Source organism: Ylistrum balloti, unplaced genomic scaffold (genome assembly GCF_031769215.1).
Source record: "Ylistrum balloti isolate Yb309-2 unplaced genomic scaffold, AGI_CSIRO_Ybal_v1 Utg370120, whole genome shotgun sequence".
Classification (NCBI taxonomy): Eukaryota; Metazoa; Mollusca; class Bivalvia; order Pectinida; family Pectinidae; genus Ylistrum; species Ylistrum balloti.
Window position 1 is genome coordinate 1,767,843 of NW_026782137.1, and position 288,358 is coordinate 2,056,200.

Consider the following 288,358-nt stretch of genomic DNA (forward strand, 5'->3'; position numbering starts at 1 on the left):
TTAAAAGCCAGACAAAAATACCAGATATACATCCGGCCAGCTTAATCAGTTTTGTTTTAGTTGTTAGTCACTATCGCTGACATTTGCAGTATAAAAACGATTGTCACTGTCTCCTAACGCAGCGTTTTGAAATTGTCTATTTAACGCGCATTTGTTTTTTCGCTTGTGTAATAGGCATGGATACGTCAGTTGATGTTAAAGGACCAACTCACATGATGATCAATTTCAGGCAATGTCAGTTTAGTCATCTAATTTAATGTTGAAACGCAAGCAGTGTCCGCTAAGAGAAAGCTGACTAGACTTTAGATGCTAAGATTCAGGTCTTCTCGAATGATCGCGTTTAGCTTAAAGAGGAAATTGTGAGGCAAAAATCATTCAAGTCAATTATCAGACGGAGACAGAGATTTTGAAGAGAATTTGCTGCTATCCCTCGCAGGGACTTCGACCGATTTGTTGGAAATAAGAATCTATAAACCGTCTATGCTTTACAGTGATAGGGGTTTCTGATGGCTATTTATCATTTTGAATTGCTTCTGTTCAGCATTTATTTATATGTATTATATAACGTTCGAGAGATGAAAGGATTATTCCAGTTGTTTAAAAAGCACTATCATCTACAAGGCAAATAAAAGGTGAATAGATTACCATGATTTTTGTATTTCTAATCTGTACCAATGTTTTCATGTCTGTTTTTCTGTTTTGGTAATAGAAAACTTAATGTCTATATACTTATCCCTTTAGTTGTATACTGACTCACATGTACCACACGGGAAATGCTTTTACTTATCTGAAAGGAACATTCTAATCACTGTCTAACCAACAGGGACAACCTACCATAAAACTGTATTAGCGGGATGATTTTCAAAAATCTGTTGCGAACGTTCAGTTTCTAAATAGTAACAACCTTCCTTCCAAAATATTTACATTTTCATGTTTGCGCCAGTCTTATTTAGCAATTACTGCATGTGAAATATTGGTTCGTGTGTACTTATCACAGTAACCAGCTGACCATAACATTCGTGATAAACACGTTTTCTGCTTTTGGCAATATATCGATGGAAACGTCTTGAGTACTATCCGGAATTTCTGACATTCTGATTCCGACTTTTACATAACAATACTGTATGGATCCGGGTGAGAATGTTTTGGCAGGCTACGCATTTTGGTAGTTGTTGGAAATTATACAAAAGACACACAAGTGATTAAAAAAAAAGACGTGAAAACAGTATGAAGATGTGACAGTGGTCCATGATGAACGTTTTAGAGTAGGATTTTATTGCAAGAAAGTCGATAGTAATAGTTATAGTCATGCAAGCACGACCGTTAAATATGTTTATGTGTTTATCTCATCTTCTGGTTGTAATCCGTTATCATAAACACTATTATCACTGCTCTTCCTCGTATGTTGTTATCATAACCACAAGCGAGTATCTAAGCATGCATACGATAACTGCAAAATAATGTGTTTTGTTGCTAAAGTTGGATACTAACCAAAGTTGAGCAGTTTAAGAGTTGGTTGTTGTTGAAGGACATATTATCGATTTGTAGATCAATGTTCAAATTTTCAAAAGTCGAATAATAAGAAAATATACATACGAATTAGTCTTCTGCATGTTATAGTATTAAATATATGGGATCTTCATTTATCTTTTAAAACACATACTGAGAAAATTTAAAACCACTCGCGTGACCATTGAAGCATGTGAGCACGTGCATGCATCTCGAAATATTCCGATACGGTAGTTTGGAAGGACAGAATCAATAAAGTTATTTTCCCTCAAGGCATCCTGTTATATTTAGCCTGTTAATTTTTGATGAAAAAAGAGAATGCACGACTTTGTCTTGATATGCTGACATTTAGTCAATGTCAGTTATATAAGCTGGCCGTGGAATACCGCCTGTCCATTACTACAGAATGAAAATTTACTTTGTCTCAGACGAAATTAAAAGAATGAAGTTAGGAACATTATCTACGACAATGTGGTATTTCATCCGACTTGTTGCATCATGTTTTTTGTATATTGGCTCAGTGATAAAGTTAGGAAATTTTGTATTCCCATCAAAGCGTTTTGGTTTACTTCCAGTTTTAGAATATCCATAACGTCACTAGAACACTGACGTTCGTCGACGAGACAACGCCTGAAGATATTTTTCTTTCATTGGACACACTGTTGGAACAACCCGACGATTGATGGAACAGCAAAAAAGCCGATTCCCTTTTTGCGGGAAAGGTTGTCAAAGTTGACGTTTAAAAAAGTGAATACATCAATTTTATTGGTGAGGCCAAACAGAAAATACATAATAGAAATGTATATACAAGAAAGTAAACAACCGTGGCCATCAGTAGTGATTATCGTTTACAACAATGTTTCATAAATTTTCTTTGTATTATACATTTAGCCTTGAATAATGCTCGGTAGTTCATCACTGAACTATGATATCACTAAACAAAACCTATGTCATAATCTTAGAACTGAGAGGTTACAGAAATTCTTTTACTCACAAAATTGAATCTCTTGTAGGTCGTTGATGTCACATATCATTTTCACTTTCAATTATAAATTAGGTGGTTTTATTTCAATGTTGATATATAGGACCATAAAAGAGATACCCAGAGCATTAAGCTTAAAAACATAGTTATTTAGAGTAACCTGTGTTTTAATTAATTCCAATAATATCACGGTTCAGAATATACATGTACTTGACGCCCTAGCATTATCAAATGTATGAAAATTAGGAAATTTATGTCATCATATGGCTAATGCACCTTCACGACTGGATTTTGACATCCCTCAAGATCGCATTAGATTTTCCTCAGCATTCACTTCTTAGTCTTCAACATTTAGCCCTTTAGCATCACATACAAACCCTAGAAGGGCGGGACAATTATACAATGCGGTTTGATTAATAATTTAGCTTACTGTATCTAACTCTAAATTTGCATTAAGTTATGTTCTTCATTTGTTCATATTTTGTACAATTAATGTATACATTCTATGTAACCTGCAAAGACGAGGTGACCTCGAAATGCTTACAATTAGCATCGCACAACTCAAATACGTGAGTTACTCGAAGTATCTTCGGTTTCGACTTAACAAAATTAAACAATATTAATATAAAATATCATTAATAGCACATGTTGTAAAGAGCGTATTCAGGAGAACGATGGCTGAGAGAAAATGCCAGCAAAATCAATCCTGTAATACACGGTGAACATACTGTCCAAAATACAAGATCGATATCATTTAATGAGATATTTATTTATTGTAACGATATATCACTACGGCACATACAATGTACATGCCTTTGTGATTTATATAGTACCTCGGTGCTTCACCAACACTTACTGTCAACATGAGTGATATACAATATGAGGGCTGACCTACGGCAGACATGTAAAACACACGCCTCATCGTTTGTTGCTAAGCATCGTCGAATCGCCAGAAATCCCCTGAGAACCTATCTTGAGTGATAATGTAAGAAAGATTGTCTGTCAAACTGTCGATGTTCAAAAGTTTTAAGTTATAAGCCGCGTCAGGAGGTCTCTTGAGCACATCTCTCAATCTTTTATAGTGTTTATATCCAAGACTACTTGGAACAGTGCTTAAGAGGTGATGTATTTTCTTTACGGTATCTCAACTGATCAAATCAACCGGAAACCCTCGGCTTATCAATATCAAATATCAATATCAAAGGTTTCATAATCTGGAACCATTCCTAAAACCTCTCGAGATTGCGTTTCAGTTATGAAAACTTGTAAAATCACACCGTTTGCTGTCTGGTGATGTGTTTCCTTTCTGAGTTGAAACTTTCATAAACAGGTTGTTGCCCCCAGATAAATTTGTCAAAGACAAAACATGAAAGTGTGAAATTTGCGGCCTTATCTTCCTGTCAAAACTTCGAGGATTTATATTTGAAGACTTGTTACAAACACAAGCATCAAGGCTAAAGTTTACCATGTGTGGAGCAAACAAAACTCGATATAATGGAAAAGATCGTTATCACATACAAACTGTTTTTACACAACGGAAGTGTTGATGGTACATTTACTGTCTGTTAAACAACAACAGAGAAACCTATGATCAGACCTGTATGTTTGTCTTAGGCTTTGACATTCCTGAAGTGATTGTGAAGATGTAGACTAGATTTTATGGCATCAGTTGTACATAAATCTGGACCAGACGTCCGTGTTGTAATTATATAAATTGTACTGGTACCTGTATGATTGAATCTTAACGACAGGTCTTACAACATTCTCTGTAATAACCATTAAATAACAGCCAAACATATAAACTGATCGCGCTATCAAATACGTGATATAAAATCCTTAATGTCGGAACATTGACGTAGTATACCCCCCAATGTATAATATAAGTTCTTGTATAAGTATATAAAGATCATCCATATTTACTCATTTCTAGTCACTGATATCGTCAGAGGTAATTAGCGATACAATTACCAGCATCTACGATAGGAGAATATGTACCTTAATCTTTATCATAAATACCTGTTTTGATGATCTGGCTATTGTGTCAGTGATGGAAACTACTATCATATATTCTCGCTATTGTTGCTGTCGCTATTGCCAGGAATGACCTTATTCAGTGACAAATAGCAAATGAGATCAAGTTGAAGCCAAGGATGAAGGATTAAAGAGATGAAATTGTTTAATTAATGATTAATATAAATGAGCCCATTGCGATTGGCAAAGTATCGTTTTACACGATATATGTGAATATTGAACAAATGTTTCCAGATATAGATTTGGGAAACGGCAATGTAGAAATGACACTGACATGAAATCAACACACCTCATATCTCGTAGGACATTTCACTTTAATCCGTCAATGAATTCCTGAATCTGGAAGATAAACCATGTTTCTGGATAAAAATGTTCCTCAAATGCTTTTGCATGTCACCAAAAGATAAAACATGCCACATGTCTTTTTTTCAAGAGGCTTGCAAATGTGATCTCAAATTTTCTGTTGAAGGTTAAACTAAATGCTTTGAGTTAACGTCCTCTCCTGGCAAGGCTTCACATTTATCTTTCTTATTGTTCTCTTGTGATCGCTTTTGTACCTGGGCAGATTATTTTATGTTCGGTTGTTGACACGTCAACCATATTCCCAACAATAAGAAACACGTATACGTATAGTAAAAGTACTGATCTAAAGTTCCATCGACCCATAAGCGTAACACAATAACCTCCCCGTAACACCTTTGTTTTTTATGTACAGCGATATCTCTTTGATTTTATGTTCCACCATTCACAGATAAATATAGGTATATCCTTTTGTTTTAGTGTCCCCTCAGTTTACATTATTGTTTATATTTTATTGGTTTTTTGTTTTGTTTCTAAAGTTACTCCTACACGTTTTCTTTAATTTTGCTATCTATTTCCTTCTGAAAGATTTCCATTTCTCCTCAGATTTTGTCCTTGTCCTTTACTTTGGTTTCAAACCAGGTTCAATTTTGTCAATAATATAAATGTCATTTCTGTGGAAATTGTTATCGTTTTATTGTCCTGTATCTTGCCTTTCTTGTTTTTATTTATGTCTATTTTGCTATTTAACTCCAAACGATAAGGTATATGATACAATATGATCTAACTAGCATTATGCGATCAGGAATCAATCCTAGAAGCAACAATATCAGCAATCCAACATCATCAAACTTTCACTAAAATATTATCTTAATCTTGTGTACTATTACCGAAGGTTTCTCTTATTGTAGTCACACCAGTCATGTCATTGTTCGATTTTGTAAGCCATAGCCATTTCCGGTCAGTGAAATAGATAATTTAATCGAGGAAATTTCAAGTGTCGATGAATTATTCTACTGTGAACAGATACCGTAACGATTGAAACGCTTTTAAACTCCATAAAAAATCCAAGGGCTACAAAACTGGCGCAGACATGTAGGCAGTGCTTCAGAGGTGAATTTAGTCCAGAATCCGATAAAATCTTCGTGACATGCTTCCAGACCATTCGAATTATCTTAGGATGACTTTATAGAATAATCGAAACAATGTTTAATATGTAACATTGTAGTAAAAAGATAAAACAAGGCAGCCTAATTGCTTTAACAGGCGGTTACCATAACCGGAAGTAACTATGACTAATAATGTTTTTGGTGGTAGACACTAATAACAAAATACACTCCGGATTTGGCTCACTCGAAAGGCAGGTGTTGTCTGTGCAGGATTGGTTCAGCATATCAACAATATATTTTCACAAAAAAATGACTATCAAACTAAAAGTTAACAAAATCAGGGAGTAACTTCATCTTCCATTTCTTTTTTCAGAGACGAAATGTAAAAATGACAGGAAGTTCACAGGGCGATAAACCCTTCAAACAAACGTCTAACTTCATTTCCCATTTCAACGTATTCAGACGAAATCGCTTTTTATTAACTTATTAGTAATGTATATGCATATCCTGAAATAATCGCTAACTTTCTGTTTAAATTGCTATTCACTTGTTTATCTACCTTGTAATCATCAGTAAAACCCTTCGTCCCCTTATCTGTACACAGGGTTTCAACAGATGCAATTTAATGAAAATAAAAGGGATTTTTGATGATCGTCATCATCCTCTCATCAGTTTTATTTCCTTGTCATATAGTTAAAGATATGTTCGTTGCTCGTTTAAGTAAGTCTTATGGTGTCGTTGTCGCCAATCTGATTCTTCTTTGTCAACAAGACACTATCTACTTCAATTAATCAAGATTTACATGAGAGATCGCGAGTGCTGTGGTGAAACAGAAGACTTTCATCACATGATTTGTTGCAATCTATGATATATCGTTATAAATATTGGCTAATTTATTGTATTATTTTTTCACGTTGCCTTTCTAGAGTTTCTTGTGTATGTTTTCCTCATTGTGTCTACGTCTTGCTGATTTTCTTTGAGGCGTATCCCAAGCGATGTAACTGTGGTTGCAACTGTTCCACGGACGGAAGAAAATTACACACCCATTTGGTCTTATCTATCATTTGTTTGATGGCGTTGTGTGGCTACATCAGGGTGCTGATATGATCTTTTCTTTAACAGAGACCTCCAGGCAGACATTATTCCTTTTTCTTACCATATATTCTTTGTAAATTGGCAAATCATTTAGCAGTTAGTAAAAAATGGAAGAGTTGTGTTTATATCTGAAGAACTGCGTTGAACGATTGCATTCTTAATTATGAGCAATTGTATTTTTTCATTATAGTACATGTATCAATATATAGAGAATACAATGTCTTTATAAGCTGTATTTTGCGAGGATGAAGAAAGACAAAAGCGGCGAGCCTGTATTGAGCCACTATTGTCTTTTTGTCCCGAACACTGCCAATACTGCCGAATACAGGTGTATTCTGACAATGACAGCGCCAGTTGCAGGTTAATTATATAGTTCTTGAACTTGGAAAGTAAAATGAACTCAGAAATAGATACTTTTGATACTGTTTATACAATAAGTATTCTTTTTAACAGTGATATCTCTGAATCAGTATTCAAATGATGAGCCAGATTATGTTAAAGGGTTTATAAATTTATTATAGGTTGGTCTGAATTAAGTGTATGCGTTTAGTGTACACGTAAACAATATAAAATATCAAGGTAATAAAAACGAGAAAAAAAAGAAAAAAAAACAGAATTCAATAAATGATTATTTTATTTCTTTTTGTCTGTTTGCCAATGTTTTCTGTTCACATTACATAGCGTTTAGAAGATATCCCAGTTTGCCACTATGGCAGTGTGTTCGCCAGGGTGTTATCCTTTTATCCATTGACAGTTATTCACTGAGGTAATACTAAAGAGGTTATTGTTATGCATAATTTAAAGCAGGCCGTCTAATCAAAGAAACAATGATCAAAGAATTTTAACAACGTTTTAATCACTCTTGGTTATCCATAAATTACAAGGTGACAACAATTTCAACAAATTGATAAAAATTAACATCGAAGAATTAACTTTCTTTGTTGCATGTCAACACGAGACTGACGCTCTTCCTGGACGTAAACACGTGCTTCAAAAGATCAAGTTCCTCCAGTTCTCGGTAAAATCTATCATTTTCTATGCAGGTTTTAAAATCAGTCGATCTTTGTCACCGACATAGGCAGTCCAGTTCAACTGTTACTGCCATTTTCAGTGTGCTTATGTGTTTACCGTCATTAAACAACTATCAACGAAAACGTTTTTTTTTTTTCAAATTCCCCCTTCTTTAGGAACTTGATATTTTTTTGCTCTAGAAACTGGCATACCATATACAATCTTTAGCCATATATGCATTCTATTGCAGCAATTCGAGAACAGTTTCCATCTTTGTCATTCACATGGGTAATGCATATCTTTCCTGTTTCATGTGATTTTCATACACTTGCAAACAAGCTTCCTGAATAAATATTGAAAAAATAGCCGAGTATGAGCAAAACAAATATTGTTCATAATATACCGGTATCACGTGACGCAGTATTAATGTTAACTGACGTGATAATTAAGTAAGAACATTTCTATTATTAGCTATAGGTCTCCTGAGTATAAGTTAGCATCATCAGACATGCTTCCCACGTGCTGTTCCTCTGTATGAATATTTGTTGCCGTTAGAAATAGCTGTCATCATAGTCTTTTCTGATGACTGATAGGAACAAACGGACACCTGAAATAGAAATAGACATTTCTGTAAGTAAAAAAAACTTCAAATGAGTATTTTGCATGTACCAAATTCAAATTTTAGTAAATCGAGCAATTCCCGATACCAGTTTGTAACTACAAAGATCTTGAGAATGATAAGTATTAATAAATCTCTGTATTTAAAGTCATCATCATTTGAGATCAATTTAAGTATAGTTGTAAAGAACTTTTGCTTTAATTATCTCACACCTACCTGTCGGCTGTTTCGAAGCTGTTGGCACTGACAGCGAATCAGCCGCCATACAAAGTCATGGAAACCTCTATGCATGAAGAAATACAACAACGGATTCTGTGCACTGTGAGAAAATGCAAGAAGCAAGGCGTAAGGATAGAGGCTCATGGGAATGGAACGGTCAAGTGAAAAAAGAATACACAAATTGATAATAAAATAAGGCAGCCAGCACACAGCAAACAGAATCGAAATAACAATCATCATCCGGGCAAGTTTACGTCGACCTCCCATGATTCTCGCCTCATTATTTACCATTGAGTTTGCGCGTTGTAATGTGTTATCCTGTTTCCATAGGCTACAACCAATCACAGTGTATAATCCAACCACAAGGAAACCTGGAATTATGTACACAATGAAGAAGAGAAACAATTCATATCCATATTTGGCTCGCTGCGATGGCCAATCTTCTACGCAATACGATACTTCTATAAATGGGAGATTGTGTTTTTCCAATTTTTTGTACATGGCAAGAGGACACATAGTAATGATGGCAACAACCCACGTGAGTAGTATTACTTGTTTCACGCGACGAGGATCACAGAGTGTGCGCATGCGCATGGGGTGTCTGATTGCCAGGTATCGTTCCACACTCATGCAAACAATGGTTAGGACACTGGCTTCCACATACATACCTGAAAATAAAAAAATAAAAAGATATTAAGATATATAAGATTTCAGAGCGATGTATCCAAAAATAAATCATTCGCCGGCATATTTTCTTAAATCAAAATGAAAGAAGCATAACGATAAATTAAAGTTTCTTCATTCTTCTTGTACTATTGCACTGTTTAATCGTCCAAATGTATCTGGACAGCATTTTCTTACCTGTTCATTTTTTCCATCTGCAGACATGAATGTTTTTGTATCTGTTAGATTGAGATTGAAGTGTCAGATGACATTTCTGCACTTACATATAATGAACTTTTTGTTTGTCTTGCTTTTTCTAGTCCACTTACACTTGCTGCTGATATCGAATTAAATATTTATATAGGCCTACAAATGGTGTATATCTTTAATGTCTTTGTAACACATTCTACACTTATAGGGAGATCTCAGTTGGTGACACGCTGTATTTCATTTGTTACCACAGCAAGTCTGATATTACCTACAGTTTCTCGAAACAAGCTAATTTACGACAGAATTGGTGATCTATAGACATACTGATATAAAAGTTTACGGCCGTTGTGTACTCATTTTCGTTATGGTTTCTATAGTATTTCTTATCAATACCTCGGGTTTTAGCATGGACTTTTAACCGAAGAGGTACTTATGTGGATTCTTTCGTCTGACCGAGCGACACTGATGTCATTTAAATTGATACTTTCCGTTGGCGTTTTCCGCTAGAAGTCCACATCTAGAGAGCATCCAGTAAACATAGACTAATAATATGTCACACTTCAAAATGACTCTTGGGTGATCCTATTTACTGTGAACACAGTCTGCATTTAATCTTACCAAGATGGTGGAAAGACACAAATCCCAATAAAAAAGCAGATGAAAGAACATGAAAATTTGAAAATTAAAAATGGTTGATTTTATTCATGCAGTTTTGTAAGGCTACCGAACTAAACTGTTTCTGCTGCATTTCTGTTGATGACAAAGTAAAGGAATAAAATTTACTTTACTTGACGTGTATTTTGGTGCCAATCTATACAAAGACATTCGCAGTGAACACATCATGGTTAAGCAAAAGAAGCCGGGATTTCAAGGAAAGGCTCCAACTGCATTGTATTTAACTGCTTTTCCTATTAGCTGTATGAGGATTTTGTGACAGTGCCTCTCACCTTGCATGGTTGTACTGAATGTTAATAGTGAGAGCTAGGACTATGTTGGTTAAAGGACGAATACTATAAAGAAATATGTCATTTAGGTATAAAAGATGTATGAATGTCATGTTTGACTGGAAATAGAAAATGATTGAATATAACAAATAATCCTACCGTAAATAGTTCGACTTTTGTGCTTTTATCTACTGCATTATCTATAAATTAATTTTAATTAGAAACATAGCCCTTCATATTTCAGGTTTTTTTTCTTGATCTCGGCAAAAAAAGGCTGTTTGGGTGAAAATAACTAAAAACTAAGCAATAGTGATATCCCTCCTTTTTAATAAAAAAATAAACTCGAATATTCATCAATCAGTTGCAGCATAAAGTATAAGCTGTATTTTGAAGCCAATTAAACAAGTTGTGTCACCAGAACTTCGTACGTCCTTCTGCCACTTGTTGGTCAGCGATTGTTGAAAGCATTTCATAGTGAATTATAAAGTGAAAACAATTAATAACAGGAATTCAATTTCCAACTTCATAATCGGATTTCAACACTTTCGGGCTCAGCATCACTAAATACTAGAATAAAGAAATTCATTGGTATCTTAGTTATTTATCTGCGTGTTTTTGTTCAAATCTTGAAGTTAACTATAGACCTACATATCTCATGTAGTTGGCCATAAATTCACACATATCTTGTAGTAAGTTACAAATTTACATATCCTTCTCAGTTATATAACTGCATATCTTTTGTTGTCAGTTATAAATATGCATATCATTCTTGGTTATAAAACTGCATATCGTTTGTAGTCAGTTATAAAAGTATATTCTTCTTAGTTATAAAACTGTATATTGTTGTTGTCAATTATATTGCAATCAATGCTAACTATAGATATGAATCGTATTATCAGTTTCAAACTTTTACATGTATATGTATATTTCGTGGTCAATTGTGAATTGTCCTTTGACTTTCATTGAGACTTGCTAGAGTTCGGAGTTCCTTAATTGGTACGATGTCATGAATTATCACACAGACGAAAACCCTAATTGATTTAAAAACGCTTATGTCAGATTGTGTAATTTAAGGCATTTTTTTCATACTAATAAACAGTGTGTCTATAATTAGAAGACATTCCAGCATTATCTGAGCTGGATTTTCTCTTTTAATTACATTATCAATCATACTTCGCAGTCGATTGACTTGTAAATCCGGACTTGATGAACTCTTTGGAGGTGATTGCGCCTTGTATGAGTTTCGCAATAACAAACGTTTTATTGATCAAGAGGATTAATAAAGAAAAGCTTAGGTGGTGATTTTTTTTTGGTGCTGTTTTACAAAATGATTTTCGGTCCATGAATTAATCGAACAAATTGGTATTTGATATAGTATCTGTTAGCTCCAATCACTCTGGGGAAATCTTGAGGGCAAGGTGGTTATGAAGAGTGAAAGGTTGATAGTGCTTATGTCAGAACATAGAACATAGCTATAAGTATATTGCATTGTTAAGAACAAATATACTGGACAGGTGATCAATTTATCGTTCGTCAACAAAAACTCTAAACTAGTCTTACGCGCTGAGGAAATGTGAAGGAACAGATATCGCTCCATCTGTCTTTGGAAATGCGAGAGGTTAGACATAGATCCATTGGTACTTGATAATGCGAAGGCGCAGGTACATCTCCATTGTTCTTTGGAAACGCAAAAGGGCTGATATAGCTCCTTTTATCTTTGGAAATGGGAAGGAACAGAAATGGCTCCATCTGTCTTTAAAAATTCGAAATGGCAGATAATGCTCCCTCTGTTTAGGAAATGTGAGGGAACAGGAAATGGCTCCAGCGGCCATAGGAAATGAGAAAGGGACAGAACATGGCCCCAACAGTCTTTGAAAATGCAAAGGTGCATGAACAGCTCAAGCAGCCAGAGGAAAGCTGAATGGACAGAAATGGCTCCAACAGTCTTAAGAAATGTGAAGAAGGGAAATGGCTCGAACAGCTGTAGGAAATGTGAATAGGCGAAAATGGCTCTATCTATACATGGTCCCAAAAGCCTTAGGGGAAAATGAACAGATAGAATTGGCTCCAACAGTCTAAGGGAAAGGTGACGATACACTATGGCTCCTAAAGTCTAAGGTAACGTGAAGAAACAATCTTAAGAAAATGAAAAGGAACAGAAATGACCATGACAGTCTTAGGAAATGTAATAGGACAGAAATCACTCCAGCAGTCTGAGGAAATGTAATGGAACAGAAATAACTCAAGCAGTCTTAGGAAATGTAATGGGACAGAAATCACTCCAGCAGTCTTAGGAAATGTGATGGGACAGAAATAACTTCAGCAGTCTGAGGAAATGTGATCTGACAGCAATAGCTCCAGCAGTCTTAGGGAATGTGATGGGATAGAAATACCTCCAGCAGTCTTAGGAAATATGATGGAACAGAAATCATTCCAGCAGTCTTAGGAAATGTGATTGGACAGAAATCACTCCAGCAGTCTTAGGAAATGTGATGGGTCAGAAATCACTCCAGCAGTCTTAGGAAATGTGATTGGACAGAAATCACTCCAGCAGTCTTAGGAAATGTGATGGGTCAGAAATCATTCCAGCAGTCTTAGGAAATGTGATGGAACAGAAATAACTCCAGCAGTCTTAGGGAATGTCATGGGACAGAAATAACTCCAGCAGTCTTAGGAAATGTGAAGGAACAAAATTGGCTCCAACGGGTTAAGGTAATGTAAGAAATCAAAACTGGGAGAAAAGGAATTCAGTAATGAAGAAAAGAGGGAGAGCTGAGAGAGAAATATGTGATATTGATAGTCAATAGAAGAATTGGAGAACAATTACAGCGGTGTATTGGTTTGGTTTTCAACAGTAGTCAAAATTGCAAATAAGGCAACAATGAGTTGATCACTCTTTGCTATAGCTTTTAACTTCTTATTTCAAATAAGCAGGAATGTGTCCCGACAAAAAGGATAGGTTGAATAAAAAACCTGCCGGTCGGAATTCTTGTTGTGACCTCATCTGATTATTTTCATTTAAACAGTGCCCACATAAAAATTCCTTATTCCGTAGGTGATCCATCATCGGCCTGGTGATGATAACCATATCGATAAATAAAAAATCGTTCTTTGATGTAATTCAGATAGGTCAGGTTGAAAGAATCCGGAATAAGAAATATCCGATTTAATGTAGTAGAGATTTATGAGAATCCGGAATAAGAAATATCCGGTTTAACGTAGTCCATATATATGACTTTCTTCTAACATCACACTGTATAACACCTACTTCCCATCAATCATGCGATATTGTTTGATCCGGGCCAATGAGATATGTCACGGAGAACTAATTAGTGAAGCCTACTATATACTAATCTGCGGTTGTTGTAGATCACTCTACTCTCTCAATGAGTCTGTGAAATAAAAAACACGTGTTTCGCGCGTGTACTTTTAAAGTGAGAGTGTGTTTTGCTTATATTAATACCAGGAGGTGAACATTCCAGACAGCAAAAGTTCGTAGATACAAAATAAATCAGAGAAATATACAAAATTTGGAAATCAGTACATGTTTCCGTTCTAATGTTGTAGTTGTATGGCATTCTATAACGATAGCAACATATATGCAAAGAGGTGCCGGTATGAATAGTTAATGTATCCTGGAACTCAGTAATAGTTGCTAAATGAATATATAGTGGAAATAGAAATATTTTGAAATCTCCATTACATGTAATTTTACATCTGTGAATTGTTAATTGACTTTTTCAACTGAAGACTTAAATCTTCAAGGGCATAGTTTTTACCTAAATTATTCATTTGGTTTTATTACTAGGTAGAAATTCAAACCAAATATGGTATTTTAGTAAAGATCTATTTTTTCGAATAATATTATTTGAGTATCATATTGGAATTCGGGAGAGGTTCTACATTTGGGATTACTTGCAACATAAATATTATGATCGGTATTGTCAACTTTAAAGTTATGATTTTTTTTCAATCATTTATAGATATTTGGTGCATTATATTTGGAAAGTTAATTTCTGTTAATTTGGTATCTATTTATTTAGTTATTTGTTTTCATTTGAATTTAGGATAAATATCGTTTCATGATATACAAATTAAGTGATTGTATAATATTTTATATTTAACCTTGTCGTACTGTCGGTGTTATACATTTTAAGGCAGGGTTAAGTCAATTGGTTGATATATATACAGTAGAAACAAAACCTTGACTGATATAGCAAGTCTCCAGCTTTGTACACAAAGGTCATTTTATCCTGCTAAAACTTGTAGTTAGTTTTTTTCCTTAATTTACTTATTTGTTTGCACTCTTGGCTTAATGTTGTAAACGGTGGAAGGACAATTCAAACCTGACCGTCTAGGTTAATTCCCTTTGGGAATTATACAGGAATTCATTCCACAAAGATGGTTAACTTTTGACGACTGGTCTTTAGAGGAGACAGCCGTAACATCAGTTGACAAAGAAGGGGAGGGGGATGGAGGATGCCCATTCAGCCATTCTATAATAAATCTATCTTTAGTGACATTTTAAGGTCAGATCTTTTTTGTTGGGTCTTAGAAAATGTGGGATCAAAATTGGGGAGATTGGGAGAGGTTGGGGGGGGAGGGGGGGAGGGTTAGTAAATTTGCTGTTAAACTTCTAACACACTTAATGTATGAGTGAGAATTGTATTTGTATTTTCTACTAAATAAGTATCATAAGTATCAGGTGTAAAGATTGAAGCTTAAAACAATGATCACAAACAGATAAAGTACAGACGAAAGTTACTTTTACATAATTTCAAGAGTATCTCACTTTCACATCAAAACCTAAAACACCTCAAACTGCCATTTAATTTGACAGCAACGAGTACTGCCACAAGGGCAACATAATTAAAATATACATTGTATACTTACAATATGGAAAACATGGTCTATAGTTGGCAAATTATTGACCAAACAGGACCATGAAGTGCCTAGTCACTACTCCTCAAACGAGGTCAAACAGTACACTTTCATGTTTAATCAGCTTTTTTCAAAGAAATCTATTTTTAACAATATTCCAGAAATTATCACAGGAAGGCAAAGATTAGAATATATATTCGGCATTGACCGTTCCTAGGTATACTCTTTGCTCTCCCCAAGTAAGTCATCTTTTTCTGGAGTAGTAGAGTATATTGTCTCATGCTAACCTGCCTGGGATCGGGATCATTTCTAGAAGAAAATTACTGAAATTGAAAATGTTCTATATGACCTCGTTTATGGTGCCGTGACCAGGATTTCCTTAATAACTGTAAGCTTAAAGGTTTATGATGTATTCAAGTATGATTTTGACATGTGAATCATGTGATTTCAACCTCATCGCCTTCTCTGTTGCTAGATATACTGTTGATACCAAAGTATACCAAGATCTGGATGGCTTCAGAAAAGTCATTACTTGCCTTTTATAAAAACGGTAATAATGACGTGTGCTTTATGTCTCTAGGTCTGTTGAATCCTCTTCACTTGATATATACTTCAACGTGTGGCAGAGTTCGCTATAGAATCATGCTAACATAGTGAAACTTGAGCAGGAAATGTCAAGATATATATATATAGTCAGGCAAGATAAAAGTACAGAATCCAGAAGAAGTTCAAATAATAACAAGATGGAATACGGTAACGAAAAACAATCAAATCACCTTAAAATTGATCACTGTTTAACAGGATCAAAGCAGATGGATCTATGTGGCGCCTATTTCAATTAAACTGGTACGTAAATTACCTTAGACATTGATACCCAATGGCGATTTTAAAACGGCACAATTTTTACACTTCTATCACTGAACGTATTGTACCCTACCAGACATGATTACTTCAGAGCCACCGATAATCTGTTAGACGCATTTTCGCACAATCATTGAAATATCTATTCCTGGAATCATTTATCAGCCAATCAATGTCCTACTCTAAATTCTTAGATCTAGGTTATTGCTTATTCTCTAATCCTTTATATGGAATTGTTAAACGTTTCCACTTTATTTAAGTCTTTACGTAATGCCGATGTCTAAATAAAAAATAAATAAACCTTTTAAAGCAAATGATACCCTTTTATGCAAGGTAGTGTGTTTAAATGATTGAAAAGTATAAACGCATCCCTGATTTGATTTATCAAAACAACGATAGCCAATCGTTTCTTATTGACAAGGTCAAACGAGGTTGAATTTTGTTCAATCGATAATTAAGGACCCTTATATTCTGTTTTGACGCTGTCTGGGACACTAAGTACATGTAAATTTATTCCTGATTGAAGAAGGCAAATGTGAAATATTTATTTATGTGATACCATTTCTGAATTATTTTGAGAACTACAAGCTGAAGCTCCTCGTTTTAATCATCGATTTCACTAGTATGACAGCCCTGTTTGCAAGAACAAAAAGGAAAACATAAATTCGAAAGGAAATACTGGTAAGAAATAATATTTTAATACATACAAATGCAGGCTTCCGTGTGCAAGCTTTGTCTAGACATCGATTTTCCTTCAACTTCAAATCGCCTTTACAAATCAAGAACTTTGAAGAAGTCTAAATCCTTTGTGGAAATCAAACTAGGATATGACGTAATACTCCAGACAAGGTAATGCTGGTGTCAGTAAGCCAGCTAAAAATGGTATCCCGTGGCGAAGGAAAACATAACAATCAAATGGTTTGTTTTCCATTTTTTCACAGAAAAACTCAAAGTCGACGCCTAACAGACAGGGAGAGATCGGTGCCGACATGTTCAAAATCCAAAACATCATCAGGTTCGACTGTGTTCTTTGTAAGCTGTTTTTATCTTCATCTTTTTTTAAGATCCAGTGGGTTTTAGCAATGTTGGATGAGCATAGCAACTTAGGTAATATGATACATCCTAGATTAGGAGCATTAATCAAACTCATTATTTAATCAATATTTCCAATCAAGACATATTGATCAATAAGACAAATATGAAAACCTAATTGTACAATCACCCCGTTAATCTCAAGTCACTGGCTACGGGCCACTGAGCACGATTTCCCGACTCACGGTCCATAGATATGTATCATAATGACAAGGGTTGTTACCTCCGAGAAGGAAAACTTAACACATATTTTTTCTAATTACGTATATATATATATATATATATATATATACTAGCAACAGAAGATCTTAATAACACATACATGGGAGAAATGTTTTATATTTCCCATGTGTGATTGATAACAAGTATTGACCAAAACTATGATCTGACAAATTTGGAAATATATGTCGAAATGGGTTGGTAGGACTTTCCCTCTCTGGTTGAAACACGGTCTCGTCTCTAATGGGTACTGCAATATCTAAGGCAAATATACGTTTGTGTCGGTATGCAGTACCCGTGACCGTGTTCACACAGAGTGTTCTTTGATGTTGCCATGTCTCGTACGTTGCAGATATTCCATATTAACATCAAGGTGCACAGTTTTTCACAACACTCACCATCTTTTTTTTTTTACATCACCGATGACTGGTGTTCCCCGTAACCGGTCTCGGCCCGGGGACCAAAACCCAGTCCAATATTAAATAAAGTCCCTGTGCCACGGGCTATACTTAAATGGTTATTATAAATTGACTACAAGTAAGGACTATTGACAAACGAGACGAAAGAAATCACGCTTCTCTCGTTATGAAACACTAGTGCACCATCGATAGAACAGGAAACACAAGACTGGACATGAATCTGTTAATCGATTATTTATATCTTTATCAGTGTTGTTCACGTAGTTATCAAACAAAGCAAATCGTGCCTAAATAACTCTAGTGGTTTTACTTCTTTGTGGCTACTCACAAATGAGCATGTACCTGCAAATACACTGCATCCTCTATCGTTTGACATCTAAAATAATTAAGGAAAGCGAAATTGACATTGTCTGATGATATTTCTAGTCTCAATGGTAATAAAATGTCGTGAGGTTATTACTTCGCCTTAAATTATATGGTTATTCACAGGGTGATAAACTCAATAAACAAGCAAACATTGAGTACATTTCCAATTCAGATAAAGATGAAAATAGGATAGCGGCTACTCTATTCAAATATGTATCGACATCATAATATTTATCAACTTTAACTGGTGACTGCACAAACTGACTTGAGTTGAAACAACATTTCCGGCATTCACTCAAAAAAGTATTTGTAAGATTAAACAAAACAGAAAAACAAGATAAAACTTGTATCAGTTCTTATCTATAATGGACGTTCTGGAAGTCTGTAATGGAAGGTGCTCTAGGTACGAGTTGTGTCAAAGAATTAGACACTTATCATGCCAGAAAGCCAGATATTATTATCGTAATAAATATTATCTGGATTATCTGGAGAGCTTCTACAGAATTAGAATTACGGTTTGTTTTGTTTTGTTTTGTTTTGTTTTTGTAAGTATTTTCCTGTTTTATTAAACATCTAATTTTCATTTTCGATACAAAAGCGTTATTCTTTTCTCTTTCCTATCTGATATATCCATGTCTATACAAACATTAGCTGTCTTATTTCACCGTTAATTACACTGACACTTTGTTATTATATAAACAGATGTACTTCATCATTAAATCGGAAAATTAACTTACAAATACCTGTATGGCAAAATCAATACATGCTTAAAACGACTGGTATGGGAATGACAGATCTTAAAATTAGAAGTAAAATAAAACGAAGGAATAAACAAATAGATTTGACATACTGCACTTATTATAGAAGAAAATAAACAACTCGCTGAATATGAGAAAATATAGTTATTGTCGGAAAGCATTGTCTGTTTATTCCAAGACGACCGCGATTGTCCACTGTCTGCTGTAAGTCTATATCTGTTCCGTGTTAAGTGGACGACTGACCATCGGATGTCGGGGGATGGTTATGTCTGCTGGTATTGATGACCTTCTGTAGCTTATAATCCATTGGTGTTATATTACGAAGAACTATATCTCGATGACGCAACCACTTCCGACCTGTGTGCGTCTAATTCAATAACAATCATATGTTTTATTTAGATAACTATGTTATTGTCTGAAAAAGTGGCTGCCCTCAATCTGACGTCTCCCTCTCATTAAATCTGACACTCCCTGTTACGACCACGCTAAGCCTTTCTACAATTGCTATTATTTCTTTCAGAGACGTTGGTCAGAACTTTGTTCACTATACTCCCACTGACATTGTCGCAGCTCTCGGGAGCTATTGTATCAAACATCAGAGCAATGGCGTTTCTACGCGTTTATATTCCACTTAGCTGTTAACTGTCTGAGGTAACCGACATAGCGAACGTACGAAATAGGTACAGAATCTTACAGAGTGAATGACATAATTACTAACCAAACACCTTTCCCACGAGAATGGTCAACTGATGCAAACTCCCACAGACACGTGACCTTTGCATGTCACGAGAGAGGTTACCATAGTAATCATCGAACATCACCCAGACTAACTCATCAGCTTCGTTACAATTCAGCTCATTTACTTCACCAGGAAACATTCAGAAACATTCTGATCGCAGTATTCTTCTTACATTGTGCTCTCAAGAAATGCAGAAGCAATTCATATGAAGTTCATGCTAATTTTGGTAAACCTAGACGAAACATTCATTCGGAGGTACAAAAGGTGACTATGTACCGGAAAGTACAGTTGCCTTCACTTCATTTAGGCTGAGAATATTTGACCCAGACACAGCTGTACATTACAAACGTTCGGAGCGTAAGTCGATCCTCTCCAACAATATATAACCAGATTGGTAACGGACGTTAGGAAAGGATCACATCCGTCGAAGTTTCTGGGGAAATGACGAATGCAAACCTCACACAATACAAAATTTGTATCAGCATCTCTTCTAGGGTTAAAGCTTAACTGATTCTCTTAGTATTTTTTCCTGGTATGTTTGCCTTACAGCCAACTACAGCTGAAACATTTACATAGTCTTTTAAAACAACAGAAAAAAAAATTACGAAAAATGCTATCTTGTAAAAATATTCTAGTTTTAGATAAAAGATGTAGTTAAGACTAACCATGCTTATAATTCCAGTGAAATGGTTCACTTTTTCTTTGTCCTAACCGTGCCTTTTTGTACAATGTGCTGTCGTTATGTCGTAAGGACTTTAGTACCTAACGTGTACCTAAAATATAGGACAACGGATTAGTTTATTTTGTAAATATGTTATTGTTTCGTTTATGCAAAACGTAGAATTATTCGGAACAAACACACGTGGAATCGCACACAAACGTTTGAAGTTTCTCTCTGTACAACCGGAGTGGGGGCAATAGTTTACCCATTGAAGATTACAATTTGGCATCTTTGTTTGAAGAGAACTATGTAAGAAACAATCACACCTACCTTGCATAAATCCAATAGCTTTGCATAGAAATTCACCATAAATCCACGGACTGTATACATGTTGTGCTGTCGTCAGTGGGATACAGAACAACGTCACTGGAAATAGAAAATTAAAAAGTGTGAATAAACAAAGACAATTTCAAATTTGTTTGTTAGTTTGTATTGTGTGTTGGCTAGATTTATCACAATATGAGAAGCCAGGGTCATTTTAAAACTGAACCTCTTTGTAAAAACTGGTTCTGAATGCCATGTGGAAGGTCCGTTGCATGTTTTCAAGAGCAACTGAAATACAATTTCTTGTCTGTTTTATAGTTCGGCTTGTAATATCAGCTACAGGAGAACCACATTCGGACCTTCACCATTCCCTACTCCCAACATCCCCTCATTTCATGAGCACTAAAGCTTTATTGTACAATGTTTACAAGTACTGAAATTGATGGTCTTTCTATATGTCTCAAACGGTCGAAATCTACAAACATAGCAAATATGATCACTGTCTGTAACGCTGTCAGGTTGATTTGATCACGATTTTTTTAACCCAATTAAGGAGTCGGACAGGTTATTCACTGCTCCGATTATTACGAATTTAAAGTATCGAATCATAAACAATATGTTTGGTTTGTTGGTCGACACTGAAAGTTGATAACTAGATTTGTTCTTAATATTGAAACAAAAACAAACAAAATCGTAAAATGGCATTTATGTCATAATGGTTTATTAATTGATGTTTTACGTTCTGTTAATAGCCAGTGCCATTTAAAGACGTGTTATGTTCGGTGGTGGAGCCGGAGTTCCTGGAGAAAAGCCATCAACCTACGGCCAGTACCGGGCGACTGCCTCGTACCCGCGGTCTTGTGGTGGAGAAACCACTCGACCCCACGACCCCCTGATGACGTCATGAGCAGAGCAATAACAACATTAAAGAAAAACACAAACACACACAGAAATTCGAAACGGTTGTAAAATTTTGTTCTTTTTTGGTTTAACCACGAGGAATACTTTTCAACAACGACTAAAACGAGGAATATATGCGTATACATATGCAGTCAAAAAGTATCTAATTTTCATAGAACTTTCAGCTTCAAGAGTTGCATGTAATGTGGTTAACTTCTTTCGTAGAAAATGAACCTCTAAGCCTATATCGCTATGAGTAATAAATAGAAAATCTTACGAATTACATGAATAAGAATATCGAATATCATCATACTATTTTTATGAAAAGCAAATTGTTTCTTTCCGCCCGTTTTGTTGCCTGCAAGTTTTTCCGCTCCGAAAATTAGATTAACCTTTACAATTGCCATTTTATCAGCCGTCACGTGACTGATGGGCAGAGTTTATCGGAAGTTATTGATGGTGGTATCATTAAAGTTTCAACGTTGAAATGATGTAATCTCGAGGTTCAAGTTGTAATGTGTGTTTAAGTATTTACAGATAATAAAAGACCAATATGATTTTACGAGCCTTGGAAATTGAAATTTTTACTTGCCGCATAAATGATGCAAGACTTACGATTCTATTTCGGTATTATCTATGCAGATGCATCGCGACAATCCTCACGCGAGAAGATCTACGAGCTACATAATAAGGGAAACCTTTGGCAATACAACGCCTCGAAACTTTTGTACCAAGTGAAAGGTCAAATTGTTTTGAGATCTCTCTCAGTGGAGTGCTTGCATTTGAAAATAGTACAAACAAGTTCCTTGCTAATTTTACAGTCGCAAAAATGTACTAGATTTCCTGTCTGTGTACAACTCTTCGCCCGCTTAGCTGCTCTAGTTAAGCTAGTTAAGCGGATGGATGCTGCAGCAACGGCAGACAACCCTGTCTACGGCACATATAAGTATGCGGCAAATCCTTAGTCCATTCTAGATACCTCACTCTTAAACCCATAAGAAATTTGTTCGCAAAAAGTCATTTGAAAAATAATTCTGTGTATCATTCAATATACATTATGTGAAAATTTTCATAGAAAAAGGCTATACTTGTAAGCTGGTACATGTAGATAGTGATATGACAATGTGATATTCACGAGGGGATTTTAAAATATCTTCTATTTTCACACTTCCGTTTAGCCACGTCATTGGCGTATTCGTTATCGTATTTCACTTCCTGTTGTAATACGGGAACGTTACCGCACGTGAGCTGAAAGTCATTATTTCTTATGAGAATCCAATAACCGTGATGTTCTAAAAATAAGACCAATCATCCAAGTATATTACCTCGTGTCCTGCCTGTCATTTCTATGTTAAAGATAATGCATCGCGGGCATTCGGAACACCTCGGAATACTATATCATCAATTAATTATCAACGCTGACATATTAGCCAAGAGAGATATTAAACGTTACAGGGCCACAACTCTAAAACACATCTTCGGTAATTAACTGTGATTAATTGCTTCCACTTAACCAAACCACGAACTCGTGATAATGATGCATCATGGGATAAAATTCTCTGACAGAAATATTTAGAAGACCAGAGAAACAATTATATGGATTTAGTAGGCGTCATAAATATCGCAAAGGTTGCATTTAATGTTTCTAGATGAGGCAATTATTCAAATGATTTGAACTTCGATTAAAAAATTATCAATAGAAATGACTGACATTAAATAAAACTCCGAAAAGACAGTGAAACTGTGTTCGGTATAGCTTCACATACAAAGTGGAGCAGAGTTGAAATCTAGGATGATTTTGGAGATTCAAATGTTTGTCATATGTTAAATAAGATCTCTGATCTTACAAAGCCCCTTACAATCCCAAGTCCATTAATTATTGACGTCTCAAGAACTCTTGAATTCGATGTAGCTATCTACTGTTTACTAAACAGATACTTCTCTGCGTCAGTTAAAAGATTTGGATTCTTAACAATATGTAATGCCATATGCGAAACACATTTACAACGTCTGTCAAAGAATAACGGCTAGTTACAAATAGATGGTTTTCCACTAATTATTATATCTTTTATCATATGGAAAAACGGAATCTGTCATGTCGGAGAGTCAAAAATGATAGTTTTTGTGTCATGGAACAGAAAAAGCCATTACAGAATATGAAGTGCATTTATTATACGTTTACACAGACCAACACAAGTACAGATCGTTAAGTACGGTAACCATTAGAAAATTACCACACAATTTTAACGTTGTTCACCCTGTCGTTATGGCAATATAGAACATTAAAATCGTGTTCCCTAACAGTAGAGTACAGTTATTCTACATCTAATAATTACATAGCCAAACACACTAACACTAACGGGGACTTTTAATCGTAGTTCTAATTTGTAAAATGAAGAGATCTTGCGATAATAAATGTATTTTCTCCCAAGAGCAGAGGGTTATGATTTATCTCGGTTTTGCACTTTTAAGTTTATTTATTAGCTTTGGGAGTACACCACAGGACAACCTACAAGAAGATATTTCTCTAACTACTTTACTTTGATCGAATAAACTATCTCCCTTCTTTTTCATTGTGTTGATGACCTCAATTGATCGAATTACATATTTGCTTTCATGAAATTGATTATATTATTTCCCCTCATGCGATAAATTAGCTCCCTTGATTTAAGTGGTTATCTCCTTTAAGTGGTCATATTACTTTCCCGATTAAACTTACTACATCACCAGCTGAGATAGATTATGTCCGTTAATCTCAATTGATTCAACTGAATAGATCCGAAAATCTATCTATTACCTACACTGATTAAATTTGTTAGATCTACAGTCTGGCTTGTATACCTTCATGATTGAATCGATTATCTCCCCTCATTCAGGAGATTATCTACCCTGATAAGATAATTACCACCCCACTCCACTCTGTCTTTGTTTAAAGTACACTTGACTGGGAAAACCATAGAAATAAAACACAATTAATTGATTGAGCTCATTCTCAATTGATTTTGAATTAAAGTTCCCATTTTTTTTTATTATAGATTTAATTTTCTCCGTGAGAAAATTTCGCCTGAATGATGTACGTTCAAATTTTAAAAATAATTTTCAGGAAAGTCTGTTTCAAAGGATAAAAGCACTTCCCCGTGAAACCAGTAATCATTCTCAGCATGACAGCTTCTATGTCGGTTTACCCGATTTATCACATGGGTATATTGTCAAACCAATTCAATTATAATTTTAACCTCTAGAAATGTTATTCAATCATTCGAAACAAATTATGTAAAAAAAAAAGCCGTGTAGAATTCCCTGTTTTTTAAACGTAACTTTCCTATTGCTACTATAGACAATGCAACCAAGGCAACCGGCTCCTTGTGCTGTGCTGACAGTTGATGTGACCTTATTACTTATTTATAAAAGAACAGTATTAGGATACACGTTATAGGACAATCGTAAGGCTTAATGTTTCATCCAATTTTGAAAAACAAATCCAATTGTAGGCGCCATGAATAGTCACGTGGTAATCAATATCTTTAAGGTCTGATTTACTATTAAAAGAACCCGGCTGGGAAACACTGAAACAAACACGCCAATATCGTAAATTATCCCTTTTTTGTACAATAAAGACAGAAAGTGCATCATCTTTTCTCACTGATCCACTACATCGTGCCATAAGATATTGGCTATTTTCTGGATACAATCTAAGAAATGCAAATTGCTTAAGACGACCTATCTATTGTCTCCTGTCTGAGTAAGTCTGTTTTCTCTTTCTCGTTCACTATCGAAATTTGGAATAGATAAGATCATAAGGGAGAACTGAGTAAGTTGGCAGAGTTTGTACCCAATCCTTTCACAAGAAATTTTCAACAATAAAATATCTATTAAATCGGTCCTCTGACGGGTGTTATCGGGAAGACATGTGTTAGTATGGTTGGACGGTTGCTGCTTTTAAACGGTAAACTGGTACGGAGGTGAACGGCCTAGAAAGGGTAGACAACTGTGCCAGAACCAATACTTTGAATTAGAATTCAATGGGGGGGGGGGGGGGGGGGGGGGGGGGGGGGGGGGGGGGTAGCACACTCTCCCATTTCCGTCGCCAAGTGAAACAAGAGGCACGACGGGAAACCGTTTACTAAATACATGTAATCGACATAGAGTTTAAAGATTTCGAATATAAATTCGCTTTCTTGTCAGTCGACAGAATTAGATACACATTCCTCCAAATCCACCTGTGGAAGTTTAATAACTGTCTGTAAAGACTCGTTTGTTTTTGATCACAATATATCACAACTCATACTGTACAATGATCAGATGTATGAGGTGTACAAGTGCTATGGTGTGTGAGGTGTACAAGTGCTATGGTGTGTGAGGTGTACAAGTGCTATGGTGTGTGAGGTGTACAAGTGCTATGGTGTGTGAGGTGTACAAGTGCTATGGTGTGTGAGGTGTACAAGTGCTATGGTGTGTGAGGTGTACAAGTGCTATGGTGTGTGAGGTGTACAAGTGCTATGGTGTGTGAGGTGTACAAGTGCTATGGTGTATGAGGTGTACAAGTGCTATGGTGTGTGAGGTGTACAAGTGCTATGGTGTGTGAGGTGTACAAGTGCTATGGTGTGTGAGGTGTACAAGTGCTATGGTGTGTGAGGTGTACAAGTGCTATGGTGTGTGAGGTGTACAAGTGCTATGGTGTGTGAGGTGTACAAGTGCTATGGTGTGTGAGGTGTACAAGTGCTATGGTGTATGGTGTACAAGTGCTATGGTGTATGAGGTGTACAAGTGCTATGGTGTGTGAGGTGTACAAGTGCTATGGTGTGTGAGGTGTACAAGTGCTATGGTGTGTGAGGTGTACAAGTGCTATGGTGTGTGAGGTGTACAAGTGCTATGGTGTGTGAGGTGTACAAGTGCTATGGTGTATGAGGTGTACAAGTGCTATGGTGTATGAGGTGTACAAGTGCTATGGTGTATGAGGTGTACAAGTGCTATGGTGTATGAGGTGTACAAGTGCTATGGTGTGTGAGGTGTACAAGTGTTATGGTGTGTGAGGTGTACAAGTGCTATGGTGTGTGAGGTGTACAAGTGCTATGGTGTGTAAGGTGTACAAGTGCTATGGTGTATGAGGTGTACAAGTGCTATGGTGTATGAGGTGTACAAGTGCTATGGTGTGTGAGGTGTACAAGTGCTATGGTGTGTGAGGTGTACAAGTGCTATGGTGTGTGAGGTGTACAAGTGCTATGGTGTGTGAGGTGTACAAGTGCTATGGTGTGTGAGGTGTTCAAGGTTGTTTATCTGTATGTTTAAAATGCTATGAAAAATAAAACAAATATAAAAAAAATAATAATACAACTGATAATAACTGAACCTCTAAATAAAGGTCATCTGTCCGTACAGGCAACTTTTCTCTGCTTCCTTGAGTGGCCTTTATAGACAGGTTAAACTATTTATATTGACAGATAACTTCATTATTCATTCCTAAATGTTTAAAATGTTAGAAAATACCGCGGGTAAGTTTCAACTTGAACACCAAGTGAGATTAATGCGTTTTTATCGCGTTGTGGTGTTAATATTTCAAATGTAGGAACGTAGAGGATCCGGTTCCTTATTACGCCATTATCTTCCCCCACCCCGCCTCCACAACGTGAATTAAGAGATCAAATGACTTAATCATGGCTGGGCATAAGAGAGAAATCAACGTCCCTAGAGGATTGGAATTAGTTTGTCGAGTATCTACAACATCGGAGTCTTATTGATTCACAAAGCTTAATATCGTTTACGGGAACGACAGAAAAATAATGAGCACAGGGATCTACACATTAATTGGTTTTTGATATGTACATTTCAACACTTGAACATGGACAGACGACATTCAAATTGTTTCCGCTTGATAGCTTTATTGATTTGTTGAAATATGGTATTCTGAAATCAAATTTACATCACAAAATATAATAACAAAGTGTTAATACTCACATTCGGGCATGCGCACATACATGTGGTATTTAATATGTGACATATTGGGTAAAGTACAGTAGGTCTTATTCGAGTGCTTTCGAACCGCCTCCCTTTTTATAACAATTAGAAAGCATCCCCATTCCCACCCAGCCTCTTTCTTGCTGGGGAGTATATGAGGTGGGCGAGACCCCACATTAAGCTGTGTACCGCTGTTTCCCTGCTCCAGCAATAAATAAGATAAAATTCGAAAAAACCATCTTGACACAGATTACGGAACCTGAAAATATTAATTGGATATAAACGAATAATTTGTGAGTAAGGTGCATTTCATTATCAAGCTATGATATCTAACTAGTTCAATTTTATCTCAAGACAAAGAACTAAACTGGAATACATTTACCATCTTGGCATAATCAGGATTTCCTCATACGATTGTACTTCTTTGATAGCTAAAATGAGGTTGACTATTTAATCTTTAGATAAAGGTTTGGTTCGTTTCATCTAAAATCTTAAAATACTAACTTTATACCATTTTCGTGATATAAATACGTGTCAAAAACGTTAAAAAATAACCTAATTTATTCCAACGTTATTACCATGGTATAGCTATATTGCGTCATTCATTGACGAAAAGCAGTGATGAGAGGCGAGAATCTATCGTGCATTCGTTATTTATGAGAAGCGTAAAAGTTGTTTATAATCAAACTAATATTTACTAATTTCCAAATATCACGTGTTATTGTAGAATAACGTTTATAAAATACCGTTTTTTCTTCTTTTTATCTTTATTGACCATTTTATTTCCTTCAAAAGTATCGCAATTTCGAGGAAAATTGAATAATTCCTTAGACGCTTTGTTGTCACGGAAACATTTGCCCAAATTCTAGAGATATGTGTTTACTTTAAAGATGCTAAACAAATTGTTACTGCTTCAACGTTCCTCTACAGAGACAGACGGTATCTATTTTAGTATGCGTTTTCTGTAAAATCGTTAATTCTCAGGGTTTTTATTTTTCTTTCGTGAGTACTTCTTTTCCTCGAAATCGTGTAACAACACATTCATAGATTATAAAAGAAACTGATTAGGTATTAATACTGATGTATTTCTTTATAACTATTTATCCATAAATTCGAATACCCACGACGTTTTGTTTATCTATTTATTTTTCTGATAAAGTTTGAGTAACATAAACGAAGTTTCTTATTCTGCATTTATATATCACATGAAATTTGCGTTTTGATATACGTGTACTGAGGATAATTTTGATGCGTTTTTATATACGTGTATTGAGGATAATTTTGATGCTGTTTGATATACGTGTATTGAAGATAATTTTGATGCTGTTTGATATACGTGTATTGAGGATAATTTTGATGCTGTTTGATATACGTGTATTGAAGATAATTTTGATGCTGTTTGATATACGTGTATTGAAGATAATTTTGATGCTGTTTGATATACGTGTATTGAGGATAATTTTGATGCTGTTTGATATACGTGTATTGAAGATAATTTTGATGCTGTTTGATATACGTGTATTGAAGATAATTTTGATGCTGTTTGATATACGTGTATTGAAGATAATTTTGATGCTGTTTGATATACGTGTATTGAGGATAATTTTGATGCTGTTTGATATACGTGTATTGAGGATAATTTTGATGCTGTTTGATATACGTGTATTGAGGATAATTTTGATGCTGTTTGATATACGTGTATTGAAGATAATTTTGATGCTGTTTGATATACGTGTATTGAGGATAATTTTGATGCTGTTTGATATACGTGTATTGAAGATAATTTTGATGCTGTTTGATATACGTGTACTGAGGATAATTTTGATGCTGTTTGATATACGTGTATTGAAGATAATTTTGATGCTGTTTGATATACGTGTATTGAAGATAATTTTGATGCTGTTTGATATACGTGTACTGAGGATAATTTTGATGCTGTTTGATATACGTGTATTGAAGATATTTTTGATGCTGTTTGATATACGTGTACTGAGGATAATTTTGATGCTGTTTTACCTGTTTGATATACGTGTATTGAGGATAATTTTGATGCTGTTTGATATACGTGTACTGAGGATAATTTTGATGCTGTTTGATATACGTGTATTGAGGATAATTTTGATGCTGTTTGATATACGTGTACTGAGGATAATTTTGATGCTGTTTGATATACGTGTATTGAGGATAATTTTGATGCTGTTTGATATACGTGTACTGAGGATAATTTTGATGCTGTTTGATATACGTGTATTGAGGATAATTTTGATGCTGTTTGATATACGTGTACTGAGGATAATTTTGATGCTGTTTGATATACGTGTATTGAAGATAATTTTGATGCTGTTTGATATACGTGTACTGAGGATAATTTTGATGCTGTTTGATATACGTGTATTGAGGATAATTTTGATGCTGTTTGATATACGTGTATTGAGGATAATTTTGATGCTGTTTGATATACGTGTATTGAGGATAATTTTGATGCTGTTTGATATACGTGTACTGAAGATAATTTTGATGCTGTTTGATATACGTGTATTGAGGATAATTTTGATGCTGTTTGATATACGTGTATTGAAGATAATTTTGATGCTGTTTGATATACGTGTATTGAGGATAATTTTGATGCTGTTTGATATGTTTGATAATTTTACTGTTTGATATACGTGAAGATAATTTTGATGCTGTTTGATATACGTGTATTGAGGATAATTTTGATGCTGTTTGATACACGTGTATTGAGGATAATTTTGATGCTGTTTGATATACGTGTATTGAGGATAATTTTGATGCTGTTTGATATACATGTATTGAGGATAATTTTGATGCTGTTCGATATACGTGTATTGAAGATAATTTTGATGCTGTTTGATATATTGAGGATAATTTTGATGCTGTTTGATATACGTGTATTGAGGATAATTTTGATGCTGTTTGATATACGTGTATTGAAGATAATTTTGATGCTGTTTGATATACGTGTATTGAGGATAATTTTGATGCTGTTTGATATACGTGTATAATTTTGATGCTGTTTGATAATTTTGATGCTGCTGTTTGATATACGTGATATTTTGATGCTGTTTGATATGTTTGATATACGTGTTGAGGATAATTTTGATGCTGTTTGATATACGTGTATGCTGTTTGAGGATAATTTTGATGCTGTTTGATATACGTGTATTGATGCTGTTTGATATACGTGTATAATTTTGATGCTGTTTGATATACGTGTATTGAGGATAATTTTGATGCTGTTTGATATACGTGTACTGAGGATAATTTTGATGCTGATAATTTTTGATATACGTGTATTGAGGATAATTTTGACTGTTTGATATACGTGTATTGAGGATAATTTTGATGCTGTTTGATATACGTTGAGGATAATTTTGATGCTGTTTGATATACGTGTACTGACGATAATTTTGATGCTGTTTGATATACGTGTATTGAGGATAATTTTGATGCTGTTTGATATACGTGTATTGAGGATAATTTTGATGCTGTTTGATATACGTGTATTGAGGATAATTTTGATGCTGTTTGATATACGTGTACTGAGGATAATTTTATGCCCATGATATACGTGTATTGAGGATGAGGATAATTTTGATTTTGATAATGATGCTGTTTGTTGAGGATAATTTTGATGCTGTTTGATATACGTGTATTGAGGATAATTTTGATGCTGTTTGATATACGTGTATTGAGGATAATTTTGATGCTGTTTGATATACGTGTATTGAGGATAATTTTGATGCTGTTTGATATACGTGTATTGAGGATAATTTTGATGCTGTTTGATATACGTGTATTGAGGATAATTTTGATGCTGTTTGATATACGTGTATTGAGGATAATTTTGATGCTGTTTGATATACGTGTACTGAGGATAATTTTGATGCTGTTTGATATACGTGTATTGAGGATAATTTTGATGCTGTTTGTTATACGTGTATTGAAGATAATTTTGATGCTGTTTGATATACGTGTATTGAGGATAATTTTGATGCTGTTTGATATACGTGTATTGAGGATAATTTTGATGCTGTTTGATATACGTGTATTGAGGATAATTTTGATGCTGTTTGATATACGTGTATTGAGGATAATTTTGATGCTGTTTGATATACGTGTGATAATTTTGATGCTGTTTGATATACGTGTATTGAGGATAATTTTGATGCTGTTTGATATACGTGTATTGAGGATAATTTTGATAATTTTGATGCTGTTTGATATACGTGTATTGAGGATAATTTTGATGCTGTTTGATATACGTGTATTGAGGATAATTTTGATGCTGTTTGATATACGTGTATTGAGGATAATTTTGATGCTGTTTGATATACGTGTATTGAGGATAATTTTGATGCTGTTTGATATACGTGTATTGAGGATAATTTTGATGCTGTTTGATATACGTGTATTGAAGTATTGAAGATAATTTTGATGCTGTTTGATATACGTGTATTGAGATAATTTTGATGCTGTTTGATATACGTGTTTGTAAGATAATTTTGATGCTGTTTGATAATTTTATGCTGTTTGATATACGTGTATTGAGGATAATTTTGATGCTGTTTGATATACGTGTACTGAGGATAATTTTGATGCTGTTTGATATACGTGTATTGAGGATAATTTTGATGCTGTTTGATATACGTGTACTGAGGATAATTTTGATGCTGTTTGATATACGTGTATTGAGGATAATTTTGATGCTGTTTGATATACGTGTATACGTGAGGATAATTTTGATGCTGTTTGATATACGTGTATTGAGGATAATTTTGATGCTGTTTGATATACGTGTACTGAGGATAATTTTGATGCTGTTTGATATACGTGTATTGAGGATAATTTTGATGCTGTTTGATATACGTGTATTGAGGATAATTTTGATGCTGTTTGATATACGTGTATTGAGGATAATTTTGATGCTGTTTGATATACGTGTATTGAGGATAATTTTGATGCTGTTTGATATACGTGTATTGAGGATAATTTTGATGCTGTTTGATATACGTGTATTGAGGATAATTTTGATGCTGTTTGATATACGTGTATTGATGATAATTTTGATGCTGTTTGATATACGTGTATTGATAGATAATTTTGATGCTGTTTGATATACGTGTATTGAGGATAATTTTGATGCTGTTTGATATACGTGTATTGAGGATAATTTTGATGCTGTTTGATATACGTGTACTGAGGATAATTTTGATGCTGTTTGATATACGTGTACTGAGGATAATTTTGATGCTGTTTGATATACGTGTACTGAGGATAATTTTGATGCTGTTTGATATACGTGTATTGAGGATAATTTTGATGAACATATCTGAATTCCGAATACCGTTTATAACATTTTTAGGGCGCATGTCTCAATAAGGGCGCCCACGCCTTCAATTATCTGCGACCTGCTCCCTTCTAAAGTCATACACGGTATCAAGAACAGGTTCTGTTGAAGATTTACTTCTGACACTATACAAAAGGATAATTAATGTAGGAATGGCTGAGCCCGCGATTCTAAATCTTTATCTTTCTAACAATTCAAACATCCCGCTTTCAATAATTGACATAAAATAGTATTTTAGTTGACATTCATAAATTAAATGCAAACTACAATAATTTTTTTTACATAATGTTATAAGTTCCCTGTTTTGTTTTCTTTTGCAGATTTGTATACTTATTAACATATTTCAAGATTTCTGTCAATAAAAAATACATAATACCTATACTTTGTCATAATTTTACAAGATTTATTTCTTACACGAAGTTGAAGCCTGAAGATGCTGTAGGTTATATCAACATGTTTTGAAATATGATACTCAGTATATTCATTATTTCTCTTGCTTTTTTCAATCTATCAGTAAAAAAATATTATTATGTATATATATGTGTGTGTATATATGTGATATGACACATCAGCACAACCTTGACAAGCACTTGCAGACCACAACTTAATCATTTATATACACAGAGTTTGGCTGCTATTTTCTTTTTTAAGAAAAGGAACCCTTTCATTTACTTTTTCCTGTTTAAAGACCATTGCTTTCAATTTCTATATTGATACCAACATCAATATGAAAACAATATGTTGTTTGTTTACGAAATATTTATGAGAATCGTAAAATCGAATGCTTGTAACCAAATCCAGTGTCATCAAGTTGGAATTGGATCGGAGACATGAGCGTGGGAGAGGAAGATTTATCGTTCACAACGACGTACTAAATTATGTTATCTCCTATTTCAGAAGATTGCTGAAACCTTGAAAATGAGACCTCAGAACCTCTCAATATTATCAATTTCCATTCTCAAATTTTCTTTTAAAACCTCGTAAATTTGCGAATTCTGCTATTTCTCGCCAACAAAATAATCTAATTGTAGTCTTTTATAACCCATGAATGCAATACTTCTTGATAAAAAGGCACTCTTTGGAGGTCTTCGACATGTATATAGGGTGCAATTTCCGACAAGAAAATTGAACGCAAACACTATTTACGTATATACCTGTAAATACCAAGGTTGATGCACGTCTCAAATTGATCACATCTTATCCAGAAATATTTTCGCATTTCAGTTTCATTAGTGAGGATGATTAGTCAAGCCCCCACCCACCCCCAATAATACCGATGTATGTTTAATGGGTTTTACCAAGTAAGACTAGCGAATTTGTTTTGTAATCTTTGTCAGCAACTGAAAAGTTTTCGACACCTAAGGGTTCTAAAGGCACACTTCATGTTTGTTTGCAAAATTTGAAGAAAAAAATCCGCGTGTTGTTTGTTTGATTTTTTTGTCATTTGCAGGGAGATCAATGCAAATTTTATCTTTTTCGAGTAAAGTTTATCGGTCGGATAAATCAATCAATCCAGAAAGTCAAATGCTCTGCCTAGCCAGTTCGGAGAGGACAAATTACAGAACAAAGGGTCTAACAACCAGCATTCCTTGACATTTTAAAGATTTTCTATCGATGACAGATACAATTTGAACACCATGTTCCATCCTCGATACTCCAGGGGTTACACTCACGATCACTCTCTGTACCTCTGGAACCATCCTCGATACTCCAGGGGTTACACTCATTATCGCTATCTGCATCCATGGAACATTTCATGGGAAAATTTGAAGTTCCGTGTATTATCATTGTCCCCATTTTTTCTAAAACCATAAGAATGGTCTAAAAAACAAATCGTTCTCACTGTATACGACATTTATTAACTATTATTAACTTTCCTGAAGTCGGTATACCATGTAAAATTTATATCAACACGACAATGACGCTATAAACACTTACCAGAAAGGTATGTAACATAAGGCATAATAGATCTCACCAAGCCTGTTACTATCAACTGTATGACGTCAGTATTGTGGGCATAGAGATCATTTTACGAATTGTCGAACAACACATTCTCATGCAAAACTCTGTCATTTAGTACAGCCATGAATGCCATAACAAGACAGATCAAAGCTGAAGTGTATTTAGAGACTATCATAAAGTACACTGTATGTATGTTATGTAAATGTATTTTGACAAAACTTTTCAAACCGAAGCAAGATCACTTGTTTGTACAGCAATGACTAAAAACATAAGCCTGTGCTCGATATCATCTCATACATGTCTTACATACAGGCTGTGATATCATCCTCCCTCGATATCACCTCATACATGTGTTACATACAGGCTGTGATATCATCCTCCCTCGATATCACCTCATACATGTGTTACATACAGGCTGTGATATCATCCTCCCTCGATATCACCTCATACATGTCTTACATACAGGCTGTGATATCATCCTCCCTCGATATCACCTCATACATGTCTTACATACAGGCTGTGATATCATCCTCCCTCGATATCACCTCATACATGTCTTACATACAGGCTGTGATATCATCAGCCCTCGATATCACCTCATACATGTGTTACATACAGGATGTGATATCATCCTCCCTCGATATCACCTGATACATGTGTTACATACAGGATGTGTAATTATCCTCTCTCGATATCACGTCTTACATGTTATGCTGACTATTCTATCGCATCCCTCGATACTACCACATCTTACATGTTCTTCTCCCTTTGTAACGCTGTCCACATTCAACACATACATGGGCTACATGTATTGAAATAGATTTTATAATTATCTTACAGATAAATCTAATTATTCTGTAAAAGAGTTACGGCGTGTAACCGCCTGATTCAAGCCATATATGTTATTAACAATTAAATGGGAAAATGAATTTTCTATATCGACGAATTCGGTTAGATAATTTCAATGAGTTATATTAGAATGCTAATTATCAGAAAAAATATCTTGGATATGCATCATGATTTATTTTTCACTAAACATCACAGTTGTAACGTGTTCACTAAAACATAGGAGCGTCACCGCCTTTAAATGCAATTTTGACACACAGTACACACATGCACCAACTTTTAGACAGCTGAACCTTGTTCAGCGTCATCAGATGTAACTTAAATCCTATCCTCACACACTGGTACAAAAGTGCGCTGACGCCGAAAAATCATAAATTCAATTGCATCAAAAGTTCTTATGTTTTTCTGCATCTGTATTCAGTGTCGACAGCACAGACAGTAAGACGATGATCTAAGGGGTTGCACTGACAGCATGATATCATTGTATTTTTTTTTCAATTCCCATTTTGATGAACTAATTATAGTAGTGAATTTAATTTCATCATTCTTGCCCATGTGTATTGCAGCGATTACTGGTCCAAACCCAATACGTTATCTAAGCCTACTTGAGAGCATTGGAGACATGGTAAATAGTATTCTCAATGTTCAACGCGTCTTCAAGGTTATAAAAGGCAACCTTTTAAGTAGTATTCCGTACAGAGAATCGATCTTTTTTTAATTATAATTATAATTTTCTTATACATTTTCCAGATTAAATTTTACTATCGACAGAGACAAATAAGGTAAACACACCACTTTCCGGACGTAAGTGTTCTATATTTAGACATGGTGAATCCGAATGCACTTTTTAAGGTCTATCAAAGTGGAGAACTGAAATAAGTGCTCCGGTACGATAAAAACGTCACCCCTCTTTAGACTAATTATCAGAGATAATTAAAGATATAGTGCCAGGAGGTTGACATCGTAATTAAGGGTCAGACATTTAATACCATTAATTACTTAAAACGAGGAACATTAATGAATTCTAAACCGATCTAGACGGAGAGACGATGTCGATTGCCTATCCGCCAGGAATCTTAACGAAAACACAAACAGGAGATAGTAACATGGTGGATTTTCGAAGTCGATTGAAATTTCAATATGTTGTGAAGTAGATTTCCCAAGGCTCAATATCTTTTCACAAAAGCCACGACTTCAGAGCAAATAAATAATTCAGTTAGCATAACTGGAAATTGCATGATCTCGAAAACTGTTCGTAGCTTATCAAATGTGGTTGAACTAGAAGAGAATTCAGTTTTTAAAAAGAAAAAAAAGAAAAGAAAAAAAACAAAAACAAATATTATGAAGGCATTATTATTAATGTTGATAAATGGAATAAATTCGCCATGTTAATAAAATTTCATATTTAATAGCGATATTGGCTACGTGGAAAGGACCACTGTGTTAAACAAAACTGCAGCTCAATAAGATGGAAAATAAAAAAAAAAAAGTGAGTCAATAATTTGACAGACACATACTGCTCCATCAATACGAACGGCTATAATGTCATTAACTAAGAACATAAACAACGTGGTTACAGATGCAAACAAAAACATTCCAGACCGACAAAATTTACTGCAGTACGTCATCAAAGATGCAAACATTCCAGACAAACTGTACCGCAGTACGTCATCACAAACGCGAGCTACGTCATTAAAGAAAAAAAACACGTCTTTGCAGAGAGACATAAATTATCACGTCATCACAAACACAATCTACGTCATTACAGATATAAGCTACAGATCATGCAAGTCTTCAATAAATCAACATAAACCTCTCGCTGTCTCCATCACAACCTAGTTTCCTTATCAGAAACGCCCACTATATTCGAGCGACCTCAATCATTTACACATCACTAGATCAGAGTTTGGAGTGGCACAATCATGTCAAAATAGATATCCGTTGCTATGACATTATTACCGAGTTTGATCCAAATCCAATTATTATGTGTGTCATGATCTGTCCTAGATAAACCGGAAGTGACGTTCATGGCAGTAGGAAATGATACGTAATTTTAACAATAGGTTTGTATGGATTTTGCTCAACGCGCTTCATTTAATCGGAATAGGATGGTAACGTCCATTGCTACGACTTCGAATAATGAAGTCTTATGATAACTGTCCCTTTCTCATTATCTCACAATACGTATAGGGAAGGGTAAAACTCACAAATGTTGTGTTCATAACAAACTTTGTCTTTACTTAGATCCAAGCTGGGTATGGCAGCATACTCAAATTGGATTGACATGGTCGTATCAGTAAAGCAATAAAACGAAAGAAAGTTCTTTCATGAATAATTAAATTGAGATGCAAAGGCAAAAATATATATATCAACATATCATCATAATCATGATCCAAACTCAAATTCAATAAAACTAGAACAAACAATGAACGAAGCAAAAATTGACACTGAGACTCCTGAAAAGGTACCAGGAGAATAAGACCATGTGTTCCGAAAGATTAAGCGTCTTCTGCTCATCCACCACACATGTCATGTAAAAATATTGGTCAATCAAAAATACGTTCTCAAATGAAAACAAGGCATACGACATCCATTTGACCATTAGACAAACTCATGAGTATCAAACACGTCCACTTTTAGAGTTCTTTTTCCTTCTCAGCGTTTCTTATATAAACTTGTGTTTTTTTTATCGGTTTAAAGTCTTTTTTGTACTTTAAGTTCTTAGAATATACTTCGTTCTTCTCAATCACATTCAAATGATCAAGATCATCAAGGTGTTTCTATTTTCAAGCTTAAAAATGACTTAAAATGGCATAATCTCACGTCTGGGCAATCTTGAGATTTTACATTCATTAAGTAAAATATAGTCGATTAGTTAAGTAAAGTTTTATTCATTCGACAATTAATTCGACAAGAACAACATGTTTTGAACACTGTATAGCATGACAGCCGAGTAAGGTCCGACAACAAGTTTAGAAATATTGTTTCCTGTTCTTGTGGCAAGTTCTGAATCTAAAATCGTTGGAACAGGAATTTACTCAGAGAAAAAACCTTCATGGAATAGGGAAGAGTGCATCATTAGAAATAGTTTTACTCTGAAAAGTCAGGGTGAAATATTAGGGAAATGTTGCTGCCCTAATAAAATGCTGTAAAGCCAAACTTTTATGTGTTCTGATATCTATGCTTGAAGTAATATGACCATTTCACAAAATCCATATCTATGTACATTAATAAAACTATGTAGACGGTTAGCAATTGAAAACTAATATTTCACGAAACGTTATTGAGATTGATGTTAAATATACCAAAATTACGACATGAAATGTCTTTCGTAAATGATGCTAAATGCTTCCCGCGGGCGCCTTTTATCGTGGTATACATCGGAAGACAGTAATTTCCAATCTAGAGAGAACCTATAAGTGCAAACTTTATCAAATACAAAAATCGACAGTGGACGCAGTTAGATTTTATCAGACACAATACACGTAATTTGTCATTCTGAATAGCTATATTCTAGAACTTAACACAGACAAAAATTGTTTCATTACTTTTCTCCCGTGAAATATGTCGCGCTGTTTACGCCCATTACGGCCAATAATGACATTTTATATTGATATATTTTTTCGATTTGTACATATATTCATGATTTCTTCTGTAAGATAACCATTTTATCAACAGGAATTGTCTTATAAGTGTCTGGGAACATTTTGTCTAAGTGAATATGAACAATTAGTGATAATTAAATAAATTATGCTTCAGTCAATGTGCATGTCTCTGCGTCATTTCATAGAAATGCACACTGAAGTTCGTATATCAATGTAATATCATTAATTTCCGTGGGGGGTTATTTTCGTTGAATTCGTTGGTGCTCTAAATCCACCGATTTATCTGTCCATGAAATAATTAATAGGCAATAGTTGATTATTGTGATAAAATTTACCCATGAAATCAAGTGTCAGCGAAAATATACATTTTTGGAAAACCGCTGAATATGAACTCCATGAAAATATGAAATTGTAGTAAACAAAAGCAAACACTCAGCTTAAGTTTTGATCAGTGAAACATTATCATTTATCTCATATTTTGTTACAATTTCTTTCAAACGATGGAATACGAAAAAATAATGCGAGATTAATCACCAATAGATTGCAATTCAATATGAATAAGCGGAAAGACGGATATTGATGAATTAAACACAATAAAAAAAAAGTGACCCACAAGAAAAAAGAAGGAATACTCAAAAAATGTTTTATAGTTGACGTAATTTATGGAATCTGTCACCTCTGTGTAATGTGGATTGAGTAATTTACACCAGACTGTAACATTTATACCACAACGTTTTGCTGAGTAATTATCCCGGAGCTGAGTTAACACTATCCCTGTCACACAGGCGTGGTTTTAATTTTCTCCCACACGCTTATATATCACTGGCGAAAAATATTGAAAATTGTTGTCATGAACTGTAACGCATCGCACTATTTCAAAGGCCCGTGAAATGTGTCTTAATCAGTGAAGTTCTATTTCATTGTGGCATGGCTACGTTATTTAAACGATTAACTGATACGAGATCGGGTAACAGTTGATTTGAAACCAGTCCAGGTGAAAGATATATAGAACGGCGCCATTAAGGACACCAATCCATTACGTCCATCCAATTGTATACCCCTTGTGGTCACAGTGTGTTATTTATATTTCCATTCTCAAATATCTATAAAAACAAAACAAAACAAAAACCAGAAATAGACCGTTTAAATTTCCAGCTGACGTCAGCAAGTTTAAATCCGAGAACAGCTGTACTCCCGCGTGTCATACTAAATAGCGATTGCATGTAATAGTATAGTCACACAATTAACTTAATTATAAAAATAAAAGTGTAAAAAAATAATAGATACATAATTTTATTAGTAGTATTATTTTTTCGTTCGTTTAAAATAAAAGCAGTTTATTGTGAATCGATATTTCATTAAAAAGTGATACTGCTGTCGGTCAGATTTCACGAAACGATGTGTCTAGCATTTTCTTCGGGAATTAATTCTGTTTTCGTGTCGTGAAGTGTATTCATAGACAGTATAAATGAAAGTCAATACTGTTAGTAAGTGACGACATTTTGTTTGTAAGGTATTCTACATTTGTAATTTAGACTGTCATATCTATACTGTGTAGCAGGTAACGTTACCTTGTTAATCTTGTTGTCTATGTTATGGCGATTATAATGATAAATCAAATGTTTGACAATAAATCTGCTCTGGATTTAATAGCTTTGTAAAGTTTCTTATTTTTCGTAAAGGTTTTACTTAATATATAATACTAATTAATAATAATAATAATTAAAAATAATAATAATAAAAAATAAATAATAATTAATAATAAAATAACACTTCGTAAATGTCAGTACACTGTATGTTGATACCGAAGTGAAAGTAACCGACAGCCAGTTCTGTTTACCAAGGAGGCACCTAGATGAGTCCAACACCGACCAACCCATGGTAAATTAATGTATACGGTCTCATATTAATGACAGAAGGGTGATGTCTCACCTTGACCCCGAATGTGAATACGCTTGACCAGATGGGCGGTCATAGCTAGATACACTCCTATCTGGTTTACATAGAGACAGATTTATCGTTCCCTCGGGAAAATTTCTGTAACCTATTAGAAAAATATCAAATAAATCTTTAAATTCTTTTAATTTTACGAATAAAGAATTACTTGATACTGAAAATAATTACTTTTAGGAACCAACCAGATTTAAAAATAAAAAGATAGAATACATTTATGTCTAACCATGAAGAATGATCGGAATCTAACGTTCCGCTCATAGTGTATAGTTTGTATGTTAAAGGTCCGTGAGTTTCATATAGTATCAGGAACGTGCCGCGGTAAGAGCTTTAACCTTCTCTATGCTCTACACCATTCTGGAGAGCGGGGTATTAAGAGGATGCATTATCTTCCCAGCTGTGTGAGATTGTTACAGTGGAGCGTATACAGAACCCATTGGTCCAGGTGCTACCTCGCGCTTGGTGTATATTAACCTAGGTAAAGTTTTCATAGCATTTACATAAACATTTTTATCAATTTTATTAAACTTCTATCACTCTTCAAAATTATTTCTATATTTTACAGATAATAAAAGTGATATTGTCTTCTATAATTGTCTGCTTTATCAGAACGGAAATTTGTTACAAGTGATTACAGTGTTTCATACACCATTAACACCGTATACAAATATTTTATCTACCCATTTTAACAGGTCGTTCACATTTAATGGTTCCTTGCGAGGTAACAAAAATTAAACACAACATTTCATATTCTTTGGCGAAGCGAACGGAAAATGTAATTGTTTAAAAAAGCCTTGCACTGTTAACAAAGTAACATTTTAAGTATTTCCAAACTTTCTGTCGCAAAAATATATATGTAATTAAATGTGTTACATGAACAATTCATTTTAATGAATTCTTTTTCTAAGTTAAACCAACATTTTAAATTTTCTGATTACTGAAACCGTGTATTGACATCAGATAAAGTTTTGTCAAATCAATATATACATGTACATTCACAATGATCATCAAATATGCTTTGATCCATTCGCAAAAATAAATTTTAATTCAAGTAAAGTGAAATTACAGAACAAACTTCACCTTTCTCGCAAAACACTATTTTACTGGAAGTTTAGACAGTCTTAAACAACATTTGGGTCATTGATGTAGGTTCCAAGGACGGAATATAACCACTGTTTCGTGATGATGAGAGGATAAATAGGGGATTATGGGAAACGTTTGAAATTAGGTCAAGCCACCTCGTAGATCCCAGAGCGATAGGGAATCTGATATTAACTAATGGACCCCGATTGACAGTGTTGGGCTGACTTAGGTGTAATCCAGATTTAATCAGGCAAAACAACAACTCGGCTGAAATTTATTTTAAAATGAGGAAACTCATTGTCGTAACCCTGTCAGCTACAGAAGTAGTTATTAGGGATCTAGAAACAATTTATGTTTTCATTCGAGTGGGATTTTAGTGTTCCATTCGCTTTGGGTTCCTATCCAGTGCACTTAATTTTTTGTTGTTTTTTTTTTTTTTTTTTGTTTTTTGTTTTGTTTTTGTTTTTTGTTTTTCCAATTAAGAGCACACTTAAAATCTTTATAAATTAACAAATCTTTGGTCATTTTGTTTTGTTATAATAACTAATAAACTCTAGATCTCATCATACACATTCAGAATCACGTGCAAAAACTGTTGTGTGCCTACATCTTATCTTATTTTTCTAGAGTGCGGAGATTCACCCTGTGGACCTGTTAATATATTACATTTAGATCAACATGGATTAATTTCTCACGAAACATTATCAAGTTTTCTGGACCTCCAAAGATGGCAGTCTCTAGGGCGAATTTAATGTTACCTCGCTGCGGTCGGTGCAGAGGAGATGACTCGATATATACATATACATATACCACATCCGAACAGTGTTGGGACGCTATTAGAATTCAAGCGGAGCGGCCTGACCTTTAACTCCAAGCAAGATCAAAAGATGAAATGTAGATGATACGAAGCGACCATCATCGAACTGATTTTTCCAGATGGTGTGGTTTTATAACGCACTTAAAATATGTATATACACATGGGACATTATCATTAGAATATACGAGGTATTTTGATTTCTGTTGTCATGGCTGATAACAGTTTATAGCTGTTTACAACTATTCTTATTTCTCTGACCTACAAAGAACATTTTGAGATTTACGACATATCTGTTTGTATAACCATAAAGTACAGTCCGTGTCCGGATGCTGTCTATTTGTGTTATAGTTTCATTCACCGGATTTTTTTTATTTCATACGTCATCGGGGTTTCCAGGATATGACAGAAAATAGCGCATTTCTGCCGAAGATCAATTTAAACTATTTTTCATCAAATCGATTTAGCAAGAAATACCGCCAAAAGATTCAGCGCAGCTCTTCAGTGACATATGAGGACAAAACTTCAGATGACAATTCATGTCAAATAGAAACAGTACATGTAATGGATCGTTTCTGCATTCTCATATCAAAACAACTTAACCCTGCGTTTAGTACATAGATGACAAATTACAATTTTGCTCTGAAATAACAAATTCATGTGGAATTTAAAGAGTTGTTGCGGGAGTACACAATGAAAATATCATTACAAGATTACTGAAAGCTGTATGTATAGACAGCTTGTTCTGTATAATGCGATTACATATGTCAGTAAGCATTGACCTATATTTCCTACAGCCTCTTTATTCTTTGGGCATTTATTGCTGACTACCAAAGTGAGCATACCTTTTCTCTAGTTAGCAATGTCGAATTTGCTTCTGCTTTCTGGGCTGTAGACTATGCTTTCAAGCCTGATTATGATAACTGTATTGGACAAGACAATAACGTTCTACACCGTGGTTACGTGAGTTGGTTTTTGTACACGTCTTACGGCAGAAAATGGAGCCATTTAAACTTAAACGTGATCAGAAAGCCTAAGTTGTGACTTTTGTCCAATAAGCCCGAAATATATCGGCTTGTTTGTTTATGTAAACATCTTCGCCTAGGTCATATGATAACATTGTCCATATACGGTATGGTCACTGACGAGCAACTCTATAGTGTCAACTCACTGAAACGTCGTAATCTCGTATGACACTCCATCCGGTCACATTGTACTGACAATTGGATAATCAGTCTTCCTTAATCCCTTTCAAACGACCATTTTTATGGTTTCGGTATGTCACAGAGTGGAGAAAGAAAACTGGACAAAAGAAACGAAAAGTGAACAACGCCTTATAATACAAAACTAGAATGAGATACAGCAGAGACAAACATGAAATTAAATCGCTGCTGTTTCGAAGACTAGAAGGCAACATGAGAAAAAGTGGTGGAAGGAAATGTCAAAATCTAGATGGAGAATTGCGCTAGCCCCATATATATGATAATTTCAGAATAACGCCGAGTACATGTGTATATTCTGAAGAGTACCAGTATTTGCATGTATTAAAGCGTTGACATGCAGGTTACGGTAAACCTCGCAGTCAGACTAAAAGTCCATTAGCAGTGTCTGCCATCAGATATACAAGCGATAGCACCTAATACAAGTACCTCTTAAATCTGGGCGGACGCTCTACACCAAGGCAGTTAGACAGTGTCAGGAGAGACACAATAAAGAAAATGGTTCTTTTGAAAAGTGAAAAAGACAAAAGTCCCATGTTTAGCCGTTTCACACGATGCAACTAGAAGTAGAAATTGATAGTTTGAAACAGTCAACGACAAAACAGCGGTATGGAAAGAACGAAATTGAAAACATGAATCCATAGCTCACCAAAGCATCGGTACTTTTACTGCGCATGTGCACGCAAGAAGAAATGTTGAGGTATTTAATCAGGTGGCGTATGGCAAGTAGTTAGCTTTGGTTAAATAAGGAAAATCTGTGAAACCCTCAAATTGTGTTGTTTGTAATAATTAATACAAGGAATTGTATATCGCTACAATATTGTGGTGTACCCAATAATGGTTTATGTGAGCAAGCTGGTACTGCATTCCATTTAAGTAAAAATAAATCACGAGAACGTATGTTACTGAACATCTCGGTTACAAACATGTCAAAGGACAATAAGGAAACAAAGAACAAAGATAACTAGAATTCAGACGAGATGAACACGCACAAAGGATCGAGAGAAGATAAATATGCACAAAGCAGAAATAAATAAATAAATAAATAAAGATAAACAGAGTTGCAATTGGTGTTGGCATTAATTTAAGCCCCTTTTTGACCATTGAGAAATATGTTACCTCTTAATTTAATCGCTACGTTTCGAATTCTTATGATTCTTCGCGAGACTTTGAACTGGTTTATGTCTATTTACGCGGTTACAAGAAAAGATGTAATTTGTAAATAACTCACACAAACGATTAAGAAAAAGATGTTCCTGTGGTACTTAAGACATACTGTAGTTTTCTAGAAGCATTCACCAGAAACAACCACGAGGTTATATAGAAGTCTGTTAAAACTCAACGAATCTATCAAACAATAGAACATCTATGCTGCGTTTGTTTTTATCGTGGCCATCAACACTTTGCTATTGGCTAAGTAACACTATCTTCCAAACGCTTCCGTTTTCAATTAAAGATTTTTGTAATAGATATATCGTGCATGTTGTCGTCATTCACACGTGCACGCCACGCGCGACGCCAGTTTGATCTGTCTGCGTGATAGATTGCATACCTAACAGCAACGCATACTTTGCTTTGGCCGTATGAGTTCTGTTGATACTTGGGGTCGAATCGTTGCCAGATTTCTATTTTGTTTGGTTCTGAGGAGTACAGAAACGGAAGTGAAGTATTAATTCAAAAGCATCTTCAAAACTTTTTATACTCCAAAATCTTAAGAATTTAGAAAAAAAAAATCATTCTTTAGTTTGATGTCTCTGATTCATCCAACTATTTATTTTTTCAAAGGTTAGTTCACGTGAGAAGTGACTTACTGTAAGACATGTGTAAGGCTGACCACATTACATGGTTGGGGCTGGTTTAAATCTATTACTTTCAGCAATGCTCAGATTTATGCAAAATACTGAAATAACTTTGAGAAATATCAACATATCTTCGGTAGCACTGAATCGAGTGGTTCTCAAAATTAAATACAATATTTTAAAAATCACACCTGAGAAGAAATGCGAAATGTCACACGACGCTTTCGGTAATTGGCGTATTTTGATTTGTTAATGAGTGGTTTGTATTCGGCTCTGGTCGGGTCACCCACTTTCGACGATTTCTATATCCAGAGCGTTTCGCGCATTATATCTTCACACCGGAGTGATACGTCACGTGGTTACGCATTTAAAGAGTGAACGGTATCCAATAATGAGTTATACATTTGCAGGACAAATAAATAAGCGTTAGAGAATTAACTTAACTTAAGTTTGAATATGATGGAACAATTGGCACTTGGCGTTACGCGTTTGTAAGGTTATTAACATAGGCTGTTAAATAATTGTGAAACCATTCACGAAGGAGATTTTTGTCTATCGTATATGAATTAGCAAAGGCGGAGAACAATCCTTGTCCAAGGACCAATATTCCACTACTGAAACAAACGTTACCCCATCTATAATAAAATGGAAATGTGTATTGGGAAAACAAATCTGCTTTGAAGAACATGAGTGCTTGGTTCGGTTAAGTTTATAACGTTCCGGTATTTGCCCTGAATCATTTTCGTAAAAGATTTATATGCAAAAGAAGATGATAAAGTGTCAAAAAATAACATGTTGGATTGAAACTCTCGACAAACATTAATCATTCTCGGGATTCCTTGTCAATTCGAGAGAATTCCTTACTGCTTTGCCATATAATGGTTCATTAATTCTCTTCAGCCTACCATTCTACCTTTGCGCTCCACAGACGTAGCGTTTTGCCACTGTTTTGAACATAAAAACAACCTGTTCTGGTGTCTATAAATCTGTTTACGCTGACATGTTATGAAAATTGCCATTTTCCCAATAATATCAGTCGGTCATTCAAACTTAATTCCGTTCAGCAGCATCACCCTTCCACTCTTCCTCTACCAAGCTTCCTCAATCATGAATCTATATTTGATCGAAAAACACACTCGCAGTCATGTCCTCGCGTTCCTCGAGCTTAAATCTTGTTCTCCCTCCCTCGTTTTTAAACCCGTACATTTGCTGTGTCATTCTCGCTCCATTGCCGTGATATTTTCGCCCGTTGTTGCCCTAATATTGCTCCCTAGCTATTTTATTGTCAATATTTCTTCCTATCAGAACACGATACAATTATCGAGTATCGCTTATGTATATTCTGCATGAAGTTCGTAATGTCATGTCTGATCTGTTGATGCCTTCACAGATAGTATGGCCTTCCAGCAAAGCTGTTTTCCTCCAAGAATCACAGGCCGCATTTTACCAAATCAGCCTTTGGAGACTATTGTCTCGCAAAGTCTCGCGCGGAGTAGCAACCTTGACTCCATGCATGCATTCCAAATATATTTTCTTTTATTAAAGATATCTTTTAACATCTATAGATTACTTTTTTGAGAACAATGTCGATTATTCAGAACATGCTTCTCTGTAACTGTTTTTTATATACTCCGCTTGTGGTATTCACAACGTCGTATCAGCTTATCACCAAGGCAATAACTGTACATAATGTATTTTATTTCACATTTATTCGTGCAACTTAAAGGAAGATTGGTATACTTGTGAATATCAAGTTTGGAATAAATTCAATTAAATAAATATTCCATCGGTCTATCGCCCCAAATTTCAACACGACATAAAGATTTAAATTTTATATACGTATTCTGAATTTGTTCAATCAAATCAGCCATATCTGCTGAAATGGAAATTTTCAAAATTCCTTGTCGATTTCACCCGTATATCGTGGTCGTTTCTTTGCTTAATCCATTGATAAACAGCTTAGCTACTCAGCCAGGCAGACAACAAATTGAATTCCATGATAAGATTGCTAAAAAAATACGATAACAATGGATATTTTCGACCTTGAACTTCACACCAGAGATGTATTACATGACTATCGACACAGTATCAGCAGCCCGCCCTGTACCAGATGCCGCTGTGATATCCTTGATTTCAAGTCTGACACCATTAAATATTGAGATCTTGGCTTCAATTTCATGATCTCTGTTGAACAAGCTGAATGGACTAATAGAAGATTTTTTCATATTGAAATTAAGGAGTGTTTTGTTTTGACATGAACGAGTATTTTCTTCACTCTGACAGCTATTAATAAAATCGTTAGGATAGTTCATTATACGCCTATTCAGCAATGTTTCCCCTTTTTCAACAATGTGAGTACAATCTAGCCTGCCTTAAACGGTCACCTGTATATAACACATACCTGTTTATAAAGGTCACTTTTCTGTAGATCCTATACATTATTGCACAGCTATTGGATTAACCCACCGCTGTCCCTTTACAACAAGACGAATAGCAATGATTTTGAAATCCCTAACGATAGACTTAACATTACAATTTCGTCCTTTTTACCTTCAGCCCTTCATTTATGGAATGAACTAGCTTTTACCTCTAGATTTACACCTTTCATGAAAGTTTTCCAAAAAAGTCCATAAATCCAGATTTTCACAAGTTGCAACTTCCAATTCACTCCAAAACCGTTTTCTTAGATACGACTAATATTGTAGAAAATTCTAAATGATTAAGCGGTAACCCTTGTGAGAATGCCTTTCACTTTTTATCTCATTGCCATCGTTTTGATCTTCAGACGTGTTTACTTTCTCACTATCAATAATCAATATTGATAAATACGGTTTAACAACAATATTTATTTACTGCGAAAATCTGCCCCTAGACACAAACAGCAAGATTTATAGAAATATGAATCATTATACAACAAATTTTTATGATGATTGAATGTATCTCTGTATCTTATCTATTTTTTTTACCTCTACTTCTTTTTGCGAAACTGTACTTATTTTGGGAAGGGGCATTAATAATGTTGATATAACTCGTGCCCAAACCTGTTATTTTCCTTGTGTTATTCAAATATGTTTAATTGAAAAATCTAGATGGCCAAAGCAATTATGATACTATAATTGAAACTGGTCCCGCTGTATTGTGACGTCACAATGTTGTTGGCAGTCGTTTAATGTTTCGGGTGTTACTGGACATGCTCAATCGTTTATGATGCCGAGATTTCTGTTTTATATAGCCAGATAATAGCCAAGAAATCTAACTTACCCAAAATGTTTATTAATAAAAAAAACGTTTTTTCTTTTTCTTCTGAATATTGTTAGCATCGATAAAATTGCAAGATATTCTTTTCGCAAATCTTTCAATGAAACCTGGGTTTCATGAGATTTGCCAGTAGGTCGCGTGCAGTTATATGTAAGTCGACAATAATAAGAATCAGAAAACCTTTTGTTGCTTAAAAAAATTGGTAGAATTTCTCTACATTTTTGAGACGCACGGGGTCTTAAACGATCAGATGGAATCCCTTTAAGTCAGGTTCTTACGATTCCTCAAATTAGGTCGTTTACAAGGACGAACTAAGTATATAGCTAGAGAATAAGTGAAAAAATACCTGAAGCGTTATTTTAACCGTTATAGCTGTGTTTCATATTCACTTCGTTTTTGATGGAACCGCAACTGTTTGCCACACTGAATACGTGTACTTACTAAACGTGTTAATGACGTTACCAGGCAGCCAGGTGAGATATCATGACTTGACTAATTGGTATTATGACATCTAATTACTGCTATCACAAAAAAATCGCCCTGCCGACCTCGCAACTAAAGTACAAAGTAGTCATTGGCTCATTGCCATGTTATCAAAATCTGTCTCGCACGGTTTACGTCAGAATGATAAATTTACTTAGAACTGATTCGTATATCATGCTAGCTAAGTAGTTAGACCATCCATCTTCTCCTCTCCCTCCTCCCCCACCTTTCTGTAAATCTATAACGACTCCACTCTCCTTTCACGTGTTAAAATCAGGATAAGCTGTTATATTGCAAGCAAACCCCTGTAGCTTTATATTTATCTACGTAAAAGCTCTTTTTTATATCCAAGTAGGCCAGATTCACCAATTAATACGATGCCAAATTATATATAACTAACATTTCTCGGGAGGTTGAGGTACGGTGCACAGCTATAGTACATGCGAACTCTCGTTATTTAGAGTTACGTCCCTTAATATTTCAGGTATGTACAATTCGTTAATGAAATTGAAATGATATCAGGGATTCGACGTATTATAATAGAACAGAAATAAGTATCGTATAATATATGTGAACATGCTGTCCCTCAGATAACACACTAACTTTTGCACTTGCCACTTAGATTTCACACAAACTATATTAAATAGACCAAACTTTTGAATGTATTTATATGGCGCCGAATGGCAGAGACCTTTGTACGAAATTGTCACAAATAGAGCCTGAATAATACACATTAAACACTAGACAGTCCTTTCGCTATTTATTTTTCGTTTTAATTCATGTAAAGTTTACCCATGTTTTTATCTTGTCGAAAGTATTGGTTAAAACTAGGCCATCATCTCCATTGTTCTCAGGAATCAGAAGAATATGCATAGGTTTTCATTATTGAATTACTATGTTTTCCTCTAAACTACCAGTAGGAGTCCGTCACTCTGTCTCGAGGAATCCCAGAGGGACTTCCGCTAACATGGTAACGCAAAATGTTCTTGGACTATCGTTGGACTCGTGGTCACTTTTTTTTACCAAGTATTGTCAGTTTGTCCAATAGTAATCTTTATCTGTTTAAGACTTTTTAACTTTTTCCTTTTAATTTTTTTTTCCGTCTTTTTTTTTTTTTTTTTTTTGTTTTTTCATAGCTGTGTCTCTTTCTGAATATTTATTTTCAGGAAATATTATATAAATATATAAATATTAAGAGATTATATGACGCGTTGTAATGGAAACCAAGCATCTCGATGCATTGTCTATCTGTAACATAGACATGAAACCTCGTGTTACAACGATTGTACACACTACTGATAGGCCAAACTGCTGATGATGTCGTACCGATTTGAAATATTCCAAGACATCATTATTTTGCTCTTTATTCCGTAGTTATTACGTAATTTTATTGTTTGTATTTAATCACTGTTCGCGCAGTGTCCTTGGAATCAGGAGCTCTTTTGTTGTTGTTGCTAATGTACAATCGTGCACTTTTACCTAACATTATACCGAGCTTTCCTTTGATGTTTAATCTGTGCATGTATAAAGAAATGTCACACTACAGGAAATATCGTGACCAATCTTTCAAGTAAATACGAAGACAAGACACAATAATCTTGATCAAGGCATTTCTTTTTCTTTAACTTTTCTAATATAATTTTTTTCAAAAATACAGTAATGAATAGAACAATATGTTATTTCAATACGTCAATAACTATAGCGTTAAATCCTCCGTTACAAATTAGCGCTTTTGGTATTAGTTTATGGTATCAGGTCACGTGATCCGTACTGGTCGCACTAATTCACACCGAGTGCGGACCTGTTACCTCTGGACCGGAAGAACAACAGTTTATTCTTGACCTTGTTACCGTGTCATGGAAACGTCTTTGAACGACAGCTGTCTGCAATCTGTGGCAGCTCTCTGCCTATCCCATGAAATCAATTTAGGAGATTCGCAATACGTTCTTGTTATGTCGGCAAGACGGAGGTGATACTAATGAACACAAAGTCTACAAAATCTGCGACAAACAAACCAAAGTTATGCTTTCGGTATACCAAGTCCTAGGAGAGGTTGATTGTACAGCCTAAACCCCACCTCTCATTCTCTCCCTCTCCCCAAGATATACATACTATCATTCAAGTCTTGAATACATTGAATGATGACAAATTATATATATAAACAACAAACACAACTAAACAACTTTGTCGGGTTCAAAACGTAAGCTGGTTTTCCTGTCTTTGACATAATTAATTATGACGTAATGATGATCGATATAAAACTAGGCGCCTAAAGTGCTCTCCAGAATCGCTCTTTGAAAAGAACTTCTTTAAGACATTTAATCTGAAGCAAAAGTACATAAACCAGATGTGCAAAACAAAACCTTTGATCTTTTCATTTGAGTTGTCAGTTTTCTATTGTTGTGTGCGATGCGGGTCAGTAAATGACCTTCCTGAAATTAAAGAAAAGTAATGTGTAACAAATACGTTTAGTAGGGAATGTCCCCATGGTAAAGCACCCCTGTTGTAGTATTGTCCACACTTTTAGTATTCTGAGTTTCTTGAAGAGGCATCGCCTGATACCTAGCACGAAAGCGTCTCGTGCTTAAATTACACAAATCATGCTGATTCAAGGCAGTTAACTGAAAGAGACATAAGATAAGTGAATTTAGGTCACAGCACCGTATCGGGATTTAGTTTATGTATTTAGTTAAACATAATTCGATCTATACATCAAATTTTGCCATTCAGTCCCATTGACCACTGCATGCGACAAGACTTACAACGAACCGGCGGGCTACGCAGTGCAAAGCATACGTACGCAGATGTTGTCATTCGGTCAGTGACATTGCATTATCGTATATCACTAAGTTATGAATTATGAATAACAACATTAACCAAAGAAATGTAATTGTGACGGTTCAAATTCTACCAGGAAGATGTGGAACGAAGAGCAGCAACAAACGCTTTATTAATGAGTCTATATGAAATGATCAAGAACGTCGTCAAGCTACCCAACATGTCGTAAAGCTACCGATCATGTCAAGCTACCGATCATGTCGTCAAGCTACCCATCATGTCGTCAAGCTATCCATCATGTCGTCAAACTACCGATCATGTTGTCAAGCTACCCATCATGTCGTCAAACTACCGATCATGTCGTCAAGCTACCCAACATGTCGTCAAGCTACCCATCATGTCGTCAAGCTATCCATCATGTCGTCAAGATACCCATCATGTCGTCAAGCTACCCAACATGTCGTCAAGCTACCGATCATGTCGTCAAGATACCCAACATGTCGTCAGACTACCGATCATGTCGTCAAGCTACCGATCATGTCGTCAAGCTATCCATCATGTCGTCAAGATACCCATCATGTCGTCAAGCTACCCAACATGTCGTCAAGCTACCGATCATGTCGTCAAGCTACCCATCATGTCGTCAAGCTACCGATCATGTCGTCAAACTACCGATCATGTCGTCAAGCTACCCAACATGTCGTAAAGCTATCCATCATGTCGTCAAGGTACCAATCATGTCGTCAAGCTACACATCACATCGTCAAGATACCCATCATGTCGTCAAGCTACACATCATGTCGTCAAGCTCTCGATCATGTCGTCAAGCTACCCAACATGTCGTCAAGCTCTCGATCATGTCGTCAAGCTACCCAACATGTCGTCAGACTACCGATCATGTCGTCAAGCTACCCGTCATGTCGTCAAGCTACCGATCATGTCGTCAAGCTACCCATCATGTCGTCAAGATACCGATCATGTCGTCAAGCTACCCATCATGTCGTCAAGCTATACATCATGTCGTCAAGCTACCCATCATGTCGTCAAGCTATACATCATGTCGTCAAGCTACCCATCATGTCGTCAAGCTATACATCATGTCGTCAAGCTACCCATCATGTCGTCAAGCTATACATCATGTCGTCAAGCTACCCATCATGTCGTCAAGCTACCGATCATGTCGTCAAGCTACCCATCATGTCGTCAAGCTATACATCATGTCGTCAAGCTACCCATCATGTCGTCAAGCTATACATCATGTCGTCAAGCTACCGATCATGTCGTCAAGCTACCGATCATGTCGTCAAGCTACCCATCATGTCGTCAAGCTATACATCATGTCGTCAAGCTACCCATCATGTCGTCAAGCTATACATCATGTCGTCAAGCTACCGATCATGTCGTCAAGCTACCCATCATACCCATCATGTCGTCAAGCTACCCATCATGTCGTCAAGCTATACATCATGTCGTCAAGCTACCAATCATGTCGTCAAGCTACCGATCATGTCGTCAAGATACCCATCATGTCGTCAAGCTACCCATTATGTCGTCAAGCTACCCATCATGTCGTCAAGCTACCGATCATGTCGTCAAGCTACCCATCATGTCGTCAAGATACCGATCATGTCGTCAAGCTACCCATCATGTCGTCAAGCTACCCATCATGTCGTCAAGCTACCCATTATGTCGTCAATCTACCCATTATGTCGTCAAGATACCGATCATGTCGTCAAGCTACCCATCATGTCGTCAAGCTATACATCATGTCGTCAAGCTACCATCGTGTCACATTAGCAAATCCGGTTGAGTATTCGGAGAACTGATGTAAAGTAAATTCCAATGAAAGTCTGTCTAATTTTTTCCTTGGAAATAATGGACTCGAAAAGGAGATGCCGGGTTGTTCCGTACAGTGTTGTTATTGTCTATTCTAGTCTCATCAAACGAGAATTTCGTGCGATAACAATAATTCACATTAACCATTTAATTGTATGTGGCTTGGAATCCAACTTTTGTTTCTGTTTCCATTCATTTCCTGTATCTCATGCGGTATCACGTATTAGCATATGAGGTGTTCAGTTAGTTTTGTTTTCATTAAGCATTGTAATCTGTCGTTTCTTAGTTTTTCCTCTGAACACAGCCAGGATGTAATTTTCTTGACTGGATTCGTATCGTAAAATCTTTCGTGGAAGACACTTAAGGAAAGAATCCGGAATGTATAGCAAACATGCCCAGTCTGTTTGCTGGGTGTATTACTCTGTGAACAGCTATGGTCATTTCGAGAGGGGTGAAAGTTACAGTGACTACCTCATTGAACAACAAGCGGGAGGCCCTCCGCATGCTTTCTGGGCAAATTTTGGTAAAGAGTTTTGCTCAAGACAGAAAAGTAAAACGAAACCACCCAAGCAGGACTCGACCCACACATTTCGGATATGGTCTAAGCTCTATGCTCCTTGTTACTGATCACAAAACAGCACGTCACGGTCCATCATCTTATTAATCTGATAAACACAGACGGCTTAGGGCAGGGATCAAACAATAAAAATCATATGTACCTGTATTTGTCTACAGCGATTCAGATATCCTAAAGTATACACCGAGCACTGGGAATAGAATTAAAGTAGAAAGAACTTAGCGAGTGATTATAGTTTGTGTCAACGCCCACGTCTGGTTAATTTTTTTCACACGTTGCAAGAACGTTTTGAAATGTCAATATAGTTACCTATCTGTTTCAAGCAGTTGCTGAAAGCTGTACATCCGTCACATATGTTAAAGGGCTGCATGAACTTTTGTTCTTTGATTGTCAAAGTTTTACAGCTGCTGTTCTCCACGCACGCTCTTTATGTTAACCTTTCAGAACATCGAGTTTCTCGACGTCTTTGTGTTTTTTTCTGCGAAGAAGACTTTCATTTCGTATGTCAACCTACCAACCACATATTCATTATCAAGGGAATGCAATTGACTCGACCTTATCGTCACTGACGCAGTCGATTTTATCGCGGAATGCTATGAGAGAGAATTAAAGGCTTCGGTGCAAGTAATTCAGTGGTTTCTACAGAAAGTAACACATACTTTGTGCCGTGCAAAGTCGTGAAGGCTGATTTTGTCATATCTCTTGTTGTTGTGATTTTTTTTCTGACATTCCCTTGATTGTGTATGATTTCATTAGATTTTTTTTTTTTTTTTTTTTGCAATGAGAAAAACTTGACAATACTGCTGTTTAAGTGTAAGATAAATAAATCTTCTGGTATCTTCACAAAGGTCTCAATGATCTAAATACTCTATACAGCTATTGTACGTAACGAACACACGTGTATTTTTTTTGTTTTTTGTTTGTTTTTCTTTTTTTTTTTTTTTGTGAATTATCAGATTTGAAATTCGTTATTTTCATTAGGTTTGAAGTTCATTATCTATCTTATATGTTATCTAAATATAGAAACATATTGTAGACATTTGTAGTCAATGATTAGTGCTTGTGAAAGTCTTCTAATTATAAGCAGATGTTGAAACTATTTCCATGAACCAAAATAATTAATTATGTATCTATATACTGATCCAATTGTAATTTGTCTAACGAGGATGATCATCCAAAATCTTGCCAGGAAGAGGTAAACACGTGTAATTGAATACATATGAAACAAGCATTGAATGATAATTAGCTACAGATAGACTATATCTTCCTCTGCCTCTCCTTAAATGTATTCTGTATTCACACAAACTAAAAAAGTAACTGGTATTTTTAAAGGGCGAAATTTCAATAACCAAGGAAACTGAATAGATTTGTTTGGTTTCCTGTTTCGCCATTTCGTTTTGGTGAATAATTGGATTCCGAAAGAATTTATCTCGGGGACATATAATTTTCAAATGCCTGAACTGAATGCAGATGTCAGGCATAATATGATTTTTTTTCTATCCTTTTTTTTTTTTTCCTTTTTTGAAATTCCATTTTAAAAGGTATTAGTTGCAGATATTGAATCATCGATGACTTTGCGATCGATTTCTCCAGGGAGGGGAATGTCTGCATCAACATCCTAAAAACGTTTGTGTATAGTACATGCATATGTTGTGTGAATGGTAAGATGTCAGTGACGGAGATTTGTTGCGATACGTCAAACGTTTTAAGTAGAGTTTCATGTCAAGGTGTCGTATTTGTATACCGATAAGCCTTTGCGTTTCTTCCATAATGTTGATAAATTTTTCACATGGGAGAATTTGTTTAAAAATGATAACATAGCATGCACAAAATACAGAGTTATCTACCCGAGTTTACGGCCTGTTGAACATATAAAACTATCACAGAATACTATCAAGGAATGAAATAACTGGAAAGTGTCCACAAAATAGACGAACATTGAAACAAATGTTCTGTCTGCTGCCAAAATTACACACATAGATAAACTTCGTTTGTTTTCGTTTCGTTATTACTATTCAAATGCAACATTGTTCAATGCGAAAAGTGTACGGTCGTAATCAGTGAGACGCCGTTTGAAGCATCTATCTGAAAAAAACACTTGTGATCAGGATTGCCAATTTAACAGTACACTGAATGTATTTCCAAAAAATCTGTAATTTGCATATCGCATATGTTCTTTTGATGTAGATTCGAACACTTCTAAACTCCCAGATAAATGTATATGTAAATTTTGTGCATTATAATTGTAGGTTTTCCGACGGTAATCGTCTCTAGTCTCGTTTTACCACGAGAAGTTAAGTCTCGTCTCGACAGAAACAGTCGTCTATCTAAATCTTTTGATATTATCATGCAAATTGTCGAGTCTTTGTTCTCTAAAATTCGTGACATCTACAGTCACGTGACCATCAAAGCGATGTATATACAGTATGTATACTATTTCATTGCTACTATAGTGATTATGATTCCAAGTAATGTGACAGAAAAGTATAGACATGTAAAAGAGAGGTCGGAGTTTGATCAATGAGAGAGAGAGATGGAAACAACAACAATTCTATTTTGTTTTGTTGGCCGTTGATTCGCAATACAACTTTTAACAATTCAAACATCGCGTCATCCGATTGGCCAATGAAAATAGATAATAGTTTGGTCTTAAAATGTATGTACCGATAACAGAAGTGATTACCTTTGGCTATCGATCTCTACATCAATACATCAATTTATTATCTCGTTCATCTCCTAATATTCTTGAAATCGAGCCTCGTTATTAACCGGAAGTTAAATAGCTTCATCTACCCTTTTCACTCATCAGTTATCGGATTTCCAATGGTGATGCGATTTTTTTCCTCTCTTTGTTTTCTGAAAACAATTTTATTGTTTTTCGCGAACATAGCCTCACCAAATGAATATCCAATATAACACACATATCCAATTAGAGATTACTGTGGTGTGTGTGAAGGCCTGTGACTGAAGGCAAGGTCGCCGTAAAATTTATACTATCTTGGCTTGTTATGGACCGTTCACAAATCATTTAGATCGTGTGGTTCCGCTGTAGAGGGCGGTAATTGGTTTGGTGATAACTTCCCGGTGGGATTTTTAATCGCAGCGTGATTACATGTGAAAAACATGTTCTTCATGTAATGAAAATGTTGTCTGTGGTTCGATTAATGAAGTGGCGTGCCCTAAAGTATGGCATAGTCCCAATAATTAAGTCTGAGAGCTCTTGTTTAAATCGTTCATTTATCCTTGCTATGACACACAGCAGGATCAGTCTTCTAGAATGCTTCCACCATGAAACTAGACTGCTAGGACGCAATAACTGGTCTTGTACCAATGACGTCTGTCAGTCTGTTTGGTCTGTCAGTCTGTATGTCCGTCTGTCTACCTGTATGTCTGTCTTTTTCTTCTGACATTAACTTTAGTATGTAAATGACAAACAGAACGGACAGTAGGGACACGTAACAATGTGCAGATTCAGTCTAGACCTTATTCAACCCAGCCCGAATTCCAGGTCCCAAGGGGTTACTAATCAAACGTTAAACATTCGAAGTGTTTCCATTTTCCCATAGATAAACTGTTATGATATTTACCACGCTAGTCCTTTCTACGGTGTAGTAGTCAAATGTTTGTAACAATGTAAAATATTATATTTTAGATAAGGAATTTTAAAAAAATAGTATATATCATTACATTTAAGGTTACATAAAATATGGGAAAATGTTTCAAACATTTGAACAAATAATGAAAATTAAATATGTTCATAACACAGTGCGATAATGCGATCAGATTTTAATTGGTCAAATTAAGCGAGTTCACAATATTGTAAAATTCTTATTATCTTATCATTGATTGTGTTTCGTCAGCTTTCCATATATAACGGAAACGTCTTTTTTCGGCATAAATTAACGCCGTCGACACTTTTCAGCTTCACACTTAAATAATAATTTGGAAAAAAAATACAAAATACAAGCTGAATCACCATAGACTTTTTTATCTCATGAATTAAAGGAAATGGCTTCAGCTACTATAATGGACTTCCAGAATTCACCTTATTGTGATGTTAAAGCGCTTGGATTAAACAGATTTTATCAATGGTGACTAAAGAAAGAAAGTGAGAAAACTGTCTTTCCGGAACCTCCAGCAACAGACATCGTTTGCTTAAAACTATTTTTCGTGGAGAATTTGCAACATAATCACGATGCGTTACATTAATCAAGCCATCGAACAGAAAGATGGTTATTGCTTCCTTTATTTTTTTAATAAATCGATTCACACAGGAAACACTTGTAGAATGATTCTAAACATTTACCTAATATGGTATCCATCATGATAATTCTAAAACCCACTTCAGAGAAAATATGTTTTTTTCTGCCGTCATCGCTTTTCATTATGAATCCTTTCTAAACATAAACAAACATACCGTAGGCCTAATATTGTGTTTGCACTATTCGTGTAACTTTGAATATACTTAAAACATAAGTTCTTTAATATTCTTTTGATAAAAGTAACTGCGTTTGAAACATCGTAAATGAATGAATGAATATTTTGTGAATTCTCTGGAGACGGAAAACTGGTTTTTACTAGTGATGGAAACAATATTTCTCCAGAAACCAAACACAACAATAGAAGCATTACAGAGGGACAACGTTCGGAAAATACAAACAAGTACCTTCTCTGTGAAAACATTGATGCTGATGTTTGTAGCTGCACAGGGGTACAAAAATGGTTGTCCCCCGCCCGCTCTACCTACATATTCTCCAAGGTCATATTGGTATGTAATAAATGGACAGAAGCCAAATTCATTTACACCAGAAAGCCTCCCCCTCGTCCACAACGAAAAATGTGAGTGTGTGTTACCGTCTGCGCTGATCTGCAGATCAATCATAGATGGTAAAACCCTGCCATCCTACATAGTTACGGCCTATTCCCGGGGGTTAGGGATGCCTTTTTAATGTTCAATGTTATTACTGTTCTATCATCATAGACTGTCTGAGACGGTGCGAATCTTAGATCAACGTTCGCCGCTATCGGTTTTAATTCTTACCAAACCACGATAAATCCGTAAAGAAACGGAACGCAACATGACGGAATCCGTCGTCAGCTAGGAAACATATTGAGGAAAAAGTGTCTGGGGGACTACATCCGAAACTTGTTTGTTTTTTGAATACCTGCTTTGCGGCGCATTCAAAGTCTCTTAACGTATTTCAGAAAGAATTTTATCTTCATGTGATTCTGTTCCATAATGTTATTTTGTCTGCTGAAAAAGCCGAAATCATTTTGGTAAAAAACATGTTCATTTTTTAAAGAAAATATGCTTTCAAATGACGGCTGTGTTGTGAGTTTATGTCTATGTACATGTTTGAAATCTATCTCTATATATATCTTGAAGATCAGTTCAACAACTTTAGCGAACATTCTCCTGCTCTATCATGTGTTGCCAAAACTGTTGAGAAGCGATGTTGCTGATGTCGTCGTCACTATCAACAATTCAGTGTTCTACATCATTTCCCAGTCCCCCCATCCCCCATCCCCCACCCACCCCACCCCCCCCCCCCTCTCTCTCTCTCTCTCTCTCTCTCTCTCTCTCTCTCTCTCTCTCTCTCTCTCTCTCTCTCTCTCTCTCTCTCTCTCTCTCTCTCTCTCTCTCTCTCTCTCTAGTTTTAAGTCCATTCTAGGTTTCAGAATATGAACAGTCGATTAACTTTAAAGAACGGAAGATACGATATCCAGACATCAGCATGTATTTTCTAGTTTTCTAGATTAAAAGAGAGTGACACTAAGAAGCAACACTAATAGTTTATATATACATCTATTTACCTATGTCTGTCATATTCAGGATAAAGAAATTGTATAAGTATACCACTTATTTGAATTGAAATAAAGCTCTTTACGCCGTGTAGATAGGAACGGCCATAACAGCCGTATGAAATTTCCGTAATATGAAATTTACGTAAATAATGTATCTATTCTTCAAGTTTTGATGTGTTATTGTTTACAGGTGGTGTCTGTATGTTGATTTTGGAAAGGAAGTATCTGTATTCATGAAACACTGACGTTATATAGGATCTTTTGACCTCTTTGGAAGGACGCTTAGAACCTTTCTGAGAATCTCTAACACTTCGAATATCTTATTTTTAATTTATCATTTAAAAGACACCCGAGACAAAGTTGGGCGATTTGTGGTTATGTTTGTATAGATTTTATTTCGTGTGTAAGTGAAATGTAACATTGACTTTCGAGCTGGAGCTTCACACGTTCTTGTTCCGATGCCCGTTAATCTTACACTAACAGTCAATAGTACATGATACCGTTAACCTTCCTCCCACACAAACACACCACACATAGCATCAGGTGTACAGCTTGCGTTAGAGATATGCTGATTTCGAGCATTTGCTGTCGTAATGTGTTCATTCTGTCGTAAACATGGCACCGCTCCGGAAATAACAGCGTTCCGAAACCTAACATTGCATTAGCGAATGTCTGTCTTCATCAATTCAGTGATCCGGTCTGGCAGAGGCTCACCTGCCATATCGGCATAAGAAAAGCTTGTAAAAATGATAGTTTTTTGAAATTGTATAGTAGTTGTTTGTCATATAGATGCGTTATTGACCTTTCGCAAAAGCGAGTGTTTAAAGTGGTTCGAGAGAGCAACAATGTAATTACCTATGCCAATTTAGGATTCTATCTCAGTACAAATGATGCATTTAAGTGTCAAGAAATCAGTTCTGATAAAATTAATGGCTATTAAACGAGTCTGGCAGTACAACGGGTGGCAATACATCAAGGTTTGTCTGCTTTGATAGAAGAGACAAAATAGTTGTGGTTACATAATTCAACAGCTCGCTTACAAGTACCTTACAAATTAATAGAGTGCTATATTATACAGATAACTGCTTTACCAAGGTCGACATTACAGACAAAAACGGTATTTTTCTTGAGTTGGTGTTAGTTTGAAATAATTTGGTATTAGCTTGTCCTCTTAGAATGGGATGGATGCGTCCAGAGAAGAAACCAGAATATGGTATTTATTGGAAATGGTTCTTACTTATTTCGCCTATTTCAAACATATCGCCTTTAAAATCCCTTATTCTCAATGACAAATAGATCGAAAATATTTTGACACTCATATATGTACATATATCAAACCAGAAGATTTTTATATTGGTGTTCATCTCATTTTGTGATCCGTGAAACAACTTTCAGTTCGATGTTGTAGAATGACATTATCATGTTGAAGCTACATGCCGATAATGGCAACGTTCTCTCCTTTGTTTTTAAGGAGTAGTCTTTTTTCCCATCCAGTTAATGTCACATCTCTTACACTTCATTTTTCTGTTCTTCGTTACATCAAAATATGTTTAGAAAACGAAGGGAAATGACAGATAATATTTCAATCACAAAGAGTATTTTTTTAAGAGTTCAGAATAGCTTGGAATTTTATTGAACAATGTTATTTTTTTTCCTATTTGTTACTTTTAACCTGGTTATGGTACCAAGGACGAAGCAATGAAGAGTTTGATTGTAAAACCCCTTCGATCCTTCAAATAAATGGACTTTTCCTGGAAACATAGGATGACAGACGCTATACATTATTGCACATGTTTACTTTGTTTAAGTTAAAAGAAGAACAATCATGATGATAAAAATATCAATTAAACATGTTCATTAATTAAGAAACACCGAATATCGTTACAAGCTGGGTTTTTCGATCTCATCAACGTTAAGTGCTCGTTCCGGGATATAGGTTGTTTACGTTTATTCAGTGGAGTGGAAGATAGGTTGTAGACTCGCTGACACATCGGAATCCTATCTCACTAGACAGACAGGTTCATTAACTGTGAATTAACATTGTGCATCTAGTTATTTTATTCAGATTTGGACGCTTAACTTTGTAACACACTTGACTGTGTATTGTATTTATACAATTATAAGTTATAAGTAAATGTGATAACACAAATTTATACTTTACGACTTTGATTGGATAGTCAAAGGCTGAAGCGAATAGGATATACCTTTCCGCAAAATTAGATTTATATTCATTATCCATTTTCAAAATATCAAATTTTTCGCGATTTCTTTCATCCTAAAAAAGAAAACGAACAATAATAAAAACCCTTAAAAACGATATTTGCGGTAATACTAAATGTTTTTCTCTTCGCTGGAACTGCTAAACAATTTATGAGCAAACATTATTGTAACTACAGTAAGCTTACTCGTCTATTTCTTCATATTATATTCCAACTATTACACGTATAAATACATATTTAAAATACAAAATAAAGTTAGCTTTGTTTAGTAAAATTACAAAACCAGTGAACAAAATAAACAAAAACAAACAGAAAATAAATACCTCAGATACTACCAGTTTTGATAGCATCAATGCAAAGCGGTTCGTATCATACTTGATTTTCCCTGTACAAAACGAGGCTTCAAATGTTTTCTTAAAGAAATCACACAAGTAAAGAATTTGATTTGCTTTATTTAATCAAACACATTGATTTATTTCTAAACTTTACAGGTTAAACGAAATGAGAACAGAGAAAAAACAGCACCGAATAATATTTCTTTCAAATGGAAATAGGTACAGCAGCGAATTGGTGCATGTCATTGAAGATTGATTTTCGTGAGGGACATGAAACACAAAGTAAATTTATTGGTCCGCGTCCTTGGGTATATTGCTTTGTTGGGGATAACTTCGTTCGTCTAATCAAACATGTCGTGCCTATATCGAGGTCAAATTTCCATAAATAGCATGTAGGTAATGCCCTTCCTTTCGAAAAGAAAATTAAACTAAGTATTTCCCCTTGGCGTCTTTTACAATCTTCAGTTTATCACGCACACAAGTCCTATTGTCTAATATTATACACCGTTAACCAATATCACAACTCTAGACATAAAGATATTGCATAGCACACAAACAATTAAAATTTAATGAAAGTGTATATTTAATGAACATAAAATTTTAAAACTTTACACATTGTTTGAGAAACCGAAGTATTTCAATAATTAAATGTAGATCAAATGCGGATTTATACCAGTCGAAATAATTACTACACATTTTATTGTGCTTTTGACCTTGAGCGGGGTTATTATACAACACTAGTACACAGACTGACGTCTTTCTACAACATATGTCGGTTGTGCAAGCATTAGGGTTCGTTATGGCCATAATGAAGCGCTTGCATGACCATTGTGACACGTTGGAACATCTGACCGTTGATAAAAGATTTTGAATGTTATGCGAAGTTTAAACTTTTTTTATTATCAAATTAAGGCATATGGAACATCTTGATTATTTACATTTTCCGTAAATCATTATAATTAGGAAATATGACATGTATAGTATCAGTTTCGATGCGCACGGTGTTCGTCAATTGGTTTCAATTTCTACTTCTGTCAGATTACAAAGATGACAAACTATGTGACTATGTCAGCTATCATTCTGATTATTTTCTCCGTCGAAAATAATTCCGCGTTCTATTCATTTCCGTAGCAATACAAAGTGACAAAATAAATAGCAATACATAGGAACGGTGGCGTTGATGAAATGTGCTGAATAAGAAGGAACCAAGAGTAAGCAACTTTGAAAATTGCATGTCCCCAGGAAAATGGGTTTACTTAAATGCAATGAAATATTTTAACATATTGTACAAGTATTTTCTCATCAATTTCCTTATTCGTCTTCTTACAGCTATTTTGACACTTTTGAATGAATTTGCACCATGTGAACGTTGTCTTGCTGGCCTTGACGACGTTTCTAAGACAAATCACTTGTATGTATAATGGAATTTTCCATAAATCATGGATCTGCTATTGCCTACAGATAAGAACTGGCAATTTTTCACTGGGCAAGCTTTTCTTGGTTTTCTTTGAAAAATTGATCGATTTTTATTTAAATAATTAAAATTTATGGTTTGGATGTAAATTTACATAAATTGAACACATATTTCGTTATTTCAATGAATTTTAATTTTCGCGATCATAACGTCAATGTACCGCGAAATAGCGAGCATATCCCCATGAAAAAAACTGGATGTACAGTGTCTTTTTTGTGAAAAATGCCACCAGATTATTTTCCAGTTTTAATGACTATGGACATTTATACGATAACCAATCTTTTTTAACAGTGTTACATTATACTCGAAGGGATTCTGATCAGGTGGTAAATAGATATAAGTTGTATTTTGGCAAGGGTGGAGAAAGATAAAAGTGGCGAGCCTTTGTCACTCAAAACATAAGCAAATTTTACCATCAATGTTCCTGATATGTTGGCTTAAACATTGTTTTATTTCCGTCGTCTTCGGGAGCAAAGAAATATGTCAAATGAAACTAGGTCAGATTACGGAAGTCTTGAAGTATTCCGAGGGATAAAACAATACTTCCCAACATTTTCTGTTATTGCTATTTTTTTAATCAAATAAAGATGAGAGAGAAAATTATAACGATGATAAATTTCAACTTGTAGTAAAGTTCTGGGTGAATATGATTGATTCCCTGACACATTCAGATTGTGAACAGTACAGCCCCATAGAACATAGAGGTCATTGACAGGAGTGACGTTTACGATTGAGGATTTCTCTGGTCAAGGATTTGGACATGTATTTGAAATGTGGTGGGTAAATAATATATTTGAATAGTTTCTCTGCTGATTTTCTGTGATAGCACTTAGTTGACGATGAATTGAACTTTTTGTGTCTACTAAGTTGCATCATATCAGCTAGCGGTATTTTTGTATTCATTAGTTTTTGAAATAGAAGTTTTCGTGCAGTGTGATTAGTATTTGTGTGGATCATATTGTCCCTTTAACGCCATTGTTTCCTTAGTAGTTCCTAGTTTTCTTTTCCTCTTTTTTTCTATTTAATCATCTATGTTTCAGACCGTCCGTTCGTCAATGGAATTGCCCTGGTGGCTATATAAAGCGAGTCGTCCTATTTGAAGAAACGTTTTGGACGTTTTTTTTAAAAATAAACTTAATAAACATGCACAGGATCGTGCTCGCATCCATTAGTAAACATTTTTGGCGTCGTTTCCCTCGCGTCATATATATTGAGGCCTGTGCGTGTGTATGTTTGTTTTTCAGTTAACTCTAAGTTTTCTTTCCAGTCGGATGCCCGCTTTAGAGTAACGTCTGCCCATCTTACATTAAAGTGTTCTCTGACCCCTTTGAGACCAGAGTGTACAGCATTATTTAACCTCTGAACCCCCGCCAACCCGAGACCAGAGTGTGCATTATTTAACCTCTGACCCCCTCCAACCCGGGACCAGAGTGTGAATTATTTAACCATACAGGTTTCTAGTGAAGATTCCCTTAAAATGTTGGGTTTTTTCTTTTGCATACAAAATATTGATGTATTCCTCTGTGATAGGTTCCCTTTCCTTATTTTTAAAGTTGTGTTTGTTTTTCAAACCTTTGTCGTGAGTTGTTGGAGTTATGGGTGGTAGAAGGGGTTCTAATATAACGGTACACTTACTGTTCATCGTTTTCAGATCTACGTCAGTCATTTTTTAGTGTACGTGTGTTTCATTCATGTTCTTGTCAAACACACCCAGAGCAGCTATTAAGTTTGGTTCAAATTCGTTTGGAAATCAAGTTCAACCGATCTGATGGGTTAATATTTACATCATCATTTATATTTACACTTAGCCTATCGGAAGACACCACTTTGTTGTTCACAGTTTCAGGATTAATTTTTCTGCAATTGATTCTACAATATCAAAAAGTATTTCAAACGTTTGTTGGTTCAATTCCGTTTGAAAATAATCATTTTCTTCCATCAGCTGATCAGACATGTTCACTTAGGTTGTTGTTGTTGTTTTTGTTATTGTTGTTGTTGTTGTTGTTGGTGGTGGTGGTGGTGGTGGTGGTGGTGGTGGTGGTGGTGTTGTATGAAATCAGAGTGCGTGTCACTCAGAAAATATTTTCGTCGAATTCGTGCTCGTGCTAAAATACAGCTGTTTTCCGGCGCTGACGAATACAGAAAAACTACATTTGTCAGGTGTATTCCTACAATGGCTGCGAAAATTGCAGTATAAAGTGTAATAACAGAGTACGCAATGATTAATGAGAGGACAAACTACTGCAAACGTCCATTCTCGCTGACGTCATTACTCAAGATGGTGATAATGTATTAACTTTTGTCGAAGACTCTGGTTTTCGAGTCCCGAAGGATTTCTTTTTGTAGTCGGTTTTCATTCTTCATATATCATTATTATCATGAAATATCATACCTACAGAGAGTGTTCCTCCTGTGGTTGCGGTTTCTATATATCCAATTCATTAAATGAAACACAAATGCGACAGAAAAGTCGACGCAAAATTCATCTATTTTGCTGATGACATTAATAAGGGGAAAGTGCAAGCCAACCATAACAAACTTCACGACGCGGATAAATAATTTGATGAACACGAATCAATTAATGTGACATTGATAAAAGCCATATCGTTAATGGCACCTCCATAGAACCGAACTGAAAAATTCACCAGAATTACTGTTCGTCTCTTGTAACACAGCCACCACCGTAACTCATGAATTAAAAAAAGTGTTGCCATTGAATAGAATATTAGAAAAATAAATATTGTGTCGCAATGGTTAATATTGATGTTAGCATCAGCAAAAACTACACCTACACTGTATAGGACAAGAAATACAAGTCTATCAGTCGTGGGCAAAAAAGAATGATGAAAAGTTTTCATGATCGGAAGGAAAAAGTGCAAGACGAAAAACACTTGTGTGCCGTACGGCATGAGGTCTCAGTTTCATCGACAATACCCGCAGTATAAACTGGGTTAACTCTTGCGATGTCACGTTGTAAAATCTAATGTCTACTATTGCGAGTTTTTGTTATGTCAAAACACAGTCCTTCAGCCACTGAAAGCAATGGAAAAGACCCGGAATTCCATGGTAAACGAAAGGACAGAAATGTTTACAAATCGGCAATATAGGCATAATTAAGATAAAAATATCCAGTTGTTAATGCGAATATCCTACGCTGAGGAATAAATCTACAAAAAATGAAAGAGAAATTCATTAACAGATGTTCTCTCCTTGATACAACTATCTCTTATCGTGATATCCCACTCAAATTGAAAACGGAAAATGTCGTCCTACCTTTAATTCGAGGGGGAAGTATTTGAAATTGGCATCGTATCAATAGACAGAAGGGTATAAATTTACAAAAACAAACAAAAACAAACAAAAAATAAATAAAAGTTAAGAAAATAAAGAAATAGCACAAGTACATAAAGGCCACCATTTTAGCTAAAATGATGGAAAGTTAAAACATTTTTGTAATGGTGTTACTGTAATTAATAATAGCCATGCCATTGATGAATTACTTAGCGCCCCAAATGACATTTCTCTGCAGTAATTCTGATACATGCAGTGATTGACGAGCAAAAGCGTAGCTAATGGTCGGCTATATCAACATGTATGTTTTGCTAAGTTGTGAGTTAGCCTTGACCGGTCATTGCTCCAAAAAACTAAATCACTGAATCCATCCTTATTCCACTGAAAAATGTATTAAACAGACCGTAACTCATTAATATCGCGTCACCACTAAACAAATGTAGTCTAAGCTGCCTCTTTCCTCACTGTCACTGAAAGTAATATTAATCATGTCCTGTTATTAACTTACCCAGCTAGGTCTATACTAATCAATTCTCTTTCACAGACAACCCCCATGTATCATATATTGTTATCTATAAAATGTAAGACAGAATTATTGTGAATAAATATAAAAGGCAAGATGTGTCCAAGCAACACTGGTGTTGTCACGGCACATGTAAATTGAAACTGTAACACACTTTCTGATAGAGATATGACGTCACAGATTCAACACGTACACCTTTTAAATCACTAATTTTTGAACTTCTAATCACGTGTTTGTAAAGTTGCTGTATATATATAATTAACAGACACACAACACAATTTAGATGTACAGTAACATTACAAACTGGCATCATAGTACATAACTAACCTCATTAACATCTAATGTCTTACTGATTATTCATTAAAAATAAGCATTTATCGACTAAACATAATTTCGATAACTTGTCCAAATCCGATGAGAGAATATACACACAAGAAGGACCATCCCCACCTGGCATTATCTTTTTTAATATTACAGGTTTGACATTACAGTTCCAATCAGACTATCTTTATCTATTCGAATCAGTGGAAACTAAAAGGAATTAAAAGCGTTGAAAAGAAAAGAAGTTCTTGACTAGTTGCTAATTTTTTAATCGCCAAATTATATGGTTTCGGTTGTTCAAAGTTGTTCAAATATGAATAAAACAATATTGAGAACATAAGTTCATACTGACATGTTTCAAGTGTTAGTTTTGTTTTGAATGCTATTGTTTTTTCATTGGAAAGTATTTAATTGTTTCACATACTAGTAGATATCTTTTTAACAATTAGGGCCAACGCACCAGTTTCCTCTTCAAACAGTCATGTTATGACATAGAATCGGTTATAATAGTATAAATACAGCAGCTAAACCCTTTTGAACTTTTCTCTCAGAATAGTACAGTACAGATACAGTGTTGTTAGCAGTCGTCGCCATCTGTAAGCTCCTGACATTTCCTATTATGCTTAGTGTAGTGGATTTGATTACATGTCGCAACGTTCTTTACCAGCGCTCTGATTTGTTCACAATCTTTATTGCACTTTAAGTAGCCTACATTAGGAAGCTTTGGGTGAGTGACCCCAGAAGAAATTTATATTTCGTATACCTATATGAAGTGAAAAATTGCACATTGAGCCAGAAATGTTATATTGTTATGGAGTTGATGGAGTTTTCTTTATATTTTGAAGGATTTGTGCTCTCTCGGCAATTCATGACAAAAAAAGTTTATATTCACAGATGACGAGGTAGTTTCAGAATGTCATCTCATTGAAATTAAAGCCAAGGCATGGTAACGTACCATGTCGAGGAGAATCATATGAGGTGGTCTCAGACGGGATTATTTCGTGTAAAAACTACGAAATGAGACGGGGAAATAGAAGGGATGTTTAAATTGGTATTAGAAAAAGCCTATGTCTGAGGATGAGGAAGATGGTATTTACTAATCATTAGACATTCAAAGGTCATCTAAAATGTAATTGTAATGTACATAGTATCATATACAATCCCACTAGGTTAGAGAGACGTTGACGGAAGGAAATGCTCGACGGGGCCTTCAATATATAGGCTGAATAATTCTTCTTCTGGTTATGAAACCTTCAATAAACCAATATTGTCATGAAAATATTTCATTTCAACATCTTATTACTTTTGTTATTTATCTATCTATTTACTTCACAAGTCACACAAATGAAGAGAGCCTTTTAATAGAGTAGAATAGTATAGTAGAACCAAAAAACGAACCAAGCTGCATCATGCAACATCGGACTTAAATCTGGATCGATTTTACCTAAATTTACAAATGAAAGTGCATTACATGTCTTATTACGAGAAGTGGTAATATTTTATACATTCACCAGTTCTTTCACAGTTGCTACACAATCAATATTCTAACAAACGCAAATGTTTCATGATGGGATGTAATCATTCCATGACTGCGGAGCTGGCATCTTCACTCCTCGATCCAATTAACATGCAGCCTTGCTTGATCGCCTCAACCCGATGTGGTGTGGCGCTGTGCAGTAAGCAGACATGTATCCCTCCTAATTGAAACAGCTCCTACAGATGAAATGCTTACATGTTATTTATCGACTCTTCCTTGTCTGTCTACATACTCTCCATGATAAACATGTCTGAAGATAAAGGGATTTCCTTCTTCGTCCATTTCAATTTGTGTAGCAGTGAAAGAAAACCAACATACACATATTCACCTCCATTAAATCTAATGTACAGCGAAAGCATTATCAGGTCGAATGAAATGATACAAAATTGTATTGTCTTAATTTGCTTGAATGAACTCGATTACCGGTGTAACTTGGACAGTAATCGATCGTCAAAACGCAGCAGTTGTTAACTGATTGTGTTCATTTAGTAATGATCTATTTGAAAATTAAAAAACCCTTATCAATGCTAACGGGAAATGCTTTAATATTTGCTTGCTATGTTCATAAAGTGTATTGCCGAAGGACAATCGTAAATGTTAATGGACATTTTAATTAATCAGTATACTTCTTTATTTTCTTACAATTCATTTCATTTCAGAATATTTTATTATCATGATCTTAAATTGGACATTATACATAGCCTCCCCATACTTGTTTACATATGATCAATTACCAGATATCTTACAATCCAAGACAACAAAACGATATCAAACGCAATTAAATATTAAAATTCACGGTAAAATCTACCGGGCGTTTCCTGCTTGTTCACTTATACCATTATTACTTTTCAGTCTTTGTTTATATATCCATGAGTAACAAGTTTCATGTTTAGTTCCCCTTGAAGGAGCTGGAGGTTCCTCATTGAACAGTATGCAAGAGGCTAATCGCATGCTATCCACCAAGATTAAGGTAAATAATCTTACCAAAAACCATGATAACACAGGACGGTCCATGATATCAGCCCCCCGAGGAAACACAAACCGCTACAGGTAAAGATCGAACAGCAAACCGTCTGGTTACAAGGTCCGATGCTTTATCAACGAACATATCTCACAACGCAGATCAGTAAAATCCATCTTTGTAATAGTTATAGCAATCATGTAAGTATCCAGATATGACTTTCATATCTCAAATACACTATTGGGAAACATAATGTGAATGACCTGATTAGTGGCATTATAATGAAATGTCAATGTTCTACAGGTTATATAAACGGAGTGCTATGAGCTATGTTGTTTATTATGTATTCATTTCAAAAAATGAAAATAATTATTATCAAGTGTAACCCATGTATTGAAATTACAATAAAAGTCCATGGGAACCGACTGCAGATCACTCTAAAAAGGAAAAGAATATGAAGGCTTGGGAATTGATATCATCAGAAGCAAATCGATATGACAAAAAATAAATAAATAAAACAAAAACAAAATAAAAAAAAATAAAATAAGATGAATTTTCATTAATGTTAGATCAACTGATGGTATTCAAGCTTTTTATAAATGTATTTTTCACCTTGTACCGATTGCAAGTGTTGTAAACAATTCAAAATTACTTCATATCGTAGCTATCAAATTATCTTGATTCCCGCAGAGAAAAAAAGGACAAAAAGACCATCTTATTTGATGCATCTCTTATCGATCGACATGTCTTTTATGAGCTCAGGAAGGGCGACAGATTTAGTCAACAACGATATGACGTAAAACTATGACAGATTTAATCTTTCCCTGAGAACACTATTATATTCTCCAGCTCTACTTTTAACAAATCGCTGCTGAACATGATGTCGTGACGAGGATGAATTCTACATAATTACACCATTCAGAATAAATGGCAATTTAACAGGTAAACGCGAAACAAAATAAAACGTGCGCAATTTACCACTAAATAAACAAGATTTTTTATGAGGAATTAAAACTTATTTATGTTGTATGTTGTAAAACATTGATGATGTATAAAACGTGTTCAATTTTAGAATGCCATGATGAAAACACGTTTGTGTCAATCTATCTTATTTCAGTGGATAATTCACTGCGGATTCTACATTTTCTGTATCTTGTTTGCGAAGATTTATTTCCGAAAATAAATAACATGAAAACATGTGCATATAATCAAAATTCCTCACATGCAAGTATTCTTTTCTCGTAAAAGGAGATCATACATCTTAGAGCAAACGATAATTATGCAGTGAGCCCTATGACAGATGATAGCATCTAGTTATAGCAGGTCGTTACATTTCGTTTTTCATTTATATTTATTCCAGCTCCATGTCAATTCATCTATTGTCTTTATACATATATATTTAGATTGTTAGATTCAGACACGGGTTTTGGGGTTTAAAACCGGTCAACATGAACAATATCAACATCATTTGAAAACTCTTGACAGCAATGATTAATAGGTAAACAAACACAAGCTGATACGTCCTATGGCGCCCAAACGACTAGTTATCTCCATCTATTCCGGTAGTCCAGGACCCCCATGTCAGTTTAATTACCCAAATGTGATTGACCAGTAGTGTTTGACCGGACAATCATACTTAGTGGTCTTGTGTTGTCTTCAGTGCTTTTTATTGAATTCCAATGGAACGAAATTCTGTTTACTCCGCACTTTTGACATGTATTGGCCAGCATGTGGAAGAAATTATAGATTATGATGTTCATAGGGTCAATTTAAGTACACTATATAATGGACATGTTTATTGGGGTCGGGAATCCTGTAGATCAATATCATCTCCATTAACTTAAACAAATAGCCAAATGCAGGCTTAGTGTTATTAGTAAAGGTTACCATTTTAGGGTCCATGATCCCAATGGGAAATATTATCTTTCCTTGTGCGACGTGTTTTTATGCTTGATAGCATACCTAGTATTCTGTCGTGGTTCACCTTGTGCGCAATGAGAATGTGACGTTGTTTAATTGAATTTACAAAGTTTACACTGCTGGTGTCGTAGATGAAGCAGAAGACGTTTACTCTTGGGTTTATCCTCCTTGCGCCTTTTCATGGATGTGCAATGTTCTCTGTCCTAGTTTCATTGACTTTGAATTTTGAAATTAGATTCCATTGACATTTCTACTTTATGTTTTCTTTTTTGTTTTTGTTTTTTTTTTCATTCCATATGAATACAAATTTGGTAACCTATAGTATACAGTCAATATGAATACAAATTTGGTAACCTATAGTATACAGTCAATATGAATACAAATTTGGTAACCTATAGTATGCAGTCAATATGAATACAAATTTGGTAACCTATAGTATGCAGTCAATATGAATACAAATTTGGTAACCTATAGTATACAGTCAATATGAATACAAATTTGGTAACCTATAAATAATCATGCCATTGTTTTGGTGGGTACTCTGAATATAGTATTTAATATACCAATGAATCAATGAACTTCAACATCTTTTACTCACAATTCAGGCAGAAGTTTAATAATTTCGAGTATTTGTCATCAAGCGCTCACTATTTTGTTTTAAATAACCGTGAAAATCAATTATTGTACAGTCGAATGCTTTATGCTCAGTAGAAATTGAAACAATTACTGTTATGTTTACCTGTTTAACTCTCTATTGATAGATTACCTCTAAAACAATGCCAAACAAAATCCAGCTGAACACATGCCAAATAAAATTGAATATTTATGTGTTCAAGTTGTCAATAATGTAATCATTTCTCTTCAAAAAGACAAGTTCGTAGTACAATTTTTTTTTTAAATCCTGGTGAAAACTTTGACAATGCAGTTTTTGCCATCTTATTCTATTCATCAATTCTCTAATTTTAAGTGTCCTGGTCTCGAATACCGATATTTTGTTTCTTTCTCATAACATTTGACATTATGAAAAATGTTGGTAAAGGTTATCGTGTCTTTTTTTGTCAAAATCGTAGTCGATTTCTTATTTTGTTTTGTTCAAAGTGTAACGTGTTGAAAACATCTCAAGCTATATTAAGATGGATGTCTGAAGGAATACAAAAATCGTAAACAATAGAATGAGAAATAAATAGAACTGAAATGCTGCAACGAGTGCAGCAATTCAAGTTCGGTACCATCAATCTCCGACACAACGGAATAATCCTAATCGAATTTTAAACTTCATTTTCCCTGCACCTGCAAAGTCATGAACAGTAGAGAGAAGTATTAAAATGGACTAGGCATATATCCGGTGACTTGGTTGCTTATGTTGTTACAAAATGCACCTAGAGTTCTGAAGCCAATTATATGAATTCTGATACAGTATATTGTGTTCCTATAGTGCTCCGCAAAGACTAAATTTTAATCATCTTCCACCTTACCTAAATGCGAGACAGTGAAAAGATGATGGCGAGGGGCAAAAAATGTGAGCGAGGAAACGAAGAACGGCAAACACGAAGGTGAGTGAGCGAGGCAGCAGAAACACAATGTCAGTGAACGAGATTATTTTCTTCGTCCTCGATATCGTTTGTTTCGCGTTTAGGTCGAGTGAAAGGAACAGTAGATGAAAGTTTGCTTTCAGGGCACGTTGTACAAGAGAAATGTGTTACTTGTATTTACATACGTTTGGAAAGACCTGGTTGACTTAACTTAATAGCAAAATACCCACAAACAGCGTATGAACTACAGCTTTACTTAATACACAACTGAAGAAGACATTGTGACCGAAATTTATTTTTATGTCCTTAATTCTATATCATATGAGCGTGATGAACCCAAGAGTGCACTATTTATGTATTAAATTAGATCAGTTGATATGTAACTGGAAATGGAATCAAGCATTTACGACCAACAAAAAATGTTTTCGTCTCATGATAAACTTGACCAGTTCACATACATTTACCAAGAACCATTTTTGTCTATTTGATTAAGTGCCTACCGCATTTAAGAAAATGTATTGAATAACTACATGTATATATGAAATAAAGAGAAAGGGTCTGCTTATAAAGTACAATAAGAGAATAGCTTTAAAACAGATTCCATAGTCATTCAACTAAATCATCAACATCTGGCAGAAACTTATGGTGAGTGACAGGATAATAAATATCGATCCATTCGAAAAAATCCACCTGGAAGACAACGTCATATATACCATCCCTCCCTCAGCTTAAATTGTTTGTATCAGTCTTCAAAAAGAGAAATAATTCTCTTTTTCTCTTTCAAAGATCCTGAATCTATGTTTACCTAATGCTTAAAAAATTAGCCTTTCAATTGTTTGTTGTGACGTCACAAAAACATGCGAATTGTCTCATCTTGGATACACGGTTTGGTTGTATAAGTTCATAAAGGTTATCATTCACATATACACAATCTCCATGTGATATCTTCGCGTTGTCTGTGTTATGGTGTCGGTGATCAGAATTTATTGAATAATTCCTGACTGTAACACCAGGACACAAAGCAGTAACATTTAGCTTACGTTAATTGGAAAGGAATCTTAGGGTCAATCTAACGTCCCGCACATAATGGCTGACCTGACCTGGATCAGCGCGCGCGAAAGGGTAAACAAATCACGTCATAAATCACGTGTGATCAGTTAAAGTGGAAGCCAATCTTGTGTATGTAATAGATATTCCAATATCCCAGTATCTGTTTCCCGACAGAGAAACAAAGGCGACTAATAACCATAAAAATCGCTTGCTACTGATGCAAGTAATTTGACACCATTTACAATCACTGAAGAGCACTGGACAATGGACATTCCCATTATTTCTTACCGTAAATGACCATGTTTAGACATATTGTATCTAAGTTATTCATTAATGTATATTGACGTGCGGGATTTTTTCTTCTGATGCCCATTTGATATCGCGTTTTTTACTGACACAGATTTGTGTACCAAGTAAAGATTTTTCTTGGCCAAACACAAATTGCACTATTGCCGGAGGAAACACTTTTCTAAATGGGTCAATAAAAATGGCTTCCTTAAACTGAATCAACGTCGACAAGTTAATGGCTACTGCATAAAGTGCTGAGTCTGGAAAGGGTTTCATCATATTCTATAATCGGCACTGTGATTAGCACACAGAAGAAGGTAAAGTATGGCGTGATTTACCGTTACAAAAGGACGCCGGAGATGGGCCATAATTATCTCTCCTTAACAAACATATGTAACTGATGCTTTTGCTATCGAGAATGTATAACAATTTTATCCTAAATTATAATGCTGAAAAACATTTTATTAAAAAAAGTTATATACATGTATCATGCGACAAGACTATAAGCTTGTTCTTTTTAGACAATCAGTCAATATGAATTCCACAGTTGTGATATTTGGTACGTCGCTAATTAAATCAGACGACAACTCCGATAATCCTACACCACCACCTCCCACCCCTCCCCCAACACACCCCTCCCCTCCTTTTGAACGTAAATGATCAAAGAAGTCGTATGTGTCGTGCAGGCTTTCGTTTAAAACAATATCCGGGCACTTTGTGGTCAAATACAAAGTCCTGTTAGCTATTGCCTGATGTTGTCAGATGCATCATTGTTCTCGATTAGCCCGTTGTCAGGATCATGTGACTGAGTGAAAAGTCAAGCTATATCTTGTCAAGCTGTGCTATTTCGCTTTAAAATATCTGCTCAGTCATCACAGGCAGAACACTGGTCTTTATACGACTGTTCCGAAGATATAAAAAACTCTAATCAATCATGCCTTACACTTGCTCCCGTTCCATCATCCCTAGTCATTATAACAGAACGGCTAACAAACGTTGTTGTTTGTGTCGTTTGTCAAGAATTTTAGCTATTTCTGTCCTTAATTTTTTTTAAATGTCTCCATGGCAACGTAAAAATAACGTCACGGCACTGATTATCACATGTAACAACCTATTTCCCAGGCATTAGTGTTCATGAAATGAAATAAAAACAAACAAAAACGAGCAACAGGTTCAAAAAAAATGCCGCATGTTTTTAAGCATCATCATTGCTACTAAGCCAGCAATAAATGCATTTATTTACTGCCACAGTGTCAGGATTTAAAATTTTCGATTCGTAAGAGGACGGAATTAATTACTTAAGACTTTAAAACAGCATGCCTTCATTACATAATATTTGTATAAAAGCACATTAACTAATCCCAGCAAAAGTAGTTCAAGACACTTAGAAGTCAACGGAAGACTGGAAAAACATAAAACAGCCGCATTCAAGGCCATATATTACCCCTCTACTTAATTGTAACACATCAAAATCAAATTTGTAATGCATTGTGCAATGACAAATTCTATCTGTGTTGTATTTTCCGGAATATCCGTACTGGGTGAAAATCATACGTTAGCGTGAGTGCCTGGGGCAGATTGTGTAAAGCCTAATGACGATGCACTTCGCCGATATGTGCTATATTGTATTGTACAGATATTTCATGGCCTCTCCTACAACCAATGGTTTAGTTTAATACCATTGGCCAAACGTGTGAGAGGTTGACAAAGTGTTGCATTGCATCAAAGTAATAGTCAGTATGATTTTGTCCTGGGTCGATAAATCTACGTATCGACCTCAGTAAAAGGCTATAATCATACGACATTGCATTGCCATGACAATGTATCTTGCGATGTAGCGTTTCCTTTGGGAAATATATGAAAATACTTTATGTAGACAATATTTATAGAGCAATAATAGTGCAGTGTGTAATAAAAGATTAATTATCAAAACACATCTTTGATAACGGCTTACTGTTTGTTTAAACTATGACGTCAATTGTTTTCAATTAAAATGTGATGCCATTCAGAATAAGACTATTTCCAGACGATATCAGAAAATGTCATCATTAAAATGTTAAACACATACTTTATAGGTCTATTTTATTTTAAGACCACATACGTTTGTGAGATGTTACGTTATGTTATGTTGTATATGTGTATAAGTTTATGGGTCCCTGTTCTTATGCAAGGTTTAGCGGTATAAACACATGATTACATATTGGACCATCGCAGAAAGAATGGTGACTCCGAACGCTTACTACTAAACGAATTGTGTCACTTATGTACATGAAAATTGTATAATGGGGTCTTCTAGCCAGGTTTATTTCACCAAAAAGGCTCCAGCAATGTTGTATGCTAAACACAATGTACACGAGCTTTAAAATATTTTTGGCCAACAATTTACGTAGATACATCTCAAACATTCTTATTTCTTTTAGCGAAAAGAATAGTTTCTGTACTTGAAAAAAGTTATAAGCAGTGATTTAGAATAATATCCCGACGGGAGTCATTTTCAATTGTAAATTTTACTAATGACAGGACCGTCCAGTTACAGATTTTCACGAAACCCGACAATGAAGAGCAATGCCTTGTCAAAGTTGTGGCGACTAGCTCCGATTTGCGTGCCGTATGTTATAGCAGTTTACGTGATGAAAAGGAATTGAAATGGGAAGATATGGAGAGAAAATGCATTGGGAAATATAATTCTTGTAGTATAAGTGATGTAGGTGATCGTGGGGGCGAGCACATCGCCTTTGTCGACCGAAGGACGCCGCCACACATCGCTGAACAGAGATGTATTCAACAAAAGAGTAAAAGAAAAATGTCAAGTCAGCATTCATTATATTGAATATCATTCCACACCGATTTCGGAAGAAGTATAGCACACTGTTCAGTACGTGGGCTGAGAGTTACGCCATTACACGTTTTACACAATTACTATATAAGAGTAGGTACTTTTTACTATGAATGTACATACAGTGAAATACTACTTCATTCGTGTCCAATTTCAGTACTCTATAAGTGTTTTACTCCCTGATATATCAAAAACACTGGTTTCCAATGCATGCAAAATGAGCAGATGCTAGAAAAGGAAGGTTGGCACGAAATGCGACATTAACTAATTTGCATACAAATGAGACCTTTTTGATTGAATCAGCTTCCCTGTCCAGTTAAAAACTCACGGAAAAAAACGCAAATTTGTCTGTCTCATTTGGTTAATGGTGTTTGCATAGCAACCTGTTCGTCACCAGTTGATCACGCAAGATTGATGATGAATGACAAACGCACACACCATAGACTCATGATGACAGAATGTCTCCTGAAAAACCTTATGCAACAGTGCAACATTATATCAATAAGTCTTTCTTTCAGAACGAAAAATAACTTTATAAGATCACCAGTAACGATACAATACTGTAACCGCAAAGATTAAAACTCCAACGAATTGTTTCCTTAAAAACGTTCAACTTTTAAAGATTTCAATCTGCGCATGCTCGAACATTGAATCCCAAAGAAATACCAGGGAGAGTTGAGGATCGAGATAATATGGAATGATGTTGATGATGTTGAAAGTGGGTTTCCCAACAGGAATTGAGTGTACAAGACTTTATAGAGAACGTGATGGGTAATAGAGGTTTCTTGTTTTAAATTAGGTTTTATGGTATATATTCGAAAACAATACAAAACAAGCTAATTAACAAAACAGAAAGAAAGAACTAAAAAGAAACAAGCAAATATGTATTGCGCCTCGGAAACCTCATGATCGATAAATATTTTCTATCCAAAAATGTAAGTGAAAAGTGATAATTTGCACCTCATCTAGAAAAAACGTTTTTGACTTTTTCTTACGAAGAAGTTATCAGACAAAAGACATCCACCAGATTATGTCATTGCTTATCAACTCAAAAAAATGCAAATATTAACGAAGACATTTTTTTTTGTAAAATAAGAAACGGCTTGAAAGTTGTCAACATCAAATCGTGTCATAATCTTTTTAGTTTGTATTGGACCTCACTAGCTGTAAAAACTGTTGTACCGAATGATCGAAATTTCACACCTTGTCGCCCCAAGCTTCAACAAAAAACCACAATATGCATAATCAGTCTTAAATTGATCGTAAGTAAGTCTCCGTGCATTGTAATTTAATTGCAGTTGCTGAGGCTTGAAAATGACATCTTAAACGGTTTAGCGATGTGCCTTAGGCAGGCTTTAGTTAAGAACGACAACGCCGACACCTACTGGAGGATTTTTCCTCTAATTAAGTATATATTACATTGCTCTTAAGCACGGAAGGCCTTTTGTCAACGATCTTAAAATTCGTAAACCAATTGAAGGGCTCTATCAATTCTTATCAAGGCTTTTATGTTAAATTCCAGAGATAGGAATTACATTTGTCATTAAACTTTAACCGGAGTACAGACATGTACAATAATTGCAGTATACTATATATTTTACTGTTAGCATGTCCTATCATTAGGTGAAAAATTCATTCTGCAAATTTACACTATTGTATTGTATTCCATTTTTACGTGCACTTAACCAAATAAATGTAACTGCTCAAAATACCGTTTCTAAAGTAAAACCCAAATGATGCCCTGACAAAACACTTCAAATATACAGAAAATAGCCTGAGTGCTCTCGTGCAGTAAGGTGATACAAATTTTCTGAAAATAGAACCACCAAGAAAATGATTAATTGACAAAAATGCATGTGTTTTGAAATAAAAATTTACTTTTTCACTTTGGCTGATGCCGTTATAGCTATGATATCGACTTAATCTTCTCTCAATGACGTTGTTGGTGAGAGAGATTGCGAGGGTCGAAAAACATCGCGCTGTGTGGTAAATTACCCTCTGTACCATATCAGTAAATATGATAAACGTTGACATGGAGTGTATTATTAGATATAATATTCAGGACAGATAATGCTTCATTATTCCATCAATGCAATTAAGATATCGCATATTTGTATTTCATGTTTGCAATTATTTTCAAGGACTTCATTAAGAAACATCATTTGCTTTTCTTTTTGAACATTAAATCAAATGATAATTTTAATGTCTTAATAAGAATGAAAAATGTGTTGATGTTAAATAGGTTAAAAGCTCTTAAGTCAAAAACAACTAAAAGATAGGAAACAAAAAAACGACTTGTTTACTGACATCATTCATTTGACCTTGAGCATGACGAGATCTAGATGTGTTCTTTAAAAAGAAATTTTGTTGTATTTGTCTATAAGCTTTCACTTTATTTCAAATTGACGTGAGCACTGCAAATCATAAAGAGAACCATTATTCTACAGACTACCAGATAAACAGGCGTTTAGAGAATAACTTACAGTTCCATATTGGAAACAAGTTGACCAGGAAATTCGAACTGAGCAAGGTATCGAGCAAAGAAATCTAAACTGGAACAAAGTGTCGAACTAATGGATCGAGTTACATGCAGAAATGATTTGACCAGGAGGTCGGATTGATGGAACGAGATCTGAATAATTTGACCAGAATGTTGGACTACTTGGACGATATCGGAATAATTTGACAAAGATGTCGGATTAATGTCGACATAATTTGCCAAGGTTGTCGGACTATTGGAATGACAGAGGAACAAACTGACCTGAATATCGAATTGATGGGTCGAAATCGGAACGATTTGACCGGGATCTCGGACTAATGGGTCGAATTCGTGAAATGAGTCTTCGGAAATTATGAAGGATCATTATCAGTTATGAACGAAGTGTAATAATCGGGTTTTGACACCTATTCCTCTAGGACGACTGAAACAAAGTTAGCTATCATAAATATACACAATCTTAGCAATTATACAACTGGTGATATGCTTTGTTTACTCTTGGCTTCCATCTTTCATGTTGAAGAAGTAACTAGAGGTAGTAAGACTATAATTACATTTAGTTATTACCCGTGTCCTTGATCTACATAACGTTAGAATGCCTTGTTTATCTAAACCCCCATCAAAACCATGATAGAAGCATTAAACAAGCTCCAAGACCCTCAAAGCATCGACTAGGAGTGACCCTACTATGATTATCTTTTGATGGGGTGTATACGAGTTTCTAATAACCTGTACAAATTGTTATTATCTAGCAGGAAATGTTGTCATATTTTGACATCCGATCTTAGGAAGGAATATTTCAAGTGCTTAACCATGCTTACATAATTGTGAAGAAGCAGGGCAGTAAAGATTTCGTCTAACAACTGTTGTTTTGAAATAAAATGTTACAAAATGGTTGAAAGCATGCCATTACAACCGATTGCGTTTACCACAAGCGTTACTGGCAATGCTTCTTTAAGTGTAGTATATGTAAATCTTTAAAAAAACATTTGAAGTTACATTCCCTATTGATATGGCGATAGCAATACGCAAAATAGATTTCCCGTCACGAAAAATGAATTCAAAATTGTATTTGAAATTTTCAGTTTTCAAGGTTACAATCACATGCGAATGCGCTTGGAAAGTATTTAATATAACCTTTATCACCAACGGTACTGAGAAAGCATTTACTGAATAGAGCTATAGTTTCGGGCATTTTGATTTCTGCATGAACGAGAGAAGTTACAAAAGAAATACAAAGTACAATGTGATGTTACATAGACGTTAACTAAGAAATGAGGGATTAGTTAACCATATACTAAGTAGAGGGATTAGTTAACCATGTACTAAGTAGAGGGAAATGAGTTAATTTTGACCTTGACCCATATTAACTGACAATCGTAAAGCTTCCGAAATTTGGTAGTTTCAATAGCCCACTGATGTAATAATATCAACATGGTATAGTCATGTTCTTTAATACAATGCAATGGATGACCGCAATGAGCATTATCGTAATATAGCCCATTTAGCCTTGACCTTGCAGGAGAGCTGTTAGTTGGTCTTGAATTTACAGGAGATGTGTAAGTTAGCCTTGACCTTGCAGGAGAGCTGTTAGTTAGTCTTGAATTTACAGGAGATGTGTTAGTTAGCCTTGACCTTGCAGGAGAGCTGTTAGTTAGTCTTGAATTTACAGGAGATGTGTTAGTTAGCCTTGACCTTGCAGGAGAGCTGTTAGTTAGTCTTGAATTTACAGGAGATGTGTTAGTTAGCCTTGACCTTGCAGGAGAGCTGTTAGTTAGTCTTGAATTTACAGGAGATGTGTTAGTTAGCCTTGACCTTGCAGGAGAGCTGTTAGTTAGTCTTGAATTTACAGGAGATGTGTTAGTTAGCCTTGACCTTGCAGGAGAGCTGTTAGTTAGTCTTGAATTTACAGGAGATGTGTTAGTTAGCCTTGACCTTGCAGGAGAGCTGTTAGTTAGTCTTGAATTTACAGGAGATGTGTTAGTTAGCCTTGACCTTGCAGGAGAGCTGTTAGTTAGTCTTGAATTTACAGGAGATGTGTTAGTTAGCCTTGACCTTGCAGGATAGGCATTAGGTAGCCTTAAATTTACAGGAGATGTGTTAGTTAGCCTTGACCTTATAGGACAGGTGTTAATTAACCTGGCCGTATAAGTGAGGTATTATTCATCTTTGATTTTCGAGGAGTAAAGCTTGAATTTAGATAAGAGGTGTCAGTTTAAATGACCTTACAGGACAGATGAAAGGCAACTTGACCTTTAAGGACATGTTTACTAACCTTGACATGGGAGGACAGGTGTTAGTTAACTTACAAGTTAGGTGTCAGCTAATATTGACCTTAGAGAAAAGATGTTAGTTAACAGTCAACTTTAACTTAGAAAAGAGTTAGCTAACCTTTACCTTAGAGAAGAAATGTACATTGTAAGTTAACCTTGACCTTAGAGGAGAAGAGTTAGTTTACCTAAAGCTTAGAGAAGATATATCATTTAACCTAGACGAGTCCTAGAATGACGAAACAGTTGTGTGATGTATTTTAAATAATTGTTTGGCTCGAAATTTGTATTTGAAGGTGTTTTTACTTTGTCTTTTGTAAAATCTTGACCTAGTGGTGAGATATTACCTTGTCCTTAACGGAAATGTGTCACTTAAGCTTGATCTTAACGAAGAGACGTAAGATAACCTTGACCTTAGGGAAGAGGTATTAGTTAACAGTGACTTAGAGGCGCGATGTAAGTAAATTTTAACCTTAGAACACAAGTGTTAGTTAACATTGACTCTAGAAGAGACAATTTCATTACCCTTGGAAAAGAGAGGTAAGTTAAACATAACATTAGAGGAGGGGAGCATGTTGACCTTGACCTCGGCTAGTTATGAGAACAAGGAATACGACAACGGAACCGAAAGCCAAACTAACACGCATCAAACACGTCAAGCTTCGTATCGCACAAAGAAATAGAATGATTTCTCAATAACATCATTATCACGGCCGTAAAACTTCCTCATAATTCTTATCAACCTGCATCTTTGGAAACCCTGTGTTACGAGTTTATCCGTCCGTAGACAAATTCTTGCAAAATCGTGATAATGGGAACAGGCCTTAGAATATCAAATCAACTTGATATGAACCCGGTAAATACCGTCGTTTGGGGATGCTGGAATGGTGTTATCCAGAAATAGAACATTCACAATAGAGAAATAGAAATCATCACGCTTATCATACAGTTTGGTGGAAAGCTGACAATGTTGGGTTTTTTTTAAGCAAAAGATTAAGATGAACGGCTGATGAATAAGAGTCCGTTGTGTCTTTGATTTCCAATTCTGGTAGGTATATACGATGGACGGTGTCAATAAATTTCTTGTTATTTAAAGACAAGACGTCAACATTATACCTGAAAGTGAAATTAAACACTTTGCATGGTCTTTGTAACAGGACGTTTAAGTTTAATTTCAGTATGTTTACCATGCGAGCGTTTTTAGCGACGGCTTCCCACTCAAAGTACAAATTAAATCTAAGCAAGTAGCCTGAAGTCGATATCTAGGGTAATTACAGTCCACACAAACACACTACCGGCATGTTGTTTGCGATCTTGAAGACAACGATACATGTCTATTAGGCACAGAGATCGATAGCAATAACAGTGGATCGGACACAATATCGTATATCCACAAGGCAAAAGTAGACGATAATTAGTAGTTCTGTGGTTCTAAGACCTGGCTTATCAAATAAGGAGAGCCACGTTAAGAAGATGCTTCGGATATTAATTTCGTTTTGGAGTAAGTACCATTTTACGAGCAAGTATATCCGATGAAATACGACTACGCAATCAGATTATATACCTCATAAGTATATTACTTACCAAAAGAAAAATGGGCGTGACGGAGAATGATTTTTAACACAAGCTGTAAGTGTTGGAGTCATGTGATCACAAACCTGTTAATTGATACCTCGCGTGCGTGTCTAATGAGTCGAGGGGCAGACTCATTGAGCTGTAGCAAAAAATCAATCAATTAAAAATATTCCACAAACTATCACAGCGAAACCGCAGAACATATGGCAAAAACAATATATCGTGTGAAAAATTCTTTGTCTTTCAACTAATCTTGACAAACAGATGCTAGTAAAACACGAGTACACATGCATTATGACTGACCGTCAACATACATGCGATATGTATGCACGTGATAAGTTGGCTTTACGTAAAATGACGCAAATCTAGCGGAAATACATTACACTTTTCTTGTGTAAGTTACTATTAAGATGAAAACACAAATGCATTGCGAGTTGTTAAACAACGGTCGAGTATACATATAGCCCGGATGTGCTCTCACAAGATAAGACGTGATCTACTTCGCTCGGAACACACAAAATGCATGTTTATATATCTGAACCGAGGCGAATTACGACATGTGTATTACGGTTTCCGGCACACGCTGTGTGTACCCATTGATTTTCGTAACGGAATTCCAACGGGGTCGTACCTTCATATATGAAACACGACATGTCGCATATCCCTTTCCCGAGTTATTTTGGGATGCCTAAGGAATGAAGCGTCCTCTACAATTATTTACCTTGTACAATCGTCATCTTTAGCCACAGTGTTATAAATATTTGACTCATAGTGTTAAAGTTACAGCTAGCAATTCAGATCATTACGGAGATATATAGTCCGAGACACCGTTGTAGGTGGAATCCATACGCGTTGCTTTTTTAATGTATCCGCGTTCAAAACATTTTTTACGTGAACAATCTTATAAAGGTAATCAGATGACAATTCTGTATCATTATACTTAAACACCAGATGGTATGAGATCGGACGTGAATAGGCTTGAGGTCACCTGCAAGGCCATATTAGTTTTCCACGAGTAATATAATTTTCCATAATTACGTTCTTTGAGCGTTTCCACCTGGCATTACTAATATGAGGTCTTATAACATAGTTCTTACTATGGCTGTCGTGCATTTTGTTTATGGCCCACAGGGTCATTTTGAGCCAATGTTAAACACTAGGTGACTACCCGTCACGTGAAATCTGAGGGATTTAGTTCTATTACTGCTCTAAGGTTTAACCATCTCAGCACAGATTCACGAAAAACAAATTAAAGATCGAACCGCACATCTCGGATCTTCAGCGGAGGTTGCTTTCATAGTTCTATAAATGTATTTTCCTCTGACGATGTTGATAAAGGAATTTACATCGGGGGAGGGGTTCATGCGAATTCACGAAACCTATACATACAGGATAATTTGTGATTATTTGCGAATAAGGCGTTCGTCATTTCTACTGCACTTGATAGTCGACAGAAAATCATCGGTAAAATTATTCTGCAAACAAAAAAATAAAATTTTGGAAAACGATTAAATTCAAGTGATGATAAATATGATATGTCATTCTCTGCAACGATTTCACGACATTTGTCTATACTTAAACTCTGGATATATATTGGTTTTAGTAAAGAAGAGCGCCGAGGTGTATTATCAAAACGTAACAACCTTAACCAAAATGACAGTATTACCATTGCGCGCGTGATGTTGGTTCAGAGGAATCGATATACCAAGACAACGATATAACAAATAAAAAGCATGCAATTTACTAAATGTTATTTTTTCAAAGAGATAGACTGTTAGGGCACACGTATACCACTTCTAACAGAATTGTACCGATGGAGTCCTTCCAACGTACGATGGCTAAATCCATTTCTAATGCAAATATCGCCATGACGATGCCATTTACGCTCATGCGTTTTAACGCTTCGGCAGAAGTGTTCCAAATTAGAGTTCCTTTAGCGTTTTACAAGAAAATCGAAACCTCGGTGCTTAAATTACTAGTATCAGTGCACTCATTTTGGTGTCTCCGTCACAAACGCGTTCTCAACGTTATATTATCATTTTTCCTTTTCATGGTTCGGTTTCTTTGAATTGTCTCCGTTATTTGTATGTTTACGTATTTGCACTACACTAAAATAAAATATATTTTTATTAAAAACGTGTATCAAACGAAAATATTTCACTTGTATCGTTCCTATTAGGAATATGTGGCAAAATTGCATATGGGTCATGGTAAGATGATAGTATTTCTAGCTAATTGCCACCCATCAAAGACTGGTTGAATTCAGTTGAATTGCACGTATTTAAGTTAAATCTGTCTTAATTATACCTTCATACCATCTTACCTACTAAATCAATGTTGTAATTATGCTTCCGTGTCACGGAACATCTATGGAATTTGTTTCGAAATTCGTTATACATTTCAACCAATCAAAATACCGCTTAGTTGAAAGTTCTATTTGTAGATATAAGTAGGATAACGAACAATAGCGTTCAATTTAGTCACGTGTTGTCATAAAAATTGGGGTACGATATACCAGTAAATGTAGGCCAATGTACACTATCCACGCTAACGCAATGGATGCTGTTACCAAAAATAACAGTCAAGCTTAACGATTTATGAAGACACATTGATTTACAATTCTTTAACATGTAATTCGAAATTTTAAAAAAGAAATTAGAGAATATGCGAATATCAACTTAAAAGTAAAGCAATATGGTTAAAAGAACTAAAGTTATAAAGTTTTATCTTTCAAAAGCATATTTTATTTAAGTTGACAATACTTGTTGCTGAGGCGATTACTGATGTGTTAATAATATCCTAAGGGACTCGATTATATCTCTTTCGGAGTAATTAAAAATACAGAAGAGTTCCACAACAGTGAATCGCTACATGGAGTCTCCTTAATTGTAAGCAAACTGGTATATCTTCGTGTCTAAATGTCCTGTGCAGACTTTAAGTCTGTCTCTAACTGAGGATTACATATGTATGATACCTACATTATACATAGTATAACTTATAAGTATCTGGTATTACAGAATTACAGAAGGATAAAACAGTTGTGATGTAAACTCAATTTACTGGTTTTGTATATCACTCCTTTGCACTTATCGACCTTTTAGGTCACCAGCGTAAAACAGACTCAAAAAAGAATTTGGAATAGGTTAGAGGATAGAGAAATGGTTTGTACATTCGGAGCAACCAGACCCCAAACAATATAAATATATATATATAAAAAAAACTCAGCTATATTAATAAGAAAGAATGGGACTGCTAAGTTCGGATGACTTACCATATATGGCGCTTAGCTTAAACAAATATTCAACAATGTCCATTAATTCCCTGCTTGTGCCTACTACTTAGTAGCGGTTATACTCCTCCACCCACTCCCCGCATTTATTTGCTATAATGTCGTAAAATTTGAACTGCCATGACATGAAGCAGGTTTCTCTAACTTAATATTGAAATGTATCCGGGCCATTTCTGAAGTACAGTGATAGAGATATACTTGTACAATAAAATATAAGTAAATTGTGCATATATCTGTTATCTTTTGATTTAATATTAGATAAAGGTTTACCGTTCTTTCATCTCAAGAATTTAGATGTATGATAAAACACCCCTCTATTATTTATTTATATTTGTTCCAGAACTTTTTGTTTTCTCCTCGTTAATTATTGGACATGAATTTATAAATGGTACATTTTTTTTTACTTTTTCCGAGTGTCTGCATTTGATGTAGAAAACATTAGACGCTGTTAGATCAGTCTCTTTTTTACAGAGAAATACAATGATGCTAATGTCAAAAGTTGCTGGAGCATTCCTCTTTAAACCAAAGCTGTATCAGCTAAATATGTACTGTGTACCTGCAAAAGTATACAGAGCAAATTTTCGTTAATTGTGAGAGACAGGAAATGTCAAACGTTGGTTGAGCAATCCATCTTATTACCGAAATGTAGTAAGGTAGGTTAAATAGGTTAATGGGGCGTTCCTTCTTAATTACATATATAGAACGTTACTCGAGACAATTTTCGCAACAATAAAAGTCTGCTGTACTTCTTAATAACTAGACACAGACAATGTATACGCTTACAGAACCTCGATTTCTGACAGGAAAATCACGGATAAATTCCTTATCGACGACCAGTAATAGATTTAAGTGTGCCTACATGGTCACCTTCATCAGACAAATCACCAGTGTGGAGCGCACAAGCTTTGACTTACATGTACTGAGTGTAAAAGATAGTAAGGAATCAACATACCTTTTCAACTGAATTTTAATCCTACATACATTAAAGTAGAAAATAATGTGTCGAGATGGTAAAAAGATCATAGAAAATAGTGCACAAGATGGTATGAACAATGAATTGTAGTCGTTTCGGCTGCGCTTTGTTTAAATTTTGGTGACAGATGTGTAACATAAATCAATATACAGAATATACAATTAATGAGCTGTTCGGCTGAGTGAAAAATCAAATCCGATGGTTAATAATAATTCGCAATATATACGGACCATTCCTCTTTAATACTCACATACCTATTTACATACGTTACCCCAGCGATCTTGAAACCTTCCCAGCTGATTTGTATTATAACTTTCTAGCTGAATACAATTTAATACTTTTGCGATCGATGACGTCTTAAATTCAACGGTTTCCTTCTCCTTTGAAAATTCAATAGACATTATAGATTTGTGATGTCTGGACGACAAACCAGGAACACCACGTCATTGAAAGTCACATGTTATGACTACTACAGAGACGAAGCGGGCTTTTTATTATCGTTTTAGTGTAGTCAACTTTTAGCCGACATGTTTCATGAGTATTTGCATACATAATTTATGTATAATGTTGTCAGAAAATAGACCAGTTTTTAGGAAAATGCATAATCAAGTAAACCAGTTGATTCTACCCTGACTGGATGTAAGAGTACAAAGGACCTCAATCACATATTGCACAAGGGTGGTGGAATCCAAAAGTACAGCCTAACATTTTCTCCTATCTACGAATTTAACTTTTTAATGGATGGCATTCATCACGCTATGAACGATACTCAATCTTCGTCATTTTGAATCTTCACCTCCTGCCTCACAAAACGAAACATTCCACTGAGAAGCAAGTACATAGATAACGTTACACTTTCTATCTATACCATCACAGCGACATGAATAACAAATGATATATATTTCTATGTGATTTTAAGTACATTTGACTTTCATTCCTAGCCGTACTGATATAAAAATATGTTAAATACATTTAATTGCATTTTTTGAAGATATGATATATTATTCTAATTAGATAGTATTATATGAAAAGTCTGAAAACAAAAGCAATGAATAGATAAAACTTGCTTACGGGACCTGTTTTACAGTCAAGGCAACTTTACATATCTTTGTAGCCAATGATCTGAGTCCAAATCACATCAACCGTGAAGTTGTTTTCCCGAACAAATACACAGGTGTTTGACTTAAAATAATATTATGAGACATACATGTATAATATAAAGCGATCAAACCGTATATTACATTTGTAATTAACTTTCATCGATAGACAGAATTTTTAACAAACAAAGACATTAAATATTTAAAGATCCGTGTCTGCTGTTAACAGCTGATGTGGTATCGTGACACCTTGAGTTTAAAACTGTATAATGTTTTGGTTTATCATAGTATTATTACCTCACATTGAGAACTAGTTTATTATTGGTTTCATTTTCTTTATAATATTATTATTATTTATTTGAATTTCAGTTCTGATATGTATATATGACACTACTGCAATCAACATAAATCCAAATTACGTTGAGTTAGAAAATGGACAGACAGACAGACAGACAGACAGACAGACAGACAGACAGTGTATCACCTGCTTCGCTTGCGTGGAAAAGGAGCAGATGTATGACCTACATATAAACAAAGTATCTTAAACATACAAAGTACGTGATATACATATCTCTCTCTCTCTCTCTCTCTCTCTCTCTCTCTCTCTCTCTCTCTCTCTCTCTCTCTCTCTCTCTCTCTCTAAAATTGCTTAATTGTTTGCTATCATATCATACTGCCATCTTGTAAATATAATGTGTGTATATCAATATGTTTGGAAACGACTTTATATAAGTCGTGAAACTTGTGCCAAATCCTATTGCTACTGATGTGCCATAGGATATGTTTAAATCAAGACAGACAGACAGACAGATGACTAGTAACTAAACTTCCAAAAGACTTTGGTATGTCTCGGCACAGGGGATCGAACCCAAGGCATTCCATTCGCAGAGGCATAAGCTCAACAGGTCAAAAGTAAGACAGTGATCCCAAAGTTAGTCTCCTCATGCAATTGGGTTTGCAAGTACGATTTCACGTCTTACATGAATGGACACATGGCTACTCATGCAATTGGGTTTGCAAGTACGATTTCACGTCTTACATGAATGGACACATGGCAAAGGGAACAAATTCTAATTTGCATCAAAAGGTTGAAAGACAAGATAATAATAGCCTTTGCTTAATAATTAATTACTTGAAATGGTTCATACCAGAGTATAGGAAAAGGTCATAAATGACCCAAACAGGATTTAAAAAAAAAAATACAACACCATAACAGATACAAATGCCCATATGACGTAATCAGGAGTCAGCGATTCTCACTAAGTAGATTTACACATATATATACGAAAAAAAGTCACGTGATTACCACGTATGTATCATCCCCCAGACATCGTTTTATCTCCATCAGCTCGGACAGAAATGATCAGAAATATCGAACCTTAACCCTCTTTTATATCGATTTCACATACGATATGTTGGAAGCACGCGTACCACACATATACCTGTCAACATAAAATGCGGACTCTATATATATATATCATTACAATCAGTCTCGTGAGCACGAGCTTCGTCTGGTATTTGAACTCATGACGACCGCGGCCACCTTACAGTAGTAAATCAATTCCTAATATAGTAATCTGTGTTTACATATTTATACTGTCTTTCCGTATCCTTCGGAAATATATATATATTATTTTTATTTTGCTTTGGATCCCGTAGGACCATCGGTGGAGCGGGTTGAGAGTTTTCGGGATGTAAATACGTCGCACGCTAGCGTATGGACATTCCCGTTCAAAGCACTACTGACCGATCTCTAGAATAGCCAAGTACACTCGTTCAATCTATGTTAAGCTTGAAGATCGTATTGGAATAAAACCGAATAAGCCAAGACCATCAAATGTGGAGATCAATATCGACTCTGAAAAAAAACACAAGGTTTTTTGTTAGACTCAATTTCCGCCAATAGCTTTTAACGACTCTAGCAAGACAAATCCATACGAATTCTATAGCAGCATGGGTACACCTTATATGCCTGTTACAGACATCAGCCATCTCGTGATAAGTATCAACGAATCCGAGAACATAACATGATAATCTCTTTGCCGGCCATTGGATAAGAACAAATGCAGCAGTGATATAGGATAGATATTGACCATCGTTGACGACGGTTTGGTTTTTTTTATTAAGAACTAGATGCTTATATATCCTTGGTAGATCTACTAACATGTCTCTTTACATATGTAAGTGCAATCGTTACAATACTTATGACGTAAAAATTAAATGTTGTCATCAAACCAACTGCTACCGTATTCTTTCGTTAAGAAGCAAAGTTGTTTTTTACAAAGACCTAGCTGATCGAATTTTGAGATAAAACTCTAGGCCTTCACACAGTAATATAAGTATCTATAATATCCATAAGAAATCTGAAGTCACCTTGTAAACCATTGAAATTTCCCAATAAAGCATGGTCATTTCTATTGCTCTTTTGTATTATCAATCCATCATGCATTCACTTGAGTAAATATTCCTCCCTTCCTTCCTTCCTTCCTTCCTTCCTTCCTTCCTCCCTCCCTCCTTTCTTCCCTCCTCCCTTCCTTTCTTCCTTCCCTCCTTTCTTCCCTCCTCCCTTCCTTCCCTTCCTTCCTTCCTTCCCTTCTTTCTTCCCTCCTTCCTTCCTTCATTCATTCGTTCATTCATTCATAAGGTCAAGAATACCTTATTGTTCTATGTGTTTAGTAGATGCGGAAAGGAATACACATTAAAATATAGACAATAACGGACAATTCTTAACTGAACAATTACAAGAGGGCCATGGCAATTAACGGTCATCTGACAATCCATGAAAGGATGGACAGTCCAAAGGATTTGCAGATGATGGCCAGACATATCTGATGAATTTCCAAGAAGAGATTTCAGACCAAATTGGTTTAAATCCATTAAAGCATTAACGAAGAGTAGTGTTTTGAAGCAAAATCATTGACTAACTTTCCCATTTGGGACCCTACTCCCATGTCCCTAGGGGTCAAATCAACTTTCTGAATTCAAGAAATGATAACCTGCCTGCAACAATGCTTCATATCAAATTTTGTTAAAATCTGCCTTGGCAGTAAGAAGGAGAAGTGTTTTGAAGAAAAAATATTGACTAACTTCCTCATTTGGGGCCCCGCCCCAAAGTCCCGAAGGGTCAAATCAAATTTTTGAATTTAAGAATTATTTACCAACCGGTACTGATGCTACAGACAAAATTTGAATAAAATCAATTTAAGCATTAAGGAAGAGTAGGATTTTGAAGCAAAGCATTGTCTAACTATCCTTTTCGGGCCCTTCCCGAGGCCCATAGGGGTCAGATCAAATTTTTGAATTTACGAAATGATCCCCAACCCCGAATGATATTTCAGATAAAATTTGATTGAAATCCACCATGGCGTAATGAGAGTAGTGTTTTGAAGGAAAAACTGACGACAAAAGACAATGCACGATAACACATCTCATACCAAATCAATCACCAGAAAAGGAACCGACAGAAATAAATTGAAAGAAAGAAACATGGGAAACGCCAAGACTGTCGGGTAGGTCGCTAAGAATTGTGGTATATCGTCTGTGAACATCGTCAGGTCATCGTCGAAACATCGGCAACAAATTCAGCAGTGACAGGGGACAGTGGAAAGTTTTGAGTACGCTGAACTTTCCTGCCATTGCGGACTCCGGTGACCCGATAGGGTACCGTATTGGTGCGAGTGAGATACCGTGCATATAGTGCTGCCGACTTACAATTTGTCTTTGTAAACCTTCCTCTTTCGTAAATTCTTTCAATGCCAAACTCCGCTGTCATTATCAATTTTTGCTAATCTTTCTCGTCAACTGTCCTCAAATCATACAAACCTCCCTCGTAAACCGTCCTCAGTCATACAAATCTCCATCGTAGACCGTCCTCAATCATACAAACCTCCATCGTAAACCGTCCTAAATCATACAAACCGTACACATAAACTGTCCTCAGTCGTCCAAATTTCTTGGTCAACTGTCCTCAATTACACAAACCGTGCTCCTCAACCGCCCCAAGTCGTACAAACTCTCTTCGTCATCTGTCCTCAATCATACTACCCGTGCTCCTCAACTGTCCTAAGTCATACCACCCGTACCCCTCAACTGTCCTCAGTCGTCCAAATTTCTTCGTCCACTGTCCTCAATCATACAAACCTCCCTCGTAAACCGTCCTCAATTATACAACCCGTACTCCTCAACTGTCCTCAGTCGTACAAAAATTCTTCGTCAACTGTCCTAAGTCATACACACCGTCGTCTTTAATTTCCCTGAGTCCTATAAAACTTCCATATAAATGTTGAGCCATTTGCTAAGTCATGCCTTATTGTAAATGAAAGCAATCGGCATAACCGTATTTTTCTGTTTATATCGAATTATCACGTCTCATTATGCAACATGGCAACACACAACACTAATCCAGATATTGTTATCCATACCAATTGTCGGCCTCATGATCTGTCAGTAACTATGAAATGTAAGTATTTGTTAAAGGATGAGAAGAAATAATGGCCAGATACGTGATATACGCAGAAAATTGGTATTGATTTTTGATTAAGATACATTGCGAATGAAGTAATGCAAATAACTGATAATATCTGGCTAGACGTTACACCCATGACGATAAATAACCATAACTTGTATATAATGTAAGGTAATGTGTTATTATCAGCTCGGTTCTGACCAGACACCTAATACCGTACACTAAACCGAACGACTCGTCAAAGTTCTAAGATAAACCAAAGGTATACACGTCGCGTCATAAGATCCCTTCTTTGCTGATGCGCAGCGTTGGGAGTTTCCTGTTAGATAATAGTTTCCTGTAAATAATATATCTTTTTCTTGTTCAGAGCTTAGAGACAAACATTGAATTTATGTCGAAGTTAACTTTTGTGATATCATAAAACTTATTTTATTGATTTGAAATAAGAAATAATCCGCATCTTTGTAATATTAGTAAATCCAGAATTTATAAGCTTTCAGACTAATGTCTCATTTTTGTTTATTCAAGCATAATCTATTGCTTCAACGAAACAAAAGGATATGAAAAAAAGTTACAAGTTAAAACAATTTATAGAAGTGCTCTCCTCTACTAATATGTAACAATTCTACTGATAGATTGTTTGTTTTCCTGAGCAGATTGTCCCGTCGAAAGCCATTGTCATTTTGAGGCGGGGTCTCCTTGAAGTAGCTGGCTAATACTTAAATGAACAACATGCAAGAGACTCGTCGCATGCCTTTCAGATCAATTACGACAGAGTGTCATGCACAGAAAAAACTCACCGCTACGGTTCGGGATCGTCGCGGCCGCTTTTACAGTACTATGCAGATACTGTTTCGATAAAGATAACGGTCGAGAAAGTTTTATGAGATGAAAGTATCCAAGAAAAAAAGCGTTAATGGTTTCATATTTGCCATATTGTAAATACTAAAAGAAAACAAAATTCATTTCAGTTGGCCTTTTGGCGTAGAAGTACACGTATTTGTCTTAGCGCAGAATGCGAATAGGTGCACTGGATCTATTCCTTTGTTTGATTAAAGCATTACGTACGTTAATGTACTCTGTAAAGTGATAAGACGAGTTTATCGACTACTTTGTTCTAAATAAGTACACGTAGATGAAGAGAATTCCATTAATTGCAAAACATGAAACCGGAAGCTGAAGTGGACCATGGGTTGAAATAGATTTGTTGAAGGGAGGCGTGTATAGTGAGTTAGTGCCTTTATCACCACCTTATACTATTAGTGCAAGACGAGATTATCGACTTAAGAAAATACATTTTAGGAAAGTTCGCTGATAAAAAAGGACGTTTATTCTTCTGTGGAAATCGTGTAACTTGTAGATCTGTACAGATGCCCGTTCATTTCCTAAATAGGATTTTTATATTCCAGAATTTTCCTAAATCCAACATCCGATAAACCTAATCCATGTCTGGCTCCAGATGATCCGGTAGTTCGGTCTGATGTGTTATACTTGAACTGCACGTGACTTTAGTTTAGGTGCACATTAAGTTATTTAAATTTCGTGCATTGCATGTCTACAACAATCTTAAATTTGCACACGCGGCTTTTGTGCGTGAGTAGGCTCTGTATCATCTATATCGACTGTAAATGCCATTTGAAGGCAGTATAATATCATAATATCAATCTGCATGCAGTACTTCCATTTCACATTACACACTTGTAGCACACATGGAGTGAACATACTGTAAAATCATATCTTTTCGTGGGACTTAATTTTCGTGATTTTTCAAAACATACGAGTTCGTGGATTACCCATGAAATTAACGGAAATAAATCGCCCACGAAAATTAAGGATTTTACAGCAAGATGTATTACACATAAAACTTTATTTTCAAAAATGCGTAAAGTGTAAACGTGCATGATACAGGAAATATATACCAAATATTAGATAAGTATATAATGCACTTACCAAGCAAGTCAGCGATAGCTAGGTTGACGAGGAAGAAATTTGCTATGTTCCTTCTGAATCTCTTGTTAATGCACACCATGACCAAAACAAGCGTGTTCCCTATCAGAGCCAGAAAGAACACGGGGATATAGATACATAGTAGAGCGATCTTCTCGGGTTTGTGGTATTCGAACAGAGTATCCTCGAACTCACTGATGAAATAGGATCCGTTCAGGTCCATAAACGGCAGGGAGAAATTAGAGTTGTAGTAATCGTTCGACCAATTCATGATGGATTGAAAATTTCAAAGAAAATAAATCCCACAAAAATTACATGCAAATAGCACAAATATGTATTCAACAATAAAGTGTTGAAAAAGTTCACACGCGAAAAAATAAAGATATGCAAGGAAAAGGGAAAAATCTCCAAAAATCTGAGCACGCGGATATTAAAGTTGTTTTTGTAATGGGGTAACTTTCAAACTCAGTCACCGGCTTGACTTACATTACTATAATATCAAACCATATTTTTAAACTTCATGTAGAAACGATTTCCAGAAATATCTCCACCAGATTCACCATAATCATGCGTTACCGAATACTAGAGTGTAAATATTTCCTGGTGGATAATCGCAAAAATTGGAATTTGTTAACTTTAAAAGTAACCACTCAATTAATAAGAGTCTTAACAAAAAAAGTTAAAATACTTGACGCAGTGTACTGGAATTCAGATAATTACACCACAAATTATTTGTAAACAACGGTCATATTTATCATGAAACAGCGGTTTCATTAACCTGTCTACCTAATGTCAACGCCGATGCCAAATCACTGCTGAGACTGTCTTCAATATTACCAACAAGCACTATCAAGTGTCACTTATCCTTGACAAGCGATGTCCAAACTGTGCACTCCATACAGACGATCACTTCACGGCAAAAGACTTTCAATACATGTCTTAACCCTAACTGACATTTGGTCTGCTATGAGAATCAAAGCCAAGACTCTTCACATTAGCCTTTTTCTGTCTTTATAAGGAAACTGTTACGTCAGCACAAGTCATTCCTTGAGCAGTTCGGCGTTTGTTTCCTCCGTCATCTCAAGGGTAAATTTGCTGGTCGGATCGATATCCAATTAGTTTATATTACCTTTAATTAATCACAGTTTTGGTATGGTAGAGTTCATCCAGTCACATGTAACTATATCCAGGTAAAAAAGAAAATAATAAATTGCCACAAGGTGGAATCGTTCTGCGTTTACTTAACATTTAATTTCCTTCAGAGGTAGCAAGTAAACATTTGTCATCAAAGTAAAATCCCCTTCTGTTGTTGAACGTTATTCCCAGAGGGGCAAAGCATTGGTTAGGAGACATAATAAGGCTAAGGTGACATAAGATGTGAATAACTGTCCAAACTATGGCGAGTAGAGGGCGTTTAAGTATAATCCCTCCGTCACATTTCTCCCGCCAACATAATCCGTCGTCTGCTCTCCATCAATAGTGTCGTCTGTTTTAACCTTTTCAGCTCGCGCGCCAGTTGACGACTATTCCTATCGCCCATTCACTAAACCTTTACTGCCAAGGTGTAATACATCAATACTGCACTCTCACATAGCTCCCAGTTAAAGTATTTTCCTCTCGCGCTCCGCACCACAGCAGCAGTGGAACAGGACAGGGAGGAACCTTGGATTTCTCTGAAAACGTTCATATTTCAACCCCTGCTGTACGATATCGTAAAGGAAATCCTAACTAATAACTTTTAAGACAAACTCAAATGGTAAAAACACATTGAAGGCCATGCGACTTGTTTTCGCATAAATAATAAAGCTCTGACATACGTGCTCTGTTTCATATATCTACGAATGAAAGCCATCTCCATTGAGAAGTATTAACCTTCCACTGTACAAAATTATTCAACCAAGATAATCTACAGACTGGATCGACCAGTGATATGAAGCGGTGAAAATTATGATATCACATATTTATGGAAAATCAATCGAATTGTCATAAATCAGTATGTATATATTTCCTATTTATATCCTTTCATAACGGAAGGAATTATGTGTTCATAGGGCAATTGTAAGAAGAAAAAAAATCCGGAAAATGATGTGGGGGGGGGGGGGACGGAGGGTAATGTTTATTGTTCCAATGGAACATCGTTTTTACTGACGATACAAAAACAAGGTAAAAAAAACGCCGACATGTCAACACAATCCCAATGTCAGTAAAATGAGGGTTAAACATTAGTAAATAAATTATGGAATTTACACTGACCCAATTAAATAGGGCAAGGAGAATAAGACTAGGTGTTCTGGAAGCATGAGGGTCTTCTGTTTGATCGCCATGTTGGTAATTTCATGACAAGACAGTAGAATGTCTGAAAACGTTAATTTCAATGAGCTGAATTCTGTGAGCTGAATTTTAAGTCAAAGTCTTATGAACTATTTGTGAACTGTGTTCAGCCTTAGTCTGGTACATATAACTTCGGAGTTAGGGGGTGGAGGAGGAAAAATAAATAATCTACCTACGTATTTAAAAAATATAGTCTTCAGTTTGTGTTTGTTTTCATGTTTAATGATAAAATAAAACTGATAACAACTGTTTTATTATTTATATCTTTATCCTTATTGTTATAAAAACCTTATCAAAAGCCTAAAATGAAACTCTCTTCGACAATTAACATCGTGACAAGAAACATATTTAAGAGCTCCTAGAAGAGTACAAATTGTTCATTCAGGAATCATCGAGTCAAGTCACGTGAAAAAATGAACCGACTCATGGGCTTCCTTAACTAATTACCATTGTATATCAATGAAATATCGGGTGCTGGGGTGGTCGAGTGGTCGGGTGGAGCGGTAGTAAAAGACTGACCATTCACATTAATATCCGTGGTCGATTCCCCGAACGGACGTAAAAATGTGCATTAGGTTTTCTCGGGTATCCTCCGCCTCATTCTGTTTACAATGGTAACACATATGCAATTTATCAAACAAACCAATACAAGGTTTGGAAAAAGAAAGTAGACACAGTTTCATAATTAAAACTTAATGAAGATACAACTTCAATTTCTGTTCATATGAATGTATTTGCTTTTTATTGTTAGAATGTCGTCTGCTTGTCTGGGAAGTTATCTCCCCTGATATTGTACAACATATAGGACAATGACTGCTAATTATACACTAAAAAGTAAACATAAACTTAATTAGGATTTTAATTAAGGAAAAAGGTAAATTATGAATAAAATAAAACAATGAAATACCATTCTTAATGTAAATGATTCACTGTGATGGGCTTCAATAAATATTTAGCATCGAATTTTCTTTGATGTGCCGTTTGTTTGATGTGGGTCTATTTTGAAATATATAACAGCCTAAACAGTTTAGCTGATGAACTGTACTTTCAACGACTAAAATCATATCAAGACGATATCCACTGTTGATCATTCTTCTCAAAACCTATTGTAAAGTTGTGTCACCTTAAATTGCCATGACCCGGATAATGGAAGCTTCAGATGAGAATGATTGTAGCCTTACCTCATTTGACTGTAGAGCAACCAGCGGATAAGAAAAAAGGCGGGGGTGGACGATAGTCTTGAATTAGCATTTTTCGCTATTTATGCGGTTTAGTATTTTACTTTACTTTTTTTAAATACATGTATATCGTAGTTCCACCAATTGATCATTCTGCTTATATGATGTACTTCTCATAACTGTGGTACAATATTTAGATATTTCTTTAAATCTAAAAATATCCAAATCAACATCTTTTCGAAGTACAGCCCAGTGGAAAATGACATGTTCCGAAAAGTTTACATAATAATGTATTTAAAGCTAGACATGGTAGCTAAATCCGTCCTAAAACATCGGATGATTTCCTCTCAAAACCTCCTATAACATGTACAAAGCGGCTTATTTATTCACAAATAATGGACAGTATAACACTTGAAGAAAATAATTGGAAATGAAAAACAAAAGACAAAAACAAATATACGGAGGAAGACTGATGTTTATTGTTTATTTTTTCTACATTTTTTTTATTTCCAGACGTCTGTCTTAATGACAATACCGTATCGTTTTGTCATCAGAAGAAAGCCCTTCTGTTTACGTCTGTAAAGCCTAGCTCTGAAGGGTCATTTCTGTTTACAAATGATTACATGCTTTCTGCATGATGGAATGAGGAGGATTTTACCAGATACAACAACCCATCGTATATTTTACAATTTAAGCGGAAAATTGGCCCAGTTTTTCAGCCACTCGTGATCAGGAAACAAGACCCTGTTTTAACTAGATAATACTTTTTTATCGCAGAGTAGATTCTCTATGCTGTTCAGATGTTTTCTGCTGTATCTCGAGACGAATGATATGTACACAAATTAGGCTTACCTTAGTCAAAGGAGGACTGTATGCGGTTGCATGCACAAGAAAACGAAAGGACAAAACTCCACTGAAAATAATGCACCATTCTGTTAGTAAAATGACATTAATTAGCAAGAACTGGAGTATCAAAATGGATCAGGAAGAATGTGTTATCAAATCAGTTATATTCTTTTTTTCATAACGGGGGTCATTATTCATTTCAACGCATCCGCTAGGATTCGAACTCGAGACCTTTGGTTTACTAGTCTAACCTTAACCAATCCAGCAAAAGTTCTACCAGGACTATATTTATACACGTCCAAAAACCACAAAGAAAAATTAACATCAAATGCTTAAAGAAGTCGTTTGAGATGTTATCCAATGCCATCGGGATAATCAACAGTCAATGCTTCATGGTCTATCTATTTTAAGCTACATTCGATAACTAAATACTAAATATGTTAAACATTTAAAGAATCCTGTCCATCCCGTATGAACTTTTAGAGAATCAGTAAGAATTAAACGGAGCATCAAAAGGCATACACATGTTGTATCAGCTGATATATACGTGTTCTTCTACACTGAAGAAACTGATAAATTGTTTACAATATCTTTACCCCGCCATGTCTAAAGATAAAAAGGATTAATAAAAAATATTTTAGGTGGTCGAGTGTCTCAGTAGTAAAGCAATTGCCTTTTACCTAAAGGTGTAGGGTTCGATTCCCAGAGCGGACAAGAATAGGCATGAGGATTACGTACCAGACCTGGTTTCCTCCAAAACAGTAAGACCCCTTACGCGCTTCAATTCAGTACAACACGAATGATTTATTCATGTTGGCAGCTTGTTTCATAATTGTTGTAAAACAAATCAAATGCGGGGAGAAATAAATTTGAATTTAGAGAAAAGTTTATACGTTATCACTGTTGAGGTTTCTCTGAGCTATGCACTTTTGCGGTATACCATCTTATACATACATATAAAGTCTTTTGATGTTTTCATGATGTACATGTAATTACGAGACATAATGTTTAACGGTTTTTGAAGTGTGTGGTGTTGTCCTGGAAGTTCTTTTTATCATGACTGATTCGTTCTGATGTTTGGTATTAAACTTCCTCGGAATAGTTAGGCGGAAGTCCGGCCGGAAATGTAGAACAGCGAGACGGGTCCACATCACAAGGGGATGATATCAGCGTCACAGCGGTCTGTTTTATGAAGAAAGGTGAACGGCGGTCAGACATGGCTGTGAACTATACTGAAGCGTATTTGGAAAAAAAAAAATCAAAGAGGAAATATACGGAGAACGAAATAATAAAATTGATCGTGTTTGTTATGAACAACATTTCTGGTGGTCAGATCGTCCAAAAGACTATTGACAAACCTATAGGAACTAACTGTGCCCCTCTGTTCGCTGACTTGCTTTTGTTTTTATACGAGGCGGGATTTATCGAAGATCTTATCAAAACAGGTCACAAAGACATTACAAATGTGTTTTATTTCTTTTTCCGATATGTTGATGACGTCTTGTCTTTAAATAAGAAAGTTATCGAGTAAGTCTACAAGTACCAGAGTTGGAAATCAGAGACAGGACAGACTCTTCTACATCAGCCGCTTATCTCGATCTTTTCCTCCAACGAAACCAACGTGGACAGCTTTCCACAAGCTGTATGATAAACGTGATGATTTCAATATGTTGGCGAATTTTCCATTTCTGGAAGGTAACATCCCTACATCCTCAACCTATTGTGTTATCGTATCGTAGCTGATTCAATAACCAAAAGGCTGCTCCCAATAATCTTGATCTTTTTTTAGCAAGAAGTCGTCAACTGTCGGACAAACTCATAACACAGAGTTTCAAAAGATGAAGGTTGAGGAAAATTATAGGGAAGTTTTATGGTCGTCATTAAGACCTCACTGAGAAATGTTCTGTTTCATCTGTTGGTTTCACTTACGTGACAATACTTAATTGGATGACCAAGGTTTACATGGCGGGTGTCGTCGATGAAGCAGAAGACGCTTACTCTTCCGGAACACTTGGTCTTATTCTCCATGAACGTTTTCATGATGCTCTGTGTAATATTACTTTTTTATCATTAGTCCTAGCTTTATTGAATCTGAGTTTGGGTTATGATTATGTTGGTATTTCTTGATGGTGTTTTGTGTGATATCAAAGGGGGCATTCCGTTAGGTAGATAAACTTGGTTTGAATTGAATATGGCGTCAATAGTAACATATTGTAAACATATATATATGATTAAATTGTTCAATGGAATATTGTTTACATCAATATTATTAGACTCACGTTAAAGAATGCATGTGCATACCGTGCATTTACCATATTTTTATGACTACGGCTTTTTGTCGTCACACACTCAAGAGAAATAGAAAGAAAAGTCTGCTTGATCCCAATCCATGATTGTGATTGGGAACGCGCAGAACTGTGGCCGGGCTCGTCGAAGTCATCAGTTTAGGGAGTATTAAGGGAAATCTAAATTTTTGATACCATATTATCATCTTACTATTCCGAAAAGGCGACTAACATGTTATTCAAAATCAAATTTTATCTAGTGTATGATTCGAGTGTGTCAAGTTCTATCTATTTGCAGTCCTTATTTCCGGCAATGTTTATGTGATCATCGGCTTCATACTAGTAAATTGCTAGCACAAAAGAAACCAAATACAAAATTAAAAGAAAACAAACTAGTCATAAAACTTTCCCGTGACATTTCCCGCCATTCTCTTATATTTGTTATTAAAGTAGTTATATTATTTTTGCTATTTTTCCAGTGAGTGAAGAATGTAGTCCCAATTGTTGCTAGATTCCAACATATTTCGATATTGCGACTAAAATTTTTTCTCTGAACTTGTCTCAAATTTAAAGACACGACCAAAAGGTACTCGAATGTTTGGTGAGAGGTACATACCACTCTTGCACGTGTTCTGTCTCAGATTGCCTTAACTACCATTATCTAAGAAAGTAGCTTATCACATGTGAAATTAATGTCAGACGTTTTCGGTTTCTCTAAAAAACAATATAAAAAACACAAACCAGATGTTCTTTTATATACATCCAATTTCCTTAGTCGGCAAACATCAAAGGCATGAAATGCTCGTTGATTATTGTAGATGCTCGTTGTTAACAACAGACGTTTTAATCCCACTGCAAACACATCAATCCTGCTTAATCTAATTTTCATTTCAAAACGTTTATTTAAAAGAAAACTTTAAAGAATTTTATCTTTCATGATCCAGGTATTGTATCATAACACGCAATTCTTCATAACAGTCTCAAGGTCGGGCTTGTCAAGCTAATGTCTTGACGTCACATCCGGTGGAACCGGAAACGAAATAAACACACGAATACGACTGTAATGGTAAATAAATGCACGGAAGCTAACCGAATGTACATTTGTCACGAGAACAACACGTATGTCAATATCTCATGTCAGTGAGATTGACGTCACATCTAGAGAACAAAATTGAAATTTGAAGCTAATTCCAAAATTTATACATAGCAGTAAATATGGCTTTTCAAATCAGGTCCTTCTGTTATTATTTCAATACTTGAAAAGCATTTCACTTGTAATTAAAGTGTTTACATTGCACGGTACAACACTCAATAACGACACGTAATTAACCATCAGTAAGAAAGGGCACACTATATCGAGAAATGCAGTCATTTTTTTAAGCCTAAACAGTAACGGACTATTTCATGTAAAATATTTCAAAAGAAAGACAGTTTATTAAATAGCCGTTTATGGTATCTATCAATTATACAGTCTCCGTTTTAAAGGAGTTCATACTGCCAAATATAGACAATTGTATCCGTAACTTGTAATCAATGATTTACCATATCTAGGAGATGAAAATATAAAGCCATAATGTAAAATGTACCTCCAGTAGTTTACAGTAGTTTGATGTTAAGCGAGACATTATTGCAAACCATTTACAATTTTAAAAACACAACACGCATGATGGGATATGTAAACTAAAAAAAAAAACAAAAAAAAACACCCCGCACAAAGTTTCCCCCGCAGAACACCTTAGCTGTAAGGAAATAATGAAATATTTGATCAGGTGTTACATCAAGAATGATCTCTCTTCTCGACAACCTACCCGTAAATCGGCCAAGCGTAACGATGTCATTGTCTGACTTTGTGAGCTTCTTTAGTCCAAATCATGCGACATGATCAAGCCAAGCCGGATTTTTTTCAAACAAATATTTTCAACTGATACCCGAAGTTCAGCAACAGTAAGTTTCAACGTTTGCATTTTGACCGAGATGCCACACTTAAAGCAAATTCAGAGGGATGGAGATATTGCGGTGTAGCTGGATGGTCATATGCAAACTGCTGTCGAACGGCAGTTTGGCGTCGCCCCGTGTTCAATTAACCGTCTCTATACACGTTTCCATGCTACTGGTTTAGTTTTCGATCGTCCCAGGAGCAGCCGTCCTCGTGTAACGACGCACGATAAGAGAGGGCGATTCGAATGTCGCATTTGCGCAACAGATTCAAGACTGCTGTATACCTGCATACCTTAGGTACTCTTGGCAGACACATTAGTGCTCAAACTGCCAGGAACCGCTTGCGTTCCGAAAGAATCATTGCGCGCCGACCTTATGTCGGGCCACGTTTGACATCACCGAGGCGGGAAGTGTGTCTTGACTGGATGCGTAGACGTGGCCCGAATAGGTTTGGGATGCGTCGATGGAGGCGTGTGATGTTCACCGATGAGTCTAGATTCTGTCTGTATCGCTCAGACGGAAGGAAAGTATATATCGCATACGCGGTGAGCGTTTCGCCGATTCATGCATGGTTGAATGCGATTCTGTTATAGTTGGGGAAGGCATCTCCCATGGACTAAAATCCCCTTACTGGTCCTGGATCCATACTATAGATACCAGAACATCCAACCACATGTCCTTCCACTTCTCAAACATCATAGCCTAATTTTCAAGCAAGACCGAATGCTCGACACCTCCCTCTGTTCCCAAAAAAAGATGTACATATATGTAATTCCAAGATTGAGTACGGGAATTTTCGTCAAAAATAAAAAATCGTATTCCTTTCGGTGACTATTTACTAGTTTGTTAATTGATCGCTACGCTGAATCATTGCTGAGATGGAGGGATGGAGATCTAAATCGAGATTTTTTCTTATAGTCGTTTGGGATGTGTATTACTTTAAACTTCACATGAAATTAAAAACAAGTACCGTCCATTTACATGTCACATGCAAAATGTTTAAATTGCAAAACGTGTTAAGTATATCTGTTGATTGTGACGTCACTAATGTGACCTTGTTTTCGAGAATATGATATAACATAGATTTTAACCCAAATTTACTTGTTTGACTGTCGGTGATTAAACAGAAAGTACATTCCGTCTTGTGCCTTTTCAAGTTGGGTTTCGTTTTATACTATTTAACGTCTTATCAACAGCTTACAGGACGACCACACAATATATGCAAGATGAATGCATGTGTTGTGTGCATGTTTTTCGGAAGCTGTGATTTATTCGTGCGAGCTTCCTTGTGATGATACGGAATCGGAGCCGATATTCCAATATTCCAATTAAACCACACTATACAGTATATATGACATTATCACATTATACATTATACTGACTAACCAACTCTACCGCAGTACTGAGTGCCTAGCAGAGAACTAAATAACATTATTAAAGCCTTCCTCCTAGGGGCGAACACTCAGCTAATGGGCGTGAGACAATGTCAAGGGAGACATCAGGAATAAAAGAGAAACCCGGGCGGTGTCAAGGAAGACATCAGGATAAAAGAGAAACCCGGGCGGTGTCAAGGGAGACATCAGGAATAAAAGAGAAACGTTAGTCAGTGTCAAGGGAGATGTCAGGAAGAAGGGGAAAACGTGAGATAGTGTCAAGGGAGACATGAGGAAGAAAAGAGAAACATGAGGCAGTTTCAAGGGAGACATCAAGAAGAAAAGAGACACGTGAGTCAGTGTCAAGGGAGACATCAGAAAGTAAAGAGAAACGTGAGTCAGTGTCAAGGGAGACATCAGGAAGTAAAGAGAAACGCGAGTCAGTGTCAAAGGAGACATCAGGAATAAAAGAGAAACTTGAGTCAGTGTCAAGGGAGACATCAGGAATAAAAGAGATACTTGAGTCAGTGTCAAGGGAGACATCAGAAAGTAAAGAGAAACGTGAGTCAGTGTCAAGGGAGATGTCAGGAAGAGAAGAGAAACGCGAGGTAGTGTCAAGGGAGACATCAGGAATAAAAGAGATACTTGAGTTAGTGTCAAGGGAGATGTCAGTAAGAAAAGAGAAACGTGAGTCAGTGTCAAGAGAGATGTCAGGAAGAGAAGAGAAACGTGAGTCAGTTTCAAGGGAGATGTCAGGAAGAGAAGAGAAACGCGAGGTAGTGTCAAGGGAGACATCAGGAAGAGAAGAGAAACGTGAGTCAGTTTCGAGGGAGATGTCAGGAAGAAGGGAAAAACGTGAGGTAGTGTCAAGGGAGACAACAAGAAGAAAAGGACAACGTGAGTCATTGTCAAGGATAAAATAGAAACTTGAGTCAGTGTCAAGGGAGACATCAGGAAGAAAAGAGAAACTTGAGTCAGTGTCATAGGAGACATCAGGAATAAAAGAGATACTTGAGTCAGTGTCAAGGGAGACATCAGGAATAAAAGAGAAACGTGAGATCCTAAATTTAGTCGCCTCTTACGGTCTTGCTATGGAGGCAGCAGGTACAGTTCTCGCGCTCCATCTGTAGGACTGACTTGTTCAGAAAATATATCCTTAGTTATTTGTAGGACATTCGGAGCACTTTATTTTTAACAACCGTTAGCCGGTAATTTTTGTAGGGATGATATTTTCGTTATTTAGCGGTACTTTTACGTGATTGGAAAATATAATCAGCGAAGGTGTGTAATAGACGTCATTTTACAACCAGTTCGCGAAATTTTTATTTTCAAAATGCAATTCGGTCGTTTTGAAAGAAAATCGCGAAATTTAAACCAACACTCTTAGCTGAAATTTCTCTGAATTAAAAGATTCCAAATTTATATCATGCACTAAATTAAAGACATTAGAGAATCACTGTGTGTTTGACATTTGCAGAACATTCAAACTGATATTTCCTTTAACTTGTCGAATCGGCAAATACAATAAATTTGTCTCCATTTTCGTTTCAAGTGCGAATGTGTGCTCTGTAAATTCAGAACATAGGTGACTTTGTTGACAAAAATCGGAAATACCGCATGCCAAATAGAATCAGATGGAACGATAGCAATAATCTGTATAGACCATGCTGACGTCATACCTCCGTCGATTTCTTGCTTTTTTGTGGGATATTGTGCATGGTAACCAATCAAACAGCAGTTAGTTATGTAACCACTCAAAAGTGGTAAGTTATGTAACGAAAAAAAATCCAGTGAATAGCACAGTTATCTATTTCATTCCTATCACAATTGATGTTGATTTAAATTCAAATGTTTTTTTAACTCATGTTCGAGATAACTTCCTACCAACAAATATGTGCACGCATTGATCAGGGATGGAAAGCGATATAAAAATCAAGAAAATAACAAAATGTCAACATGATCATTATTCAAAATCAAATTCTATAAAAGAAGGGCTAAATATGAAAGATTAACAAGGGCACTCCTGAAAAAGTAAAAGGAGAATAAATTCAGGTGTCTGGAAGAGTAAGTGTCTTCTGCTTCATCGACACCAACCGCCATGCAAATCTTAGTCAATCCCAATAAGTTAAGTCACGTACTCAAGTGAGAACAAGGGAACAAACAGACAAACTAACGAGCATCAAACACGTCCAGCTTAATATCACACAAAGAAATAGAATATTTCTCAATGAGAACACTATGGCGACCATAACATTTCCCCCTGATTTTCATAAACAAGCACCTTTTGAAACCCTTTGTTACGAGTTTGTCCGACAGTTGACGACTTCTCGCACGATAATCGTGATAATGGGAACAAATAATTGAATACCGAATCAACTGTGACACATATTCACATATGTAGAAAGCTGTACATGTTGTTTTCGTTGTAAGAAAAGACCGAGAAAAGCAGCTGGTTTAGAAGACTCCGTCGTGTCTTCGATTTCCAATTCTGGTAAATAAATTTTAGACAAATAAATAAATTTCTTATTATTTAAAGACAAGACGTCATCAAGATATCTGAAAGTGAAATCTAACGACTGTAAGGACATTGTGACTTGTCTTTATATGCACTTCAATAAATTCAGCCTCGTATGAAAATAAAAACAAATAAGCCACAAGAGGGGCGCAGTTATAGTTACCATAAGTATGCCAATATTCTGAAGATCTTTCCACCAAACTCGACGAAGGTGCTCATGTGGTGAGAAACTCATTTTGACAATTTCGTCCTCCGTATATTTCTTCTTTGATTTGGACGTATTGTTTTTATTAAATACACTTCAGTATCGTTCACAACCATATATTTATACAGCCGTTCACCTTCCTTGGAAAGGAAAGCTCTGATAACATGAGAACGAAGGCGTTTCTACAGTTAAGAATGGGGATGTACAGGGTGGTAAAATCAAATGTCCTTAGCGAAGAAATGGTTTTCAGAAGAGGGTGTTGCAGATTGGTGAAAAACTCTTTCGAATTCTTCAATTCTACTTCTTGTGTAAACGGTATCACAATAAGACTGTAACCTAGATTTGACAGCACTAAGAATGGTGCTAAGTAGTTTTGACAAAGGATTGGTTAAACAGCTTGAAAGGACAGCAATAAAACACAATTTATATGGATTCTTGTGAAGTTAAGGAATACAATATAAACGGGTAGGATAGTGTCCTTGTCATTAGTAGGCAATCGAAATTATTGTAATACCAACTGATGATTAGCTTGTGTAGGTGGTGTTCCTTCGTTATCAAGCAAACTCACCTCTTTTATACAGGAAATGTAATGATGTTTGCAGACAAGGTCATATAAATCTTGAAGTGTGGAGTTAACATCTGGAAGAAAATACCCATGTGTAAACATACTCATAATCAATAAAACAAGAGCAATATATGCACCAAAGAAGTAAAAGAACAAGGTTTTCGGAAGTGTTTTCTGCTGCATGGACGAAACCAAACCATTGAAATTTTCTTAAATTTTCTACATGTATACATCGTTTTTATTTATTTATTCTTTTATTAATTTATACATCTTATCAATAGTGAATTTTAGTTGCAATTATTATTGGTATGGTGGCATCCTTTGTTGCATTTATTGGTGTAATATTCAAAGAAATTTATTGATTTCAAGTTTATATAAGATATCCAATTGCGTGACAAAATGGCTACGTCAATATCATTTTATTTCATAGTAAATAACGGGTGTTGATTAATAATTAAAAGAATGATTGAAAGAAAGCCGGACAAAATACCGTGAACTGTCGCTTTAATATTCTATTTGATGTGTGGTAAACATAACAATGATTTGTCTAATTATATCCTGACAATAGTGAACAATCCCTGATCGATAACGGCGTCTGTTTAATGACACAACGGATGCCTGCTCGAGACGATCTAAACCTGTTTGCGCTGACATATAACTGAAATGCATGAACTTTGCTTACATGTGTGAGTACATTTAGTTCTTAATGTCATTGCATTAACTTTTAATTCAATTTTTCAGTACTCCCTCCAAAGATATCTAATCAATATTCCTTATGGTTTAAATCATTATACACCCACATAATTCTGAATATTTAGTTCATTTAAAGACTAAACGTCAATAATACACCAATGGGGTAGACTATTATGTCTGTTTATCCTGTGTAGACGTTTTAATCTTGTGGTATTTTGAGTTTTTACCTTAAATCTAAATGACAAGCATGGCGACATGCAGTTTATAGCAAAGCAATTATCAACTTTAACAGTACACGTGCACTGAATGATGACATAAATACATTAATAACAAACTCTAATCTCGCGATATCTCGCCTAGTTACCGTGCTCTTGACGTGATCCATTTCCGATACAGAAACACCAGGGACTTTATAGCAGCTCTACCGCTCTGTTAAACATTCTTTAAAGCGTAATGGATTGTTATTTGATACATATAATATTGCTGAGTTGATAGCGTTTGATACGGAAGGCAAAGAAAGCCACATGGTCACATTTGAGTAATACAAATTTGTTTAGTTCTAATGTTCAGTGACGAAATTACTTTTTGACCCTAGCATACTCAACGCTGAGCACAAATATGCATCATCACGTGTTCACAAGTAAATAGCCTGTTCGCATGTAATTTTCCAGTAAAAGCAATATATCTTCCCATTTTTCCATCAACGTTAAAGTGTTATGGACGCCTGTGAATGAATAATATAATGTAACCGTAAGAAAATATCACCGACAAAATGTACAGAAATAAGGCGTTTTGTAATTCAATGTTAGAATCAATTTGAATCGTTGTTGAAGCTCGGGAGACAGTTGTATTACCAGCACATGTTTATTCTGGATTAGTGTCCGTACAATCTTCATAAAACATCATGTCTAGAGCAATATAGATTCTGAATCGTGTCTTCTGTTATTCTGTCTCCTCTTCTCAGCAATCGCTTTTCACATTTGCTTTTCTCACTGGTTGTACAAAAAATAAACAACCTGATTTTACAAAAGACAAACAATGGAATAACACTTTTGAATATAATTCTTTATAAACTACAGAAGAGCCAAAGTAATGAATTAAACAACAGTTATTACGTACTTTTCTGACACGTCCGTGATGATAAGGGCCTAAATATTTAACCCGAAGAAAATCAAGTGATCGAAAGAAATGTAAAAATCCAGATGGAGAAGTGTACCGAGTCAAATATCTCAGTGAATTTCTTGATTATCATATCTAATTGTTTTAGAACGAAGTACATTTGTATGTTACTCTCTCTGACAATAAACACTTCGTGGAAGTGTACTTTCTACTTATCTGTAACACAAGACATTATTATCACTATTGTTTAGCAAGACTTCCATGCTAGTCCCTATAAGACTTCTATAATTAAATCAGTCACTATGTGTACTGTGATGAAGTTTAAAAAAACGGTGGTAACTACCATACAAATATTCCCGATAAATGACTAGAACCGACACATTCTGACAGGTGAAATGGCAATTTGAATTTTATCTTCCGTAGCCGGAAATTGATAAAAAAAATTACAAAGAAGCAAATTTACACCTGTGCTGCAATTCCGTTTCGTCACTTCCGAAAAAACAAATATCGATGGGGCTACTTAAAACGAAAAACTGGCTGATTGGCTAATTTAGTTACGTCAAAACCTGAGTTGTCGAATTTAAGTCAAATCAGATTTTCACCTCAGACTTTCATTTTTGTTAACGAAACCATCTTTTTCATTAGCCAATTTTCTTCGTACACCACGAATAATCCCTAGTGTTTCCAATCATAAGATAGCTTATGAGTGTATAAAAGAATTTAACGTTTGAAATCTGTTTGTGGTGTGATCATTATAAATTGTAAAGAAAAGAATTAAGGAAAAAGAAATTAAATCTTGTCAGAGTACAGAATTTTAGCCAATAAATCTTTATCTAATTTCAAAATTGATGAAATTCAGAAAAAAGGATAAATAAGGGGGGAAATGAGACCCTAAAGGGGCGATAAGGAGATGTTCAATGAGGGAAATACTTCAGCTTCTTTGACAACATCTGCCATGTAAATCTTTGTAAGTCTTAGAAAATAATACCGAGCTCTCAACAATAATGAACAATGCCTACAACTAGGAAGCCACTAGACATACCGACAAGTAGCGCTGAACTCATCTAGCTCATATAATACAAAGATAGAAATCATGTATCCCTTGAGATCATGGTGGCGACTGTCATACTCTTCAATAGTACTCACCATCCTGTATCTATCGAAACCCGTAGTTTACCGACTCATTTAATATCAACGCTGTCCTAATTGTATCCTATGTCACGACTCCACTAGGTTGGTTAGTAATACTGAATGGATGAAAACCCTTAATTTCTGATAATGATTACAACTGTATTCTGACAAGAGCACTAGCTGCTGATTAGCTATGTGTTTTGCAGGGCTATCAAAACCATACGAAAGTAAAAAAAATAATCATGGAACCGATTCGAGTGACGACTACTTAAATAAACCGAAAGCTCGATAACATTAAGCCTAATGGTTAGCACAGACAGGATTCGCGGCCAATTACAAAAGGCGTCCAACGATGACGTGATGAATTATGTAAAATATTTGTCATCTTTGACATAATTATTTTTCTAAGCATTTCAATAAGATATTGTAAAGAGTTGTACTAGAAGACACATAAGTGAATTGCAGCTTTCTTTTTCCCAGTTCGATATAATATAACTACACAATGAAGCAAACTGCATCATACAGCTGTTTCATCATTCTAGGACACTTCAGTGATGCTAAGGTCATCAAATGATGAAACGAGGAGTCGCCTTGGCCTCGATGTCAGAATATAGCTCTAGAGGTGCGCACTAAGTCCACATTTCAGTATTTCATATTTAAGTGTTCTATTTCGAAAGTACACGTGCATGCTGAACTGTGCTATTATAGGAACCTAAGGAATTAGAATCCACTAAAAGAGTTTACCACCTGTAATCTCAAAGGAGTGTACAAAAGACGCACAATTGGATATTATCTTCAAAACAAAGTTAGAATTCGGTACAGCATGCAGTTTGCTCTTTTTAGGACTCGTCATTGAATCGTGGCTTAGGACTTCATGTTGAAACCTAGAAGACAACTTGGGGAAATAAAATTTGACTGAAGCAAATGTTGAAATAGAGATGGGGTCTACTTAACCCATATAATTCAATTAATCTTTCAACTAATTTAGACGAAGAAAATTTATATCGTTAACAAGGAAAATATGACAATTCTATTACAAGTGAAAATTCGAAATTGCTACCGGTCTGTTTAGACATCCTGAAAAAAGTATTCTGCGATCGCTAAAACAACAAGAAAATACCAAAATGTGAAGATGATAATTTAATCTCAAATTCAATAAAATTCGCGCAGAATATGAACAAAACATCTACACAGAGACTTATTTTAAAGTACTAGGAATAAAAACCAGGTGTTCTGGAAGTGAAAGCATCTTCTGCTTCATCGACGACAGCCGTCATGTAAATCTTGCTCAATCAAATTAAATAAAGTCACGTTCTCAAAAGAGAGCAAGGTATGCAACAACGGAACTTGAAGGCAAACTAACGAGCATAGAACATGTTCAGTTTTATATCGCACATTGCGCTACCTGTTCTTACCGCTTTCTAATGTGCTGTTCTGTAGGCCTTGTATTTATCGACTGCTACGTGAAATGAAGGAAGCTTTACCGATACAAAATCAAACAACTACGTAGCATATTGACTGAAACTTGAAACTTTACTTATTACTCTCGTAGGGAGCGGTTCTTTATATCCAAACTGTACGAGGAGGTATTTTAGGAAAAGAATAACGTCGCGAAAAATAAGATTCCTATATTTTCGTGGAGATCAAATTTCGTGGTTTTCAAAATATATACGCTTTTGTTGGAACATGATTTTGAGGATAAATCTTCACTATTCACTAGTACTATGGCAGATGTAAACTTTTGTCTGTTTATCATTTAGTAGTCATAAAATATCGTGGATAAAGAATACCAAAGAATTTAAAAAACCGATCTCCAGGCTAAAATTTATGATTTTATAGTCTATTAAAATAAGAACAAAAAGTTAAAGTTCACATTCCTTGAAAAACGATTCTCTTCCCATTAAAATTCTGGTAAATTCCCGAAGGTTTGAAAGGTCAACTCTCTTTAAGTTGGCTGTCGTTATCAACATGTACCAAATAGTTGCCGGAAAAATGAAATGACATGCATATATATATGGTTAACAAATGAATTTGACACTGGCATTAGTTAGAAGAAAATATCTTATCTATCCATCGATATTATAAATGGACGTCGCTCTATTGTAAACTATGTAAAACATTACCTGAAAGCTGTTCCATATACGGGTCACTGAAAATTTCGCCTATTTTATATTTCGGAAAGAATTCAGACTCGCCTGAGGTCATAGCAAAAATGAAATCGTGGATAGAAAGTTGTTTTCTAATACTTACCGCAACCTAAAACTTAACAGATAATTGATTTCACTATTGATTTGTTTGAACTTAAGTATGGGACCCAATTTGGGTGAGATGAGAGACTTCAGGTATTACCCCGGCAATGTATTACTTCTCTTGAAGAAGAAACACCAAATGGGGTCCAGGTGGTTTTAAAAGTAAACGAGCAGCAATCCCGAAGATATGTAAGTGGATGTGATCTTTATATGTGATGCTAAGTGTTTACACAGCTGCAATAAATTGAAATCGAATAATGAAGGTCGTTTTCAGTGATGAGAGACTGAAGAATAAATAAACTTTTCACAACAGTAATTGTGTTAATGGTTGTTAAAAAGATACGGAATGTGAGTATCGTGTAAAAGTGGGTCCAAATTATCCAGTGTTTATATCGGTCTCGAGTCGATGAACGTCGGGACTTCAAAATGTGATGAAAATAAGCAACCTGCGCTTTGGTTGAAATTCAAATTATAGAAAGAAATTGTCCGTTTTACATTTTTACATGGTGTAAAATGTAATAATTCCATATCGTATTTAACACTTTCAAATATCACAAGAAAATACGTATTTTAAGCCAATTTTGGCATTTGTACCAAGGTCTTTAACACTTTCAAATATCACAAGAAAATACGTATTTTAAGCCAATTTTCGCATTTGTACCAAGGTCTTTAACACTTTCAAATATCACAAGAAAATACGTATTTTAAGCCAATTTTCGCATTTGTACCAAGGTCTTTAACACTTTAAAATATCACAAGAAAATACGTATTTTAAGCCAATTTTCGCATTTGTACCAAGGTCTTTAACACTTTCAAATATCACAAGAAAATACGTATTTTAAGCCAATTTTCGCATTTGTACCAAGGTCTTTTGCGTTCTATTTCGAGTCCAAATGGAAGATTTTAGTTATTTCAGTTTTTTTCATATTTTTGTGTAAATTCGTTTATAGGTACTTAAATTCTACCAGATATACCCTCCGATAATAACCACCGAATTTTTTATCTCATACCGGTATTAAAACCTGAACATGCACATGTATGACGTTTGATTTAACACTTAAATGTGAAAACTGGGCGTCAAACACAATACGTAAACCTGATATATTGATATTTCATATTTCATCTTTTCATTTTATTTGAAAAAGAATAAAAATGTGTTGCATTATCTTTGACACGTGACACTTTAATCCAATATTTAAATCATAGACATGACACTAATAAAATATACTATACTTATAGTCTCGGTGGTTCAATAGAGATCCATCTATATCTACATACTCTCAGAAGAGGTAGTGTTTCTATAACCTAGACGCGGATTGATTCGGTGTCATATTGACGCTTCTGTCTTACATAACACGAGACTATCGTGCGAAGCAAACATATGAATGATGTTATACTGTTTTTATTGACTATAAGGAATCTCTATACTCAGATGGCTGTCCACAGATGCATTATCCGTCCTATGTATAGGATACCGATGTAACAAACTTACCAGTGTGACCAAAGACAGCTTTATTTGTAAATTTCAGCGCAGTATATATCCTTTCCTGAGACAATCAAGCGATAAGGATTTTTGAGCATGAAAATCAACATTGGTCATGAAAACTGTATATGCAAGTTGATCTGTACAAATACACTGATAAAACGAAAAATAAAAACTGTTGTTGTGATTAATTGATAAAATTTTGGATTTTGAAATAAGTAACAGAGCCAATATTTTATCATATTTAAGCGATGATTCTGGTGAAAATACACTACATACCAGATATAAATAAAACAACCTTTTCTCCTCTAAGTATAATATGCAATAAGTTTTAAGGTATTACAATGAGATTAGGGGTACTTTGTAAATCGTATTAGGATTAGAAATCACTTCTGTACATAAATAGTTAATATCGATTGATTATAATCTTTGTATTTTAAGTCCATTGAAATTATTTTTTGTGATTGCAGGTGGTAGACACAGCCAGTGGACTTTAAATTTCCATGTCTACTGCAACCTGCAGGCCGCATTTGAATATAAACATGGGTAAATGGCCTTATGTCGGAATATCATATTTATTGACTTTCATGTGATTCATTCTGAATTTGTATTGAAAGGTTATATATATACATTATTTGCGGAGGGGTGATCTGTAGTGATGGGAATTTTGTGAGGACAATAGAATGCCAACATTACGACCTCAAATTGACATGTGCTGCCATCACGAACTGAAGCAGAAGGCACTGACCTTTGTGGAACAACTGGTCTTATTTTCTTAGAACTGTTTAAAGAAATGTCTTTATTTTGATTACTTTTGTTTTGTTTATTTACTTTGTTGTTTTCATAGTGTTTACATGTGGTCATGTTATGAAGAATTTCCGAGTTGGAATTTGCTGAAATGTAAGTACTTTGTTACCATGACAGTGTCGTTGATTGTAAGATAGGTGTTTAGAATTAAATTTCTGCTAGAAAGTTGTAGTGTTAGGTTGGAATTAGCAGTATTTTTGCATTTTTAGCATTTTTTCAGTCGGTAACCATGACAATCAAATGTCAGAAATCAGAGTAAATTTTTTTACACAAATTTCATCTCTCTACTGTTAATGTAATTGTTATGTAGTTTATAAATATATATACATGTAATAATGTATTTTTCATAACCAATCTGCTATACCTGTATATCTCAAACATGACAAATAATTTCAGGAAAAGTGCAAATTAACTGTATACTGCTACCTAGGACTCGTCAGTGATGCTGCATCACACAGCTGTCTCGTCCTTCTAGGACTCGTCAGTGATGCTGCATCACACAGCTGTCTCGTCCTTCTAGGACTCGTCAGTGATGCTGCATCATACAGCTGTCTCGTCCTTCTAGGACTCGTCAGTGATGTATAAGGCCTTATATCTCTCCGGACTTACTCTGTCCCTAATTTATTAAGGTTCTAATAATTTGTGTTTCTCGTCTCCATATTTCACCAATGTATTATCGATCTATTGGTAATTTCTTGTTGTCCAAACAAACAAAAAGAGGGATGCTTTAGTTCCGAAGTATTATTATTTTAACAGATAACCGGTTTAATTTTACACTGAAGAGCAATCCTGAAACGGTTCAGTGTTGTGAATTCCCTTCGAGTCGTTAGGTAAACAATAGGAAAATTTTGTTCTCTGTTTGTGATATATTTTTGCGGGAATGGTATGTTTTATAAAATTTCTTAATAATGGGGATAATATGTTACGTAAAAAGATTATTGTAAGTATTTTGTAAATATTACATCGTTATTTATCAACCATACGAATATACATTAAGTAGGTATATGTCCTACAGTCAATCCTCATTTAACAATAATTTACTCATATCATATCGACGTTACATTGTTCTAGCCGACATGCATGGTACATGCTAGTTACGTAACATTACATTGGAGTGGCTTCCCTTTGAACACGATTTATAAATATGCAAATAAGTCTGCACCACACTTTTGGGCAGCGTGTTTACTTGTAGTATAAATAAAAGTTCATTCCTACGTTACGTTGATAGGTACACAGGTCCGGAGAGTATACTCTTTCTTAAGTTCCGTGTGATGAAACAATGAAAACTACTACAAATTCTACAAACCCTCCTTGCTAATTACGTCGAAACCAATACTACAATTGAGTTCTCACTATTCGACCTGTCGCTTATTTTGTACAGGGAAAACATTGAAACAAGCACAAAAAAGGACTGAATATGATAGAAAAAAGAAAGTAAAATGCAAAAAATAAAAACCCTAAAAATGAAGTCGCCCATTCAATTCTGTCCTCCTATATGCATCATATAAGTTACATGTAGCGGAAGTGTACAGTGAAATAGTGAAGGTAGGAAAAAGTGTACATATAACCATAGTAACCGATAAGGAAAAAGAGTACATTTCGACCACCTCAGCAGAAATTGATTCTCCAGCCAATTACTTTTTGACCTAATACAAGAGGTCTTGTATCCCAATCCCGTGATTCCCGCTATTTTGTAAGTAAAGATCAGGAAGATAAAAATAGTCGGAAACAGTATTTAAGTGTTTTTAAAAGTTAGTATTGGTACTCGACAAAATGTATTATTATTGACTCATTGGTTATTTTATATTATCGCATTTGACACAAGTTTTCATGTATCTGCTATTAATTCCTGATGACAATGATTCATCACCATTCCAACGATAAATCTATTTTATTTTTTTTAAAGGTATATTTAGACATCTTCCAACGAACTGCAAGATTTAACAAATGTCAGATTGACAATATATTTCTTAAATAGATGTCATCATACAAGTTTCTATGAAGAAAGGATATCAATTAATTATGCCTCTTCGTATCATTGAAAAGTCCTGTCGAAACAGCTGTATGGTGCAATTTAATTAATCATTCTAATTTGTGCAATCTGCTCTGAGTTTATCTTATTTGCGTGAACGCACACTGATAACAGGTATAAATATAGGTATGGTGAACCCTTAGGTAGATAGGTCCGGAGAGTCGCCCGAACAGCTTGCCAGCCCTTTATACAAACTGTTTTACATGACATCTCCTAATCTGTGCAATAGGTAAGCTCTTATCTAAATACTCAACGGAACTTTTTTTTCTTTGTTTTTTTTCTTTCAGAATATTTTATTGTCATGGTGGTATTGACAGTAGGAATGTCATCATACAACGGAACTCTCTACTGGGCGACTAAATATTTGACTAATCTCTTTTTTCACCCTATCAAATTTCCGTTTTTATTTTTGTTTTCTTGTTCACTCAAAAGTTGACGAAAAGATTATCGATTTTCAATTCTCCAGTAAACATAATAGCTCGAAAAAGCTTATGACCCTTGTCCAACACTAAAACTTTTAAAGAGTGTTACGTTTCAATGTTATAAATAAACAGTGCTCATAATTTCTGAAGACCCTGGTATTTACAATTTACAACACTAAATGGCTTTCTTCCAGTGATGTTTTATCATTAATTATACACTCACTGATTTTGAAGATGACTTGTTTTCAAGAAAAGGTAATCCTTCATGATAGCTAGCATAACCCTTCATGTTTTTGTCTTTAATTTCTTTTTCATTTATTTATCTAATTATTTACATAATCTTTTCAAAGGATTATTCTGCACAAATAAGCCGAATGAAGCAATCTAATTACGATCCAAGCAGATTGGTTTAGTGAACAGCATACAGACCTGTGTATCTAACCAATAATTAGCATAGATTTATGATCCAGTCAGTGATTGAGTTCCGTATCTCAAAAAATTTTATATTGATCTTGGATGTTTCCTCCGATTTACCTTAAACATATACTCTGATACTGACAATAGTTTTATCAGTGAATAGAAAAGTACAAAACAGTCATAAATAAAATGCAGGTTGAACATTTTAACCTTCTTTTTGTATTTATTAGCAGATATTTTTACTGTAACACAAACCTACGGGAAACCCGACCGTTTTGTTCTAACCGTTTTGTCACTGATGTCATAAGAAGTGACTAGTTTTCTCGCCGCCTCTAAAGAATGTTTGTTCAATGTCTTCTCCGGGACAAAATTATCTGCTACCTTGATGCTAGCTCATTTGAGACCATTTCAGAAGAGTAAAGATTCAATTGATTGTCATCAAATATATATTTTACTTTCTTAGGGAAGTTTATAAAAAAGAGAAAATGAAAGAAGATATGTAATGGTATGTGTGATAAAGAATGTGCAAAAGACACACAAATTAATAACACCTATCAATACAAATTTAGAATTAAATACACTTCATCCTAATAAAGAATGAAAATGTAACATATAGCTGTTTTGTCCTGAGAAGCTTCTTCAGAGATGCAAAGGGCCTGAAGCCTATAAAAGTACTTCTGAAAATCAATTTTGGCTAAAGATAATAGCAATATCTACATTGAAAAGTGCACTTGCTTCATATTCTATCAATGGAATTCAATCAACTTTGTTATTTTCAAAAGTCTGATAATTTCAGAAGTACATTAAGTACAAAATTTATATTCCGGGTCCAATGAATAATAAAGTGGCGGTTGCGGTAAACTTCATGGACAAAACTTCCACTAGCAATTTCACAGATTATACAAGACGTAGTACACAGAAGTTAATAGTACCTTTCAACTCAAATTCAGAATTACGTAAAAGAGAGTTAATTCATCAATTAAATAATTAATAAATCCAAACATTAAAACACGATAAATGGTTGATCAGCAACAACATTTGGAATGATATAAAACAAGCTGAAATGCATATTAGTTTTGTTTCCATCATAGAAGATTGTACAAAAGGCACACATTTAAAATAGGAAACGACATCCTCCGTCTGTAAAGGGTGACTCGGCATAGAATTATTTCTTTAACTAATTAAATCTTTATTATGCTTTAGTAAGACATCCCGGAAAAGTCATGGTCCTATTATAAAGTAAAAGATATATCGTCCGTGTTTCAATAGAGATACTAGATCAATATCGGTTGTATACAGAAGATGCAGACCAGTTCCTTATTAAATAGCTCCTAAAGTCGCCTCCTAGGTTTCTTTAAACGTGTTATGTGCGGGTATCAGGAAGTGAATCGAAGAGCCAAAATATCAGATTATATCACCTTTACCTCACTAACAAGCAAATAATTGGGATACGTTGAACCTGAAAGACTGGTTTCGTTATAGCAGCATGGTCTAAGCCATGGACGATATTCTTACTTCATCAGCAATATATTTTTTAAATTTCCTAATCTTAGATATCAAAGAAAAAGATGTACAAAATTTCTTTTTAATTGAATAAATGTAAATATATAAACAGATACTGGTTTTGAAGAATTCTTTTATTCTACAAAGTTGGAATCAATGAAATTGTAAACACAAATACCTTATGTAATCGGACAAACATCATACCAAATATCATTTCATATCATAGAATTTTACAAATGTATATATATAATTTCTCAAAGTTTAACAAAACTGTTGCTTAGTGATTCAGGAATACATTTATTTTTAATTGAATTCCAGTGACAAATAAATTTTACACATAAGCTCTCTCGATATTTTACCAATTGAGTTTAGCCAATGAATCAATCAACTAGATAGCAAGTGTTTTGGTGTAAGGTATGGTGAACTATTGGATTGACAAGTTAGGGGACATTCTTAAACCTGCGGCTTATATATATATATATGCTGCAGGTTAGATAAAACAAGCATATGCCTTGATAGTTATATTGGGCCACTCGACAGTTCACTGGTCCATTTGTACCAAACAATGTCAAGTATTAGTATTTTACAGAAAGTTCAATTGCAATTTTGACATACAGCGCATAGATGTTCCAACTTTAAGGCAGTTGAATCAGATGTATAGCAATAAAGCTTTAGTCCTTCCATCCAACTTTGATACAAGATTACGCTAATTCCGAAACTTTTGAAAAATCAAACTGGATGGAAATGTTACAACCTCGTGCATCCCATTTTCAAATTTAGAATCAAGATGATCACAAGTTTCTGAAACGTTAGTCGTACTGCTATTGGTTGAATCTCGTTCACTCTCAGCGACATCATGATTCTGTCATTTATTTTCTCTCTTTATCAAAACACATTAAAAAGCTTTTTCTACTATCGGCTTCTTTTTATCTACATATACGTGTAGGTCGCAGCTACTACTGACCAAAACACTGCCTATTATGTACAGTGACAATGGCTGCAGTCATAGAGTTACATAAAGCAGATAGTAATTCATTGGGTCATTGTGGATTTTCCTACGCTTCAAAATTTAGACCCACAGCATCACTGAGGAGTCTTAAAAGGCCGAAACAGCTGTTTAATTAATTGTTTGGTTCTACGGTATCGAACTCTTCAATTTGAAAAGGTGCTATTCACCAAAGTGATGAACTGAAATAAATGCTCCTTAAGGTAAGCACGTCTCTTTATTATTTTATATTATTTTATATTGTATATCAAATAGCCAATCTTTCAATAGTCCGCCTGACATTAAATAACTATCAGACACCCAGTTTATCATCCTTGATAAATATATGTCTTGTCGGTATTTTTTGTTTGTTTATGTGTCAGTTATCCAGATTTCAATATCCTGTCTGCTTTAATTACCCCAAACCCCGTCAATCAATTAATGTTAGAAACAAACCTCTGGTATTGAAACATCTCTCTAAAGTCCCTGCACACATTTCCTTCTTATATTGTATCCATGTACAAGTCAGTACCCTCCTACTGTTGCTTAAGAACACAGAAAAGATAGATTGATAAAAGTACCACGTTTCGAAAACCTATAGTTTTGTGTATTTATTTATTAATTCATTTCCTATAATTTTATTTTCTGTTTTTCATTTAATGTTGATTTTTAACTATATACCTATTTATTTATTGTTTCAAAATGTTTTCTTGCACAACTGTATACTTTGGAAATTGAATTTGGTTTAAACTATTGATTAAATCTCTGTATCATTTGGAAATAAAATTTAAACTAGGCATTAACTCGATTTATTTTGTCATAACGTGAATAATTACTAACACAGATCAAAACCGACACAGGTAACTTTTCAATTATCAAATTTGTTAGTTTGTTGACAGGTTAAGAAATTACCGACTGGTGAGACAAAATACCCTACACATCACTACACTGGTATGTCTGTCTTTGGTTTTCACATTTGGATAAATTTGTATTAATTTCGTTGTTAAATCGGACATGATTTCAGGACATTGAAACCAATGATAGTATATGTTTACTTTTTCATTTTTTGTGTTTACCTTCTTTTACAAACTATTTACGTTGATATATACCTACGAGAGAACAGACCCGTTCTAACCTACTGCCTTTTATCGTATGACATTCAAAGCCACAAGTCTATACAGGTATTTAATTCAGCGTATTCCCAATTATGTGCAGTGAAGGAAAAGCATATCGACCTACCATTGTAACACACTGATATCTCTCTGTCCCTACGGTTATGTAAGACGATATGGCCTTAACTGTGGTTTTATTTGACAAGACAAAACATTATGAAACTCTAACATTTTAACCATGACATTTTTCACATTACTCTTTGACTGTAAGGAATTAAATCCTTTATATCAATTATGCTCCAAATAGTTATTATCTCCCCTGTCTTTATGCAAATTAGTTTAGACCTGTATATTAAACGACAAACTTGTAATGGGTATATATAGAGGTATGGTGTACCATAAAGGTGACAGGTCCGGAGAGTCGCCCAAAAACTCAATAGCAAATCGGTGATTACCATATAAAATCAAACGGGCGTTGGTGAGCGCCTACTGACTGTTTAAATACTCACCTACCCCAATATTGGGCGACTCGACATTTGACTAGTCTCTCTTTTACCAATTAAATTACCTTAGTGTTTTTTATTTACGTACCTTATTAGTGATAGAAAGGAATGACAACGAATGCCTGATTTGGTTTCCTCTTTTAGATATTTATTCAATTATTGTATTGTTACCTTTGACAATAGAGCCAATAAATTCCTAAAGCCCTTTAGATATTGTTGATTAACGCTATTATGATCTTTAACGAATATTCGTAAACTTCAAACATTATGTGATATGGATATTGGGACTAAACACAAGAATGCTGTGATCTGTTAATTGGGGATTGGTTGATTATATACATCCAAGGCGATCCTGATTGTGTTAAAGACATTCTAAAACCTAACTATAAATCCTTCAGATGTTATTTAATATCTCAACAATGATAATAAATTGTGTGCATGACAAACTTGCATCATCAAGCAATATATATACAGTGTAAAACTTTAACGTTTTGCTACAGTTAACGATTTCTGAAGAATCGAATCATATTTTTTATAAATATTATTGAGCAATATGGCTTCATTTTTTATAATTTCTTATGGTGCTGCATTGGTAGATTAAATATATTTTAATGTTATAAGATGAAAACATTAAAGAAATAATCAATAGATTTCATACACGATTTAATTATTTAGGAGAACACATATATGTGTACGTAAGCATTACGTTTTCGTGAAGAACAATGTTTGGAATGACATATTGAATTTATCTTTATCTGTAACGGAAGTTAAAGAAAATAATGATTCGTTAAATATAATTAAGAAAGAAATAAGACTAGTGTTGTTATACCCACTGGCGTAGGCAATGGGGGGGGGGCAAATTTTCTGGGGGAGGGCCCCAAGACCCCGCGCCTTCGGCGCTCGCGACGCACTGCTTCGCCGGCGTTGCCAGATTTTTGCCCCCTCCAAATTTAGATCCTGGCTACGCCACTGGTTATACCATAAATCTCAGTAGTCGCATTAAATGAACCACTTCGTCACTTTATCTTGCATGTCATTTTTTCGGGCCATTACGTTACTTTTTAATCAATAAACTATATAAATATATTCCATCGAAATCCTATTTAGGAAAAACATAACAGGGTATAATAAGCATATTTGAAATAAACATTTGATAACATTCAGTTGAGAATTTCACTTTCCCGTAAAATGAGATTTCATTTCAGTAATAATTACCATAACTTTAGTATGCAAATACAGTACCTACACCCATCTTTGTATCCCAACAACAAAAGATTCAAAAGAAAAACAATCCCGCCCTCCCTACGATCCATGAGCCATCACGGCAGGAACGCAGAGTGATCTCCCTTCCTCTTACCTTTATGGCTGCCGACGAGTGCGGAGGTGTCTGAGCTAAGTGCTTTTCTTACTCCTTCTCTTCGTACTGCCATTGTCGTTTGAGTATATTGTTACTCTATTAGTAGTCTATAAACCCATCTCCCAACTTATATTGTGAAATTAAGTATTGTCATTTGTTTATTTTGACCGTATTTCCGGCCGTTTTTTCCTCCACGTATTCGAGTGCGTGACTACTTGTCTCGTTGCTCGGATTTGCGTGAAGTTGGAATTTGTTTTCTTGCTGCTTTGTCGGCCGTGTTGTACGGCCGTTTTATTTATGCAGTGCAATCTTGCTGCGTACGGTAGGCTTTGTGCTCTCGTCCGTAGTTTTTTTATTGTTCGAGAACTTCGTTTCCGGCCGTGTTTTTCCTCCGCGTGTTCGAGTGCGTGACTACTTGTCTCGTCACTCGTATTTTCGTGAAGTTGAAATTGTTTTCTTGCTGCTTTGTCGGCCGTTTTGTACGACCGTTTTCTTTTTTTTTGCAGTACAATCTTGCTGCGTACGGTAGGTTTTATGATCTCGTTCGTAGTTTTTTGATTGTTAGAAAACTTTTTATCCTTGTTTTCATTGTTACAATTTTTTATTGTTTCGATGCTGGATAAAGGTGCCGGGTTTACGTCGGGGGTCAGCGCATGGATGTTCCTATTTCTATAGATAATGGGAACCCCATGATACCTGTCCCATTTGCCGACATTGCAGCCAGACCTCACTATGTGAACTTTGTTTGCACATGGAGTCTGCTGCTTAGGCTCCCATGCCTTTCCAGCTAACTTTCCGCCGGAAGAGGGATTCGTCCTCTTCTTCCGGTAAGGGAAGTAAGCTTTTTAAGACCTCCCTCCTCAAGTTCTGAACCAGAGCGTTCCTGCTGGGGGTGCTCTCGTTCCACCGAGCTCCGCCCTTCAGCAGGGGGTGGCTCCCCCTGTCCAGGTGCGTCCTGGAGTAGGGGGGGGCAGCCCGACCCTGACTCGGCGCAGTCAAGGGTCGAATTGGCCGGTAGCTCTCGATAGGCGGCGGTGTTACCGTCGGAAAGGGACTTCCGGTCGAGGTCTCTGATTCCTTCAGGGACCTCGGCACGCCAGGTGGCGTCGTTGGTGGGGGCCACTTTGACTCCGGAACTGTGCCTTCGGGTATAGGGTCAGGGGCCACAGACTTTTTGTCAGGATTGTCTGTGGTTACGGGGATTAGTGACACTTGAGTTCACTAATCCTGGTGTCAGCGCGGGGTCCGTTTTCCCACCCTCACAGGCTTCTGGCTCTGGGACTTCCGTCCCAATCCAGATTTCCCAGTGCAGGGTTTCCCAGGGGGTTTTCCTCCAAGGGTTTGGGGCTTCAGGCCAGGAGTCCGGTTTCCGGTCTCCCTTTCCCCCAGGCTCAGGGAGTAGGGGTGCCTGCGGGCACTTATTCCTGGGTCGCCCAGGCCAAACTGCGGATGGTTTTGGGTACCAACAGTTACTCAGCAGTTACGGGCTTAGCCCGTACATGTCTGGGTTTCCACCTGGTGGGAGTGGCGGTTCATCCTGGTCCTTTGGACAGGATGTCCAGCCCCAGACTCAGGCAGGCCATCTTGGCCAGTTCTGGGGTCACTCCCGGCCCGCTGGACCGTTCCCATTCCCTCAGGGGTTTGGGTTTTTACCCCATGGGTCTTCACTCGTGGAACCCATAGGGGTTGGTCTCTCCTCTAGGAGATGTTATAGCAGTGCGGAATCCCCCCAATGTTCTGCTACTTCGGGGGCCTTGTTGGCCGGTCCTATAAAGGTTTGCCAGACCTTAAGGACTTCCGCCTCCAGCGCGGACCCGTCGGTCTCCTGTTCCCAGGGGTCGGCTTCGGGTCTCCGACCCAAGCCTACAGCTACAGCTGTTGGTCGCGCTGCGTCCAAATGCCATAAAGAGGAGTTCCCCTCTGCGGAGATGGCTCCTCTGGCGGCCCCTGTTCCTCCCAAGGGGACTTCGGTCTCTATTGAGGAGGAGATGGACATCGAGGGTGCGGGCTCAGCAGAGGAAGACGATGTCATTCATCTTTCTCCTGGGCCAAGAGGGTTCACAAGGGGAAGATGGCCCTGAGACTGCTGAAGCCGAGGCTCAGCATGTGCTTTCTGGCATGCGGGTCCTCCGGGCCAACATCTCCCGGATTCTCAGGGCGGAGGTTTGCCCACCGCCTCAGCATCGTCGGCGCCTGAATCCACCATCCTTCTGGGTTCCCTGGTGGCTCCTCGGGCTTCCGTTCGCTCAGATCGGTCTCTGCAGAAGGCAATATCATGTCTTCGGTTCTGGCCACGGCCCGGGCTCCGGTTTTAGAGAAGTACTCCTTCTCTACCCGTGCTCCCGGGTTTGTCGGTCTGCAGCTCAGTGTTGGTGAATTGTCGGAGGCTTCAGCTTCCGACTATGCCACACATGAGTGGCAGCTGGCCTCTCAACCAGCACAGCTGGAGTTGAGACAGCTGGCTGCCTGGCCCGGCAAATCAGTGGACCAGGTGGTGCTCGATCCCAAAGAGCACCACAGGATGGAGAGAATGTTGCACCTCTCCATCCAAGTTCTGTCATACATAGACTTCCTGACAGTTTGTCTATACAGGGTATCCGATTTGCCTGAGTGTCGGTTATCCGAGACAGAACAGCCGACATACAGGACACGGCAGCCTTGCAGGTTCTCTGCTCGTCAATGCCGTGTTGGCTAGGCAGTTTTCAGTTCTGAAATTCTGCCCAGTCCAGTATCCCTACCGTTTCCGCTTGTTGAATGCCCCCTTCTAGGGCTCTACCCTGTTCAGGGGAGCTCTTCCTTGGGTTCAGAAGGATATGAAGGAGGACTCGGTCGCCTCAGCACTTCTGGTGAAGAGGTTTCAGGCTGAGAAGGCCAGTGCCTTGCAGGGGTCAGTGCCTCCTAAGAAGAAGGCGAAGTCTTCGGCTGCTCAGTTTTCTGCACAGCCCAAGTCCCAACCTCACTTCAACGGCAACAAGGGGAAGGGTAGGAAGGGTAAGAAACCTCCTGGGGGCAAGAAGAAGGGTTCCTGACTATTTCTGCTTCTTGGCCGCGAAAGGCGAAGGGTATGGCCGGGTGGACTGTGGTTCTCCTTTCCCGGGCTCATGTCCTTCTCCTGCAGGCTCAGGCTCCGGGTGGGCAGACGATTCTCTGGTCTGGCAGGGGCTCGATCTGCCCCATCCGGAACTCCCTGTGGGCGGACGTCTCTCTGCTTTCCTTTCCCAGTGGCAGGATATTACAGAGGACGCTTGGGAGGGTCTAGGTATTCCCCTTCTTCAGGATTCGTCCGTCGCCTCCTGGCCGTTTTTGTTTCTTTCCTCCTCCCGGGGATTCAGAAAGGGCACGGGTGCTCCAGGAGGAAGTAGGGACCATGCTGCCAAGGCAGAGATGCCCTTGGGGCTCACGACAGCTCCTTTGGTGTTCACCAAGTTGCTGCTGGTGTTTCCTTCACTCACGCAGAATAGACGTCCACATCTATTTCGACGACTCCCTCATGCCTCTTTTGGTGTGGGAATCGTTAGTGAAGGACACTCGTCTGGTCCTGAAACTCTTGCTCAGAGTCGGCTTCATTCCTTCCAGAGAGAAGTCAGAGGTTCCTTCATATTAGGACTTCTTCTTCCTGGGGAACCATTTTGACATGGTTCGGGGCTTAGCCCTTCCACCTCTGGAGAAGTTTGAGAAGGTCAGGGCTCTGGCTCTGACTTTCATCACTTGGTCGCTTGTCCAGGTACATTGGTTCCTCAGTTTTCTGGGGTATCTCAACTCCTTGGCATATGTGGTCCCCCTAGGGAGGATTCACATCGGACCTCTCCAGATGTTCCTCCTGTCTGACTGGGTTCCGTCATCCAGGAGGCCTGGATCCCGCTTACCCAGTCGGTCAGGGAGTTCTCTTGCTGGTGGACCATTCAGGAGAACGTTTTCCACGGGGTACCTCTGACCAAGCCTATCCCCTCTATGATCCTGTTCATGGACGCGTTCATGACAGGAATGTGAGCTTACCTCGATGGCCAATGCCGCTTGGGGGAGTGGTCTGGCGAACAACTCTCGGAGCACATCAGTGTACTCGAGATGAGACTGTTCATTTGGCTCTGCAGTCCTTTAGGGGTATCCTGCAGTCCAAAGTGTGGCTACCGACAACAGTTGTCGCGTATCTGGAGAGACGGGGGCCACCAGGTCTCATGTCCTGTGTGCCCTCTCCATCCACATCCTTCTTCTCTGCCAGGACATGCAGTTGACCATAGCCCTTGGCTCTCCCCACCAGACCGAATCTCCTTCGCCAGCCTTGGCCCAGAACGACACACTCTTGACCAGAGATCCTCCACCTTCACGCGCTGAGGCTATCTCTGGAAGCCACGCCAAGGCAGGCTTTTCTCAAGAGGTGTCAGATTGCATTGAGCAATCAATCAGGGCTTCCTCTTCTGCCGTCTACCAGTCACGTTGGATGATCTTCTGTGATTGGTGTGTCGGCAAGGAAGCTTATTCATTCGAAGCCTCTGCATTTGATTGCGGACTTCCTAATCTCTCTGTTTAGGTACCGCTATCTGCCACCTGGCACTATTGCTGGCTATCGTACAGCTATTGCCAGAGTTCTTGCTTGTTATGGCAGGAAGGAGATCGGTTAGTCCTCCTCTCTTTCTGCCCTAATCAGAGGCTTTGCTATGAATAGAGTTGTTTTTAGCGAAGAATCAGGTTCCGGGGTTCTAGCACGATCCCATCAGGATCCTGGCTGTGACTAGCTCGGAGGAGCGAGATAGGTTGCTTTGTCCTTGTCGGGCTCTTAGGTTTTATCTTGATAAAACCAGGGGGGGGGGTGGGGGGGGGGGGGGGGGGGGGGGGGGGGGGGGGGGGGGGGGGGGGGGGGGGGGGGGGGGGGGTGGGGGGGGGGGCGGGGCTCTCGATCCCGTCTGTTTTGCCCATTAAACAGGGGCAACGAGATATCTCCTCCCAGTCGGTTTCCAGGTGGGTTTGCCAGGTGATTTAGTATGCTTACGAGCATTTTGATGATCTGGCTCGGGCGAGAGCGAAAGCGCGGTCTCACGAGGTCAGGGCCCTTGCTTCATCCTGGGCCCTTCTCTCAATGAGTCCTCCTTTCAGGAGGTCATGTCTGCAGTATTCTGGCAGGGCAGGGATACCTTAACAGATTTTTATCTGTGATCCCTAGCTTCCCACTCAGAAGGCCTGTATTCATTGGGACCTTTGGTGGTGGCATAGTCAGTGGCTGGGCCTCCTCGTTAGCCCCGGGCCATGTCTTTCCGTACGGCGGCATGTGGGTACACCTGCTCTTTCACAGAGAGGTCCCTTCCTTCACTTTAGCACTCTGTTCTCCCTCCCTACTACTTTGGTTGTGCTGAAGGGGCTGCCTGGCTTCTAGTCACCACTACGGTAAGACGAATTCGCATACTAAAGTTATGGTAATTATTACTGAAATGAAATTGAGGTTTTTTAATGTAAAACCAATTTTCATGATGTAATACTTACCATAACTTTATGGAGTCCCACCCTATCCTCCCCTCTTCCTTATCTGCCTGGCTGCCCCTCTGTGGGGTTTACGCCATAAAGGTTATTAGAGGAAGGGAGATCACTCTGCGTTCCTGCCGTGATGGCTCATGGATCGTAGGGAGGGCGGGATTGTTTTTCTTTTGAATCTTTTGTTGTTGGGATACAAAGATGGGTGTAGGTACTGTATTTGCATACTAAAGTTATGGTAAGTATTACATCATGAAAATTGGTTTTACATTAAAAAAACCTCAATTTAGAATGAATTATTAAGTTTTATTTCTTGAGTTAAGTAATGATTTCACAAAGTATGAATTAATTAACATCTGAAGTATTTGGCCAAAACAAATACATAAGGTCTCAAAACTAGGCCTATTAGTTCATGATTTGTTTAAAGTTTTTAATAAATTTGAGCCCTGTGACCTTGAATAAAAGGCAAGGTCATTTCTATTAGCAAACTTTGTCGGGCTTCATCCTAGGAACATACCAGGCAAATATCATGTCCTTAGGCCTTTCAGTTCATGAGAAGAAGTTGTTTAAATATTTCAGTGTGAATGTTCGCAGTCCCTCTCCTTAAATTAAGACTTCGTTGCCTGTTTAGTTACAACGTTTCACGGGAAGACCACGCTTAGTGTATTTTCGAAGTGAAGCCTAGCAAGAAATCCAGTATATCCTCAAATTAAGCTCCGCCGTCATAAACAAGCGTGTGGGTGACGTATATTGGATCAGTTCCGCTCTTGACACGGCCGAGAACTAATATGCCGACTGACTAGAATAAAGAATTGTCAATTTGAAAATTAAGTGTATATCATCTGGCTTCATCGTAAGGGCCTCAGACGGCTTTCAATCTTAGTGTGTGGAATGTCAACGTTAAATCGTTTCTTTGGTGTAAGCAATGCAATTAAGTGGATGACCTAAAGCGACATTTGAAAGCCAAATTTTGAATTCCATTGAAACAAATAATCCATTGGTATTCTCTTACAGATGACTTTCTTTTTTTTTTTTTTTTTTTCGTTTTTTTGTTTGTTTGGTTTTTTTTTCGTTTATTTTTGTTTGTTTGTTTTTTCGTTTTTTTTAATGGTCTATGATTATTGTAGTATTGATAAGAGTCTCAAAACACATTAAAGGTAACATGAAGAAAAAATACAGCCAAAAAATGTCCATCGGTTAAAACAATTACTTATTACAAGGATGTCACAACCTTCGATCTGATATAGCACCACCAGTGACTTGGGTGGTTTGTGTTTCTCAGTGAGCTGGTATCACGAATTACCGTGATAAGCCACAACAAGTCACTTCAATTGCCTGAGATAGCATTCGACTCCCGAATGTCATTCTGTAAAGTAGGCACCAGTTTTTGCTTTATCTCTTATATGTGCTTCTTGTTGACGGAGCGATACCTTCAACAAACAAACACACATTCAACTTCATTTGTGCCAAACCTTCACAAAAGCCAAATACAAATGTAACTTGTAACATTCAGCACAAAATCGGGAGATAAGTAAGATATATATTCTTTTGAGTAGTTGTACTATTGCTGTTTACTGTACATTTAATTATATCTGCCAGGTGTCTAATAAAAGAATCCTGAGATTTTACTTTGTTGGAGATGTAAAAGCTGCTAGAATGTTCATTAACAAAATTGGTTTTCCTTAAAACTCATTTATTATGGGGTATCTGTTGACACGAAAATGTTTTTTTTACTGATTTCTCTCTCTTTGTAATTTCCTCATTAACTTTTACGCAGATGTGTTTTAGAGCAACATTGTATTGCCTAAATGGCATTACAGATATATTTCGGAAAGACATTACTTGAAAATCTTAAGTACATTTGCACTAAACTTAAAAACAACAATATTAGAAACCATTCACAACCGTTTAACAAGGCCATTTATTTTCTAGTAAAACAAGAAATGAGAAAATTTCGTTTACGAAAAGTCTTTAAAATTAATGAGCACTCAGGAAATGTTTCGTATCACATCCAAAACAATGTCGTTATAATTACTGTCTGATCAGCTGATAACAGGAAAGCATGATGGGAGTTCGAGCAGAGAATAGGGTAGACTCGTTCAACTTGAGGTTTTTGCACACATTATACCAAAAAATAAGTGATAAAGTGTTAAGTGTCCCGATAATCCGTTCGGCCGTTTCACACCGAATCCTAAGAAGCAATTTATAAATATATATATTTGCTATCGTTGATTTCTTAAATATCAACAATTGTTTTTCATTAAGTCGGTTTGTTTGCTACATCTAAATCCTTTGTGTTTAATGTGTTTGTCACTTTTCACACTTCGGGCCAATTTAAGTCTACAACGTCAATGTTAAATTCAAACCGACATCTGGTGTATCAGCATGCCAAAATAAAATTAACGGAATAGTTTTGCAATTTTTACATCAAACTTCAGCTACATCGCTTAATATACTTATATATCAATTCTACAATAATCTTGATATCCTTACCAATCCGGAGTAGTTCAATCGTGCTTTATTTATAACGTTCCGACTTCTAGCTCAGTCGAGTGTCGGACTTCGTAACTTTCAGTGAAGATCAGAGGTGTATTGTAAAATCGAACGACCACGGACCGTGTCTTTCCCGAATGGATTGGAATAACTTGCGGTGTGGCTCGCTCATGATGTTCAGTGAGAAAGTCACAAGCTGATACCCTTAGACTGAACATTTACTAACTCGAAAAGGATATGAATATCGGTATTCTGTGACATACTGGATGAACAAGCGAATTACTCATCAGATCTGCCTGAAATTTCTCAATACACATTTTGACGCGTTTAAAGTAGTTCTCTAATGATATTTGTGTGAATACTATATTTCCAAAACATCCATACCACCATCGAAATCTCAGTTACACAGCCTTGACAGCGAACTTGTCCGCCAGGAATACGGGCACGGACGTTTATCTCCAGCTGGAGCTAATCAGTGAGCATCTCAGAATGTAAAGTGAAGTAAATGACATGGTTGAGTTTTTAAGACTCTTTAAAGTGTTTTTGAAATTATTTTATTATTATCATTTTAAGAAAGAAAAAATCACGTTTATCCGTGTTTTGTTCATGTTTGATACACATCTTCACATACTTATCCAGCTCTATGGAAAAAAGCAACAAGTATGTGCTCTCTCACTAAGGGTTATGGGCTTTCTCCATTACTGACAGATAACATTATTATCCTCTGTAGATAAAATATTTGACAGGATTATTTCTAAACATGGTGCATGTTCAAAATTATCTTATGAGAAATATATTTTCAATGTACATCAGCCTGGTTTTATGCCTGATCATTCTACTGTTTACAAGCTAACTGGAACTTGTCATGATATGCCCGTGGCACTTCCGGAAAAAAATACATTTCAAGTTTATTGTGAAAAATCAAAAGTTTTTGATAGTGGTTGGTATTTGAAACTGAAATCTTGTGTTACGTACCAAAATCTTTGTCACAAAAGCCAGAGTTTTCACCGCTGTCTTTCTTCTTCCTTTTCATTATAGAAATGATATTGCTGGTGATTAATGTTCTACATATGGTGTTTTTACTGATGATATTTCTATTTTAAGATCCTGTACACTGTATGTCAAAATTAAATTAATTACTTACAATCGTGGTTTGTAATGTTTACTTACCCCTCGTCAATCAGATTCCATAAAGTTGGAATTTTCAATTTAACTGAAATACATGGTTGTTGGTTTAAATTTAATCAGGAGATGGTTATATCCTGTCAGCTCTTTTTATAATTCTGTAATGAGAAAGATATATGTACTCATGAATTTAAAATTGATTCTTAATAGTGACATTAATATTTGAAATTCAGCACAAGCTTTGAATCATACCCGTCAAAGGCTACAAATGGCACAAATTAGTGGGTTACAAGTTAAACTTATCGCTCACTTAGGATAGATCCTGATATGTTGCACCTGACTACATATTGAAATGTGTAAAATATACATGTTTCCAAATCTAAATTGAGGTAAGGTCTCTAATTAGACGAAACAACCCATTCGCTTATTGGGTGATTTATTTGTGCGAGTCCTTTAATCATACATTGATATCGGATTAGGAAAATTATCCTACCGGAGGCGGAAAAAGAGAAAATTACAATTGTTATTTAAGATGAAGAACTTTATTACTCCCTATTTTCTAATTAATCTCGTACAATTTACAGCTGCTTTTAAGAATTCTATCAACTTAGAAACAGAAATGATTTTATCGTTCCAAGTTATGGTCTTGTACACGCTCTTTACCGACAATATGACTTCATGGAACAGGCTAGGCGTGGAAATAAAATCTCCTCTTTCTACTTTAAAATTCCGCGCAGACATTTCAAAACCAGTTAATCAACAAAAAGCATCTTCATACTACAAAACTGGAGAAATGATTTGTAATATATTGAATACAGAGTAAAGATATACATGTTATCCCTTAAATTTCGACTTATTTAGAGGAAATCAGACTTGGACAGAAAAATCTTAATGTTCTTGTGGAAATCCTTACGATAATGCCCATCACCACTTTTCTATTCCACGTCCTCTATCGTTATGGTGTACAAAGACGTACTCAACCCTCAAATATTAATGACCTAATTCTGAATGTTGTTATTGTTATCAATTTATTGTTTTACGAAATGAAAATCTCTCAGTAGATAAAATGTGCAAAAGTAAGTGAAACCAAAGGTTTAGTTTATGTGCACTCAGCTTCTATATGTCGTAGTATTACATTTAATGTATGAAAACCTAGTATTCATTGTGATAAGGTTATGTTGTTTCCCAATGTTTGTTAAAAAAAATAATAGTGAAAGTAACAAATACTTTGGAGAGAACCTTTGTAATGTTGTAATAATGTGTTCCCAATCCATGTGGTGTATTGTAGCATTTCGTATGTATTTCAGGATTTAAGAGAGAAGGACTCGTGACGGATGACTCGCACGGTAGATTTAGAAGTATTCATTATTTGCTAATGCTAAACGAGAGATTATTGCTTTGCATTCTCTTACAGATGTAATACGACCTCCTTGTTGTATCGCGGGAGATATCGGTTACAATGGTCAAATAGTTTAAGCTGCCTCTTCTACTAAAACGTTTTGATTTAATACGATCGTGGTTTACAGTGGACGAAAACGACCTTATAGACACCGAAATTATCTGACAAGTCAAAGAGTCGACGAAATACGATCGACGTAAATTGTACGTTGTGTGAAAAAAGTACATTTATGTTTTTTGTTCAAACTGGTGTGAAAGCCGCGGGGAAATATCGTCTAGTTTATCTCGGTACATTAATTCTTCGACAAAAGAGATAAGTCTGAGGCGTTATGTGTTATTGGTAATGTAGGATAGAAAAATGCGTCTGGCTTTTTGAATATAATTCCATTACCTACACAGGGGCTTGAAAAATGGATAAATTACACAACCTACACATAGGTTTGTAAAACGATATCAATATATGTATTGAATAGAAGAATTTGTTTTGGCGGTACTGAAAGTCAGAATTTTTCTCGAGAAATTTCTAGATCGTTAACTCTAAATTATACCTTTCTGGTGTTCTTTACATCTCTGACATTCACAGACGCTACAAAAAGTATTCTCAATAAATATGTAGTGTTCCTGGTACCCGGGTCCTTGTGCTTAAATGTTTCCGAACAATCGTGTCAGATCGGTTGTTGCGTGTGAACGAAGTGAAGTTTTGCGTCATGTTAAATCCGAAAATGATTTCCAATCGTATACCGCCTCCCCAATCAGATTACCATCTATGATCGTTAGAAAACAGGATTAGTGTGAATGCGATGTTTTAAATGACACTGGCTTTGTGAACATATTCGGACCGCCTCGTGATTTTTAAAGACACGCTCGATTGTGTTCCAAAAGGATTATTCAATATTTGAAAACGACGCAATAAATATATCTACGATTTAAGATGCATTTGTGTATATCCTTGTCAGATAATTGTATTTTAACTGGACAACATATATTTAAAAAGTATACTTCATCACTATATGACAAATTTCATTTATTAGTACACGTGTATATCCTGGGATTTGACAAGATATATTTCAATGTAACTTCAATATTGACTGTTTGTAATATAGCTTTATTTAACAGGATACTGACTCAAGTATCATCTGTAAGGAAATTGACCTTTGTACGATAGAAATCTTGACCTCTTTCATTGGTGTGAACTACAAATTGTATGCGATGCTGGAGTCTGGAATAAGTAGGAAAAAGATAGGATGCTACCTACAAATAAAGGATGAAAACAAACAGTCACTTTAGTTAGTCTCCATCAGGCAGTAGTGGGGAAGGGGAGCTAAAAAAGATTTAATGACATGTAAGTTTAGCATATATCTTTTTATCCACAGTATTAATAAATCAACAAAGATTAACAACAAAGAAAATAACAACATATCAACAAAAAATACAAGAAAAATAAGAGGTGTTCTGACACCCTAACCATAAAACTGTGCCAAGACTTAGGCAGTGTCATGGGAAAAATGGAAAAGGTGAAAATCTTTAGAAAAGTAGGAAAATATCAATGTTTCAAGGTTAGTCGCCTCTTGCGATCAAACAATGGGGATAACAAGTACAATGCCCCCCAAAACACCAACATGGACAGCTTTCGACCAAGATGTATGATAAACGTGATGATTTCATTTTCCTCAATGTGAATTTTCCATTTCTGGATAGCACTGTCCCTGTATTCCCTACCTATGATGTTTACACGTCACTGTAAATTCGAGTCATCAAAGGGTCTCAAAAGATACAGGTTGGTGAAATTATGGGGAAGTTTTATGGTCGCCATTGTGATCTCATTCAGAAAAATGTATTTCTTTGTACGATAGTCTTGCCTTTCACCACACCAAGTAACCCAGCTCTTCCAGGCCAAGTCATATTTTTTAGATGTGGACATTCGCCAAGACGAAAAGACTAACATGGATGCTTGTCGCGATAATCATTTCCTTTGCATGGACCTGGTTCTCATGCTGAAAGGAGGAAACACATAAGGGGTTAGATTACACCAAGACATAGCTTATGCATCATAAGATTTCACATCTGTATCAGGCTCCCAGGATTCAAACTTATTAATTTATGGTTCAATATACTACATGTAGCAAACAAGCCAACAACTGGGGTAAAGAAATGCTTACAAATTCTGTCAAATATCACACTGTCCAAAGACCACTCGCCAAATGAACTACTGTAAGATCACTTAATTTCGACGAAGATAAGTTACTGTCTTATTCGCGATTATATGACTTCGCGGGTACCAAACTACAAAAGTCGTTTATATACGCACAACAACAAATATATATTAGCGTAGGATTTGAATTCGCGAATAAAGCTGCTTGCGATGCTCGCGAATGAACGCGAAATATGATTATTCACGAAAATAAGTGATTTATAGTAAGTTGTATAGATAACTTGTCTAGATAAAGATGTTTAGATGTCTGCATCTTTATTCGCTGACTAAGTTATATGACATGCAGACAAATAAATTATTTTTTCCTCACACCAAGTCCAGATTGACTTTGTAAGATCATTCAACCAAATCGTGCTACCCACAGACTATGACACGTGCTATCCGTCATAAAATCGTGACATGCAAATTTCTCGACTCTGTGCACAAAGCCAGAATAGCCAACCAGATAGATTTTAACTCCAAGGAATATGTGTGATATTTCTGGACAATATCACTGCTCTTAGAGGAGAAGTAAAAAGACCTATCATGCTTGTCAACTCTCTTAACGTGACCTTCTCACAACTCAGCACAGAACTACAAGCTCTTCTCCAGCTTCCCTTCAGTCAAGCGTACAGTAAATGAAATGGAATTGTCTACGTAGCCTGAGCGTACAACAATATTGTTAGTTTCCATAACTGACTTATCCTGATTGATCAGAAATTGAGCCTCGACAAAATTGCTGGCTAAATCCGTTGCGTTCCTTTCACAAACACCCTTTCACTGCCAAGGAGTCGTCAATGTATTAAAAAGTCTCTAATTCTTAAACTACACACCTTGCCGACAATTGTTTAAAAGACCTTGGTAAAAGTCACTGAAAAAATCAAACGATAATGAGACAAACTTGTACGAACAACCTCTCCAGATGCACTTCAAATACTTCCTACAACGCTAATGTATATGTATGATCAAGTAAGCATCCTTCAAATCAATTGACGTATTAAAAAAAACTAGCCCTTTTCTATTGACTCGATACAATCAATCAACCTCTTCAAATTCATCACTGGTCTGAACTTGTCATTCAATTCATTTTTAAATATGTTGCAAATAAACTGCCCTTACTCACCATACAAAAGTTTCTTTCTTTACCAAATCCTCTACCTCGTTATCTATCAGCTCCGTCTCTTCTCTACTGGAGGAAACTGGACCTGGAACCTTGACTCGAACTGGGTCTCTGTAATATTCTAGTTTTTGTCCCCAGACTTTACTCAAAGCCCATTCATCATCCGTTATGGTTTGCCAATAAGATATCGTTGATTTTAGTCGACCAGAATGCAGTGCCGTAAAAGAAGGCGAGATCGGCCGTGGTTATTCCATACCCCTTGATTCTTTCTCCTATGTTGCCCAAACATGAAGGTTTCTGTTAGCTCCATCACCTTCTTGCTAAGCTCATCGCCAAACAATTCTGAAGTTATAGGAAACAACGCACAACGGCCTAAAAATCTCCTTAAACTGCGACAAAGACATCAACAGCTGTGTTGACCAGTCCTGGGGGTCTTTTGCACGTCCTATAATTGTGCGTCTCGTGTTTGAATCTCTCGACTCAGTCCCAGAAATTTCATTATTACAGCGGGGAACAACATGACTCCAACAATTCTTGGGAATATGGCACTTCTGTATTCCACTCGTATCTGCAGACTTCCTGCATGCAGAATTAACGAGGAGTACCATGACCTCATGAACCTCCGGTCCGTATTTCTTTTTCCCAACAATGCTTGGGATGTCAAAGCTGTCGGTCTCTATGGCCGGAAAATATCAGAATGTTCGTCATTCAATTCCACCCTGGCTTTAGAATGTGCCCTAACTGGGTCTAGTTATCCCAATAACTACCCGTCTCATCATGAAATACAGGCGCGTGGAATATGAGACAAAATCGATGACGGTGTTCCCGATCACCATTCGTGTTTAAATTTCTGTAATATAAACAGAAATAAGTTATATAGATATAGATATAGAAAACTTAGTGAGGGTTTTCCTGTTTTCTTTTGCTCTAGATATGGTCATAACACTTATTCAGTTATGTCGTCATTTAAAAGTTCGTGTATGTTATTACACATTATACATTATTATATAACGTTAATTAGATAACACTGATTTAGACATAATTAATGCATGTAATAATTTGTTTTCAACAATGCAAACATGTTTTCTCTTCTTACAAAATAGATAATTAACACATGCCAAACGTCATGTGTTGATTAATTTTAACTTATCTCTCAATACATTGTGATTATTAGTATTAATTAGTATTAAAAGATATTGAATAAATATTATATGTGTGACATTCGATCCATATGAATATCTATGTATTCTAACCATTATTGATTTAATAATTCATTTTCATTCCATATCCATTGTGCGTCGAGGGATGAGTTAAAGATCTAAACAGGAATTTTATTCTTATTCTTTTAAGTGTCCCCCCCTCCACCATTTATTTTAATATACAATTTGTATTTGAAATGTTCAAGATACATTTTGTAAATATCATATTTAGAATGTCCAATGCCCTCTATTTATCTAAATCATTAAATGAGATTGTAGAACCGACACATTAAAGAAAACTTCCTACGAGTACACCTCAGGAAATATTGACTCCATATAGAGATGTTCTGTTCTTTTTTGTGTCACAGGAAGAACGCTAGATTACGAACTCCTATGGTATGTGTACATTTGTTGTACATGTGCATGCTTAGGCTGAAGGGTCTAAGAAAGGTAACTCTCACAAGACACTTGAATTACAACGTTTTATGGGAATCATCTGTCTACATTAGCATCAGATCGTAAAACGATTTTTCAGATTACTTTCGACAAATTTGATACAAGAGATTTGATTATTGCATTAATTCATTTCTGTAGAGAGCGATAGTGAGCTTAACCCCCGGGCTATCAAAGACGACATTAATCAGTTGCTAGCTAATATTTCTTTCTAACAAATAAGACTGGTACACGAAATTAATATGATACAAACACTACGTGACCGTCCACTATGAAGTATGAAAGTATCGAACTAGTGACCAAAGGTGTTTTTAATTCAACTGGAAATATCTTTATGAATATTGTAGAGAAACGGAAGAAATAAATATACTTCATTTCAAAGGGTATCCAAGATGTTCATGAATGGCAATACATGTATGCAGGTCAGAGTCGTGGAGGTGTTCTCTAATGTCTTTGGTACTAGAAAACATTATCTTATGAAACTTATATCTACAGTCTTTTTCGTTGGAGAAGGTTATAATAGCTCAGTCTACAGAACATCGTCCTTTGTAATAACCAAAGGTGAAGATCCGAGGTGCGAGGTTCGACACTTCCATCCCTTGATGGCGGTCCGTGTCTCTCAGATTAACGCACAGGTGTATGGTGTCGTGGTCAAATTCCTGGGAAGACTCTTAACTGCTGTAGACAGCATGTGACGGGCCTTCCGTATGTTTAGCGAGGTTACCCGCACCATGGAGACCCGGTCTCAAAATGACCCTGGCTGTTCACAGAACGATATAAAAAACCAAGCAATCGTTCACGTTGATTGATTTACCTTTTGTTTACCTACCATCAACAAAGTACAGGGTTGGTTTTTCTTTTATTTTGTGAGGAGGGGGCAGGGAGGGTTTTTTTCAGATTTTGTATCTATATATATACACCTAAACCTCTTTACATAATCAAAGTTTTTGTCAATAAGTGGAATTATAACCATTATTAAAGCATTGATTTTTTAACAAATAAAAGACAACAAAAGTCAGAAGTGAATAGGTGAGAATTTTATAGCACAGTACTTTAAAGTCACTAGTCACAAATAGCACAAGTAACCACAGCGAGATCAAAATCTGAGTCCAAGTAAAAATGATTATCTACAGTGATGGCTATATATGTACACAGCATATATACACATATACCTCAGAATGACAATAAACATACTTAACACATCTTCAATATATAACCAACATATCACTAATATTCAGCATGATTTACATATAACAGAAAATGCTATCAAAAGTGACACACAAGACAAAATATTAGGATTATCAAAAAACAATAACCAACAAAACAGCTTCCGAAGCTGGATTGAGAAAGAACTCACTCAAATCATTCATATATCACAAAATGACCTGTAATATAAGACGTAAATATTTCAGAGGACTCCAGATTTAAACAACGAAAATTTTTATCTTTTTATTATACTAATAAAGGTAAATTTCTTGTGAAGAGTATCACCCAGATTTAAACTCTTATCTGTTCATCAAACGTCTTTTTTTGTCTTCTATTATTTGTTTTACCACATTAGTAGAGGAAATCACTTCCAATATATTGCAGATATTAGAAATACTAGAAATTTAACAAACTATGAGATGGAATACTCGCTTTGTAATTTGTCATTAATCTCATATAATTTACAAAATATTCACATATTACCAGCAAGGAAAGAAACATCATCAAACTTCATTGAAGAAAATTGTTGACATCTTGCTTGCAAACAGAATATAGTTTTTTCTATTTTTTTTTTTTTTTTCATCACAAAACTAGAAAAAGTGATTTTTCTAACTTCAAAAGAGAAAAAAATTATCAACTATTTTTAAACTTTTATGTTAATCAAATTAAGAGACCAAATAATGACAGGTCATTTTGTTCACTCTATACCTCAGTATCTTAAACTCTCTCTTACATACTTGTTTCAAACAACATACAAATAAATGACTTTTCAAAGAGAATTTTTCAAATTTTTACAAAATTCTGATAATAAAAATGTAATGTGTTTCTATTACAGATATCTACAACAAATAAATTAGAAATTCAATAAATAATGCACATTTACAAAATGAAGGTCACAGGGGTCATGGGTCAGGGGTCAGGGAGCATCAGATACTACTATAAAGTGGTGAAGGTCTCATAACATGTATTATCGCTATAGTAACGGAGACTGTCTCACTGAAGTTTTTATTAAGGTCAACAGAATTTCATGTTGGTAGAAATATGGGAAAATAGGATATCCCTGTACAAGCAGTCACATAAAAGTACTTTATCATTTCTATAGAAATTTCATAAACAGAGGGGTAATCCTTCCTTTGGAGGTCAAAACTCTGCTATTCAAATATGAGCTGAAAAAAACTTACAGTAATTAGATACCACTGATTGCAGAATGATAAATGGTAAAGAAAGCAATTTTTTGTTAACAGTATCCTATTGAAGCCAGTTTAGTTGGTAGGAAATTGAGATACATGTTCATTTGACTAATCAACACTTACAGTGGTGTCCATAATATACTGATGTAAACTGCATGCTGCAGCCACTTAAATTGAAATGCAAATTCTAGATGGTTACAAAATGACTATAGAAAAGAAATTATCAGTTTCCATGGTATTCCTGGTGAAGGGTAAGTCATGGATTCCATGGCGACTGAAATGAAGGGTATATCATGGTTTCCATGGTGACTGCAGTGAAGGGTACATTATGGATCCCAGGGTGAATGCATTGAAGGGTACATCATGGTTACCATGGTTCCTGTGGTGAAGGGTATCAGACCTTTTTCCAGGGGCTTTGTTTGGCAAAATATGGACATCCTTGCCAAATGGATTCATTTCATAATGTGACAAAATCTTTTCAGTATATAGTTTACTCCTACAAATTTCCTTCCCAATCAATCATGTTTTTCCAAAATGAGATAAAAAATAAAAAAGGCCCATTTCCATGTGAATGGAAAAAACCCTGGGTATATGTATACTCAATGGTTTTCATGGTAACAGTAGTAAAGGGACTCTGGTTTCTCAGGTAACTGAAAAGATAATATTGGTTCATCACAGAAGTAAATGCCTTGCACAAATAACATTTCTGGAAATTGTGTCTTCATCCCCCGAAAAAATACTTTTCAATATATGTTATCTGATTCATCACAGAAAATAAACTTGTTTACACCCAAGAATGACAGACATAAAGGTGTTCAAAAAATAAGCGTAGTTATACAATATTACAAGTCATCACAATACTTTCAACATCAATTAAAGCATAAGTGTATTTCTAGTTATCACTTGTAACCTGTGTGATATAATCAACACCAACAGAACCAAATACAAGTAAATACGTCAAATATACTGTTATGCAGGTTTATCAAACTACAGACTGAACTTTTAACTAAATGATTAAATGAGAAAAAAAAATCAGACCTTCTTGTTCAAATTCTTGCTGACTTTACATATATATAACTCCATGGTCTCTTTCACTCCATAATTTCGAATACAGAGTTTCAAATTTCTTACTCACTTAAAACAGACATTTTTCAACATTTGTCAAAACTTATTCTATCAGTACACAAATTTCATTCAAGGGATTTTACAGTGAAGCTATTTTTTTTCTGCCCAAATTCTGCATGAACAGATACGGCACATGTCCTTATAGTGAAATGTGGTCCACCTTTGCTGAGGGATAGCCAAACAGTAATAAATCAAAAAACATAGAATTCACAATTTTTCAACCAATGATTATAATATATTTACAATATATGTGCCACCAAAGCTTAAAAACAGCTGACTACACGGATGTGGATTAAGTTGTTATTGCAGACAATATGGTGTCCTATATGAAGGCATTTCTAACAAACAAAAAAAAAAAAAAAAGAAAAGAAAAAAAGAGATGTCAAACAGTGCTGGGATAATCGGTGGATAAGGAAAGGATGTCAACTTCTTCCTCACATTGCCTCATTTTGGAATATGACATTAGCTATATATCAATATATATATATATATATATATATCATCAGCATGCAATTTGAGTGGTCAAACTGGACATTCACGATGAGCAATGAGATAACATCTACATATAATTGGGGTGAGGGGTTTAATGAATACGTTCATTCAATTTCTGACAATGTTTTAGATTGATGTCCCCCTTACCAGATTTACTGTATTTTTCAGAAATATCTCACCAGCAGAAATATCTTACTTAGCCAGACAAGGATTTGAACAAGAATGACTGAAATGAAATTGCTGGAATATGACAATGATCAGATGGAACAATATCAATGTAAAATGATATTCAAAATAACAATATTAAAATTTGCAAAACAGTTGAGTATTCTTCTAGTTTCTTTTCTATGTCTATATATAAGCTTGCCATTCTATCGTCATGTCACAATGAAGTCTCCAACAGCTAGTCACATTGGTGACATTCCCTATCAATCGTCCGACATACTGACTTGTCCTGTCGTGGACACTGATGAAAGCACATAGTAGTACAAATTGAATCACAGGCAAGATGCTAATAATTAACACAAACATATGCTAATAATATCACATGACACACATCTGGTAAACGATGAAAAACAATCTATGAGTAATAATTTACAATTTCTGTTCCTGGAACATGTGAGTTGGTGCTACATAGATAGATATTACACACATATATACCAGGTATATATATATTTAGATAATTTCAACAGATAACGGATACTGTTATAAGAAATTGCTGGCTTGTTATCACATGTGTATGTTTTACACCATTATTTTTAGACTATCTAGCACTAACACTTTAGCGTAAGATATATAATGAAATATTCTTTGCCTTTCAATTTGTTAATGCATACTCGTTATGTTACATCTTGAAGTAAATGCTTTAGTTCCAATCAGGACTGTTGAAGATATGTATGAGAAACAATTATATCTGACAGTTCCTCAAGCAGGGCTACATATCAATCCTTACATAACCATCTTTGTCATGTGTGTGTAAAATGCCAGTCATAACATTCCATTATTTTTTCAGATGGTATGAAATATTACTCTTGAAAAGCCTTCCCCTCACACACAGCACCAAGTTAAATCTGTAAACAAGACAACTTTATTGAACACCTAAACATGAGCACACTGAAAAAGCAACTATTTCAAAAAATGTTGCAGGCATATTGTAGTAATAAACCCTCCTGAAAGGTTACATGCTGCCCGCAAAGGACCAAATTAAGCGTATACAGGGAATCCCACGTCCTTCTCTGTAGGTCACATTGAGCACATCACAGACATTTCTGTCTGCCTGATGACCGAAGTCAAATCAAGCATAACATTTTCAACCATCACTGATACATTCCTGATGCTCTGGTGAGGCCAAAAAAGAACATCGCATCAAACACAAAGATTGCAGTTGAGCCCTTAATTAATTAATTCCTTTGACGCAAGAGTAATCACAACATTTATGTCATAGCGCGTCAGAGAGACCACTCTTTTTTTCTTGTAGTGAAGCCTTCCTTTGCACAGATGTGACTTTCTCTGCTGAATTTGGGTGTAGCCTGTCAGGTGATAAAGCTCGGCGTAGTAAAGGAGAACCAGGTTCGCAGCTTTTGGGACGTGTAAATGACGGCTTTCTTGCAACGGGTGTTGTAGCTTGAGCCTGTGTTGATGAGTTGAGGTGAGATGGTATAGTTTGCTGAACCATGTTAGAGCTGCCAATCTGGTGCCCGTGGGCGAGAGCAAGAGGACTAGGACTTCGTGTTGGAGAAGCAGGTGGCATTGGAGAAGGTGAGGGCGTTCGAGCTAGTGGAGACAAGGGGATGTTATGCACTGACTTACGACGATGTGGAGATTTAAGGCTCTGTGCACGTTTGTGCTTGAGTCCATGTAGAGAGCTTGGTCGACAAAACTGAGAGGAACTTGCAGGGGAATTTGGGGCTGAAGAGCTTGGTGATGAACTAGTGGATGAGTTGGCTGCAGATGAATCTGGTGACCATGGCATGGAAATAGGTAATGATCGATTGGCCTTCCCAGATCCTGGAGTACTGTCACCACAAGACCAGGACTTACTGAAAGTACTGGAGGAATAGGATCGCGATGAGGTCAGAGGTGAGCTTGGCAGGATGTGGTGCTCAGTCTTCTTGGAACTGAGACGCCGTAGCAAGGACCGACCCTTCTTTTTCTCCCCTTTGCGCTCCTGTCGTTTGCGTTGACTAGAACGACGAGCCATTTTGCCTGGGTGGCTACGCCGCTTGCTCTGTACTGTCTTGATGGTGGTACTTTCCATTGGGATGGTGCGGATGTGGACAACATTTCCACCCTTCAGGATCAGGTGGATCACTTGTGTATGGAGTAGACTTTGGATTGGTTCATCATTAACATGGGTGATCAAATCACCTGGTCTTAATCCTACCTCAAATGCTGGACTGTTCTGTTCAACACTCTGAAAAAACAAATAACATATACCATTGAAACCCTATCAAATAATCAAACCAAAATGATTTTAAATTGCAATTTCTTTTGTTTTCATTTTTTTTTTTTTTTTTTGGTTACATTTTTAAAATTCTTTAAGTGACAACCTCTTTGGGTTTTGTTTTTCATGTGATCTTTGACACTTGTCACAGTTTTTTTCATTTTAGCAAGTGGGTGGTTCATGTAAAATTCTTAAGACTGTTGTCAGGAATAAGATAATGACATTATGTCACCTTTTCTTTGATGCAATATAACATCATAATGCACACCACATGATAAAGAGCAGTGACAACTTCAAAGTTTACATGGAAATGATTATTCTCTGCAATATTAACTAAGCTAATTTATCACATGATAAAAGGATCTTGAATTCTTTTCCTTTTCATAAATGATTTATGACACGTTCCACAAAATTTTCATTTTGGATGTGTTAAGATCCTGTATGTACAGTAAACCTCACTTGTGTGGATCATGTTCGAATCAAATACATTGTACAAGTCACATGTTTTGTTCTGTCCTGTTTATTTATTTTCTTTATCTCAGTAGATTAAACATGTATGGTTCAAACACTTTTGAGTCGAATACTGTATGTGTCAAATATCTTTTGTGGTCCGGTCGGTCTAAATTCTACCGAGCACTACCTAACCATATCTAACCACAAAAGATCGGGACATATGAAATGAAAATGGGTTTCCTTTATACATTTATTCACACTCACCACGACAATGTGTTGAAGGGTGTAGACATCAGTGTCACCCTGGTAAACACGAATTGTGTGTATGTTGAACCCAAAGCCACGTGCTCCTCTCTTGATGATGGTTGGTGGTTTGAGATTACGTGCAAGTGGTGAGACATCCCTTGATGGAGAACCATCCCGAGAACTTGTGCTTGATCCTGGGGAGGTCACTGGTGCAGCCATAAAGTCATCTGCAAAACACATAAAAAGATTGAAAAAATGAACTTTTAGGTAGTCCTATAAACACTGATATTCCATGAAACCTTAAAATATAACGCAATTTACCAGGTACAAAAATTAATAACGATCACAAAATTATCATGTACATAAAAATATCTTGTTAGATAGGAATCCCCATTAACATGACACTTTGAACAAGGATATTTAATTCAAACCTACAGCACAGTTTCATTTTATTTTGCGTTAATTCTGATTCAAATCCAGTTCCATTCTTTAAAAACTAATAACTACTACTGAATGTTATACTCATGATTATTGTAAAGCAGTGTATATCAAGTTTCCTTTACACTGTTGCTTCAGTCAATGGATCTTTATAATGTATAATACAAGTTGTAGAGTGTACCAGGGATACAGACCTGTGGGTTGTATGAGAAGTGTAAGTGCTGTGGTTGAGGCAGACTTCTGTAGGTGTTTCCGTCCTCCACTGGTAGTGGGCAGTGTCACATTCCCCTTCTCCTTGTTCTCATCTACTGGTGACAACTCTGAAAATACATCTGTTGAGTCAAACACATCAGTTTGATGGAGTTACATCAGTGCAATGGAGTAAATAAACATCATTTTAATGGTATCATATACATCAACATCAATTTTATGGAGTCATCTCTTTGTTAAACCCGACATCAGCAGAGTGAATAAAAACAGCCATATCAACAAAGGTCATGTGGAACAGCTTTAACTAAGACAATTACATCAACAACTTCAATTAGTCCTCTGCATGAAGTTTAACATTTGCTAATTTTAATTGCATATCATCAGCAAAAACACTGCCTGTAATACAAGCGACAAACTCCTTTCATACTGCAATGACAGGGTTTCAAATAATAAAGGTGATTAAGATATTTTGAGCCATGTATGGTAAAGCAAAGAAATTTTTGCCAGTATGTTAAGTTGGATCAGAGTTAATGTAACAAGGGCAGACAGCCTGATGTTATGGTTTTCAAAACCAGTATTTATATAATCTGATCAACCAGGGCTCACTACCTTACATCCAAACATGGAGAAACTAGGCTACTTAGCCCAGAACTTGTAAATACCTTTGCATATTCCTTGCCCCTTGTCATCGTCTGTTGAAATGGCAAATTTGGGAATGATGCTTTTGATAACTGGTGGGCGGATTTCTTGTTTCTTTGAGCTGGAGTCATCTCTCTCTGCACTCTCTGGTGTGCTGGTCTTAGGTTGTGAGCGGGGTGTGCTGTTAAACAAACACCAAATTTGAACGGAATTTCCAATAAAATTTAATGATACTAGCAAAAAGAGACAATGAATGTTCTTTAACACAAGTGTAATATTCAATATTTCTGTCTTCCAAGTAGCATGAAACTCAGTTAAATGTATAAATTATGTGTTTCAACGGTCAACTTCATAGTCCTTGATCTGGTGGATAGACATTGAATTAGATTGATGTCTACCAGTTTCCACCTATGCTTAGTGATACAGTATGAGGAAGGAACATCAACGCCACATTCCTGTCCATTTAAGTAATTTTCGGAAATAACTTTCCAACATCTATTGAGGTATTTATGATAGATACACTAATTCAATCTGACCTATCAACTGAAAACTCAACAAACATAAACTCCTCAGATGATTTAATGCAATTATACCAGGCCCACAGTTTATTCCAATACGGGGTGGGGATAATGACAGGATAATGACAGAACAATGAGCGAAGCATGTAGTCACAATATTTCATGGTGTTGGCTAAAATCAGGATGATGATACAATAAGTGGGTTAATAACCAGACAATGGTTTACTGTTAAATAAAAAAGGTTTACCAATTATCTGTGGTAAATGAGTAACCAAACATGTACCTTTCTGGTGAGCTAAACACATCCTCATCAAGCTTCATAGAACCATCATTACGATCCAAAGTGTCAACAAGTGTGCTACTGGTGTCGCGACGGAGGTAACCTTGGATCTCACTTGAGGAATCGGAGCCCTCTGATTGGTTGGAATCTTTTCTATCTAAAGCCTGTTTCTCCAGTAGTCTGGTGCGCATCTCATCTGCACTGGAATGTCGACGCCGATTCTCTTTTTCCTTGCTCTGCTATAGCAAGACAATCATTTTAGAACTATTCCTTAAGGAAAATGACCTATACATGAACACTTATGCTGTATACTTTTGTATACTTAGAATATACAGTAACTTATACCAGTAACAACATACAGTCTGTAAAGGTCGTTTTTTTTTATATTTCCCCCCTTTTTTTTTTAAAAAAATCTTACTTTTTTCATGAAAAATAAAAAAAGAAATGTATTTACTTTCAAATTCAGTTGTACTGCACTTTATAGCTGCACAAATTTCTATAATGGCTGATCAGTAAGGAAAGTGACATCCAAAATATCTTGATTTGCTAGTAGTTACAGTATGGAGATCCAGGTATCAAACCCCCTTCATCGCTAGTACAGGGACAAAAGTACTGAACAAAGCCACTTACTTCATGTAGCTCTTCTATTTTGGAGTAGACTTTGCTGTAACGAGGAGAACAAGAAGAAAAGCTCTGAAATAACACATCATCGCCATCATCTTCTGTGTCGTCTGCATCTAAGTCATGGTTATAACGATCCATCCGTGCTGGAATGTGAAATTTAAGATATGCATAATTTTGACAAAAATGAAGGTTTTGTGATTAATTAACCCTTATTGGTGAGAAATTAATTTTTAAGAAAACTGAATTTTAACCTAATTCTACATCTGATTGCTGATCACACTGTCACATTTACAAGAAATTTTCAGATAAGGTACAACATTCAGCATCACAGCCCAGGTCAAATCTTCTGTGACAATAATACTTAAACAAAAAGTCAGTGTTTAAATTGCATGTCCACTTACTGTCAAAGAAGCTTGTATCCTCCTCATCCTCCAGTTCCGGCACAAACTCTGCCTTTTTCCGAAGGATTCTCTCCCAGTCAACATCTGAGAAGAATATATGCTCCTTGACTTCATTGGCGCCACCTGTCCCCAGACGGTTGAGCGAGTTGTGCTGCAGCAGCTGGGTGATAAGGTCACGAGCGTCATCACGCACCTGCCATTCCTCCTCCTGGGGCCACTCAATTTCCTCTACAAAGGTCAAGGTTCAAAGTTTAAAGTCAAAGATCTTATGTCAATGGAATAAAAGAACAAAATCTCCTTAAAATCTAAAGTTGCAGGTGTGAAAAACAAAATAAGACCATTTTTATATGAGGTTGTTGTACTTGAAGAAATTAATCAAGTATCCACATAATCTTATTGAAATTACTACAAGGTCTTCACAGTTTCAGGTTTCATAAATACAAAATTTTAGTAAGCAGGAAGATTTACTTCTGAAAACCTACAGGTTTCATATCTATGATGAAATACCTATAAGAGATGTTTTAACTAAAACCTTTATGTACATCACATCTTGTTAACACTACGTTCTATAAGACCTATCAATTGCCATCCATCACTACTACAAATTAACACAACTATTTTGAGATTCAAAATTTCAAGTTAAATTTGAACCTACCATTAATGACTTGTGAGAAGAGTTCCTCAGGAGATTCTCCAAAGAATGGTGGACACCCGACCAGGAACTCATACAGGATGATCCCCATTGACCACCAGTCCACAGGTTTACCTGTAACAGATAGACAGCCGCATGATATCATGTGAAGTCATGTAAAGTAAATATGATTAGGAACATAAGAGAGCCAACATCAAACAGTCATACCATGCAAAACAGTATAAATTGGGAAACTGGGACCATTTTCATTCTGTAAGCCTAAACGGCCAACACATTACCTTTGACTCAAAGAACAGCAGTAGGAAATGGGGGCTTACTACCAGGAATGGACTTCTTGGTGGAAAATTGCATTTATTAACGTTAAGAGAGACCACAACCTATGTTCTACACGGCCAACATATTAATAACAGAATATTTACAAGGTAAATAACTTACATCTCACCTCTACCAAAATATTACTACAGTATTACATTGTGTATAAAACAGTGAATGAAAAAAAAAATTATTGAAATCAAAGCAATAAATTTAAACCACAAGTCTTGTTTAAGACAGTACAATTTTTCTGGAACCATTCATCGCAGACATTTTAAAATACAAAAAATTTTTTTAAGCACTAATGCAGATATTATAAGATCCTAAAGAAAAGAGTTGTCTACCTTGAATTATTTGAAATGAAATATGAAGCAAAAATTAAAAGGAATTCAGATGTTTCTACATGATTTAAAAAAAACCACCAAATTTCGTACTAAATGCAGCAAATATAAGTAAAATTTCAATATCTTTAATTTCTCACTAAAAATTAGATCCTTTGGAGTTCACTAAACTTTCTTCTATAATGTGAACAAAATAAATCACAATGCTATTTCATCAAGAAGTTATCTTAAATGGGTTATAAAGTAAATCTAAAATTAAAAAGAAAAAAAAAGGAGAAATAAAGGATGACTGGACATACGTTTGACAAGCAGAAATAAAAGCTGATAAAGTGCAGGAATTTTTTTTCACACTTCAATGATACAATCAGGATGTACATGACTTACCATAGCCCTGTCGGAGGATGACCTCTGGTGCAATGTACTCTGGCGTTCCAAATAACTGCTTGTCACGGAACTGCTTACAGTCCTTATCAAGTGAACCCTCATACAAATTGGTGGTCACTGAAATAAAAAATCCTCCTGTCCATCAAACATTCAAGTCTATACTTCCTAATGGCCAGTTTAACGTTCTTTACCTTTATCTCACATCCTTTACTATAACAACAGTTGAGCTCAAAGTTTCATTAATATTCAGTCAAGTGAAGAAAGGAAATTCTCTCATTTCAATTAAAGAGCATTACTAAAGATGTTTGAAAGAATGACACCAATGTCTTGATTTTTCAAAGTTTACAAAGCTACATCTATTAAGTTTGGAAAAGACAAAATGTTCATCATGTACTGAAAAAGAAATACATATATATTATTTACATATGTGCACAGTGTTATCTCAGTTTTTTAAAAACAATCATGGATTTTCTAAAGAATGATATGTGAATGGTTACACATTCTCTATTATTCATTATGGAGTAACTATATAGCAGTAAACAAATGCAATTATATTGATTATCTCACATGGTCCTTAATGTGTCTTATCAGTATTCAGGGCCAAGAAATGGTTACTATTAAGTTTCACTATGTCCAGCTATGTATTCAGCATTACAACCTTTTGATCCATCAGATCAATTTCAATATTTTGTCCACATAGAAGATGAAAAACTTACAACTCATGAGTCCAATTTTAGAAAGACCAAAGTCAGTCAGCTTGATATGACCTGTAGCTGTGATTAAAAGGCTGAAAAAAAATGAAAAAAATTTAAAATGCTGAAACATTTATAAAATTATGCTTTTAAGTTAAACGTGCAGAAGTATTACAGAAATTAATACATTGTATTTATTCTGCGATAAACCCTCAGGCCAGCACATTACTTCTTACTCAAACAAGGGGGCGAGCTTATTACAGGGCAATGAAAGAAGACTGGTTCATAGTGAAAATGAAAAGGTGGGCTTATTACAGCAGCTCAAACATTGAGCTCACATCTGCACACAATCAGGATATCACATGTACATGTACCCAATGTACACACAGCAATATACTTACTTGTCTGGTTTGAGATCTCTGTGGACAATACCATAACTATGGAGATACTCCAATGCTAGCACTGTTTCTGCAAAGTACATCCTGTTCAAAACAAAACAGATCATTTCTTCTATCAATTACTGAGCAAGATTGGGACAACCATAAACAGAAAAAAAAACGTTCTTAATTTTTTAAGGTTTTATGAAACTTTTCCTATCTGCACCTGAAACATACTGTACAGATATTGAGATATACAATCTTTTATAAAGTATGTCTTTGAATAAAGCAAGATTTCTTTCTGTTGAATTTAAATAAAGATACAAATATGTGATGATCCCATGTTTAACAGAAAGCAAAGTCTTCTTAAATAGATCACCACGAAAACTACTTAATTTAACCAAGCAGTTTTTTTCTTAACATTGATCAGGGATGGAAACTAACCTTGCCAAGTCAAAGGGAAGAGGCCCCCACTTCTTCACTAAGTTTGCACAGTCGCCACCCTCCACATACTCCATCACCATACACAAGTGTTTCTATAACACAATCAAATGAAACAAAACTTAATTACTACTGTCAAACATAAAAAAAAAATGAATGGTTTCTTATCAAGCATGAAGACATTCAGAAAATCTGGCCTTGTGTCTGAACAAAAACACTGAGGCCGACCCTCGAGTTACAATAGAGGGACATAAAATTTAAACTCAGTCTCAACTTCTGGTTCAAATGACCCTGAGAATAGTGGACTGACACAAGAAAAAAATCATTGTATCTATATACTACAGTGTATCTATATATGAATATTAGAAATTCTGGCCTTCAGGATTTGGAAAGAAGTCTTGACAACAATACAAAGTTACAAATTCATATCTTGATGCAGAAGAAGTCAGAAAACTGTTTTAAACCTCAGAATATTGAATGAATATCAGCTAATAACAAATAAACCAGACTTACCTTGGTGTCGAAGCTGCAGTACATGCTGACGACAAACGGGTTTTCTGTAAAGCTTAGAATGTCGCGCTCTGTGTATACCTGTTCTGTTTGATTTCGTAAGACTAGATTCTGTTTACAAATCTTCTTCATGGCGAACCGCTGGCGACTGTCTTTGTGACGTACTAAGTATACCGCTCTGTCAGAGTAAAAATACATTTTCAGAACTTTAAGGTTTTTCTTTTATCACAGATTTTGAACTATTTTACCATGTCAATTGAGTAAAGCTATATCAAAAGCACATTTGAAGATTTCAATATACCTAAATCTGAGAAGAAATGTTTTCCCAGTAACCTTGTCCTGGTTGATGATACCTAGACTTTAATTTATAAAGATAACTTTGTTTAAAAATATAATGAACATATAATGAATAAGTAGCCAAGGCTTAAAAGTATCACTAAACATCAAATTCCATATATATACTTACGCATAAGCACCATTGCTAATCAATTTGATTGTCTCAAAATCCTCCTCACGAGGCGTCTTGAACTTTGGCACATAATCTCTTCTCTAAAAAGACATAAAAGATTGTGAACTTTACTCTGAAGTTATTCAGCACAATTTTTAACACAAAGCTGATAGAACTTGTAAAAGGAAATTGATCATTTATCCTGGTGGTCTACAATTTTTTTTGTTTCTGATTTATGGTTTTAAATGGTTCAAAAGTCTGACAGAACTAACCTCCATAAACTCTTCATCAGCTTCCACTGAATCGTCTTGGTCGTCCATCCCAATCCCCATCTCTGTGAAAGTGACATTATATGTAAGGTTATGTGATTATGGAAGCATTATCAATGATATATATATATATATATAATAATATATGCATTAATATATGAGGTCACATGATGTTGGAAGTTACATGATCCTGAAATAATTTCATATTTTCTAAAATCGACATAAATATTCATTTCATCAATTCCACATATCTTTAACTTTGAAAACATGACAATCTTCACATGAGGCTGTCCATCTCAAGAAAGACTCCTGTTTGAGTCTGTATCTACTCAGCAAAGAATGAAATAATTTTGGGGTATTCTGTATCACCTTTAACATTTGTAGTAGCTATTAAGGAGGATAGGCTAACCTCCCAGAATGATTTCTTCAGAAAATTTGACAGCTTTAGGGGAGTTGAGCCCCTACAGCCCTGAACATCAATCTGAAAACATTTCCATATAAGTATTATCTATAAAGCCCTAATGTAATTTAGAAGGTTGGACAAAAGACTTCCTTCTCTAAAGAGCCAAGATGCATGAAGATGTACTAAACACTTACCTTCCAGTGGGTCTCTATTGAGTCCTAACTTGTTGATAATATACTGAGGTATGTCCGCTTTGATGGTCTGCTTGGCCTGCCCTTCTGCAGCCTCCAATAACTGGTAGAACTGTTCAGGGTCAAATTCCTGCATAAATACAAACAGAACAAGAATGAAGTCAAATAACAAATGTTCCTACATTTTAAAAACAGAACAAAGATCATCATGGCATTTATGATGAGATATCATGTATACACAATCACACAGATTTTCTGTTATACTAACTTCATCTAATATTTGTAAATAGATAATGCCTCTTGTCTTCCAACTAGATGGAAAAGCAAAGTTTAATCAAAGAGAAGAAGCCAGATGCAATGTTTAAGGCAAGTGAAGCAAGCACAAAGGTCACAGTGACTTACATGTGACATGTTGATGCAGTCTATATGTGTCCATATAGGTGAAGTTCGACGATTGATGGACTTTTCGAGAATGATGGAGGTAAACCTTTTATCTATTAGGTCATGAAGACATACATTGCGTATTTGAAAATATACAGACAAACAGAGTACTAAACACTCCGTGACCCTTACACAAAGTTGTTGAGACTAAAAGAAGATTAAGATGTTTCATTATAAATGACCAGCACTTTGTGTTGTACTCACCAGACATTCAAGTAGACGGATTGGACGAGACAGGATGAGAAGTAACTTCTTCACCAGTGGATAAATGTAGTTGTACGCCACAAACTCTCGCTCCTCCGCCTGGATAACATCATTTAATCTATTATTCTTACTGGTCAATACCTTCCGTCACATCCCTATTTATCCTTAAATCCATGAAAAATCCCTTCCCAACTATATTTTAGAGAATGACAGTGAGGCTGCCATCCCTTAGAATATCACTCTCCTTGCCTTTGTCTCAGATGACAACTTTTTCATGGTGTGACTCTTTTGATAATGACAAATCTTATCTTCATTTCAAAGAAAAGGTATTTTTACCCCAATAAATTCAAAGCAATAACTGTGTTTAGCCGATGTAAAAATCCTATAATTTCACTATAATTCTCACTACAATCTCAAAAAGAATGCAAAAACAACTCACATCTTCAATAAGTTTCTCAAGTTTGTCTGAGAGATCGAAAAAGTATGAGCGTGTGATGAGTTTGTCACGTGACTGGGTGAGACAATCACGTGCCAGCTCCATCACTTGGTGGTGAAGGAAGCGTGTGATTGCATCACCCTCCTGTTCTGTCGGCAACACCTTATTCTGTTCTATAAAGTTGTTTAGTTTCTCTTCCATCTGTGCGGTAGCCTGTCAGAAAAATAAATTCATTAACAGGGTTATCTCAACTTCTACAAAATGTCATAATGACATAAACAAGGAACTCTGTGTATCAGTAATCTTAATCAACAACTTAGAATTATCTCCCCTTAAGATAACGATGTGAAATTTGGAGATTATATGACACAGGCAAATACATAAACAAGAATCTTATGCTGTAATAATCTGTCGCCATCAGTAATTACAATTAGGAAATTTCAAATTATCTCCCCCTTATCATAGTGTTGTTAATACATTCATGATATTTGTAGTATCTGTCACAATCATTAATCCAAATCAGAAAGTAAAAGTTATATCCCTTTAACGCAGTGCTATAGATATAATGAGAAACAGAAATTTCATATTCAAGAATTTCATATCAGAAGCTGTATTCATCAGTAATCCCTCAACTGTCATGAGAGTAATATCCTTTAAAGTATTTCCAAAAATTTATGTACATCAACAAATACATCTTGGCATAATGATCATTAGTCGCCAACAGAAAAAGTACAGAAGATGACTAGTTTGTGTTGGATTATGTAGGATTATAGGAGAATCATTACCTTGGGGAATCGTTCCTTGTAGACGCTGTTCATCATAATGATTTCATCTCCACCAGGAGAGCGACCAGGACTACTGTAAAATGAAAATAACAATCATCATCACCTGTGTACATTCCAGGTTAATAACACAACAGGCTCTATAGGTCTGTATTATTTTCCCTGACAGAGCCCAACAGCACCTTTCACAGAAAAGCAGTAGGCTTTGCACTATAAACCTGGAGAAGCCTCACCACCCCACAATCTACATACATATACATAAATTAATGAAATAGCAAGACAATTGGTAAGTCTACACATTACTTCAAGATCATTATCACACTGCAATTAAAATAGGTGTAGTAGGCCTGTTCTGCGTTCAGAATCAAAATACAATCACAAAATATGCAGTTGGCCAGTGGACAGACTCCTAATAAGGTTTTCAAAACATTTCTGATGAAATCTGCAAAACACATACAAGAAATCGGATATTGAATGGCTACATTTGTGATCGTTCATACCTAACAATGGAAAAATGACAGGATCTATGTACCCCTAATGTTGAATTGTGATCATTTATGTACAATTGTGACTTGTTGAAAGGCAGAAAGGCTGAAATAGCAGGCAATAAGCCTGTAGTATAGATAAATAATGCACAATTTTAGTTTCACCTTCCTTGAATCATCAACTCAACAAAAAGTGAACAAGGAGAATGCATACAAGGAACTGGCCATGCACATAATGTGGACAAGAAGCCATGCTAATATTTAGCACTACACTATCCTGCTCAAAAGGATTCACTTATTCCCTTTAGTTCAGAATCAAGTCAAACTCAAATTATATTTTAAGTAAACATAACTCTTATTCTATTGCCAATCAATATTGGTAAACGGATCCAATTTTAATGATATACTTAATCCGTAAGTACAACCTTTATCATAATGTATTAAACCTCAAGTTAAAATCTTTCATGTGTTACACAGAATTCTTTATAAGGTTTTAACTTCAGTCTTCAATACTGTGAAATCATTAATTTTCGAGAGGGTTTAATTTTCCTTCATTTTGTAGGTTCCCATAATAAAACAATTAATATGTCCATTAACTGTTAAAATTGCATACAGTAGAAAAGTGTAAACAGTTTTATCAAAGACATATTTATCCCTGGAATAGAGTGTTGATGAAAATTTCTTTCACAAACCACAAAACTTGAGCCTCACTAAAATTTATGATTGTACAGTAAGATGCTTAAAAACCTGTTTTTTAATCATTGCTAACATGTACTATCTGTCTCTATCTTTAATAGGCCTTGTTTTAATAAATGTACACAATTCTATGTCAAAGTTCTAAAAATGATATACTAAAATATCAATTAAAATGATAACTAAACACAATGAAATATTTATTGCAAATGACAACTGCACAAAATGATCTCTTGATTTCTGCATTAAAATGAAAAATCAAATTTAGAATTTAGAAATTCAGTATCACAATCTGTTGTATTATAAACAATGTGTTGATACAGGTGGTAACTGTTGATTATATACACTGTACAATACTTATAATACTACCAAATATCTACCAACGACAAACTACAATGTCAACAAATATATACACACGGACAATATCTGTATAGTTGTTCATGTTTCAATCACTTTCCAACTGGCTGTTATTTGAATTTATTTTTGTAAATTTTCTCATTTTTTTTATTTGACAATATAATTTTGAGCATTTTAGAGAGTTGTCTACAGCTGATTAATGGTGATATTTGTTTGTAAGGTATTAACAACAAAACTTCACTGCCTATCATTTCCTGTAGAACACAATATTACATCTAGTGATGAAAATGATTTAAGTTAATGAACACACTATGACTGAAAATCTTCAATATGGATAATTATATAATAAACATAAACCAACAGAAACACTTTAAACTCCTCAAGATGTGTGTCAAATTTCATCAAAATATGATGCAAAATAATAGTAAGAAAATCAATTACAAAATGATAAATAGACTATCTGAAATAGCAAAATGACACGACATGAAAAGCTGAAGACGTGTTATTGTAACACTAGGTGTACAAATAGGTTTTAGCTAATATAGTGTTCAGACATCCTCCAGAAACTATGTGAATTTTCAATTTCCTAAGCTTAACAGTGGCAGTTTTACTTCATTGAAGAATATCAACTTTCCTTTTAAACAATAAAGGACTTTCTGATAAATAAAAATCTACAATTTATTTTATTCCTTATTTGAATCATATTTTTGAAATATTTCATGTCGAAAGTCCAATCTCCACAATTTGGTACAAACTGTATGTGTTGGTGTGTCTACTGTTCAGACAGAAGTCCAAGACTCTGCTCAGTTTTAGATAATTAACAATCAGAAACTTGCACATCCTACCAAACTATTGGCATCATATGAGTACAATGAGACAAATAAACAGTAGGAAGTGCACATCTACATAGATATATATATATACATACAGGAATAAAAGATATGAAATGTGTGATAGAATGAAATCAATCTTACTCTAACGCTAGCCAGGACAAACTGCTCACCAAAGCAACGACAGCAGGTAAAAACAGAATCAGCATATAGATTAGTGATTAATAACTCATACAAATGTACAAAGGGACAAAAACGTAACTGACATTAAATCTTAATGAATTGTAAATCTTTAAAAAAATCTTTTTAACAAGATATGACAATCACAACATATTGAATTCACATTTATATTAAAGTATTTTTTCTTATACTGAAAGACTAATTGAAATTGATTATTAGTAAGTATATCTCAGTCTGTTGAAAATTCCCTCTTTATCAATTCAATTTAAAACATAACAATGTTCTGTTAACTTTGCATCATTCAGTTGTCACTTCAAATGCTTGTATTTACAACCATTTCCATCTGGCCTAAAACATGCATGAAAATATTTGCAATTTTTTTACTTTCTTTTTTTTTTTTTTTTTACTTTTTTGTTCGTTTGTGATGTTTGGTCTTAAGCTGACAATACAATATACACCGGTAACAAAATCTTTCACAAATGCTATACGTAGATATGAATGCAAATTACTGAAATATTTTCACAGCTTTGCCAAATTTCTCTACTTTGGCACAATTTGTTGTGTTCCGAATTCCTTATGATTGACACTGCTGGTATATACATGTATAAGTATATTCTTTTTTTTATTTGGTTCTCAGAAAAGTTGTACAATAACTGGAGAACTCTTCACAGCTCGCCCAGATCAGTCAAGAATACACATATACTCATAAAAATACTTCAAACTGTCAAAAATTAGCAAGCGTCCATATCCTGTTTTCCATGTAAACAGAGAGATGATTTATTACAAATGTTTTCCAAGTGTGAAATATAATATGTATGTACTATATCCAAAGCATATTAATATAGATCTGTCAATCTTAAGTTGATGTGGTTGTCAGGACTTTTTTCCATTAACATTAGAATGAAGTAAAGAAACATGATAACTTCTGTTACCAATAAATCAATCTGACACAGTGAACATATCCACATTAAATCCTGTGAGATGTCCAAAACAAGGCAATTTTCTAAAGATTCAAAAATGTTGAAACATACAAATCAGAACATTAACATACAAGTTTGACAAAACAAAATATATAACAAAAATCAATTAATGAATAAATAGGTTAATAAATAAATAAGTATCAAAAAATAATGTTGGAATCTGTATATATTTAAGATACATGATTCAGATAGGTATATCTCATGACAAACTTCAGTATGAAATAAAGGGCCACAACTCTGCAAATGCTTAAGATATCAGCTTCATATTAAGTTAAATAGCACAAAAGACTATAATTTACAAAGCTCAGCAATAGCGTTATTATATACAACAGGGCTGGAATGACTTGGAGTCTATACAAATTGGAGCACGGGACTGTATTTCAGGACACAACTTATTCCGAGGTGTATACTTGCATACAAAGTATGTCAATTTTAGAAGCTAAAAGTACACTGTATATGATGATGATAAAGTTACTGATTCACTGATCATTAGACAGATGTACAGAATACAACCTACAGAAATCTTTACTAGATTAAGTAATTTTAAAGCTGTCTTCACTTTGTCTGATACACAAGTAGCAATGACATATAAAGTTCATTGGACAAAACTCAGACAGATCAATTATGCAATCTGAACTAAACTTATTTTAATATGAATTAAATACATGCACCTTTTATCAAGCAATCATGTTAAGTGTAGCATTAAAAACCAACCCTCCAGTGTAAGTTTATGTACATAAATACATACACTGAAGCACATTTTGGCAACAAACATGACATAACCAAAATCAACATGAAACTGCACCAATCAACATTCTTTGCAAAAAGAGTTGGAGCACAGCAAACAAAACTGCTTGTCTTTTTTTCTTTTTTGACATACATCATTACATTCAAACAGACGTGTAATGAAGAATGTTATCATGGTAGCAAAAATCTTGTTATAATTTCCAGGAATTTGAAATAAAGACATTCTAATCAGGGACAACTTTTGATGACATGTATTAGACGAAATCACACAAGCCAGTTATGTGATAAAAACATCTGTACAAGGGTATATGTCACAAACAAAACAATAGACCATGTAAAATTTCTTCTATGACATATCACAGTTTTTTTTACACAAAAGTCAACTTCTCCATTGATATCTACTGATCTGTTAGCAAATTAGAGCGAAACAAATGTTTAAAAAAAAAGTAACTATAGCAAACAAAGCTTCCCATGAATGAGTTTTCAGAATCATGAGGATAGGTTGTTTTTTCTTTAAATATTCAATCAAAATCATGGTATCACATAGATTCAACTAAATCTGTTTCTGGATTAATTTTCAAATTTTCATACTGGAATACAATCTGATAAATTTGCTTCACTATTGATGAAAAGTGATAAGGTTCTGTTTCTATTAAAACCAAATTAATATGTAATTAATACCTGACATGTCACAATTATTTAATCTCAAATTAAGGAGACATCTTGTAGCAATAGTAACCAATAAAGTGATATACAATATTTGATGTAATTAACACCCTTCTTCCCTTTTTCAAACACAACTGATGAAATCATCTCTTTGGTCTACTTATGACCCATGGCCACTCCTACAGATTATTTTTATACATTGGAAAAGGCATAAATAAATGGCTAACTTTTTATTTACATTCATCAACCACATATTGAACTCTATTTCTGATATACAATATTTTCATAGTATTTATATATGGTAATGAGTTCACCCATATCAATTTCAGTTCTGCTGAATTGCCAGCAAGCACTAGATCACTGTCTGGTAATAAGCCCACTCCCCCTATTAAGTAAGATATTATGTGTATCTGCCCTGGGCTTACTAAAAGATAATTACAGTATAATGCTGAAAGCCCTGAGCAAGTGATGAAAGTGCCTATGTGTTAATTACAATGAAATATACATCACAAAGTGATTTCAACATAGATTCCTATTATGGTCGGAGATCAAAAGTATGACCCAACTGATGCGTAAAATTACATCAGCATCAACATTGATACTAAACCTGATCCTAGGTCTTCTACGAACATACACATCCCATATATCACTGAGTATTTAGTTATCTATCTAACAGGGTTTTACGTCTGCTGTTACAGCCTTTTTGCCTTTCAGCAGACAGGTTATCATGGAGTGAAATCAAAGCCACAAAGTAGACATATTAAATACAGCATTAACATAGCATCAAAATATTCAGGGTTGAGAAAACTACAGGATTTTTTCTTTATCGAAGGGTTTGGAAATTTACAATAAACTATGACGACTATGGGATAGTCAAGTCACAATAATCATGGGCTATAATCATGGTTGTAACTTGGGACATGTTTATTAATATTATGGAGTGTTTTGTTAATGAATATTACGAACTACACCAAAATCTTGACAATTATTGAACATACTGGTTTTTTTTTTTACTATTACAGAATACAACTTTCTTGACTATTAATGGATATATTGACTTTTTCAGTAATACACTGAAAGTGATTATGATAAGAATAAAGCAGGATTCATCAGTTGCTGACTTTGGACAACACTGGTCATAACTATGGGATATATTGGTCACAACTGTTATGTGTTATAATAGTACAGTATATGCCGCACTGATTGCCTGATATTATGGACTTCATCGTTTGTGAATATTTTTATGCTCAAGGCATTTAATATTTTGGCCGTACCTGAGACTGCGCGACCGTGGTCGCATCAGCGGAGACACTGGAGAGTGGCCGCCATCCTCATCAACTGTATGATCAGCACTGGTGAGGTTCCGTGTAAAAAGTGTGAGCTCGTCACCTCCCATAGGGTAGGCTATCTGGTTCAGCTTTTCTTGGGAGGAATACTGTGACTGCAACAAACACGTTTTATATTAGTACCAGGAGAGCAAGAGCCCTAAACCATAATTAATGTTTTCTTATCACTCTCGAACTACAAAATGTGACAGTCTAAGGTACCCACATAAAGGCTTTTCATCCCCCTTCACACAACTCAAGCAATCATCCATTCAGCATTAGATGATTCTTCACCAATGGTACATATACTTACCGAAACATTTGAACTTCCAGGGGTGTTGGTCCCATAACCCGAGGACGGCAGAGAAGCAAACGACCAGCGTCTTCCATCGCACCTAACATAACAAATCAACAGATTGTCTTTATCTGTGTTATAACAACAATTTTAACATCAAATCAAAGATAACTTAACTGTAATCACTGTCAACTACTTTCTTATCCTGAATCTGAAGCCTTCAAAGGCATGTAATACTGTACAAAAATCATCCTGAATCTGGAGCCTTCAAATGCTTGTAATACTGTACAAAAATTATCCTGAAGCTGATGTCTACAATGTTTGTAACACTGTACAAAAATCATCCTGAATCTGAAGCCTTCAAAGGCATGTAATACTGTACAAAAATCATCCTGAATCTGGAGCCTTCAAATGCTTGTAATACTGCACAAAATATCATCCTGAAGCTGATGTCTACAAAGTTTGTAATACTGTACAAAAATCATCCTGAATCTGAAGCCTTCAAAGGCATGTAATACTGTACAAAAATCATCCTGAATCTGGAGCCTTCAAATGCTTGTAATACTGCACAAAATATCATCCTGAAGCTGATGTCTACAAAGTTTGTAATACTGTACAAAATATTATCCTGAATCTGAAGCCTACAATGTTTGTTACATTGTACAAAATGACTAATGACTTAAAAAGGACAGAATGCTGTTGAAAGTTTATGATATTACAATATTTGTTACAAATCACAATTGCATAGAACCTTTCATCAAAAATCTGCTTTTACCTTCACTCATTTTTTCTTTCTTTCCCTGTGACCACAACTGTTTATACTTAAATGTCATTTGCTGTACTGGTAGCTTCAAGTTTTTATTTCTCTTGAGATAAACCTGATCATTAGTGAATCCTCATTAAAAGTCCAACTACGTGACAGATTAAATTAATCAGATAATTTTTATCTATTTATCATAAACATTAGTTTTGTGATTAATGGAATATTTTCTTCCTATCAAATAAATCAGAAATTCATTGAAATTCTTCGAATTATATAAATTTAATTCTTTCATAAAGGTTTGTGACACGTCAAATTAATGACCTTGTTTAAAAATTTCCAAAAAATCAAACCTGTCTATAAAGGCCACCTGAGGCAACAAAGAAAAGACGCCATTGCAGATAGCTGGCCTTTATAAAGAGGTTCAGTGTTACTGATTTGTACTACAATGGGAATTATAAAAAGTGGCCTTGATAGATAGGTATTTGTAACATACAGGTGGTCTTCACAGATGATTTGACTGTACAATGACATCATGGTGAGATACTCTTTATATTTTCTGTTTTTCTTTTCATTTTTGTTTTTTTCCCCTCATTTACTTTTTTCAGATATGGTCCTTATTTTCAAAAGTTGTCATTAAACTTAAAGTCTGGAGAACAAACCAGGAAAATTGAACAATAAAAAAAAAACTTCTGTCAGACACTTCCTGGATACTATTCTACTTACTTCCTCACGTTGTGGAAGGCGAAATTTCCATGCTGGTTTGGGGACATGTTACGTGGACTTTCATGTGGACTATTTCCTGAAGACAAAAAGAAAAATATGCCAATTCAAATAATTGTTTCAAAGCAATGAAAACTTCAACAATAACAAGTAATTACAAGTTGGCTACCTTATTACTTTCAAAGGTTGTCTAGCAATGAAAATTAATTAAATAGCTCTGTTGAAAGCATTTTCATTTAATTTTCCTGACAGCTGCTCCAAGAAATTTGTGAAATCGCTTTCATGATGTTTATCTAGCTTGACATGTAGTGACTCCATCAATCACCTTAAAAAAGTTTTCTTTTCAACAAATTTGTTGCTTCGTCTCAAATTAATATCAAAACTACTTGACTGACATGTCTTTATTCTTAATTTTGGCAGATGGTACTTTCGTCTCAGTTCTTGCACAATAATTCATCATCAGCATAAAAATATCAATTTCCATTTTTGTTTTTTCCATGTTTACGGAAAAATTGTGATAGGATGTAAACAAATTGTTGATTGCATGAAATGTTCTATAATGATAAATTCACAAAATAAATACAGATGTTATTGGCTTTGGATAGCTTGGTACCTTTGCTGTCAAATCATAGCTTCTTAGCTCTTGTTTCACCTTCTGAAACATAGCTGATTTTTCTCTTTCTTTCACTAGTATAATTGAATTTAAAAATATTACATTGCCCCGCCTCCCCTCCAGTAGAATCTTGTTTACATGTTTTGATGAACATGTTTGTATGAATACAGATATGGACTAATGTCATACTACTGTTACCTTGACCTTTCCTGGTATTCAAAGATCAGCTGATACGTAATCTCAAAATGTTTCCTCATCTACAATTTTTACCACAATATCGAAAGTGGAGAAACCTTTTATGATACAGTATGTGAAATAAGCCTTCAGGACTTGACTCATACACTCTATTTAATGATGTCCATTTCTTTTAATAGATGTAACACAATCATTTTATCTTAAAATCATTTTGGCTAGACATCCAAGACAGGATAATTATAATGTCATGTATGTCATACTAATAGGTTTTATAATATTGCATTTACATCATGTATTCTAAAATGATGGCTTGGATATCATTTATTTTATTCTAAATGGGTCTATACACCTGGCTGTTTTGATGGACACCTATCTGTGACAACTTTAGGTCTGCTAATGATAAATTGTTTGAATAGAATTGGTGGCAAGGCGTCTGAAGACGCTAATGGCCATCTCTGCAGGTACTGGGAGTCCATGTTCTGCACTTTATGCCTGATACCATTATACCATTAGGATGCAGTAAAACTAATGAGCACTTCCCCTCTTCTTGTCAGACCAGCAGCCATAACACAATACACTAGACTTCCACCAAGATTCAACTGACAATCTTGCCACTGTGGCTAATCCATCGTTGCTATAGGCAACAAAGCCCAAGCCCAATTCCTTAATTCCATGGAAGGCATAATACATTAGAGCTAACAGTAAGGAAATCAAGGTCTACTGCTCATGTCTCAGGTGATGTCAACATCACAGATTCCCACAAGTAGTTTCAGGCATAACACATTATATCTTAAACGCAATCACCTGAAACTTTGACCTGTTGACCCTCAAAGCTTCATGTCATACCAATGCATTCCAATAATTGAAGTTCCACAATGAAGAATGCATATTTCTAGCAAACATTTCCTGTGGAGCTTGTATTACATCACATACAATTCTTGTTAGTCTGGTTAGTTCAACAAACAAGATCAAATTTTGAAGAAAACGATACAAAAATGAATGCTTCAAAATTTTGAAGAAAAATACAAAATTTTAACATTCAATGATATAAATTAATATAAACATGTTTTAAAGTATATTCAATTTCTGTTTATTTTATATACACCATACTAATGACAACAAAAATCCTAATGCACTGGTTTGTACCTTAAAGTTATCTAATTTGATTTGAAATTTTAAATCTATGATTTGCAAAATATGTATTCACATATCACTAAAATAGGTGTTACAATTACATTTTAGTGTTCACCAAAATGTAAGTCTGAACATCTTATTTGAACATAAAGCAATATATAATATACACTTCTCATTTTTTGGTAATTCTCCATCGATAATCAACAAAGGGCACATAACTCTGGGTATACTTTGGCACAAATTATACTGAGGGTAATAACTATTATGAGGAGCACGAGATCCATTTTCATCAAGGTGTTGATATACAACATTTCGCAATCCAAGGATTGTGTTGCATGTATGAATGAACAGATGAATGGACCAAATGACTCACAAATATAAGGACAGACGGGTGGAAGAACTGTATGAGAAGGTTCACAGCTTTTACGATCCACTCCGGTAGCAAAACCTGTGCATATGCATTATAAGCAAACAATGTATATGCTTTGGATTGCAAATTTTCAATATGGGTATTGCTTCATCAGGGAACATAACAACACACCTGCATCAGGTCATGTTTGAAGGCCAGGGTGACTGTAATCTCCTTAAATATTCACAACATTAAGCTTATCATTACACGAGAGTATTAGTATTGTTGGCTAAGTCTGATAAAAGCAGGTTCATAGTTTGAAGCATCCAGCAATCTCAATCCCATTAGTAATGAACAGCAGTGGTAGACTGTACAACGCACATACCATCTAATTATCTGAAAGCCATACACAATATACAGACACATCACAGCAATAACCCTAAGTAGGTCTGAAATATTCAACAACAAAAATTCACTTTACTAATTATTTGGGCAAAGCTTCAGGGCAAAACCCTTTTAGATCTGTTTGAATGGGAACATAATTTCATGTCTAGTGTAAGCTTGCCATTTTTTTTAAAGAAATGTCATCTTGCTTGGTTTGATTGACATGTTTTCAGGAACCAGCCATCTAGGCTAATGTATAACAATGGCAATGCTTCAGGTGAAAGCCATCAAACTAGGTTTAAAAGAAAAACAGCGAAGCAGAAAGCTATCAAGGGCATAGCTTCGGGAGAGAGTAATCAAGCTTAGTTATAGATATTTAATTCACTTGCAATGCTCAACCAGTCTGCCATGAAAACTGGCAACCTGGAAAGTAAGTGAAATCCGATAAGATATGGCATCGTAAAATAATTTAGTTCTGACAGAACGAAAGCAACATTGTGTTGCAACAAATATGATTACTTATTCCATGTGATGCAGTGAACTGCAAAAACAAATGTTTCCTAAATATATCTTCAAATGTGTGAATCATACAGGCTAATCAAAATATTTTATCTTGTCTTTGAAAATTCTATATTGATTTTAGAAAAAGCGAGAGGCATTTCTATTCCAATGCTGATGTTCACAAATGTGCGAATTCCACTTCAACAAGAGATGGCCTGAATAACAAAAGTGTTACCAAAAGTGGTTACGGAGAAAGTGCTGCAGGCTATTTGTTCTCACTGATTCAAAACTCGGGGATTAGCCCCAATGGAGCAATGGTATATATTCCTATCATGACAAACACTGGAAAGCAAGACAGACACTTTAAGCTATACAACACTGATCCCTAAGATATCCAACCAAGAAATGATCGGGTGAAACCATGCACCCTATAGCTTTAACAGCCCTCTCAAAAAATAAAAGTTAAAAGAAGAAAAGGCCCCATTACTTGCTACTTTTTTTTCATCTAGTTCTCAACTGTCAGGACACAAGTATACGATGTATCGCTTCATATATGATATATTTTTCAAAGCAGCACATTTTTGGCAGTGAAAGTTTTGGATGAAAAATTTGAAATATTTTTAGCACTGAGGAAGACACCATCTAGAGAACTATCTTGAAATTTCCAGAATTTTAGTAATTATAAATGTCAAACAAACACATGTGCAATGGAACTGAACACCAAGTTCAATGCCCCTTTTTGACCAAAGTCAATGTTAACAAGGAAAGTGAGTCCAAAGTGACAACTTTGACAAAAAGGTGTAAAATTATTCCCATTTCTACATCAACAAAAGGTATTTCCAGCTATCTTCTCCTATCGTTTTCTTGTCCATGGCAATGAAAATTTCATTGTGTTTATGTTTCCACTAAAATTAATGTTTCATTAGAACAAATAATACAGTTTAAAGGAAACGCCCTTTATAATACAATCTAACACGACTTTTAGAAAATAGCTGAGGAGATATAAAAGTAATCAGTAGCCTTCAATGAATTACAGCTACCCTTACAATCTCAGGACACTCAAACTCTTCATTTTACACAGTCAATATGGTCAATGATTCGTTTTATAACACACCAATCATTGGACACCCACTTGACCATTAATAAAATGTGTAATTTGTGACCAAGTCTGTACTTTACCATTCAGGGCAGTACCTAGAGGGGGCCCACAGTTAGTAGCTGCCCAGTAGAGATACAGAAAATGTGTATTGATCTTCAGTGGTGTTATAATTGCTATGTTCTGAAATAACGGCCCAATTGCTTTACCAGTGTTTGCTGTATAATAGCCGACTCTATTCAATTATGTCAGAAGAGCCATTTGTGTGTTAAGATTTTTATTCCACATGGTGTATCCCTGTGAGGCACTAACTACACTGCCCTTAGGTCTCTTTAAAGGGCAAGTGATCTGCACATAAGATTAAGATACATGTCTTTACATTTTTCACCACATTTATCAAGCCTTTATAAGAAAGTCTGTTAACACAAGACTCAGGTAATGGTGTATAAACAACTCATTTACAACATTCAAGCAAGTCTTAGAGACAACATTATCTCTGGTTGAATTCTTTGAATGACAGGCCCACCAACTTAAACATTTCAGACAGAGATGTTGCAACAAATAGCTCATTCAGAAGAAGATATCTGATGGTTTGAACACATTTGAACCCTGAACTGTAGAAAGTATAACCTTATAGGTTAAGGTTATTTCATTTCACAAACACTGCCAGGCTTCATCTCAAAAACAGTTGAACATCATGATTTTATAGATGTCTGCTTAATCAGAAGAAGTCGTTGAAAGTTTTAATCGTTTTATATTTTTATCACAGTGATCTTTTCAAAAACATTGTCAAGTCATATCCCAGGAACCAGTTCATATACAACATGCATAATCTTTAATTGTTGTAATATTTCAAGAAAGCAACAAGGTAAACAAAGTAATATACATGATAAACAAATATGGCAACTGTAGGGAGTCAAGACATGACTTGAGCTGTATACAGTATTCAGTAGCTGAAGAGTTGCTAAAGACAAAGCCAAAACAATTCAAGTGAAAACCAAATCCAAATTTAACTCCATTATGAAACAAATATGTTTTGATAATAATGCACTTCATGTTATAAAAGATAAAAGATGTCTATGACTGCCAGTTTTCCTATACAATGCTAGGTCAAAACACTTCTCATTGGTCTTAATATATTACAATGTCACATCAAAACAGACTGCCCCCATGAGTGCAAGGTGAAAGTAAATGTCCAAATCCACATCAATCCTGCAAGCTGTACTACAATTTTTAACCAGTTGGAAGCAGGAGAAAACAAGTTTTTAAAAGAAGCCAAGATGGTGATATATTTCCCTTACTCAATCATCAACCGAAGGGAATCACCTTTCTGGTTATATAATTATTGTAGTCAATAATTGTGTATTAAAGTTTTAGCTGAAACCTTTCCCCAACTCCTATGTGGGTAGTAGGGGGATGAGTCCCTTGTTTAAAATCAGATTGAAGTAAAAAAAAAATTACATTATCATTTGAAAACCATTTTGATCTTCAATCCCAACAAGAGAAAGCCTTTCTGTGACAACATTCTTAAACCACAAACTGATGATTACTGCAAGGTTTCATAAAACTTGACAGACAGTCTTAGAAGAAAAGTTGAAGTGATTGTTTACATGAGACCTTTGGGGAAAGGTTATCATATTTATGTCACTGGAGGGATTCAAGTGACCAGTGAAAATAAAATCATTCCCATGTAGATGCAAAGATAATTTTATGATTTCTATTTTTTTTATCGAGGGTTTTGTTTCTTAGGAAAAAGAGGGATATATACATGCATACATACAACAGAAAACAGGATCTGGTTTGAGAAATGTTTGGAACTTTTAAAATACATTTTAATTAAACAAAGGAAGTTTAACCACAACAGTTATCATTGCAGATCTTTAACCCTTTATGATATACTTATAATTAGCTTTTGTTTAAAATCCTTACACGTATCAAATGCCCTTGTATTGACGGTCTGTTTTAGTTGACGGACATCTGGTGTACTGAAGTACAATTTTTGTACAAGAAGTCCATTCTACTGTGTTTAATCTACAATAAAAACCCAGTGCACCAACACTCTAACTTTGGCGATGGACTTATTACAGGACAATGAAATAATGTAAAATATTAATTTTACCAAACAGCAAATACATGTTAGTGGGCTTATTACCAGATATAGGCTGACTATTGGACAAAAACAGGACCATATTGAATTTCATTCGGCTAACAATTTTAGATTTTATGTATCTCATTGATTTTCTGTGTGTCTCATAAAATGATATATCTGTCTCAGTGTATGTTGTTTTTCTATTATATGTCATGAATTCTGGCTTTTGCCCCTGTCTCAATGGATGAATGGTTTGTCTTTATACATTCAGTATCAAAAAAAAAAAAAAAAAAAAAATGGTTTACCAATCATATTTATCCTTGAATAAGCCCCCTTCTTCATTTTTGCAGAAACATCAAATTTTGAAACAGTCAGCTGAAAGTAGTTCACAAAAACTCCCTCCCCAAACTATAAAACTTAAACAAAGTATAAAATAATTGCAATATTATTTTGATAATCTTGCACAATTTTTGAAGGGTAGGGGTAAACAGAATATTTAAAAAGTCAAGAAAATTTGGTGTACTTCAAGTAGCAATCTTCCATTCAAATGATTCAAACACCAGTCATTCATCACTTTCTGAGTCAAGTACTCGAGACTTGGTGAAGAATGGAACCCATGTGTGATATCATGTAGTGTCATGAACCGGGTTTGCATTATGGGAATTCTCACCACAGCATCCAAATTAAATCCAACACCCTCTGGAATATTGACTTTCAGGTTCATTTAGACTCTTATCATGGTGGAAGGTGGTATAAACTCAGCAAATGTTAAAGAAATGTTCGTTCTTATCAAAGCTAAAGTATATTACTTTGCTTCAGTGCTGATGAAATATTCATCTTAATGACTTCCTAGACTAGGTGCACAATCCAGCCAATAGGTACACCAGGACAGGAAGGTAAAGCAGTGTTACAAGCAAACCACTGTACCTATACAAAATCTCTGTTACTTAAATTGATTTTTAATCAAATTAAGACATCTCCTGTTTCAAAATTCACAGAATTTTTATCATTTTTTTTCTTCAAAGGAAAAGTTTCAGTATCTATATTATTCACAGGGAGTGCCAATATCCACATTTAATTTTAATCAATAATCAATATTTTATACTGAATATCTCCATACTCTGTGCCTGTCTGACAATAGGTTTCTCTACACCATATCTGTCTGTCTGTCAGTTGATATTTATGTACTCTTTCTCTGTCTGACAATCAACAGCTCCATATCTCTATCCTATATCTGTCAGTAGATATCTCTATCCTATATCTGTCAGTAGATATCTCTACCCTATATCTGTCAGACAGTAGATATCTCTACCCTATATCTGTCAGACAGTAGATATATCTACCCTATATCTGTCAGACAGTAGATATCTCTATCCTATATCTACTGACAGTAGATATCTCTGTCCTATATTTGTCAGACAGTAGATATCTCTATCCTATATCTACTGACAGTAGATATCTCTGTCCTATAAGAAAATTTAGGTATCTTTACCTCAAGGACAAATACATTACATCTTTTTCCTTATTATTGACAAATTTTTTGATTGGTTGTTTTTTCTTTCTAACCTACCACAGGAAATAATTCTGGTTAACATCATTGCTGTTTACAACATATTTTACACAGAATACAATTGCTTCCTTGGCACTTTACAATTACTACAGCTTGTTTTTGTTATGCAGGATTAAATATCGACCAAAAAGATTTGGAATGCATCATCTTCTACAAATCCTGCAGATACATCTGAGCAGGGGAGGTGAAAAAAATCTTTGTGAAACTGTATAAACTAAGAAGTGATATTTTTACAATCTTTTTCAAACAGCACATATTTATTGGAATGTACAAGAAATTTTCAAAATATATCAGAACAAAGCCAAAAACAACAGCCAAGATATAGCAATAGAGTACTTTGCAACCAATTTATCTTCACAGCATTTATTTTACGTTGTTCATGGATATCAATGCAATTATATCTTTAAACACTTTTAACAAGGTTAAGGATTCTCTTCTTCTTTTGGAAACTTTCATTTCTCAGAATATAAACTTTCCTGTCTTGAAGCTGTAGTAACAATATCTAACAAATCAGCTAGCTCAATACCTACCAAACCATGACAGACATTTCTGTCGCCGCAAGCGGGAGCGTCCCCTCAGTCGGAGACTATCTTCAGAAGCTGCAAGATTTTCGACCGAACCAGATTTGGACTCCCATATATGAGAGTGATGTAGCCTCCTCAGAAACAAAATGTCGTCATCCATGATCAGAGAATGGTGGTTAATCAGCAAGATTACATACAATGTCCTTCCATATAATCATCTAACGTTACAGTAACATCCATTTTGATAAAACTATCATGATTTAACATCAAACATTTGCTGATGGATTCAGACCTTTTTTTAATGATCTGCAAAATTTAATCAGAGCACGAAATTTCCAGGTTGATGAATATTAAACACACTATCCTTGTAGTACAATATTGGAATTCACATAACAGCAATGCAGCACAGATAAAACTGTTTGACAATCCAGCCTTCCACTTCTGAATGCACAGTAATCATACAAAGAAATGACTGCAAAGTGTTTGTCTAGCGATAATTTCCTTTCAATTAATCCACAAAGTTGATAAGAGGTTGCAGTAATGATATTGACAGACCAAGACTCTAAGTCTGTCACGTTAGCGGTCTTTAATTATAAAGCCTACACACACCACTTAATGATTAATAAACCACACTGCCAGTAGGTTAATGATCTACCAACTTATCTAAACGTGTCAATATTATATAAGTTCACCATGTCTTTGTAGCTCTTTTAACTTTTTGTTTACAACCTTGTCATGAAGAAACGCACAGTAACATTACAGATACCGGACCGTAACACTATGCTGCGATGATGTCAACGTCATTCTGTAGCTTTAAATACTACATGCTCTCATACTACTACTGCTGAAGCCTGTAGCTATAGCTGAAGCTTGTCCACTGTATTATGCTGTAGTAAGGTGCCGCAGCGTTCAGAACTTTGGTAATATACACGAATGTCAACAATGTGATTACCAATCAAGTAAATCCCAGGACGACTTTGTGGTGGTGCGTGCTCCTTCCTTGAGAAGTAGGACGACCGGTAAGGGGAAAGAAATGCAGCTTCAGCCGTTAGTTACAGATCACGTGTGATAGACACAAGAGTGAACTTCACTTTCACATACAATGACCCTCCAAATCAATATACATTACTATGGCACCACCTCCGACACCTGTAACACTCTCTACACACAAGTCTACCTATGTTTTCACTGCCCTAAAATTAACTACCCACGCTATGTTTTTGAATGTTTTATAGCAGGGTAGATGAATCTTCCCATCTTGTACCCATAATTAAACAATCAAATTGCCACACATACCCTGTCACACCCTTAAACACCACAATGGAACACGCTATCTATTGTTTTATATGATTCCCACTCCCTGGTTGTGGGGCAAAAGATTCTCATGTACAGGGGTGGCCTGCAGATGGCATCATTGATCTCATTACTAGAAGCTGTCTACAGAATCATCATCAGATGTCAAGGCTGACTATATATTAGTGGTTACTCAGCAGGTGCTTCGGTATGGCACACCATAGCCTCAAGAGAATCACAGCCATCAAGTAAAACCTTGTTAATCTTTATCTGCTGTCAGCTTTCATATTTCTTCACTTCCCTTCAGTCCCTGGTTTTACACTGATAGCTAACCTTCTCATCTGACCACTAAGGTCTATACACCTCTCCACAACTCCAACTCAGAATGTCCAGTTTACCCCCTGGGTGTACTCTCATGTAACAATTTCTAGTATCATGTTCTCATTCCATGATTGCTGTACCTAGAACAGTATTTCCTTCAATACTGCAGTCAATACACCACTCCTTTCTCTAAATTAGAGGATTTCTGTTTATATCTGTCATAACACAGAAGCTCTGGCTCACTGGAATTGTCACATTGGACGTTAATAGTCACCTTCAGAACACAATGTTATAATCTTAATACAAGGTTAAGATTAGTTGATCTGCCACTTAAAACATGTTATATCCTGAATGTGATTCAGCAAATGCCATACCATAAAAGTGACTTTAAGAAGACAATCAAAATGAAATGATGCTCGTAGAAAATTCTCCAGTGGCTTCCTCAACCCTTATCACTATACATAACAATCCTAATCACAATTTTTTTGGTATTATTTCTTCACAAGTGGTATGGTAATCTGTTTCAGATACCACAACCCATCCCTTTTGTATGTAAACAGTCAAGGTTGACCAGAATAAAGCATAACCCCAGTCAGATCACATAAAGACCCTATAAAGAACCTCTTTCATAAAAGGCAGTATGCATAGTTATAGGTTAGTTTACAGTGTATTTTGTATAGTCTATATTATAGTGCTATTGGCTACCAGCCGGGAACAATGGAATGCTTTGGCATTAGCATTAACTGTTTCCTTATGAAATTATTCCAAAACTCTGAAGATAAGAAACTGTTTCAAAATAAGACATAATTCCAAAATAATTGTTGCGGTAAAAGCTTTCCCAACTACCTCCAAAGGAAAACAACTATTTCAATTTATTCTCTGTACAATTAAAGCAAAATTCTAAAGCAGTCAGTCACTGTTCTGTTTAAACTACTTCCACTCCAATTTCAATTATTCCCTGGAGGACACCAAACTTCAAGAGATAATATACCATCCGTTAACTCTATCGGATAGAGGAACTGTTCCAGTCTATTCCACAGATTAGGAAATATCCTAAAAAATTCAGTCACAGTCCACATATAGTTATCTACATAGATAAAACTCCATGGAATCCATGTTGTTTATTCCAGCATAGTTACCAAAGTGGAATCGGATATCATCACTTTATCCTGTAAAAGGCAAACTTCAAAGCTGAAAACAGTTCCAACGTCTTCCTAACTGGACCTACAGGATCCAGAGAAAGGTTACAAGCCAGCTGAGGAATTTACACAACACTTAAGTACTTCCTATATTAATAGAATATTTCTACTAAATGTTGTTTAGGTATACATATATCAGATTAATGGCTGATGTCCAGTACACATAACAGTATAATCTGTTTCAAACGTCTGAGAAGTATACTGTCAACTCTCCTACTAAATGTTTACCTGTAAAAGTACAGTGTACCTAAGGCCTTTCTGTCAAAAACCTGGAGTAAATCCACCACATGATAGGCTCATTATAATTCCCACAGCAGACTAATTACAGCAAGTCACATTTAACCTAATTGTCACCCTGGCTCCTAACCAATTTGAAAAAATACAGACAACAAAACCTTCCAAAACTAGCAACAAAAGAATTCTTAAAATTTTCATTCAGAAAATAAGACTAGTAACTAATGATAAACATTTGTATAGTAAGATAAGAAAATGCATAAAGATTATTTATAAAGGATTGGGGCGCTGTTGTATGTAATGTTAACTACGGCATAATGTTAAATCAATTTTCCAGTCTTCTACACAAATAATTATGTTCTACAGTCAGCCTTCAGGTACAACAAGTAGACACAAACACTTTTAATCAAACCTAAACATTCCACTACCTTTTTACATAACCAGTCATTTTTTCCTCTTTCTTTTGAGTGCTCTACAAATCTAGTGCTATCAAATATACACAATCTCAAATTACAAACTTGCTTTGTTGCTCTTTCATCACCAAAGGTTTTTTTTTCATTATCTCTGTCGATTATTTTTGCTCTTTCATCAGGAAGCTATAGATATTAAGGCCAAAATGCCAGTGTTCATATTTCTGCTTTTTACTAAGCTGTACATCTGTTTGTACTTTTTATCAATCTGCTAATCAGATGTAGTTATAATGTTTCATCCTATTATCAGTTCCTACCATGTTTTCCAGAATTAATAGTTATAACAGTGCAGAAGAAAATGTCAATACACTTTCCAATAACATCCAAAGTAATTTGTGGTTTTGATCTCTGGTACATGATTTATGTTATACTCGAAGAAAACAAATATCTCACATGCATATCCTCGCAATAAGAATAATAATACTTCTTTTATATCTTTACTGGATATTTGATATTTGCTGTCTAGATGCAGTGCTATTTATCATAAATTATATGGAAAATGGCTCCTCCTAATTTTTGCCTAAAACAGAGAACAAAAAGGAAAGAATCTTTTTCCAGTATGGTGTTTTAATTTTGATTAAATCCTTCAGGCAAAAAAAAAAACCTCTATAATGTTCAAAATTCACAATTTACATGAAAATGCTATACAATGAACCCTTGTATTTGAAATACTCCAAGCAATCAAAGCTGGTATATTTTTAACCTATTTCACATGATCTACCATTTCGTATCAGCAATAAGCCCATAATCCTTTACAACACATATTCACTGTAATCCCTCACCAGCAAAACAAATTATAAAAGAAATATGATACCAAATACTAGAGACAAGTTTTGTTTATGAGGCAATATCATGATTGCAAAGATTTGAATTGTGAAATGTTAGGGCATGTGTAAAATATCATCCCCGATATATATTAGAACTGCAACTGTTGCATTATTGGTAACATCACTTGCCAACTCTCAAATAATCCAAAGATACTCTGACAATTACAAATGATTAAATGGATTGGTACCTGATACAGATTATTTGTTACCTTCAACAGAACACTTGAGATCAAAGCAAAAATCATTATCAATATTATGAATCCTGGTAGTGTTCCACGAATAAGCAATGATGCATTTGATACTTGACATCAGAAACACTCGTGACAAGAGTCTCATAGCGTTTAGTTTTCTGAAATTGATTTATTTTAACTAAGGGAAGAGTATTTAAAACCCTCTTCAAAAAAGGGGTTAGATGCAGCTGTTTGTAAATAACTAAGTTCTCTTCACAAAGAATGTCTTCAATTCCAACATAATAAAGATTTTAAAGAGTTTGCTCTATTTCCACTATATGGCCCCACCCCTCTGGTCTCCATGGGTGGGAACCCACTGTTCATACAAAATTGATCCCCTTTACCAAAGCATGTCTCACACCAAATTGGGAAAGAATCCAGCATTCCTACATAAGAAGAAAAATATCAAAGAATTTGACTACTCCCCTTATTGGACCCCACCACTCCCATGATACAGGGGGAGGGGCCAAGTTCCACTGTTTATACAAAATTGATTCCTTTTCACCCAGGCATGCTTCAGGCCAAATTGGGATAACATCCAGGTATTCCTATAGAAGAAGGATTTTAAAGAATTTACTTTATTTCCTCTATTGAGCCCTACTCCACCTGCCTCAGGGGGCTGAAGGGATTAGAACATGACTCCAAACTTTTCTAAGATCATCTAAGTGCTTGAATTCAAAATCACTCAGGAAACAGAAAATTTTAAACTCTTAATCAGAGCCTTGCTTATTACAAATCAATTGTTACTAAATAATCATGCAATGAACCAAGAGAAATGACATGTGGTTCATTAAGTTTTAGGCTGTCTCCATTATGAACAAAACCATTTTTGAAATAAACCTATCCATATCTACTGAGCTATTAAGTATAATTACAAGCAAGTACTATTCAAACTGTCATGTGATATTTCACCTGACTTTGAGTTAGACTTTGAATTTAGGTCCCTGGGATTATTACAGGAAGAATATGGCAACAGAATGATTGGTCAACATTACAGTGGGTATGTTGTTGTCAGGACAAGGAGGCCATTAGACTTCCATACATCCTTAACTTGTTGTCATAATAAGAATAGAAAAATGCTTCAAACAATCTCTGGATACAATTCGGATCTCCTCTCCACCATGCAGACCTAACAAAAGCATGACTGATCATTCATCCAGTAGTAACAACTGGACAAGTCAATGAAATTTATCAGTTGAAATAATCATCATAACATATATCCATACGCAATAAAAAGCAAATTTCAAAATTTCAGGAAACTCTAACTTCTCAAGGAAAAGAAGAGTGAAAACCATATTCACTAAGATAGCAAATCAAGATTTTAAAATTTTGAAGGTCAAAGAAGTTAAGATAATGGCCACATGTGTCCTGGTTCTTGTGAAGCAATAAGGTGACCATAACATTAGTGATATATTTTAGTCTGTAATCTGGCAAAAACTTTGTTTAAAGATGGATGGAATCCAATCACAAACTGTATCATTTTTTTCACAAAGTGGTTGGAAAAACATAGTTGTCAGTTATGCACAAGTTCAAATATGACAGTTTTGTTAAAATCAATCACATTCCAGAATAGTAAATTGACACTGCTTTTTGCTTAGTCAATTAGTCAATCAAGGGTCACACCTTTCTTCAAACTTAAAATATAGGTAAAACTTAAATTCCAATGAATTATAAACTGCACCTAATTTTGAAAGAATTGGTTAAAGATAAGTAATGAAGCCTAATCTGTATTGAATGGGACCAGTTCCTTACACAAGCCAATGAAATTCATTTTGAATTGAATTTTCTGCAATATTTCCAAAAAGCATTATGTGTTTTTTTGTATTCAAAGAGTTACTGATTACATATGTATTTTTTCTGAAACTAAACAAGTTTTAATTAAACACACATTCATGGCATCCAGGGACAAATGGACAAACACTCTGACTCAGATTTTCAAATGAGCTTTACACTATACATTTAGCGGAGATGAAATTTCTCACTTGTAGAAAATTTGCATTTCTGAGTTAAGTAATACAACCAGACACATCTACCAACAGGTTCCAAATGGCAAGAAGCCATTTACTGTATACCAGATACAAAACCAAGCAATCACTCTCCAAAAAATCTCATCTCATTGTTCGATAAGATAATGCAACACAACTAGTTTGGTAGGTTCAAGGGGAGACAAAATTTCCATGATTAGCGACACACACAGAGCACATTCATTCCAATGGCTGGATTGAATGTTCAGTCCTCCATTTCCACTCTGTCAATGTTCCAGAGTGATGTTTCAATTAATACTTGGTGAAGGTAGTGAACACTGCACTGAAAAAGGTTACAATTTTCCATGGGTTCTCTTGTATCCAACTTCAAAGAGATAAATTTTATCTATTTTAAGCAGATAACAACCAGGGGTATACTGTTTCATTGTAGTGTGCTCTTAAAAGAAGGCAGAAAAAATCCTTTTTTCAATAAAATCCATATTCTACCCTAGAATACCTGCAACTTATTGCATATTGGTTGCTTCTACTGGCAATACAGATGACATTCTCTCGGAAGGGAAAACACAAAGGTAAATGTGTTAACATTTCCACAGTATAAAACATAATTGCATACATACCCTTTAGCAACAGAGCTAAATTTGGCCACCATTTAAATAATTATATTGCAGTACATATCTTATAGTTCATACAACTCTCTTGTAAAATTTCAAATTTCTTATAGCTCCCCAGCAACAAGTTTCACATTTTTGTAGCCTCCTAGGAACATTGTAGCTCCCTACAAGTACTGAAATTTCTTTAGTTTCCTATTGAGAGGTTTCACATTTCTTTAAGCTCTCAAGCAATCAAAAGTTAAACTTTTTTGTGGTTTCAAAGCATCATATTTACAAAATTGCAGTCTGCTATTAATAAGTTTCATATTTTTGCAGTTTACCAATAATTTTCACATATTTTAAGGTATATCAGCAAGTCTCGGATTAACTGGTATCAACAGTATTAATAATTTTTATATTTTAAATCTCCCTAACAATAATAAAGACTTGCATCTTGTAGATACTATATATTTAGTACCCTATAGTAACAAATAAGATCCACATTTCTTGAAGCGGCTATATAATTTCGTACCATATAGTAAGGAGTAAGATTCACATTTCTTAAAGCGGCTATATAATTTCGTACCATATAGTAAGGAGTAAGATCCACATTTCTTGAAGCGGCTATATAATTTCGTACCATATAGTAAGGAGTAAGATCCACATTTCTTGAAGCGGCTATATAATTTCGTACCATATAGTAAGGAGTAAGATTCACATTTCTCGAAGCTGCTACATGTTTAGTACCTTCAGGGACAAGTCTTGTATGACTGTGATTCTCCTAGTAATAATATTGACTTATCCTACAGGTCAGCTATAAAACCAGGACAAATCTATATTCATTTTCTACCCTTAGTCAATCAATAAACATTAAGCAAAGCTGTTGCATTTAATGTGTTGTTGACAAAGTAAGTAAACACCAAACTTACCCAGTGTCTGTGGTGATGGACATCTAGCTGACAGTACAGGGGATGTGTTTGGGCCAACCATAGACTTTCTTTGACGACTGAAATTGAAAAAAAAAATTAGCAACAGATATCGCAGTATCAACGTCAAGAATATTCAAAATATTTATACAGAAAACATGCTATCATTATTTGGTGAAGCTATAAGTGAATGCATCGTACAATATTTGTCCAAATATGCCAACATGGTGAAACTTTTAAAGAAATAAAACTGGAAAATATTGATGAAATACATGGATATTCCTACTTTTGCTTTATCGGATAGTACTATATAATAAAATTTCTAACGCTCCATGAAATAGAAAATGTCACTGTGACCTATATTTCACACAATGGTTTAGTACTTTTGCAGTTAATTCAGTCTGTGAAAAACTAGACTTGTTTTGTTGTGTATGAAGAGAAATGGGGATAAATTCACAGTATTAGAGTCAAGATACATAAGTTAACAAAAAATCCTTAAATCACCTTATATAATATATATATATATAGGGCATAGAAATGTCTCTGATAGTGACGCACAGCATACACAAATTGTTTTTGTCAAATTGATTTATCATAATTTGAGAAGAAACTTGTATTCTTTGTAGTACAGAAGAGATAACTCATGGCTATCAAAATAAATAAAATTGTACTTGTAATGTGTGAATGTTGGAAATGAAATGTTTAAACTAAAGGTTTGTAGAACAAAAGCAGATTATAATTAATCAAAATGGTCAACTGAAACTATATCAAGATATTATCTTTCATAACTATCTGAAAAGTGGGTATACAACAGGATAACCATCTTGGTTTCTGCATTTTGCCTACAAGGCTCAGACCATGACAGGAACATTTTTTGTCTAAGTGCTTCATTTCTTTCATCTTCTACAAATTCCAATATGTCTTGACCACATGGCCATTTCCTTCTATCACTGTTGATGAGAAAAAACACTACTTGTAGCTAAATGTAATTTTACAGGAGCCGTTAGATTGTGTCTCTGAGCGTGCATGCCCATGCATATGAGGGCCACAGCAGTGCTGTGAGGCTGTGGCCATTGATTTCGGACCTGGCCACAAATCAATGACTCCGAGGACCAACAAAACACTGCAATACATCAGGTCAGGTTTATCCTGGCTGTTTCAGCTTAACATAATGTGAAACAAAATTTTCTTTATATTGATTTTCTGTAATGTTTCTACATAACACAATTTTTTTCATTTCTTTCATGCAGGTAATTGTTATTTCTGTGATTTGTGTTGTGTTTTGTTTCAAAAGAGCAATGACTTGTGAACATATAAAACAAGAAAAGTGTGATTTAAAAGTAAAAAGAAGCTATTGAGACTTCCAGTTAAGTGGGCCCCAGACAGCTCCTGCAGTGAGGTTGGCCATCAATACACACTAGTGAGAAGTCACCTGACATGTCATAAGTTACTCTTATCTCTCCCTCAACAAACCTTACAGAATAATATAAGACCAGTCGGACAAGACACCATCATATTTTTTTTCTTAAAATCACTCATACAGACAGATAGACAGATGGGCACCCTCATCCCAGTAAGCATCTGTTATTTTGTTGTCAGACCACTGACACCACCAATGTTACAGGACGGCAAATCACTCAAATGTCAGATTAGACAGGTTCTTACTATACAAGAAAAACACTATAAAAAATGTATAACCACTGAATCCATTATAAACTGAAATTATCTACAAGTATCAGATATGACAGGTTTTTAAATATACAGACGACCACCACGTCAATGAAAATGTATTGAAACTGAATCCATTTTAAACTGACATTATCTACAAGTATCAGATAAGACAGGTTTTTATCATTACACAGGAGACCACCATGTCTTTGAAAATGTAATACACCTTATCACTCTTAAAATATCTACAAGAATCAGATAACACAGGTTTCTTAGTATACAATGTGAATGAATATGGAATATCACTGAATCCATTCTAAACTGACTGTACTTTCAGGAAAGTAAAGGTCAATTTTGTTTTTGTTTTTGTCCTTATTTTAGAAATCTGTCAGTTCAGTTACATACACTTCGTGATAGACACACATTAGAAGCTGATTGTTATAACACAAACAGCTCTCCAGGATAAAAAAAAAAAAGAGTTTTCTTGTTTAACAACATCCGACATAATTTCATCATCAGGGCAGCAAGCTCATGTTTCATCAATTACATGTCAGCATCAATTAATTTAAGTTGGCTTACCTTCCTCTCCTTCCGTATGTGAAGTCCTTCTGCAAACAAAAGTAAACAATACTTTACTGTACACAGAAATCCCATAAATGTAATTAAAACATGAGTACAAGATCATCAGAGAGATTGGCTTGAAAGGATTTATACACCTGAAAGGATTAATTCAATTTTCACAAGGTACTTTCTAGATTTGTGAATTTTGTTTATATTTGACAAGACTGTTACTAGATTTAATATTATGTGGAAATCATTTCAATACATATACATAGATGTCTGTCACAGATACTGCCATAAATCCTAACACTTTTATCTTGATTAAATTAATAAAGATTCTTTATTTGTAAGACAGGAAATGATAAGATTCTCATAAGTTATACAGAGTTACTCCCCTTTATAGATATGTCATGGTGTAATCTAAAGTTGTTTCCCCTGAATCACCTTACTTACAGCAATTTGTCTATCTTTCAGAATAATCTGAATTTATTTTTGGACAACCCACTACATACTTCAAGACGTTGCTCAATTCTAAATGCTAGATCCTGACAGAGGGGGAATTTTTCCAGGATCTGTCAAGGTGGGATTAGATAAGGAAATAGCGGCAAAGATTATTTACCATGCCAGTTAGGGAGGGTGCTGACTGTCCCAAGACAATGTTCCTCATCCTCATGAGATTTGTTGGTTCTATCAGTGCTCCAACACCTGAAAACAATACATCATCAGCTTTTCAGATTTATCATTTACTTTTACATCAATATCAATTTCAAATGAAACCACTTTTCCTGCTAAATTTTGTCAAGAACATTGATGAACTTTGAGATGATTTCAACTTCTCAACCTCTCCACCCCCAGACCCTCTCCTCTGTTTTCCCCTTGTGAAATAGAGGGAAATCATTTAAATTATCATACTTCTATACCGTTTAAGGATTCTTGGTCTGGGATTATCAATGAAGGGAACTCTGAATCTCAATACTTTCAGCTTGGGCAATGTGACCAGAGTGATTGCATGATTGTAAAATTAAAGCTTGTTTATTTGCTTGCTAGATTTATCTTCCAATGAACAATTAGGGTAATTTTGAGGAGGGGTCTCCTTGAAATAAGTGGTGGCTACCTCAATGAACAACATCAGGGAGGTCCACTGCATGCTATCCAGAACAATTAGGGTAAAGTGTCTTGAATAAGGAGCATCAAACCACATACCTTATATCTTTACCTGAGGTTACATAAGGCAATGTTATCGCAGCCCATAGGATGAAGGCCTTCAAAGCTTCTTTTATATATATATATATATATCACATAACAAAAGGCCCAAGGGCCTTAATGGTCACCTGAATTACTATGACTTCATCTCAGGTAAATCTTTAACACAGAAGATTTACCAAGTTCAATGTGAGATGGTATAATCAAAAATCCTTTCTGATTCAAGTCAAAAGCAATCTGATGATAAAGATTTAAGATCTAAATATTGGAGTAAAAATGGGAATTAATTGTTGAAAAGGCACCAAGTATTACCTATTCACCGTCCCGCTGCTTTACATTAAGAAAAAGCATAAAACCTATTAGGCCTGACAAAAAATTTGTTTCCTGTAACAAAGTGGAACAATTTAGGGCAGGAATAGAGGCAAGAAAAACATTTTAACTAATGATTTTATATTTTTATATGGTTTATATAATAATTTTTGTTTGACCTTATAGTAACTGAACTTGACTTAACCTTTGAATTAAACCATCCTTGAAATAAAATCTAGACATTCTTGTTCAATAGCTGGAGGTCTAATTGAAACAGCGGGATATTTGCAATTTTTGTTTTCAATAATGAATTGCATACATTCACAGTTTCAACAAATATATAAAAGATTTTGAGGTAAATTGCCATCTGACATGGTCTGACAGGGAGCTGCTCTAAATGTTATTGTTCTCAATGTTAAGTGGACATGCATGTATGTAGTGCAAGTTATAAGGATCTTAATGCAAGTCAAACGTTTATAAGATTCTAAAACATGATTTTGAGTTCTTCATGATTCATCTCTGAGTGTGCCCTCTGTTTGAACATAACCAAATGCTATCAGATTCAATGCTCATGTCAAATTCCCCAAGAAGTAATGTGAATTCTCTGACATGCATGCTGAATACACATCAAACCAGATCTGATTGCTACACAACATGCACCAAACAATTAAGTCAATATTTCTGAAACACACTCTGGCAGATTGAGACAGACATGGTTTCCGGTAGTAGTTTTCCAATCAAACTACTACAGAACTGTAAACGTTATATAGTGCTGAATGAAAACACTCTGTTCCTTATTTAGACATCCTGTGGAGAGTTTATATGCTTTGTCTTTTTAGGAAATTCTAAACTTGGATAATCTCAAAATAAAGATTTTCTGGGAATCATTTCTGAAATGAAAACTGCAAAAGGGCAGGAACCCTTTTTTATTGTATTTTTTTCAGTACTGGAAAATAACATAATTCCTAATTGTATAATTTGAGGTTTCAGTGTCTAGTTTCGAGTACTGAAAAACATTTACCTCCAAATTATACTATAAAGTATTCTAATTTTTTTTTGTCACTCTCAAAATCAATAAAAACTAGAGGCCAATCAGGCTTGCATCACTCACCTGTTTATTCATTGAAATTAAGTTGTGTAGTATTTAAAGGTGACTGAAAGTGGGTTGAGGTCATTCATTTGAACAATAATGGTATTCCTTTTTCCCTGTATGGTAAAGGCCCAATTCCATTACCTTTGGCCTTTCTCTTACTGAGGAGAATTTGTTTGAAGATTTCCATACATTTGACCCATGCGACCTTGAAAGTCGGTCAAAGTAGTTCATTTCAAAAAATTTTGTAACCCTTTATCCCAGCATTCTGCAGGCCCAATATCATAACCTCAGTCTTTCTGTTACCAAGAAGAAGTGGTTTGAAGATTCTAATACATTTGGCTCCTGTGACCTTGAGAGTGGGTCAAGGTCATTCATTTGAACAATCTTGGCAGTCATTTTTTTGAAGGTATTCTTAAGTCCCAATATCATTACCTTTTGGCCTTTCCCTTACTGAGAATAAGTTGTTTGAAGATTTTTAATACATTTGACCCCTGTGACCTTGAAAATTAAAGACATAACTAAAACTGATTTTCCTGATAAAGGGGTTTGAAACAAGTACTTACTGTGTCCCAGGTGTCCAGAGGCACTAAGATTGGTGGGTAGCCCTGTAGGAGTACTAGGAAGACTTTCTCGTCGCCGGTGACCTCTATAATCCTCTGACAAAGTGCGTTGGAGACGGCGGATCCCTCCAGGCATATGAAGACCCAGGGGGAACTCATCCTGGGCTGGGCGTCGTATCCGTGGTGATACAGGCCCAGGGGATCCTGCCATGCCACTGTCAGACTATAAAATACAGAGATAAAAAAAATTTCAATGAAATTCAACTTTATTAGCAAATCATTTTATCTTTATTTTTTCAAGAATCACTTGAAACAAGTGGCTAGAATGCCACAGTTTTGTCCCCTGATTTTGCTTTATTTCCTCTCTATTTTTTTTATATAAATGCTTAAAACTGTCCATTGGCGATAGCCAGTTTGAGCAACCATAATGATTTATTAGTTCAAAGTTTGATAAACTTTGATGCTAATCCCTCTCTTATTACATCTTTACACTAATTATTCGAAAAATTTGCCTTAATTAGTTACTATATTAGGTAATGGTACAGGAATCACTTTAAATTGTCTATCTCTACCAAGACAAAACAATTACTGACCAAAGTAATCAAGATCAAGAAAAAGAAGTATTGAACAAAAATATCCTGGATTTGAAGTAATTTACATGCATTGTGATGGCAGAAGTGAAACGTGTGATCAGAAATAAATAACTAATGAACAAAAAACAACAACTGCAATCAGGTTTAATTAATATATCACGTAACTATCTGGAGATATCGTCCAGAAAAATGCCTTCACAAGTATTTGGTTCCTCTATAATTAATGTAACCATTTGACCTTTACTTCTACATATTCCTTTAACTCATCACAGTACCAGTTTTATCCAGCAAAAACCCATGGCTGATAATAAGCCAAACTAAATATATTGCAGTTTCAGAACAAGTAAGGTATCATTGTCCTGAAAAAAGCCCACCTCTTTCTTTTCTGTTAAAAAGAATATACATTGTCTGTCCATGGGATTTACTGCTGAATCAATACTAGGGAGGGTTTTTTTAGTCTATATCTCTGCTAGAGTTTTGTTCTAATGTCACATACTTATCGACCAAACTGATTTGTTTTTGGTACAAGTAGACATGAACACATGTGCAGACACCAGAGGGGCTTCATAGACCATAGATGGAAGGGTTCAAGTGGTCCAATTCCACCACAAAGGATAGATACAGATCCGACATTCTCTGTACCTACACATGCTAACATGGAGGAAAATTTCACACCAGGTCTGGCACACAGCCCCCCTATTACTCATGCTATCAGAATGTGCCTCTCAAGGTGAACACTCCGGCAGGTTTTATACAGGGTAAACATGGCTAGGATCTCTAGCCCACCCTCCGCTTGATCTAGTCAGATAGTGTTAATGTTAGAACAAACATCACACTGCTTAATTCTTATGTCTAAGCGCAGCCTCATAGATTTTCACCAATCACAAATCAACTTCAAAAATAATTATATAAAAAAACAAACAAACAGCAAACAGAACATTTTGTTCCTCAGTATATTGAATTATACAGTACAATTTATACAATGTACAATAGATTTAGTTATATACAAGTTTCCAGTATATATCATCATTTGATGGAATCATACAACTATTGATTTTTTTATTATCTAAACTTAATATTAAAACTGTTATTTTAGGCCACATCTACAAAACTGCAGGTACTTCCTACTTACATACTTTAGATGATGCCTTTTGATGGCTAAAGTATAAAAAATGTCTTCTTTTTTAAAAATTTCTTTGAAGGATATGTATTTTTGAAGAAGCACACACAATGGATGGACAATTTGAAAATGACATCTATACAATGATTCAAAGTCTGCTTCTTACTTCCATGAAACAAACATCTTATCAGATTTAAGCTTTAGATGAGAACCCAACCCCAACCCTAAAAAACCCAAAACCATCTTAGCAGTACAAGATACATGCCCATCAGCAGGTGGTCATATTCCAAACAGCTAAAAGTAATGCATGATAAGCCAAGGGCAATAACTCTGTATATAATTAAGGTATGAATATCTATGTCAATACACTTCACCTTCCCTTTTTAGGAAAGTAGATGTTAAAGCAAGGAACAGCCTTGATGCAACTTCAATCTCAAACCAAAATGCATGTATATGTAAGACAGATATCAAAATTACAATATGACACAATTCAAAATATTCAGTTTTTTTTCCAAGAATGATTTTATTTTTTCATCTGAAACCTCCACTGCATAGAACTCAATTATTGCTGATAATTTGTGGTCGGACAGAAAATTAAAAAAAAAATAATGATGTCTTGTCCTCCATAACCGTAAACTATAACCTTGAGAAATAGACAAACATCAAAATAATATGTGAAGAGTTATCTCCCCTCATAATCTCTACAACTGAATGACTTTGAGTCTAGCATTCGCAAATACCTTGACAGACAGTAAGAAAATGCCATGATCTATAATCCCCATTGCTGAGCATGGCAGGATTACATTGCTTGTCCACAATTGGGGAGTACTCAATAGCTGAATTAGTGTACATGCACCAAGATTCTCATCAAACATGTATAAATCCCAGTACACTACACTTCACAACAGAATCTCTTGGCAAAATACACAGATAGCACAGTCAAGGTTATTCTGTATACAAGCATATACATATGTTGAGGTGAATGTGTGGTTATATGAACTCCAAAGAGAATTTTGACCTTCATCTTGGGTCAATACTTTTTTTTCTTATGTAAGTATATCCACATCTTCCCCATAATGTAATTATTGACTGTTCATATTAGTTTCAGAACTATGTTGTTTCATTATTTAACTGGGGAAAATGTAACTCAAGAAGCACATAGCTTTAACAGTAACTATAAAAACCTATATATGAAAGAGGCAAAATAGGCCTAAAATAATTACTCAACAGCTTACATAGAAGACATTGTTGGTTCATAAAGATATTATCTGCAAACTTGAAATCACATTCTTTATACATGCACTACATAATTGCCATTAGTCAAGACATATTGCTTGTTGAAAAAGCAAGCCACAGGGCCGTTATCAAGACCCTTGACCTTTTAGTTATTGAGAAGAAGTCTTAAACACATTGGATACCTGTGACCTTGAAAGTGGGTTAATGTTATTAATATCAACAAAGTTGGTAGTCCATATATTTGATCCCTGTGACCTTTCAAGCAGATCAAGGTCATTCCTATTCATTAGAGGTCAAATCCACTTTCTGAATTTAAGAAATGATTCCCCTGTCCAAGTGATGTTTTAGTCTAAATTCAGTTGAAATCCATTCAAGCATTAAGAAAGAGTAGCATTTTGAAGCAAAATATTGACAAATTTCCCCTTTTGGGTCCCTGCCCCCCAGTTCCTAGGTGTCAAATCAACTTTCTGAATCCAAGAAATAATTTCCCTCTCTCAATAATGTTTAAGGCAATAATATTTGGTTGAAATCCATTCAAGCATTAAAAAGTAGTATTTTGAAGCAAAATATTGTCTTATTTTCTCTTTTTGGGCCCGCCCTTAAGTCCCTAGGAATCAAATTAAACTTCTGAATTTAAGAAATTACACCACACTCTCGATAATGTTTCAGACTTGAAAATGGGCATATGATGAACACACAAATGGTGGATGGACAGGTAAAGAACCCAACAATATGAGAAAAACTTGTTTGCCCTTTAAGCATATGAGCTAAACCTGTAAAGACTAAAATGACTGACCTGCACCAGAAACTAAACAAGAGGCCCAAGGTCATAACAATCACCTGAGTTTTATAATTACAGCATTGAAATTACGACCTATTACATACAAAAACAATGACCAAATACCTATTGAGAAGATCATCATAAACAGCCATTTGGAATTTTGAATGCATTTGCAACTAAATTAGTGAAACTTGTGGGAAATCTACATGTCACGAAAACAACAGTGGTATGAAATACTGAACCAGGATCATACAACTTAAGAACAGAGGTTATTAAAGTATTTTACTTTTGCCAAAAAGGCTTAAGCATGTATTTGATAATTTAGGAAGCACCGCAAAAAGTTGAAACAAAGTGTTAAAGATAAATTACATCATGTTGAGACATATTACTTATAAAAATGAGATCTTTAGGTGATGTCCTGAGCATAGCCTAAATGCTTTTATTATTGTAACTTGAGCACCAAAGTAAATCCAGAGTTTTTGCAAGATATCATCCCTGTAACAATCATTTCTGACAAGGCCCAATCGCCCTGTATCGCTCACCTGATATTCAATGTTCATCCAAAATAGAATTTTACCATACATATATTACCATGTACACAATGGATATTCAAAGTGGGCTCATTTAATCAATTTTAACTAATATCCACAGGCAAACAATGTAGGGCTTCATCTTAGGAATCCATCAGTCAAATACTATGCTTCTTTGCTTGTTGTTTCAAGGCCTAAACAAATTTGACCTCTTTGACGTTGAATAAGGATCAAGCCATTTTTTTCACAAATTTTGCTGGGGTTCATCCTGGGAACCTGCCAGCCAAATACCATACTTCTGGGTAATATGGTTAGTTAGAAGAAGTTGTTTAAAGGTTTTTTTAATTGGTCAAGGTTATTTCCTTTCCCAAACTTCGGCGGGCACTATCATAGGAACCCATCAACCAAATACCATACTTCTGCACCTTTTGGTTAGTCAGAAGAAGTTGTTTATTGGTTTTTACAAATTCAACTCTTGTGACCTAGAATATTGGTTAACGTTTGTTCCCTTCGCAAACTTTGACCACCATCATCCTTGGAACCTATCAGCTATATCTATGCTTCTGGATCGTTAAATTAGTCTGAAGTTGTTTAAAGTTTTTAATAAATTTGACTCCTGTGACCTTGAATATGGGACTAGGTCATTTCTTATTCGGAAAATTTGTTAAGCTCCATCCCACCAACCATGGCATTTGATCCGCTTGTTATTGAGAAGAAGTCGTTCAAATGGAAAAGTTGACGCTGTTGGACGCAGTACCAAACCACACCACAGCATAAGCTCACTTTGCCCTTTGAGCCAGGTGAGCTAAAACCTAAAATTTTGAACACTTATATTTAATAGCATAATGTCTTTCTATAGCACCTGAAACATTTAACAGAAATGGAAGTTTAAAAAGAAAAAAATTCCCCTTCATTCTACATTGCTTGTCCACTGATAGGCCAAATGCAAGTGTACAGAAAACCTGTTTAATGAATACATCCTGCTGGCTATTTATTTGTATTTCAGAATATCAGGCATCACAAGGTCTCTGCAAAATTTTATCTAAATTGGTTCTGTGGTTTTTAAGAAGAAGTAGAAAATGTCAATAGTTTACAGACAGACGATGGACACCGGACAAAAGGCAATCACAATAGCCACTTGAGGCCTAAAAATCATAAACAAATCATATACCAATAGCATTTGCATTTAATACTATTAATACTGAGCGATTACTTTACATTTATTCCGGAAAAAACATTAATATGATGGTAAGAGATTCACACAGCATGATCCTAACCCTGTATTTTGAAACATCACGTCCCCTGATCTGACAGAGAATTAGCTCATTATTAGACCCTGTTCCACACTTCAGCATGATTTAAATTTCAAGCTTTGATCAAGGACACTAAAGCTGAGCATGCATTTAAAGATAATCAATAGAATTACATGAATTCCACAACTGAAACAGTCTGCAAAATGTAAAGAGATTTATGTAACTGATTACTAAAACTAGAATTCCATTACAATATTGTCTGTCTTTTGTTGTGAAGGGAAACAATGGGACCCAGTGGTGAGCATGGCTAACTCAATAATGATGCAAAATGGGTAGTCATCCTTTGTTCTATGCTGTAGTAGATGAGTGTACATATAAGGTGATTCACCTTTGACCTCAGTATGACGTTTATATCATTAAGAGCATATCATGGCTTTGTAAAGGTCATTTTGTATATGATTAAGAATTACCTGAAGTTATCTTGCTAAAGATAAAGTGATAAATAACTTCATGAATATTAACTTTTGAAAAATAAATTAATTTGAACCCAATATGACCTTATAATTCATTAGGAGTCAGGATAAGATTTGACCTTTGAACTTTGTATTAAGAGATAACATAACACTTGATCTTTGAACCTTTGAACTTGGTATGAATGCCCTGAACTACTTGAGACTTGGAGACAGTGAATGACCTGTGGAGTGTTTAGTAAACATACAGTCTTCAGTGTGGATTATCATGTACTTTTGTTATGAGTACTATACATAGACATTACTTCTGAGGTGTATTATACATTCACAATGACAGCCTTGGCAAGTAACAAAGACTTGTTTACTTGTCCTTATATTTCATCAAACCATTCTTACATTACTGTCTGGGTTTCTTGTAGACTAACAGAAAAACTTATTCTGAACGATATCATTCTTTGACATATAATGACACTGGAGTGCTATTTTCATTCTCTGAAGTGTAATTACCCCTGAATATTTCTACCTCCTATACATGCCTGACATCTGAACAAACAAATTTGACAGTAGGTCAAAGTGAACAAACTTGGTAGCCTCTAATCCCAGCATGCAACACACACTCTATCAGCTCCATGGACCTTTTGGTAATTGAGAAGAAGTCCTTTAAATATGTCAACACATTTTACCCCTGTGACCTTGAAAAAGGGTCAAGGTAATTCATTTTTACAAACTTGGTGGTCCTAACTCCAAACATGCTGCTGACCTAATATCAGCACCTTGGGCCTTTTGGTTATCAAAAAGAAGTTGTTTAAACATTACAACATGTTTGACTCCTGTGACCTTTAAAGCATGATCAGTGTCATTTATATTAACTTGGTAGCCTTTCATCCCATCATGCTACTAGCCCAATATTAGCATCCTGGGCCTTTTGGTTACTGGCAAGAAGTTGTTTTAAGATTTTGACATATCTGACCTCTGTGATCTTTTGGTTATTGAAAAGAAGTCATTTTAATTGATGGCGGACGACAATGTACGGAACACAAAAACTATAAGACATCCTGACCCTTCAGGTCAGATAACCTAATATTGAGTTATGCTCATTTGTAAGTGTAAGAGGTTTGATCAAAATGAAAAGAAAAAAAGTCTCTAGATTGCTGAGAGCAATCTTCTGTAAATAGTAATGGTTACCTTAATCTTGACCCAAAAGCCCTGAAACTGCAATTTGTTCAAGATAATTGAATTTATACAAAATTTGATGAGAATCCCTAAAGAAATAAAGCTCAAAAAGGACAGACGATGATTATCTAAAATTAGTAATGGTGACCTTGACCTTCACCCAAGAATGTTCAGACCAAATTTGGGGAAAATCGAATCATTCCTACAGGAAGAGTAGGATTTTTAAGTACTCACAAAATTTCAGTTTCAATTTCAGTCGTTTATGACAAGTAGCCATATGCAGAAAAAGTTTGCCAGATGGATTGGCGAAGCATGAACAGTTGACAGGCGATGCGGTATGCTTAAAGCTCACCCAGCAAGAAGGGTCAGGTGAGTTAAAAATAGTAACAGACTTTGACCTAACAATCCTGAAACTCAAACTTGTCTGAGATATTATCATGATTAATATGTATGTGATTTTTAATGAAAACCCTCAAGAATGAAGCAGCTTGAACACTGACAAAATTTCTTAAAAATTGAATTCGTGACTTTAACCTCAACAAACCTGGAACATGAACTTGTTCAAGATAATGTGTTGCTCAAAAAGTGCCCAAAGTTTAATGGGGAAACCCTGAAGGAATGAAGCCACTGGAGCACTGACAACAATTTTCTAAATATAGTTATAGAACTTGGCCTTGACCTAACAACCCTGAAACTCGAACTGGTCGAAGATAATTTGATGCTTAATAATTAAGCGGAATTTGATGAAATGCCCTCAAGGAATTAATCAGTTAGAACATTGACAATCTTTGAAAGACACAGGGATGGACAGACTGAGAGGAAACTAAGTTCCTTCCCAGTTTCACCGGTATGAGTAGGTGGCCAACAAAATTTCCAGAGAAGGTAGAACATTTTAGCATATTCTGATCTGGATTGGTCTTTTAAAGACATAAGTGCCTATGAGGCAGTATTCGGCATCATAAGATATTTGTAACATCGGAGACAACCATTTTTGAAAATTTAAACCAAGGTGAAACACCATGACGTATTAATATCTATTTAAATAAGGTATTGCCATGAACATACAAGTTTCATTTACAAAAATAATTTGTGAACGTAACAGGACACCAACTTTGCAATAAACAAGTTTTTTTAGGGCACTAAAGATGCATTTTTTCCTCTATTGAAATTACATAAATAATATCTGAGTCCATGTTACATTCCAGACAAATTTTGTAAAAAAAAAAAAAACCAGATACAACTGTAATTTTGCAGAAAAATATATCAAATATTCAATGACTTGTAATATTAGATTTGTTCCTAAAAAAATCAGTCATTTCAAACCACATTTTCAATGGTTGGCCTTCAGGTTTATCTGATTTCAGGGACACAACATTGGCCTTGCATCACCGCCACTCCAGTGTATAGGTCATTTTTTTCATTGTGGTAGTACAGACATGCAGTAAACAGTCAGAAAACGATCTGTGATATGTGCCTCTAACATAATGTTGTAAAACACATATACCTAAATACTAAACAGAGATATATTGCTTTTAGTCTCAATGGCTGGAATGTAACATTATGACACAATTTACACAAGCACTAAATGATTTTATATTCATGCCAAATGAGACTTAAATAGAAGTTGTGATGTAAATATTTCATAATATTACAAAATGTTTTGGTAGTTATATCCTTGTTTGAGGAACTTTAAATTGATATACATGTAATTGATGTCTCATTCAGCAAACAAAATTTGAAGATATATTCAAAGGAGCAGACCTAACAGATATTTTATGACGCCTAATTCGTCCTCTTATAAGATTGAATGAATAAAGAAAACCACATACTGTTCAGCATAGAAAATGTCAGTAATTATGTAACTCATGTATATGTGAATCCTTATGCACAGATAATGGATATGATTTCACTCAATTCCATTAAACAGTCTGAAATGAAATGTACTTACATGCTGAGAGCCTAAAACATACTTTTCAAATAAGCTACCTCATTCTGTATGATGTCCAAAAGAATCAGACTTATCTACTGTACAACTACCCTGTCATACATACAAATCTAAAATTAAATTAACTGCTAAGCTTAATGGAACTGTGTGTCTCATTATTTTCTCTTTAAGTACAAAATGAATCATCCCTGAATTACTAGATGAGAAAATGCATTATGATAATATGCCAAAGTGGATGTGATATTCTGATTTGTCATACTGCAGGTGATAGAAGAATTTTTATTCTACAAGTGATATCAATTATATATATTTGTTACAATCCAGCTGAATTTGTCACATGGCATGTGTGTCATAACATATGCAGATGATATATTATTTGACACACTGCAGGTAACAAAAGTAATTGCCAAACTGCAGGTGATGAAGTATTTGGTATACTGCAGGTGGTAGTACTTTACACAATGCAGGTAATATAAATATTGGTGATACTACATGTAATGAAAGTATTGGTCACATCAACAGTGGTGATTTAAGTATAAGTCACCCCACTGGTGATATAAGAATTTGTCACATATGGCAGATGATAAAAATATTTGTCATAACACAGGTAATATTATACAATTACTGACTTTTGCAGGTTAATACGAGGATTTGTTAACCTGAGAAAGGTGATTAATATCAAATCATCCTGTTGACCACAAAAAAATCAATAACTGATTTGCTATATGACACAGCATTTAAGATGCGAGTTGGGAAAAAAACCTGACCAAAAACAATAGAATTTTTTAACAATCCAGGCAAATTCAATGTGTGCGACTCAAGCTCTGGAAGTCTGCCATTTTTGTAAACAGATAATGCTGCTTTCTTATTGGTCGAGACTACATTGCATGATGGAAATTCCCTCTTGGTATTTTTAGATTAGGTTATCAATTTGTTATGTTAACCTCTCAGGAAATCGCCAATTTCAAGTTAACATTGCATTTTGTTGAAACCTGTGGGAGACCTCGGAATCATTTACAGGAGAGGGATTTTCTCACTCAAGTAACCAGCATTTTTCACAGGGCAGAAAATTTGTCCCACCACAGGTTTAATTTAAATATCTTAAATTGTGTAAATTGTGTATACATTAACTGTTATGCTAAAGCTTCTAACCATGATTGAATTAAAAGAAATTACACTCAAGATTTGAATTTTCCTATATAAAATCTTCCATCCGGGAAGAACAGAACATCTTTGAAATTTCTGTCGATTTGATCCATTTTTGACCTACCCATCGGCCCCTTGGGGTCAGTCAAGGTCAATATGTGTATATGATCAAACTGTCAGATTCTACTAATTAAAAAAGAATTCTAACAAGTTTGAACTATCTCTGCAAGAAAATAAACAAATTCTGCTCAAAAACGTTATTTTCCTTTATAAAATATAGTAAAATTTACCCCTCGTCAAGGAGCAATGTGAGACCCTGGGGTTATAAAATTTACAATGTTTATAAAGAACTGCAAAACAATTCCATCCATGAAAAGCATCTAGTTCTACATTATCCAGATCTGAAAATAAGATTTTTGATATTTCAATCAATATGACCCAATTTTGGCCCTGTCTAACAGCCCTTGGGAGTCAAACGAGGTCAATATGTGCATCTCATTAATCAGTCATCTTTTACTAATAAATCTAAATAGGTTTGAACTATTACCAATAGAAAATAAACAATGAATGTTCAAAATGTAATTTCATCAGATAAATTATGGTAAATTTTACCCCCTTCCTGGCGAAATGCAAGATCCTGGGCAAATGCGAAACCCTGAGGTCATGAAATTTACAATTTTGTTTAATCATCTTAAGGCTTTTCCATTCATGAAGAGTACTTGATTCTATCATACCTGGGATTTGAGAAGAAGATTTTTAAAATTTCAGTCTATTTGACCCTTTTTGGCACTGTCCCTCAGGCCCCTGGGGTTTGGGCACCATACAATTTACAATTTTGATATGCCTTTAAAGATGGAAGATTTTTGTAAAATTTTATTGAAATCGGTTCTGGAGTTTCCATGCACAAGGCCAGACAAAAGGGGATCACAATAGATCTCCCTGAGACTTTGTTTCAGTTTACCTAAAACTGGACATGGATTAAAGCACTCATGAATTTTACGAGCAAGATTCATCCCCAAAATCTTGTCGACTGAAAAGCTTATTTTTGTAAAACCAAAAAAATTGAGCCCCACAAAAACAATTTTTTCTATTCATCTTCGTTACTTTAAAATAATTACTACTATTGTCAAATAGTGACATTATTATATATATATATGGACACTAAGTGTATCATTTATCAGAAAGTTACCATGGTATATTTGTATCATTATCTTCTAAGACACTCCATTTTAAGGACAATCATCCAATTACTCTCTTATGGCAACAACCTACGTACAGAATCTTTAATGGGTTTTCTATTCCAGTTAAGAATGAAATAGGTCTCAAAGTTTTAGGGAACATCTGGTTTGCTAAATTTAAAAATTTGATGAGATTTATAATCACGTATGTTTACAATTGTGAATGGAAACAAATTTAAGACCCTTTTAATCACATGATCAAAAATTTTGGAAATCAACCTTGTTGTCAATTATCTTGATACCCATATCACATTAACGATAATGTGACATCATTTCAGCATCTCATCCTGAGTCACATAACATAGACTCATAAGCAAAAATATTACGCAGTATATCATGTGTCCATACAATAAAACAAAGTATCATGTGACCACAATATAAATATCATGTGATCAAACCATAGACACAGTATGTTATGTGACCCTACCATGCAGACAGTAAATCTCGTCACATCAACTTTATATACAGGTTATAGGGTTACACAGGAGGCCCATCACATGCTATCCACAGCAACTGGGTTCAGATGTCTGGGGAAAGGACAAAACCATGATAGCATGGAATGGTCTGTAATCTAAGTTTCCTGAAAAATACAAACTAACCCATCTCGGGAGCAAACCACATACCTCAAATTTAACCCGAGTCCATTGCTATACCAGCTACTGCGGCCTCTAAGTGACAGGAAGTGAAAAACATAATTGCTAGCTTGTAAATAAAGTATGGCATATACTGAAATACACTATAGATATACCTACACGTAATGGGAAATCTGTGTCATCTGTGTATGAAGTGATTCTAACCCGAAGTGTACAGCCCCGTCGCCTCACACTGACGGGTACATCCTCTTCCATGATGGTACTACTGGTCATTTCGGTCATTGAGGCAGACAATGGGCGGGGTTGAGTTGGCCGGTCTCCGCCCCTCAAGTCCGATGATGTCGAATGATAAGGCTTCTCCCTCCCATCAACACTTAAAGACAGAGACTTCTGTGACAGAACTTTCTCACGTATTTCAGACACAAATACCGGGTGATCCTCTCCCTTGGGTTTAGACATTGCTATGGACATGGGCTGATCCGACCCATCTCCATCTTGTAGGACAGAAACTGAAACTGGGTGTTGTTTGTCGGCACCTTCAACCAGTGAAGCCGACAATGGGCGTGGCTTCAAATGCCGTTCTCCTGGACCTATTTCAGACATGAGACTCAGATGTGTTTCCTAGGGTAGTCAATAAATAGGGTCCACACCATCTGGACTTGAGCTGCCATATTGACCATCCTGTATCCAGAATTATCCTGTTGGTTTATCCTTTTCAATCATGATATCCACTTACACGGAAACAGAGAACTATTAAAATTCCATATGAAAACACTAAATTATACTCTGCTGATCAGAAATATGTATACACATCACAAATCCCAACCACCACGAATTCTTATAAAACAAACCTTGGAAAGTTTTTTTTTATCCTATCATCAAATGATCTGCGATAGAAAACTCCTACGAATACACGTTTGTTTATTTCATACCGGTCAATAAGCCAAGGAACATTTTGATTTCCTTGATGTAATCTTCAGACACTATATTCATCATATTACAACTTAAACGGCTTCAGCACATGTGTTGACGCATTAATTTGTATACATGTGAAATGATATTGTTTTAAAGCTTCACATGATGAATAAGTATTAGTTTGTATAACACTGTTAAAAGTACACGCATCACAAAAACCTTAGCCTAAATAAGCTCTTTTTTTTTAAGAATTCCTGCTTAAAAGCGGTAGAAATCAATTTTTTGAAGCAAAAAAAAATCTGCTTGCTGGTTAGTCAGATGGTCTTGACTGTTAGTAATATCTTGCTTCTGTTGGCGTGCGGAGATAACCTTGTGTTTACAATCATATCTGTAGAATCATCCCAGCAGCTGATCCCATCAATCTACAGCCAAAATCTTCACTCCCACATCACATGGGATAAGTTAGAACAGCAATTTGTATAATCACAAGAGAAAAAAAATGAAAGCAATAGGTCATGTAAATCCCACCAAGAAAAGTCAAGAAAGAAACAGAGATTTCGGAACCAGACTGTCACCCCTACAGTTGAGAATCAGTCGGTCCAGATCAATAGCTGGACCAGTCCAAAGTAAGATGATTGGAATGGTCGACATTTATCCGAGATGAGTTTGTAGTGTGTGACAGCCTGTATTTGATATAACACTTGCAAATGACAGCGACTGATGTCAAATATTCCCGCAGTAAAACACTTGTTCTATCAATCTAATCACAAAAGGCAAGTGTTTGTCTGTATGGAAACACGTCCCTCTAGTTTTGGTGTGGCAGTGCTGCAAAAGACATTGACACACACACATACAACAATTTGTCACAGCACTAGAAGCTATGCTGGTAAGTAAAGCCTAACAGCAAAGTCATTGATCTCATCCGCAACAACATTCACGCAGACAGGAGAAAAGCAGGGACATGTAATAAAGGACTCTGGAAAGCGGGAAATGTCATCACCTTATGCACAAAGAGAACGTCATGCATATCTTAATGACACGAAGACCACGCTCTGAGTTTGTAACCATCAGTCGTAATGTTTTGCAGACTAGGCAGATTTATTTTCAGAGAGAATCCAGTAAGTTGTGAGACAACACATTATTGGTTTGCCTTAACACCTAATTTTAGAGCAGTATCGATGAATACAGCACCCATAGGCAAGGATATTTCACAACTCTGCTGTCACCTCTGTTGGTTACACATAGGCAATTGTCACTAATGACACATTGGCACTGGCCACTGTTATACTTTTGTGATTACTGATGTAATTCTTGTTAGTTACATAAGACAACTGTCACTTAAGATTTCTCAGGTAACTTCAGTTGGTTACACAACAGTCACTTAAATGACTTCTGCTGTAATTCCAATCAAGGAATTAAACGTGGCAATTTCTACAAGATTTCACATTTTCTGCTAAAATTTCAAGGTTAATGATGATTACACGGTAATTTCACAGTCGCTATTGGTGTCTGATGTAAATCCCTTGTGTTATGTCTATCAACTCTGGTCTATCTTGATAGTCCTGAAAAAATATCACTTCTGGCAATTTTTGATGAAAATTACTCCATACTAAAAAGTGCCAGCAACCATGTTGTCTTGCAATAGCTAGAAAGTGGCTAGATGAAAAAAATCTTCACTTTATGTTCATGAAAATTCCATACTAAAATGAGAATTCAGCTTCAAAAGCTGTATTGATATCAGATTGAAATGGTGAAATAAAGTAGGATAGCATTATTAACTAGATGTAAATGCCTCTAACAAGACCTAATCTGTTAATGAAATATTACGGTAACAAGTTTCCAGCTGGCTTTGATCCCCGTTATCTCCTTCCAACTTCAGGTGTGTCAGATTCAGCTTCCTCTTGTTTACACTGGCCTAAGTACATAGCACAGCTGTTCTGGTCAGCTGGGATACACAGATTCCTTACTGGGCTAAAGTAAGGTCAGTGGTACTCATCAGAGTATGAACTACCAGTTCTGAAACCATGCTGCTACACTGTGATCTTCTTGTATTACAACCATTAACTGCTTACAGAAGTAAACAGTTTGGTGTTCGAAAGTTTTTCTGAGCCAGGTATATAATCTGTTAGATTAGTTAATACAACATTCTTTTCTAAGATTTCGAGATAGAGCATTAGTGATACCGATATGCATGTCCTTAATTCACACATTTTTCAAGTTCTTCACTAAGGAGTAATGTCCCAAAGTAATGTCCCACAGTTATGTCCCACAGTTTAAACATCCTTTTCCAAGGGGAATTCCCCACCTTAGGTCAACCAACATGATTACAAATCTCAGGTCTACACTAGGGTACATATTACATATGTGCACAGTGCTGGATTATGTTCCACTACACACATACGTCCTCACTGCATGTAGCAACTGCTGAACATGTGTACACCACTAGATAATGATGTCAGGGCACATGTGTCTATGTATGTAGCCACTGTAACACTCTAATAATGACTGCAGACAGGTGACTGGGTACTCATTCCCATTAACTGACTTCTGGCACAAATCTGGAATGTTTCTTAGGAGATAATCACAGTGTTTAATAGAAAATGTTTCCTTTGATTATTTCTTCAGACAATCAAGAAAAGCTGCTCCATACTGTAATAGAACACTACAGTCAAATAACAGGGCCACGTAATGTAAATGTACTTCAACAGACTTGCTCAAGCATGCATGCAACACATCCGGAGTAAATGGGAATCCACAAGTTACGATATTGCTAATACTGTCACTGTATATGTTAATATGTATTGCATAGCTTCAATACAGTCGCCAATAGGGAGAACAGTCGCTGATGGTTGGAAATCCCAATAGAGGACTTAACCAGTCAGTATACGCAGTTACTGGATGTCAATTATATTAGAATATACACTGTGAGCTACCAGGATGATCGCCAACTGGGAATGGAACTTAGAATAATGAATGGAAACCATTAGAATAAGTATGTCTGCCGTTAGACGAGTACATTATATTGTGTATATGCGTGTGTACACTTAAAATTCCCTATGTCACTACACATCATGCCTTGTTCCCCCAGATGTACAATAAGTTAGTTAATGCACCAATCTTTCATTGTAATGTAGTAAAATTGACACTGTTGATGTAAATATATCCACTGTTGGGCAGTCACTGCTGAACCATATTTCATTAATACCACATGATCTTGTTCAATGTTGTCATAGTCTCCTTTTTCTCTCTCGATTCAGATGAAAATTGATCTCTGTAATGATAAATTGGATTTCTGATCCAAGGAGATTTGATATTTTACGGTCTACAGTTGCCGCATTAATCCTCTGATATATCTCTGCATTGTGTACCGTCACATCATCACATAGTGACTACCTGTGTTTCACAGACCATGTGTTAACCTGGAATCCCGAGGGAAATAAAACTTATTTGTGAAATAACTAAACAAACCACAGACTTTTACATTGTATGTCAACTTGTGTACCATAAGGTTTTTGAAAACATCTGCTAACATTATAATATTAACAAAACAAATAAATCATTCTCTATACAGGATCTAATCTAGATATCAACTGGTAGAATCAATGATCTAGCCTGCCTAGGTATGCTTCCTGACTTACAGCCATGTTATACCTATGTTTAGATCCACTTTCCTACATTTAAGTTTGCCTTAAACTTTCTGGTGGACACTATTGTCCATATTCCCTAGCACCTGTAATACAGTGACCACTGGAGAGAATATGCTCTTGTCAACAGTTGCCTGATGTAAGCTGACAAGCCATCTTAAGGCTGAAGAAGTATTGTCAGCAAACAGAACATAATTTCTTCAGGATTTTGATTTTTTATATGATGAAATTTGTCATACTTTTTTTTTAATTTAATGAGTTTATTAAATTTTGCTTTATATAAACAACAGATTTGTATTTGTGGATTTAAGGGCGATTTATAATAATGTTTTTTTCAATATTTTTTACCAGTTGTAAGATAACAATACACTGCTCAGTACATCAAGACCTTATATTCATAAGTCTTGTTTAGACCTGAAGAGTCAATTTTCTGGTGTTATAGGTAGTTCTAGATTAATTCCTCTGTTACCCAGGGTGATTACAACACAGCTGATGTATTGGTGATGGTTGTGTGTGTATGTGTGTACAGGGTATGTGTGTACAGGATATGTGTGAACTAGTATGTGAAACAGTACATATATGGTTTGTACTGTGTCTACCATCAGGTCACACAACAAGGTGTTGTAAGTTGAGGATTAATAAAATGCAAAAGCCAACTGGAGGTCAAAACATCTCCAATTACTCACAAACATGTATAGTACATATATAATATATATGAACTGATCAATACATGCAAATATGATAAATACTAGTGATCAGCAGAGTCAAATTTTATTACCTTATAGGTAATGAGAGACTGGAAAACACCTTCAGACACTATAGATAAATGAGATCTGAGTATCAGGACTCCACAGACAATAGACAAATAAGATCTGACTTCCCAGACACTAGACAATTGAAATGTGACTTCCTAGACACTAGACAAATAAGATCGGACTTCCTAGACACTAGACAAATGAGAATTGACTTCCAAGACACTATAGAAAAATATCTGACTTCCTAGACATGAGACAAATGATATCCGACTTCCAAGACACTATAGAAAAATGATATCTGACTTCCTAGACACTAGACAAATGAGATCTGACTTCCTAAACATGAGACAAATGAGATCTGACTTCCTAGACACTAGACAAATGAGATCTGACTTCCAAGACACTAGACAAATGAGATCTGACTTCCTAGACATGAGACAAATGAGATCTGACTTCCTAGACACTAGACAAATAAGATCTGACTTCCTAGACACTAGACAAATGAGATCTGACTTCCTAGACACTAGACAAATGATATCTGACTTCCTAGACACATGACAAATGAGATCTGACTTCCTAGACACATGACAAATGAGATTTGACTCCTCGACACTATAGAAAATTGAGATCTGACTTCCTAGACACAAGACAAATGAGATCGGACTTCCCAGACACAAGACAAGTGAGGTCTGGCTTCCTAGACACTAGAAAAATGAGATCTGACTTCCTAGACACTAGACAAATGAGATCTGACTTCCTAGACACTAGACAAATGAGATCTGACTTCCCAGACAAGAGACAAATGAGATCTGACTTCTCAGACACTAGACAAATGAGATCTGACTTCCTAGACACTAGACAAATAAGATCTGACTTCCCAGACACACCTTCAGACACTATAGATAAATGAGATCTGTGTATCAGGACTCCACAGACACAAGACAAATGAGAACTGACTTCCCAGACACTATAGAAAAATGAGATCTGACTTCCTAGACAAATGTGATCTGACTTCCTAGACACATGACAAATGAGATCTGACTTCCCAGACACTAGACAAATGAGGTCTGGCTTCCCAGACACTAGACAAAAAAGATATGACTTCCTCGACACTAGACAAATAAGATCTAACTTCCCAGACACTAAACAAATAAGATCTGACTTCCTATACACTAGACAAATAAGATCTGACTTCCTATACAATAGACAAATGAGATCTGACTTCCTAGACATGAGACAAATAAGATCTAACTTCCCAGACACTAGACAAATAAGATCTGACTTCCTATACACTAGACAAATAAGATCTGACTTCCTATACAATAGACAAATGAGATCTAACTTCCCAGACACTAGACAAATAAGATCTGACTTCCTATACACTAGACAAATAAGATCTGATTATCATGACTGCAAAGTTGGATATAGATAAGTGGTTCTAAGTATAGGACTTTATAATTTAATTTAGACAAATAAGATAATAATGTGAAAATTATATAGTATTCATAATTTACAGCAAAATACAACAAAAATTGTCTGGGTCTTTTAATGTACATGTTTATGGACTGTTTAGATATTCAGGATGTGACTCATATGCTTTCATTATCACAGTTTATAGACAAACTGAATTTCAAAATTATACAGTCTGGAAATTCAGGACAAACTAGATCATGGTATAATTAAGGTTCAAACATTACACATACATCTACAGAATCTCTGACTACAAATGGTGACGCATGATGCAGATTAAAGGCATTAGATGAATTTCAAGGTCCAACTTAATGACATTGTACCAATAGGACCTGTTTAGATCTGCTAGTTACTGAAATGGATAGGTAAATCACAGAATTCCTGACTGAAGATATGTGTGGGAATCAAGCCATCGCAACAAAGCTCTTTTCATTACACAAGAAAAATTTACATGTACACAGGGAAAAAAAATGTGTAATCCAGAGACCTTATCAGTAACTGTTTGTTATCTTATATGGATGAAGTTTTTTCCACTAATTTTTGTATTTTGTTTCACTTGCTTTGTCAAAGAAATTGACTTTCAGATTGTCATTATCAAACTGGAAGATGTTGAGGTTATAAAAATACATTGCCAGGTTTTGTGACACAAAGATGATTACAAAGCCTGTTGACAAGATCCACATAACCAGTGACCTTGACATTGCTTTCCACCAAATCCTAGGCACAAATTCTGCTGATATCCTCTTACATAATCATTCTTGCTCCAATGCTTGAAAGCACTGTTAGGTTTAAAGACTGTATTTAAATATTCTAATTTAATATTGAATTTTTTCATTCTATATTTTTTTTCCACTATTTGAAAGCACATCTCTGCAATATTTAATTTTGTATTTCATGAAATCATCCATAGTTAAAATACCATTGGTGTTTTCTATAAAGATAACAAATTTTGCCTTGCAAAACAGGAAACTGATAAACACATTCACATGAATTGCCTGACTACTTCATGAACTTCTATTTTATTTACACACATGAGATAACAATGTCTTAACTGGTTAACGATTTAAAAGTATTTCAACAATTCATTACACCAGAGGTAACCGTATTCATCATTATACCTCAGTCCATCAATAGAGACAAATGAACAGGAAGTGTTTCCTATAATAGGTGTTTGCGGTGGCGGTGGCGAGTGTTTGTCTGACAAGCTGTTACCATTGACATTGACTGGTGATGAAGTTTTTAAAAATCTTATTTACCAAGTAATACAGTAAAACAGTTTATAATACATTGTCATGGAAACTCACTGCTTTCTGCAGTTTACCTCCTGGGATGAAAATTGATTCAAACTACAGAAAACAGATTTAGTAAGAAATGTAGCTGAATACAACAGACACATCTTTTAATTTTTCTTGATTTCTTTGAAATTTTATTTCTCAAAAGCATATTGGACTAGCCCTTAGCTCTTAAAACCAAGAGACATATTCCTAAGATCAAAGAACACACATTAGCATAACTCCAAGAAATTTCCAGAATTAATACAAATGCTTAACAGACCATAAGACATTGCTTGTATCAATGATAGAGTAATAAGCATGTACTACCAAGAACTGGGCTTTTTCTTTACGTGTTTTGGTGCGTATAATGGGTCTCGTTACGAATCAATTGATTCAATATGCAGGCATATTTATCAGAATTTGCAATTTACGACTTTGCTTATGGAAATTTGCATCTCAATTAATAGTTTTTTATTTCCAGAAATAGACAAAAAGTCCTGTCTTCGACCAAACCTCCCTGAAAATTTAGGTGCAGAACAAAACACAGCAGACTTCTACGAGTATAGAAAATATTTACCAGACCATTTTGAGCATCGAAGTCCAAAAAGCAAATCTTATATACAATTGAAAGCTTTCATGATAAAAGGGGACGACTTCTACATCCATGAAATATAAGTATGCCACTCCAACTCAAAGTAAGTTCATGAGGGATACATCTTTTTTTTCTTACACAAAGAACAAAGAAATGATCATAAGGAGTACCAAGAATGGGTTTCTTCCTCATTTTAACATCAAGAGCTGTAAAGAAGACTTCATTCTCGATTCTTACTGTAACAAAATCTGCATTGCAGATCTGGTCAGATTAAGCTGGAGAATCCATTGCAGATTGGCCACTCCTGTGTTACCCAGACAAGACAGCCTGTTGGTTGGGTTGATGAGACAGGAATTACAGAAGAATACTAATCAGGTTTGCATGTCACGTCTGATCAGTCCCTGTGTGTTTATGTGAGTAAGAACACAATTAATTCATGTTACAATTCAATGTGCCCATAGCTTTCCAAGTAAACCGAATTTTTTTTCCCCACAGTGTTGGAGTTTCTGACACTAAGATCTAGTAATACACGTTTTAGATTAAAGGGGGTTTTTTTAACCTTTCTTCTTTAAATGTAAAAGATTCTTTTTTAATTTGGTTTTGTAAACAACTTCCGATGATCAATACCATTAAAATGTATCATTTCCTGGTTTTTTTAAACTTTGAAGTGTTTAATTATCAGCTAGTCACACTATTTGATCCATATACATTAATTCCAATCAATATAAGAAGCATACTGTTTGTGGCCATTTTAATGTTTATTTCCTCTACTCCACATGTTTTAGAAGCTTATCATCAAGTTTTCAATCTCTCAACAGATCATGATTACACCTGGTATTCAATACATGCAACATCATATGCAGGTTAACAAACATTATCAAGATTGTGATGAGAAGATGGAAGATTTTTTTTCTCGCATGAAACAATCATTTTGTTAGTGTTTTGGATTTTCAAAATTCATTTTTCTTTGTTATAGGTAATTCAATTAATAGAAGACTACAACAAAAAACAAAACAAAAAAACAAAAAAAAAAAAAAACAAAAGAAAAAACTTATTCAATTTGGAATGGAACATGCTCAAAAAGCTTTGGCAGTTTGACAAAATAATATTTTCACAAGCCAAAACACACTCTTATACAACAACCAGAAACTTCTTCTAAAATTTGAAATGTGAAGAATTTTATAGGTTATCAAATGTGGTTCCAAACCTTATTACCATACATGCAGTGCCATAATACCATGATCAATTTTTCAATGTTTAGTTTTAAAGGTGCATCTGGAAAATGTTGCTTTTCAAGTTTATACACCTAGACCATTATGATCAAATTGATATGCATGATCTCATGTCATACAATACTATGGTCCCGACTGGCAATCATAAAATCTGAAATATTTATAAGAACTGGAAATCCCACTGTTCTACACGCATACAGTAAATATCTATGAACTGAAAGAGTCATGCAATTACACTTTGTACACAGGATATCAGCAATAGAGCTGAGGGGAATTTGTATCATGTCCAGTCAACGAACATCATTCAAGGAGAGGTGAAATGACTAATAGATTTAATGCCAAGTTCTAAATCTATATCATCTTTGTATTTCTCATTTATTTCTTAAATATTCTCATTAGTTTTTACAAACATACCAGGTGTAGAAATAGAAAGTGCACATTTATTTATGAATTAAAAACCTATCAAGGTCAATATCCAAAATTATTTAATTTTGAAATGAAAACATGCTTTGTCTAATTTTTCTGATAATTTTCATTTTTTAAATGACTGGAACAATCTAGAGACACTAATCATTCACTTTTGATAGTTTGCTTTTCTGTTTGTCACTGTCAAATCAATGTGCTAAAAACTAAAGAGGGAAATGTAATTTCCATATTTTGGAAACTGATTAACTAATTTTCAGTATTTTTGATTTAAGATAATTTACTAAAAAGTTAAATTTACAAGAAAAGATGAAGACGCATTAACCAAGAATATGAATGTAGAATTCAATGTTGATGCCTTTATAATGCAACATAATCAATGCATGTATATGGTACTCTATTAATTAACCATGATCAACAAGGTCTAGGACTAATGAGCAAAATCATGTATTAAAAGATACCAGGCAGTGGTCTTTCCAAATTAACCTGACAACCCTATGTACTCTCTAGACTGCCAGAAATGATATACACACATTACATGACAGTCAGAGTTATCTCCCTTCATCAATGTACCAGCCTGCACAATATTTGCCTATTGTAACAGAGCAAAAGTACAACCCCAACTCATTACCAACTAAATGAAGCTTGGCACCTACTCCTATGATTCCTTGTTATATCTACAGATGTATTTATCACAAAAGAAACATTTCTTTTCATTTCATTTTTTTTCAACAGGATCCCATGCATGACATCAAAGTTCCAACTCAGGCAGGCTCTATGAATGATGTTAAATTAAGGCATGAAAAGGTATGTTGTTACCTATTCAGTGAACCACTCCAGAGTTACTATATAAAAACTGTATACATAAGTGAAAACAACATTAGAACTCAGGGCTGATACAGGTTTTAACATAGCAAAGCACAGTAAAACATGTATAACACACAGAAAAGTATGCGTCCCTTTTTGATCAGAGGAAAATAAACAGCAGTGACACCAATCATACAATATAAGACACAGACTTCCTGTACATTACTAATGTACTTCTTACGTCCGTTTACAGAGGTGTACCAAGCACTTTAACAGCCATATTTTCACTTAAAACTTTCTGTCAGATCAATTGATATGATTTGGCTTGGGGCATTTTAACAAATGTATACTGAGGCCAGTAAAGCATCTAATTTGACCAAGACATAACACAAGATCCCAATGAGATCTTTGTACCCACTGTTTACTGTATTCATTGGTTCTGCATGCTTGGTCATTTTTGTTATTTCCACTTACGCGATGAATGGTAAAAAAAAAAGGCATTAAGATAATCCATATCTAATAAGAATTTGTCTAAAACATTCTGTCAAGTACTTTATCAGAATTAGAAATAATTGTCAAAATCCAAAATGGCAGTCTGTCTGTAATTTTTTTTTTCTTTTCTTTCTGAACATATTGAAGTATATGAAATATGTTTAAGATCTATCCATTACATTTGGAGAGACGTCAATAACAAATTTGAAGTGTCAAAACCAAAAAAATGCCATTTGTCTGCTGTATTTTATCATCAGCCTGAAAACCGCATAACCAAAGACCATTAACAAGAGGCACATAGAGCATGTATCAGTCACATGTCTTTGTTCGGCTGATGTTGCGTCATCCAAAGTAAAGGAAAAGAAATTCGAAGTTTCTAAGCATACAGCACACACTATATCTACTTCCCTACTGTGCCCACCCTCCATCAAGTGGTCAGTAAAGCAATTCCTGCTTGATACCCAATAGGGACAAAATCCTACCATTCTTACAAACAATTTCAAAGAATTTGCTCTATTTCCCCTAGAATGGGTACTTCACCTCCCGTTCCAAGGGGCTTAGACCTATCAATTATAGAAAACTAATTTAAATTTACTCAAGAATGTGTGTAACAAAATGTGAGCACTATACCATCATTCCTGATGGATAAAAAGGATTTTAAAGAATTTGCTCGATTTCCCCTATCAGGCCCTCTCTGTCTCGTCGAAGGAGGCCAAGACCCATCATTTATACAAAATTGATTCCCCTTCACCTATGAAAGCTTCAATCAAACTTGGGCAAAATCTGATCATTCTTACAGGAGGATTAGGATTTTAAAATTTCCTCCTTTGGGCCTGTTTCTCATGCCCCTGATTGTTGAGACCAACCATCCATATAAAATGTATTCCCACATTCCCAAAAGATGCTTCTATCCTAAATTGGTCAATATCCTTACGTCGTTTCTGACTAGTATCGATTTTTAGGGAAAAAAATATTGGCAAAAGTTGGTCGCCTCATTATGCCATTAGCTCACAAGGCCCTTTTGGCTTGGTGAGCTAAAAACATATCTATTACATTTAAGATAAATCTGCACACATTTTCATAAAAAGAACAAAACCGAACTTAAACAAAATTCAAGATGACTATGTCCCTCTTTAGCCATTTGGTTTTTCAAATAAGTGCTATAGGGAACAAAAGAGAATTTTTGACGCATGGAGTACTTGGTTATCATGTATGTTAACTTAATGCCCTTCCTGAACCCAGACAGCTATTTGTAATTCCACCTCAGACATGCAAACATATCCATACACAGCTCTGACTATACCGTCTTCATAATGCTTTTTGTGTGAGTGATGGTCTGAAATGTACAGATCTCTCCTAAATACCCCCTGTACAACAATCTATTCATTAAAAGTACTCAGCACTTCGTACAAAAAAAAACAAGAGGCCTAGCAACCTTGACTGACACCTGAGATAAGCAATGTTGATTACAAAGGTTAAAGTGTCATGAAAAATAAATTGTGACATTGATGATAGTAAGCCAGTGTCAATACATGCATACCATCAAAACTGTCATCCTATATCAATATTTTTCACAGTTATTTCCAGTGAGAAGTAAACAACATTATGTTCAAAAATGCAATTTTTCTATAAAAATTACAGATAAGTTAACCTCCCTAGGAAGAAATGAGAAACCAATATTTGTAATTAAACCAATTTAAGATGCTTCCATCCATGAAGAACATTTGATTCTACTATACCTGGGTAATGAGAAGAAGATTTTTTAAATTTAAGTCAATTTGACCTCTTTTGGCCCCACCGATCAGCCCCTGGGAGCCACCTAGAATCAATATGGACATACCATCTAGCCGTCATCCTTCTCACAATTCTAATCCAGTTTTTAATATTTCCATTGGAAATTAAACAAATTAAACTAATTATGTTCAAAAATCTATTTTTCCTTTATAAACTATAGTAAACTTTACCCCCTCCCCACATGGAAATGTGATACCCTGGGGTCATGGAATTCACAATTTTGGTAAACCACCTTAAGATGCTTTCATCCGAGAAGAATATTTGATTCTATCAAATGGGTGTAGAGAAGGGGATTTTTGAAATACGAGTCAACGTTACACTTTTGACAGAGTCCCTCAGGCCCCTGTGGGGTGGGGACTGTGTTATTCACTATTTTGGTTCATCTTAGGCTAGGAAAGGTTTCTGCAAAATTTCAATGAAATCAGTTCAGGGCATTTTGAGAAGAAGTTAAAAATGTTAAATTGTTTACAGATGCACAATGCGAGATAAAGCTGATCGTAATAGGTCAGCATATGACTTTGTCGAAGGTGGAAGATAAGAAGTTAAATTAAGTCTATCAGTAAGCATCAAGGAACAATATAAGTGTAGATCATTTCCCACAAGTAGTGCCAAAATTTGTCTATATACATGCCAAAGGACACAAAATTATATGTAACGAATGACTTCTAAAAGCAGAAGTCTCCTTAATCCTTATATAATGAGATGGAACCGTTATCAAGGTCACAGTGACTTTCATTATAACACAAAGGCACATTTAAAACTATAAACATCTGCAGTAAAAGCAAATGAAAATTTATGATGTGCCTGTGCAATGTTATGCCTCTCAAATAGGAATTGAATAAGGGCCATAACTCCAGAGAAATCAGTTGACCAGAACAAGAGGAACTAGACCTGCATCTTTTTATTATACATCTACATACCAAGTTTAATTTCAATTTTTGCCAATAGATGACGGCCAGAGCAAGCCCTACATGTCATACCTTGCCATTTCATGGCCATGGGAGGCACCAAAACTTCCAGTGACTCCATTATTTTCGAATTCAATATGTATTTGATAAAATACCGATCAATACAGGAACCAATCTTTCTTCATCCATTAAATTTCTGCATTCCCAAACAAATATCAAATAGTCTTTCCTTTTTATCTTCAAGTGCCTTTAAAGCACAGGGGAGACAACCTGTAGAGCTGATGGGAAATAACTTGGTTATCATAAAGGATAAGGGGAGATAACCTACCTCATCCGTATCAAGATCTTCCCTGCTGGCCTGCCCCACCGCATGCATGATCCTTGCACGTACACTTGAATTGTCGATATGGTAGGTTTCTTGTAGTTCACCATCCGTCAGGTGTCTGTGAAAACAAGAATGAGCACATCATCAACATATCTACTGTATGTACATACACACGCAAGCCAATGCCTGACTTTAGCTGTTAGTTTCATGGCTCCTTTGGCAGAACCATTTACCTAATTATCATGAAAACCAACGGAGCTGTGAATCCTTCTTGAAAAACTGTGACATCTAACATGAGCACTCCCTATGCAAGCTACACTTAAGAATATTTGTCACACATTACACTCTTCATGTAATATTTAACCTCCTGTAATGATGGCACATCAAATAACAACAACAAAATTAATTCATGTTGTATCTTCAAAAGAAAATAACTAAATTTTATGTAGATAAACCTTTTTTCATGTATCTACAAAACTGTCCTGATGCAATAAGTTTCACCGTGCTCCATATCATAATTTCAAAGGTAAAGATTCGAAAAATATCTCAATGCAAATACAGGGACGATGTTGTTCTTCAAAGCACAGCTGCAAAACTACAGAGAGCTATAGCTACAGGCTCACAATTACATCATGCGTTGCATATGGTACCTGCTTGACCAATAGAACATATTGATTATGAGACATTTTCTTGAAAGGTCAGTTCTTTTATTTTAAACTTCTCATTTATAAAAACAAATTGAAAAAAAGAAAGAGAAATTATCATAGTAACATAAGTCATAAGAAATTAACCTTAGCCTCACCTTGAAATGATCTTTCTGTATTTATCTGATTTTGAATCAAAAATTAAGGGAGGGGGAAAAATACATTTTATCATCATTTGTAAGAAAAAAATTTGATATCTTCAAAATGAAAAAAAAAAGGGAGACTAATCCCTAAAATCTGCATTTGTATACAAAAGCAGTATTTTAAGTCAAAGTACCATATTCTGTAAACGTAATGTAAAGCCAGAACATTTAGTCTACATTTTTCATAATCATTATATAATCTTTCCTGTCCAGCATAGCATGGATGTCATTTGGAATCAATAATCCAACCTGTGTTGCCTGTAGCAGACATGAAACTCGGTTAATGGTGTCTCCTAGATCGTGTCTATAACACTGGAATTGATGTCTCATTTTATGTCAAAGAACACATGGGTAACGTGTCTAGTTGATTGTTTATATTCAACACATTGAGAAGAGTTTACATTCATTTCATGGAGAAGTCTGTTAAATTTAAAACAGCATCTTTGGTGTTTCTTTCATTACTGAATTATATACAAGAGGCCAAGTGGGCCTGGCTGTCTTGCTCACTTGCACATGGAGATTTCTATTGATTCTGTGGCCCAAAGGAATTTGCTCTCAAGAAATCAATTTTGACAGATCTGTATGCACTTGGTTATGAGGCTGCTCTAAATTCAAACAAGGGTAACATATTGCTTCAAAATACAAAACCAAACAGCATAAATCATTCCTTTTTATATCCTAATGTTCATTTTTTTTTTTTTGTTCAATGATGCATTTTTTAAAACTTCATTCATTTCTGCAATTTCTTTAAATTTCCGCAATTCTTTCTTCTGTACAAACTTCATCATTTAGAAAATTCTTTTTGGATATCTCAGTGGTATGTCTCGGTGGTATTCTCACCAAGATTTTGAAACAGACAGGTAATTGGCCTTAACAAACAACGAAGTGAATATAGTTATAAGTTATTGCAATTTCATTCTATATCTTTACTCAAAATAGCCAATTTAGAGATGATGAATAACAAGCTCCTTCTGCCAGCAACTGTTTTTTAATGAGAACACAAACAATAATTCCTTGTAGGAGGTAAAACAAATGATAATGACCTGTTCATTTTAAAATAACTGCGTACAAATAAATTTAAATGCTAGTTCACTTATTGGACCCTGCCACTCTGTCCCTTGGATGAGGGACATAATTCTGTTCATGAAAATTTGATATGTACTTCTTCATTCATTGATACTACAGAATTTACACTTATCTTACTTTACCTACTGGCCTCAGTCCCCTGCCTCAGGGATGAGGGAAAACAGTGCATACTGTTCCCTTCCACCTAATAAAGTTGTTCCTATAAAGTTGTTCATGGCCAACTTTGGGCAAATTTTCTTCTAAACAAATCATGATATTGATGAAAAAATAATTTAATGATAACAAGAGACTATATATTGGTATTTTCTCTTGCTATTTGGGTCCAGGTCTCATGCACTCTGCCCCTTTGCTATGACCCTGTCGTATTAGAGGCATGTTACTATCACTAGACATGCAGTTATGCTTAGATAAAGATCAAAATATATTAGGGTCAGATATGATATGAATCTCAAAATATGGAAATCAAATAACAGTCCTCCATAAAATTTGAATTTTTATGCCAAGAATACACTGTATGTGGACCTATGCCCAACGTAAGAAGTTCCAGTGATTAGAAGTATAGGAGATTAAGACTGGACACTCTAATTTCTAGTGTAGATTGTTGGCTAAAGGACAAAATGAAAGCCAGTGTGTCCTATTTTTGTTAGATGACACACCATCTCATCTAGCTGATCTCATGTCCTAAATATGAAGCGACTAGTGGCGTATAGAGCTGGCACTAACTTTTTCTTTGAAGGTCAAAGGTCAAAATGTAGCTCACAATGACCTACTTTTCATAGACAAAACACAGCAACTCCAAGGTGAACCAATACTCCTAGTATGAAGTTCCTGTGACTAGTAGTGCAGAAGGTCAAAATGTAGGTCAGAGTGGCTTCTTTTGAAACATGCCACACTGCATCACCAAGATGAACCCACACTCCACGTATAAAAAGCCAGTGACAAGAAGTGACCAGTAGCTGATAGAGCCCAGACAAGATAGTGGAAAGATAAAAGGATTAAACTACCAATGTTCCCTTACTGCCAGCTGGCTTCATCTTCTTCCATATAACATTGACTTGTTGTCTTTCTTGCTTGACAGTGTCAATGGTTATCAGTGGTTGGAAAAAACAAGAAACTTTAAGATGCCAGTTTTTGTTAATTTTTTTGGTAATCTTATTTAATTAACATTGTTATAAACCCTAAATAATTTCAGAATGGGGAGTGGATTTTTTTTCTTACATCTTTTAGAGATTAAAATATAAAAAAATATTAAACACTTGACTGTGTTGTGCATTAAAATGAACATCCATTAATCTCTAGTAGACTTGATGCATATAAACAAACACAACAAACCTAATTTTATAATAACTTGCAGCAGTTGGAAAGAATAGCATACATTTACTAACACAAACATCGCTGACAAAGAAAAATTCTTCTTATTGTTGTCATTATTCTAAGGATATGAATGATACTTCTGACTGACTGAAGCTCATGATCAATGACATCATGAACAATAATATATATAATTAGTAAAGCAAGACTCTGTTAATCAGTTTTAGAATTGTGCCACTTCTTGGTTTAATTCACATATATATTCTTATTCCTTGGGATATAATTGTTCTTTGTTACCAGTAGAAATGTTGGTTAATGAAAGTGTTGGCATAGAGATATAAACTTCAGGGATGCTTTTTTACATTGCATGTGTTTGGCATCATCAGTATACATATAAACAAGCCATTGAAGTGGTCGCTGCATTTACAGTGCTAGAATTCATCATAACCACTTATTCATATAACTAGGAAATACATGTGTACAATAAAACATCAGTCTATCTATATATCTACAACGTAAATCTGCATATATATACATAGTAATATATGATAAAGGCTACATAAATAATGTACACATGTATGTATGTAAGTATAGTATACAAGGTATTGTTTATGAAAACAAGTCTGAAGCAGACTTCATGAAAGTCAACTGGCCAATATATGCATACACACAACTCCTGAAAAATGACCTTGACTCACTTTATCTATAATGTATGAATATCTTGACCCCTCTAATAAATTTTTACCCTGCAGAACAGCTACATGTATATATCATTGAATCTTTTTTTTTTTGGGTGTGTACAAGTTCTAAAGGTAAACAAACTGTTTCCTAAATATCCCCATGAATACTGATATCAATAGGAATGCATCCTGTTATATGGCCTGTACCTGATAAAGGATCCTGGGTAAATTTTAATGCTGAATCATTTTGTCAGTATCACAGGTAAACATGTGTAATTGCTGTTAGTCTATTACTGATAAAAAACTGTGAATATAAGGCCTAATTAACTTGGTCTATGAATTCAAGTAAACGTCATTGTATACATGTACTTTCTGTAGTGAAACAATATCATTACATGAGTTTTATTTTAACTAACTTACAGTACAGGTACTTATCATTCCATCAAAATTTTACATAGCAAACACAAAAGTAACCATACCCCTAGCAGTATTTCCAAGTTTAAAAGCCTTGATATGTACACATATGAGTTCACCAACTTCCAATATGTTCTCATACTTAGTATCAAGTTGAAACTTATAATTGTAATCAAAATACCAATCTCTCCAAATGAAGTTAAGAGGTGTCTGGTTTAGACAAAGTTAAAAATTACTGTAACAGAATCTCTAAATATAATGAGGAACTCCATGGGGATATATATAGTAATTTTAATCATCAAATAAAAGGAAATTTAGAAAAAAATTTTCTCCCGAATCATGTCATTGATCTGAAACACTGTCAGATCAAGATTTGATTAAGACTTACTTTCGCCATTAACATTTTGACTAATGCAACAGGATAGTTATGAAATCCATATAAAACCAAAAAGCTGGTGTATGAATAATGAGCGTACTGCTTATATTACACATGGAAAACATTCATATCTATTAATATCTATATACAGTTAAACATGATATTGAACACTACTACTCACCTGAAGCTGTCAATGGTCATATCAGAAGGGAAGTTGTTCAGGAAAGATGACAAGCCTTTCCGTCTCATGAAGTCTACAAACAGAAGATGATGGGAAAGACGTTTGAGGAGGCCTCCTCCAGTCTGTGCTTCCATGTTGGCCGGAGAACTGGCACGGCGATCAGGTGCCGAGGGGCGGAGACTTCGGTCCATGGAGGTGACAATTCGAAGCTGTTTATTTAGAGGAACAGTAAAACTTGCAACTTCCATGTCTTGCATGTCATCGCTGAGGTCTATGCTTTCTCTCAGCCTCGGACAGTCACTATTGTCATCGCTAAAATCATCGATTCTACTTCTGCCATCAAAACTCCGGAAACTTGCAGTCGTACTACAAGGGGAAAACCCAGACGACGACAGAGACATTTCTTCCAATTCATCATTAATGCTCTCCCTATGGGCACGACTAGATTTCGGTGACTTTTCTACCGTAGCAGAGGTAAGCTCTGAAGTGCTTGTACTCTCTGATATGCTGAAACTAACAGATGTTGTAACAGAGTCACTGACAGCTTGCTGTGAAACACCTGACTGACAAGTTATAGAACTGGATAGATCTGTTACTTGCTCAAGACTAGAAGTGTCAGAATTCAGCTCTAAGCTTGGAAGGTTTTCCTCTTCATCAGTCTTCTGTGATTCATTGCTCCCTAGTCTAAATATAGGCCGGAATAGTTTCTGTGCAGTGGTTTTCTCCCTACTGCCCTCCTCACTATCAACATGACCTACATCTTTGAAATCAAGATTTACATCTTTTAAACTAACTGTTGCTGTAGTCGAGTCATCAGAAGCAGATGGCAATGGCGTGTTTACACTGTTCACTGTTCCTAACTTTACCCCACACGCTGATACTGTAGCACATTGACTAGATTCTGATTGGTCTTTTGAGACATTGTCAGTTGTGTCTTTCACAGTTTTTGCATGCTTTGCCTGAACAGGTTTTGGACGTACTACTTTATTATCCTTAGCTGTTCGAGACGTTTGACCTCGAGAAGTACTTGATTGTCTGGCTGGAGATCGGGAACTAGCTGAGGAACCACTTGAGCGATCAGGTTCCTTTCCATCAACCTTTGATTTTGTCCGGACCTTTCTAGTTTTTTCAACTTTCTCGGTCTTCTCCAATTTTTCAGAAGATGATGTTTTACTGGGTTCCACCTTTTCACCGGAGGATGATTTACTTGCAACTCCAGTCTTTTTTCCTGTACTACTTTGAGGTTTGGTGGGTTTCGGAGATGAAACTTTCTTGGAACCACGTACCTCAAGTGAGAATTTAGATGATAATGATTTCCTTGATGATGCCATTTTGGAATCAATTTATAGTGAAAATATGTTTAAGTAACTATATTATCATTTCCTTTCTCGGTTTGCTGATCAGTTTGCCAAAGGCTAACTTTTGGCTGTTCTTCATTGTTTCCATTTCCGTTGTTGACGATTTCCTTTTCTTGGTGGACGAGAATTTATTTTTTACACACATATACCAAATCATATGTGCATTCACTGTGTCTAGGTATTGATTTTTACTCATTATAATAAAATCAGATGTAGAATTATTTCGTTCATATATTAAATTGTAAATAAAAATCAAATGTTTACTTTTAACACATTACATATGTAAACACGCCACAAGTAAACATAGGATTACAAATACAATCATACAATACACAAACACAAAATACACAAACCGCACTATTGACTCTCGATCACGAACGTAACAGCCCCAAGTTCTTTAGGGCTTCTTCTTCCAGTTCATCATACTTTTATACTTAATTTTCCTTTAATGAACAGTTGTATTCCCGTCTGCCCATGGGAACAATGTCATGTAATGAATCAGTCTTGCCAACGAAAAACGCAATCGACCTCCACTGCCGAAATATAACAACGGCCATCTTCGACACGATCTGACAAAATGTATAGAAGGTTTTCCGCGTTTAACACCAACAATACATTCGATTCTAATCTCCAAAATGTATTCCTGAACGAAGGCTGTAAATATGTCGTCAAATATCTCCTGACGTCGATAGGAAGTACACTAAGCTCCATCCATCACTAGCCAGACAGGTCGTTCCCGTCCATTCGGTAGCATTGTGGGTATGATTACATCGGATCATATCCGGGTCAACGTAGCCAGCTTAAACTGAAAACCGCGGGAATATTTAAAAGTTTGTCGGGTACGCTTTACTAACTTGCGATATTTGTTTCAGTAAAATATGTCTAAATGTTGAAGTTTCCTTTAAAATGAGATATAAACAATTTGAGTGTCATGAAAAAGACGTTTCAAAACGATATATAGAGGATAGTAAATGTGCCCAAATGTGGCCATAATTTGAAAGAATGATAAACTGAAATTCCGTCATCACATCTCAGTGTAGAGATCTAATGTAATACTTCAAATCACATACGAATAACTCAACTGAGCGGGGCTTTAATAATTTGAATTCTCAAATTTTCTTGGAACCTTGAGCAGTTAATCTATATAATTGCTGTCAAGTATGTGTGGCATTTATTGGTAAATTTACCATAACATGATTGTGCTGTATGGTCTGCTATATTGAACTATAAACTAGAATGATTATAAGATGTATAATGTTAATATCAAATTAATAGTAATATTATACTTTCAAACACTGACAATGTATTCTATTTATCCTGCAACAGTGATTTGAAATCAAGCCATCGAAACTTCAACAGTTTTGTTGTTCAATTTTTGTTTATCTGACATTGACATCACCCTGAACTTTGTTCGATGACATAGGCAATATGGTCTCTGTAACTCAGCTGACAGGCACAGATCAATGATTTCGGGTTAGAGAGGACACTCACATTTGCTAATTGAAAAATTAATGTTTGTACTGTGTCAGACACTCCCATTTGTTCTCCATATTTCTTCTGTTTACCTTTAGATTACATTACCTTTATACATTTTGTTATCGTTCTCAATTCAATTTTTGCAAATATTGACAGATTGCATTATAAATAGGACAGCAGACAAACCCTTAAAAATCAAACGAATATATAATGTACAGTAATGTTATGGTAAATTTACCAATAAAACTACTTACCTGAAGGCAATTATAAAATTCAGCTTTTCAATGTATGAATCAGGCTGTAGCTCTGGAACTTGTGAATACAAATAATTAATGACCTAATTTGAGCTGTTCACAGGTGATCTGTGCTGTTTTACATTAGACCTCTACACTTAGCAAATTTTAGAAAGGCACACTGCGTATGTGCCACATCTGGATCCATCTATGGTTGACAGCACATCATCTTTGACTCATTGTTAAAGCTGTAGATTATCAGGGTTAAAGAGGAGACCTGGATAAAATTCCTTCCTGGACACTTGACAGGAATTCAAATTTGTATTTGTCTCTGATCTATTACACTGGTGCTGACAAGTAAATCTCCGACTGTACCTCCAAAATCCAGTGTTCACTAGCATTTGCAGATTATTCTGCAGATATATACATGAACAATGTCACATAAAAGAATTCATTATATTACAAATCATTTCATAGCAGCTAAACAAGAGGGCTGATTGATCAGTTGTGAGTCTTGTATGTAAGGGTTTGACTTTTGGCAGACATATTTCATTATTTTTCAACATTATCCCCTACAGTGTCTATATTTTAGACAGTGATGTTTAAGGGCCTTAATGCCACTTTCAAAGAAGTGGTTTTCTTGACCGTTCAGAAGTCCTTCACTTCATGTATGATGTCATCATCAGACCAAAAGTAGGTAAAGGAAATGGCGTTTTCAACTTAGGAAATTGGGCGAATTAGGGCGATTCTCAATCAATTCAAAAGCCACAATCTTTACTATAGTAATGGCAGCCATGACAATAACAACTTGTGAACAGGGGCATTGTCCATGTGGGACAACACACCTTTACTGTGTTTTCCGCAGTGCTTGAGTTTAATATTTGCTCTTAACTGCCCAAGAAGTGATGCATAATATGTGCCATTAATTGTTTGTCCCTCTTGCAGAATATCAGAATACCATCAGCATCTCAGAAAACAGAGGCCATAACCTTTCCAGCTGATGGCACAGTTTTTGTAACTCTCATGTCGGCCATATCAGTAACCGAGGCCATAACCTTTCCAGCTAATGGCACAGTCTTTGTAACTCTCATCTTGGCCTTAACAGTATCATGGACTTAATTGACCATTTCTGGGGTTGCTTCAGTGTTAGGATGGGTGTTATCCCCAAGACTCTGCCTGTCACACTTAAATTCTGCCACCCAACTTTTCACTGTAGCATATGAAGGGGCATCATTCCCTAGTGTTGCTACCATAACATATGGATATCCTTAGGTGTTAGACCTTTCCTTATGCAAATATTGAATCACTGCTCTATTGTCCATTTTTCAAAAGTCACTTGCCATGTTCAATTTAGAGTGCTACCTCTTTGATATAAATTGACTAAATGACACCAGTCTTCCAGTACACAGCCTGAAATAGTCAGGGAATAGTAGAGCTGGAAAAGGACATCCCTGCTTAATCTCTTCAATAGAAGGCTCACAACTTACTAATCACACCTTGTATTTATTCAGGTAATGTCTGCCCAGCAATTAATACCAAAGTGAATATGTCCTCTTTACAGAGTATTACAGAGTATTCTTAAGGACAATCTGTGAGAAAGTGGAAGAAAATTATTCTACTATCTTAATGAATGTGCACAGTGTAACTTATAGTAGTGTTGTCCATTTAGGACAGACTGATTGACTTGAAATTGCATAAATTATACATAATGAACCCCCCAACCCTGCAGCCACATCCCCTTTCCCTCCTCTCTCTCTGTATATGTGTAATTTTGTATTTACACATGTCATCTTGTCTTTTCAATATATATTTTCTCAATGTGTGGTATTATGAAGAAAGGGCATAACAGAAGTTGGAAAACCTGTGCCCAATCCCATTGTATTTGTTACATTGAAATATGTGTAAATCAATATCTTAAAGTATCATTACACTTGTCATATGTTTCACAGGTTTCTTCCATAGAACTCCCATTCTACAATGAGGAAATCATATGGTTTAACTATTGACTGATAACCATGTGTACCAGATGACCTCTCGACTATTCTGGTGTTGGGAAGGTGTAATGGCTTAGTTGCTAGTGTATCACACTTTGCAACCTGAGGTAAGATTCTAGGTGTGTGGTTTGACACCTGTTCTAAAGGTATCCAGCATTCTGTAGGAAGTGGTAAAATATCAGAACATACTTTACATGCCAAAGACTTTACCCAGAGTGCTTTGGACAGCATGAGGTGGGCCTCCCTTCTGATGTTCAGTGAGGTATTCACTATACAGTTACTACAGGGAGACTGTTTTAAAATGACCCTGGCTGCTGATGGGGCAATAAATCCAATCAAACAAACTGCTGTTGACTTCTATTATGCAACATTTAATAACAATAAGCAACAGTGAAAATGGTTCAAGCTCTTTTGAAGCACATGAGTTCATGAATTAGATTGTACATGTACTTGAGATGTTTAGATCATTCGTGTGACCTTGAGAGTAGGTTAAGTTAACTTTAACCCTTCATTCAAGCCAGACAGAAGCCTAATCATCACTACAAGCTTTAAAGCTCTGATGAGAAGTTTATATTTTGACAGTCCTGATCAATGTCTTTATAAAATGTTGCACAAGACAGCTTATAAGAATATGTTTTGGAGAAAAAAGAATCTATCTCCTAAGAAAGGCTAAAACTAGTTATCATTTTTCATAGTTGTATAGGAACTAGAATTATTTGCATGTGTACACTTTTCTTTGTAATTTCTGATGGAGGAAAGCTCTTCAATAAGAAAAAAAACTGAAGACAAAGCTTTATGATACATATTCAATATTTTATCATACATTTCATTTTGCATTTCCACATGTGTCTCTTATGTACTTTTTTAGTGCAGTAATAAATGTTGCAGTCGCATTTGAAGAGAATTGATTACATTTTTTGTAGTAAATTACACTAACAAAAGAACACAATGCTTACATTGTTATCAACATGATCAAATATAATTGCACTGTACATACAGATGGTCAAACTCTTTGTTACTTTATTTATCTATCGTTATGCAAAACCAGTGTTGTTTCTTCAGAATGATGAGAAATAGATGAGAAACAGAATCTTATACCCTTCATATATTGTCAAATATATTTGTCGATATTTTCCTTTCATGAAACTTCTCTTGACAGAAATATATCAGTACACCACAATATGCTTCCCAAGATCCTAAAATAATTCTTTGTAAAAAGAAAATATATCCTTCAGCACTATTTCACAGTAAAACTAATGATTCGTATGTCATCATGAGGTTTGTCTGTTTTTGGGTTAGTTTTCACGTTTCCGATATTCTGTACGACCTCCATGCCCTTCACAACGCGCCCGAATACTGTGTGTTTATTGTCCAACCATGGCTACAAAAGATAAAAAACTTATTAAAAAAAACACCATTGCATTTTGCCTGCAGATAAGTCCACTGGTCCAACACATTCACAGGGTGTGCCAATGAAAGAACATTCATCTACAATTTTTAATGAACAGATAAATAGTGCATCATGCAAACATCAGACAGAACATAATATCCTTTTTTTTACTGTAGAAACGGAAAAGGGAGGGAGACAGAAGTAAAAGGAAAGACAGTATAGCAGGTGAGAGGAGGGAAGGGTCTGAAGGAGATGTCAAATAGGGAGGCAGTTTTAAGGAAAAGATGAGAGAGACGAAGAAAGTGCCAGCGTAGGGGGTCAAAATAAGAGAGAGATTTCAGACATGTAGAGAGTGGGGAGCTTGGAGGAAGGAAGGACATATAAATGACAGAGAAGTGGAAGAGGGACAAAGTGGGGGAAGTGGAGAGAAAGAGAAGTAGCAGTTTGGGGGAGGGGAAAAGAGGGAAGGGGAAATGAAAGGGATTTTGTTAAGTGATAGGTGATAGGGAAAGCGATAGGAGGAGGCAGGGTGCTTGTGGGAGAAGAAAAGTATAGAGGAGGAGAGAGGGAATGAGTTAACGGGACGGAGGGTTGGGGGGGGGGGGTTGGGGTTTATCAGGAGACAGGATTTTAGGGGGAAGAAAAGTAGAGGATATGGTAATGAGAGGGATGGGAAGAGAGACAGATTGAGCTAATGTCGGATAGGAGGAAGAACAGGAGTCTATGGGGGAAGAAAAGTAGAGAGGATGAAAGTGTGAGGGTAGAGGAAGACCAGATAAAAAGAGCTAAAGGGTGGGGGAGGATGGAAGCTGGGGAGGGGGAGAAGAGGGATCCAGGTAAGAAAGGGAGGATAGGAGAAAGAAAAAGAGATAGGAGGATAAAAAGTGGAGTGATTGAAAGTGAGAGGTGAGAATTTTTTTTTTTTTTATTTCAAACCTAAAACAATTTGGAAATACTTACAGTGGGACAGACTGTGATGAAGAATTGCGAACCATTAGTGTTGGGGCCTGCATTGGCCATGCTCACTGTGTAAGGTCTATCATGTCGTAAAGAAGGATGAAACTCATCCTCAAACTCACCACCCCAAATCGACTCACCACCAGTGCCATTACCTAAAATAGAAGGAATACTGAAAATCACATACAGTTATTAAAAGGTGGGAAAAGTGACAAAGTAGCTAAATGCAAAAACAAAACTTATACAACACCATCCACAAAACAGCAGATTACAATACCTGTAGTTAGAGGAAATCACAATCTGAATAACATTTTAATATGGATGGTTGAAATCTATTCCGCTACTTTCTGAATCTACTCTTTGTCACTAGAAAATCAAAGTTACTATTTTCTAATTAGAGACTTAGCATGATGGTCTCCAGTATGTAACATGACTTACCCTCTGGGTCCCTTGTTTGTAGCATGACTAACCTTCAGAGTTCCCATGTCTTTAACCTTACTTACCATCAAGGTACTCTGTCTGTAGCATGACTTACCCTCATGGTCCCCTGTCTGTAGCATGACTTACCCTCAGGTCCCCTGTCTGTAGCATGACTTACCCTCAGGTCCCCTGTCTGTAGCATGACTTACCCTCAGGTCCCCTGTCTGTAGCATGATTTACCATCAGGGAACCCTGTCTGTAGCATGACTTACCCTTAGGGTCCCCTGTCTGTAGCATGACTTACCCTCAGGGTCTCCTGTCTGTAGCATAACTTACCCTCAGGGTCTCCTGTCTGTAGCATGACTTACCCTCTGGGTCCCCTGTCTGTAGCATGACTTACCCTCAGGGTCTCCTGTCTGTAGCATGACTTACACTCAGGGTCTCCTGTCTGTAGCATGACTTACCCTCAGGGTCCCCTGTCTGTAGCATGAAGCCTTTGATGACTCTGTGGAATATGTGACCATTGTAGTATCCATTTTTTCCATGCACACAGAAGTTCTCCACAGTCTTTGGACATCTGCAAAGAAAAGCTAAAGCCTGACAGTATATGTATAAAACACAGGCACAATTTCGACAGGAAAATCTGAAACCTTCAGATCAACATACATTACTGTGTGTGATGCATGGTATTAATTAATTGATATTTGGACGGGGATGTCAGGGTGGTGTAGTTTTATAGGCAGTTGTCATATTTCTTGGCTAGGTATTTTGGTGCTGTAGATTGTGAGTTTGAGACCTGGATAGGACATGAGTCAAAAATTGTCTTGCTTTGTCAGTTGTGTTACCATGTCCAAATATATCAAGGTATAAGAAAGAGTTGCAACTCTTATCTTATATATATATATATTCAATATAACAATGACAGGCATTAACTCCATTCCACCACTGTTACCAAAATTTTGATATAGACCATAGTTTACTGTTGCCGTTTTCCTCCAAAATAAACACTTTTACAATACTTTTCTGTGGAAATGTGATCTTTACAATCGTTACTAACTTTAACACAATATAAAGATTATCAAACAAACCAGGCAAACTATTATAGGTATAAAAAAAATTCAGCCAAATATCTACCATTTTCACAATGAGGAACTGCAAAAACCCTGTGATGGGCCAAACCCCTAATATCAGAAGCCAACAACCTGCCATCCCAACAGTATTAGAATTCAGCAATTTGATACAAAGTCAGTTGTGAGCCATAACTTTCAATATTGTGTGGCAAGAGATCCAAGCAAAAATAATTTCTGATGTTTTTTACATATTCAAGAATTTAGATGGTTGCTATGAAGAAGTTTTTGACAATGGGTGGGAGACTGGATTTCAATAAATCCTTTACTTACTCTTTTGCAAACAGCTTGATGTGAATGTCACCCATGGTGGTGTGGACAGTACAGTTCTCTGATACCCGAGTGTATGACGTGTCCTGTGGAAAAAAAAAACATTAACCTTAACTGTCAGGTAGGATTGCAACTCAACACAGTATTACATTCTACATTCAGGATCAAGACAATCAAATTTAAATGTACACTGCTGTTTTTGGCAATATTCTGTACCACACATGCTTTAAAAGACCTTCATAGATAAATATCCTTGAAATTTTGATTTTAAAGTTCATTGAAACCTTAAAGTTTGTAAACTACATGTTTCTTTCTTAATTATATCAATATATTGATAAATAATTGTATTAGTTGACATGAAAATACAATGCATAAATTGCATGTGTATAAATTCATTAAGCATGGTGAACAAAATAAAAACAAAATCACATGACAATAATTTAAATCTTGTAAGTTATGACACTGCAAAGAAATTGGCATGAGGATTATTAAAGAAAAATGGAAAGATCTTTCAAGTTTTTACGTGAATTATGAGCATTATCAACATTTTTTATCAGACACAATGACCCTGTCTGGTAATCTATTTTCATTGTCCTGTAATAAGCTCAAGCCCTAGCTTTAATTAATTAATGACGTTGACCATCTCATTAAAGGATAAATCCATATGAAATAAGATATACAAGAAAAAAGATGATGCTATATAGCTATACCACCATACCTGTGTGGCGGACACCATGTCCTCCTTCGATGGTTTCTCGTTGAACACATCTCTCTCTGTTTCTGAGCTAAATAAACAAATTAATTATATTTATTCTATCAATAATTCAATTACTCTTATAACTTCTATATAAAGACATGTTGATCACATTGAAAAAGCAGAAAATGAATCACAAAATATCTTAACAAAATATTCCAGACTGGATGAACAAGGAAGCCATATTTCTGTCATTTGAAAACATAAACTATCTGAAAGAAACATATTTTAGTATTCTAAATCTATGTGAATTGGCATAACAATGAATTACATGAACAACAAATGTAGTATTCATAATTCAGCGTAATATTCTTCAGACAAAATGTATTGAAATTAGATTACACTATACCGCTAATATTAGGTCACTCGAACTAGGTCACATCTAAAACTAGATTTCCACTAAAATTAGATCACGTTTACTACAACCAAAACCAAATCATGAATTTTTACAGCAGTTAGAAATAATGCTAAAACTTGATCCCATATCACAAAGTAAAATTCACCTTTTAATATCATCAGGTTCCCTTCGAGAAAATAAGTAAAATCGATTCTTCTTGAAAGCTGTACAAAACAATATAGGGTCAATGTTGACTGTCTGTAGGATTGGATTTTCTGACGCAGCCATTTCTGCATCAACAGCTGCCTTGCGTTTTTTGCCTGTACCCTGGAACATGCTTAGTCCAAGCAAACGTGCATTCTCCTTCTTCCCCAGCATCCGAACACATCTGTTTGTGTGTAGGTTTATCACTGAAATGTATACATACAGATATACTATAAAGTATATATAATAAGCTAATAAACAAACCTGATTTTTTTATGAGTACTTTCGGTCTTCTTGATTTTTGGCATCTCATCCTTTCATAAGTTACTGACTCACTAATATAAAATATTCATCCTGTAACTAAATTCAGGAAGGTGGAGAAACAGGTGTTCTTTTATCCCAAAGTAAACAAAACATCACCTGTTGGTATCACCCTTAATAGCCACACATATGAAAGCCAGGTTATTAGCATTCATTACAAGGCAAATTTTTTACACTTATTGCCAGATATACACTGTGCCTAAGACTTAAAGAGTGTTTATTAGGTCAAATACATTTAATTTACAATCGGTTCTTCTGGTGAGTTCACCTTGCATTTTTTCCATTCAAGAATATTTGCCAGAAGATACAAAATAATGCTGAAACAAATAGATTATAGACATAGGTATTTAATATTATAAAACAAACGTACCTTTGATTCCTAACATTGTAGCATAAAGTACAAAATGTCCGCTCTCATCAAAAACTGAAATAAGAGTAACAACAAATCTGATTGCATAATTTGGCATACTGGTAAATTCTGAAACCTGACATTAGAAACTTTGCAAAAATAGCACAACATTTTAGAGTTAAATAAGTACGTTTGAGATGTTACAACAAAGAGGACAGATAATCTAGAAAAACAAACTCAAGAAATTTAAGAAATACATGTTGTCAATCCTATTAAAGCAAGAATATTTCCTATGTAATATTGGAGTACAGAGTGTACCAGCACTGGACCGACAAAGACTTACTGCAGACATGAAGGGTACCTTGAGTATGCTGTATATCAATCTGCTCCAGAGAATTTGCTGCTGTTTCAGTACCACAGAGACCAAAGTATTACAGAGGCGAGGGTAAAGGCTACCTACGGTGTATGCAATATTTATACTAACAACCTTCCCTGAAAACAATGGGCTGGTATACTTAATCAATTGTCAATGAAGACAATGGAAGTCATAACCAACACATTCTCTACATATTAAACAGCTATAAAGATATTACACTTACTTATGCTACATCTTTGGAAAGATTCTGTTTTCTCTAAGTCTCGTTCAACAGCTAAACGACGTCCAAACTCCATATTAGGTAACTGCTGCTTCATCTGTAAGAAAACACAAGGTCTGATGTAACTGTGATTAATCTGGTGATATATAAAATGCATAAAGGGTTGATCACATATCTTTCCATGTTATCTAATTAGATCTATTCCTGTTTAGACAATTAGTCTCCTTTTCTGTAATCTATCAGTTTCAACACAAACTAACCAGGAAAAAGGTTTTGATGACAATTTAAGAATGATATCAGTTTAGTTCACCTGATAGATGTTAAAAAAATAAAGTATTCTAGTTAGAATTTATGTCACATTTGAAAACCTCACCAAACAAAATACCATATTTATCAAACCATAGATCAATGCACCATAATGAGCCCACCCATGAATGCTATTTCTTTGTCCTGTAATAAATCCATCCCGGAGTTTGAGTGAGGTGTTGATACCCTGGGCTTATTGCCAGTTTGGTTGTTTAAACGTTTATCACCCTGTGAACAGTCAGAAATAATTTGAGATGGGATCTTTTTATAGTAACGGGTGGTAATCCCATAAAATAATATATGGAAGTTCCATATTACATCAACCAGAGCAATTAGGACAAAGTGCTCATGGACACAACCTTGTCGGCACAGAATGATCCCTTTCCTCAGCTTCCTGAGAAACACAAACTAACTAAGGAACATCAAACCACACACCTTGGATGTCCACCTGAGGTTATGTATGTCAATGCTCTACTGACTGAGCCATTGTGGTCCCTTATTGCAGGGTAGATAGGGTATGTGGTTCCACTAGTCTCTCGTTCACACAGTGACTAAATATAGTCTGTACTGTAATGTTTCTACAATGGCTATTTACCTGCTGTAGTTCTGTAAACTGTTTGAGTGATTCATCCAAAACTTTGGATAATTTTCCTGTTAAAAATTTGAAGATTCTAACCTAAGGAAAAAAGAAAGCAACATTTCAGAAATTTTAAAGAAAATAATTAAATTTTATTAAAAGTACAATGAATCAAATTGACCATTAACTTAACTGTTTCTCACACAAATCTCTCACCCAATTGACAGATGAATCAGACTAAAGGTAATGATTTAAAGAAACACCAAATGTATTCAACACATTAATCTTCCACAAAATACATATCGTATTGATGTAGGCAATTAAAAGATAGACAATCAGTCCTTCAAATATTTATCAAGGTTCTGTTTAACTGCTAGATTTAGTGTTAGTTCAATGACTTACTTTTCTGTCCTTTGCTATCGAGGCCATCATTTTTCCATTTGGAGAAAAACTGATATCGCTAGGAATGGTCTTGTTCTGAAATCAAAATGACAAAATAAACTAATGAAAAACCTTACATATTTTCAGACAAAAATTTGACTGACCTCTTAATGGCTGAATTTGTTAAAAAAATTACAAAAAAAAACAATGACATCACTGACAGTGCTTTATAAATTGATAAAAAATTAACTATAAATATAAATTTCATCAACACATCCATTCTATTTAATACAATTTTTGATATATGTAACAAATCAATTTACATGTACTAATATCAACCCCTTAAATTACCACTATTTTTTTCTTGCAACTACAAGTATATTAACCAACAGCAAAACATACTTTAATCTTTTTTCTTATCACTCAATAAGCCAAGAGGACCAAGAAATAGCCTTTTGCCTGAAGTGAGAGGGCAAGACAAGGCTGGGTGAGGTGTGGGATGGGGTTTACTTCAGGAAAATGATCATTTGAAGTAGCTTCTAATGAAACTAAGGATCTGCAAGGAATTTGGGATTACCAGACATGTGTTTATGGCCACATGCGTACAGCTATTGAAAGGAACATTTCATATATCAAGAAATTATCCATTAGTCTCAAAGGGCTAACATGAAAATTCTGTCTCAAAGTCAGGAGGTGGGCTTATTGCAGGACAAGGGAAAAAGCATTTGTTTGTGATTCTATTGAAGAGAAATATATATATATATATCTGTGGGCTTATTGTCAAATATATATGACCGTTTCAAATTAATTTCATTATCAGCAGTGTTTACATGTTCCTGGGGGAAGGTATAAGCATGCTATTTTTATTTTCATGAACAGAGGTAATAATCTTTGTATCATGATTTATCTAGTGTGATGAGATCTCTGTAATTTTTTACACACATAGTAATCACACACAAATATATTATCAAGTATTTACCTGAGCAAATGTATACAGGTCTGTATCTGTCTTATACTCCCATTTCACATTTTTAGGGAATTTGTAGTCATACTTTGGACCAGTCCAGTATTCCAGCATGCCATCATTGTCAGCTGACACAGCTACCTCATACACAGGGTTGTACTGTATGACAATATTAAAATCTTGCAATTTTCATTTTCTGGTCAATTTGCCATTTAAATTTCCTTTATAATGAAAATTCATCTCTCATTCTTATGTTATTTCCATCATTAAATTACTAAAAAGATTTTTTTCTTTTTCAGTTAAAAATGGCAGAGATACAGAAAAGTTCTAATAATTACATATTGGAAGAATCTTGATACTATTCATTGATATGATTTTCAACTGTGGTGATATATCTATACCATGGTTCTCTACCAAGTGATTAGATTATCTCCCTTGATTAACAGCATGCATCTTACCCTGATCAGCTTCACTGGTGAAGAATGCATATTTGAGAGTGTGTGAAGTGGTGTGCTTGTTCCCCTCCCATCATATATATGTATATTACTTGTGTCTTTCTCCGATCTGTAACAGAGAGATTAATTTCACATAGAAGATGATAATACTGATGTAGAATGTTGGGCATGACGATGAGTAAAATGATGAAATAAACATTATAATTTCTAAAGAGTACACAGAAAATGATGATATAGACATCATTTCTGAAGAGTACACAGATACTGATTAACATTTTTATAGTTTTTGTGATGCAACAGTGTTATCAACAATTCATCCTGCGTTTGAAATATAGTTGTCATTAACAGAACAACAAGGACAACAAAACTTGTGTCATTTGCTAATAAATATATATAGACAGATATATGAACTGATGACATGCCAGGACTTTCGAGTTTGGCTCAATGCTTTCTAGATGAACTAATCCACATTATGATACCCTATAAAGGACATCTCTCTTTACAAAAATGATGTCCAGACTCATTTGAAAAATTCATCGGACATGTTATGCCCCGTCAGGTCTAGAACTATATCCATGATCAAACTTCAACATTTTGTTCCAACATTAGCATTTAGATCTCTATACTTACACAGCAAGGGCACAGACTGGATCCCCCGAGGCAAAGATCCAGCCGCAGGTGTGTGGGGCATAGTTTAACTTCATCATGTTTATCATATCTGTTAAAAAACATTTGATATAATGATTTTTACAAATGACACCAGAGGAGGTATTTGAAGAAAGCATCATAACAATCTTTTATATAACTGGAGATAGAACAATGTCAGATTTTTTCTAAAACATCTAGAATTATCCATGTCATCTAAAGATTTCAATATATGAAATTTTATATAAAACAAAAGAAACAAAATATTAATGTCAGATTTGCAACACTGATAAATTCATTTTTAAAATATGCAATATTCAACAGTGATTTTTGGGACTCAAATATTTCAATCTTTAAATCATTCTTTTCCTGTGGAACTTCCTCAAGTTTTGAGAACTCTCTATATCTCTTTGTAACTAGACTCGTCCAAATGAAATGATGCTCTGCACTCAGTAGAAAAAATCCTAACACCAACTGTGACAATATTATACATATTCTGTTCAGTTCACTCAAAAATGGTTCTTTGACTTACCAAAATTGACAACATCAAACATTTTGGCAGATTTATCATCAGATATTGTACAGCAGAGATCTCCCGGACCGCTCACAGACATATCTTCAATTGTTCCTGTAATATTCAAGATACAGAATAAATATCTTTTCCTGTGATAAACAAGATAGAGTACAGCATACCCACCTGTAATAGTGAGATCCAGGATAGAATATATACCGACATGTTGTTAATTATCTAGAGAGGAAGACCATGATCTGTCCTCGCAATCGCAAGTTACTATACAGAGCAGTTTTTCTGTATTATGCAGAAAATGGTAATAACATTCTGCAATGTGCAGCATTCTTACCTAAATGGCTCCTGAAATGCTTGACAAATTCAATGCCTGCATCTTCATTTTTGGTCCAGAATTTGACATGCCCATCACAACTGGCAGTGATAATGAATCCAGTCCTGCATACAAAAATCACCATACAGAATAGATATACATATCTAACCAATCTAATCAATGATCATAAGACACACTAATGAATAGCACCTGTTATCACAAATTTAGAGTAAGATCGGTAGAGCCTACAGCAGAGCCAAATAAAGAATTAAACTGCATCATACAGCTGTTTCCTCCTTCTAGGATGTGTCTGTGATGCTAGGGACCTAAATTTTGAAGTCTTTGAAGCAGTGGAGGAAAATCCAAAGTGATCAAAAGAAAAAGAAAAATCTAGCTGAGGAGGTAGTCCTTAGTTGTATTCATGCTTTCTGGTTCTTTAAAATAGCTTTACTTCTAAAGTGAGTACCAAACTGTAACAATGTTCTGACACCTTTTTTACAATACAACAACCTTTGCTATTCTATGACATATATATAGCCTTTAGTTTTAGTTCTCTACAATGGACAGAAAGCAAGCCCTACAAAGCTCTCTTGTATCTTCCATAAGGAATAAATCTCATGTCATCTGCTGTATATATCAATATTCTATTTTTAACATTTGAGATTTATTAAGTGGATTTCACAGCTGTAATAGTTACCATAACACAAAAAACATTAAACCTAAGATAAATAGATAAACTGAATATTTAATAAACAATGTAAACACATTTACCTTGCTACTGCCACATGAGTGACAACATCTCTGTGCATGAAACTTTTCTCATAAGATTCAGCATTTGGCATGTTGTCCAGGTAAACCTGTTCAAACTCTAGCACTAAAAGTGGTGGAAAATATAAATTCATAAAACAATAATAACAGTTTCAAAAAAATCTTCACAAAAAAGGAAAGTATCTTTTTTTCTTAATGTTGATATATCATTAAAAAGTCCAATATCTATATTGCTCATTTCTCTTGTCACAACATCACTACAGTACAACTAAACCTTATATAATATCTGTATTAAAAATTTCTTCAATTATTATTATCTAGTTGGGAACATTTTTTCTGATTTAAGAGGATGGACGCTATATCTTGGGACATATTCTCACAAGTCGAATCAGGGGTGACCTTCAGTCATCAGTGATTTTCCCATGGGACTTGCCCAAATTTTGATAAAACACCATATTTCTTTGTCTTGGAACACTTTTGGAAATGGACTTATTGACTTGTCTGAAAAAATCCTATAAAAATTAGTCATGAAGGCATTTTGTATTAAATAATCACTCCAGTTACTAGATCAACTGAAATATTACATTGTGATTTTTTTGCGATTTGGAAGCAAATGTATTGGCTATTTTAAGCTCCATTGGGAAGGGAACAATTTAAAGTGTATGAGTTATAGAATATAGCTGATCTGGAGTTGCAATGGCAGTAAGTAGTTATAGGATTTTAACTTTTCTTTAAGAGACTTTATGAAAAAGGGATAGGATTTATACATATCTAAGTCTGTGGTTTCATACTATCTCATATGAAAGGAAAACCAAGTTAAAACACTTTTTATCACACAACTCAAAGAAAAAGACAGCAAGTTAGAGTGTTCTCAACATTTACCAGCTTCACAGAACAAACTTTTATCACTTTGTGACTGGTTTCACCAGTTATGGCTTGTCAGGGCAAAGTTAACCAGATTTCAGCCTCAAAGTACCATCAAAGTGATACCTTATCATGTGACATTATATGCTTATAGGGGCAGCAATACTTATATTTCAACAGGTTTTAAAATTTCAAATTGTGAAGGACAAAATCTTATTAAGGCAGCCATTTTGCTGCACCATTTTCGAAACAAAATTGTCACAACATAAAGCACATGTGAATCAGTCAGTGAATTATATATTTATCCAAAACCACTTACTATAATCTATTTCATCATTATAGTTAACAATTGACACCCTTTTTGTTGCAAATGCTTTTTTAAAGAAATTAAATGAGTTTCTGTTTCAAATTACCCCGCATCAGAGCAACAAATTAATTACTCAAGGCAGTAACTGTCACTCAAAATCAGAATCATTACCCATATTTGATTTGGGTTTGTTACCAACCTGTTCAGCTGTTTATAACGTGATAGGACGTTGGCATTTCAACCCTGTGATTGTCTCAATTAGTATTTACCAATCCGTTTATCCTTTTATGTTTACATTATCACGTGAAATCTGGCATTTTCTATACACGTCAATATCAATATCGTGTTTATGCATTGAAATATCGAGGTAGCGGATAGAGGATTCAAAGTATCTTGAGACAAAATTTAAAACTCGGTTACAAAGCTGTTTAAGGAAAAACTGTTTCCCGTTGATACAGAATGCTATATTGTTTTACCCTTTCTCTTTTTGGTCTTGACAGCTTCTTCAGGCATGGGACCAACCCATTCATCGTCATCTTCTTCCACTTCGTCGAAATCACGCTTACCGCTTTCGGCCATTGCTGCGTTCTGGGGTCAGTAAAACGTTTGTGGCAATTGCACTAGTACATACAACCTTGTCCTGACGTCGATATCTAAGCGCCAACAATATTAGTAATCAAAAACGGTTTTAACAATCCGGATAATTTTATTTTCACGTTTTACAAAAAAAAATCATTCGGGCATCAAACATTATTTTGAATTAATTTTGAACTGATAGCTTCAATAGATCTTTTATCACGGATTTTTCTATATTGTGACACTTTTTGAAACATTTGATATACTGTTTCATATTTTCTGTTTAAAGTCATTTTCAAACTAAAAAAAAACTCAAATTATGTGTATGGCAAGACATTTTGCCATTTATTCAATTAGCACTTTAATATATGTAAGTTATCTGCATTTTAATAAGATACCTTATAAAGAAACAATATCTTAAAAACTTTTAAACAGGACTATCTTCAGTTATATATTTCTCATATTAATTAGTTAAGTATTGGATCATAAATAGATTACAGCTTGTCTTACTATAGATGATATTTGCTATATCCAATATATATACATGTACATGTTTTTGTTGTATCCAACACATATACCTGTATATGTTGTTGTTGTTGTTGTTGTATCCAACATATATACCTGTAAATGTTGTTGTTGTTGTTGTATCCAACATATATACCTGTACATGTTGTTGTTGTTGTATCCAACATATATACCTGTACATGTTGTTGTTGTTGTATCCAACATATATACCCGTACATGTTGTTGTTGTTGTATCCAACATATATACCTGTACATGTTGTTGTTGTTGTTGTTGTATCCAACATATATACCTGTATATGTTGTTGTTGTTGTTGTATCCAACATATATACCTGTACATGTTGTTGTTGTATCCAACATATATACCTGTACATGTTGTTGTTGTATCCAACATATATACCAGTACATGTTGTTGTTGTATTCAACATATATACCAGTACATGTTGTTGTTGTATTCAACATATATACCTGTACATGTTGTTGTTGCTGTATCCAACATATATACCCGTACATGTTGTTGTATCCAACATATATACCAGTACATGTTGTTGTTGTTGTTGTATCCAACATATATACCAGTACATGTTGTTGTTGTTGTTGTTGTATCCAACATATATACCTGTACATGTTGTTGTTGCTGTATCCAACATATATACCTGTACATGTTGTTGTTGTTGTATCCAACATATATACCAGTACATGTTGTTGTTGTATTCAACATATATCCAACATATATACCTGTATCCAACATATATACTGTACTTGTTGTTGTTGTTGTTGTATCCAACATATATACCTGTACATGTTGTTGTTGTTGTATCAAACATATAAACCTGTACATGTTGTTGTTGTTGTTGTTGTATCCAACATATATACCATCCAACATGTCCAACATATATTGTACATGTTGTTGTTGCTGTATCCAACATATATATATATACATGTTGTTGTTGCTGTATCCAACATATATACCTGTACTTGTTGTTGTTGTTGTTGTATCCAACATATATACCTGTACATGTTGTTGTTGTTGTATCCAACATATATACCTGTACATGTTGTTGTTGTTGTTGCTGTATCCAACATATATACCTGTACTTGTTGTTGTTGTTGTTGTATCCAACATATATACCTGTACATGTTGTTGTTGTTGTATCCAACATATATACCTGTACATGTTGTTGTTGTTGTTGTTGTATCCAACATATATACCTGTACATGTTGTTGTTGTTGTTGTTGTATCCAACATATATACAAGTACATGTTGTTGTTGTATCCAACATATATATCTGTACATGTTGTTGTTGTTGTATCCAACATATATACCTGTACATGTTGTTGTTGTTGTATCCAACATATATACCTGTACATGTCCAACATATATGTACATGTTGTTGTTGTTGTTGTATCCAACATATATACCTGTACATGTTGTTGTTGTTGTTGTTGTATACATGTTGTTGTTGCTGTATCCAACATATATACCTGTACATGTTGTTGTTGTTGTATCCAACATATATATATACCTGTACATGTTGTTGTTGTTGTATCCAACATATATATATATACCATATATACCTGTACATGTTGTTGTTGTTGTTGTTGTATCCAACATATATACCTGTACTTGTTGTTGTTGTTGTTTGTATCCAACATATATACCTGTACATGTTGTTGTTGTTGTATCCAACATATATACCTGTTGTATCCAACATATATACCTGTACATGTTGTTGTTGTTGTATCCAACATATATTGTTGTTGTTGTTGTATCCAACATATATACCTGTACATGTTGTTGTTGTTGTATCCAACATATATACCTGTACATGTTGTTGTTGTTGTATCCAACATATATACCTGTACATGTTGTTGTTGTTGTATCCAACATATATACCTGTACATGTTGTTGTTGTTGTTGTATCCAACATATATACCTGTATGTTGTTGTTGTTGTTGTTGTATCCAACATATATACCTGTACATGTTGTTGTTGTTGTATCCAACATATATATCTGTACATGTTGTTGTTGTTGTATCCAACATATATACCTGTATGTTGTTGTTGTTGTATCCAACATATATTGTATATCCAACATATATACCTGTATACATATATACCTGTATATGTTGTTGTTGTTGTATCCAACATATATACCTGTAGTTGTTGTTGTTGTATCCAACATATATACCTGTACATGTTGTTGTTGTATTCAACATATATATCTGTACATGTTGTTGTTGTTGTATCCAACATATATACCTGTATATAATGTTGTTGTTGTTGTATCCAACATATATACCTGTACATGTTGTTGTTGTTGTATCCAACATATATACCTGTACAACATATATACCTGTACATGTTGTTGTTGTTGTATCCAACATATATACCTGTACATGTTGTTGTTGTATCCAACATATATACCTGTATATGTTGTTGTTGTTGTATACAACATATATACCTGTACATATTGTTGTTGTTGTTGTTGTATCCAACATATATACCCGTACATGTTGTTGTTGTATCCAACATATATACCTGTACATGTTGTTGTTGTATCCAACATATATACCTGTACATGTTGTTGCTATTAGAGTTTCCTCAATGCAATGAAAGACAGTGACTGAGAAATTGAACCAACATGAAACAGGTGATTGTTGTTATTGTTGTTTATGTTGTTTTTGTTGTTGCTGTTGCTGTTTACAGACCTTTTGTAAGGCAAGTTTCAAGTATTTTTTATTACTTAAAGTCTTTTTTTGTATACATCATATACATATATAGAACACTTATTACTTACACTGATTATCTTGTAACTAACTGTGATCTTTTCTTGTTTACATACGCTAGATATTTACCTAAGTTTCTTATTTCAGATATGCTCTTACTGTTGAGCAATTGTATTATTTAAACATAGTGGCATGTCCTATATAATATCTTTTGATAAACTTACGTCTAACTTCTTTGTAGCATGGACACTTAAGGATGAAATAGAATTCATCTTCCACATTATTCATATCACATAAAGTATATTATATTTCTTCTATAAATATTCTAATACTCTCACACTCTAATACCAAAATATCAGTTTTTAAAGTTTCTACACTTCATGATTATCTTTCATTGTGTTAACAAATGCATTTATATTTAAAGTGTTTACAAGGCATGCAGCAATAACATAAATCATTTAATCACTTGTTACTCACTCGAACGCGCCATTCATGTACACCTTTTTTTTAACTTCAAATAGAACGCACCTCTAATTTAATAGTTTCGTTTTAGATGTGAATATTATTTAATTTACTGATTTCTATATAAATCAATATATTATACATGTTTCCTGAATGTGGTACAATATTTATTATCAAATCCTTTTAAATTAATCCTTCATTGTTGTTCCAGGTCATGTGACATATTTTATTCCAAAATGGCGGATGGTTTATTGTGACGCCCGAGTAGGTCGCCTCGGGGTTGATTTGTATAATAGGTATAATAAGGATATGTAGTTCTTTTGAAAGTTTTAGTCGTCGCTGAACTGACGAGGAGTATGGAAAGAAAGAGATCAGACGACATTGTGTCACTTGATTCGTGGAATGAAGCCATCTCGACACCTGAGAGTGAATCACCGAAATCTCCAGCGGATGCGTTCATGTCAATCATGGAGGAAGCGAACGGTGGTAAAACTTACGGGAAAAAACGATCTGCTGCTAGGAGAAATCATCGCAGTAGATCTCACAGTGACCGCGACAGGAATCAGGTGAAACAAACAAACGCATTGATACTAAGTCCTTCAAAGTTTCTTGACCAAAACAATACAACTAGTTCGACAGAAACGTCAACAGGTGCTTTTGAGTCACGAGATCCTGACGTATTTCAGGACACATTAATAGAACGAGATACACTTAATGGTGCATCTGCTAAAACTAAGCGTGAAAATGAATTTGGGAAGAAAGTTTCCGAACAATCTCGTCTGAGTTCAGTGATATCTAATGAAGATAACCGACAAGCAAAGATAGTTCAGGGTTGGGTAGGAGAGGTAAAGGAAGATGGATCCCAAAATACTTGTCAAAGACATAGATATCAGAAACATAAACACCACCAACAATCGTATGATCGCTGTCAACAGCAACAGTCTGGCAGTGGTAAACCCAAAGTGATGTCACAGTCATGGCAGACACAACCTCATCAATATCATCCTCAGCACCATCCACGTCATTACCACCACTCACGACAAAACCAATGGATGGGCCATGAGCGACTCAACAATGTTTTGCAATATCCCTCAACAGCTACATATCCCCCATCTGCCAGAAATACATCCCATTCCTCTCAGAATGACGAAGATATTGACCAAAGCGAAAAAATGAAAAACAAAATATTGTCTGTTTGGAACAATGTCCGATATGGTATGCTTTATATTATATTGTGGCTCAAGAATTAGATTTTAAAACACATTTAGCATCCTGGTACATATCTATACTTGTTGATGGCAAAGAATCATTTCCAAATGAGTGGTTACAATACATACCTACCCACTGATATTAGAGGATAAGAATTTGTACTGATATGAAGTGGCTGATATTTTCATGAAATATATTATTGAGTAATGTATATTGCTTAAGTCATAAGTTGACAATATGTATTCCTTATCTTAGAAAAAAGGGAAAAAATCAAAACAATAGACAACTACTATACTGTATAGTAAAATGTTTTTAGATATGTCATTATTTACTGAATGCTATAATAATATGGTATTCATCATAAAACATGTCTGCACATGCTCAATTTTCATTTTTGTAGGTTGGACACTAAAGACTAAAACCAATTTTAAATGTGATAGTCCCATATTTCTTCTTGGCCAGTGCTACCATATCAGACCAAGTGGTAAGGATGAGAATATTAACAATTCACAGTTTAAATGTGTGCCAAACTACTTTCATTATAATCAAGATAATTAACTAAAATTTGAAAAGTTTTTCAATGTGCTTTTTAAGCATTGGATACTGTTATACAGTTCATAAAGATGTTTCCCAAAAATGTTTAAGGGAGCATAAAGTTGTCATTTTATATGTCCATCTATCTTTTTCGTCCATCCTTTTGCGTCCAGTGCAGAACTTTCTTCACGAATAAGCATTGGCCATGCTAAGATGATGTGCTGTGCATGCATGTGTCTTAATTACAAAGTTGTTGGCCTTTGTTGAAATTTTGTGTCACAAGCATAACTTCAAATTGCTTGCATTTAAACTAGGACATTGAAACTTTGTGTAAACATTGGTCATATTAAGAGAAAAGACCCCTAATCCTTTTAATTACTGAATTATTTTGCCCTTTGTTATTATTAATTTTTTTTCTTTTTTTGGTGTTCAGAGCATAACTTTGCATGCATTTAAACTAGAATAATGAGACTTGCTATTCATTTGTCATACTAAGACAATGTGCAGTATACCAAAGTGAGGGCCTGAAAACCCTTAATTACAGAATGATTGCTCTATGTTAAAATTTTGTGTCCAATGAAATTGTGTACATGGATCATTCATCATTTTTACTGATACTCTTGTCTATATATTTGATGCTTTGGAATTACTATCAGTTTTTTAATATAAGTTAAACAATTAATAGCAATGCCTAGGTAAGTGGATGTTGTAAAACCTTTGAAAGTAAAAGTGATCAAATTACATTCCTGTTTCTGTAATGAATTACAAATAACTGTTTCAGATGATAATCCACTTCCTGGTGAAAAAATATGCATGGTCCCAACTGTGGAAAAATTTAAACAGGACTTCTCTAGCCAGCTGTGGTTCACCTATCGTCAAGACTTCCCAGCCATTGCTGGCACAAAGCTCACCTCTGACTGTGGATGGGGCTGCATGCTGAGAAGTGGTCAGATGATGGTAGCAAGAGCTTTTGTCAACCACTTTCTTGGCAGAGGTAGGACACTTGTGATATTTCTAAGATTTAGCTGATACTTGAAAAATTCCTGTGGTTCAAGTGAGTAGTGCAATATTACTGTCAAAAAACAGATTTCATATGTTAAAAAGGAGACAGGGATTTGATAAGATTGTTGATTAGATGTATAGGTCATGGGATTCCTGAGGTTCACTTGACACAAATCACAGGTGTTTACATGTGTAGAAAATGAAATCTGGCAGTGATTTGTGTGATGCCGATGTTTGAGTTTTGGACATCTGCATTTATTGTGGACTCACATTGAAAAATCCTACAAAAATTACTGTACTGGAGGTTCTGGTTTCACAAAAATAAAATATGGGACACATAGGATTCATTATTTTATTACTTTCTTATGCTTTACCATTGTCTTCATCAGCTGTGAAAAATAAACATGTTTAATAAATATACAATTCAAGGCTTCAGATTATAATGGCACTGAACAAAATACACGGTCGCTTCTGTGGTAGAAGCTATTTTCTGATGTAAAGTAAGTCCAAATGTTTTGATATGACTCAACTATGGGCAAATTTAACTTAAAAGACTTTTAAATTAATTGAGCTCTTATTTACAGATTGGAATGTGTTTAGAGATCAGTCAGTTGGAGAAGAAACATTTAGAAAACAAATCATTCGATGGTTTGGAGATTTTCCTAGTGAACAATCCCCTTTCTCTATTCATCACTTGGTGGAAATTGGAAAGAAACTTGGAAAAGATCCAGGTGATTGGTATGGGCCTTCCTCTGTTGCACACATTTTGAGGTAATGATATTAAAAATATATCACTTCACAACATAAGCAGTCAGATATTACATCAATCAAACTCTAGTTTTAGTTCTCTTGAGGAAAAAAGGAGTGCTACCTGATGATGGTTTCTTGTTGTGCTGGGTAAACCCAGCACATGCATGATAAGATCTGATAGGAATTTTCATCCTAAGGTGATTTGTTGAAAGAAATTCTCTTTTAAACAGAGGTTTGCAAAGTTAGAAATAAATCACTTTAACAAGACTCATAATTTTCTTATGAAAAAGAATTACCAGTGGTAGATTTAAAATTTCTTTTATGGCACAACCTAGAATGTAAGTACCAAAATTCTGGAATCATGTTTTTTCTTTTGGCTTTCGCCATTGTCATTTCTTCATTGTCAGTAGTCTGAATCTACATGCCATGACTATTTGTCTTCATTCTGCAGCCAAACATGTTGTTACATACCATCCTAGTTTGTATCTTTCATTTTAACAGAGATGCGATGCTTAGAGGTTACTCAGCTCAGCCAGTCCTAGCCAATATCTGTTTATATGTGGCACAAGACAGCACAGGTAGGAAAAAAGAAACTTGTTAAATTGTTCTCTTCATTAATTGCTCTGTCAGGAATTCATCAATACAAAGTGCTACCACACCTTTAAGATTCTGTAGAAAATAAAATACATCTTTTCATCATAATTTTTTAGCATTGTTTAAAGTCAATTCTGTCAAAGGTTTTTCAGTATCATTGATGAAAGCAAAAAGCTGACGTTAGAACATCAGTGTCTTAGCTATGTATAAAAAAAGAAAATTTATTCCACATTTATCATGTTTAATAGCCATAAATTGAGAATTATACTGAATTTTCTCTGTTTTTATCCTCAGTGTATAAGCAGGATATTTATGACATGTGTTGTAAAAGATCAAGAAGTGTTACACATCTAACAAGCTCCACAGAATCAGAAACCGAAGGGGCAAAAAATAAGTCGCCCTCAGAAGAGGAGGATGAGTGGAAAAGAGCAGTGATAATTTTAGTGCCAATACGTCTGGGGAGCGAGGAAATGAATCCAGTATACGGACCATGCATCAAAAGCCTTCTCGCTCAGGACAACTGTATTGGTGTTATAGGTGGGAAACCTAAACACTCACTCTACTTCATAGGTTTCCAGGGTAAGTCATTTATTCATATAATTATTGTGTGGTCTATTTTCTTTGTCACATCTGTTTGAATGCTTCAAACCTTGCTTTAAATGCTTGAAGCTTTTGGATATCAATTTTGATTTGAAAATTGGAAATGAAAGCATTGGACCTGCATTCTGAATTAAAAATGTTATTCCTCTCATTCAGATGACAAACTGATCTACCTTGACCCTCATTACTGTCAGGATGCTGTAGACACGAGGGAGAGAAACTTTCCTGTACAGGTAGGACAATTTCTTCACTGATATTTCAAAAAATCCAGTTCAGAGCTTTGTAAGTAATTCTTGTAATTTTTTTTAAAGAGAAAGCAACCATATAGTGGTCAACGGTCTAGACAGCCCAGAATTATTCCATGAAAAATGAATGCACATGTACCCTATGTTGGATATGTTACACAAAAATCTCTAAACGCATAATTTTGGAATTTCCTGTCAATCATAGAGCAATGAACCAGTGATAAGATAAGATTCTAACATGTACTTAATAGTGTAACATTTCAGGAAATATATGCATGTAACAACCCTGCTGTTTGCAGAAATTCTGAAAACTGACAATATTAAGTCAGTTAGATTTTGACAGCTACAAGTGGCCTAGTCATTCTGCATGTGCAGGTTCAGTGGGTTTAACCATTTCAAATGCTTATGCATTCCCAACAGCTGGCAGTTCTCTACCAATAACTTATTTCAAAGTAATATCTTTGAGAAATGTATGAAAGTAAATGTGTAAAAAATTTAGTTCATGTTAAGGTGTTTGTTTATTTACAGTCTTATCATTGTTTATCACCGAGGAAAGTTGCTTTATCAAAGATGGATCCCAGCTGTACTGTAGGTTTCTACTGTAAAACCAAGAAGGAGTTTGAAACTTTTGTTTCACAGTCTGAAGCGGTAAGCAATGTACAGGCCACACCAGGCTTGACACAGATTAAGAAACATGCATAAGACTTTATTTTTTTTATTTTTTGATATTCTTGAAATTGAATACAAGATTAAAGATTTCCTAGTCAATTGATAAAAAATACTAAATAAGAATAGTGGACCAATATTAATCTTTGTATACTATAAATGTACCCTTTCTCCATTTCAATTCCACAGATGGTGTCACCACCCAAACAGAAACTGTCTTATCCGATGTTTGTGTTCAGTGATGGACGTGGCTCAGAGCTTACTCTTGACAGTCTGAACCTTGAGGAAGACAAACTGTTACGTATCCGACATGTCAAAACAGATCAATATGGTCGTGTACGGTCATCAACGGTTGATTCAGAGGAATTTGTGGTGTTGTAGTTTTGAGAAACCAATGAGATATGTAAATAAGAATAGATAATCTCCTTTTAATTTTCAATCCATGGAGATTTGGATGTTTTTGTGATATTAACTGCATTTCTTTAAAATATTGCAATTTATCAAATTCTGTGGATTTGCTAGCAAGCAAGGAAAAAAGAATCACATGTGACGTGTGTTCTTTAGTTTTCACCAGTGGTGAAATTTCTTAACTGTAGCAAGTTTAGCATTAAACCATAGTTACAAATGTTGATATTAACAACCAAACATTTCATATCATTTCATAATTTCTGAAATTAACACGCATTAATTTTATTGAGTTGAACAAATGTAACAAGATAAATTGCTAAATTGATTATATTTATTTATTTTTGATATGTATTGGAGATGCATATGCATGGTTTGATGGTAGAGAGTTTATACATTAGGTAACATATTGTACAAGGACATGTTGTCTGTGTAAGTTTAGGGAAGGTGATTAATAGATATTTGAGGGATTTAAAGTTTGATAATTTCAGAGATACCTCTACTGTATATCTGTATGATGAAATTCTTTCTTATAATAATTTTGTTGTAGTTTTCATTTTTGAGGGTTTAGAGAGGGGGATGAGTGGGTTGGTGTGGGGAGGGGCTGAGGATGAGGTAGAAGGATGGAGAATTGCGGCGAAGGGTATTGGGGAGGGGCATAAATGATTCCATTCATTCACATGACAGTGATTCTACCAGCATCAATATTCTGATTTCGGTTTCCATGGTTTTAGTCTCTGAGCTTAAAATATGTTGTGGAGCCATGAAATGGTATGATAGCAATATTCTGTGATTTTGTAGATATTATTTTTGTTTATTTAAAGCTTTGTTTTGAAATGCATTATTGGTTGATACAAACTATTACATTGTATCCAAGGGATACTGGTTACATAGCTACAGATTTTATGTAGCATATTATATACATACCTAAATGTATTGTTTTTGTAATTGTTTCTTATTTATGACAATTTTCTCAAATGTTAATTAAAAATTCAACTTGTTATTAAGCTAATAAAAAAATGTTTGATGTTACAGGTTTTTTCCCCGATTTTGTGCTTGTTTGACATAAATGCCAACTATTTTAGATGTAATGAAACACAGGGACTAAGCATGACTATATATACCTATATATAGACCATAAGTTGGGAATTGGTGCCAAGTCCCTGTGTGTAGAAGACAACCCGAACCCTTGGGTAATCAACCTATAAATGCACACCTTTTCAACAAAGAAGAATTTCTTTAAACATGTTTAAGTTTTTGGAGATAAGTTACAATGAGGATGCTATTTGACTTGTAAGAGCCTTTCCTCATACAAAACAATTAATAGTGACAAAGTTCAGATGGAGTTTTGTGTGAAACATCAGTATGTTCTACACCAACATCTGCCAATGATGTCAACTTATCTTATAGATATCTGTCTCAACTTTGTTACAATTATTTCAGCAAATCTTGACAAAGTGTAATGATTACCTTAAAGGGACATTACTTCATTGAAGAAATTTTAAGTTGAAAATGAAACTACATACACCTGTATTTTTCTAAAGTAGTGAAAGTTCTTAATTTTATTAGAATCACTGTTAAATCTGAAAGGTAACCTAAAGTCCTTAAATTACAAAAAATTTGAAGTGTAAACTTTCACTAGAAATACAAAGATTAATCCCACCAGCAAGTTTATACATTGTTTATGAGCATTCACATTCAAGTTGTTGTTATTTACAAACAAATCAAATGGCTGATGGTGACGGTTCACTGATTCGCTGGAAGAGCTCAACCGTAAGATCACTAAAATCTGAGTCAGATAAACAACAAAATGGACAGTGTTGTGAGAGACAGAAATGTTTATTTAACATTTGTGAAGCTGTTCACAGGTGGCAAATGGAGCCAACTCTTTTCAGATGAATGACAGAAATTGGCTGTGCTTCAATTAGACTGCCATACGTAATGTAGTTTTACTGGCTACTATTCAGGCATGGATACTAATTTACTATGGTAACCACTTTATGTAATGGCATAATGTACCGGTACATGTCTTTACTATAATCTATTCTGAAAATCTGACCATATTTTAACTTCTCTATACATGACACAAATGGCTGAAGGGTTGGAAATCCCCCATGTTGTGCTTTGTCTGTTATCACATGATATCTAATTGAAGCCGATGCAGGAGATATTGAATATTCAGGTAACAGCACATAAAGATAGTGTTTAGACACTATATAAACATGTTCTGTTCATTTTCATCCTTAGTTAATCACTGTCAAACACATGCACTGGACTGATGTTGTAACGAAGATATGTTCTGCTGAGGGAGAAATCAACTGAAATTAATGCACACCTTTGATCATTCCCTTGTACCCTTGATGACTTATGACTTGCTATCACTGAGTATAGTTTCTGTTCCCTACTTTGTATGGATAGTTGTGGCCAAATTTGGTCAAAATTCATTAAACCATTTAAAAAAAAACTGGAAATGTTGATTACTTATACAAAAAGCAATAGATCTTCCCAACACTTTCTGTTAGGTGATTAATATTGCCATTCATCAATGGGACAATATCTACCAATAGGAAGAGTCACAGAGACAAAAAACCTGCAACTAGAAACTCAGGTCATCTTGTGAAAATGGATCATGCCCTGACTTGTCAGTTGTACAATGCCTTAACCATGGACCTGTTTATGTTTTATTTTTAACATTGCAGGCATAGATTGTGACAAACCTGCACTAAGCTAGAAAAGATAAGTAGATCTGTTTTTATATCATAAACAAGCTGCCCTTGGTCAGCTGTTCTGAGGAATGAAAGTGGCTCTGACATAACGATTTATGATACAAGTTTTCGTCATCCAGCATTTTGATTCTTGTTTATAAAAAGCGATGAAGAGTAAGGGACTTCGATATACATTGTATGCATTCCAACATCCTGTGTGTAACTTAACTATTGTAAAACAAAATCTAAAAAATCTTAATCCAATAGGATTAAAAGGCTACATTGTCTAATTTAATGTAGTTTAATGTAGTTAATTGCCGACATAATTGGCTGACCATGTGTTCAGTATTCATAGAAATTGTCTCATCACTACATCCAAGTATTCTGACAGAATGTGTTATTCTAATTAAATGATAAATTAAAACGTCCGTAATACATTAATGTTATATGACATCCAGACTTAATGAAAACCTCTAGTACATTCTTGTATTTTAGAATCCTTTCAAAAAGTGAAATAATGATAAAATCTGAGTTCTGATGATAATCTGATATTGTCTAATATAATATAAGATATAAGATATTGTCTAATATGTCAAAAAGGATATACCAGTTAAGAAAGATGTTTTCAAGATCTCTTCATTGTAATAATTACAACATGTTCGAAAATTACAACAAAATGATTTTTCAGTATTTGGCTGGTCTACTAAATGAAAACCCTTGATAAAAAATAAACAACAATTGTCTAATATTAATTTTCTTTAATATGCAATGTCTTTCTTTAAAAAATCACTGAAAACATATACAGCACTTTCTCCCAAATAACAATACAAATTCCTCCTTAGGATTTGTAATACTTTACATGTTCCTCTCCTTGAGGTTTTAACACAGTCTCATCATGAAGATTCACTATCCATCCTGGTTCAAGCCCATAAAATATCTGACGTGGATCTTTCCTTGTAGACAACATTTCAAATTTCTCATCATTTTTTATATCAGGCAATTCGTATCCATACTTCTGAGAAAGTTCCATCCGAGCCTTTTTAATATTTTCAGGGTTTGCTAAATATCCCCGATTTTTTGCATCAGTGTAATATTTGAAAACGTCAGTTGGTGGAACCTTACATCTGGGAATGGGTATTCCTTTCATAAAGAAATTCTTTGGGGATACTGCAGCCATTAGAGATGGTATGTCAAAAAAGCGAGTTGTGATTGTTCCTCCATTTCTCTCGATGGCTGCAATGGTAAGCTCATCGGCCCACTGCACTTCAATATTGATCTGTGCTGCAAACATGTCAGCTCCCTGTTGTTATAAAAATACAAGATCAATTGACTGTTCAGCAATGTTAAAAAAAATAATTCTGTAGAAATAAACTTGTCTTTGAATGAAAATGCCCAAGCCTAATATTTTTCATTCTTATTTTTGTTTACTGTAAATATGTTAACCAACTTCTGTCAAAGTTCTCTAATAGTTCAAACAGCTCTTTTACAACTACTGAAAGTCAAGTATGTTTGGTCTTAAAGAGAAAATGGGAAATGGGATAATTTCTGTGATTTTTCAACTTGTTCTGACCTCTTCTGTTAGATGGACACCATACTGCTTCTGAATTGGTTCGACCCTGAAAAGTCCAGTGTTACAAAGTGATGACAGGTCTATTGGCTCATTGCTGTCCACACGGTTTAGGTCAATCATTCGCTGAAGCTGTAGCAGGGTTAATGGAACATACTCCTTTCGTACACTGCAACACAAAACACTCATTGTAGCTTCAACAAAGCAGCACTTCATTCATGTTTGTGTTGACCAGCTAAGTAGCTTTTTCTACCAAGGCTTAGTTTTACTAAAACCAGTGCCCACATGAATAATAGTGAAATATTGTCATTTGTTATGAAAGATGCCCTGAAATTTTTGTTCTATTTTGGGGAATAGAGTTAGTGTTGCATGCAACACATGTCCCCTGCTGTAAATTACTGTATTTATCAGCAAATAAGCCCCATGTCTGCTAATAAGCCCACCAATGTTCTGTGGTAAAGCAAATGGGAGCAAATGCTACTTAACTGTTTGCAATAAGCTAACCCTTTAGTATAGATCTGAGTTTATATGTTGGCCCCATGATCTAATTGCAGTATAAATACATTATTTTTTCAAGTAATGTAGAACTTGTTCTGTATCAGAAGTGTCTTGTTTTATTATTTATAAGCTTCCAGTGTATCAAGTTTCAACCAAATCCATCAATCCGTTCTCAAATTATTGTCTGAAATCTAAATTATGACAAGATTCTATTTTTAGTAACAGTGACCTTTGTAGTTGATCTTTTGACCCCAAACAAAATCCCACACTATATTGCCTTATAAACTACCATTGTATGAAGTTTCATCCAAATCCATTAATCCATTCTCAAGTTATTGTCCGGAAACTAAAATGTGACAACAATTTCTATCTTTAGTAACAGTGACCTTTGCAGTTGATCTTTTGACTCCAAACAAAATCTCACACTATATTGCTTTATAAACTACCATTGTATGAAGTTTGATCCAAATCCATCAATCTGTTCTCAAGTTATTGTCTGGAAACCAACATCCGGACAGACAGATGGAGACAAACACTATAGTACCCTCCGGTTTCACTGGCAGGGGACTAATAAAGAAATGAACAAAAAATAAAAACACGTGAAAGTAAGATATTGTAGCAGCTAGCTATGCACAACTTACTGATGCCTGTGGTAATATGGCTCCTTTGGGATGAGTAAATGAAAGGGCGTGTTGTTGCCCTCAAATCCTATCCTAGGTAAAGTGTCTCTGGCTCCTTGACCCTTCATACCTCGCCCATGAGTGTTACCTCTTTTAGCATCACGTCTGCGGTTCACCTGATAAAAGTGATGAGCATAGAATGGGTAAATAATTTTCGTACAGCATGTAAATGTGCACATTTGTTCCTCCAACTAGCTGTGGATTGTGATTTTTCATTTATTTGTCAAGTAATGTGAGATTTGTCATGCTTTTGCTGGTCTAAATACAGCACTTCCGATTAACTTTGTTTTGCAAGCAAAACATAATCTGTAAGGCTCTTGTCAAAGAAAATGGACACCAGGTAATCCAAGGGACCAATTAGATTATGCATTTCCAAATATTAAGAGAAAATATTGTTGAATGAGATTATAATTTAAACATTGAATACAGCTTATAGTTGTGATTCCCCCATGACCTGTTATCTGCTAGTTTACATTTATTTACTTAGGAAGCAGTCATTATTAAGGAATATGGGTCAATAAGCCTATATTAAGCCTTTTTCACCTAAGTTTTCAATGGCAAAAATACCATAAAATTACCTAAAATAAGATTAATATATATATTTCAAATTAATTTAAATTTTCTATTTTTGAAGTGAAAGTACAAGGGAAGTGTTCACATTTTTCAATTCAGTAGAATATATTGGCTTTTCAACATTATTTATAGTGTTTTGGGCTTTATCTATGTTAAGATTTTTTTATACCTGGAAAGGCTCCACAGGGTCGCCTAGCAAAGCAAGCCCTAAGCATAAAGTGTGAGGAAAAATGAATGAAATATTTCACACATACTATCAGTCATAAAGTTGTGAAATGGAAGTGGAAGTCTCAGTAATGCTTTGTGCCAACACAGCTACAAGTAGTTACCTTCACCCAAACGCTTCATGTGTGCAGATAACAAGGGTCTACTTGAACAAGATTAAGCAATTAGTATTATCTTTCCCAGCAAACCTGTTGAGATTGTCCGAAATAATAAACTAAGTAAAACGAAAAACCATTAACTAGTTAGGAACACAATAAATGCAATATTCAGGGAAGAAAGAGTTCCTTACACATAAGGTTAAATAATTATCATTGCCGAATATTTTGTCATGTTTGTTTCCCACAATGAAATATATCAGTGCTAACACTCCACTTGCTCCATATGAATTTATCATCATTCATATTATAGAAGATATTTCAAAATTGTTCTTAATAACAACAGTAAGGAAGCTAGATGAGTATACAAAATTATGTTCCCGCTCGTCTTCAAACCAAGAAGTAAACACCACTGAATAACAACGTCAATATGCGTGCCCATACCTGGAAATGGTGTACAACGACAAAATTCATTCGTTTTTCCAACTTACTAAATTCGTTGTTCATATTTGCGATCTGCACACCAGTATCGCGACCAGGTACGGTTCATTTGTTTACATTTGCCCTATATACATAGAGCCAGATTGGCCGGTGCTCCAGTACTTACCTATGGAATATATCTTGTTTGAAGTCCCCCCCCCCCTCCACCCACACAAGAAAACACAATTTTGTGTTATGTGGGATTGCTAGGATCTCATTAGAAATAATTCTGAACAGCTGTGCAGTATACCTTATGAGGTTTAGATCCAGGCATATCTTTAAGATTCCCTAGAGATACTCTGGGGAATTTCCTTAAGAGAGTCAAAGCCTTGTCTACGACCTTGCCGGACATGTTGGATGATGGACCAACTCAAGGAAACGCTTAGATTTTGCGTTAGGTTAAATCGCTTCGCCGACTAAGCTTATTGGCAAAGCGTTTTGGAACTCTCTAATGTTTACATGTGATACCATGCCTGAGCATGAAAAGACAAACTAGTTAACACTAACAAAATTACTGGGGAGTGGAGATCAGATAATTTGTTAAGATGGTATTCAGTAAGTATTGTTTATATTATATTATATTTAAAGGCAATGTCCATTTGATCCCTCTTACCTATCTGTAATCGTCGTTTTTCTAGAAGATTCGATTATCAACACTGCTTTTGTTTGTTTTAATGCACCGTCTTCTCATTGTCTAAGCTTTCATGCATCTGATAGAAAATTAAATATATATGAATACAACAGAATGTCTCAGACTTTCATGACAATGATGAATCAATCAACAAGGCAAAGTTCTTGCCAATAGAGGAGACAAGACTGAGCAAAATACAAAAAGGCTGCATCAGTTGAAAATCTAGTTCTCATGAAAGTTAGTGATCCTTGAGGCCAGAGAACGTATTCTCTATATCAAGAGCAGTTAATTCTTACTTCAACGTTCATGATGAACTGGCAGTGAAAATCAGTGAAATATTTTGTGGAGAACGTGCAGTGGTACCATTATCATTCCGACCCACATTGGAAAGTTTGTATTCACTCATCACACCTAGAGGTAGAATGTTGTTTGTGACGAGCCTGTGAGGCTGTGCATTTGCCGAACATGAACTCTGAAATATAGGAAAACATTGAACAGTGTGACACATATTGAAAATACAAAAGGTCTCAGCCAAAGGAAACCCTCATATCGCATGATGTTCCAGACCGGCCTCGGGCCAATCTTGGATGCAACCTATTCTTGTTTGACATCTTGAATATCTGATCATGGTGGACTACTACTCAAACTGCTCTGAAGTAGACTACCTTTGAGACATAAAATCAGTGACTGTTGTGCTTTCACTTAGTGCCAGACACGGAATTCCAGTCAATGTTGTTAGTGACAACAGACCACAATTTCATGCAGAAGAGTTTCGAAAATTCTCACATGAATCAGGGTTTCGGAAACATGACCTCATCTCAGTTAAAACATTAATGCTTCTGGTTGATGATCACATTTGTTTATGATCTTATTGGACCAAATTTTCTACAGATTTGTTATCAATCTGAGGATTGAAACACTATGCTATTTTTCAAACAGAATGAACAAAACAAGGGTAAAATAAACAAATGAATATTTAAAGGGAGAGCCTGGAGTAAGTGGAAGGAAATTAAAATGAATAATCTGGCATCGTAGAAGCATTTATTCCACACAGAGATTGAATACAAAAGTGTGAAAAACATTAAATATGGTTGTAATTTTGATTTGTTCTTTTCTTTTTAGTAACTGAAAACCTCATTAGGAAGCGAGCAGAGCACAACAACCTAGAGATTTCAACATTGGAAGAAGTGTCTCTCCATCAACAGGACATTGAAAAGTAGTTATTGCATTATTACATTTAAATCATAATGACACTGTATTTCTGTGAGGAATTTCATTCAGTTCTCTCTATGGTCTTTCCCTGTTTATTCTGAAATATGGTATATCTCTACTCATACACAGTGAAAGTATCCTCATTTGCTATGTAAAATGAAGTCTGATTCATTTTAGTCCAGAGAAACAGTATCAACCAGTGAAGCATGATATATCCTAGACATATGTAAAATACAAGGATTTTTATTTGAAAATTTCTTAAAATTACTCTCAAAATCCTCTGTAACTCAGTGTTTAGCAAACTTATATGTTGATTTCCTGAAACTAATTCTGTCACTAATCAAATTTCTTTCCTGGTTAGATATTGATATCTAAGTTTACAGGGTCGTCCTTGATTCTCAAAAACTTGCATTTTGACTTGTTAACTTGACAAAGGACCCTAAAAACTAATACAGTTTTACTCTGCACCATAATTGTTTTGAGTACATGGACTCATCCATTCATAAAATTTGAGGGTTCTGGTCAAAACCCTGAGTCTGTGCTCAACATAAATAAATTTTACTTACAGGATTGAGTATATTGACAAATGGTGTAAGGAGCTGAAGATTCTTTACTTACAGAGTAACCTTATCCCCAAAATAGGTGAGTTTTTACTTTTTATTGAAAATCCTAATTGTGGTACCATATTTATCTGTCAATAAGCCCCTGTCTGGTAATAAAACCATCCATATATATACATCATGTATACATGTTTTACACTGTCCACCAGAATTTTAACACAAACATTTTATTGCCCTGTAATAAGCCCATTGAATGATTTCCTGAACTTTAGTAAGAATTGTAGATGGATAGCAAGATAAGTATAGTAGATAGTAGTTATTTCAATTTGCAGAGCTGTTATATTTTTTAATTTTTTAATTTTGAACATAGTTTACCTGGTTTTGGATTCTGTACAATAACACTTAACTGTTTTAGCAGAGATTATGTTCTACAATTTTTATATGTTAGGAGAAAATCAATTTCAAATTAAACATGTCATCTTTACACAATGATTAAATCTTTTAATTTGGATTATAGTGCTATTCATAATTTATCGCTAAGTGTGATATAGGTTCATCATGTAAGAGAAGATTTTTAGCCCACTATCTTTAGATGATGGGTTATTCAAATCACCCGATATCCATCTGTAGGTTACCCTTGGTCTGTGATTGTTCACAGGTGGCCATCTCGAGTTTTCATAATGAAAGTTTGTTATCACTATTTCTTGAAAAGTACCAGATGGACCCTTCTCAAATTTCATATATAGGTTTCTCTTTGTCCTTAGTTGTCCCTGTTTGATTTTAGGACTGATTAGAAAATCAAAATGGCTGACAGGCAACCATTTTGAATTTGGCAGTTAAAGATTGCCAAGTGTTAGACTGTCAGGAATCTCCTCCAAGGAAAAGAGGTTTCTCTGTCCATCCCTTAAACTATCCGTTATCCAACATACTAGAAATAGAATACTGAGACAAATATATGCTGACAAACATGGAAACAAAATCACACAAATAACAACTTTCGTTTTTATTTTGACCGATTTTTAATCTACATTATACACTGTACAGAGAAAATCATAATGATAAATCATTGCCATAATGTATTTAAAATTGATCTGTGTAAACAAAAATGACCAGATACTGTCTTACAATAATATTAAACTTATCTTAAACTGTCAGTAGCAATCAGTCACATCTTTAACATCTTGAATTAAAAACTTCTGGTTTAGTACCTGTTTATGTTCTGTGCCTGAAGGCAGTCTTACCACAGCAAGATATAGATATCTTACCCTCACCAGAAATGTGGATATTTCACATTTTGTTAAAATAAGAGCAGAAACAGAGGAAAGAAGAGAAAAGAGAAAAATATCCACTTTGAAAGAACAAATAAAGATCAACCAAATGGTGGGTGCCAAGATCAATCAGAGATCCCTTGTTTTTTCTCTTTTTCAGAAAATGTTTCAAAGTTAAAGAAATTAGAATATCTTAATCTTGCTCTCAACAATGTAGAGAGGGTAGAGAATTTAGAAGGTAAGTTGATAATCATGATGTATTTGTTTAAGGGTATTTGGCTGCTGAGTATTTGTTTGGGAGTATGAGGCTGATGAGTATTTGTTTGGGAGTATGAGGCTGATGAGTATTTGTTTGGGAGTATTAGGCTGATGAGTATTTGTTTGGGAGTATCAGACTGATGAGTATTTGTTTGGGAGTATTAGACTGATGAGTATTTGTTTGGGAGTATCAGACTGATGAGTATTTGTTTGGGAGTATTAGGCTGATGAGTATTTGTTTGGGAGTATCAGACTGATGAGTATTTGTTTGGGAGTATTAGACTGATGAGTATTTGTTTGGGAGTATTAGGCTGATGAGTATTTGTTTGGGAGTATTAGACTGATGAGTATTTGTTTGGGAGTATTAGGCTGATGAGTATTTGTTTGGGAGTATGAGGCTGATGAGTATTTGTTTGGGAGTATTAGACTGATGAGTATTTGTTTGGGAGTATTAGGCTGATGAGTATTTGTTTGGGAGTATGAGGCTGATGAGTATTTGTTTGGGAGTATCAGACTGATGAGTATTTGTTTGGGAGTATTAGGCTGATGAGTATTTGTTTGGGAGTATGCTGGAGTATTTGTTTGGGAGTTTGGGATAGACTGATGAGTATTTGTTTGGGAGTATTAGACTGATGAGTATTTGTTTGGGAGTATTAGGCTGATGAGTATTTGTTTGGGAGTATTAGACTGATGAGTATTTGTTTGGGAGTATCAGACTGATGAGTATTTGTTTGGGAGTATCAGACTGATGAGTATTTGTTTGGGAGTATCAGACTGATGAGTATTTGTTTGGGAGTATTAGGCTGATGAGTATTTGTTTGGGAGTATTAGGCTGATGAGTATTTGTTTGGGAGTATCAGACTGATGAGTATTTGTTTGGGAGTATCAGACTGATGAGTATTTGTTTGGGAGTATCAGACTGATGAGTATTTGTTTGGGAGTATGAGGCTGATGAGTATTTGTTTGGGAGTATCAGACTGATGAGTATTTGTTTGGGAGTATCAGACTGATGAGTATTTGGGAGTATTAGGCTGATGAGTATTTGTTTGGGAGTATGAGACTGATGAGTATTTGTTTGGGAGTATCAGACTGATGAGTATTTGTTTGGGAGTATCAGACTGATGAGTATTTGGGAGTATCAGACTGATGAGTATTTGTTTGGGAGTATCAGACTGATGAGTATTTGTTTGGGAGTATCAGACTGATGAGTATTTGTTTGGGAGTATCAGACTGATGAGTATTGATGTTTGGGAGTATTAGACTGATGAGTATTTTTGGGAGTATTGTTTGGGAGTATCAGACTGATGAGTATTTGTTTGGGAGTATGGGAGTAGAGTATCAGACTGATGAGTATTTGGGAGTATCAGACTGAGTATTTGTTTGGGAGTATGAGACTGATGAGTATTTGGGAGTATTTGGGTTTGGGAGTATTAGACTGATGAGTATTTGTTTGGGAGTATATTAGACTGATGAGTATTTGTATTAGGCTGATGAGTATCAGACTGATGAGTATTTGGGAGTATTAGACTGATGAGTATTTGTTTGGGAGTATCAGACTGATGAGTATTTGTTTGGGAGTATTAGGCTGATGAGTATTTGTTTGGGAGTATTAGGGTGATGAGTATTTGTTTGGGAGTATCAGACTGATGAGTATTTGTTTGGGAGTATCAGACTGATGAGTATTTGTTTGGGAGTATGAGGCTGATGAGTATTTGTTTGGGAGTATCAGACTGATGAGTATTTGTTTGGGAGTATGAGGCTGATGAGTATTTGTTTGGGAGTATTAGACTGATGAGTATTTGTTTGGGAGTATCAGACTGATGAGTATTTGTTTGGGAGTATCAGACTGATGAGTATTTGTTTGGGAGTATCAGACTGATGAGTATTTGTTTGGGAGTATCAGACTGATGAGTATTTGTTTGGGAGTATCAGACTGATGAGTATTTGTTTGGGAGTATGAGGCTGATGAGTATTTGTTTGGGAGTATCAGACTGATGAGTATTTGTTTGGGAGTATTAGACTGATGAGTATTTGTTTGGGAGTATCAGACTGATGAGTATTTGGGAGTATTAGACTGATGAGTATTTGTTTGGGAGTATCAGACTGATGAGTATTTGTTTGGGAGTATCAGACTGATGAGTATTTGTTTGGGAGTATTAGACTGATGAGTATTTGGGAGTATTAGGGAGTATTTGTTTGGGAGTATGAGGCTCAGACTGATGAGTATTTGTTTGGGAGTATTAGGGTGATGAGTATTTGTTTGGGAGTATCAGACTGATGAGTATTTGGGAGTATCAGACTGATGAGTATTTGTTTGGGAGTATCAGACTGATGAGTATTTGTTTGGGAGTATTAGACTGATGAGTATTTGTTTGGGAGTATGAGGCTGATGAGTATTTGTTTGGGAGTATCAGACTGATGAGTATTTGTTTGGGAGTATGAGGCTGATGAGTATTTGTTTGGGAGTATCAGACTGATGAGTATTTGTTTGGGAGTATCAGACTGATGAGTATTTGTTTGGGAGTATTAGACTGATGAGTATTTGGGAGTATTAGACTGATGAGTATTTGTTTGGGAGTATCAGACTGATGAGTATTTGTTTGGGAGTATTAGACTGATGAGTATTTGTTTGGGAGTATCAGACTGATGAGTATTTGTTTGGGAGTATCAGACTGATGAGTATTTGTTTGGGAGTATCAGACTGATGAGTATTTGTTTGGGAGTATTAGGCTGATGAGTATTTGTTTGGGAGTATGAGGCTGATGAGTATTTGTTTGGGAGTATTAGGCTGATGAGTATTTGTTTGGGAGTATGAGGCTGATGAGTATTTGTTTGGGAGTATCAGACTGATGAGTATTTGTTTGGGAGTATTAGACTGATGAGTATTTGTTTGGGAGTATTAGACTGATGAGTATTTGTTTGGGAGTATGAGGCTGATGAGTATTTGTTTGGGAGTATTAGGCTGAATAATTGTTTATGTAGTATCCTGTCTTAACAACAGAAGAGACATAACGGGTAATATTTGATGACTAAGGAATCACAAAAAAGTAACTTACAGTGTAGTTTATAAACATATCATTTCTTTTGCCATCAGGAAGTTTCCTTTTTAAAAGAATTAATCTGTCCAATTGTTTCTCCAGAAAAAAAGAGTTGACTTTATAACTGTCCAATTTTCATTCCAGGGTGTGAATCACTTCAGAAATTAGATTTGACTGTTAATTTTGTTGGAGAAGTTACCAGCATCGAATGTCTGAAAGACCTTGTTCATTTTAATGAATTGTAAGTAACATTACTTCTGCACTGTAAATCAAATAAAACTTCAACTTTTCACCTCAGCAAATATTGGATCTGTGTGTCTTAATCAACGAATAGAAATGACTTTCATTGGGCGTTAATTTTCATTAATTTTGTGAATACTTTTGTTACATAAATTCATGTCTACCAACACTTGAAATTAGTAAAAGTAGATTGGTTGAGCTTTAATTATTCAAGAAATTAAGTGTCCACAAAATTGGTTTTTTGAAAAAGCATGAAAATTGTCTTCCATGAAAATATGTGATTTTACTATATGTCAGTCATCTGTCTTTTGTGTTGGTATAGGTACCTGACAGGCAACCCATGTGCTCAGTTTGAGGGCTATCGACAGTATGTCATTGCAACTCTCCCGAGATTGAAGGTAAAAAACACTTCTGATTGTTTGAAATGTAACATATAGATGTAGGTAATCTTTTTATTTATCTGTTTTATATTACCTTTCTCAGTATCATGGTATGGGGTTCATCATTTATCTATAAACATGCATTTGTTGCTTTTAGAAATTAAGACAATTTTCTATGAGACCTCATATAGATTTACATAAAATAACTAGTACATATTTTTGAGGGTTTGATTTTGGACATTGGCCATGGAAGTCATGGTCACTGTTGTAATCAATGAAAATAGAATTTACACTATATTATTGCTGTATAAACTACATATCAAACAGATTTCCATGTAATTTTGAAATGTTGTTCAGAATTAAACAAGAAGCCACACGTAGTGGTCAGCAAGTAATAGTATTTTATCTTACCTTGACCTTGGCTTTGACAGCAAAATCATGGCAACAGAGGTCAGATTTTGTCTCTCTCAAGAGTGGTACATATTTTCTTGCATTTTTATTCATAATGGAACAAGAATCTATACTGTTGACCAAAGATTAAAATCACTATGTCAAAGGTCAAGGTCATAAGTCACATTTTGTAATTTATATTCTGATTGTTGATGCAGCTGAAAATTTTTAACAGTTCAAATGACAATAAGATCTGCTATATACGTTTATCACAGTTCCAAGAAGTTGTTAGCTGATCAAATATAACTGATAACCAAGCATGTTTAATGATTTACCCAGTAAACATATTACTCATCACATCGTATATTTTTTTTTATAATATTTTCAGTCAAATCATAACAGAAAATTTGAAATTGCACTTATTACTTTTCAAAGTTGTTCCAATATACAAACGCTTTTGACATTCAACACAGCTGTTCCATTATACCTGATACTATTATTTGAGATTTTAAGGTAATATTTTAGTGGAATACCACATTATAATTCTAACATGACATTTATAATGTTTTCCTTCCAGAGGTTAGATGGAATTGAAGTAGAAAAATCAGAAAGAATCCTTGCCAGTCAGGTGAGAGGATTTTTTTTCATATAGAATTTTATCTTGCAACATGGTCGGGAGTAATAATGCCTGGTTTTGATTGATTTTGATTTTGTGTCACATTACATCTGATGCAGCCATTAAATTTAATCATATGTAGACGAGACTTTAGAAATCATGTAAACATTTAAACATGTAATGACTTTGGGACTAGTGCACCTCCCTGTCTAGACTTTTCTGTTGATAACTTTAGATTTTCCTCAGTCACCTTAGGCTTCAAAATTTAGGCCCGTAGCATCACTGACAAGTCCAAGAAGGACAAGACAGCTGTATGATGCAGCATCACTGACAAGTCCAAGAAGGAGGAAACAGCTGTATGATGCAGTTTAATTCATTGTTTAGCTCTAATTCTAAATTTGTATTAAAAGGTTCTATTCATTTCCATGTTTTTTGTACAATCTCAAAATGTTCCTCGTCAATCAGAAGCAATGATGTACCATAATTATTCCACAATAAGCCCAGGGAGTCGACATTTCCCTTCAGACACAAGATTAGGGTACCGGCTTATCACAGGACATTGAAATAACATTGGTTTGTAATTTTACGTTATTAATACTCCTACATTGTGGAGGTTGACACAGCAAGACATTTATGACAGTTTTATGTTGATGAAAAACTTGGCTGACCAGCAGTATCTTATGTTTTAGGAGTAATATAATACTTCAGTGCTTGTTTAATAGTCTATTATTTTTATCCATAAATGTTTATGGAATTGTGATTGAATTATGTTAATGTAGCCTTATTTGGTTCTAATGTAATAAAAAAGATATAAAATACACAAGAAAACATATTTCATCAAGCGGGTTTTTCTTTTTCAGGAGTATGGTGAAGTTAGAGCTGAAATTATACGTCAACAAAAACAGTACAAGAAAAAAAGAGTGAGTTTGGATAGAGCACGGGAAATGTTTAATGTTAAAAAAAAAGTAGCAACCAAATAGAACACAAAAAGGCAAACAATAGTAGGAGCATAGAACAATACCATTAATAAATTATTTTTCTAATTCTTGTAAGATATATGTGATCTAAAGACCAGTCTTGATATTGAACACTTATAAAAACTAAGCAAGATTCATTATAAGGAATTTTATATCGCCCTTTCTTTATCTTTTGTTGATAAGAATTGAGCCATGGTAGATAGAATTAATTTTAAGTTATTTTGCATCCTAGGAAAAAGAGAAAAGAGAAGCCAAATTGAAGGACGAACAAGAGAAAAACGAAAAAGAACAGCAGGAAGAAAAAAAGGAGGAGAAGCCAGGATTTGATGGGCGTTGGTATACTGATATAAATGAAAGGTAATTAGACCTAGAATTATTGCCAGAATTAAAACTATGATGGATCAATGTCTTGTCCTGGTATATACCGTAAAATCCCACTTCCTTGAATTTGCATTACTAGTACATATCATGTTTATGAACATGGACAGAACTCACCAAACATGAGGTCTTTATGAGGATCGGGATAGATAGTATACTGAGCAAGTTTTATTAAAATCAGATAAATGTTCAATGCCACATTTCCCTCCCTGTTACTGAAATGATTGATGACATCATTTCAAACAGGTAGAAAAACAATGTATAACATTAGTACATTTTGAATGTTTTTACTGCTCTGGAAATTCTAGTTGTATTATTCTGAATATCACTACATATAATGTACTAATATAAACATTTATAACATAAATTGGTATTTTTCTTATTTTCAGTGACAAAAAATTAAGTCAAGAAGAGAAAAAAGAAGCTGGAGAAAAAAAGAAAAAAGAATTTCTTGAGAAGGAAAAAGATGAAGATCAGAAAGAAAAGGAGTGAGTTTAGATTGAATTAGGTCATAACAAATCAAGCTATCAGAAAATGAATTTATTTATTTATGTTGATTTAATGTTGTTAGTCTAAACATTATTTTATCAGAGACTCTTTATTATACCACATGACCCTTTACTGTACACTTAACGCATTATTTCATCAATAGACTTGTTATTGTTAATGTCCCATGTACAAACTAACCAGTAATGAATATTTGTATATCGTGGATACTTACAATACTTAAATCATTTACTCAGTAATCAAATAGCGTCTTGCAACATACATAAAGCATAAATGTAAATCCATTTTATGTGATTGGTAGTATATTCTGGGTATACTGGTTTTTATCAAACTTAACTCTCCATCAGTACTTTAACAGTATGAAATATACATGAAATGGTTATTGAACCTTGTACAATGTCCATGTGTGGCCAGATCGTTTAATATACTCAAGTTATACTCAGATCAGTTGTTGCAGTGTGGCTACAGTCGTTAACATAAAAGTCAGTATTATTATATAAATACTTTTCTAATTACCCCACAACCCCACCTACAACTCACCAACATTTCCAACTTCAATACTACCTCGTACAAACCCCAGGTAAAAACCCACCTGCAAACTCCAACCTACAAACTCCTACCTATAAACTCACATATGTCCCACCTACATTTCAACCTAAAATCCTCATCTCCCTCCAACCTACAAACCCATCCATGTCTCCAAAAAACTTCCAATCCCCACCCACAGCCCCTACCTACACCATACTACCTACAAACCCACTTATATTTCCATCAACAACCCTACCTGAAAGCCCATCTGCAAGCTCATCCTATTCCCCATGTACTAAACATTATTTGCATCAAAAAATACAATAAGTTGTGTCCTAATACCATGTATATCAATGGTGACCTTTGCACCTTAGATACTGGGAGACACCATCTGCTTATACCCCAGAGTCGAGATTGGAGGTACACAACCATTTGAAAGAACAACGAGAACGCAAGGACGGACCAAAGTGAGTCACACCTTCTTATTTCATGGCAAACTTTCCTTGTCTGGAACTTTGAAAGGTTGTTAGATTATAACATTTATTTTTTAGGTTACTTAATGCTTATTTCATCAAATATTGCCAATATGGTATCATATTCTCCTATGAGAACATTTTGATTTTTTGCTGAACAAATAATGAACAGCTAAGAAAATTGAAATCTAAATCATCCATTATATATTTTGGTGTTATATATGTACATTTTATGTGACAATCTTCATTCTTTCAGAGAAAAACCCAAGCCTCCACGACGTCTGTTTATGGACGATGGGCGTCCTCTGAATGTTAATGAGGCAAAGTAAGTCAAAGTTTGTTTTGCGCGTGTAGAATGGCTTACGGATGTTTTCTACTTCTCTATAATTTTGAATCTCCATTCCTAAAGAGTTCCACTCTATGAATGTATAAAATGTATTTAATGGATGGTAATTGTGGTATTATAAATAATTATTGGAATGTACTTTGTGCTGTGTTTTCAATATTACCTATTACACTTGTAAAATTTGTTTAGTGGAGATAAATTACAGGAAATGACAAGCTTTTCAAACTTTCATTGAAATTTTACATAATGGCAAGATGATATCTTAGGAAATTATTCAATTTTTTTACTTACCAAAAAAAAAACAAGATAACAGGAAGTACGTTTGGAAATGTTGCTTTGCTTTTCTTACAGAGTTGAATTCAGTCTCATTGATGATGAGGAAAACAACTGTTATGTTCTGGATATAGCTGTGTTTAAGTAAGTTCTCTTCTTATTTGTTCATTTTTACATCAGAAATTGGATCCCTCCACTGACCACTAGTTACAAGCATGTTTTAATCTTGTGACCTTGACTAAGCTTGCAATGGTCATTTTTCCTGGCATGCAGATAAAAAGTCTGATCACTCTAAAACAAGGGAGATTTCCAGAAATACAGGATTTCTGCCAAGAGTTGCAGACAACAGTCTTATTTATGTAATTACTTTCAAAGAGAGAAAGACTGCTGAACCATAAACTGGTAGAGATAAACTTGTACAGATATGCCTGCATGGTCCAATACATGATATGCTGAAAAGATTGTATATTTTTTCCAGGGATCTAATTTTTTCAGGTTTTACTGTAAGTTTACATAGAATTATTGAGACAGTTTATGGTTTCTCTAATAATATTACTTTTTAAGCTTTTCATTTTTTACAATGTTGCGAAATTGCTTCAAAAGTGCAAAAAATAAAAGGAGGAGGTGCTCACCAATGTAGGATTTCTATCTGTAATACATGTCTTTGCTGTTATTTTAATCATCTTTTTGAAAGGATTTGTTCAGGGTACATAAAGAAGCATATGAAGTGAAAATTCATTAGGTTATACCAGAACATCTTTCTTCATTTATTGCTTAAATTATCAATCTCTGGTAAAGTGACAGTAAAATGTTCTGAAACAGGGTTTTCCTTATACCATGTTAAACAACATCTGATTGGCCATTAAAAATAAATGCTAATATAAAGCCAATGAAACATGTTATGATATGGTGAACAGTTCATCATTGTCAGCTATTTTTGTCAACAATGCTCGATGAAAGTGCTCTTAAGAACACACTTTATCAAAGTTGAAGAGATACATACCTGACATACATCAACTCTTGCAATGGTGCGGTATTATGAAGCTTACACGGTAGTGGATGAATGAATTATGCTGCAAAATATCAGCTGATGACACTGTAATGTCGCATAGAAATTTGACATGTAAACAGTAAATATGACATGAATGTTCTATCATTATGATAGCAGACAAGACGTTTCAAACAATAAACAAAGTTTAAGGAAAATCATCTTGCTTTTGGGAAAAACAAAGTAAGGTACAAATTTTTGTCTTCAAACAATTTCTGTGAGGAAAGAAGTCAGTTTGGTGCATCAGAGTACAGGATTAGACATACAAAAAAGAATGTTAATGTCATGTTCTACTTATTGTCACATTTTCCCTGACAAATGGAACATGATATTAAGCAGTTTCCACTGTAACAGAATCTACATGTTTGTAAAGTTATCTACTGTAAAGCCATTAATTTTCATGAAAGATTTATTTTCTTTGATTTGGTGGGTATTCTCAGTTCATGAAGCCATTTGTCCATGAACTATTAAGATTTGTGTAAAATTACTTATTTATATTTATCCACAAAATCAATTGTCCATGAAGTAGGGATTTTTGAAAGAAAAAAACATGAAAATTGAAACCCACAAAAATATAGGATTCTACAGTATTTTGGAAGGATGATTAGTAAGTAATCAGAATAAAGATTTGAAAAAAGAAATGAAAAAATAGGATTCTGCATGATCAGTTATTCAGAATGAGGATATTTTGAAAAACCTCAAAAATTGAACTCTATAAAAATATAGGATTCTACAGTATTTCTTTTTTCATGTATTTTCACCTTTTATTGTATGTGCAGCTTTTGGAATACTGATTAGTCAGTAATTCAGAATTATAATAAAGACTACTTCTATGAATAAACATGTACCTCTGTCATTGTATGGGAAAGGTACTTATATGTCCTCCTGTTCTGTCTTATTCAGAATTGATGTTACAGCTGTGGTGCTTTAAATTATAGGATTATGTCAAAAATTGATACAAACTTAAAGTATGAGTCGAACCTGTCTATAAAGGCCAATCAATCAAGGGAACAGTGGCCTTTATATAGATATTCAATTACTATGAACTGTATAACATTGAGATCCAAAAATAGTGACCTTTTTATAGTATGTACCTCGGATAAGTTAGAATTTCAAGATCACCATTTAATAACTCTTAAAGTAAATCGTTAAATAATTCAGTTCAGACCAAAGGCATACCTAATCTATAGATATTTTTAGTTTGAAAAAGTAGGTCGTCCACCACTTGGCTACCTATCGACTATTTTAATTATCTTGTTTAAAAAATCATTTCGCATAGATAAATGTGGACACATACTTTTTCATTTTTTGTGTGTTGAAATGTTTCAGAGAGTTTGTTTTTACACGTATTCAGACCAATGAAAACTTATCTTTCATTTCTGCTAGTGTCTGTATGTTCCTGTAAGCCTGCAGATCTTTGGGTTTCTATATTTCAGACATATGGACACATCTTTGATTGATGCTGATGTTCAGACCAATTATGTTCGTATTACTTTGAAAGGCAAGGTGAGTTGACTACAAAAGTTTGGGTCAGCTGTGAAATCAACTATAAAGTACATTGTATAGTGATATCTTTATAATCTCAAAAACAACCTGTGTAATCTCACACCTAAGCATTCCAACAACCTGTGTAATCTGACACCTAAGTATTCCAACAACCTGTGTAATCTGACACCTAAGCATTCCAACAACCTGTGTAATCTGACACCTAAGTATTCCAACAACCTGTGTAATCTGACACCTAAGTATTCCAACAACCTGTGTAATCTGACACCTAAGTATTCCAACAACCTGTGTAATCTGACACCTAAGCATTCCAACAACCTGTGTAATCTGACACCTAAGCATTCCAACAACCTGTCTAATCTGACACCTAAGCATTCCAACAACCTGTGTAATCTGACACCTAAGCATTCCAACAACTTGTGTAATCTGACACCTAAGTATTCCAACAACCTGTGTAATCTGACACCTAAGTATTCCAACAACTTGTGTAATCTGACACATAAGCATTCCAACAACTTGTGTAATCTGACACCTAAGTATTCCAACAACCTGTGTAATCTGACACCTAAGCATTCCAACAACCTGTGTAATCTGACACCTAAGCATTCCAACCATTCCAACAACCTGTGTAATCTGACACCTAAGTATTCCAACAACCTGTGTAATCTGACACCTAACCATTCCAACAACCTGTTTAATCTGACACCTAAGCATTCCAACAACCTGTGTAATCTGACACCTAACCATTCCAACAACCTGTGTAATCTGACACCTAGGTATTCCAACAACCTGTGTAATCTGACACCTAAGCATTCCAACAACCTGTGTAATCTGACACCTAAGCATTCCAACAACCTGTGTAATCTGACACCTAAGCATTCCAACAACCTGTGTAATCTGACACCTAAGCATTCCAACAACCTGTGTAATCTGACACCTAAGTATTCCAACAACCTGTGTAATATGACACCTAACCATTCCAACAACCTGTGTAATCTGACACCTAAGTATTCCAACAACCTGTGTAATATGACACCTAAGCATTCCAACAACCTGTGTAATCTGACACCTAAGCATTCCAACAACCTGTGTAATCTGACACCTAAGCATTCCAACAACCTGTGTAATCTGACACCTAAGTATTCCAACAACCTGTGTAATCTGACACCTAACCATTCCAACAACCTGTGTAATCTGACACCTAAGTATTCCAACAACCTGTGTAATCTGACACCTAAGCATTCCAACAACCTGTGTAATCTGACACCTAAGTATTCCAACAACCTGTGTAATCTGACACCTAGGTATTCCAACAACCTGTGTAATCTGACACCTAAGCATTCCAACAACCTCTCTAATCTGACTCATAAGCATTCCAACAACCTGCATAATCTGACACATATACCTTCCTATTTTAACTGACCAATATAGTGAGTAGAGAAGATTTATTTTACCGAAAGACTTAACAGACAAGATTTGGAAATGCAATTCTTTGTCAGTTTCGTGGTTGTTGATGCGTGTCACTTAACCTGATGTTTGACCTTAAACTCTTTGATACAGATTTTCCAACTGTGCCTGGATGAGGATGTAAATGCTGACTCAAGTACAGCAAAGAGGTCACAGATCACTGGTCATCTGTTGGTCACTATGCCTAAGGTTAGTATGTATTCTATAACTTGGTGTGTTTTTAGTGTCACTTATTTTAAGCTTATTTTTTGGATGACATCATTCAGCCATGCATAGATTTACATCGCAATAATTACTGATTGTGCTATATCTATCTCTGTTTGTTTATAAAATGCTGTGTAATGTGTACACATGTGAGTGATTATTGACTTAAAAGCACTCTATTAACTTGTAATTAATAGTTCTTAGCCATCACTTCATCTGCAGCTGAACAAAAAACTTTTTTAAATGCAGTGAATGGAAACTACTGTTCTGATTGGTCACTATAACATTTATATTTTTATAACTTGTTACTTTCTCTTTCACAGGCAAAGCCATTACTGACAGCATCCAAACCAAAATCAGTTCAGGAGAAGAACAAAGAAAATAAAGAAAACAAGAAAACAGAGAAGCAGTTAGTTTTTTCCTGCAATAGACTTTTCAAAATCATTATAATACGCAATGTGGACTTGAATTGAAGCAACAACACATTTCATTATATAGATATGGTGGTATTCTTTGTCTGCATCAATTAAGTTAACCTTACAGCAAGTTCTAGTCTCCTCCTTGTTATTTGGAATGTTTGATCTTTTCAATTCATTTAAAAGTATACACATGTATGCTGTTTGTATACTGTATTTGTTATTTTAGGTAATAGATATATACGCAAGCATAAAATATAACACATATTTTGCAAGTCGCTCAATTAATTTGTACTATGGAAAATGTTGTTCACTCGCTTGTCTCATTTCAACTTCTGCAAATTGACAACAATGTTTATTTGCTCCAAAATACATATTATACCATTTCTTTTCTGTCAAGCTTATCACAAATAAGAACTGAGTCAAGACATAGAAATTTTCTCATCTTGGTATATATGACCAACAAAGGCTATTTCTTGTAGTTTGAATTAAAAAATCATATTAGATCTACACATCCTTGATTGATATCTTGTCTTTTTTGTGTTGTATTATTTCTTTACATGATTCTGACATTTTTTATGATATAATATTGTATTATATATCTATGTTTATCATATTTATATTTTATTATATTAAAGGAATACTGGTAAGACAAAGGAAGAGAAATTGGAAGTGGATGCATCTGTACATAAGACAGTTGACATTGCTGGTATCATGGAAAACAGTAAAAAAACTGTTCCACCACTTGGTTCAAATATCCGACGTCCAGTGAAAGAACGTCCAAACAGTGACGACTTTGTTGACGATCCAGATGTTCCTCCTCTGATGTGATGTTTGAATCTCAACGTCTAAGACAATAAATTACTGACCTCAGAAATTCATTACTTATTCATGTTGTGAAAAAATGCAATAAACACTTCAGCGAAAGAACATGGAGAACAAACTAGATCTTTGATTGGTTCAACAGTCCTCTCAGTTTTGACCATAAATTTCGCTGATGGTGCATTACAGTGTCAACAAGTGTATTGATAGGCTATTAAATTATTTTTGATTTTGGACACATGTAAGGAGTCCTCAAGCTTTGAGTGGAGTAAGATCTACACAGCCAAAAAACAAATTGGTTACTACCATATTGAGTCCGTGTTTCTCTGTTGGGCTCATTACATGACAAGGAAAAGCCAACCTGCTCAGCTGCTGACTCAGAGTTCAAGGTTATGTGTTGTTACTCTGGGCTAATTACAGGAAAACTATGATAATTGGGATCTCTATGGACAGTGATATATGTTAATTAGGATCACTGTTATATACTTTATGTATAAACAATAGTTATTGTAGGAGATGATCACCTCGGTTTGATCTTTTTATGAAGTTTATTGATGAAGCCATTTTGGTATCATTTGAAATATTTGTTATTTCTTTAGAAAATAAAAATTTCCCCTCCAAAAAATTATCTGTTGAAAAATCCATCACATCCCTGGGTGGATATACTAAATGTATATAAAAAAAATCATTTTTATATTTTTATTACCATATTTTTTTTTTTGTTTTAGCATAAAAAAGGGGGAAATAAAAACATGTAAAATTTCAAATATGGAGATTCTTGGCATCTAACATAAATAGACCAATTTTTAATTTTTTGTGTAGATGTTGTTGGTATGTGTAAGTTAAAGATGAATGTATGAACAAGTGTGTTATTTAGATGATACAAGTTATATCAATCTTTGGAACATTCCGTCCAAATACGTGATATGGAGTGAAACCATTCTAATCATCACTCTGTTTATAAACAATTGTATTTCATGAATTTTACAATAAATATGTTCAACAGACAAGAACTGCTTTATATATATATATTAATATAGACATATACTGTAGACAGGAGAACTCATTTACTTCCTGTTTATATAGATATATACTATAGACAGGAGAACTCATTTACTTCCTGTTTATATAGACATGTACTATAGACAGGAGAACTCATTTACTTCCTGTTTATATAGACATATACTATAGACAGGAGAACTCATTTACTTCCTGTTTATATAGACATGTACTATAGACATGAGACCTCATTTACTTCCTGTTTATATAGACGTGAGACCTCATTTACTTCCTGTTTATATAGTCATGAGACCTCATTTACTTCCTGTTTATATAAACATATGCTATAGACAGGAGAACTCATTTACTTCCTGTTTATATAGACATATACTATAGACAGGAGAACTCATTTACTTCCTGTTTATATAGACATGAGACCTCATTTACTTCCTGTTTATATAGACATATACTATAGACAGGAGAACTCATTTACTTCCTGTTTATAAAGATATGAGACCTCATTTACTTCCTGTTTATATAGACGTGAGACCTCATTTACTTCCTGTTTATATAGTCATGAGACCTCATTTACTTCCTGTTTATATAGACATGTACTATAGACATGAGACCTCATTTACTTCCTGTTTATATAGATATATACTATAGACAGGAGAACTCATTTACTTCCTGTTTATATAGATATATGCTATACACAGGAGAACTCATTTACTTCCTGTTTATATAGACATGAGACCTCATTTACTTCCTGTTTATATAGACATATGCTATAGACAGGTGTACTCATTTACTTCCTGTTTATATAGATATATACTATAGACAGGAGAACTCATTTACTTCCTGTTTATATAGATATATACTATAGACAGGAGAACTCATTTACTTCCTGTTTATATAGACATGTACTATAGACATGAGACCTCATTTACTTCCTGTTTATATAGACATGTACTATAGACATGAGACCTCATTTACTTCCTGTTTATATAGACATGTACTATAGACAGGAGAACTCATTTACTTCCTGTTTATATAGACATGAGACCTCATTTACTTCCTGTTTATATAGACATGAGACCTCATTTACTTCCTGTTTATATAGATATATACTATAGACAGGAGAACTCATTTACTTCCTGTTTATATAGATATATACTATAGACAGGAGAACTCATTTACTTCCTGTTTATATAGACATGTACTATAGACAGGTGTACTCATTTACTTCCTGATTATATAGACATGTACTATAGACATGAGACCTCATTTACTTCCTGTTTATATAGACATACTTCCTGTATATATATAGACATGTATATAGACTGTTTATATGAGACCTCATTTACTTCCTGTTTATATAGACATGTACTATAGACAGGAGAACTCATTTACTTACTGTTTATATAGACATATGCTATAGACAGGAGAACTCATTTACTTCCTGTTTATATAGACATATGCTACAGACAGGAGAAGTCATCTACTGGCCGACCATGCAATCTTAAATTTATGACTTTGAAAGATTGTTATTGCTATTTCTTAAGATCTTTCTCAAATTTCTTGTATAGGTTCCTTAAGGTCCATAGTTGTGCCTGTTTGAGTTTTGGAATGACAAGAAAAACAAAATGGCTGACAGGAAGCCATCTTGGATTTTGCAATGTAAAGATTGCTTATGCTATTTCTTAAGAAGTACTGAATGGATCTCTCTCAAATTTCATACGCATGTTCCCCTTGGTCTTTCCTTGTGCTCGTTTGATATTGGGACTGATCAGAAGAAATAAAATTGCTTCCAGGCTGCTATTTTGGGTTTGGCAGGTAAAGATTACATCACTACTTCTGCAGAATGTTCAAATGTCTTATCAAAGAGCAAAAACAGAGAAGAGAAGTGAAAAGAAGGGAAAAGATCCAACTTTCAAAGAGCATATAAAGAGCAAACAATGGTGGGTGCCAATATCCTTCTAGGATATCTCGTTATTGTATTTAGGTAACTTGTAATGTTTTGCTGACTGCAAGAAATTCTACTTTAAATTCATAAAATGCTTCCTAGAACAACCACACAATTCTCAAAGAGGAATATCAACCACAGGAATAGGGGCTTCTGATAAGCTTATGAATCTTGATGAGTAGTCCTTTTTTCTTAATTGGTCTTTGAACTGAGTGGACCTTTCAGGATATTTTTCTTTCTTTTACTAGTCCAAAAAAAGATCATGAAGCAAGATTCAAAGTTCACTTCATGATTTCCTTGACAAGAACATCACAATTTCTTAAGTTTTGATACAACAGTGTGAATTTTAACCATTAAAAGTGTTAAATTTACAGTGTTTATTACACTAAAAATTTAATATTTGTTTGTTTCACATTTTTTAAAAACTTTCAAGAGTATCCGTATTTTGGGTATTTACCATGATAAATGTTTAAAACTCGCATGTAAATAAAGAAAAAACAAAGAAATCACAAATCCGTTTTTACACAAATGAACATTTTTGTCCTCCAATTTTAGCCATTTAATGATTTCTAGCAGAATACAAACATATTTTTCCCTCAGCAATTTGCTCATCAGCTGACATGGGTTACAACAGAGGGTTTCCAGAGGTCCAGATCACAGCTAGTTTATTGGTCAACACCTCTCATTGGCAAATATTAATTTTCCTTGTTCCTTATGAAGTTGGATGTGGTTGTTGCTCGTAAATTTGCCTGCTGGGTTGTTGTTATTTACTTTATTCTCATTTGGGAATGTGACGTTACTTTCTTGGATAAATCAAGATTTACATGGCAGGTGTCATCGATTAAAAAAGACAGCATTTACTCTTCCAGAACACCTGAAAATATTCTCCTTGTACTTATTCAGGAGTATGTAATCTTCTGATCATGTTGTTAAGTGTTAAAATAAGTGTAATGTAGATTTATTGAGCTATATTTGTCCACAAAATCAAATCCCCACGAAACAGTGTTTTTTGAAAAATATGAAAGTTGAGCTGCACAAAAATTTATGGTATTATATGTTGACTGGTTAACCCTAGGGAATTGCAAGATTCTAAATATGCATTGACATCCTTTGAAGAAAAAATGATATAATTAATAAGAATATATTTTCCAATTTATTGCTTGGTAAAGCGAGTTCCTTTCATTTTTTCTTTTCTTTGAAACATTCCGTTAGCTTTATCCCTTGTTTACAGAACCGTTGACTAATCAATGGGAGTTATTTAATGTGTTGATTATAATGACAGTAATTCATGATAATAATGATAACTTTTTTCCATGTTTGAATTTCCTTGTAATAATAGAGAGACTAGCACTATAGTGTTATATGTAAAATGTGAACACTATCATGGGTCCCTTCATATAAATTTGATAATGAAAAAAATGATTACAGAACAATTAAATAAGAAAATAACATCAATATCGGTGTCAAAATATTTTGATTCATAAAATCATCTAATTTATTAAACTTTCTGGGTGTGGATAACACAAAAATACACAAATTCAAAGTGCTTTAATGGTAGGTTTGTTTGCTGGTTAACTGCCCCTGATTCTTGTACTAGTTTGTGTCTGCCTCACTGAACAACATACTGGAGACCACACATAGCATACCAAGCATCAAAAGTAAAATGTCTTTCCGAATATACAACCATGCCAGCACATATTGATCCATTTCTTGAAAAATACAAACAGTCAAAGCATGGAGCCTCAAACCAACCAACTCCGATCTTTGTCTGAGGTGCATAGGCCAACACTCTCCAACTGAGTTACCAGTAATATTGCATGCTCTCTGACTGACTTATCAGTATTATTTGGTTGCAGTGTGTATAGTTTGGTATTTATCTATATTTGTTTATAATCCTTTTTATTGCAAAGTGCTTTACACTTGCAATGCATGTCAATGATCAGTCAAATATATTGCCAATTTATTTGGATGTTTTGTGGTATGTCACGACTCAAAGCTGGAACTGAAAGTATTTAAAGTTATCCTCAGAAATGAGAAGTCTATAAAAAGTTACTAGGCTGTAAAATAGAACCATTTTAACGTTCAGGTAGAAATCCCACATAAACATTGGGTTAGTGGTATATAAACATATATGATGAAGGATGTTTGTATTTACATTATCTTTTCATACCAAAACAGTATATCCTTAACACCATAGGGTTTCTATAACGTTTGTCGTCTACCTGCCTTAATCCACTTAATATACCCTAGCATAGAAAACTTTAGAATGGGTCTGTATTAAAGTTGTACAAAAGACACACAAGTGAATAGCATATTTTAACACAGTTTAGAATTGGATACAGTAGTGTCAAATAATGAATTAAACTGTATCATACAGCGGTTAGGAATCATCCATCAGATACTGACAGTTTGATACACAATCACAATCAATAATCATACCTCATGTTAATTGGATGAAGGAAACCTTTTATCAGATATGTCTTTATATAACTTAGTGAGTGTAATGTTGATGTAAGGTTTTCATGATCATGCAACATTCTTGAATGTGAAATTAACTACAAGCAAAATTTATCGAAGAAAGATATATTCCCAACCGGTGTATATCATAACAAAATATTTGCGAATATCGTCAAAAATTTGCTGGCGAATACCTATTGTCTTACACTGATTTACATGACATATATCTATATATTAATGTTTACTTAAAATGGTTGTCAAAACAATTAACATAACAGCCAATTGACAAGAAGGTTGATTGGGTGAAATGATCAATTTATTAGCATCAGGCTGTTATGTTTAAGTTAAATTACATTGACAAATTTCTTTCATAACTACAGGAGCATTTGGTATTTTCTTGTACATATGTATGAAGCCTTATTAAAATAGCAAATTTTTCTTTTTACTGTTTTGAACCTGATTGAATTGAACTCGTAAACATGCCAAAATCTTCTAATGTAACAAAAACAATCACATAATTATTGAATTTAATATTTCATGATTAATTATTTACATGAGTAGACCTATCTGTGAATTATAGGAATAAACCTTGTATTGTTTATTTCTTGAAAAGAATATGTATTATAATTATCTTTTCTCATATTGAAATAATGAATGAAATACTGCATTAAGATTTGTTCTACAAATTAAGGCCTATTTATGTCAATTCAGGAAGAATATTACCTTACAATTGTAGTTTTTTTATTTAAAGATTTTAGAATGAAATTAACTTTTGTGAAAAGGGGGATTCTCTTTATCACCAAATTTGTAATAAAGATTAGAAATCAGTATAATAAAAAGGACTTTGGATGGGAACCAATTACACTTCATCCTTAAATCTCAACTTTTTATATTAAAATATTGGTTGTCCATAGTTATGTTTCACTTCTTCTAACATGTGCCATGAATAATAAATGGCTTCAAAAATATGAGGCGCTTAACTTTCCAGAAACCCCTGATCTTAATCTCCTATGTATCTTTTCATAGGTCTAAAAAGTAAGTCACTTTTTTCATATTTCACCATGGTTTCAACAATTTTTTATAAGGATTAGAATTTCATTTACGTTAAAATATTTTCTTGATTTTTTATTTTGTTTAGGTACAAAAGTTGTTAAAAAAAAGAAATACTGAAAATTTAGATAAAGAATTTTGAGAACTTGTATTGTTTGATGCAACTTCAATATAATTTCTTTTTTCCAGTAAAGATATTCATATTGAAGAAATATCCAAATGTTCTGTAATTGGTCTGTGAAATCTAGCCACAGAGAGGAGATAACATCGTTTTATTTTTCTAAGGATGCTTTGACCTAATATATTGTCCATTTATTTCTATATTTTTTCTATGCTATATTTAACTTTATGGTTTTTTTAAGTGGACTTGAAATATATATTATAAGTAATTACAGGAATTAGTCACCATCAGTAATCATGATGCCTCTAAATCAGTGCCATGAAGGATGCATGATGCACATTGAGATCAACATCAGATTGTTAAAGCTGTTAGTATATACCATGAGGAATCTCTGTTACAGCTGGTTGAGAATATTTCTATTTCGAACAATATTTCTAGGGTCAAAAGATCAGGGGCATGTTGTTTTTGTGCTGTCTGTCTTTTAACCTTGTCCATAACTATCACACCATAAGAGGTAGGGACTTTCATATTTGGCCTTGGTGTCCTGTTCTAGTTGGAACACTCAGTGGTAACTGCAGTATCCAGACACTGAGAGAAGGCTTGTTTTACATCTAATAGAGAAATAGGTATCCATTGCACTGCAACGTATGCAATGTATGACCCCTGTTAGCATTCATTCAATAGAATTACCCGTTGGAAATGACAAAGTTAATTTAAGAGTCTGCAAAAGAAATATTTTTTCTATTTATAGTAACAGTAACCTTAACCTTTGACCTTAAAACCTGAAATCAATGGAGAAGCCATTTTTATGCCACCGGATAGAAAGATTTGGGGCATATTGTTTTTGTGCTTTCTGTTTCTTTGTCCGTTCACCTGTTTTCACCTTTAACCTTGCACATAACTATTGCAACGTATGAAGTTGGGCTTTCATATTTTACATGCATCTTCCTTGTGACATGACCTTTCTGGTGGTGCCAATATGACCTTGATCATGACCTTTGGCCTACATTTGAAAGTAAAAAGAAAACATGACCACAATGAACACAAAAGTGTTTCACAAAGTGTGCATGCTATTAGCTTATGCCTTATGCTGTACAGTTTTAATGTCCCACTTCAGAATTTTGTTGCAACTGGGGGCATAGTGTTTTATAAACACATCTTGTTCATATTGTAATTGCTACAATTAATGACACATTATTAGCAATTTCCTTTTGTTAAGAGTACATTGGCAGGCCTATGTATATGTTAGAATGTCCTCTACATATAATAGATGTATATTTGTAGTGGTAATGGTGTAATTAGCTACCTTGTCAATCCTGCTATGACATTGACAGTTTGAATACGATAGCAGGTATCCGATGCCTTATCACCAGATCAGGCCAAAACCCGATAATTACACCAAGTTTTACAGGTAAAAAGAACACTGTGTGAACAGATCTTTTTTCTACATACTAACAACTGTAAACAGTACAGCTTAATGAGGTATTACAATGGACTGTACAAAGAGCTTCCCTATACAGCTTCATACTCTATTTGTTAGTAGGTAACTTAGGCAACCAAATAAAATGCATAAATATGGAATGATATTGGGAAGTGCACATCACGAATTTCAAAATATTCCATACTGGGTACACTTTATATTTTGAGTCTAGCCATAAAGAAAATATGACATGTCAACAGAATCTCATTCAAAATTCAATGAAACTAGGCCAAAATAAGATGATTTAATCGGAGACTCCTAAAAGAGTACAAATCTAAGACTATCAAAGTTTCCAAAGGAGTAAACGTCTTCTGCATCATCGACATGGCATGAAGTGCTGTTCTTAATATTCCAGATGGCATGGAGGACGATTTTTAATATTCCAAATGGCATGGAGTGCATAATTACAGAAGTTCTAAAGTCTCCTTTAATGAAAATTCAGATTATTGTAAATACATTTTTATTACAATTTCATATTTGATATCCATAGAGATGTTTTTTATTTTGGAAACATCACCAACTGTCCTGCTATTTATGTGGTTCATTCAATTAACAAAATAGGTAAAAGACAGGCCTTTTAAATGACTTTCACATGTGTCGAGGGCTGATAAAAGGCTTACTTTTTATTGAAAACATCAATGCCCATATGGGAAAAGTTCTAATACATGTGTATATATACACACAATCACAAGTGTATATTAACTAAAATCAAACATGTACTTTAGTCAAACAAGAACCATCTAGCCAAAGACTTTAAACTAGTTTTCAACTGAAGTCCATATTTATTACACATGGGCGATGTACAATTTTTTTCTGTTCTGTTTCTGTTGTTTTTTCCAGTCAATTCCATCTTTTGATGTAGTCCTTGTGTAGTGATAGTACATATACATTATCTCATTTTATTTCAATCAGGTTTAATTAACAGGAGGCTTAGCGGCTTTGACGGTCACCTGAGATAAGTAATATCGAATATAGAAGTTATAGGGTAAGTAGCTTTCAAGTGTCATGACAAAGAATGTGACACTGATGATAGTAAGCCAGTGTCAATATATTAATACCATCAAAACTGTCATCCTAAACAAATAATTCTTAACAAGTTATTTCCAATGGTAAATAAACAACTTATGCTCAAAAATCTATTCTTCTAAGCTCAAAAATCTATTCTTCTAAGCTCATTCTTCTATGCTCAAAAATCTATTCTTCTATAAAAATTATAGTAAACTTTATCTCCTCCCGAGGAAGAAATGTAAGTCCCAGGAGTCAGGAAATTCACTATTTCAGCAAAGCACCTACAGACCCTTCCAATCACAGAGAGTATTTGATTTTGTCAAATCTAGGTGTTGAGAAGATTTGTTAAATGTAAATCAATTTGACCTCTTTTGGCCCCATCCAGCAGCCCCTGGTGGTCAGTCAGGATCAATATGTACATACCATCAAGCGGTCATCCTATACTAGTAGTTCTAACAAAGTTTTGAAATATTTTCAATAGAAAATAAACAAATTATGCTATATGAACTATAGTAAACTTTAGCCCCTCCCAAGGAAATGTGAGACCCTGGGGGCCATGAAATTCAACATTTTGACAAAACACCTTTAAGATGTTTCCATCCATGAACAGGATTTGATTCTACTGTATCTGGGTGTTTACAAGATTTTTGAAATTTTAGTCAGTTTGATTCTTCTTAGGCCATGCATGGTTTCTGCAAAATTTCATTGAAAATCAGTTCAGGGGTTTGAATCTGGACAAAAGGAGATCGCAATAGGTCACCATGAGACTTTGGTGACCTAAACAGTGTTTCAACAATGCCTTTAAATGTAAAATGGTTGCCAAATGGTCAGTCGGAGAACCTAATATTGTTTTACTTTCTCTGTGGCGCAGAAAAACAAAACTAACTCATAATTCAATTTAATGTAATAATACTTTAATACTTAATACTTCATAACACATTTTAGCAAATGAAAGTACATGTACATGACATTTCATACACACTAACACTATCTGATTGTTCTCAGACTTAACTTAAATGCTGTTCAATGTAAAATGGTAAACAATCAAATGATATGTACATTCCCCAAAGTTCTCACCATATAAACTGAGAAAGGTATATCAATATCTTAATATTTTGTGATCCACTGGAATCTTAACTACATACTGTATGAAGAAACCTCAGATATAAACCAAATGACCCCAGCAACATTCTCAGTGTTAAAAATCAACTTACATACAATATATTTTTACTTTTAAACAAAACTGGTAGAATGAAAACAATTTGCCTTATAAAAATGTTTAATAGTCCACATATGTGTTTATATTAATTATGTATATCAATTCTAGAACTGATACACACATTCTAATGGAATCCTATGAGGTTGAGTTGTCTTGTCTGCATAAATATCCAGCAAAACATTGCATTGAGGAAATCTAAAACTGAGTCACTTTGTAGAAATATGAATCCCAGTGTTGAAAAAAAAACAAAACAGAGATGAAATAAAAAAAGCAGGTGAAGTATTTACCTCTGATTTTTTAAAAATGTTTATCTTGGTATAATATGTTTGCAGTGATTCATTTTCAAAAATCCACTGAAATTTACCAAGTCAATCTAGCAAATACAAAATTGATACCTATTTATTTGTTACTAAGCTGCAATATCACTGACTGCCTATTACTGGATATCTATATAGTGTCTTTCATAAACACCAATTTTGTAAAACATTTTTAAGTTTTACCTCCAATCATTAGTCAGTGGTAACAATGATATGACTACAGCTGAAACATTGTAATGTTATAACATCCAGACCAGGCTTTCTCAGGCATATATTGTACAATAAATACTATCAGAAGAAATTTCTGAAAAATTCCCTAAATTATCAGCAAAACAACTTTACCACATTGAGATACAGATGAAATTATTAATATCAGTTAACTGTAATATGAGAGTACACATTACTGTCTGTGAATAATATTGCAAATATCAAATAAGTGTCTCACATAACCTAACTAGTTCATCTTTGTTTTGTTTTCACAAGAAGAAAGATATTTCATCTGGTAGTTTTCAAAAACAAGAAAGAGAGAAAATAAAACTGAAAACAATAATGATAGGTATTCACAACACAACATATTGAGGACAAAGTCAAAAATTATTCTGTTTCCCCAAAACACAACTGACGAAAGACAACTGAATGTAATATATTTGTTATACATATTGACCTTTCACTATATAAGCACCATCTTCCTACTTTTTATTTATTCCATATATTAAAGCACTAAATACAGAACAATAACTGAAAATGGGTTCCAATCTATTATTAGCAATATTTTATTTCATGAAGATGAATTTTCCCCAAAATGAAAGCATTTCATAAGTGCCCTCTAACCTCCACCCAAACTTTTAAGAGCCACCAGTATATATTTTAGCAATGCAAATATATTAAATAAATCATGCTAAAAATAGTATTAACAGTAAACATGAAGAGATACAGTTGATATATCAAGATTGCAACAGTAAATATATATGTAAACCAATGCATTAGTATCATACTTCAGCTTGATGTTAACTTTGAGCTGATAATAAACATAATAGGTGTGAAGGGAAAAAGTCCCTGAACACTTTATGGATTGTCACACATTTGTATAAACACTATTCAGTGAATTGATTACTCACAATCTTGTTAATCCACCAACACTGAGCTACCCAACGCAAAGGGGTTTCTGTTAAAGCCAGGACTTGTGGATTAGTTCTAGAGTGGTGTGATGTGTGTTCAGTGTATGGTATGAATGTTTGGAATGAAACAAATACAAGCCAATAGAGCTGCTGGGGCTCCCTTTTTAAAGTGAAAGTATCTTGCAAAGTAGGAGAGTACAGGTTTAGGATTGTACTCCTGGCAATCCTTCCACAGGTCCATTGTTGTGTGAATAAATTTGCATTCTGTAATCTGAAGTAGGATATGAAGAAAGATGGCTTTGAAGAGCTGAAGCAGAGAAATAAATTAAAGAATTAAATTGATATGCAAATAAGGATAGATTGACATTAATTTTGATTTTTTTTTGTAGTATGACCTGAAGGATTTTGATAGAGCACACATTTATGAGTGCAACTTAAATCTTAGATATTCGTTTGAAACAAATGATAATTGTATTGTATTAATTGTAATACAATGTCAAAATCTTTGGGGATTGGTAGTTTTCAGAATTTGTTTTAAAGCAAAGAACCTTTTAAATGACATACAATATCAAATAAAACAAAACCTTATCTAAACCAGAGACACTCATATAATATTGAAATTCATAAAGAAAAGATTCCATACAATTACTAGTAATAACAGCTTCAAGCAAGTCCTTATAGACTTATGACATCAAAGTTCACAATAACTTTTAAGTTTAGCAGTTATGTATTACACCTCAGTCTAGCTTGTTAATAATATACTCCAAATCTCAGTTAAGAATGTATGAATCTCATGTTTGACAAGATATAGGGCATCTATTGAAACAAAATAAATTTGAACATTACATCATAGACTTTTGCATTAGCTATACTTTGTTACCAATAGCTGATCTCAAGATGTCCTGTGATTTTTTTCCACAGGACTTTTTGTGACTGAGTAATTGACATAATTTTGGCTGTTATACTCTGTACCTCAGTTTGACTGTTATATTCTGTACCTTATTTTGACTGTTATATTCTGTACCTTATTTTGACTGTTATATTCTGTACCTTAGTTTGACTGTTATATTCTGTACCTTAGTTTGACTGTTATATTCTGTACCTTAGTTTGACTGTTATACTCTGTACCTTAGTTTGACTGTTATATTCTGTACCGATTGTTATACTCTGTACCTCAGTTTGACTGTTATATTCTGTACCTTAGTTTGACTGTTATACTCTGTACCTTAAATTGACTGTTATATTCTGTACCTTAGTTTGACTGTTATATTCTGTACCGATTGTTATACTCTGTACCTCAGTTTGACTGTTATATTCTGTACCTCAGTTTGACTGTTATACTCTGTATCTCAGTTTGACTGTTATATTCTGTACCTCAGTTTGACTGTTATACTCTGTACCTTAAATTGACTGTTATATTCTGTACCTCAGTTTGACTGTTATACTCTGTACCTTAAATTGACTGTTATATTCTGTACCTTAGTTTGACTGTTATACTCTGTACCTTAAATTGACTGTTATATTCTGTACCTTAGTTTGACTGTTATACTCTGTACCTTAAATTGACTGTTATAATCTGTACCTTAGTTTGACTGTTATACTCTGTACCTTAAATTGACTGTTATATCATGTACCTTAGTTTGACTGTTATACTCTGTACCTTAGTTTGACTGTTATACTCTGTACCTTAGTTTGACTGTTATATTCTGTACCTTAGCTTAACTGTTATAGTCTGTATCTAAATTTCACTGTTATTTTCTGTACCTCAGTTTGACTGTTATATTATGTACCTCAGTTTGATTGTTATATTCTGTACCTTAGTTTGACTGTTATATTCTGTACCTTAGTTTGACTGTTATATTCTGTACCTTAGCTTAACTGTTATAGTCTGTATCTAAATTTTGTTATTTTCTTGACTGTTATATTATGTACCTTAGTTTATATATTCTGTACTTAGTTTGACTGTTATATTCTGTACCGTAGCTTAACTGTTATAGTCTGTATCTAAATTTCACTGTTATTTTCTGTACCTCAGTTTGACTGTTATATTATGTACCTTAGTTTGACTGTTATATTCTGTATCTTAGTTTGACTGTTATATTCTGTACCTTAGTTTGACTGTTATATTCTGTACCTCAATTTGGCCGTTATAGTCTGTATCTAAAGTTAATTGTTATAGTCTGTACCTTAGTTTGACTGTTATACTCTGTACCTTAGTTATATATCCTAACCCAGTTAAGATGTTTTACACTGTACACAAACTAATCTCAATTTTGATAGTCAATATTTTGTACCTCAGTTAAGCTGTTACACTCTGTACCCAAGATTAGCTCAATTTAGAAGCTAAATTATTTGTAACTCAGTTCAGCTGTTACATCCCAAACATTGAGTTTAGCTCCATTTACAGCTAGTCAATATTCTATATCCAGTTTAGTTTCATTTAGCTTGTCAATATTCTGTATCTCATTAAATCTTTATACTCTGTGCTTTAACCATTTGCTCATAGAGCAATAGAGCTACTGTACACATCTGAAAATTAGTGGTAGCTCTAGCTGTAACACAGTGCCTCTGATTTGTCCATGGTTTGGCACAGATAAGTTTCATATTGCAATATAATTGTTATACAGAGCACTACAGTTACATAGCCATGATACAGTACATATCTCAGACAACACCTCAAATTTCCTTTACAGTAATACACAGAACTCATTAAAGCTAAATTGACCCACTGAATCTCCTATATAGATGATATTTCAAACACTTTGCTATGTTTGTAGTCTCTCTGGTGCTTAAATCAAGCAACATATAAATTGATCATGAGCTGATCAACTTTTGATGTAATGCTTCTTGGATAATGAGGACAGCTGTATAGTATACAAAGCACTTGTGCACTTCAGAAAGAGTTCCTATAACTGAATTGTCACACAACCATGGAATGCACGAGTCTCAGTCATTGTTTTGCCGACCGTCCACGTATCTGTACTTGTGTCGTAACACTCAACTATGTTGCTTGGGCGGGAGTCAACAATGCCCCCAGTGATATAGATCTTATCGCCAAGCACTGTGGCCCCGCTGTGCTTATGAGCATAGTGAGTGTCAGCTAGACTCTGGAATGTGCGTCTGCTTGGATCTAATGCTATCATTTTCTTCAAGTCTTCCCATATAATGTAAAATATTCCATTTATGACAAGAATTTTGGCAAACTGAATTGGTTC

General features: G+C 35.1%; 7 protein-coding genes across 7 annotated transcripts in view; 2 read left to right on the forward strand and 5 right to left on the reverse strand.

The window, feature by feature from the left end:
• Nucleotides 1-8,539: 8,539 nt before the first annotated feature.
• On the reverse strand, nucleotides 8,540-97,925 carry LOC132550330 (QRFP-like peptide receptor). Its single transcript, XM_060214375.1, has 4 exons — nucleotides 97,658-97,925; nucleotides 21,019-21,114; nucleotides 8,873-9,543; nucleotides 8,540-8,644 (listed from the first exon to the last, which is right to left on the reverse strand). The coding sequence occupies exons 1-4, from the start codon at nucleotides 97,923-97,925 to the stop codon at nucleotides 8,540-8,542; spliced, it is 1,140 nt and encodes a 379-aa protein (XP_060070358.1).
• A 9,790-nt stretch (nucleotides 97,926-107,715) lies between these two features.
• LOC132550331 (nucleolar protein 58-like) lies at nucleotides 107,716-141,296 on the forward strand. The gene is made up of 3 exons (XM_060214376.1): nucleotides 107,716-107,830; nucleotides 107,924-108,502; nucleotides 141,001-141,296. Exons 1-3 carry the CDS (start codon nucleotides 107,716-107,718, stop codon nucleotides 141,294-141,296), a joined length of 990 nt encoding a protein of 329 aa, XP_060070359.1.
• A 1,871-nt stretch (nucleotides 141,297-143,167) lies between these two features.
• Nucleotides 143,168-222,193, reverse strand: LOC132550332 (microtubule-associated serine/threonine-protein kinase 3-like). The gene is made up of 28 exons (XM_060214377.1): nucleotides 220,863-222,193; nucleotides 215,971-216,085; nucleotides 189,262-189,481; nucleotides 186,713-186,798; nucleotides 186,112-186,140; nucleotides 183,868-183,944; nucleotides 167,338-167,413; nucleotides 165,870-165,951; nucleotides 165,506-165,672; nucleotides 159,297-159,369; nucleotides 158,515-158,724; nucleotides 158,076-158,174; nucleotides 157,434-157,560; nucleotides 156,840-156,901; nucleotides 156,586-156,668; nucleotides 156,123-156,297; nucleotides 155,613-155,704; nucleotides 155,193-155,273; nucleotides 154,816-154,886; nucleotides 154,100-154,216; nucleotides 153,066-153,176; nucleotides 152,411-152,638; nucleotides 152,016-152,152; nucleotides 151,389-151,624; nucleotides 150,611-150,768; nucleotides 149,933-150,070; nucleotides 149,319-149,527; nucleotides 143,168-148,571 (listed from the first exon to the last, which is right to left on the reverse strand). The coding sequence occupies exons 1-28, from the start codon at nucleotides 222,191-222,193 to the stop codon at nucleotides 147,597-147,599; spliced, it is 5,565 nt and encodes a 1,854-aa protein (XP_060070360.1). The 3' UTR covers nucleotides 143,168-147,596.
• A 4,535-nt stretch (nucleotides 222,194-226,728) lies between these two features.
• Nucleotides 226,729-239,333, reverse strand: LOC132550353 (peptidylprolyl isomerase domain and WD repeat-containing protein 1-like). The gene is made up of 17 exons (XM_060214404.1): nucleotides 239,231-239,333; nucleotides 237,587-237,689; nucleotides 236,837-236,940; nucleotides 236,509-236,604; nucleotides 235,962-236,049; nucleotides 235,335-235,440; nucleotides 234,892-235,035; nucleotides 233,934-234,008; nucleotides 233,550-233,630; nucleotides 232,652-232,745; nucleotides 232,074-232,127; nucleotides 231,345-231,588; nucleotides 230,806-230,872; nucleotides 230,091-230,173; nucleotides 229,155-229,267; nucleotides 228,274-228,425; nucleotides 226,729-227,304 (listed from the first exon to the last, which is right to left on the reverse strand). Exons 1-17 carry the CDS (start codon nucleotides 239,331-239,333, stop codon nucleotides 227,161-227,163), a joined length of 1,851 nt encoding a protein of 616 aa, XP_060070387.1. The 3' UTR covers nucleotides 226,729-227,160.
• Nucleotides 239,334-243,326: 3,993 nt separating this feature from the next.
• On the forward strand, nucleotides 243,327-273,420 carry LOC132550333 (uncharacterized). Its single transcript, XM_060214378.1, has 26 exons — nucleotides 243,327-244,260; nucleotides 244,655-244,738; nucleotides 245,570-245,782; nucleotides 246,375-246,561; nucleotides 247,042-247,118; nucleotides 247,429-247,713; nucleotides 247,891-247,967; nucleotides 248,508-248,627; nucleotides 248,835-249,025; nucleotides 255,482-255,516; nucleotides 257,627-257,720; nucleotides 258,285-258,358; nucleotides 259,705-259,782; nucleotides 262,985-263,081; nucleotides 263,403-263,478; nucleotides 264,428-264,478; nucleotides 265,327-265,386; nucleotides 265,676-265,800; nucleotides 266,211-266,309; nucleotides 267,231-267,323; nucleotides 267,586-267,654; nucleotides 268,027-268,092; nucleotides 270,433-270,502; nucleotides 272,063-272,158; nucleotides 272,497-272,582; nucleotides 273,228-273,420. Exons 1-26 carry the CDS (start codon nucleotides 243,402-243,404, stop codon nucleotides 273,418-273,420), a joined length of 3,555 nt encoding a protein of 1,184 aa, XP_060070361.1. The 5' UTR covers nucleotides 243,327-243,401.
• LOC132550363 (large ribosomal subunit protein uL15m-like) lies at nucleotides 252,500-256,225 on the reverse strand. The gene is made up of 4 exons (XM_060214413.1): nucleotides 256,124-256,225; nucleotides 254,462-254,616; nucleotides 253,326-253,491; nucleotides 252,500-253,055 (listed from the first exon to the last, which is right to left on the reverse strand). Exons 1-4 carry the CDS (start codon nucleotides 256,223-256,225, stop codon nucleotides 252,594-252,596), a joined length of 885 nt encoding a protein of 294 aa, XP_060070396.1. The 3' UTR covers nucleotides 252,500-252,593.
• A 13,701-nt stretch (nucleotides 273,421-287,121) lies between the features above and the next one.
• LOC132550359 (kelch-like protein 21) overlaps nucleotides 287,122-288,358 on the reverse strand; it is a 2,863-nt gene continuing 1,626 nt past the window's right edge. Inside the window, exon 1 of the mRNA XM_060214409.1 lies at nucleotides 287,122-288,358. This exon is cut by the window's right edge and continues 1,626 nt beyond it. Within this exon, the coding sequence (XP_060070392.1) occupies nucleotides 288,050-288,358 (309 nt within the window). The 3' untranslated portion in view covers nucleotides 287,122-288,049.

Coding starts and splice junctions, on each gene's coding strand:
- LOC132550333 (XM_060214378.1), top strand. CDS start 243,402: ATGGAAAGAAAGAGATCAGACGACATTGTGTCACTTGATTCGTGGAAT. Junction 257,721..258,284: donor CATCAACAGGACATTGAAAA/GTAGTTATTGCA, acceptor TTTTACTTACAG/GATTGAGTATATTGACAAAT. Junction 267,324..267,585: donor GAACGCAAGGACGGACCAAA/GTGAGTCACACC, acceptor TCATTCTTTCAG/AGAAAAACCCAAGCCTCCAC.
- LOC132550332 (XM_060214377.1), bottom strand. CDS start 222,193: ATGGCATCATCAAGGAAATCATTATCATCTAAATTCTCACTTGAGGTA. Junction 167,414..183,867: donor TCCATCACCACAGACACTGG/GTAAGTTTGGTG, acceptor TTTTGTCTTCAG/GAAATAGTCCACATGAAAGT. Junction 152,153..152,410: donor GGATACAAGCTTCTTTGACA/GTAAGTGGACAT, acceptor TTCACATTCCAG/CACGGATGGATCGTTATAAC.
- LOC132550330 (XM_060214375.1), bottom strand. CDS start 97,925: ATGAATTGGTCGAACGATTACTACAACTCTAATTTCTCCCTGCCGTTT. Junction 9,544..21,018: donor AGCTATTGGATTTATGCAAG/GTAGGTGTGATT, acceptor TTTTATTTTCAG/GTATGTATGTGGAAGCCAGT. Junction 8,645..8,872: donor AGCTTCGAAACAGCCGACAG/GTAGGTGTGAGA, acceptor TTTCTATTTCAG/GTGTCCGTTTGTTCCTATCA.
- LOC132550353 (XM_060214404.1), bottom strand. CDS start 239,333: ATGGCCGAAAGCGGTAAGCGTGATTTCGACGAAGTGGAAGAAGATGAC. Junction 235,036..235,334: donor CACCAGTGAAGCTGATCAGG/GTAAGATGCATG, acceptor ATTGTCATACAG/TACAACCCTGTGTATGAGGT. Junction 234,009..234,891: donor ACCTGTATACATTTGCTCAG/GTAAATACTTGA, acceptor TTTTGATTTCAG/AACAAGACCATTCCTAGCGA.
- LOC132550363 (XM_060214413.1), bottom strand. CDS start 256,225: ATGTCCGGCAAGGTCGTAGACAAGGCTTTGACTCTCTTAAGGAAATTC. Junction 254,617..256,123: donor CTGGATCTAAACCTCATAAG/GTATACTGCACA, acceptor CACTTTTATCAG/GTGAACCGCAGACGTGATGC. Junction 253,492..254,461: donor CCATATTACCACAGGCATCA/GTAAGTTGTGCA, acceptor TTTGTGTTGCAG/TGTACGAAAGGAGTATGTTC.
- LOC132550331 (XM_060214376.1), top strand. CDS start 107,716: ATGTCAAGGGAGACATCAGGAATAAAAGAGAAACCCGGGCGGTGTCAA. Junction 107,831..107,923: donor ATCAGGAATAAAAGAGAAAC/GTTAGTCAGTGT, acceptor AACATGAGGCAG/TTTCAAGGGAGACATCAAGA. Junction 108,503..141,000: donor AACAAGAAGAAAAGGACAAC/GTGAGTCATTGT, acceptor TCATTATTACAG/CGGGGAACAACATGACTCCA.